Below are 288,358 nucleotides of genomic sequence, written 5' to 3'. Positions count from 1 at the left end.
AAAGATATTTGCGATTTTGATTAGGTTTCGGGGTATCATGTAACACACCTTATCACCCTGTGCCCAAAAGTCTTTAAATCAAGTATTTTTGTGATTATTAGTGTTTTTGTTCAAACATTTTCTTCAACAGTGGTGACATGTATGACCCTGACTTGGACTGCATGCTTTGCTGTACATTTTGGTATAACTGTACACACCCATAGAGCCAACTTGTTATGTAACAGTGGTGTTATTTAAATGCCACCTGAATGAGGTAGTAAAAACAGGTCAAACACCAGGATGAATGAATGAAGGGAAGAAACAGTCTGGCATAAGTCCTGCTCTATATTGGGTGTGGCAAGGGCAAACAGGCAGATGTTTGACCAGATTGTATGGCTTTATATTATGTTTATATATGGTTTATTATTTACCTTTGACCTAGTTTCCATCACTATTATAACGTTACTCTGACTTACAATGAGGTAAAAACTTAGAATATTATTTTGTGTCCCTCTTAGTTGTAACAAAATATTACGACATCAAAGATTATGACGTCAATATTCTGTTTTTGATATGACGTATATTTGACTTATATTCCACTAACCTTTTGTATTTTTTCCCCTTCTCCCCTCAGGTGGTGTAATAGCCTACATCTCTTCTGGCTCCGCCTCCAGCCCGGAGTGCTGTCTGAGTGACAGCTGCAGCAGCGGCTACCTGTGCTCCTCTCCGCCTCATCCCTCACTGCCAAGCCGGGCAGTAGGAATCATGGTGGACATCGCCAGCCCTACCACAGCCAAGCACCCACGTAGCCACGGCACAGACAAGACTGGACGATCCACCTCCACCAAGAGCAGCATCACCAGTGAGTGCATTTCAGCCCTGGAAATACATTCAGTATGGCAAGGATACTAGATTGATTCAGAATGACAAAGGATAGGAAATGCATTGTATGAGTTGCCACACTAATCCAGGTAATAGGTGCATTTCGTATTCTCAAGTCTACATGAGTCATCATCGTGTACAGATGGACCAGTACATTTGTTAGAGAGGTGTGAATTAGTAGTAACATTGCTGTGCGTTTCTCCTTACAGAGATCAACGGCATGGTGTTGTTGTGTAAGGTGTGCGGCGACGTGGCCTCGGGGTTCCACTATGGCGTCCACGCCTGCGAGGGCTGCAAGGTATGACTAGTCCTGACTGCTTCTCACGGAATGCCACACTGCCAGTCCAAGGTTTCATTCATGTTGTTCAATGGCTCTGTGTCGTAAGTGTTTTGACAGTGTCGTTCGTGTTTTAACTAGGTAATAACCGCACACAAACAATGTTCTCTGTGATTTTTCTCAGGGTTTCTTCAGGAGGAGCATCCAGCATAGCATCCGGTATAAGAAGTGCCTGAAGATGGAGAACTGCACCGTCGTAAGGATCAACAGGAACCGCTGTCAGCAGTGCCGCTTCAAGAAGTGTCTGGCTGTGGGCATGTCTAGAGACTGTGAGTCTCCACTTTTAAATGTACATAGAAAATAATAACGTCATTTTTCCCATAGGAAAATACAATGGTTAATGGTGTGAGAGGTTTCCTTTTACAAGTTGGATGGATTGACTGACTGTAGGGATATCTGAGCCCTTATTAGTGATATATGTACTCATGTGTGTTATATTTGATTTCCTTCTCCAGCTGTTAGGTTTGGCCGCATCCCAAAGAGAGAGAAGCAGCGCATGCTGCTGGAGATGCAGAACGCCATGAACAACATGATGATGAACAACAACAGCCAGCTCCACAGTATGCTCCACGGCACCCAGAGTCCACCCTGCCCCATGGAAGGGCTCCCCAATGACGGCAGCTCCTCTTCATCCGCCGCTTCTTCCTCCTCTATCTCGTCTTCATCAGGCTCCAACCCTTCCTCACCCTGTTCCGCTCAAGACTCCATGGAGACCAGCTCTAGCTCCGCCTCTTCCTGTTCATCGGATAGCGGCGATGACGAGGTTCCTCCTTCCAGGGTGTGTCACCAGGGCACATTCACGTACCGCCGCGAGCAGCAACAGTCCATCAAAGAGGAACCGGAGGAGTCACCTTCGCCGGTCGCCAGGGAAACTGTAAAAGACAGGAGAGACAGCCCCATGGAGGAACTGCAGGAGAGCTGGAAACGCTGCGACCAAGACACCAGGGGTTACCAACCTAGTTGCAACAGCCATCAACACGTCACCAACGGTCCATACCGGGAACAGAGAGTTGTTTACCAGCAGCAGCCTGCGCAGCTAAACAGCGCCCCCAGTGGTAGAATGCCAGAAGATTCCTACAGCCTACATCACAGGAGCCACAACATAATGCACAACATACAGACCGTCTCCAATGGTTACAGTAGACCATCATACAGCCTACAGGACCATAAGACAAACATGGTGAGTGTCCTTTTATCATTTAATTAGCCTTTGTTGAAACATTGAGGAGATTGAAGGTCTCTTTACAAAATGTTACAGTGGAAATGCATTGTATACTGCACACATGAAATTACCCCATAACCATGCCTAAAGCACACATGGAAAATACCTAAAAAAGGCCTATCCTCTAAATCCCCTCCATTTGGTTTCTTCTGTATTATTACTCCAGCATTCTGTTTTCCATAACTGAGGGCCCTGTTCTCGACTCTTGTCACCCCAGGTCACTCCTAGTCTCTATGTGGACCCCAGCCAGTGCAGCCAGGAGATCTGGGAGGAGTTCTCCCTGAGTTTCATCCCGGCCGTGCGCGAGGTGGTGGAGTTTGCCAAGAGGATCCCGGGCTTCCGAGACCTCTCCGAGTACGACCAAGTCAGCCTGCTCAAAAACGGAACATTTGAGGTAAGAATCCCTGGACTCTCTGATACCAAAAATAGATCTTTCCCAACTCTGGCTGTCGTGTTCCAACTGAACATTGCACTCTCTTTAACTCTGAGTGTTGAATTGGCTAAATATATTACAGTCTGTAGATATGTTATGACAGAGTATCAGTGTATTTGAACTCAACAGTGAATTCCCTGCATTATCACTGTTGAATTCTGCCAGTATGTTGCCCGGTGCTAGTCACCATAAACCCCTGTTCTAAGACACCCTCTCTCCCACCTCTCTCTCTCCAGGTGCTTATGGTGCGCTTCGCTTCTCTGTTCGACGTGGCCGAGCGCACTGTGACCTTCCTGACGGGGAAGTGTTACAGCTTGGAGCTGCTGCGCTCGCTGCGGGCCGGGCAGCTGTTCACCTCCATGTGTGACTTCAGCGAGAAGCTGACCGCTCTGCAGCTGGACAAGGATGAGATGAGCCTCTTCATTGCTGTCGTCCTCGTCTCTGCCGGTAAATAACACTGTCTCTGTAAACAGTGTCCTTGTAAAACACAGTGTCCTTGTAAAACACAGTGTCCTTTTTAACACACTGTAATTGTAAACACACTGGCTGGCTGTCATCTAGCTGGCTGGCTGTCCTCTGTCTGACTGGTTGGCTGGTTGGCTGACTGTATTATGGTCCTGTGTCTAAAATGGCACCCTATCCCCTATATAGTGCACTACTTTGGTCAAAAAAAAATCGCAGTCCTGTACATACCATTCAGCCACTGGTGTTAACACACAATACTTATGTGTACGATTAAAATGAAAGCCTTCTTTGATACTGACTGTTCTCCTGCTCTGTTCTGTGATCAGATCGTTCGGGGATCCAGGACTTGAAGTCAGTGGAGGCGCTGCAGGACACGCTGATCCGAGCGCTGCGGAGTCTGATCATGACGAACCATGCCAACGAGACTACAACCTTCACCAAGCTGCTGCTGAAGCTGCCCGAGCTGCGCTCCCTCAACAACATACACTCTGAAGAACTGCTAGCCTTCAAAGTGCACTCGTAATGGGGCACTCACAATAGGGCTCATCTGACTCCTAATACCCTCCTTCCACACTTTAAAACCAGGACTGACTTCTTCTGCCACTCCTATACCAGGACCAAGGGGAGACCTTGGTCCTGGAAATGATGAAGTGCAGAACTACTTGGTTTTGTTTGTTAAAGCCGTTTAATTCCAAAGTGTATTGCTCACGAGCAATGTGAATGTGATGATTATGCTATCTTTTGGATGTTTCAAACAACGCGCAATATCATTTGGTCACTGTTTTCGACCCAATATGTTTGATAAAAGCCCTCAAGACTCAATGTAAACATCTATATCAAAAATAATGCTTGATTAATCAGATAATTGCTGCAATTGCATGGCTATCCTTAGGTGAACAACCTGACGTTGTCGCTCCCAACCCTCCGAGGAAGGAGTCATTTCTTTATTTTTGAATTGTTCAACTGCATTGTCATGTTTACTGTCCTTTGTGTACATAGGGTCTTTCATTTGTCTGAATATATTTTATTTTTTGCCCGTCTTTGTCTCAGCTGCCTCTACCACGCCCCCTTCTGGGGACTTGTTGATAGTACACTTTTTCAGCAACACAACTTTGCACATTGTGTTGTGGACCGTCAACCTCCAAAATCTCACATGCCACCACAGACCCACATCATGTGCGCATGATGTGAACACGGATGATACTAAAGTGTTCCTTCACTGATCCCCCACCTTCCTCACAGTGAGGAGTTACTGGGTGGTTTTGACTTTACCTCCTGGCATTTCAGCACAGCACTGACTTTTAAAACGGATATTGTTTCCCATCTGTTGTTTTTTTTGGGGAATGTCTGTATTTGTCTCCTTTTACGGACAAGATTGCAGTTTGTAAATAAATAGTTATGCTATATCTATCATATATATATAAGTAGTATAAATAAATACATGTGAAATTATTTACGGTCTTCAGTTTCTTGTGTGCAATATGCTTGAACTCATTTGGTGATCTAATATGAGAGTCTAAGAACTGTAGGTTTGTGGTTAGTTACATTGCGATATCATTTGTAGGGGGTACTGTATTGTACAGTGATTTTCCATATTACAAACCAGGTCCAATTAAGTGGCTTAAAGCACAGGTGTCAAACTCATTCCAAGGAGGGCCGAGTGTCTGCGGGTGATTGATGAATTAAGGTCACTAATTAGTAAGGAACTCTACACATCTATTTGTCTAGGGCTTAATTGAAAGGAAGAACCAAAAACCTCACTAGGCCCTCCATGGAATGAGTTTAACAACCCTCGCTTTAAGTGACCACCCAACTCTGTAACCAAAATGTGGACCTGAAATGCAATGACTAAGGCTCCTCCACAAGGGCGCGCTGTCCACTTTTTTATGTCGTACCACTATTTCCATGGTGGAAACGGATTTTAATACAGTTTAGAAATGTGCAGATGTTTATTTCAGCAGAGGAGCTGCCCAGAGACCGACAGAAGTGGAGTCTTTGTAGCTGGTTTATACGCTAGCCAGGTTAACGGATGCCTGAGTGTAAGTAGCAAAGTACACTCAATTCAATACAGTTCTGACTTATGAATAAGTTATAGCTTGTATCTTAATGGATGTAAGACCTTGCATTAAAATGCCCCGAAGAAACAATAATGAGCAGAAATATTTTTTAAATATTTAATATTTGTATAGTTTTATGGACAGTGATAGTTAGAATGTAGAAGGGAGACAGGAGGAGCTGAGATGGGATTCATACCCAAGTCGCCAGAGTCTGGGAGGCCAACCATTACGCCAGGCTCCGGCACAATGAGCATCAATTCCTTCCTAGAATAACACATTTCATTTCAGTGCACAGAGAATGATGTTTTACACATAGTGTCAACAGGGATTGCCCCCCCCCCCCCCCACACACACCGTCAGTCAGGCTGCCATTGTAAGTACAAATGTGTACTTAATTGACTTGCCTTTATCAAATAAAGATTAAACTAACACTGTCTGATTAAACAAAAGGCAAGTGCTGAAAGACTCCATACAGTTTTTAGTGTAAATGTCTACCAAATTCTAGAGCGCTTTTGGTTTACTTTGGTTTTTCATTTGTTTGGTGTCCCGAATAGTTGTCCAGTACCAGCTACCTAGATCATGGACATATACAGGCCTTCCTAGAGTTTCCCCTCACCACTGTTGAATTAAAGGGATACTTAAAGAAAAAACAATACTGGCATTATTGGGCAAAAACAATGTATGTTCCAACCTCAAAGTATCTTGAAACGTTGTAGTTGCATGGTCAAGTGCCACAAAGAAGAACACAGGCAAATTACTGTTGACCTAGAACAGAGCAGCACGACTGGCCCTGAAATGTACAAGGCTAAATATCAATAACATGCATGTCAAACGTCCCCGGCTCGAAGTAGAGGAGAGATTGACTGCATCACGACTTGTCTTTGTGAGAGGCATTGACATGTTGAAAGCACATGTTCAAACAGCTAACACACAGCTCAGACACCCAGACATACCCCACAAGACATGCCACCAGGGGTCTCTTCACAGCCCCCCAAGTCCAAAAGAAGACTCTGGGAAACACACAGTACTACATAGAGCCATGACTACATGGAACTCTCTTCCACATAAAGTAACTCAAGTGAGCAGTAAAAACAGATCAAACAACACCTCAATGCACAACGTGGACTGTGAAGAGACACACACACACACACACACACACACACACACACACACACACACACACACACACACACACACACACACACACACACACACACACACACACACACACACACACACACACACACACACACTCTAACATGAATTCTATTGTGGTATTGTGGATTTTATATTGTAAATGTGTAATAAGAGAGTAATACTGTATTGTATGATGTATTGTTTTATATATGGCGGTTGTTGTGTTTTGTTGAGCTGTAACTGTTTTAACCCTGTTGGGATCCCAGGAAGGTCAGCCTTGGCGGCAGCTAATGGAGATCCTACTAAATACTAAATGAACAAAGTTCTTCACTTTTAAAAAAAGGTTATACGCAGCACAAAAAATGGATCTGCTATGGTTACAAGCCAAATAACCCTTATTTGGCACTATATAGAATGTTGGTTTTCAAAGAACTCTTCTAAGAACGCTTTCCCATAATGCACCCCACTCATCCTCATACCCCACCTCACCTGACCGGTACCCAACCAAAAACAGACTTAATGCGTCACTCAGTTATGTATAGAGCCATGTCAGCATGGAATGCTCTGCAACCAGAAGTTACTGCAAAAAGCAATTACATCTGATTAAAAAAAAACATATTGTATCACAGAACCTCTCCTCTTATTAAAGATCTAATTTAACTAAATTGTATCTAAGAATACAAATATTTATATATGACTAGTGTGTAAATAGTATTTTGTTGGTGTCTTAAAATAAAGTAATATCTTATGTTGTTCTTGTCTATAACAGTTCTGTACTTTTTCATGTATTCGTAACTTTTATGTGGACCCTAGGAAGAGTAGCTACTGGGTATCCTAATAAACTAAACTAAACCTCGTCCCCAGGCTAATTGCTAGAGCCGGTTGGAGGAAGAGACTACCCCTTAGGTTGGAGTCATTAAAACTCGTTTTTCAACCACTCCACACATTTCTTGTTAACGAACTATAGTTTTGGCAAGTCATTTAAGACATCTATTGTGTTCATGACACAAGTAATTTTTCCAACAATTGTTTACAGACAGATTATTTCACTTATAATTCACTGTATCACAATTCCAGTGGGTCAGAAGTTTACATACACTAAATTGACTGTGCCTTTAAACAGCTTGGAAAATTCCAGAAAATGATGTCACGGCTTTAGAAGCTTCTGATAGGCTAATTGACATAATTTGAGTCAATTGGAGGTGTACCTGTGGATGTATTTCAAGGCCTACCTTCAAACTCGGTGCCTCTTTGCTTGACATCATGGGGAAATCCAAATAAATCAGCCAAGACCTCAGAAAATAAATTGTAGACCTCCACAAGTCTGGTTCATCCTTGGGAGCTATTTCCAAACGCCTAAAGGTACCACATTCATCTGCACAAACAATAGTACACAAGTATAAACACCATGGGACCACGCAGCCATCATACCGCTCAGGAAGGAGATGCATTCTGTCTTCTAGAGATGAATGTACTTTGGTGCAAAAAGTACAAATCAATCCCAGAACAACAGCAAAGCCTTGTGAAGATGCTGGAGGAAACAGGTACAAAAGTATCTATATCCACAGTAAAACGAGTCCTATCGCGACATAACCTGAAGGACCGCTCAGCAAGGAAGAAGCCACTGCTCCAAAACCGCCATAAAAAGCCAGACTACGGTTTGCAACTGCACACGGGGACAAAGATCGTACTTTTTGGAGAAATGTCCTCTGGTCTGATTAAACAACATGGAACTGTTTGGCCATAATGACCATCTATATGTTTGAGGAAAAAGGGGGAGGCTTGCAAGCCGAAGAACACCATCCCAACCGTGAAGCACAGGGGTGGCAGCATCATGTTGTGGGGGTGCTTTGCTGCAGGAGGGACTGGTGCACTTCACAAAATAGATGGCATCATGAGGGAGGGAAGGTATGTGGATATATTGAAACAACATCTCAAGACATCAGTCAGGAAGTTAAAGATTGGTCGACAATGTGTCTTCCAAATGGACAATGACCCCAAGCATACTTCCAAAGTTGTGGCAAAATGGCTTAAGGACAACAAAGTCAAGGTATTGTGTATTTTGTCATTGATGCTATGAAATATAGATTTGCACATTTCATGTAAACTGGCTTTTAGAGGTTGTGTATCTCTGCTCTTAGTGTTGGCATTCTTAAGAATTTCAAGGTGTTGGGTACGTCTTTGGTGTGGTCCCAATTTGTAAGTCGCTCTGGATAAGAGCGTCTGCTAAATGACTTAAATGTAAATGTAAATGTATTGGAGTGGCCATCACAAAGCCCTGACCTCAATCCCATAGAAATGTTGTGGGCAGAACTGAAAAAGCATGTGCGAGCAAGGAGGACTACAACCGGACTCAGTTACACCAGCTCTGTCAGGAAGAATGGGCCAAAATTCACCCAACTTATTGTGGGAAGCTTGTAGAAGGCTACCCGAAACGTTTGACCCAAGTTAAACAATTTAAAGGCAATGCTACCAAATCCTAATTGAGTGTATGTAAACTTCTGACCCACTAGGAATGTGATGAAAGAAATTAAAGCTGAAATAAATAATTATTTCTCCTATTATTCTGACATTTCACATTCTTAAAATAAAGTGGTGATCCTAACTGACCTTAAACAGGGAATTTATACTGGAATTAAACGACAGGAATTGTGAAAAACTGAGTTTACATGCATTTGGCTAAGGTGTTTGTAAACTTCCGACTTCAACTGTATATAGAACCCTTTTTATGGTTATTTATAGAACCTTTATGGAGATTGGTTCTTTGTAGAACCAGATAGGGTTTTTTATTCTGGTTTAATAGCCATATTATATTGTAAAACTTCTGTAGGTTTTAATATTGTGTTAATTAACAAGTTGAATCGGGTGTGCTAGCTCTGGAAAGTCAACCGTTCTCAAATGACACAAGGCCATACTTTAATCTTTCAGAGGACACCGTCACTGAACATAGTCATAAATAACATGTACTAGCATAAAACAACAGATTAGATCAACTGGAAGGACACTCACTCACGGTCGCACCAACAGAGCTGTGAACAAACCACGCCCCAAAATATTAGAATGAGACGCTTCTACATTTGAATTATCACTAAAAGAGGAAATAACCATTGACCTCGGCCTAAGCACAGAGCTACTGCAGTGAGAAGTATATTGGCCACCATAGACAACATGTGGGATATGACTACACTGAATAACATTACAGCTGATTATACTGACTTGGCCTGGATAGGACTGTATGATAACATTACCAACTGGACATGGTTATTGGCTAATATCACTGGTGAGAAAGATACAAGGTTTCTAAACTGGTGGACTGGTCAACCCGAATAATAAGCATAGCGATCAGCACTGTGTAAACGATAGAGAGGAAAATGGGTATAGTAGAGACTGGAATGATGTGCCCTGTAGTGATCGAAAATCCTTTGTCTGCTATGATGGTCAGAGCCATACACAAACGGTTCCGTCAAATCAACAGCAACTGTGGAATGGTTTCCACTATGGAAATGATACGTTTTATTGGGACTTGACAGTATTGTGGTTGGGTTTGAATGTCCTAGTGTGACATTTAAGGAATTTCATTTTATTGTCCGTTTTACAGTAAGAGTATAATGTTTTTCTCACTGTATACATAAAACTAGCAAAATGTGTGCAGAGGTTTGGTAACAAAATCAAAAAACTAAAATTGATGTGTGCACTGGTTTCTCAAGTGTAATCTGCAAATTGTTGTTAATTTGTGTTGCATTTAATAATTTGTGTAAGCAATTATGTCGTTTGTTCAGCTGCTTTGAAGATACTTAATATTTTGAGTAAATGTTTTATATATTTTTAAATGTTTCTGGTTCATTACAATGTTGGACAATGATAATATAGCTCAGCCATTTTCAATGAAACAATTGTGTCATCCTTTGAATACTCTGCTCTGTGTCACATGACCCATGATATAATCCATGCAACTCATTATCTACTGGTGAAGGATCTTCATTTGATCAGTTTTTTTCTTTCCTGCACCACAGGAAATGCAGATGGGCTTCATAATTTACATAAATTCACTGAAAACCTACACTAACACATGGTTATATTAACAGTATTGCACTTTTTAGGTGACTAATAGCCTAACCACCCATCAACCAACATTATGGACTAAACGTTCAAATTCTGTTGCTGCAGAATTATTTTGCAGTGGCAATACCAGTCAAATTTACATCCTACAACTGAATGAATTGTCTTTTACAAATATGGGGCAAGTGCAGATGAATGCCAGCTTCCAGTCTTAATTCCACATAGATTAGTTACAACATGGTCCCAAAACAGAAACAGTATGGATGTCTTCAATCCCCATTGGCCATAGATGCCCCATTTTGAATAACCATGGCAACCATACGTCAATCAAGAAGATGGTTTTCCTTTGTTCGCTTCTTAATAGGCCTGACACTTTCCCTTTAGAAAATCAAACCCCCATTCCAAAAGAGTTTGATTGAACGTCGACAGTTTTAAAGCCACCTTGTCCCTATCATCTTGTTGCTGGTTGTGTAACAGCCCGTATAAAAGATATATAACTCCAATAAATAACTCTTTAAAGATGTGATGAGCTGAGTGAGGGCTAACAACAGGATGTAAACAGCTAAAAAGCTAAGCTAATGTTAAAGAAAATGTTGCCTTCACTCGTAGTATCTCTTTTCCAATTCTTCCCTTTTTAAGGGTGGGAAGAAGAGTATCTGTCATTCCTTCCAGAACTAAGCTACAAGGATATTCCATAGGTTTTGGAATGGGATGGGTGCTGTGACCCATCATTCAGGGCGAGTGGGGAGTCCACAGAGCCCCACATTTTGAGCCCCACATTTTTAGCAAAATATAATAATAACATAAATAAATATATATATTTCTTTGGGCTTGCATGTTATTGCATGTATTTTGGCATTAATATGTGTCACATATCAGTTTGCAAACAATGTAAAAAAAGATATACAGTATATCATTGAGTTAACCTAAAGCCCCATTCAAACATGTTTTATTGAGTAAGGCAGCTCCAATATGCAGGTGTTTCAGCCTAGCTCAGTGCTTTCTGTGGTGGTGGAGTAAGCCATCAGAAAATAAACTCAGCAAAAAAAAGAAATGTCTGTAATGATATTCTGTCTGTTGTTTGAAGTGAGTCAGACCGAAATGCAGCGTGTAGGTTACTCATGACTTTTAATGAAGAAAATGCTGTACATGAAATAACTGAGAATACAAAACAACAAACGAGTGAAACTAATTACAGCCTATCTGGTGACTAACACAAAGACAGGTACAATCGCCCACGAAATACAACGCGCACTCAAGCTACCTAAATACGGTTCCCAATCCGAGACAACTAGAATCAGCTGACTCCAATTAGGAATCGCCTCAGGCAGCCAAGCCTAACTAGACACACCCCTACTAATACACACTCCCAATTAATACAAACCCCAATACGAAATACAACATATAAACCCATGTCACACCCTGGCCTACCCAAACATATAACAAAAACACAAGATACAATGACCAAGGCGTGACAACGTCCTCTCACTGTCAACTGCGTTTATTTTCAGCAAACTTAACATGTGTAAATATTTGTATGAACATAACAAGATTCAACAACTGAGAGATAAACTGAACAAGTTCAACAGACATGTGACTAACAGAAATTGAATGATGTGTCCATGAACAAAGGGGGGATCAAAATCAAAGTAACAGTCAGTATCTGGTGTGGCCACCAGCTGCATTAAGTACTGCAGTGCATCTCCTCCTCATGGACTGCACCAGATTTGCCAGTTCTTGCTGTGAGATGTTACCCCACTCTTCCACCAAGGCACCTGCAAGTTCCCGGACATTTATGGGGGGGAATGGCCCTGGCCCTAGCCCTCACCCTCTGATCCAACAGGTCCCAGACGTGCTCAGTGGGAGATCCGGGCTCTTTACTGGCCATGGCAGAACACTGACATTCCTGTCTTGCAGGAAATCACGCACAGGATGAGCAGTATGGCTGATGGCATTGTCATGCTGGGGGGTCATGTCAAGATGAGCCTGCTGGAAGGGTACCAAATGAGGGAGGAGGATGTCTTCCCTGTAACGCACAGTATTGAGATTGCCTGCAATGACAACAAATTCAGTTCGATGATGCTGTGACACACCTCCCCAGACCATGACGGACCCTCCACCTCCAAATCGCTCCCGCTCCAGAGTACAGGCCTCGGTGTAACGCTCATTCCGACCATCACCCCTGGTGAGAAAACCGCGACTCGTCAGTGAAGAGCACTTTTTGCCAGTCCTGTCTGGTGAGGACCTGCCTTACAACAGGCCTACAATCCCTCAGTCCAGGCTCTCTCAGTCTATTGTGGACAGTGTAGCACTGATGGAGGGATTGTGCATTCCTGGTGTAACTCGGGCTGTTGTTGTTACCATCCTGTACCTGTCCCGCTGGTGTGATGTTTGGATGTACCGATCCTCTGCAGGTGTTGTTACACGTGGTTTGCCACTGCGAGGACGATCAGCTGTCCGTCCTGTCTCCCTGTCTTAGGCGTCTCAAAGTACGGACATTGCAATTTATTGCCCTGGCCACATCTACAGTCCTCATGCCTCCTTGCAGCATGCCTAAGGCAAGTTCACGCCGATGAGCAGGGACCGTCTTTCTTTTGGTGTTTTTCAGAGTCAGTAGAAAGGCCTCTTTAGTGTCCTAAGTTTTCATAACTGTGACCTTAATTGCCTACCATCTGTAAGCTGTTAGTGACTTAACGACCGTTCCACAGGTGCATGTTCATGAATTGTTTATGGTTCATTGAACAAGCATGGGAAACAGTGTTTAAACCCTTTACAATGAAGATCTGTGAAGTTATTTAGATTTTTACAAATTATCTTTGAAAGACAGGGTCCTGAAAAAGGGACGTTTCTTTTTTTGCTGAGTATAGGAGCATTGTGCCGTGATTGGCTCAGTGTTCTGTCACTCAACACTACGCCATCGCGAAGTTTAAGTCCTTAGTAAGGGTAGACATCCAAAATTTCAGCCCTTTGGGTCCTGCCATAGAGTTATATTACAAGTGCCCTTCCAAGAAGGCTCAAGGTCATTGGGCACAGATAAAATGACGTCAAATCAAATGTACAGTCGCTTTGATTGGACTGATCATGTCAACATCTTACTTTCAAAGTCTTAGCTAGCAGTCATCATCATGAATCAAGTCGACAATCTACTGGCAAATCCTTTTTAATCCTTGTCATATGAAGAGAAATAATGAAGAGAAATGATGAAGTGAAATGATAGATAAAACGTATCGGTGCTCATCGGCCATAAACATTACACAACACAAATCGCAAATTCAACAATGAGTGGTTTGGAAGGAATCGTGACAGTGGCTAACCGCAAGCATTGCAATTGGGAAGTCGGGAATAAACGAGCTTAGACTGGTAAATTACATTTTGAACGGTTATCCAACTCGGAATTGGACCACCGCACCAACTTCCTGTTCAAGTGAGCACAGCACAACAAGGTGAGTCCATGTCTTATATGCTGTTGCATAAATGATTTAATATGCCAGGAAGATATGTATACTGTACATAAGAAAGTAATACTAAGTGTATGTTGTGTAGTAAACTGTTAGTTGCCCATCTGTCTCACCCTAATAATTTGGTCTATTTTCACCTCTTAATTTCGCCTAACGTTACTGTTCTGACTCAGTGGTGCACATGTAGCCTATAACTTGTTTTTGAGAAATGTCATCATCTAACATTGTAAGAGTTTTCATTGTCTGCTTATATGCCCCCTTTATTTATCATACAGTTCTGACTTGGTGTACAGGGAAAATACTTTAAGAGCAGCCCATGTTCTGCACTCTGTCGCTGTACATTTCAAAAGTGCTGAACACACAGTTATAGTCTTAGCTCGCTCATTAATTTCTTAATCAGAATTACGGAATGCCTCTTATCCCATTATCGTTCCCTCATGCCATAGGTTGTACATCTCGATTGTCAGTAGAAACCACATTTGTTTAAGTCAGCCATATCAGCTATGTTTTTGAAAAAGGCAGTAAACGAGGCTGAATGAATTGTTCCGCTGCCAGGTGTAGCAGTGGTAAGGATTCACTCCATTGTGCTGGAGAGAAAGCTCTGCTGTTGTGTCAGCTATATGTAAGCCCTAACAGTTTGTGGGCACCGCTTGTTGCCGTTATAGTGCAATTAATGTATTGTTTAGTGCCTTGTTGTGTAGTGGCTTTTGAGTTTACCCCACCAAGATTTACATGCTAAAATCGCCAGTGGATGGGTGTAATGTAGTCTGATGTTGAACAGCAATAACATGCCAATATTTAGTCAATTATACTAGTTCATTGATGATGTAGTTTATGTGGGTAATGAGTTTGTGTAATTGGAACAGATATATTGGATAATGTGGGAAGAGAAAGAGGACAGTCACAGTGCCATATACAAGACCATAGTTATACAACAATAATAACTGATTCATCACAAATAAATGTATGGTGGTATCAATGTTTCACTGGGATCTGAGTAGCACTGGGGGAGGGTGCATTGTGACAATCGAACTATGGTGTTAAGGTATGGAAAGCTGCTTCCCATATTAGGGCATCCTTATCTAATCAGTGCGGATTTGCTAGTAATCTGCACTACTGCACTCCTTTGAGATGAAATTTCACAGCTATTTCACATGCGTGGGAAGACAGTGCTTATCTTGGTAGAAAGAAATTACATTTGTTTTTTTTACGCTCTTCCATTGGTAGATAACATGCCACAGAAACATATGGCATTTTAATATATAAGTGATGAATAGATGAACTGTTATGCAGGTGAATGAGGACCCAAAAGCGACTTGGCGAAAACAGAGTCTTTAATCCAGTAAAGTAAATATTCAATACTCCTAGACAAATCGGAGCGGTAAATAAAGCATAAAGAACAATTCCACTCGTAATGACGAGAACAGACTGGAGACTCGATCATAAACTGCAGGTTGCCTCGGGAAGGCACTTGACCGTAGCAGACTCAGACACCTGCTCACCACGCAGCATCTGAGGGAAACACGACACGACAGGGCGATACAAAGACACAGCACGGTGAACAATATACAAGGATCCGACAGGACAGAAACGGAAAACAAGGGGAGAAATAGGGACTCTAATCAGGGGAAAAGATAGGGAACAGGTGTGGGAAGACTAAATGATAGATTAGGGGAATAGGAACAGCTGGGAGCAGGAACGGAACGATAGAGAGAAGAGAGAGAGAGAGGGAGAGAGAAAAAGGGGAACGAACCTAAAAAGACCAGCAGGGGGAAAACGAACAGAAGGAAAAGCAAAATGACAAGACAATATAAGACAAAACATGACAGTACCCCCCCACTCACCGAGCGCCTCCTGGCGCACTCGAGGAGGAATCCTGGCGGCAACGGAGGAAATCATCAATCAGTGAACGGTCCAGCACGTCCCGAGACGGAACCCAACTCCTCTCCTCAGGACCGTAACCCTCCCAATCCACTAAGTATTGGTGACCCCGTCCCCGAGAACGCATGTCCATGATCCTACGTACCTTGTAAATAGGTGCGCTCTCGACAAGGACGGGAGGGGGAGGGAAGACGAACGGGGTGCGAAGAAAGGGCTTGACACAGGAGACATGGAAGACAGGATGGACGCGACGAAGATGTCGCGGAAGAAGCAGTCGCACAGCGACAGGATTGACGACCTGGGAGACACGGAACGGACCAATGAACCGCGGAGTCAACTTACGAGAAGCTGTCGTAAGAGGAAGGTTGCGAGTGGAAAGCCACACTCTCTGGCCGCAACAATACCTTGGACTCTTAATCCTACGTTTATTGGCGGCTCTCACAGTCTGTGCCCTGTAACGGCAAAGTGCAGACCTCACCCTCCTTCCAGGTGCGCTCACAACGTTGGACAAACGCTTGAGCGGAGGGAACGCTGGACTCGGCAAGCTGGGATGAGAACAGAGGAGGCTGGTAACCCAGACTACTCTGAAACGGAGATAACCCGGTAGCAGACGAAGGAAGCGAGTTGTGAGCGTATTCTGCCCAGGGGAGCTGTTCTGCCCAAGACGCAGGGTTTCTGAAAGAAAGGCTGCGTAGTATGCGACCAATCGTCTGATTGGCCCTCTCTGCTTGACCGTTAGACTGGGGATGAAACCCGGAAGAGAGACTGACGGACGCACCAATCAAACGACAGAACTCCCTCCAAAACTGTGACGTGAATTGCGGACCTCTGTCTGAAATGGCGTCTAACGGGAGGCCATGAATTCTGAACACATTCTCGATGATGATTTGTGCCGTCTCCTTAGCGGAAGGAAGTTTAGCGAGGGGAATGAAATGTGCCGCCTTAGAGAACCTATCGACAACCGTAAGAATCACAGTCTTCCCCGCAGACAAAGGCAGACCGGTAATGAAGTCTAGGGCGATGTGAGACCATGGTCGAGAAGGAATGGGGAGCGGTCTGAGACGACCGGCAGGAGGAGAGTTACCTGACTTAGTCTGCGCGCAGTCCGAACAAGCGGCCACGAAACGGCGCGTGTCACGCTCCTGAGTCGGCCACCAAAAGCGCTGGCGAATAGAAGCAAGAGTGCCTCGAACACCGGGATGACCAGCTAACTTGGCAGAGTGAGCCCACTGAAGAACAGCCAGACGAGTGGAAACAGGAACGAAAAGAAGGTTACTAGGACAGCGCGCGGCGACGCAGTGTGCGTGAGTGCTTGCTTAACCTGTCTTTCAATTCCCCAGACTGTCAACCCGACAACACGCCCATAAGGAAGAATCCCCTCGGGATCAGTAGAAGCCACAGAAGAACTAAAAAGACGGGATAAGGCATCAGGCTTGGTGTTCTTGCTACCCGGACGGTAAGAAATCACAAACTCGAAACGAGCGAAAAACAACGCCCAACGAGCTTGACGAGCATTAAGTAGTTTGGCAGAACGGATGTACTCAAGGTTCTTATGGTCTGTCCAAACGACAAAAAGGAACGGTCGCCCCCTCCAACCACTGTCGCCATTCGCCTAGGGCTAAGCGGATGGCGAGCAGTTCGCGGTTACCCACATCATAGTTGCGTTCAGATGGCGACAGGCGATGAGAAAAATAAGCGCAAGGATGAACCTTATCGTCAGACTGGAAGCGCTGGGATAGAATGGCTCCCACGCCTACCTCTGAAGCGTCAACCTCGACAATGAATTGTCTAGTGACGTCAGGAGTAACGAGGATAGGAGCGGACGTAAAACGTTCTTTTAGAAGATCAAAAGCTCCCTGGGCGGAACCGGACCACTTAAAACACGTCTTGACAGAAGTAAGAGCTGTGAGAGGGGCAGCAACTTGACCGAAATTACGAATGAAACGCCGATAGAAATTAGCGAAACCTAGAAAGCGCTGCAACTCGACACGTGACCTTGGAACGGGCCACTCACTGACAGCTTGGACCTTAGCGGAATCCATCTGAATGCCTTCAGCGGAAATAACGGAACCGAGAAAAGTAACGGAGGAGACATGAAAAGAGCACTTCTCAGCCTTCACGTAGAGACAATTCTCTAAAAGGCGCTGGAGAACACGTCGAACGTGCTGAACATGAATCTCGAGTGACGGTGAAAAAATCAGGATATCGTCAAGGTAGACAAAAACAAAGATGTTCAGCATGTCTCTCAGAACATCATTAACTAATGCCTGAAAAACAGCTGGCGCATTGGCGAGACCAAACGGCAGAACCCGGTACTCAAAATGCCCTAACGGAGTGTTAAACGCCGTTTTCCACTCGTCCCCCTCTCTGATGCGCACGAGATGGTAAGCGTTACGAAGGTCCAACTTAGTAAAGCACCTGGCTCCCTGCAGAATCTCGAAGGCTGATGACATAAGGGGAAGCGGATAACGATTCTTAACCGTTATGTCATTCAGCCCTCGATAATCCACGCAGGGGCGCAGAGTACCGTCCTTTTTCTTAACAAAAAAAAAAAACCCCGCCCCGGACGGAGAGGAAGAAGGCACTATGGTACCGGCGTCAAGAGACACAGACAAATAATCCTCGAGAGCCTTACGTTCGGGAGCCGACAGAGAGTATAGTCTACCCCGAGGAGGAGTGGTCCCCGGAAGGAGATCAATACTACAATCATACGACCGGTGAGGAGGAAGGGAGTTGGCTCGGGACCGACTGAAGACTGTGCGCAGATCATGATATTCCTCCGGCACTCCTGTCAAATCGCCAGGTTCCTCCTGAGAAGTGGGGACAGAAGAAACGGGAGGGATGGCAGACATTAAACACTTCACATGACAAGAAACGTTCCAGGATAGGATAGAATTACTAGACCAATTAATAGAAGGGTTATGATATACTAGCCAGGGATGACCCAAAACAACAGGTGTAAAAGGTGAACGAAAAATCAAAAAAGAAATAGTCTCACTGTGGTTACCAGATACTGTGAGGGTTAAAGGTAGTGTCTCAAATCTGATACTGGGAAGATGACTACCATCTAAGGCGAACATGGGCGTAGGCTTGTCTAACTGTCTGAAAGGAATGTCATGTTTCCGAACCCATGCTTCGTCCATGAAACAACCCTCAGCCCCAGAGTCTATCAAGGCACTGCATGTATGTAGCACCCGAACCGGTCCAGCGTAGATGGACCGACATAGTAGTACAGGATCTAGTTGGAGAGACCTGAGTAGTAGCGCTCACCAGTAGCCCTCCGCATACTGATGAGCTCTGGCTTTTACTGGACATGAATTGACAAAATGTCCAGCAAGTCCGCAATAGAGGCACAGGCGGTTGGTGATCCTCCGTTCCCTCTCCTTAGTCGAGATGCGAATACCTCCCAGCTGCATGGGCTCAGTCTCTGAGCCAGAGGAGGGAGATGGTTGCGATGCGGAGCAGGGAAACACCGTTGACGCGAGCTCTCTTCCACGAGCTTGGTGACGAAGATCTACCCGTCGTTCTATGCGGATGGCGAGAGCAATCAAAGAGTCCACACTGGAAGGAACCTCCCGGGAGAGAATCTCATCTTTAACCACTGCGTGGAGTCCCTCCAGAAAACGAGCGAGCAGCGCCGGCTCGTTCCAGTCACTAGAGGCAGCAAGAGTGCGAAACTCTATAGAGTAATCCGTTATGGATCGATCACCTTGGCATAGGGAAGCCAGGGCCCTAGAAGCCTCCCTACCAAAAACTGAACGGTCAAAAACCCGAATCATCTCCTCTTTAAAGTTCTGGTAATTGTTAGAACAATCAGCCCTTGCCTCCCAGATAGCTGTGCCCCACTCTCGAGCCCGGCCAGTAAGGAGTGAAATGACGTAAGCAACCCGAGCTCTCTCTCTAGAGTATGTGTTGGGTTGGAGAGAGAACACAATATCACACTGGGTGAGAAAGGAGCGGCACTCCGTGGGCTGCCCGGAGTAGCAAGTTGGGTTATTAACCCTAGGTTCCGGAGGCTCGGCAGACCAGGAAGTAACAGGTGGCACGAGACGAAGACTCTGGAACTGTCCAGAGAGGTCGGAAACCTGAGCGGCCAGGTTCTCCACGGCATGACGAGCAGCAGACAATTCCTGCTCGTGTCTGCCGAGCATGGCTCCTTGGATCTCGACGGCAGTGTTACGAGCGTCTGTAGTCGCTGGGTCCATTCTTTGGTCGGATCCTTCTGTTATGCAGGTGAATGAGGACCCAAAAGCGACTTGGCGAAAACAGAGTCTTTAATCCAGTAAAGTAAATATTCAATACTCCTAGACAAATCGGAGCGGTAAATAAAGCATAAAGAACAATTCCACTCGTAATGACGAGAACAGACTGGAGACTCGATCATAAACTGCAGGTTGCCTCGGGAAGGCACTTGACCGTAGCAGACTCAGACACCTGCTCACCACGCAGCATCTGAGGGAAACACGACACGACAGGGCGATACAAAGACACAGCACGGTGAACAATATACAAGGATCCGACAGGACAGAAACGGAAAACAAGGGGAGAAATAGGGACTCTAATCAGGGGAAAAGATAGGGAACAGGTGTGGGAAGACTAAATGATAGATTAGGGGAATAGGAACAGCTGGGAGCAGGAACGGAACGATAGAGAGAAGAGAGAGAGAGAGGGAGAGAGAAAAAGGGGAACGAACCTAAAAAGACCAGCAGGGGGAAAACGAACAGAAGGAAAAGCAAAATGACAAGACAATATAAGACAAAACATGACATGAACAGACAGGCAGACAGACGGGTAGACTGAATGACCAACAGACAGACAGAGCTCCGGTTCTGTACCATGTCTGTGGTTCGGTGGCGTTGGAGGTCCAGTAGGGGGCACTCTTTCTTTCTTCAGGTCTAAGTTAATAATACAAATAATAGATGTTTTATTGTCACATACAATGCCATAGGGCAGGTGCCGTCTTCCGGATGGGACATTAAAACAGGTGTCCTGAATCTGTTGTCAATAAAGATCCCATGGTACTTACTGTAAGAGTAGGGGTGTTAACCCTGGTGTCCTGGCTAAATTCCCAATCTGGTCCTCATACCAACATTGCCACCTAACCATCCCCAGCTTCCAATTGGCTCCATCCCCTCTCCTCCCACTGTAACTCTTCCCCAGGTTATTTTATTATTTTTTAAATGATATTTTATTTAACTAGGCAAGTCAGTTAAGAACAAATTCTTATTTACAATGATGGCCTACCCCGGCCAAACCTGGACGACGCTGGGCCAATTGTGTGCCGCCCTATGGGACTCCCAATCACGGCCGGATGTGTACAGCCTGGATTCAAACCAGGGACTGTAGTGACGCCTTTTGCACTGAGATGCAATGCCTTAAACCACTGCGACACTCGGAGCCCAGTTGTTGCTGTAAAATATATGTTCTCAGTCAATTTACCTGGTAAAATAAAGGGAAACTTGAAACTTCGAGAGAGAGAGAGAGAGAAAGAGAGATACTGTAAAGGGAGAGGGAGTGAGGCTGCCTGGGCTGGGTGATGGGGGCCAGCAGGCTGCAGGAATGCTCTGCATGCATGTCCTCTGAATGACCCCTCCTCCCTGGAGTGTGGGAGATACTGGGTAATTAGCTTCCTTTAACACTGGAGCTATGGTCCCGTGAATGGGGTTAGCAGTGGCATTGAGGGAAACTATTGAGTGTATTTACCGTGTAAAAAACTAATTCTAATATTTTAATATTTATTCTCTCAGCCAACCCCCCCATTAGGTTTATATACATTCCCAGTTGTCATTGCTGAGTTAATCCCCCACTCCTCCTATTTTCTTTGGTTTCATCTCCAGTTGATGTACGCAGCAGTTGGTGCTGTTATGTTGAAATTTAGCAGACCCCCCCCCCATCTTGATGGCCTACTTTATCTCTCCTGCACTAAATTTAATTATGGTGCTCTCAGTGATTTTGTCTTCCTTATGTCAGGAATGAGAAATGGAAGAAGACATGGATTAAGAAAAACGGAAGCTAAAGAGTATCGATTTTCCAGAGACATGGTAGTTTAGATAACAAAATGCTAATACTGTGACATCCTCCTTATTAGTTTAATTTTAGACTCCTGTCATTTTATTGAATTCCGAGTGTCCCTGTAAAAGCGACAGTTGAAGTGGCCTTTTCTGACAGTTACAGGTTCTAAATTTGCTTTAACAACCTTTTTGCATTAAAAAAACACACATTGTCAGGGAAAATATATTTAAAAAGTTAAAAACAACTACGCAAATCAGCTTTAAAGTCACACACTGTGAGATTAATAATAATGTTAAGGTTTTGCCAAAGGTGTGCAGTCTTTTTGGTTAGGAAAGGCAGTTATGCTACTCTCATTGAACTGTTTAACGTGTCATATCTGTCCTTTGAAATCAAGGGGTATAATTCTTCAGTTTAAATTAATGGAAATCTTACAGACTGGGGCTTTAAGGTTCCTTATCTGAGAATGCCTTGTTATTTTAGGTTTTACTTAAAGCAGAGGAATTCTACATGTTTCAAATTAGAATCAACATACCTATACAGACCTTTCCTTTCTATTTCATTCCATCGCTATCTTTAGCTCAAAGCTCTATCATTTTCTTATCATATATTTTCTGCTGATGTGAGAGCTTAGAGAATAGCCTTTGAAGTCTTTGTTATAACACTGTTCAATATTTGAACTGCTTATCTATCTCACCCACCCAAGATTTACATTGTAGTTCCATTTTTAGGTACAGATGACACAATTGGGTTTACTGTGGAAAAAAGAGGCATAGGTCATTCATATTAGGCCTACTTTCCAGATATGAAAGACTTCCACTAACATCCACTTATTCACAGGCTGAGATGTAGATGATTGCAGATGGTTGCTTGATAGCTTACATTTTGAAAAGTATGTTTTTACAAGTATCTATTTTATTTGATTCGTTTCTGTTCTGTTCTATTTCATTGTGTTCTATCTTATCAGACTTATAAAATACATGTAATTTCTATTGCCAGTAAAAAGTGTGAAATCAATGAAGAAAGTCAGAATCCTACAACTGGCTCGCACACCGTATTTCTACCACCATCTGACCTAACATTCTACCCAACATTCTACCCAAGCGCGCACATAATATTGACGTCCATCACGTCTGGTGAGGGAATCCTTGTACTTGGTGATGTCAGACAGTGTTTGGGTCATTTGAAGGTTAGCGGCCGCCAAAAAGGTTCATGGAAAGTTCACCAGCATATATTAGGTAATTCAATCGGTGCCTGTGACATAACTAGTATGAAGTGGTTGTGTAGAGAAAGCGTAACCCATTCGTCAATAAATGGGAGCTAAGAACTCCAAAACAAACGTTGTTATGTAAAATAGCCTACTATTCTGTTTTATCGGGTTTTCACAAGGACGGGCTATTTTACTGTGCTCCCTGCGCGAGATGGACGCAAATATTTTTTGATAAATGCGTCGATGGAAATCTTCTCGCGCATACAGCTATAGATATTGTTTTTGCATCGACTCAAATTAATAAAATATAATTTTGGTCAATTTTCAAACTTTTAACAAAAATGTCCATTATACGCTTGACTGAGAGGGAAAACAGAATCCTACTCGGGTGTGCGAATTAAGGACAGTTGCATTCCATTGGTTCCATTTTTACATGTCATTAGATCCTGACGCATCTTGATAAGGACGCGGCCTTACGCCTATGTTATTTAAAAAAACATGTTTGACTATATGGATTTTCTCGCAGTTGGTCCAGGAGAAACGCTGGACTTCTATACTGCAAGTCCTTGTATGCTCCAGGATCCATCTGTAACCGCATGCTTCACTGGACTAACAGAAACGGATTGGCAAATTCATCGGATCGCGCAATGTAGGTGAAGCTTTATTTTTATTTGGTCTATTTGAGGATTGAAGTAATTATCCTTCACTTGCCAACTGTTTTACTCTACACTTAAACTAAATATTTGTTGTGATCATGTTACACCAGGAAATACTGAACGTGGAAGTTGTATCTTCTTGTATCTTCTGCTCACACCTTTGATGCACTGTTTATAATTGAGCCTATTCCTTGCGTCAATTGTTCGTACATTGTAGCCTGAACTGTTCCCTGTGCAGTCCTGTGTCATTGCATATTTAATCCAAAGACAATGTAAACATATTTATTTAGGTCATGTTGAATGCAGGCTACCATCTTTTTTTCAGAGGCTGTAATTCGAAGGCATTTCTTCATATATCTTTCTGAATATGTAATTGATGTCATATATCTAGTTCAAATGAATGAACATTATAATGTGATTTCAGATATAGGGCTCACATCAAATTCAATATATAAGCCCGCACAGTAAAATCAAGCTTAAACTGAAAAATAACAGACAACAGCATTTGTGTAGGCCTACACATGAAAGTTTATGTTAAAGGCGCAATCTTCAATATTACTGTTTTTTATGGTAATTTCAGTTAACGATACCCAGTGAATCTTGAAGAATAACTTACAAATGCCTAATACATTTAGTACAAGTGTATTACACCACTATAACCCAAAATACGTTTCTTTTTTTTACTTTTACGTTTGTAAATAATGCCTTTGTAAACGATATATAGCTTCAAAATATGTTTCAAACTATAATGTTGATTATAACTGTTTTTTTCCTTGCATCCATAGCTTCATTCATAATTGGACTGTGGTTACATTTCTCCAGCCCAATCCCTCAGCTTTATAGCAAACCAAGTGGCACGGCTGCCATTTGGCTGAAAGGGGAATGACAGATTGTGCCTTTAAAGCTTTGGAATAGGGTCAATATTGTTGTTATTTTACATGTGCACATTGTTTGCTTTGCTGCAACTGATGATTGCATTTATTTAGTATTGGTAAGCCTACCTCCTAGTTTATGGAATGAATTCACCGTTGTGCAGTCAATCAGTATACTTACTTGTTATCCTAAATCAATAATACATGGATTATTACTGTGAACCCATTGATAATGAATTGGCCATAAAATCTGCACTCTTATTTGACTCGACACACCTCTGTTATCACCTACTACACCCACTGTTCCTCTTGATTCTATTCTTTGTTTAACTAGGCGTGTCAGTCAAGAACAAATTCTTATTTCCAATGACGGCCTACCCCGGCCAAACCCGTACGACGCTGGGCCAAATCTGCCACACCCTATGGGACTCCTAATCACGGCCATTTGTGATACAGCCTGGAGTCGAACCAAGGTCTGTAGTGACGCCTCTAGCACTGAGAAGCAGTGCCTTAGGCCGCTGCGCCACTCGGGAGCCCATTTCCTCAACTTGTTGTTGATATTTACAGATCAGATTAGGAAGTCAAATTCCATTCAGATACCTTTGGTTTCCTCTATCTGATGGTTGATCTAGCTGTCTCTTCAGCGGTTTTCATTCAGCCTAACATCAGTCTGCTTCTGACAGTCAGTCGTAAGGGCTTCACAGGACATTATGTTCCTTATAAATTATATGCGATATCAAAGGCGTATCGAAGGCAGCACCAAAGCCTGTTACAACATTAGACCTTCTCTGGCAGCGCTCAGTGTTTTGAGATGGAGGAGCCCAGCCGAAGCCCAGCCAATGTGGTCAGGGGTCAGGACGGTCACTGGGGGTCACCGAGGGTTCGTTGGACGGTCACCAACAGGAGGTCAGACGAGACCCAGACTGCTTGGCTTGTCTCCCTCACAGCATAGTAGTTGTTGGGAAACTCTGCAAGCAAAGGCTAATAATATATTTACCTTATTCATCACTTAGGCTATTCTATAAGCACATTAATGTTGTATGAGCCAGTGATGATATCCTAATAACTATAAGTATTGTTCCTGTTTACATGTTGAGTAGCCTACTCAGAACCACAGACATTTCCTCACCACAGATTGCCTTTACTTTCAGCATCTAGCCCCAAAAGTCCCCCAAAAGACCTCAGTTGAGTGTGACAGCATTGTGATAGTATTGTGATAGCATTGTGATAGTATTGTGATAGCATTGTGATAGTATTGTTATAGTACTGTGATAGTACTGTGATTGCATTGTGATAGTACTGTGATAGCATGCAGAGAAAGTGACTTTCCTTTGACATAGTGGAAGCAGATCGTGGCACACATCTTAAAACTTTAAACTTGACCAGTTTCTCTCTTAAATATTGGTGAGCGCCTCCCTCCCCATTCCAAACCACTGAGTCTAGCTTAATATTCCACTGCTTCATCCTCAGTCAGTTGATCTTGTGGCATCCTCCGCCATTGTTTTGCAGTGGAGAGAATACTTGCTAATGGGTGTGTTCTCTTGTTTGACCCGGCGAGGGTAGGTTCAACTGGAGGTCATGGGTTCAAGGGGATGGATATAAGCACTTTTTCTATTTGTGTCCCCTCAATTTGGATTTTTACGTTATCTGTCACTGGCCCTGTGGGCTTTAACGGTGGAGGCGATAAGAAGCCAGTGGGGATGCTTGCCCTGTGGCAGTGGAGGCGATAAGAAGCCAGCAGGGATGCTTGCCCTGTGGCAGTGGAGGCGATAAGAAGCCAGCAGGGATGCTTGCCCTGTGGCAGTGGAGCCAGCAGGGATGCTTGCCCTGTGGCAGTGGAGGCGATAAGAAGCCAGCGGGGATGCTTGCCCTGTGACAGTGGAGGAGATAAGAAGCCAGCGGGGATGCTTGCCCTGTGGCAGTGGAGGAGATAAGAAGCCAGCGGGGATGCTTGCCCTGTGGCAGTGGAGGCGATAAGAAGCCAGCGGGGATGCTTGCCCTGTGGCAGTGGAGGCGATAAGAAGCCAGCTGGGATGCTTGCCCTGTGGCAGTGGAGGCGATAAGAAGCCAGCAGGGATGCTTGCCCTGTGGCAGTGGAGGCGATAAGAAGCCAGTGGGGATGCTTGCCCTGTGGCAGTGGAGGTGATAAGAAGCCAGCGGGGATGCTTGCCCTGTGGCAGTGGAGGCGATAAGAAGCCAGCGGGGATGCTTGCCCTGTGGCAGTGGAGGCGATAAGAAGCCAGCGGGGATGCTTGCCCTGTGGCAGTGGAGGCGATAAGAAGCCAGCGGGGATGCTTGCCCTGTGGCAGTGGAGGCGATAAGAAGCCAGCAGGGATGCTTGCCCTGTGGCAGTGGAGGCGATAAGAAGCCAGCTGGGATGCTTGCCCTGTGGCAGTGGAGGCGATAAGAAGCCAGCAGGGATGCTTGCCCTGTGGCAGTGGAGGCGATAAGAAGCCAGCTGGGATGCTTGCCCTGTGGCAGTGGAGGCGATAAGAAGCCAGCGGGGATGCTTGCCCTGTGGCAGTGGAGGCGATAAGAAGCCAGCTGGGATGCTTGCCCTGTGGCAGTGGAGGCGATAAGAAGCCAGCGGGGATGCTTGCCCTGTGGCAGTGGAGGCGATAAGAAGCCAGCGGGGATGCTTGCACTGTGGCAGTGGAGGCGATAAGAAGCCAGCGGGGATGCTTGCCCTGTGGCAGTGGAGGCGATAAGAAGCCAGCGGGGATGCTTGCACTGTGGCAGTGGAGGCGATAAGAAGCCAGTGGGGATGCTTGCCCTGTGGCAGTGGAGGCGATAAGAAGCCAGTGGGGATGCTTGCCCTGTGGCAGTGGAGGTGATAAGAAGCCAGCGGGGATGCTTGCCCTGTGGCAGTGGAGGCGATAAGAAGCCAGTGGGGATGCTTGCCCTGTGGCAGTGGAGACTCTATAAAACTGAAGAGATGTCTTAAGAGTGTTTGCTGTTGTCATTTTCCCACAAAGTATGGCATTGGAATAGTATGACTGTATCTTTCCTCTTCTTCACCTTTGCACTCTCTGTGAAAAGGACGACACAGTAATCTCAAAAGAATAGCGGAACATTATCTCAGTCAGATACGCCGATCAACACAAGGCCTCAACATGTCCTTGGGAACACAAGTGGACTTGGAACCATGGGCTGACATTACATATGTTTTCAACTCATCTACATTAAATTCATGAATCAATTTCCATAGAGATAGTTCGTTCTACTGCTGAGTCACTCAGTACAATGTTTACTGGCCATAGAAAATTAGTACTTGTTCTCCGATGAAAGATGCCCAAGCACTTTTCTGTTTGGTAAAAAAAAAGAAAGAAAGATTGAACGCTATGTTGCGTAGTCGCTTTGCAGAATGTTTACTGACCATAGAAATAACTATTGGTCCTCGAATAAAAGAGGAGGCCCAAAGACATAATCCAATATGTTTGACATTTCAACAGTTTTTAGGAATTTAATACTGTTTTACTTCAACACATTACTGTTTGAAGAACAGAAGCTACATAAATTCGTTGTATGACTGCATTTTCAGCAGCTGCATTGGAATTTTCTCCTTCTCCCAGCTTTGTCCGAATATTACTTTTCTCTCCTCCTTGTCTTCACGTTAGAGAATTTTGCGAATTAAAGTGACAGAAAAATGATGAATACTCAGACACAGCTTATGACAGAAAGACGATAAGGAAAGGAGGCCATTTCAGAGTTTATAAAGTGGCAGCCCTGATCTCACTCCCAACACTCAGTGCCTGTCTTTCTTCCCAGCGCCTCATCATCCCTCTCTCCCTCTCTTCCTTCCTCCCTCCCTCCCTCTCTCCCTCTCTCCCTTTATCCCTCCTGTGTGTCAGCAGCTGTGGAAACCCAGAGCTCCAGCTCAGAGGACCTGTTCGCCAGTCCTCTCTCACCTCCGCCCCCTCCTCGCACCTACAAACCCTGCTTCGTGTGCCAAGACAAGTCTTCAGGCTACCACTATGGCGTCAGTGCTTGTGAGGGCTGTAAGGTAAGGGGCCAGACTGATCATGTACATATCCCAAGAAACACATCTGACTGCTCAAATGAGGCATAATTCCACCTTTTTTTCATCAGCGGTTTCAACGTGTTCACCATGTTCATTTCTACTTCGGAGTTCAATCCCAGATCTAATTTACCTGTGATATGGATAATGGATATGTAAAGGCAGGAACTTGCAACAAGCACCACACACGCACGCACGCACACACACACACACACACACACACACACACACACACACACACACACACACACACACACACACACACACACACACACACACACACACACACACACACACACACACACACACACACACACACACACACACACTATTCTCTGGGGTTCTTAAATGTCCCCCCCTCTACCACTCTTTGAAGGTCCTTGGCAGTGAGCTATAGTGAGCAGGTGTAACACAATTGTTCATGAAAGTTAGGCCGATTGGCCCTCCGCTTACGCTGAACGCTCGGGCAACAGAAGACTCCACCAGAGAAGGTAAATAATTGATGGGCAGCACAGTGAACAAGACCAAGAGCGTGGAGGAGACCATGACTACAGATGACATTCTCTCCTCAGCGTCTTTCAGAGCAAGATGAAAGGCAATGGTCCTAATTATAGATTAAGTGTGAGATCACATCTGTGTTAGAGATGAGACGTGGCGTTAGTTGCAGAGTCGTCTCGCTGACTGTTTAGTGCAGAAAGTGAGCATGGAGCTCATCTCTCTCAGCACCTTCACGAGCCTGCCCCTGGAGCAGCATGAAAGAGATTTGTCGATTGTTCGTCTTCTCAACCGTAGCAGGTCGAAAGTGGAAATGGCATACTTTAGAAATATCAGTTGGTGTCTGTTGATACACGTGCCGATCTGACCTGGCATATCTATTTAGATGTTCAAATTTAAAAATATCTATTTTTTTTTACTCTAAAAGAAATAAAGCGTATAGATGTATTTACATTTTTATTTAACCTTTATTTAACCAGGCAAGTCAGCTAAGAACAAATTCTTATTTACAATGACGGCCTACCAAAAGGCAAAAGGCCTCCTGCGGGGACGGGGGCCTGGGATTACCCAGAAGTAACCCAAATTACAATATAACTATGTAACGTTACTCAACCTACTGTATTTAACCCTAAAGAGTAGACTCAAGACCACTAGGGACTGTTTGACTGCCGTGTTTACCCAGAGCAAACACGAGTATCGCTAAAGGGCCTGAATCTTGGCCCTGATAAAACAGCTCATGTGTCGGGATCACACAGCACCAGTCAATACTATCGACTGACTATGGACAGGCGTCAGACACAACACGTGTGGTGTTACCCTGCTACACCCTACACTATTGATGTGTTTCACAACATGATTCCGGTTCCTCTAATGTCATTGTGATTGTGTGATAACAGTCATTCATTAGGTATGAGGTATTTACAAGTCGTTTGTTTTCTTCTTTGCATATGGAAAACACATGTTGATGTTAAAGGGATACTTGGGGATTTTGGCAATGAGGCCCTTTACCTACATCCCCAGAGTCAGATGAAATCGTGGATACCAAAATTCCCGAAGTGTCCCTTTAACGTCCTCATTTTAGAAGGATATATGTATTCGGAGGGTGATGTAATAACACTACCACCTCCAAAGTCATTCGAGCTCCTTTCAGACGTCTGTAGAATGTTAGCTGCTGGTAGCTGAAAGTACAAGTCTTCTCTATTGAAAACATATTATTATCCTTTCCGTTGGTGCCTCCCAGGGTTTCTTCCGTAGAAGTGTCCAGAAGAACATGGTTTACACGTGCCACCGGGACAGTAACTGCATCATCAATAAGATCACCAGGAACCGCTGTCAGTACTGCCGGCTACAGAGGTGCTTCGCCGCGGGCATGTCCAAGGAGTGTAAGTGTCAATAATATTTCAGAGTGTCTCCATTCAACCACTGAAGAGCAACATTTCTAAACAACGTCCAACTCCTGATATACGCGAAAACTGCAAAACACTGCTATGCAACATTCCCAAACGTTTTCAGAAAACTCTTACCCAACGTACTCAGTGCCTTCAGAAAGTGTTCACACCCCTTGACTTTTTCCACGTTTTGGTGTGTTACAAATTGGGATTAAAATTGATTGTGACAATATGTAACTTTTGGGCGAGTCGACCAAATTCACTTCGAAATATGGGTTCTAGATCTATCATTCCACTTGAAAGCAATTCTAAGAAGTGGTAGATCTGTTCTAAGTGTGCTATTTCTATGCGTCCTGTTCTTAAGTTTTGTTTGTTTGTCTTTTACTTTAGTTTTGTACACCAGCGTCAGACAGCTGAAAAAAAAAATGTTGGTAATGGAAAATATATTTCACAGCAGTTTAGATGGTACAATGATTCTCTATGCTATACTATCTTATTTTGTCACATAAACTGAAATTAAGCAAACTATTAGAGTTCTAGCAACCAGGAAATGGAGTATCGATTTCTGCATAGTGCACCTTTAAATGTCACTTTTTGTCAACGATCTACACAAAATACAGTGAAATGTTGAAGTGGAAGAAAAATTATAGATATATTTTTTAACTTAATGGAAAATAAAACGCTCATATATTTTGATTAGATAAGTATTCAACCCCCAGTGTCAATACATGTTAGAATCACCTTTGGCAGCGATTACAGAGTCTTTCTGGGTAATTTGACTTAAATTGGCTTGAAGATCTATGGCAAGACTTGAAAATGTCTGTCTGACAATGATCAACATCCAACTTGACAGAGCTTGAAGTATTTAAAAAATAGTGTGAAAATATTATACAGTCCAGGTTTGCAAAGCTCTTAGAGACTGTTTTGAAATATTTTGTATTCTGTACAGGCTTCCTTCTTTTCACTCCGTCATTTAGGTTAGTATTTTGGAGTAACTACAATGTTGTTGATCCATCCTCAGTTTTCTCCAAGCAGCGCCATTTAACTCTGTACCTGGTTTAAAATCCCCATAAGCCTCACAGTGAAATCCCCGAGCGCTTTCCTTCCTCTCCGTCAACTCCGTCAAGGACGCCTGTATCTTTGCAGTGACTGGGTGTATTGATTCATCCAAAGTGTAATGAATAACATCACTATGCTCAAAGGGATATTCAATGTCTGCTTCTTTTTGCTTTTACCCATCTACCAATAGGTTCCCTTTGCAAGGCATTGGAAAACCTCCCTGGTCTTTGTGGTTGAATCTGTGCTTGAAAGTCAGTGCTCGACTAAGGGACCTTACAGATAATTGTAATGTGTTGGGTAAAGAGATGGGGTAGTCATTCATAAAATCATGTTAAACACCATTATTGCACACAGAGTTAGTTTTAACTCAACAAAATGTGGAAAATGTCAAAGGGTGTGAAAAGTTTCTGAAGGCACTGTACCTAAACACCTGTCTAATCATGTCAATGCTTCTGCCGGCCGAACGTTTTCCAAGGAAATGAATTCCACCTCCGCTGTCCAAACACATGACAGCACTTCAAACACCATTTCCCAGAAGGAGCACTGACCCAGATACAATCTCTGTTGTGGGTAGGGGGGTGGTGTCATGGTGATGGATGCCTGCTATTCTGAATGTCATTCATCCCTTCTACCCAGCATGTCAGCATTATATAAATCCATCAGCACACGTATCAGCCTTGTGGCCATGTGGCTAGTATGTAACGGCTACTACTACTACTACTACTACTACTACTACTACTACTACTACTACTACTACTACTACTACTACTACTACTACTGCTGCTGCTGCTGCTGCTACTACTACTACTGCTGCTGCTGCTGCTGCTGCTACTACTACTACTACTACTACTACTACTACTGCTGCTGCTGCTGCTGCTACTACTACTACTACTACTACTACTACTGCTGCTGCTGCTGCTGCTGCTACTACTACTGCTGCTGCTGCTGCTGCTGCTGCTGCTGCTGCTAGCAGCAGCTGCTGCTACTGCTACTACTGCTGCTGCTGCTGCTGCTGCTGCTGCTGCTGCTGCTGCTGCTGCTACTACTACTACTGCTGCTGCTGCTGCTGCTAGCTGCTACTACTACTGCTGCTGCTGCTGCTGCTGCTGCTGCTGCTACTACTACTACTACTACTACTGCTGCTGCTGCTGCTGCTGCTGCTGCGGCAGCTACTACTACTGCTACTACTACTGCTGCTGCTGCTGCTGCTACTACTACTGCTGCTGCTACTACTGCTACTACTGCTACTACTACTACTGCTGCTGCTGCTGCTGCTGCTGCTACTACTACTGCTACTGCTGCTGCTGCTGCTACTACTGCTGCTACTACTGCTGCTGCTGCTGCTGCTGCTACTACTACTGCTGCTGCTGCTGCTGCTGCTGCTGCTGCTGCTGCTACTACTACTACTACTACTACTACTACTACTACTACTGCTGCTGCTGCTGCTGCTGCTGCTGCTGCTGCTGCTGCTGCTGCTGCTGCTGCTGCTGCTACTACTACTACTACTGCTACTGCTGCTGCTGCTGCTGCTGCTGCTGCTGCTGCTGCTGCTACTACTACTACTGCTGCTGCTGCTACTACTACTACTACTACTACTACTACTACTACTACTACTACTACTACTGCTGCTGCTCCATCGTCTGCCGTTGTCACTGATTGGTGTGTAAATGCAGCCCAGAGTGAAGGGTTTACACAGTGATTGCAGGAAGTAGGGCAGACTCGAGTAGATTATCCATTGACTGCACAGACCCGTCCGAGGCGTGCGTCTGTCTGAGGAGACCAGGTGCTATAAAGATGTATCTCTCCCTGAGATCCGGCTCAGTAAAACGAGTGGCCCGTGTTGAAAACCAATGGCCGAAGTACGTTGACGTGATTTATAGATCAGTTGGAAGGCAACGCGATTCTTTTATTTACATGACTTACACACTCATTGGTACATGTGCACGGCTTGTTTAGAAAAATATGGCCATTTAACAGACTCTTTGCTGTTAACACCTACTATATATTCTGCAGGTGTTGCCCACAAGGGAAATCACACCAGAGGTATTGTGTTACAAGCGCCACGATCCAACCAACTTAGCTATTGCAACCAAATTCAATTTCATTTTCATTTTCTTCTGGAGTTATCTCCGTTTGTATTTCATCCTCTCTTCCCAGCTGTCAGGAATGACCGGAGCAAGAAGAAGGAGAAGGAGACTCCCAAGATGACCATCATCGAGACATATGAGCTGTCAGCGGAACTGGGCGGTGTCGTGGAGAATATCTGTAGGGCTCATAGAGAGACATTCCCTTCCCTCTGCCAGTTGGGCAAATACACTACAGTGAGTAACAGCCACTGCCGGGTTGGCACCATAGATACAGATGACGTCATGGATAGTGTTCCGTTTAAGCCTGTATCTGTTGACGCTCAGAAGCACTATCCCTGGACCAAAGTCCATTCATCTAAATGGATCATACTGGTTGTATTGTTGAGATAATACTCGGAACTAATTGCTCTCTCTCTCTCTCTCTCTCTCTCTCTCTCTCTCTCTCTCTCTCTCTCTCTCTCTCTCTCTCTCTCTCTCTCTCTCTCTCTCTCTCTCTCTCTCTCTCTCTATATATATATATATATATATATATATATATATATATATATATATATATATATATATATATATATATATCCTTTCTTTCTTTTCAATTCAATTTATTGGCTTGGGAAACGTATGTTTACATTGCCGAAGCAAGTGAAATAGACAATAGACAAAAGTGAAATAAACAATAAAAAATGAACAGTAAACATTACACTCACAAAAGTTCCAAAAGAATAAAGACATTTGAAATGTCATAATATGTCTATATACAGTGTTGTAATGATATGCAAACAGTTAAATGTACAAAAGGGAAAATAAATAAACGTAAATATAGGTTGTATTTACAATGGCGTTTGTTCTATCCCTTTTCTTGTGGCAACAGGTCATACATCTTGCTGCTGTGATGGCACACGGTGGTATTTCAACCAACTCATATGGGACTTTATCAACATTTGATTTGTTTTTGCTTTCTATGTGGGTCTGTGTAATCTGAGGTAAAAATGTGTCTCTAATATGGTCATACGTTGGGCAGGAGGTCAGGAAGTGCAGCTCAGTTTCCACCTAATTTTGTGGGCAGTGTGCACTTAGCCTGTCTTCTCTTGAGAGCGAGGTCTGCCTTCGGCAGCCTTTCTCAATAGCAAGGCTATGCTCACTGAGTCCATACATAGTCAAAGATTCCCTTCATTTTTGGTCAGTCACAGTGGTCAGGTATTCTGCCACTGTGCACTCTCTGTTTAGGGCCAAATAGCATTCTAGTTTGCACAGTTTTTTTTGTAAATTCTTTCCAATGTGTCAAGTAATTCTCTTTTTGTTTTCTCGTGATTTTCTCTCTTCATCCCATCCCTCTCTCTCTGCCCACCCCCTTCTCTCTCCCTCCCTCTATCTATCCCCCCTATTCTCTATCTCTCATCTCTCCTTGACCCTTCCCCTCCTCTCTCTGCCCCACCTTCTCTCTCCCTCCCTCTATCTATCCCCCCTATTCTCTATCTCTCATCTCTCCTTTACCCTTCCCCTCCTCTCTCTGCCACACCTTCTCTCTCCCTCCCTCTATCTATCCCCCTATTCTCTATCTCTCATCTCTCCTTGACCCCTCCCCTCCTCTCTCTGCCCCACCTTCTCTCTCCCTTCCTCTATCTATCCCCCTATTCTCTATATCTCATCTCTCCTTTACCCTTCCCCTCCTCTCTCTGCCCACCCCTTCTCTCTCCTTCCCTCTATCTATCCCCCTATTCTCTATCTCTCATCTCTCCTTTACCCCCCCTCCCTCTCTCTGTAGAACTCAAGCTCAGACACTAGGATCCAGTTGGACCTGGGGCTGTGGGATAAGTTCAGTGAGCTGGCCACCAAATGTATCATCAAGGTTGTGGAGTTTGCCAAACGGGTTCCTGGCTTCACCGGCCTGACTATAACTGACCAGATCACCCTCCTCAAAGCGGCCTGTCTGGACATTCTGGTGAGCGGTGTGTGTGTGTGTGTGTGTGTACTGTACATTTGTGTGTATATACTGTATGCGTGAGGGGATATATATGTGTGTGTACGTCCACATCTCCAAAGCACATCTCGCACCTCAACAACTGGGCTGTGTGGTGTTAGAAGGGTTCAGCCACAGTGTGCTGTTTGGTGCAGACACTATGGATCTGCTGTTCCATTGTCTATCAGCCACAGTGTGCTGTTTGGTGCAGACACTATGGATCTGCTGTTCCATTGTCTATCAGCCACAGTGTGCTGTTTGGTGCAGACACTATGGATCTGCTGTTCCATTGTCTATCAGCCACAGTGTGCTGTTTGGTGCAGACACTATGGATCTGCTGTTCCATTGTCTATCAGCCACAGTGTGCTGTTTGGTGCAGACAATATGGATCTGCTGTTCCATTGTCTATCAGCTACAGTGTGCTGTTTGGTGCAGACACTATGGATCTGCTGTTCCATTGTCTATCAGCCACAGTGTGCTGTTAGGTGCAGACACTATGGATCTGCTGTTCCATTGTCTATCAGCCACAGTGTGCTGTTAGGTGCAGACACTATGGATCTGCTGTTCCATTGTCTATCAGCCACAGTGTGCTGTTTGGTGCAGACACTATGGATCTGCTGTTCCATTGTCTATCAGCCACAGTGTGCTGTTTGGTGCAGACACTATGGATCTGCTGTTGTCTCAGCATACGTTTATGCTGAAGACAGACACAGTGGTGGTGGGTTCAGACAGAGTGTTACCTCTGAAGGCATGTTTTATTCTCTTTCATCTCCCGATATCTTCTGGTTTTCATTGTCAACTCTGTGCACCATCAAAGGTTGGTGGATAGATTCTCACTAGCTGCACCATGGTGATTCACTAATGGCTTTATTTTCTCGATGGGAACGCTTTAATCTGAAATCAAAGCGTTATCATGTTTATTTTACATTACTGAGGTGGTTTCTAATGAGGCGTGCAGGGATGATTACTGTGCAGATTGATCTCTATCTCTCTCTACCTGATCCCTCTATCTGTATCTCTCTCAACCTGGTCTGTCTATCTCTTTCTCTATCTCACTCTACCTGATCCCTCTCTCTTTCTATGTCTCTCTCTACCTGATCTCTCTCTCTTTCTCTATCTCACTCTACCTGATCCCTCTCTCTTTTTATGTCTCTCTCTACCTGATCCCTCTCTTTCTCATCTGTCTCTTTTTCTATATTTCTCTCTACCTGATCCCTCTCTCTTTCTCTATCTCTCTCTCAACCTGATCTGTCTATCTCTTTCTCTATCTCTCTCGACCTGATCTGTCTATATCTTTATCTATCTCTCTTGTCGTGTCTATGGCTATGCCCGATTAAGTAATATGACATACTATTCTATAAATTCATTTCTCCGTAATTACTATTACCTGATTGAGCTAATCATGTAAATGTAATTAAGGAGAGAGCCGGGCACCACAAAATAATATTTATAGAGTTGTTATCTTCCGAATAAACTCTTAAAGACCTAGTAATATTTTACATCAATAGCAGTCAACATTAATCCTCACCTTAATTCAGTCTCATCTGAAAGTTGTAAATTCTTGGTTATCTGCACGAACCCTGGCTCACAAGTTGAATCAGCAATAATACAAAATTGGGTTTAATCATTTATTTACTAAATACCTAACTAATCACACAGAATTACACAAACACATAATTAAATCATAACTTGATTACAAATTACGTCATAAAGTAAAACGTCCCTAGCGGGCGGAACAGATATGACAGCTTGTTACTACACAAAGGAAAAGGGGCTGGGTTTGAGTGAAAGAGCGGGAAGACTGAGGAACAAAGGGAAAAAGCTGTGCTATCGTAAATACAGAATCTTATGCATTCTAAATTACAACCCATTTGGAAAAGGAAAATGCAATAAATATTTACTTTGAGCTGCGCTTCGGTAGGTTGGTGGTAGATGGAAGGCCGTGTTGCCAAACCGAGTCCTTTGAAGAATGTCTCTGGTTGTCAATTGGATACATTGTAGTAACGTCGTTGGGTGATAGACGGGATACTCTGTCTGTTCCCTCCTAACCCTCGTTGCATCTGCTGTTGCTAACTCAACGGCTAGGAGGTATCACTTTGGTAGTGAATAAGAGTTCAAAGTTCATACCCTTTGCTAACTAAAGCTCACGTAGATGTTGGCTTCGTTCTGTAGTTATTATCTGAACCATTCTGACATAGGACCGTTGTCCTACATCCTCGGAACAGGAAGTTATATTGTCGTCAAGGGCTTATATAGGAAGGGAGAGGAGGACGTGTTTGAAAAGTTTTATAGCCCATGTCCCTTCACAGGGGCGGGCCACTGACTGAGCAGCCCTATCTTATGAAAACCCAAATCTCTCATTTTAGAAGCTAACATCACATTTCATCCCATCACAAATAATTTCATATTCAAACATTTAAATTGAACAACAATTCCATGTGAATCCGATAACTCTGATGTGTAGACTTTCCACTGTAGAGTTTATGTCATCTGATCATTGATGATCTCTCTCTACTGGATCCCTCTTTCTCTATTTCTCTCTCAACCTGATCTGTCTATCTCTTTCGACCTGCTCTTCCTATCTCTTTATCTCTTTCAACCTGATCGGTCTCTCTTTCTCTCTCTCTCTCTCTCTCTCTCTTGACCTGATCCCTCTATCTCTATCTCAATCTCTCTCAACCTGATCCCTCTATCTTTCTCTACCTGGTATGTCTATCTCTTTCTCTATCTCTCTCAACCTGATCTCTCTCTCTATTTTTTCTTATGCAGACTCCATATAGGTATGTGTTTTACCTCTATACTTCCCTCTCTCTCTCTTTCGCTCTCTTTTTCTCTTTGCCTGAACTTTCTTTCATGTCTTTTAGTATTTTAATTTCCATCCCCCTCTTCTTGAACATGCATCTCACCATGACCTTTTTCTATACTGAGTATACTGTCCCTTTCTATACTTTCTGTACTCCCCCTCATGTCCCCTCTGTCTCCTTTAGATTCTGCGGATCTGTACGAGGTACACACCTGACCAGGACACTATGACCTTCTCAGACGGGCTGACCTTGACCCGTACACAGATCCACAACGCTGGCTTTGGCCCGCTCACAGACCAGGTGTTCACCTTCGCCGGCCAGCTGCTGCCCTTGGAGATGGATGACACAGAAAGTGGCCTACTCAGCGCCATCTGTCTGGTGTCTGGAGGTACTGCAACTAGCCAGTACAGACAGAAAGTTCACGTTCCATATAAAACAATCTTTTTTGTTGTTTTATGAATGTACTTTTAGTATTTACTCCAATAAATGAACCGCATTGTCGTTTTTGTGTATCGATACATATAGGCCACGTAGAGGAGTCACACAAACAAAATAGATGAGCTGAATTAGCAGATGAATGATGTGTCGGTGTCACACGGACAATGTTTCTCCTGTGTCAGACCGCCAGGACCTGGAGGAGCCGTCTAAGGTGGAGGTCCTGCAAGAGCCCTTACTGGAGGCCTTGAAGATCTACTCCCGTAAACGCCGGCCCAGCATGCCCCTTATGTTCCCCAAGGTCCTCATGAAGATAACCGACCTGCGCAGCATCAGCGCCAAAGGTTAGAGGTCAACTCCCTATTGGCCATGACACTTACTTTGGCCTGAACTACAAACCTCTTGGCCTGGCTTCATGACTGTTATAACCAGGTGTTATGGCATACATACTGTTTTACTTGCTATATTGTATTTACTTTGCCACCATGGCCTTTTTTGCCTTTACCTCCCTTCTCACCTCATTTGCTCACATCGTATATAGACTTGTTTATACTGTATTATTGACTGTATGTTTGTTTTACTCCATGTGTAACTCTGTGTCGTTGTATCTGTCGAACTGCTTTGCTTTATCTTGGCCAGGTCGCAATTGTAAATGAGAACTTGTTCTCAACTTGCCTACCTGGTTAAATAAAGGTGAAATAAAAAAATACTGTGATTTTACAACACCAGTGAACATCCAACCACATCCAAGGCTAATTTAAGGATGTAGAGTAGAGAGAAAAGTAGATAGTCGGGTGACCTGTGGAGGTCAGTGTGGGCAACAAGTCTAGTCAGTGTAAAAACCCTTTCAGACATGCTGGTGGAGGTGGGGTAAATAGGGAAAAGAAGGGAAATCTGCCTCTGATGGGAGTGATATGGTTAAGCGATATAGTTCAGAGACACTTCGAACACTCTGTAAAGTGTCATTGACATTTTCCCTTCTAATTACACAGGAGCTGAGCGAGTGGTGACGTTGAAGATGGAGATCCCAGGTTCCATGCCTCCTCTTATCCAGGAGATGCTGGAGGAGATGGAGAACCTGCAGAAGCAGTCAGAGGAGGAGCAGAGAGCAGACAAGAACATCACACCCACACACACACCATGTCCACACAGTACATAGACACTGGCCTGTTTGCTTGAAAACCTTACGAGAAAGAAAATATATACCTCCAATGGGATGTCCCGGAAAGGAAATGATGAGGATGGTCAAACGTGAACAATACCAGTGAAAACAGTGTATTCAGAGTTGAATATATAAAGGGAATTGTAAATAGAATCATGCTGCAGTACTTAGTTGTGATGTACATACAGAGAGAAAAAGAGAATACTCATAACTGGATGTGACTGGAGATATAACAGGACCAGCCTGTGTGCTGGTCAGTATCATAAGGTGCTTAGAAGATGGTTTGAATACATACAGTGCATTGCAGTACTAGAGAGTAGCTTAACGTATTAACCTCACACAGAGCCTTTCTATACGGACGGGAGTGGAATTTGCGTGAATTGTGACTAGACATTCCATTGTGGTGCGACACAGGGGCAAGGGCATGACAATGCATTTTTCAGAGGTCATTACTAGGTGTGTGTGTGTGTGGGTCACAAATGTACGAGAGATTTTAAAACACGTTTCCTATTCTAAAGTAAGGGGCTTCAAGTTTCCATTATTTCAAGTCTTGCATGATTGGCTTTGTTAAGTAAGTGCTATTACTCTCACCATGTCAACATGTATTCTACATACCGTTGTATGGTTATGTTTATCTCTATGGTGAACGGCATGGTGCTTTTTTCCTGTGATATTGATTATGATCATATTTCAGATAGTTATTGGTCTATTAAATTCTTGAAACTATATATACCCTGGGTGTGTCTGACTCATTTAAACAAAAACAAAAAAATATTTACACGATCCAGTGCTCCATACAAAAGGTTGATACTGCCCCCCTATGGTCTTTGTTGAGAATTACACTCATTGCCTCAGTGGAAAAACTACTGTATAAACACAATAATATGAAAGATTCAAGAGTGGCGCAACAGCTTCAGCGTGTAAATCAGCTAGAAAGATGTGTCGGCATCGAGTAATTGTCTGGCCCCCTCCCAGATAGGGGGAGTGATAAGCTCTACAGCAGAGTCTCACAACTCAATTGCTGATTGAAAACTGTTTTCTGTCCCTCCCAAAAGATAGAATTTGTAGATAATTGGCCCTCTTTCTGGGACTCACCCACAAACAGGACCAAGCCTGGCCTGGTGAGGAGTGACGGACTTCATCCTCTCTGGAGGGGTGCTCTCATCTTATCTACGAAATAGACAGGGCTCTAACTCCCCTAGCTCCACAATGGGATAGGGTGCAGGCCAGGCAGCAGGCTGTTAGCTAGCCTGCCAGCTTAGTGGAGTCTGCCACGAGAACAGTCAGTGTAGTCAGCTCAGCTATCCCCATTGAGACCATGTCTGTGCCTCGACCTAGGTTGGGCAAAACTAAACATGGCGGTGTTTGCCTTAGCAATCTCACTGGAATAAAGACCACCTCCATTCCTGCCATTATTGAAAAATATTGTGATACCTCACACCTCAAAATAGGGCTACTTAATGTTAGATCCCTCACTTCCAAGGCAGTTATAGTCAATGAACTAATCACTGATCACAATCTTGATGTTATTGGCCTGACTGAAACATAGCTTACGCCTGATGAATTTACTGTGTTAAATGAGGCCTCACCTCCTGGTTACACTAGTGACCATATCCCCCGCGCATCCCGCAAAGGCGGAGGTGTTGCTAACATTTATGATAGCAAATTTCAATTTACAACAACCAAAAAACAATGATTTCGTCTTTTGAGCTTCTAGTCATGAAATCTATGCAGCCTACTCAATCACTTTTTATAGCTACTGTTTACAGGCCTCCTGGGCCATATACAGCGTTCTTCACTGAGTTCCCTGAATTCTTATCGGACCTTGTAGTCATGGCAGATAATATTAACATTTTTGGTGACTTTAATACCCATTCCAAAAGGTTTTTGGAGCCATCATCGACTCAGTGGGTTTTGTCCAACATGTCTCTGGACCTACTCACTGCCACAGTCATACTCTGGACCTAGTTTTGTCCCGTGGAATAAATGTTGGCGATGTTTTTCCTCATAATCGTGGACTATCGGACCTCCATTTTATTACGTTTGGAATCGCAACAAATAATCTGCTCAGACCCCAACCAAGGATCATCAAAAGCCGTGCTATAAATTCTCTGACAACCCAAAGACTCCTAGATGCCCTTCCAGACTCCCTCTGCCTACCCAAGGATGTCAGAGTACAAAAATCAGTTAACCACCTAACTGAGGAACTCAATTTAACCTTGAGCAATACCATAGATGCAGTCGCACCCCTAAAAACAAAAAACATTTGTCATGAGAAATTAGCTCCCTGGTATACAGAAAATATCCGAGCTCTGAAGCAAGCTTCCAGAAAATTGGAAAGGAATTGACACTACACCAAACTGGAAGTCTTCCGACTAGCTTGGAAAAACAGTACCGTGCAGTATTGAAGAGCCCTCACTGCAGCTCGATCATCCTATTTTTCCAACTTAATTGAGGAAAATAAGAACAATCCAAAATTTATTTCTGATACTGTCGCAAAGCTAACTAAAAAGCAGCATTCCCCAAGAGAGGATGGCTTTCACTTCAGAGCTCCAAAGCTCAGTTGTCCCGAGTCTGCACAAGACCTAGGATCAAGGGAGACAAGTTTTTTTGTACTATATCTCCTGACACATTGATGAAAATAATCATGGCCTCTAAACCTTTAAGCTGCATACTGGACCCTATTCCAACTAAACTAATGAAAGAGCTGCTTCCTGTGCTTGGCCCTCATATGTTGAACATAATAAATATCCACCGGATGTGTACCAAACTCACTAAAAGTGGCAGCAAAAAGCCTCTCTTGATAAAGCCAAACATTGACCCAGAAAATATAAAAACTAGCGGCCTATATCAAATCTCCCATTCCTCTCGATTTTTTAATTAAAAGCTGCCTTTTTGAAGACAAACAATGTAAACGAAACGCTTCAGTCTGGTTTTAGACACCATCAAAGCACTGAGACTGCACTTGTGAAGGTTGTAATTGACATTTTAATGGCGTTAGACCTAGGCTCTGCATCTGTCCTCGTGCTCCTAGACCTTAGTGCTGCTTTTGATACCATCGATCATCACATTCTTTTGGAGAAATTGGAAACCCAAATTGGTCTACACGGACAAGTTCTGGCCTGGTTTAGATCTTATCTGTCGGAAAGATATCAGTTTGCCTCTGTGGATGGAATGTCCTCTGACAAATCAAATGTAAATTTCGATGTTCCTCAAGGTTCCGTTTTAGGACCACTATTGTTTTCACAATATATTTTACCTCTTGGTGATATCATTCAGAAACATAATGTTAACTTTCACTGCTATGCGGATGACACACAGCTGTACATTTCGATGAAACATGGTGAAGCCCCAAAATTGCCCTCCCTGGAAGCCTGTGTTTCAGACATAAGGAAGTGGATGGCTGCAAATGTTCTACTTTTAATCTCGGACAAAAAAGAGATGTTTGTTAAAAGGTCCCAAGAAACAAAGATATCTTCTGTTGAATCTGACAATTAATCCTGATGGTTGTACAGTCGTCTCAAATAAAACTGTGAAAGACCTCTGCGTTACTCTGGACCCTGATCTCTCTTTTGATGAACATATCGCAACAGTTTGAAGGACAGATTTTTTTAAATCTACGTAACATTGCAAAAGTCTGAAACTTTCTGTCATATTATTCCAGTGCTAGTCTCTCTACACTGGATTCTTGTTAAGGAAAGGGCTGATTTCAAGGTTTTACTGCTAACCTGCAAAGCATTACATGGGCTTGCTCCTACCTATCTCTCCGATTTGGTCCTGCCGTACATACCTACACATACGCTATGGTCACAAGATGCAGGCCTCCTTACTGTCCCTAGAATTTCTAAGCAAACAGCTGGAGGCAGGGCTTTCTCGAATAGAGCTCAATTTTTATGGAATGGGCTGCCTACCCATGTGAGAGACGCAGACTCGGTCTCAACCTTTAAGTCTTTAATGAAGACTCATCTCATCAATAGGTCCTATGATTGAGTGTAGTCTGGCCCAGGAGTGTGAAGGTTAACGGAAAGGTACTGGAGCAACGAACCTCCCTTGCTGTCTCTGCCTGACCTGTTCCCCTCTCTCCACAGGGATTCTATGCCTCTAACCCTATTACAGGGGCTAGAGGGGCTAGAGTCACTGGCTTACTGGTGCTCTTCCATGCCGTCCCTAGGAGGGGTGCGTCACTTGAGTGGGTTGAGTGACTGATGTGATCTTCCTTTTTGGGTTGTGCAGTGGCGGAGATCTTTGCGGGCTATACTCGGCCTTGTCTCAGGATGGTAAGTTGGTGGTTGAAGATATTCCTCTAGTGGTGTGGGAGCTGTGCTTTGGCATAGTGGGTGGGGTTATATCCTTCGTGTTTGGCCCTGTCCGGGGGTATCGTCGGATGGGGCCACAATGTCTCCCGACCCCTCCTGTCTCATCTTCCAGTATTTATGCTGCAGTAGTTTGTGTCGGGGGGCTAGGGTCAGTCTGTTATATCTGGGGTATTTCTCCTGTCTCCGGTGTCCTATGAGAATGCCTCAGGGCTACCTGGCCAGATGACTCCTTGCTGTCCCCAGTCCACCTGGTTGTGCTGCTGCTCCAGTTTTTACTGTTCTGCCTGCGGCTATGGAACCCTGACCTGTTCACCGGACGTGCTACCTGTCTCAGACCTGCTGTTTTCAACTCACTAGAGACAGCAGGAGAGGTAGAGATACTCTGAATGTTCAGCTATGAAAAGCCAACTGACATTTACTCCTGTGGTGCTGACTTGTTGCACCCTCGACAACCACTGTGATTATTATTATTTGACCCTGCTGGTCATCTATGAACATTTGAACATCTTGGCCATGTTCTGTTATAATCTCCACCAGGCACAGCCAGAAGAGGACTGGCCACCCCTCATAGCTGTCAGGATTTGGCCAGGGTTGTTCCGGTTTTTGGTCACTAGATGCCCCCATTGTGCCTTTTGACCTTTTGTTTTCCCTTGATCCCCATTATTATTTGCACCTGTGCCTCGTTTCCCCTGATTGTTTATAAACCCTTTGTTTTACTCAGTTCTTTGCTCTGTGTTTGTATGTTAGCACCCAGCCCTAGTACTCTGTGAGCTCGTGTTGATCCCGGTGGACTCTCTTGTGGAGTTCTGTTTTTGTTCTTGTTTGTTTGTTTTTGAGTATCTTTTGAGGCTTTTTGTGCTGTGCCTTCCACCTTGTGGATTTGCCTTTTTGTCTTGGAGGATTGCCTTTGTTCTTGTGGAATTCCTTTTGAGGTTGTGGAGTTACATGTTTTCCTGAAGAACTTCACTTTTCATTAAATACACCGTCTCAAGTACTGCTGTGTCTGCCTCATCTTCTGGGTTCTGCTGACTATTTGTGGCTCAGTTGGTTTAGTGACTGTTTCTCACTCCGGAGACCCGGGTTCGTAACCGGGTCCTGACAATAGCCTGATTCCTCTCTAGGTTTCTTCCTTGGTTCGGACCTTTCTAGGGAGTTTTTCCTAGCCACCGTGCTTCTACTCCTGCATTGCTTGCTGTTTGGGGTTTTAGGCTGGGTTTCTGTACAGCACTTTGTGACATCAGCAGATGTAAGAAGGGCTTTATAAATACATTTAATTGAATAATCTAAAGCCAGACATACAAACAGAATTCTCCACAGCAATAGATTTATTTCCCATGTCATGGAAATACATGCAATAGTTTCTATTAACACACAGACCTGAGGACACGGATACCTGTCTGAAGAGAGTTAAACATAGGTAGAAAGTGCATCTCGCTTCACCTGAGATTTCCTCAAAGCATAGCTGTTTAGAAACAAATGAAAATGTACAATTAATAACATTTAACATAGAATATCATCTGGAAGTAGACTATTTAACTGTGCAAAAGTCCTCAACAACAACAACAAACACGTCATTGTATAGTGACATTAGGAACATGCCGTCTGATGCAGGTCAGACAATACCAGAGATAAAGCAGTAATATCCCTATCCTGAGTCTACTTAGAGTTAAAGAAAGTGTAACCTGAGAGAGATCACAAAATAACCACATAAACCTCACAACACTGAGAAAGACCCTAGAATCTGTATATATTTGTACATATGATCAATGCATGAGTACATTAGCTCAGTGCAAACTCAAAGAGGAAAAACTCCAAGTGACCATACAGCTTCAATTTCATAGGCCATAAATAGTCTAATATGCATATGTGTTGAAGACGTATGACTGCTTTCTTTGACCCGAAATCAGTACTATTTGTCTGTTTGAGCCTGTCGTGAAACACTTCCCCCTTTATGCAGACTGTGTATCATTGATCTACTTCCTTCTCAAGGTTATCAGCCTCTCAAAGAAATGTAGTGCTAGCCCATTTCGACAGTGTGACTGCAAAACACTAGCATGCCAATGAAGATATGATTTATAAGGATGAAGGTCACTTGTTTGTCCCTGTTGCACCCTGGTCAATCCTCATTGCGTTGTAGTATCCATTCTCCTCCAGAACCTCCTCTATAATGGCCTGAAATGAAAGATCACTTGTAGCATATTTCCTAACCAGATTCACAGTTTCAGCCAGACATAGACATCCACATGTCCAGAACTATGTCAACTACAACAGGCTATCCTATTGTATTTATTTATATACAATAAAAAAACTGATATTAACCTGCATCTGCTCATAGCTGATTCCCTCCTTGAGATCACCATTTTCCATATCACCTGTAGCACAAAGTTACATTTTAGGCTTCTAAACACCTAGACAAGGGTTATAGCAACCCCCATGGGAGACAACATGAGAACGCAACACTCATCACGTAGCTTTGGTTCTTGGCTCAATATTCTGTTAGGTTGCTACATGTCACACCCTGACCATAGAGAGCTTTTTATTCTCTATGTTGGTTAGGTCGGGGTGTGACTAGGGTGGGTCATCTAGGTGATTATATTTCTATGTTGGCCTGGTCTGGTTCCCAATCAGAGGCAGCTGTTTATTGTTGTCTCTGATTGGGGATAATATTTAGGCAGCCATTTCCCCTTTGTGCTTTGTGGGATCTTGACTATGTATAGTTGCCTGTGAGCACTATTGTAGCTTCATGTTTCATTGTTTTCTTTGAGTTTCTCTTCAAAATAAAGAGGGTTGAACCATACCACGCTGCATCTTGGTCTACTCATTATAATGATCGTGACACTACGTTAACCACCAGTATGCACTAGCACTGAGGTTAGGGTAGTAATGGGTAGTAATGAGGTTAGGGAGTAATGGATTACATGTACGGGATAAAATAAAACAAAGTAACTAATCCGTTACCTGCAAAAATATTGTAATCAGATTACAGATACTTCGGAAAAACTAGATAATTACTTCAAGGATTACTTTTAAATTCAGAAAGGATGTTTGTGAGAAAAAAATCTTTGACACTTCTCTGTTTTCTCAATGACGTTCAAATCAGCATTGAAGAAAGGTCCAAGTTTAAGTTTGTTCCACCTGAGCGAGTCTGACCACAACTCAGAGACCCCTATGATGACACACCAAATGTGTTTGCTGGATTGCGGGAAAAGAGCAGGAATAAGGTTTCGTAGGTTACAGTCCAAGCTATGTCTTCCAATGGTGCGACTGCTGTCGGCATCCAAAGATTATCCAACTTGAAGGAAAAAATGACAGTAGTTGTGTCGTCTACGTGGAAACGGATATCACTTATTATTGTTATCTACATAGCGCATTGATGTGAATCACACTGCTGCTCTCTCATTTAGCTATTTGCGCCGTACGGATTGTGGTTGTTGTGGATGGCTGTTCACAAACCTAAATGTGTATTTGAACCCAATAATGTTTGAATTTAGGAAGATGCCTATCATTCATTATTTTTGAAACCAGTGGACAGCCAGTTAAAAAAACGTATAAATGCCTCATGAGCTTAGTTCAACTGTCACACTCCATGAGAACCCAAAATATAAGCTTGTTTTACTCCAATGTTTATAAACAAACACTGTATAGCCTCATAACATGGTTAAAACAATAATGTTGATATCATGGATGGTCAGTCCTTGCATCCATAGCTCTGTCTTTGAATTTGAGAGTGGTTACATTTCTCCAGGCCCATCCCTCAGCTTTTTTTTTACTAAAAGAGGCGGGGCGGCCGTTTTGTTATTGTTTCATCTGTGGATTTAAGCAGCTGCATATTATCAAGATATCAAATTGTCACCAACAAAAAGGTAAACAATAGGCCTATAGCAAATGTAGCATATGGCATTCCTTTTTCACATGTAAATAGCACTTTTCAGTAGTGCTCAAAGCATGCCATTCCATGAGAGCAGAATTTATTTTTCAACTTGAATCAATGATCCCAATCAGTCCTCCATGATAACAATAATAAACCATAAACAACAGAGTAGGGCTGGCTAATAAGTCGTTAGTTTTGGGGTCACGCTCAGGTAAAACAATTTGGCTAATCTATACTTCCACATTTCCATGTCCTATTTTTGAAGATCCAGAGGGGAAAACATTTATTGGAATGACTGGAATTCTGATATACTTTGGTTTTTAATGTAAAGATATAATTTAATGGTATTATTATATGTTCTAGAAAGCGATGGGTTAGAAGAAGCCTACATAACCAACCCATAAAGTCAAATGTAACATCCATATATGGCCAGCTATGTAAACTTTAACATTGATTTATCCTGCAATAGACGTTGTTCAATTGGTAACATACATTTTTGCCTTCTTCTAATGCCTCTTAAGGAGAAAGTAATTTAAAAGTAACTGAATGTAATCAGATTACGTTACCGATTACAATTTGGGACAGGTAACTAGTAACTGTAACGGATTACATTTAGAAAGTAACCTACCCAACCCTGCTTGCTTGGCAGCACCTAGATGGTCTCCTCCAAAAGACTGGACCAGAGACCACCAGTCTGAGCTGGCAGAGCCTGACTCCATTAGCTCTGGAGACCCCTGAAGCAGCTGGAAACAAAATGGAGATCAACACATACGGGTTTGACCTGTTAGATGAACTAGACTGGTATATAGGCTTACAATGCCACGCTGACTACCGCAGCTCAAATCCATAGTTGAGGCAGACCGCTCTAACGTTGCTGTAAGTTCCTGGTGTCTTGTACTTACCTTGTTAAGCTCCACCTTGAGATTGTAGGGACTGCTTTCGTAGTGGAACAGGGACTTTTTGAATCTCTCAATCGCCCGCCGTTTGACACTGTGCTGAAGAGCTGGGGGAAGCTGAACATAAAATGGTTAGAAACAGTACGATTTAAAATATAATGTCTCAAATGTCTAGATATACTGTATACACCAACCAACTGGTACATGGCTCTCATTATTATTACCGGAACTCTAAATCAAATAAAAATCTAAAGTACATATAGACTTACCTGAGTGATGTAAATGATCTTATGCAGTTGTACCAGGAGTCTTTGGACGGGATCATCGATCTGCCGAACCTTCCTCTGAGACACACAGATTCCTGCTGACACTATGAAACCCACATGTTTATCAGTTGAGTTGAACCCACTTAACCAAAGTTGAAGGAGGAAAGAAGAACATCCTTCAAAATGACCCAATTTACCTGGTCGAGGTTTTGGCTTCGGAACAGCAAACTCACCACTGAGGAAAACGGGATGGTTATTTTATCACTTGACTGACAAACTGTTGTCATGACACAAACAGTATAGGCACTCTTCAGATGAAATGATGATATGGGTAACATTCAACAACATATAATAAATATATCAGAGTATGATCATATATAGACTCACCTAGCTAAGTTTGGTTCATCTACCACAGAAGCACTGACACTACTCTTTATCGGCCCTTTAACAATAAAAAAAACACAAATTGATTCCAATCCAAACATTACACTTGGAAATACTCCTAGTAATTGAATGATCTAAATTCAAGTGAGCATATTGAATTCAAGTGCTCACCAGCGTCTTTATACCCCGAGACAGTGGAGATGTTGGTGTGAGAGGGATCTAGATCTTTATCTGAGCCATTATCTATATAAACACATAGATCATAATCAAGATGGTAGCAAATGTTATGAGAAACATTAATTATGGCCATATAATCCAAGAAAGATTTACCTTGGCTGTGTATTTTTTTGCTTTGATTTGAGCTGTGGCCTAAAGAGAAATATGGTACCATGGACTCAGAGTCAGTCCTAGTACTGGTTTTCTCCTGGTCTTTAGAGGAGTGGCAGCAGCTGACCCTGCCCCGATGGCTCTCCAGGAAGTACTTCTGTGCTCGCTTCCTGTCTCGCTCTGCCCTCCTCTCCAAAGCATTCTGGGAAGTATACAAACTGTCCATGAACCTCATCATGATGTCAGAGATCTTGGAGCTGACTTCCACAATGTCTGGACGCAAGTCTGCGTCGGTTGTCAGGCAGCTGAGGGGTATTATGGGAGTTATTTAGGTAGTAATCAGATAATGTAGCATCTTATCAAGCATTGTCCATCATTGATTTGATACAATGGGAGCTCTTTGCTATCCACATCAAAGAACTTTAAGTGAAACATAAATGAATTGACTTCATCATATTTTAATACTTTTATACTATATTTATACTTACCATTTAATCATGTCTGTGACTCTTTCTGAGAAAATGCCTTCCTCCACTGGTTCATAGACTGCCTCCACAATCTACTAACACAAACCACAGTTTAGCAACAATAGTCCTAGATACATAGAGAACCTATGTGAGTAGTGTGTGTGTATATGTGCGTTTGCATGTTACCTTGGTGGCGAGGGAGAGCATGTTGCTGCTGTAGAATGGAGGCCTCAGTGTGGCCATCTGGTAGAGGATACATCCGCTAGCCCAGACATCAGCCTTCTCCCCATATGGCTCACTCTTCACTATCTCTGGACTACACACACACACACACACACACACACACACACACACACACACACACACACACACACACACACACACACACACACACACACACACACACACACACACACACACACACACACACACACACACACACACACGCACACGCAAAATGGCAGTTGTAGAGATCATTCAAATGATATTGGAGTGTCAGTAATGAAGCTTGATAAAGGCAGTCGTACCTTAAGAGACGACCTACTTCATCATCAGGACAGATCTACCTGAAATCTCCCCCGAGTATGAGTAACAACTATACACATAACTCACCAGGAGTACAGTATGGTCCCAACCACTGATGTTAGCTTGCTGTTCTCCTGTTTCTGTTTAGCCAGCCCAAAGTCAGCTGAAATGGATTCAGGTCAAATGTTTTACCGACACGTATACCCTCAGGCATAAGGACATGATGTACGTAAAACGAATGGTAAGTGGTTTGCGGAAGGATTGGAGTCATTCATATTTACGTGTGACTCTGGTTTTAGTAGAAGATGCCATGAGAAGAGAGAAATAGAGCATGAAAAGGACAACAGTGATTGACTGACTGATAGTGACTTTGTCCCTCTCTCCCAGCATGACGTTATTAGGAGTGAGGTCTCGGTGGACGATCCTCTTCTCCTTGTGCAGGTACCTTAAAGCCAGACACATCTGAGGAATTTCATCGGGAGAAAAAAAAAACAGGGATATGCATTCTTTAGTAAACAACATCATAGCATTGAACGATTCATTCATTCATTCATAGCAATTATCCAAGAGAGAATTCACGGTTACGGTAGCTTTGTTGTCAGTGCAAAGCAATGGAGGCCGATACTTACCTGGATGAATATGTTCCAAAGTCTCTCCTCTGTGAATTGCTGCTCCTTCTCTTTCAGAGAGTTGAAATGGTCCCAGAGGGGAACACCTTCTATCAACTCCATGACAATGTATAGCCTGTCACCTGAAACAGTGTTCATAGCCATTTAAAAAAGCTGATATCTTAATAATGTTAACTCAATGCTTCGTGTGATGTATTGTTGTCTCTACCTTCTTGCCCTCTGGGCTGTTGTCCGTGCCCAATAATGTTTGTACCATATTTTGTTCTGCTACCATGTTGTGTTGCTACCATGCTTTGTTGTCATGTGTTGCTGCCTTGCTATGTTGTCGTCTTAGGTCTCTCTTTATGTAGTGTTGTCTCACTTGTTGTGACGTGTGTTTTGTCCTATATTTATATTGTATTTATTTTCATTTTTAATCCCAGGACACCGTCCCCGCAGGAGGCCTTTTGCCTTTTGGTAGGCTGTCATTGTAAATAAGAATTTGTTCTTAACTGACTTGCCTAGTTAAATAAATGTTAAATAAAAAATACAGAAATTTAAAAAATAGTGGTGTGTGTCTGATACTTACCTTTCAAGAATGTCTTGTAATATTTCACAACATTTGGATGGGTCATCTTCAGGGAACAGAGAAAAAAAAGCATGAGTGCTCATCATTCAAAAAGAGGTACTGACTGGTGTGTTGTGGGTAATATTGTATATAACCACATGGTAGAATATCAACAAACAAAAGCAACGTGTGAGACATGAACTACTGTATCTGGCCGATAGTAAACCAATGCTAACCTGTTCCTTAATGATGGTGAGCTCAGACACTATCTTCTCCACGTTGCTGTCTCTGGACTTCTTATCTTTACCGAAGGCAGGGTTGTGGAGATTCACTTCCTTCAGAGCCAGAAGGTTCTGACCACTCTGTTTCCTCACCTCTCAGCACAAACGCACACAACAATCAAAACCAAACAGGTAGAAAATATACCAGAAATAATTTTAAAGACATGTGTGGAGTGATATTAGTGCCAAAATACACTTCGGATTCAATTTCTTTTGGCACTAAAACCACTCCATAGTCATGCCAAATGGTACAAATTCAAACTCAAGCATGTAGAGGTTGCAAAATTCTAGTGATCATGAGTCCTTGAATTCAAAGCACAATCAGACATGCCACATCTATCACAACCACATTGTAATTGTCATGTGTCCACTCATACAGGCACATTAAGGTTGGCACTGATGAATGGCTCAGTGGGAGGCTCTACCTTGAACACACTGCCGAATGCCCCAGTGCCTAGATGGTCCAGTATGGAGTAGCCATTGATCACTCTCAGAGGAGGGCGGTTCTGGTCGACAGTCTCAATATTCTCCCTCAGGCTGTCCAATTCCTCCTGCTAAATGTAAGCCAACACGCCAGTAATCAATCCTCACAGAGTGGAGTAGAGTAGTAATGACGGCAGAGAATAGTTCATGAAAATAGTAAATGAATCATTATTCTGATTATACGGGGCTTTACATTACAAAAGGAGACAGTACAGGGCCCTTGAACGTACAGGTAACTGCCAAAATAATGGAAACACTTGAGTAAATGAGGGATAAAACTACATTGAAAGCAGGTGCTTCTACAATAGAGTTCCAGACACTTATAGAATCTATGCCAAGATGCATTGTAGCTGTTTTGGCTCCTGGTGGCCCAACATCATTTTAAGACACTATATGTTGGTGTTTCCTTTATTTGGGCAGTTACCTATATGTTACGTATAGTCGTTTTTACAGTATAGCAGTTTTCTCACAGTGTAGAGAGAAACTTTTGCTTGAAGTGCTTCATAGACAGTGATGTCTCTCACATAATGTCCAACATCAATGAACAGCTCAAATAAATCTGTAGGAAAGAGCCTGAAACATATATTTATTTTTAAATACATTTTCTGAAAGAAAAAATGATGTACATTGACTTTAAGAAACAATGTCTTATGTCATCACCTTTTAAATAGATGTCGGTTACATTCCATGCTGAAGAGGAAACGTAGGGTCCGAAATGCATAGCACTGTCAACATCAACAATAACATAATGACTGTCATTGTAGTATAAGGACAAACATGACATGATAATTGTAATTACACCATTATGTAATGTGTAATACCTGTAGGGATACTGCTTTTGGTCCATTGCGAAAGCTTTGTGGCAGAATCAATTTCGCAATTACATAGACCCCATTCTCCTGACGAAGCAAAGAGAATGCATTTCAAAAATGCCCTTTCCACTAACACAATTCTGAATCAATATCATAGTCCTATATATTGTCCAGTTCATTGTTTGTGCTAAAGTAAGCCAACACTCTGTTTCTGTTTGTTGCTAGGCGCCCTTACCTGAACCACCTGATGTGCAGTGGTGTCATCCAAAACGAGCTCAGTCAGAGCCGCACAGCATGCTGCAATAAAGACAGACATTTACACAAGATCATGTTGAACGTAGATCAATCTATATGATCTATAGTCTAAATATCCAACATGTCCAGTGTATGTTCCTACCTGACTGTAGAGACATGGTGTCGTCCACATCCTCCTGTGGACTGAGCTCCTCACTGACGTGCTGTCTCTGGATGCGTCCCGCTGCATTGGCGCCGCAGAGGGCCTCGATAGAGGAGCGGTCCGAAACGTACGCCCGCTCACTGGAACAGACAGCATACAGTACATTACGGAACCCTACGGGTCTGGGTTGCATAACCACTTTCTCATCATCTGAATTTCCTCATGGTCATAATAATCACTAACCAATGTTTCAACCACTGTCTTTGACCCACTAAACTCTCGAGTAACTCTTGACAATACTATATTAGCTTAACCAGAGGTTGCATACCATTATCCCATAATCACAATTTTCTCAAGGTCATAATATGCACTAACCTAGGTCTCACCCAATATACTGCATTTGACCCAGTGAACTCCTGAGTAGTCTATGCTCTCCATGAACTTGTATGATACTTCTTTAGTCTATCCAGGTAGCCTCTCACCTGTCGAGGATGTGAAGCAGCTGTTGCACCCCTCCCCAGGTGCGTATCTCGGCACTGGTGTCTGGCTCCTCACATAGCTGGACCAGGACCCACACTACGCTCCACAGCAGCTTCAGGTGCTCCCCGTGCAGCAGGCTGAGCAGCACCGGCAGGCCCTCGCACTCCCTCACCTGCTCCCGCACCTGCCGCACCGGGGAAAGCAGCCGCAGCAACTCTGCACTCATCCTGAAATGGACACAAAGACAAATGGATACGCAAAACACATATCAAAGCAAGAAATTGGAAGATGCATGTTATTGCCAGTGATATAGTCATGCTGTTGATGGGGGTGTAGGCAAACTGTTATTTTGAGGCAACTTTGTTGTGCAAAGATGAATGCATAGAGTGTGACTGACTAGGGAGGTAGGTACTGTACCTTTTGGACAGTAAGTCATAATCTTGTAGTATAACAAGAAGATTATCCACGATTGACAACTCTCCTATCGTCTTCTTGCATTCTGAACTAGGGGATAGATCAAGTGATGTATTTAAGTGTTAGCTACAGTGTATACTTTTACTAAAGGTATGCATGATGTCCCAAGGTCCCTTTATAAGAGCAGTTACCTCTCAGCCAATGAGGTGAGTGCTAGGAGGGCACCTAGTAATACACTGCTGTCACGTGTTGATAGGAGCTTTACCAGGGTCTGAGCATGAGCATGAAATCTTACATCATTATATGCTCATTAGTTACTACTTTCCAAGACAGAAAAAAACAAAAACCTATCCACAAGTAATGGGGAACAGACATTGGACTAACAGTCAGTTAGGAGTACAGTTCTTCATTTAACACAATCCTACAGTACATTGTATGAGGCAGTGACATTTGTACAATTGTTTACCTTATGAGCACTACTCTCAATAACCCACTGCCTTTGGTCCTCCACTGCAGACAGTTTCTGAAGCATATCTAGTCGGGAATGAAGATACAAGGGACAATAAGGAAGGACATTGAGGGAAATACAGGCTACTTTTGGGGGGGATTTGATAACTCACACGTCATGGTGACCAACTTCTCCATTGCAAATGTCTGCTCTCCACACCCCAGATAACTGCTGCACACCAACTCCATGTACTAAAGAGGGAGGGAAAGGGATAGAAAGTGACAGCTATAAAAAGCAACACAGGACTGTCAGACTAGAAGGTTTTTAAAATAGATTTAAAGTACATTTACCCTTGCGAGAAGATCAACACCTTGGAGTTGATGAAAAACTCTCTGAAAAGACAGAGTATGATGAGAATTAAAAAGATCCCTGAAATCAGAGTGTTGAATTGTCCTGCTTGCTAGTCAGGTTTTTGTCAACAAGTCAAAAGACAAAGGCAGCACGAGTCATATCTATTTTAAATCATACGAAGTTGAAGGAAGAAAAGGCCCATCATTCGTTTTACCTGATAAAGTGGTTCTCTTACGAGCAATCGTAGACAGATGAGTACTCTAAGGACAGACTCAGGTGGTGCATGGTCGACCCAGTCACTACAACGGAAGTACACACACAACTGAGCAACTTTCAAGACCTTCATCAGCTGCACAAAAATTGTTGATACCACATGGGACTACCTGCACAGTCTGTTCTTGACCAAAGAGGTAAGGATCTCCAAAAAAAGCTTATGTTGAGGATGACTGTTGAAACAATGTTGATTTCTGTATGTTGCACTGTTAGACGGAAAGATGTGAAAGAAAAGTTAATCATGTGATCAATCATATTCAAGGGATCCTAAATGAATTATTTAGGGATATACCTGAATTTCTCCAGCTCATGATCTTCAGAGGTTATGTGAATCTGGCTCCTATTGTTGCTGGCAGTATTTAGCTGGAGAATGGTCTGGGATCTTCCTCCACTGTTGCGGACCTTACACAATACTGCCACCTGGAATGTCAGGCAGACAAACCTGATCACATACTGTACAGTCACGGCCAAAAGTTTTGAGAATGGCACAAATATGAATTTTCACAAAGTCTGCTGCCTCAGTTTGTATGATGGCAATTTGCATATACTCCAGAATGTTATGAAGAGTGATCAGATGAATTGCAAAGTCCCTCTTTGCCATGCAAATGAACTGAATCCCCCCAAAATTATATATACACTATATTTCAGCCCTGCCACAAAAGGACCAGCTGACATCACGTCAGTGATTCTCTCGTTAACACAGGTGTGAGTGTTGACAAGTACAAGGCTGGAGATCACTCTGTCATGCTGATTGAGTTCGAATAACATACTGGAAGCTTCAAAATGCGGGTGGTGCTTGGAATCATTGTTCTTCCTCTGTCAAATATGGTTACCTGCAAGTAAACACGTGCCGTCATCATTGCTTTGCACAAAAAGGGCTTCACAGGGAAGAATATTTCTGCCAGTAAGATTGCACCTAAATCAACCATTTATCAGCTCATTAATAAGAAGTTCGGGGAGAGAGGTTCAATTGTTGTGAAGAAGGCTTCAGGGCACCCAAAAAAGTCCAGCAAGCGCCAGGACCGTCTCCTAAAGTTGATTCAGCTGTGGGATCGGGGCACCATCAGTACAGCTTGCTCAGGAATGGCAGCAGGCAGGTGTGAGTGCATCTGCACGCACAGTGAGGTGAAAACTTTTGGAGGATGGCCTGGTGTTAAGGGCAGCAAAGAAGCCACTTCTCTCCAGGAAAAACATCAGGGACAGACAAATATACTGCAAAAGGTACAGGGATTGGAATGCTGAGGACTGGGGTAAAGTCATTTTCACTGATGAATACCCTTTCCGATTGTTTGGGGCATCCGGAAAAAAGCTTGTCCGGAGAAGACAAGGTGAGCACTACCATCAGTCCTGTGTCATGCCAACAGTAAAGCATCCTGAAACCATTCATGTGTGGGGTTGCTTCTCAGCCAAGGGAGTGGGCTCGCTCACAATTTTTCCTAAGAACACCACCACGAATAAAGAATGGTACCAACACATCCTCCGAGAGAAAATTCTCCCAACCATCCAGGAACAGTTTGTGAAGAACAATGCCTTTTCCAGCATGATTGAGCACCTTGCCATAAGGCAAAAGTTATAACTAAGTGGCTCGGGGAACAAAACATTGATATTTTGGGTCCATGGCCAGGAAACTCCGCAGACCTTAATCCTATTGAGAACTTGTGGTCAATCCTCAAGAGGCGGGTGGACAAACAAAAACCCACAAATTCTGACAAACTCCAAGCATTGATTATGCAAGAATGGGCTGCCATGAGTCAGGATGTGGCCTAGAAGTTCATTGACAGCATGTCAGGGTGGATTGCAGAGGTCTTGAAAAAGAAGGGTCAACACTGCAAATATTGACTCTTCATGTGATTGTCAATAAAAGCCTTTGACACTTATGAAATGCTTGTAATTATACTTCAATATTCCATATTAACATCTGACAAAAATATCTAAAGACACCGAGGCAGCAGACTTTGTTAAAATTAATATCTGTGTCATTCTCAAAACTTTTGGCCACGACTGTACAACACAAAATAGAGGGTTCGACATTCAGCTGAATTGACATGTCCTTACCTGGTGTCTGTGAGCATTCGTTTCAAGCAGGGACAGTAGTTTCCTGAGATCATGTGATTCTCTAAAAATGTTACATTTTGGTCAATCCTTTTATTCCAGTCAAAACAGGACATAAGTTATGTGCGAATATTTTAGTTGAAAATGTCCCAAAAAATACTAGGCCTATTTTGACATTATGTATGTGCAGTATCTGAATTGACTGAAACTACTTCTATACAACTTACTTGTTGTCTGGTCCCTTTAACTTCTGGAGTAGTTTGTCTGCTCTTCTCACCTTTTTAACTGGGTTGGGCATTATATAAATTCCCTTCTGCTTCCATGGGTCATACCTGAGGTACAACTTCCGATAATTGACACAATATAACAATGCATTCAATATCATGGCATTTGGTACATTGTAACGGCTCTCAATATACAAATAAACATAGTCTGTTTTAGAAACATTAGCCTAGCGGTAGCTAGTAACACTGAACAACAACAGGTGCGACATAATCGTTCAGGAATTATGCAGCCATCCACTACAAGGGAACACAAAACAAAGGACACAAATGTTTCCTTTGAGCCACTGAGCAGTCCCTTACCCTCCTTCACCATGGCAAATATGTAGGATACACCTGTTATTTTATTATTATTTTTCAAGCTTGTTTTCTACTTCAAGGTTGCAGTTTATTAATGGGCATATTATTGGAAAGTTTGTGCCCGAATTGGAAAAGGACATACTGAAATTGATGATAGTTTTAACCAATAGGTGGAAGCAACATTATTATGTGGTAGTTTCTATGGATACAACTGACGCCTTTTCGCATTCCGTCACCAGATAATTTTGTCTTTGGAATGTAGTTGTTTGTTGTTCCCCTGTTATTATAGCTCAGTGGTTGTTGCAATTTCACCAAGTGCATAAATAAACACATTAATACTAAATAACTGTAAATTAACAAGTAGGTTTATAACTCTTATTTTGATTCATATTTATTTTCATACACTACTAACCTGTGTGCATCTAGCTATATATGCTAAATAAACTTCCGATTTGGAAAGTTAAGTAGATGCACAGTTTATGTCAGGTTTCTGTTGATGGAAAAAAATCCAGATGAAAACAGATCTACATTTTTTGAAAAATGTAACACTGTTGTCGCGATAGCATGTGGATAACTCAGGCGATGAACAAACTACCGCGAGATGTTTGGTCCTTAATTTTTGCTATTCATAATCGCAGTACGCATTGTATCTGGCGTACTCTCCGTCGTTCAGGTGTGACATTACGTCGGCCATAGTACGTAGGTATGCGCTAGTGAGAAGGGGAATGTCGGGTTGTGAATGATCGGTTTCTGAGCGGCAGCAAACGTCAACATTATGGGTGAGCCTACTTACTGTATAAAAAATGTCCGAAAACTGGTTTGGAAATGACATTTATAGCTTGTTGTATCAGAATAGCTATTTTAAAGTAATGGTTGTTCGTGACTTTCTAGTTGTCTGAGTAACCAACGCCCAGTCGTCCCCCCACCAGTTGTTGGATGAGTTGCTAGCAGGTTAGCATTAGCTTAGGCATTTCCTGTGTAGTTATTTTGTCCCTCATCGCGAATTGCTTGCGCCAATTTGATCTACCTAGTGGTTAATTCCAAAAGCTAATGTTTTATGTTATGTATCTGGTGTTTGTTAAGCAAACTCAATCGAGGTAACTCTAGCTAGCTTTCTTTATTTATTGTGGCGATAACGTCATGTTCACCACCTAACGTTAGCCAGCTGGCTTGCTAGCCTACGATTCAGAAAATGCTAACGCCAAATCCTTACCCTTAAATTAAATGACTGTCCCAGTATTCACCGAGCAAGCCATTGTTTGTTAGCTAGCAAAACAATAATGTCAAGCAATGTATTTACTTCCAGCTATTTCAAACACTTGATTTGCCCATGAGTGTTACACTGAAAAAGTAGATTAGTGTGTGTGTGTGTGTGTGTGTGTGTGTGTGTGTGTGTGTGTGTGTGTGTGTGTGTGTGTGTGTGTGTGTGTGTGTGTGTGTGTGTGTGTGTGTGTGTGACACCATATAGTGTAGAAAACAGCAAACCAGAGTATGCTCTGATAATCTGAGGGAAGGGACAGATGAGGATAAACACTCGCTCAAGCCAACACAGCTAGATTATCAGACCTAGATCTAAGGACGAGTCAAGTCTGACAATGGGTATCTTTGGGTGTCTCCCTTTTCATATTGGTTTGGGGGTAGGACCGAGTGAAAGTAAGCCAGGTTTTTAATTAAAAAATGCTTATTAAATTGCGATGAAGATGCACTCATGACTGCATGAGAAACATTTGTACTCCTCTCACCACTTCCTTCAGTTGACCCGCTAACTGAAACGGAAACCACACTAGCTAGCATAATCGTGAAGAAGGATTTGAATCAGTTGCCAGAAACTTTTTCCATGTAACAGTGTAAAGCAGTAGGTGCTGGTGGGAGGACGGGCCCATTGTGATGGCTGGAATGGAATATATGGAACAGTATCAAACACATGGAAGCCAGGTTTGATGCCGTTTCTTTCATTCTATCCATTACAATGAGCCCGTCCTCCTATAGCTCCTCCCACCAGCCTCCACTGGTGTACAGATAGTGATCTCACTTATACCATGCATGGACGTAAAGAAGACTTAGTTTGAATGGTAATTTCGCACAGACATAGGCTTTCAATTGAAAACATTTAAACAACAGTCCAAGGCTAAGGGCATCGCAGAGATTGGACTCTGTTATACCCCATAGGAAAGCCAACAACCGTGAATAACATTGTACCGTACTATCCAACTCTGTGATGTTATGCTTGCTAGCCTAAATACACATTATTTATCCCCAGGCTTTACAGTTTGTGAAATTGATTCTGAAAACAGTATTCTTTGTTAGGATTATTGCTGATATTGATTGTTGTCGCCTGTGTTCTCTCCTCTGGCTCTTACCTCACTTTGGACCACATCACATGATTATTTCCATAAAACAGCTGTAAGTATGGATGGATTGGAAAGTTAGGCCAATGTTTATTTTACTGCGTATCAGAATTACTTTCCCCTAATTTTGAAGTAACCTTGGCCTGTTACATAACATTGCAAAAGCTGTGGTGGTGATGTTGTGCTCCTATGTTACTTTCCAGCAACAAAAGAATCTGGAGGGGTATGTGGGCTTTGCTAGCCTTCCCAACCAAGTGTACAGAAAGTCGGTGAAGAGAGGCTTTGAATTCACCCTGATGGTTGTTGGTAAGAAAATGCTTTTCATATATTGAGGTCATGGTTCAACCGAGTCATGTTTTCACTCATTTCAGTTTTAACAATACAGTTGACCAGTAAAAGCTCTGTATAGTAAGTTTACATTTTGAGAAAGGAATAGTTATGTGCAAGCAAAGTGCATGTGTGTGGTTTTAACCTCCTCTGTCGGGGGAGGGAAGATAACTTCTCTCGTTTACTTTTTTTCCACGTCTGCCTGCCTTTTTAAAATAGCATTGTTTTTGATTGGATTTATTAAAAAACTGTGCAGTATTATCAGAAATACAAGAGTGCCGTTGTAGTACTTGGATGCGGTCATTGAACTCGGCCAGGACCTTCCTTTGCTAATCAGTCACTGTTTGGAGGGAAAATGTTTCTTTGGGTCAAGCCATTTCCTGTGGTCGGCATAGCAGGAGTTCTCCCTCACTGCTAAGAATAGTTCATCTCACATTTCATCTGAACAGCAGCCTCTTTCTGAGCCAGTCATGGGTTTATCATTGATCAGTTTAAGAAGTCGGGCTATACTGGTCATTCTATATAAACATGTCTGCCTTGCCAGGCACTCGCATACAATATGGTTCCTCTTAAACAAGTCACCATGATTTACCCTGCTGTATAAAAGGTCCTTTAAGGCAGTGTGCTGGATGGTGCCCAAGTTGGCTGTTGGGGCCCAGAAATGCCTTGAAGATTTCGCCAGCCTGATTGGTGCAATAATAATAATAATTTTTAAAGTCCTATTTCTGTGAATGCAAACTCAGCACAAACTATGCATATTTTGCTCGTGAAGCAGGCTAGTTTATATAAATACACCAGTGTTTTCCATGTAACAGGACAGGTTGGCGTGCTGCGCTCAGCGAGGCAAAGTGCGCTGTGCCAGTCACCGCCGATAACGCTAGCCCTTTCTCACACTACCAGTGACCTAAGCCAGCAGGGACATGTGGGCTCAAATCTCCTCAGGACTTGGTAGAGGAGCTCGCTCTGCCTACTGCCGAGGCAGTGTGTATGTAATGGTGTACGAGACTGATATTGCTGAATTAGCAAAGAGTCAAACTATCAACCATTTTTCTTGTTTTGCTGAGGTTTTTGTATCCATTTTTGTACATTTTAATACAAAATCTACAGCAAAAAAGAAAATGGTTGCTAGTTTGCTAATTCAGCAATATCAGTCTCGTACACGGTTACATACACACTGCCTCGGCAGTAGGCAGAGCTAGCTCCTCTTCTCCCTGAGGAGATTTGAGCCCACATGTCCCTGCTGGCTTAGGTCACAGGTAGTGTGAGAAAGGGCTAGCGTTATCGGCGGTGACTGGCACTATGCCTCGCTGAGTGCAGCGCGCCAACCTGTCCTGTTACATGGAAAACACTGGCGTGTTGATATAAACTAGCCATCCATATCCATAGGAGTATGATGATGGGCATTGAAATGCACGTAGTCAAGTGCAATCACTCAACACAGAAACGGTAGCTCTCAATACTGTAGCCTGTAAACAGCAGCCCGTTGACGATCGAGGTCAGTGCCAGTGGTAATTTCCACTGCCCTAATGATTTCATTCCCCAGGAGCATGGAGACCAGGCACACAATGGCTAGCCACGCTAGAGAAATGGGACCACCCAGCCGGCATGATGAGGCATTCTCTAGCCACGTTCAGACCAGGAGCTGTTGTCCTAGCCCTTTACACAATCATTAGATGGATGGTCGTCTTGGACAAATGTCAATGGCCCCCAATCAAAGACATGACCTTTGATGGGATTTATTGGCTGGGCTTTATTAGAATCTTCTACAGTACCATGGGATGCCTCTAAAGTTGCATGAATGGCTATCACACAGTGGGATATACTGCAAGAACAACATTCAAAGACATTATAAAAGGCTAACCATGCATGTTGAAAGCAAGTATATCCCTCTGTGTGATAGCCATTCATGCAACTATATATATATATATATATATTACTGTGCACACTAGGCCAATATGTTGATTTGAATTGCATTGACTCACTCATTTAAAAATGACAATGATCGTAATGTAGCAACACTGTCATTAGGCTATATGAGCCGTGCTTACATTTTTTATTTAAAAAAATAGATACATTTTTATTGCAACAGTTTTTGTTTTCTTCTAGGTGAATCGGGATTGGGCAAGTCCACGTTGATCAACTCTCTGTTCCTGACAGACTTGTACTCGTCAGAATACCCTGGGCCTTCACACAGAGTCAAAAAGACTGTACAGGTAGTTTAAAACACTTCTGCTTAGCAGTCCTGGATTCTCTGGTTGAATATCCTTATTTCACTGGTGACCATGTTAGTTTTCCTCAGTGTTGATACCTTGGCATTTGAAACACCTTCTGTGATATAGAGCAGACTAAAGTATTCATACCCCTTGACTTATTCCACATTTTGTGTTACAGCCTGAATTTTCTCACCCATCTACACACAATACCCCACAACGGATTGTTTTTGTTTTATTTTTGCGAATGTTTACATAAGTATTCACACATCTGAGTCAATACTTTGTAGAAGCACATTTGGCAGCGATTTACAGCTGTGAGTCTTTCTCTAAAAAGATTTCCACACCTGGATTGTGCAACATTTGCCTTTTATTATTTTAAATGTTTTCAAAGCTCTGTCAAATTGATTGTCGATCATTACTAGACAACCATTGTCAGGTCTTCCCATAGATTTAAGTCAAAATTATATCTCGACCATACAGTAACATTCACTATCTTCTTGGTAAGCAACTACACTGGAGATATGGCCTTGTTTTAGGTTACTGTCCTGCTGAAAGATAAATTAATCTCTGTCTGGTGGAAAGCAAACTGAACCAGGTTTCCCTCTAGGATTTTGCCTGTGCTTAGCTTTATTCCATTTCTTTCTTTTTTTTGATCCTGAAACTCCTCAGTCCTTAACGATTACAAGCATACCCATAACATGATGCAGCCACCATTTTATGCTTGAAAATATGGAGGGTGGTACTCAGTAATGTGTTTTATTGGATTTGCTCCAAACATAACTTTTGTCCTGAATACAAAGTGTTAATTGCTTCACATTTTTTGCAGTATTACTTTAGTACCTTACTACAAACAGGATGCATGTTTTTGAATATTTTCTATTATGTACAGGCTTCCTCTGTCATTTAGGTTAGTAATTGTGGAGTAACTACAATGTTGATCCATCCTCAGTTTTCTCCGATCACAGCCATTTAAATGCTGTAACTGTTTTACACCTGCATTGTTTGCTGTTTGGGGTTTTAGGCTGGGTTTCTGTACAGCACTTTGAGATATCAGCTGATGTACGAAGGGCTATATAAATAAATTTGATTTGATTTTAAAGTCACCTCTCCGGCAACAGAGTTAGGAAGGACGCCTGTATCACTTTAGTGACTGGGTGTCATGATACAACATCAAAAGTGTAATTAATAACTTCACCATGCTCAAAGGGCTATTGAAGGGCTGCTTTAAATTATTATTATTTTACCCATCTATGAATAGGTGCCCTTTGCGAGGCATTGGAAAACATCCCTGGTCTTTGTGGTTGAATCTGTGTTTCACTGCACGATTCAAGACGTTTCAGCTTTTTATTTCATTCAATGTGAAAATTAAATTCAAACAACATTTCCCACTTCGACATTATGGATGTCATTTAGTCCAGAAACATGCTCTACTTGGCCTCAAATGCAACGTTATCTCCACACAGACGCTCGTCTGTTTTTCTGGTTCCTCTGCATAGTTCGGTAATAGCACAGTGTTAGACTGCATGCTGATACATGCAACTAGAATGAGCATCACCCACTGGCCTCAATGTGTGCTACACACATTTGGCGACAAGTTGTCTTCCTGAGAGGTTGTTTTGGTCCTCTTCATTCCCTTCATTGGGATTGGCAGAATGCTCATTTCTTCTGTGTTGTGGCAAACACTCTCTTGTGGAGACTGGTGTTGGCTCAACACATTGGGTACGGCATTGTTGTCCAAAAGTTAAACAACCAGAAGTGTAGTGGGTGCTTAATATTCTTATGATGGTTCTTAGGAAAGTTGTATTGTTCACTATCTCACTGTCATATACCAAATATGAACAGTAACAGTATGCATTTAGACAAGGCAACTATTGAAGGCTAATATAATTCTTTATTTCCCAGGTGGAGCAATCCAAAGTGTTAGTAAAGGAAGGTGGTGTCCAGCTCCTGCTCACAATAGTCGACACCCCAGGATTCGGCGACGCTGTGGACAATAGCAACTGGTACGCAACATTTGACGACAACTCTATTTTGGCTCCAATAAATGCATTGATCTTGGCCCATTTGACAGCCATTTCAGCTCATAGCTTGCGAGCAGGTTTCCAGGAAGTAGCGTCCATTTTTGGCTCAATGTGTGTGGGTTTGTTTCCTCCCTGTGGCTGTGTGTACCGCGCAGCTGGCAGCCGGTCATCGACCACATAGACAGCAAGTTTGAAGATTACCTCAACTGTGAGTCGCGGGTGAACAGACGACTGATGCCTGACAGCAGAGTGCAGTGCTGCCTCTACTTCATCGCCCCCTCGGGACACGGGTGAGTCTGGGTGGGAGGGAGAGAGGTCAGATAGTGTGAATGAAGGGGGAGGGCGTCTTGAGATTTACTAAGATTTCACAAGTGTAAAGTAGAATACCCCATATTAGAAATTCCAATAATTTTTGGCTACTGCCTCTTAGGCTTTTTTTTCTCACTCTTTAGGGTTGTTTTGCAATATACCTATATAGTTGTTACATATGACTGTTAATGCTAAAGGGCATTGGCCATCTGTCAGAGAAGGCTGTATGTATCGTGGCTCTGGGGTAAATGGGATGTGACTGTTCATTCTCTGTTCTACGGGACATTGTCGTTACAATCCCCCAGTCAATGTTGAGACAGGCTCTTAGGATGAGCAGCTTATGCTGGCCTCTCACACACTGACCCCTCACACACACTCCTCGCAGCACCAGCTGATATAAGCTGACTCGCACTCGAGTGCCTTGCGCAGTGACAATGCTCACGGGAAACAGCTGGGGAAAGTGTTCTGGACACAGACAGTAGTTATTTGTGTTGTCATCGTTGATAAATTACTTGTTTGTTTACACTACTAGAGCTCCATTGCAAACAATGTTTTATTAGTTAATAGATGTAAGGAAAGAAATGTGAGCTTCGTGGTTTGCTATGAAAATAGTGGACCTGTCAGGAATCTGTCCATCAGTACCCCCCTACCCCAGCATTTATGGTATTAATGTACATTTTGTCACGTCTCCCTCCAGACTGAAGCCTCTGGATATTGAGTTTATGAAACGGTTGCATGAGAAGGTGAACGTCATCCCACTGATCGCAAAAGCAGACACTCTCACCCCAGAGGAGTGCCAACGGTTCAAGAAGCAGGTCAGTGGGCTCTGTCTGGGGGGGGCTGGGCTCTGTCTGGGGGGGGCTGGGCTCTGTCTGGGGGGGGGCGGGGCGTCAAGGGTTTACACAGACGAAGACTTGATTGTTGCTGATAGAAATGGACTGTTTGGGCAGAATGGGAGGTTTCCCATTCCACATACTGCTCTGACGATGCCCTCTAAATTTCCCCTGGGCAGTACAGTCTGAATGGAGTTGATACCACATGATGATACAAAAGACGTGTGAGACAGTTATTTTTATGTTAATAAATCATACTGAACCTTCCCTCAGATCATGCGGGAAATCCTGGAACATAAAATCAAGATCTACGAGTTCCCAGAGACGGATGATGAGGAAGAGAACAAACTGGTGAAGAAGATCAAGGTATAATACAAAATGTACCTCGAGGAGTTGTAAGCACCATGCGTGCACCAACCAACTTAGCCATTTGAACTGTTAGGCACTTAGCTGCATCAGTCCCGCCTGGATATTGTTTTTGCAAAATCAACAATTCCCTGCTTATTATGTGAGGGTGTGCAAATTACCAATCACCGCACTATTACCACATAAAACAGTCAAATCATTGCATTATAACCACATATAGCTCTCCAATCACTGCACACAAAAAGAGTGCTGGACATTTTAACCAATAACTTACTTTTACTGCATAAAATGGTTCAATCAAGCAGCATGTCAAACTTTTTTCCAAATTGGTCAAAATCGTTGCAAATTGCCATGTAAAATATCTGAATTGCTGCAGCAAAACCAAATATTTTGGCTCACAACTAGCCTATCACAAAATTCTGGAGGGGCTGTTGCATACACACACACACGTCTCACACGCCGTTGTTATTTTGCTTGCAGGACCGTCTGCCCCTGGCCGTGGTGGGCAGTAACACCATCATCGAGGTGAATGGGAAGAGGACCAGAGGAAGACAGTACCCATGGGGAGTGGCAGAAGGTACCAGGCATGATGGGAGATTAAGTTAGAGGGAAAAGGGAAAATCTATTAAGAGGCTCCTTTTGGAGAGGGGTTTGAATATGTATTGATTGTCTTTCCTTGCAGTTGAGAACGGAGACCACTGTGATTTCACCATCCTACGAGACATGCTCATCAGGTACAGACTCAAAACATGAAGTTACAAAAATGTATAGGAAATGACAATGGATTTTTTAAAATGAATCAAATTGTAACATTGTCAACCACATTGACCATAGCCTCAATATGATGGTTTCTAAGACTTGTTTTGTTGCGTACAGAACCCACATGCAGGACCTGAAGGACGTGACCAATAACGTCCACTATGAGAACTACCGTAGCAGGAAGCTGGCAGCCGTCACCTACAACGGACAGGACAACAACAGGGTCAAGGGTCAACAGTCGACGAAGTGAGTCCAACAGCTACCAGTGATTCTCTATTTAACATGCACAGCCTAACTTTTTTTTTGCTTAAAGGCATATTTTACCTGACAGATAATCTACTGGACATTTGAAATGTTTTATCATATTGACGTGATATTTAGGCTGTGTATAAATGGATGATTATTGTTGTAGTGTTCTTGGGGGTAATTCTTTTCCAATATAGGTCCATCATTCCAAAGGCGGGTATTACAGCTTAAAGGGACACTTATGGATTTTGGCAATGAGGCCCTTTATCTACTTCCCCAGAGTCTGATGAACTCGGGGATGCCATTTTTATGTCTCTCTCCGTGCAGTTTAAAGGAAGTTGCTATCTAGTACAATGCTAACTAGCGTAAGCGCAATTGCTATCTAGTCTTACCCTTATACTTCCAGTCATTGCGTGTGCTATCTGCAGATACCCATAGACTTCCAGTCATTGTGCTAACGCTAGTTAGCATTGGCTTGCAACGCTATCTTGAACTTCCTTCATACTGGACACAGATATAAAAATGGTATCCACAAGTTCATCTGACTCTTGGGAAGTAGAAAAGGGCGTGGTTGCCAAAATCCATAACTATCCCTTTAAATTCCACACTGCTGATCTCTCACACCTAAGACCCTGTTATGTACACCAAACACGCTCCACATCGTAGTTCTTTACTGAGAGACACCCTCACACGCTGCGGTTCCTAATGCACAGCTACGCACCAAACACATGCTACTAATGTAAGGCTACTACTGCACACTACTACTACACACACCGTTTCATGCCTCTTAAAGTGGTTTTGTTTCTTTGTAAACTTTTCCTTGTTTACTGCGAGAAAGTAGATGTTTCGTTCTTAGTGTCTGTTTTAGTTAGTGCGGTCAGTCCGTTTTAGTTTTTCCGTTGTCGTAGTGCATGATTTTATCGCAGCATGCTAAGTGTGTGTGTTTCTGTTTTTTTAGACATGACACAGGTGAAGGCATGTAAGTGGTCAATTTATGTTTCCTTAGATCTTTTATTTTATTTTTTATATACCATTTTCCTCCCTTGTCCGTGTTCTTCTGTCTGGATTCTCTTTCTCCCAGTTCAGGGTGTTTTCTTCTCTCCTTTCTCCCCCCTCATGTCAGACAATGTCTCAAGGATGCCAACATTGAGAAGTCAACTGGGAATTGATAAACATGCATATTACATTGCAAATACTTCACGTGTAATTAGCGTAGTTAGACTGGTGGCTTCTTCTCACTTTCAATTGAGTTTACTAACATTTAGCTAAGCTAACATCGCAAAGCACCACTTTTTCACTACAGTTACTCACTAGCCTATGCTAACAGCTTAGCTAACTCAGCTCCGTGATTGCTTGGTGCTGGTCTTTGAGCAAATTGGGTTTCTTCTTCCCTCTGCTTTTCCACACTTCAGTCACCACATTGAGTCCTACCATTCCTTTCATGCATAGATCCTTGTATGTGCCAATTACCTGCAAGGAAATGGGGGTGACATTACTGTGCGGATTGTTCCACTGTGTTGGTGATGGATGGTGACGGTGCACTGTGGGACTGGTCTGACTGTTTTCCTGCATACGTGTGTGACCCTGCAGGAGCCCCCTGGCTCAGATGGAGGAGGAGCGGCGGGAGCACGTGGCCAAGATGAAGAAGATGGAGATGGAAATGGAACAGGTGTTTGAGATGAAGGTCAAGGAGAAGATCCAGAAGCTGAAAGATTCCGAGGCTGAGGTAACATCAGTCACATTGCCTTACTACACTACTGACCCCTACCGTATGGTTTGACTTCTTACTTCCTGATGCATAAACACTCACCTTTTGGTGGGTGTTGATGCACTGAAAGTCTTAGTGAGACAGGGAGTGGGGGGTGTGAGTGGATGTGTTTAATGACTAGTTCTCGTGTGTGTGTGTGTGTCTGAACGTGAACTTCACTGCCCCTCTCTCTGAAGTGTTACATTTCCAAATGCACACTTATTTAACCAGGATAGTCTTCTTTGCAACAATTGTCAGTTATTCAGTGAGTCACAGTTGTGAGCATGTCTTCTCAATTGTTTTCAAAATGTCTCTTCTGCAGCTGTCAAGGCGTCATGAGCAGATGAAGAAGAATCTGGAGGCCCAGCACAAGGAGCTGGAGGAGAAGAGACGCCAGTTTGAGGATGACCGGGCCAACTGGGAGGCCAATCAGCGCCTGGAGCAACAGAGACTGGATGCCTCCAGGTAACAGTGTCTGTCACACGCCTGAACTGTAGTGGTGACTTTGGTTGTTACAAATGTAGCTCTATTTATTGTTGTCTGTTGGCTAGAGAAAAAAGCTCAACTGGACACACAAACAAGGGTGTGTGCAGAATGTAATACCAGCGTGTCCCACTAGATGTCACTGTTGTATAATCATTATCTCAACCACTGTTTGTAAATGTTTGCATCATTATATTGCCTTATATACTATATTCACTGCAACATGATCTCCTCTACAGGACTCTGGAAAAGAACAAAAAGAAGGGGAAGATATTTTAGACAGTCTGAAGAAACACCAAGTTGTACTTGTTGCCAGCTTGGACATCTATGTGTGGCACCAAAGCTCTTGTACAGCCCAGCTGGGTCTGCATGTACTGTCACAATGACCGGAAGAGAGCTGCCTGTGGATTTCTCCAAGGAATGTGTTTACCTTAACCAAACTTACCGTCTTAGACAGGCCAAACCTATATATAACTGAATACTGCCCAAGGTTGCAATGTCTATTTAACAACTGATTACAGTTTTATGCAGAGCAACAATCATGTTTCAGTGGTTTTATTTGTTTACATGCACAAAAGCTCTTCCATGATGTGGAAAAGGAAATGGCATTTCCAAAAAGCGTTTTGTTTAGTAAAGTGTAACAGATAAACCTCATACTGAACAGCTCCCCATGCGATGTAGCCTAACAGGAAACGACAGTCTCGGTCTCTCAATAGGAGGAATGGGAAATCTAAAAGAGGCTAAAATGCACCTTGGGCTTTTTTTTATTTTTATGGCTGAAGCTTTTTCCAAAATGTAATGCTTTATTCTGTTTTTAGCCAATTTCACTAGCCTTGGACCACCATTAACTTCATAAATGTTATATTTCAGTTAGTTTATTTTTTATATATACACCGAGCCAGCTAATGTTCTTTTTTTTTTTTGTATGTAAGAATTCATCTGAAGCTTTGACCAGTTTCTGAGGAGGATTGACTGTTTAAAATACATTCAGTAGTCGTACAAAGAGCAAAAAAATAAATGAAAGGAATATTTCTGTAACTCCACATGTCATCAGATTAAGTGGGACAAGGAAGTCAATACCATATTTTGCTTTGCCTATGTACTCCATCTGTATTTTTTATTTGTATTGTACAAAGTCTCTTAATAAACATGTGATAGACTTGCGATGCAATGAATGCTGCTAAGAGATGCATGTTGATACTGCATTACTACATTCAGAATACCTATTATGTAGGCCTACTGATATTTAAACAGTTTAAATGTGTTACTTATTTTTGCTCTGTAGTTCAGTATTAATCTGCTTTGTCTACACCATATCTCCACCAGAGGGCAACATGGGTTTCCTTTTCAGCGTTTCTCAGTTTAGTGGTTTTACTTTTGATGTAAGTATCCTGCCACATTACATGGACAATATGAATGTTTTCAGAGCACTAGCAGGTTATTTGCCTGAATAGATTTGACATTTCACACAGTAATATGCATATTCCTTCATTTTCTAAAGCAATTTTTGCAAGTACTGTTAATTTGCTGATGCAAAAAATGTTTTCAAAACATTGGACTTCACCGCTTGACTGAAACAATCATGCAAACACATGTTCAGTGCATCCTGGTTCACACTTAATTATTTTGATGCAAGTTGTATGTAGCTGCTATGGAGATCCATTAGAAGGAACCTGCAGGAATAACAGTAATCAACAATATGTCCTAAGAAGAAAGAAAAAAATGAGTCATGGATACACTAAAATGCTGATATTTTACCTTGTTCCTCTGAACTCCTTTTACACATCGGTCCAACAAAAGACTCAAATTTCTGCCCTGTGAAAGAGGTGATAGTAGGGCAATTTCAGACTGAGAAAAGTACATCTCCCATAGTGATCCCATTTTGACATTACACAGCAGAGTCTCGTATGAATTGTATATGGCATGAGATAAGTTCCACCTTACTGGCGTTCATACCTTCTATCATAGAATTACATATTTAATAGGATCTATGTGCCTTATATCCCATGAATATCATCATAATAGTAGCCTCAGTAAAATTGAGTTGAAATGGTTAGTACCAACAGTGTAATGCGGGAAACACTTACCTGGTCTTGTTACCTGGGATTTTGCTGTAAAGAGTGGAAGGGAAAAAGCAAAAATACAGATGAGCTTTTATTGAAATAGAATATATTTAAAATATTGAATTATTACTAGAAAGTAGTTAGCCTCTACCAGAGCCTCTTTTCCCCATAAGACCAAAGAATTGGCGTGACTCAGGTTTTCGAGTCATTCTTTTCAGGATTTTTTATATTGCTCAGATCGTTGCAATTTCCTCTGAATAAATAAAATACACAATTTAGCTTATTCATTTGATAGTAGCCTAGGCTAATCATGAGAAGATTATAAACACACATAAACACACATACAGTAATAATCCTTCCGTCTGTAAGACTTTTTAGCATTTATGGGGCGCCGTACAAGCGCACGCGCCCACTTCACAAATCCCTTGGAATAAACAATGAAGTACTCGTCCTTATACCGTCTGTCAACTCCCGGCTCAATGCTGTCAATTAAAAAAAGATATATACATATTCTGCATTTATACAGCAATGACTTGGTTATTGGAGAGGGGGTACTCTTATTATCAAACGTTGGTGCTCTGCTGCTTAATAGTAACGTTCGACCTACATGTCATTCAAAAAGTGTAAACAGCGAAAATTAGAGGGATGAAGTCAACTCATAATTTAGACTACGACGAGCGTGCATTCTCAACATCTACATTTGCGCACAGCACCGTCAACTTCATATCCAAAATAACTCCTCAACAAGTCACGGTATTGGAGCCAGGCAACACAGCTCCAGCTTTCTGTGGTAACCCTGGATGGAGAATTCGTTTACCCGCAACATGCAGGGTTGAACGGGCCATTGGTAATTCCTGCTTTTACCAACAAGTCTGCCTTTTTGGTGTGCCTGTAGAACTACGAGTCGTCATTAACCGACTTGGTCCAGGACCTACCCGATAGCACCCACCCATAGGTATCATTACAAAGGAGCAACACACATTTGTACTGTTGTTTGTTAATATAGAGGAGACAGGCCATTAAACAGAACTGACATATTACAAGTTTCCCCTTGTGTTTCTGTTCAACAGAAAGAAATACGTTTTGTCCAGATTGCACTTCTCCCCTGTTCCTGTATTTGGCTATGGGAACTGGATTCCCAGTGTGCTGTACTCCTGGGGCCGTTCGGGACACAACTGTGGCCTTTCTCAGGCAGTTTGTACCTCTACAGGTAGGGAATACTCGCTATGCACTGTAGGAATGGTGCACTCATCAAAGCACCAGTGGAAGTTTCATTGTGCCTTGCATTTAGATCCCAACTGTCTGTGGTCCATTTAACTTTCCTTTTTGACTATTATTATTTTTTATCCTGGATGAACATATTATAGTTCAGAGTTCTCAGGGTGCCATCAGAGTTATTTAATGACAGATGGGCCATGTATTTATTGTTTTCTATGTTCATCTTCTGGAAGTGACGTATCTATTGAAATCTTAATTACATACAGGGTGGAATATGCCAGTGATTGTCAAGAGACTTGATGTGCGATATGATTGGCTGATGGGTTCCTGGCGCTAGATGAAACACCAGTTGATTGATGCAGGCGACGGGTGTGAGCCCGCCCCCTCCGCTGCAGGTGTCGTTGCCTGGGTTCCTTTTTCACCAAGGTCAGTTGTGAGACGGACAGAGGGAGAGGTGGAGAGACGCGGGGAAACATTTAACTGCCATTTTCCAGGATTAACAGAAGAGTTGTTATACAGTTGTCCATAATGTTTCCCATAGAATGTGAGAGGTTGTGTAAAGACTCACAAGCAGACTTTCCATGTGCTTGAACTTGACATGAAGGAACACATTGACACTGTTTGTTTCCGTCCCCAGGTGAAGAACATGGTCAAGTCCAACGCCACAGGTGTCCTTGTCCATATGCACGTCCCGGTAACCCGATCCAGGATATGAACTGTGTGGGAGACAAATATTCTACACCACTAGGCATACCTGCTGCCATAGTGCACCGGGAGCCCTCTGTCGCCCAGGCCCTTAGGTAACTAACACTGACTGACTGACTGATTCATACAGTGTTTGGTCAAGTTGGTTTCCCCACTTAACTCACTGGAATCCATGCTTCCTCTAAGGATGAAGTGTTCTCTCTGTAGTCTTGGATGGATTACTCATGGAAATGATCTATCGACTCATGACCTGATGAGATATGCGAGCAATGGTCAATAGAACGTACTGTGTATGTTATTTTACACTTGTTGATTGGCAAATTCGCAACCATAAATGAATATTGGACCAAATAAAGTGAATATATGGATGTTTATATTCTATGTTTTGTAGATATGGGCACATGGTGACCGTGTCCTTTCAGAGTACCCCCTCTCCAAACTTCTTCATTGGCATTGACCAGCAGGGGGCACTGTCTGAGATGGGCTGGTTCCTCTACCCCTCCTTCAAGTTCATCAACTGGCAGGCCCAGTGGTAAGCAGTAAGCACACTATGGATTCCCCAGTTATTACAGTAAACTGAAGACATCGGGAATTCATATGTCAGGAGTATTCGAAGAAAGAGAAAGATTTTCAGCTATTTGGTAACTATAACCATTCCCTCATAGGTTTGATTTCTGTGAGGCGCTTCAGACTAGACTCCGTGACCCAGCCTGGGTTGTCCCTGTGTTTGAGGAGATACAGATACAAGGACAGAGTGGAGCAGTAGCCACAATCAGTGTAGGTGAAGGGGGAGACAGGTTAAATAATGATTTTTAAGCCTTGAGAAAATGAACACATGGATTGTGTATGTGTGCCATTTAAACGGTGAATGGGCAAGACAAAAGATTTAAGTGCCTTTGAACGGGGTATGGTAGTAGGTGCCAATGCACACTGGTTTGAGTGTGTCAAGAACTGCAATGCTGCTGGGTTTTTCACGCTCAACATTTTCCCGTGTTTATCACAATGGTCCAACCAACTTGACACAACTATGGGAAGCATTGGCGTCAACATGGGCCAGCATCCCTGTGGAACACTGTCGACACTTTGTAGTCCATGCCCCAACAAATTGAGGCTGTTCTGAGGGCAAAAGGGGTGCAACACAATATTAGGAACGTGTTCCTAATGTTTTGTACACTCAGCATTTATGGTCGTGCCATACACTAAGTCGACAATAAATGCACCAGCTTTGAATATAATTAGAATTTGATAGATATTTTAAAGTAATTTTGACTTTGCCATTTCACTGTGTCGGTAGTCATGTTGGAGTTGGACGCGTTTCTGTTCTGTCCCAGCCAGAGGAATGACTCCCACTGGGGTCACACTGTGCAGCTGTTTGTGCGCTGTAACGGTTTCAGTCCCCATTGCAACATGGAGATGTGGCGCTGTAGAACAGCCTTCCCGCAGGTACAGTCTGTACATTTGTTGTCACATGATATTGATACCATTTGACATGAGTCCCCAAAATGCATTTTGGTATTTGTTAAGATCACTCTTGAAGGGCAAAGCTGTTCCATTTCCATTGACTTCCATTGATGTTTTTTTATTTATTTAAATCGCCATATCAAATCATTTCTGGGTAACAATGAAGTACCTTATTGTGGTTGTTTTCAATTAAAAGTGTAAAAAAGAACCAAAAAGCTTCTTATTAAGGAGCAATTTCTCAAAGAATAATTTTGCTGGGACTGTCTGGGTGGGAGTGGTCTGAGGGGCCTAATGGGAGGGATATGTAACCTGAAAACTAGCACTTATTGGCAGAGGTTTGAAACTGTTTTTGTTATTGGTCTACTAACTTATACCACCTGGTGATGTAGCCAGACAGGCCAAAACACCCGTGCAAAAAACAAGCAGAAATTCCAGGCAGTCTTTTCAAACAGCTCTTACACTAAAAGGGTATTATCATAATCTTCACAATTTTACAGTATTACTTCAACTTCATAGTGTGGAAATATATACTGAATGAAAATATAAATGCAACAATTTCAACTGAGTTACAGTTCATATAAGGAAATCAGTCAATTGAAATAAATTCATTGGGCCCTAATCTATGGATTTCATATGACTGGGCAGGGGTGTGCCTGGGAGGGCATAGGCCCACCCACTTGGGAACAGGCCCAGTCAACCAGACTGTTTTTCCCCACAAACGGGCTTTATTACGGACTGAAATACTACTCAGTTTCATCAGCTGGTCTCAGACGATCCCACAGGTGAAGAAGCCGGATGTTGAGGTCCTGGGCTAGCGTGGTTACTCGTGGTCTGCGGTTGTCACGTACTGGATGTACTGCCAAATTCTCTAAAACGACGTTGGAGGTGGCTTATGGTAAAGAAATTAACATTAAATTCTCTGGCAACAGCTCTGGTATTCTTGCAGTTAGCATGCCAATTGCACGCTCCCTCAACTTGAGACATCTGTGGTGTTGTGTGACAAAACTGCACATTTTAGAGTGGCCTTTTATTGTCCCCAGCACAAGGTGCACCTGTGTAATGAAAGGGCTGTTTAATCAGATTCTTGATATGCCACACCTGTATTTTTACTGTATAGAAAATGCTAAGTGATGGTTAGGCAATAGGACTCTTTCACTTTAAAAACCCCAACATTAAATAGGTTTCCAGTGTGTGGGTATGCCATCCTGTTGTGTACAGTTCTACTAGTGACAATGGACTGAAATCACTGTTCTTGAGCAATTTAGACCATTTCATCCCTCTTTCATCATGGGTAGAAAAAGATGTGCACTTCCATCCTAAGCAAAGTGTCATAGAAAATAACAGGATGTTTGCAAATAGTTGCTGGAAAGTTGTCCTGGCAAAGGACAACCCCCCTAAGAGTCTCGGTCATGACAGATTAGTCATAGAGGAAAAAGTACTCCAGTATCAGCTTTTTCTTACTGCACCAATGCAATACTGTCTAAAGACAGTATCATTCTGTATTTCTTATATGGTAATAAGTAACAGGATGAACTCTTCAAACACATGTTATAACTAGATTTTGCTCTTGTTGTAGCCAGTCACTCATCCAAGCTTTACCCCTTGAAGCTGATGTCATTGTACAGTGGAGGCACCTTTGGTTGGTGTCTCTTGTTGTATTCTTGTCAATCAAATTCCTGTCCCAGCCTCAACTTAAAAGGTATGATGCAGAGTTGATATTTATTCTGTTTACATTCACTCATAATAAAGGGTAATTGTCATATACTGCATGTTCTTACATTTTTTAATATGCCTTTGTTTTAGTTAGTGCTTTGGCCATAATGTGGGTAGAAACTGCTTTACAAATCAATTTATTATTGCAATCAGTCGTTTTGTGTACCATATTGTGTTTTAGGTGCTTAGTATGCTGTAATCCCAGGCCACGGGAGCGACGAGAACAGCTGCGGCGAGTTCTGTGTGACATCACACCACTTCCTCGTCAAGGGAGCATTCAATCACACTTTTATTTTTGACTCTGCAGGTGGGAAATGACTAACGTTCAGGTTTGGTCATGCAGATTCATATAATCTTCCCATAGTCTGGGCCATAGTTACATTAGCATGATGAGGCTGTATTTCTCTGAGGGCAATTAAATTGAACCGCGGGACAATTATTTTATTATAATTGGAAGGACAGGGGGGGGGGGGTGGAACATTATTGTTTTTACACAGTAAATAAGCCCTAATTTACATTGTATCTCACAATAGCATAATAATTTCATACCTTGATTACATTGAGACGTGGTCACATAGGTCTCTTTATGTATTCGCATGAATACTTGAGAACAGATTTCCTAAATTAAAGGATTTAGCTAAATTCCTGGAAATTCATATTTTTTGCCCTAAAACAAAAATAATTTGGGGGCCAATTTGGCCTGCAAGCTTCCTGTTGATGACCCCTGTCCTAGGGCGTTTTCCTGCTTGTGACCCTATTCTTATTTGATTGAGTCAGGTGTGGGTCTTTTGTCATGCGTTTTGTTCCAAATTAATGTAGCTCCTACCATATCAATGCATTATACTGCATTTACCATGTTTTCAGTGCAGCATTCTTTAACGATCCCATTGTCCTGACTGTTTCCTGGGGTTGTGTTACTCTCCAGGTTCAGCCCTGGGGTGTGCCATGCGGGTGGGCCTCTCCGCCCCCTCTGGGCGGTGCCCAACGAACATGGCACCTGGCTGTACGGCCGTGGGGGCTGGTGTGGTGGGCTACAGGTCAACCCCTGGAGGATTGACATCACCACACAGGTAATAGAACTATCACCAGACCTCGTCATGAAAAGTTGCCCTTGCGGTTCGCCATCAGAAACCTCTTTGTTTAGCTAGCAGCGGATACGATCACATGCAACTTCAAATGCAGCTCATGCAAGTTAACAAACACGTAATCGGATGGTTATCGTCTGCAACATCACAGGTGTCATCAGAGGTTTGATTAAATCACAATTAGAGCTAGAAGCCAGAAGAATAATGCACTTGTTGAACATACTGTAGCTATAGCCGTCAGTCTTGCATGTTTTCATGGTCATCAGTCAGTCACTGTTAAGTTGGTCAGGGTCCTCACTTTAGCGTCAGATATCCTGCTACAGAGCTTTCTGGTGTGGGGATGCGTGCATCACTCGACTGTGACAATTGTTTGTAAACTAAAAATGGTTTTATACGTCCTTTCCATAGAAATATATAAGTTATCATTAGATCTAATTTAATCATTCTATTTCTATGGTTCTTTCATCCTCACCTCACCTTGTTCTGATTGATATTGAACTATGAAATGATGACGTAACAGATTTTTATTTTCCAGCTTCAGAGCACAATGTCTCCACCTTCAAATGCATACTAAAGAGGCATTCTTTCACCATGTAAACAAGACCATGTAAATTTGCATGCCTTTTTTGGTGTTTTAGCTGTTATTTCTGACATTGAAAGAGTTTCAAGACAACAATTTTCTAATCTTCTATCCCACATACTGCAGGGTTTTTGACGGAAAGGTTAAGCATTCAATTTCAAAGTGTTTGCTACAGTAGGCATTTGTGTCCATTAGTTTACAGTGGAGTGCCCTTCATGAAATTACCTATTAGATGAGTACAACACTTGATCACTCATGAGTCCTTGGAAAGGCACACATGACCCTGTCTTTCCAAAGCTTCAGTTATATTTGATTTATTTGATACACACACATCATTTTCATGGCCACTTCATTTGATTACCACATGCTTAATTTGTAATCCATGGATATTACAGTATTGGGGCTGTTGTTTATGGTTGTTTTGATTACTATAGTGTTTCTCCCGAGGCCTTGAATTGTTCTTTCTTGTTGTCTTTCTCAGCTGGACATGAGTGGAATTAAAGCTCAGAGTGTGAAGCTCATTTTGCTCTTCAGAAAAGTTGAAGGCGGCAACTTAACCTGGTCAATTATTTGTAACTGCACAGACGTAGCACTTTTAGCGTCAAACTTAAACTTTCAGGTGATGACAAGACACTTTCCCCGACGCAAGATCAACCACCTTCTGCTTCTTCAATTATGCAAGTATGTCTTTTTGAACAGTTCACTTGCGAAGGTCGGAGGAGTGGGGGTTGGTGACATTTGCTACCACAGACACGGTGTAACGGTCTGAGTGTAGTGGGTGAGGAGTCAGGCGCAGGAAGCAGAGAGTTCAGGGGAGTGCTATTTTAATGCGCTGAGAAACGCTGAACATAAGCCAATCCTCACAAAAACACAGGGCGTACTGAACAAACAAATGCCCCAAACAGAGGGACTTAAACTGTCCAGGAAAAACCCACAAAATGGGAAAACACAAAACCCATAGACGTGCACACAAGTACACCAAACAGACGATCACAATAATTAATCCCGCACAAGGAACCCTGCGGGCCGGCTGACTAATAAAGCCTTACTACCTAATTCAAAACAGGTGCACTCAATCAACACATAAGGAGGGGGAGGAAATCATCAGTAGCAGCTAGTAGGCCGGCGACGACGACCGCCGAGCGCCACCCGAACGGGAAGGGGAGTGTCCTTCGGTCGGAGTCGTGACACACGGATGCATTAAACAGTGTAATATTGCACCAAATGTTCAAATATATCTGGATGTTCAAATGAACGACATTCTCTTTGTTCATTTAATGAACTTTAATGAAATTGTGCAGTGTTATAAACAATAATATCCAGCAGTCAGTTTTCATACAAATTAGTTACTTATAGGAAAGTTAATCAGAGATAAAGGTTAGTGTTATGAACTTCTGCCACATTTGTAACATTACCATTTAGTGTTCAACGGTGTTTTTGGAAACCAAAACGGTTCGCACTGCCCTTATTACTCCATCTTGAACATGAATAAATGGATGGTTCCCTCACTGTATACTGAGCCCTAAGTCTCATTCAACTTACAGTTAGTTACCTCCAAGAAATGAGGGAGCTTATGTTAAAACAAAGACACACATATACAGAGTTATATAAATAGCTTATTGCCCCTGAGGGGATACATTCAATTTAATTCAAGTTAAATTGAATTGGTGCCATGTTACCACCAACAGTTCCAAGACGAGGGAATACGAATCCAAAATAACCGTGATCGAACATTTGGTCCCAACATCACCTAATACTCTCTTTGTTCTATCCATTTCTATCCCCATGTCAAAGTATTGGTGAAGAAATAAGGCACTGATATTGAAATTGACCCACCTTTGACCCAAATGTATCATGTCTTATCAATACAGTCAAGTAGATTTGTAAGCATTCAAAACAAGTCAACAACTGTGTGTATGTTAGACCTTAACACAGGTTTTTTTGCAACTCTTCTCCGACTCAAATCGGTTTTGGTTTCCCTGACAGCCTCCGAACCAGAACTGGGCACAGGCATTAGCCGTAGTGTCATAGTACCACTTCACAAAGTAATTCCTGCAAGGCCCGGGGTCCAGAGTCTGTCCACATCTCTCATCTGGGGAAAAAGGAAGAAAAATGGGGGACATTGCTTTTACTTGTACTCTATAGCGTTCTATGAAATGACAAGAATAGGAAATATCAGCAAAGGCTACACAGTAGTTTGAGCTCTGGAAAAGTGCTATATCCTATCAATCAAATCACCCGGTATTAAAGCATCCTGGGGCACAGGTGGAGAGGTTGGGGGGAGCCCGGGTAGCTTTACGATAAGGGGCCTCTGGGTGGGAGCCTGGGAGCCCGTCATGACCACACTGTGGGAGGGGTTCTTCATCTCTGATGGAAGAAGGAACTCTGGTAGGCGCTTGAAGGGTTCCCTGTCAAAGGATGGGACCCTGTAGGTCTCTGAGTTATCTCGGTCCCCGGTTTGGGGGCCCTGTGGGGTAAAGACTCTGTCTGACTCTCCTGGTGGACCTGGCTGTTTAACAGAGAAATGGATATATATATTTTGTACATCTGCTATAGTATGTGATTGCAATCAAAATCTTGACACACATATCCATGTATGAACGCATTTGCAAATGAACATGTGCACACACACAACACACACTCAATTCATGGCTGATTTAGCGGAAATTCAAGTTCAGACACTATCCTTTTTAGCAATCATTTGGTTATGGCGAGTTCTCCTAATTCTAAATGACATGATATATTGTACTGCAAAGCTTAGTGAGCTCCGAAAAGCTCAGTAAATATGCAGCCCTATTCTGATCAAGACAGAACCATTATGTAAAGTGGAAGTGTCGTCATTCTCACCACCATATGTGTTTTTTTAAAGTCTCCATTGAAAGTGGGCGTGTCAGTATCAGTCCTCTCTGGGGTTTCCCTGACAATCCCGGCTTGTCCAGGGGTTCCGGGGGAGTATCTGGAGCTAGGGATGGAGCTGAATTGGGCCCCGCCATCACTCTCACAGATCCGACTCAGCAGCTTGCTCTCAAGGGCTGGACGAGCCAAGACAAGACAGTACCCCAATATTATTGGGACTAGGCAATAAGACACAGCTATGTAAAACGTACAGATATTTAGGACTGAATTGTCTTTGGATAATTTTAACACCACTGGTGTTTCTCTGGCTTTAGAAGTATTTAGGCCCACATTAACTATTCAAATATAACTGTGGCTTTACAAGATGCTCCTTACAGGGAACATTAATTTCAGTAAGAATGGACATCATAGTGAAAGGTACTTTCTGCTTACTAGGAAGTGTCCTGAAGTCATCAATCAGGTAGACGTGTTCCCTGTCTGGGTCAGAGGCCATGAGGTGGAGCTCTTTCTTAAACTCCTCGTACAGCGGATCACTTTGGTTCACCACCCCGATGACAAACGTCTCAATGTTACTGCCATTGGCCTCTTTCACTGCCTCCTCCAGCCTCACAGAGTCCCTCTCGTCTGCCTGTCCATCTGTGATCACTATGGCCACTTTCCTCACCCCGGGCCTGGCCGCCCGGAACACCTGGTTGGCCTGATGGATGGCGCTGCCCGTGAAAGTGCCTTCGCCCAGGTAGGTCATAGTGCGGACCGCCTTTTTCACCTGGTGGTGATAAATATTTATAACATCTCTGATGTAGCCTGGTCCCAGATCTGTTTGTGAGGTCTTATGTCACAATGACCATAAGAGTTGGCAAGACAGCACAAACAGATCTGGGACCAGGCTACTGTACTAAAGAGTAAGATTTTTCATTTTGGGCGCTTGAGAGAAAATCAACTTGCATTGAACTGTTATGTCATATGAATTGAATGTTATCATTACAGAGGATTCAATAAAGTTTTGAGAAAAATAAAACTGAGATAGTCTTGACCTGGTCCCGGCTGGCTTGCTGGTGCAGACTGACCACCACCATGTCGATGTGGCTGTAGAGGACCACCCCGACGCGAGTGGTCTCCCGGCTCACGGAGGCACGGTCGACCAGAGCGTTCACAAAGTCCTTAACCACGTTGAAGTTGTCAGGGCCCACACTCTCTGAGCTGTCAATCACAAAGACCAACTCCAGTGGGCTCTCACGGCACTTCACTCCACAACCTGGGGAAAGAGATAGATTCATTGAAAGTCTCTGCCAGCAGCCATTACAGGTATGGTGTTGTACTTGGTGTGTGAATTACCACAGTACCACACTAACCACATATAGATCTGACCAGTTTGATGACCTCCTCTCTCTGTAACAGATGGTAAAACACTTTAGTGTCTAGTCATTGTAATACTACAGTACGGCGGTACAGTGTACAAAACAGACTATACTTACTGTTAGGCCAGGTTCCCCCTTTTCTCCCAGTCTGCCCTGTAATTCAGGAGGTCACTCAATAACAAATATATACATCTGATAATGTCCATGCTTTTTCCAGATTTATAGTAAGACTAGTACCAAAGGTCCAGCAGTTCCTGTCTCTCCAGTCTCTCCCCTGTCCCCCTTTCTGCCTCGTTCACCCACAAACCCCCTTTCTCCCTGTAGGAACAGCAAAACTTGATCATTTTTCTATAACTTGGAAAGGTCAAGACCATTTGTGAGACTGGATTTGGTTCTGGCTGCCGAGATTAGAGATTGGATAATATCTCTATATTTATTAAGCTACATGTTATGTTGTTTGTGTGGCGGTTCTTACCTTATCCCCTTGAATACCCTGTCCTGGGGGCCCCCTGGGGCCCGGGATCCCCTGGAATCCTGACTCCCCCTATCAGGGAAAATCAATTCAGCATTTTGACCTGTGGAAACACAGCACTAGTATATGCCTGGCTGTACCATGACCTAACATGGCTTACTAAACGGTCCTTTAACTGTACCTTTGGTCCTTGAATGCCCTCTCCAGGCAGTCCCTGGGGACCCGGTGCTCCAATCTGACCAGCTGACCCCTGCAGAGAGAATCATGTCATCGTGATGCTCCGCCAGTCATATGGTTCCTATTAATCTTCTTCAATCATTGATATCTTGTATACTCAAATCATATGATGGCTAATTTATCATCCTACACATTGGTAAAAATGATTATTATTGGTCTGAATAGGATTTATGACCTTGGGGCCCATTAGCCCAACTCCTGGTGCTCCAGCTAGTCCTGTGGGGCCTGGAGTTCCCCGGTCTCCCTGAACAGAAAGATCCTTAGGTTAAATACTCACATAGAGATCCCAAAACAAACACATTATGTTGCCCCTATAATTGGGTTAAGGTTATTTTGTGACCTATTTTGTGACCTAAATAGAGTTCATTACACCGGAAAACTCACCTTAGGACCAGGTAAACCTTTTCCTTCTGGTCCAATCTCACCTGTCAATCCTGGTACTCCAGGGGTCCCTAATAAGCATGACAGAACATCCATTCATACAGTATACATACTGAATAGTCAGCATAGATTAATGAGTATGATCATAATACTAGAGAAAATGGGGATACTTACTGGAGTTCCAGGAAGGCCTTCCCCTTCAAGCCCAGGTGGACCAATGGGCCCTGGTAGCCCTCTCTCACCCTAAAAAGTGAAAGTGGTTTCACACCAATGGTCTTATGTGGTTCATTGGACATTTGAGAAATACTTGCACCTCCCAAATCAAACTGAAAGAAGTTTCATCAAATGACCTTCGGTCCAGTGATTCCTATTCCTGGTTCACCAACATGTCCTGGTGGGCCTACTGCACCAGGGTCCCCCTGGAAACAAAACAACCCAACATAAAATAGAACACTGACGTCATCCTTAAGATATGGTAACACTTGAATATCCTAATAAAGTAGTAACCAACAGTGTTGTCAATGTTCCTTCTCACCAGAACATACCTTGATACCGGGTAACCCCCGCCCAGGTGGTCCGTTTGTACCTGCTCGTCCAGCACTTCCGGGTTCACCCTGAAACAGGAAACATTTTATAACAGCAGAACCAACCATGCTTTGGGTCAGTAGTGTTGAGCATGACTGTTGTGCATGTGCTTACCTTGGCCCCCATTGGCCCCACAGGCCCTACTGCCCCTGGCTGGCCCCTGGAGCCCCGCTCCCCTCGGTCCCCCTGAGAGAATAGTCACAGCTTGATTTCAGACAATCTTTTCCATACATTCTTTAAAATAGTGAAAATGCTTTAAGATAACTGATTTCTACCTTTTCTCCAGGGACACCTTTTCCGGGTGCCCCATCAGGTCCCCTGGGCCCATGTAACCCAATGTCACCCTGATACCAAGTGAAATAAATACACAATACTGTAAACAATGAACACTGTCAGTTGACAGACTGTCATTGATGTACTGTCCTAGTGATAATGACATTGCATCACAGCACACTGTGCCCACCTTCTGTCCTATGTCTCCATCCTCTCCAGAGAGGCCCGGAATACCAGGTAACCCCTCCGATCCTGGGTCTCCCTAGAGGAACATTTGCAAATCTCTATTAACACAGTTTTACTTCATCTGGTTTAAATACTGTCTTACTAAATCATCAGACTTACTTTAGGTCCTGGCTCCCCAACACCGCTCTCCCCTGGGATTCCAGGCTCTCCTGAAAAGCCTTGGCTTCCCTGTAGAACAAACAGTACATGTGACATCATATCTACTAATGAATATACTGTACGTTTGCGTCTTGCATTCAGATCTAAGACTTCCGTTTTTGCCTGACATTAGACTCCCTTTGATCATGTGACATTCAACCTTACCTTTTGGCCCATAAGTCCCACACCTGGATTCCCTCTGGGGCCTGGAGGGCCAACTGGCCCTTGGTTCCCCTGAAAATAAGGGGACATTAGAAGAAAAGGAATATGAGTATAAGTATGTGTGAGTATACAGTATGTTTGAGAATAGACAAATTGACATTATACAGAAGGATCTGACTGCAGTTGAATCAGAATGTACCTTTTCTCCTTGAATTCCTGCCCCTGGCATTCCCACCGGTCCTTGTGATCCAAGCTGTCCAGGATTTCCCTGAGAGAAACATAAGACCTCCCATCAAATGTCATTTCACTGAAGGAATATGGGATCATTCTCAATGGATCGTTGATCATTTATCATCATACGGACCAACATAAGACCTCAACATAGTAATGTCCAATAGTCTTAAACTTGCTTTACCTTATCACCTTTGACCCCAACACCAGTGAGACCACGCTCACCTCTGGGGCCCTCGTGGCCTCGATCCCCCTGAAAAGAATAGATACTTGAGTCCACATTGATTTAAAAAAAGAAATATTAATGGCCCGTTGTACTTATACCAGACCTCATTCTGACTTTAGGAGTTATACCTAACAGTATAATACTTGGACACTTAAATATTTGCCCACCTTTGAGCCAGGGAGCCCCTCCCCAACTGCTCCCTGGTTACCCTGTGCTCCAGCAAGTCCTGGGGGTCCCTGAAATAAACCGTTTCTTAATTTTTGACCCTCAAACAGTTTTAAAATGTACTGTCCAGTAAATGGCAACATTTAGTTTAGTTTTTAGGTTACCATTGTCAAATCTGATCATATGAATCAGAGGTTTGAAGGATAGGGTCATGTATAACATTCCCATAGCGATCACTGTTTAGGTATCCAAAGCTGGCATCTACAGTAATACTTACTGGCTGTCCTGGCTCTCCAATTCCAATGGGACCAAGGGTTCCTGGTCTTCCCTGAATTCCTTTGGCCCCCTGAGAACAATGACACATTTCAACATTTAGGTTATTTACATAAACTGTAAATGTATAGCATAATCTCTATAATGCTTATTATTAGGTTACCTTTGGACCTGGGAACCCAATGCCAATGTCACCTGCTGGTCCAGATGCACCGGTGGTTCCTTGGTCCCCCTGTGTTAGAGGTGTACGATCACTGTGTGAATGCGTCAAAACTCCTACTACTTGAAACCCACGCCACCAACAAGTTAGTCATAAAACACTTCTATTCCAAGTTCATACTGTAAGAGAGAACCCTTCCCCGGTGCTTCTCCACAGAGGAACTCTATCCATTCCAACAGAAGTCTACGAGGATGGAAAATGGCAATAAAATGCAGACAAAGGATCTTCATGGGATTCAATAACGCATCTCAGAATGGCATTTACGAAGAATACAGCAGTCACTTGTTTCTGCTATACATTATGTTCTTGATTATGTCAGATTTTTTTTATATTTTTTATTGCTAAATAGCTAAGTGGCTCTAAATCACTCTTGATTCCAAGGCCTTCCTTGTTTGAGAGGTCTGGTCAATGTGTGACAGAAAGTGAAGGATCGGTATATAAATAGAAACGGACAGCAAGGTCAACTCGGCTCTCATGGCTTCTCTGGCCAAGCAACACACTTTGACAATAGAGATGCTGTGTGAAAATGTGTTTCCATGTACGAAAGTGTCATACAGTAGCACCCATGAATGTAATTGGCTTATTTCCTAGCCCCCTTGAATGTCAGTGGCTGAGAATCAGCGTGCCTACTTTAGGTCCTGTTTGGCCCTCCGGACCCTGGTCCCCGGGTGGTCCATTAACACCCTGTGGAAGAAACAAAAAAAATCCACAAATGGCCTTAATGAATAAAAGAACAATGAAGTTGATTTATATAATGCACTGGTTCCATTGTAGTATCCTAATACTACAACAGCCTTTTTTCTCACTGTACAGTATGTAGCTACTGTTTGTATAGAATTGATAGCCCAGAAAATCTAACTCATCCCTGATATCTGCCAAATCATACATTTTACAATGTACCAGTTTGTAGTCAATTCTTACAATTGAACTACTGCAATACAAATGCACGGAACTATACAGAACAGAGCAGGAGTTTCGTTCCATTGTCAGGGCCTGGTGTCAAAACAACACTATCACTGATACCATGCCAGACGAGGGGCTGATAGTGAGGAGGAACAGTGCCACTGTACTGGCAACCCTGTCCTAGCAGCTAATCCTACGACACAAAGTCTGCTCCTGGAAAAGAATAATATCCTGCAAGCCTGGATTCACTGCTTTAGATACTCACATTAGCATTGGGATTAGGCATAATCCAAAATTCACATTCCATAAGTGCATGGGTGGGAAAACGACAAAACTCAACTTCCATTATCCATATTTGAGAATGAAAGGGAATAAGGGATGTCTCTGACTGACTTGGATGTCGTCTGTTCTCAATGCCTGTACTCATTTTCACCCTGTCATCAAACATCTCAGTGAAAGAAGTACTCAGCCCTTGCTCTAAAGTGATTCATTCATTGAGAATCAATTCACCTATTTCAGATGAACATACTGTATCATATACATTCATGATTAAGACAAGGTCCTAAAACGATGTGTTAATGTGTTGAAGGAGTTGTGTTCCAATAAAAACAACAACGTTACATTATACCTGGTCTCCTCTAGGTCCCCGTGGGCCAGGAGGTCCTCCAGGGCCCTGTAAGATGACAAGATGACATCATGCTTCCGTTGGCACACATATTGTAGAATAGATCACAATGTTGATTGAACCAAACTGGCACATTAATCATTGTACTTACTTCATCTCCTTTTCCCCCAGGGGTGCCACAGTCTCCTATCTCCCCCTGAAATGCAGCACGGGTTCAACCAATCATTGGCAAAACACTTTTAAGCAAGACAGTTGTATTCTGAAATGTCTTGAAAGCAGATGTCCCACCTTGTCACCTTTATAACCAGGACTGCCCTGTGAAGTAAGAACAACAGTGTTCAACACCCAGTACTGAAGGTATCTCAGTCAACTATGGAAATGTGGCGGTTAGATGGATGTTAATAATGACAGAATAAAGAAATACATAGTATACCTCAAGACCGTCACTTCCTGGTCGGCCACCGACTCCAGGTTCTCCCTTGTAGAATTGAGACAGTGTTGAGATCAGGAGATCATTGAGATCAGTTGAGATCAGTGTTGAGATCATTGAGATCAGGATTGTATGTAGATCACTGAGGTCGTTAAAATAGTGAAAATCACTATGTTTTTACTACTTACCCTTGATCCTTTTGGGCCAGATGCTCCTTCATATCCTGGATCTCCTTTTGTACCCTTGACGACACACAATAAGTTAGTATATGGAGTCATTCTCGAATGATAGTATTCTGTATTTCTTACAATGTTTTTTTTTTTTTTGTGTGTGGTGCGTCAGTCATACTGGGTTACTGCATAATCCTTACTGTAGACCTAGATGTTCTGTTGAAAAAACGTCTAGTGTACTCACTGGGTTTCCAGGAGGGCCTCTCTCCCCTCTTTCACACAAACACACTTCAGCCTGTGGACACTGATACAATGAAAAGAATACAAAAATCAGTCTTATCACTCCACCTGCTACTTCCAGTGGCATTGTAGTGTTTATTGTTTTAAAGTACTTACTGCCTCAAGCGCTATTGCACCCTGGATGGGAAGAAAATACAAGACGATTGTGTGAGATTTTTACCTAGAAACAATTCCAAAAGTACCACTATTGACTGAACATTGTATTGTACCTGAGCAAGCCGTACTGTACATGAACAATGGTACAGATGGTCAAGACATTGTTCTAAGGAAGAATAAAACAACAGGGGGTACAGAGCTAGATCACTTCCTGTCCGTTTTGCTTAATAAAGCTGTTCTCTTTTAAACCTCCGCTAATGACTATGAATTAGAAAAACGATGATGATTTTTGGAAAATGTATAATTTATGCTACTATTTGCCCATAGACAGGTCTTGATCTCATTTAGACTATAGACAAATATCTGTGTTTATGGAAAATGCATATTAGGGGAAGAATTCCCCACACAGGAACAATTCTGCCATTGAGGTTTGAGCCCCCGCTTAGGACACAGACATGATAACAAGACAAGTTTATTAGAGGAGCTCAGTACTGTTGGACAGTGATGTTGTGTGTCAACTAACTTAGTTACCCTCACTTTGTACCCTCACAAACCTCTGGAAAAAGCTGTGAAGTTCTCATACTCATATAGAAAAGGCAGTGTGGAAGGTACTATCATACCCTTTTCACACTGAAAACTAATGATCCCAAACCATACCGTGCTGGCCTGGTTAAGCATACCAATCATCTTCAACCTTAGTGTAGGGTGACTTTGATAACAGAACACTCACCAACTCTTTCAGTAACTTCTCCTCTAGCTGGGGGTCAGTGAGACTGTGGACGAATTGCTTGGCCGGTGTGCTGGCGATAGCCCGGAGTTTGGCACTGTTCTGGCTCTGGCGGGCCAGGTCCGACAACCCTATAGCAATGAGCTTCACGCCACTACCCTTAGCATCCGCCGCTGCTCCGATCACATCAGGGTTCCTCGGATGATCGGCACCGTCGGTCATGAGCACCGCCACCCTGACGCTGTCCTCCTTGGTCTCCTGGGTGAAGAGCTGCGTGGCGTTGGTGATGGCGTAGGTGGAGTAGGTGCCATGGCCAATGTAGGCCATGGAGCTGACTCTGCTGTGGAACACATCCAGGTCCTGCCAGGCAGTGAAGCTGTGCTCTACAGACACAGAGCTGCTGTACTGGAGAGCAGCCATCCTCAGCTTCAGGGTCCATCCAGACACCTGGAGCATGGTGAGACGAGTGCTGAATTGCAGAACAAAGGACTTCTGCTTCTCGAACAGGAAGGTCTTGGCGCCCTCTGAACTGTCCAGAATAAAGGCCACCTCCATGGAGCATGTTGTCATGTCTGGGAGAGGGATGCATACATGTGTTTCACGCGGAGATCGATTGGATAAACTTCAGGCAAATGTCAAAAGCAAATGAACATTTATACTGAACAAAAATATAAATGCAACATGCAACAATGTCTAATATTTTTGCTGAGTTACAGTCCATAAGGAAATCAGTCAATAAAAATGAATAAATTAGGCTCTAATTTATGAATTTCATACAGTGGTGTAAAGTACTTATGTAAAAATACTTTAAAGTACTACTTAGTTTTTTTGAGTATCTGTACTCAACTATTTATATTTTTGACTACTTTTACTTTTACTTCACTACAATCCTAAAGAAAATAATGTACTTTTTACTCAATACATTTTCCCTGACACCCAAAAGTACTTGTTACATTTTGAATGCTTAGCAGGACAGGAAAATTGTCCAATTCACACACTTATCAAGACAACACATGGTCATTCCTTCTGCCTCTGATCTGGCAGACTCACTAAACACAAATGCATCTTTTGTCAAATATTTCTGAATGTTGAAGTGTGCCCCTGGCCATCCATCCATTTTTTAAACAAGAAAATGGTGCCGCATGCTTTGCTTAATAGAAGGAATTTGAAATGATTTATATTTTTACTTTTTATACTGAAGTATATTTTAGCAATCACATTTACTTTTGATACTTAAGTATATTTAGAACCAAATACTTTTAGACTTACTCAAGTAGTATTTTACTGGGTGACTTTTACTTTTACTTGAGTAACTTTCTATTAAGGTATCTATACTCTTACAAGTATGACAATTGGGTACTTTTCACCAATGATTTCACATGACTGGGCAGGGGCGCAGCCATGGGTGGGCCTGGGAGGGCATAGGCCCACCCACTGGGGAGCCAGGCCCAGTCAATCAGAATGGGTTTTTCCATACAAAACGCGTTATTACAGCACAAGGTGCACCTGTGCAATGATCATGCTGTTTAATCAGCTTCTTGATATTCCACACCTGTCAGGTGGAGGGATTATCTTGGCCACTTTTAAATTCTCACTAACAGGGATGTAAACACATTTGTGCACAACATTTTATAGAAATAAGCCTTTTGTGCGCATGGAATATATTTTATTCCACCTCATGAAACTCCTCCAACATAGTTTTAGAAATTTGTCAGTACGTCCAACCAGCCTTACAACCCCAGACAATGTGTATGGCGTCGGGTGGGCAAGCAGTTTGCTGATGTCAACTGTCATGTCTTTACTATCATTAACTGAAGATTTATAGTTTTTTATCAAAGATTCTCTGTAATTAGTTATTACGGGATTAGACTGATTAATCATGTAACCGTAATTACTAGGAAGTCGGGGCACCAAGGAAAAATATTCAAATTATAAAGTTACCATTTCCTAAAATAACTTTTCAGATATTTTATCTGATCAATTAGTCTTCGAATTAATGATTTATTTACATTACCTCATGTTATTCTCATTCCAAACGTCGTAAATTGTTGGTTATCTGCACGAACCCAGTCTTCACTATGAGTCATCCATACATCAATTGTCTTAAAATCATTTATTTATTACTAACTAAGTAATTCACAGAAATGCATAAACAAACAAACAAACAAGGTAAATGTGGTTACATGAAATGATAGGAGAATGTGCCCTAGTGGGCTAAATCGGCATGGCGGCTTGTTAGAAAAAGGGGAAGTGGGAGTCGACTAAGAAGTCACTACAGAGTGATAATTATAACAATTGAAATGCTAATCCTTTACCCATGAACGCTCACTCATTTGGGAACAATTGCAATCAATATATATATGTACGCTCAGTGTGTCGTCTTGATCGCTGGTGAAAAGTTAATTTCTTTTGTAGAATTGTCCGTCTCTCTCCCTCTCTCTCTCGTGGTTATAGTGGTTAGTTCAGAGTGACATTCGTTCGTTTCATTATAGAATGGATGTTTCGGCGGGTGTCGTTCTTCGCGTTCAATGATACCGAATTCCTAGCTGCAGACTAGTAATTAATATCAAAGACTTGTTCTTATTCTGTCGGTATCGATAGTCTAAGAGTTTAACCACGTGGTATGGTTAAAAGATTCAGCAATGGTCTACCACCTTTGTCCTCCTAATGGAGAAAAACATGGTCTGCAACCTTTAGCCATCTCGTAATTGAGGTAAGCTCGGTCTGCTGATCGAAAACTCGAGTGGGTTTTTTATTCAGAATGGCAGAAAAGGGCTGTCCCAGGACGCATGACCACTAATTGGGCTCAGGGGCGGTCCACTGATTTAGTTAACTCCAATCCCCTTTTGAGTTTTCCTTCATTAACCAGTCCAAAATCACATTGTAAATTTGTGTAAACAATTTCATACTCACTCATTCATCTTATAAAATAATTAGATGTAAACCTCACATCTGAGGCTATTATATAAACAGTGTTATGGTAATGTGGTCACACCCGTCTCCCATGAGCATACCCAAGTTGTGACAAACGGACCAGTTCATAGCTGGATTCTTCACCGATCTTTTATACTTTCTCCAGAACATGAAATTTGTGGATTTCCTTTGTCCTCCATGAAAATCTACTCTCTCTATACTGTGTGGCCATGTGGCAGGGTCTTCTCAGGAATTTACGACCTCTGACCACAGCAGCCTAGTTGAAGGAGGCAAGGGAGAGGGGGATGGGGTTGCTATACCCAAAGAGGCCAACGTCATGACACAACATTGTGAACAGAGTGCCCCATGGGTGGTGATGGGGTTATGGTATGGGCAGGCCTAAGCTATGGACAATGAACACAAATCATTTTATTGCTGGCAATTTGAATGCACAGAGATACCGTGACGAGATCCTGAGGCCCATTGTCATGCCATTCATCTGCTGCCATCACATCATATTTCAGCATCATAATGCACGGCCCTATGTTGCAAGGATCTGTACACAATTCCTGGAAGCTGAAAATGTCACACTTCTTCCATGGCCTGCATGGCCTCACCAGACATGTCACCCATTGAGCATGTTTGGGATGCTCTGGATGGACGTGTACGACAGCGTGTTCCAGTTCCTACCAATATCCAACAACTTCGCACAGCCATTGAAGAGGAGTAGGACAACATTCCACAGGCCACAATCAAAAGCCTGATCATCTCTATGCGGAGGAAATGTTTTTTCAATTGACTGATTTCCTTATCTTTGAAATTGTTGCATGTTGCCTTTATATTTTTGTTCAGTATGCAGGGCATTCGGAAAGTATTCAGACCCCTTGACTTTTTCAAAATTTTCTACATTACAGCCTTATTCTAAAATGGATTTAAAAATATATATTTTCATCAATCTACACACAATACTCCATAATGACAAAGCAAAAACAGAAATAACTTATTTACATAAGTATTAAGGCCCTTTGCTATGAGACTCGAAAGTGAGCTCAGGTGCATCCTGTTGCCATTCCACAACTTGATTGGAGTCCACCTGTGGTACATTAAATTGATTGGACATGATTTGGATAGGCCCACACCTGTCTATTTAAGGTCCCACAGTTGACGGTGCATGTCAGAGCAAAAACCAAGCCATGAGGTCGAAGTAATTGTCCATAGCGCTCCGAGACAGGATTGTGTCGAGGCACATATCTGGGGAAGGGTACCAAAACATTTCTGCAGCACTGAAGGTCCCGAAGAACACAGTGGCTTCCATGACTCTTAAATGGAAGAAGTTTGGAACCACCAAGACACTTCCTACAGTTGGTGCCCGGTCAAACCGCGCAATCGGGGGAGAAGGGCCTTGGTAAGCGAGGTGACCAAGAACCCGATGGTCACTCTGACAGAGCTACAGAGTTCCTCTGTGAGGATGGGAGAACCTTCCAGAAAGACAACCATCTCTGCAGCACTCCACCAATCAGGTCGTTATGGTAGAGTGGCCAGAAGGAAGCTACTCCTCAGTAAAAGACACATGACAGCACACCTGGAGTTTGCCCAAAGGCACCTAAAGAATCTCAGACCATGAGAAACAAGATTATCTGGTCTAATGAAACCAAGATTGAACTCTTTGCCCTGAATGCCAAGCGTCACATCTGGAGGAAACCTGGCACCATCCCTACAGTGAAGCATGGTGATTTCAGCATCATGCTGTGGAGATGTTTTTCAGCGGCAGGGACTGGGAGACTACTAAGGATCGGGGGAAAGATGAACTGAGCAAAGTACAGAGAGATCCTTGATGAAAACCTGCTCCAGAGCGCTCAGGACCTCAGACTGGGATGAAGCTTCACCTTCCAACAGGACAACGACCCTAAGCACACAGCCAAGATAACGCAGGAGTGGTTTTGGGACAAGTCTCTGAATGTCCTTGAGTGGCCCAGCCAGAGCCCGGACTTGAACCTGATTGAACATCTCTGGAGAGACCTGAAAATAGCTTTGCAGCAACGCTCCACATCCAACCTGACAGAGCTTGAGAGGACCTGCAGAGAAGAATGGGAGAAACTCCCCAAATACAGGTGTGCCAAGCTTGTAGCGTCAGACCCAAGAAGACTTAAGGCTGTAATTGTTGCCAAAGGTGCTTCAACAAAGTACTGAGTAAAGTGTCTGATTATGTAAATGTATATTTCAGTTAATTTTTTTATATACATTTGCAAAAAAATCTAAAAACGTATTTTTGCTTTGTCATCGTGGGGTATTATGTGTAGATTTATTAGAAGAAACCTTTTTTTAAACAATTTTAGAATAAAGCTGTAACAAACAACATTTTGGAAAATGTCAACGGGTCTGAATACTTTCCGAATGCACTGTACTACTTAGAGTAAATCACTGTTACAAAGATTTAGACATTTAGACATTGATAAATTAAAATCTTCCTGTTGGCTGAGAACGTTGTTTGACTTCTCCAGCAGATTGTGCACCCTTTTTTAGAAAAGACAGAAACACCTTAAAGAGCAACTGAATGTAATAAGCTATTGTTCCTCTTGAAAACGGCCTATGTGCCATCGATATGAGTCAGAAACATTTATTTTCATTCATTTTCGTTATTAAGTCAGTCCAAAACTAAGATTTGCGAGATAATTTAGGAAAAAAAGGGTATGACACGGAACGATGGTTAACTGTTCTCAGTCGCATTTCCTAATGAGGAGAATTGAAACCGAGGCTAAATCGGTCAATTCAGCCCCCCTTTATCATGCACGGGGTATTTCAGAAGTAATGTAGTCATATAGATAAAAATAATAAAGGGTAAGCCACAGTGACTGACCATCATCACTAACATGTGGACGTCATTTACCATTTTCTCCATCTCTGAGGACACTGTACTTTCCTTTTCTTCTTCTCTGGCCTATAGCCTCGTGAAGAAGTGCCAACAGTAGAAGGAACAGAGCCACTCCTTTCCCCATGTTGTCCTTTCTCAACATTCACACCCTAAACATAAAGAAAAAAACCATGTCTTATTCAAGTGTGACATCATTCTATATGGCAGGTGTGGATGCGATCACCTCCTCAATCACGAACATTCTTGATTCTCACCCCAATTGTTGGAGCACAGAATCAATGTACAGTACATGAGCCATCTGCAGAGTCACTGTATCAACTATGGGCTGAAGCTGGCAACATAAATGTATTTTATGAATTCCTGTAATGTTGTCAACTGTTTATACAGACCAACTAAAACAACATGCCACATCATTTATGTTTTTTTTCTTGCCTAGAAAACAAAGTCATCAGTGTAAAGTAATCATTTTTTCATCTTTTACATTCCACAAGTGAAAATAATTGCCAAACTACGTAGAAAGTTGTAATTTGATTTGAAAATGTGGATTTGATCATCTTACCTTAGTTCTTATTTAAATACAGACGCCGGTTTTTGTATAATCATCTGGAGTGGTTTAGGAAGCAGCATCTCGTCCTGATCACCAGTTCGGACTAGCCCACTACGTGAAGTGCGATGTCGCTTCGGGAAGGACAGCGCTCGGTTCGTCTGCAAGAATGTAGATTATTGTGCGCTACACGTCACTATGTATTATCTTCATGTATCTTTATGACATTTCACAGTTTTACAGACTCACAGACACGGAATAAATTGTAGTCACCCATAGGACGTGTATGTGACCAATATAATTTGATTTAGTATTGCGCGTAATACTGTAGCTCTGGGCAGTGTACACAAGACTGAACTCCTTATAACGTATTACGCTTAATTAAGGACTATAGAGGTGTAAAAATCTGAGGATAAAAAGTTAAAACACGTTGTGGTTTCTTTTAACATTTCACTTTCCCCACAGTCTACGTTGAATCCCGTTATTTGCCATTTAGAACTGTTTGTAACTTTTCTGCATTGTGATTGTTTGGATGTTGTACATTCAAATCCCAACTGGTACATGTTATGAAGATTTTCCTCTTCTCCACTTGCACGCCTACTAACCTGAAAAACAGACAGATGTTTTTTTTCAGTATATAAAACCAGAACACAGGCTCCCCCGCATGTTCAAGAATAATTTAACGCCCACGTGGAATGAGACTTAATTAGATTTACAGTAGGATAGGGCCAACCTGTCAGTACTATGGTAAACTAGGGCTAACTTGTTATGTCCCAGCTTGTGTTCTGCAGGTTTGATAAAACAAATATATAATTTAGTGAAAAATAAGGGGCTGAATTTGTTTCTCTTTCTCCAACTTTTCCGTTTACCCCTTGCGCTTCCCTGCGGACCCCGGGAACCCAGTTTGAAAACCCTTGATCACCTAACAGATGTAAAAGCCTATTAAAAACTACTATTACACTATAATATAAATGTAGTAGTATCGCAATATCATACATTTTTGGTTGTAGCGCCACCTTTAGGAATTGACAGTGCCGTGTTACCCAAAATTCGAACGGGGTTGGGCGTAACCGGACCTCACCAATAGCAATCTGCTTTTTCCGGGGAAATATTTTGGTGTAACATGAAAACAAGCACGGCTTAGGTTTGTTTTCGCCACAAGTTACCACATCCACAAAATCATAAAGCCCGCCTATTTCTACAATTTATCTTCTTAAAATGTGAGTTTAAACCTAACCACACCGCTACCTTTATGCCTAACCCTAACCTTAAATTAAGATCAATAAGCAAATATTTACATGACATTTTACGATATAGGCCATTTTGACTTTGTAGTTGTGGTAACTAGTGGACACCCAGTTTTGATCATGTTGACATGTCTGTAGAAATGTGTAAGTTTCTTTCAATATTTTTAAAATCTTTATTATTAGAAACACAATTTACTAATGTTTATTTGCGGGTTATCTGTTTTCTTAATACGGGTAGTTCGGGAAGCTAATTTTGCGATGTCAACAAAATTGTAGCTAGCTAACCAGATAACGTTAGCTAACTACTGTAGCTAGCTAAGTTAGCAGACTTTCATTTTTTTGCTAACAAATATGCCACAAAGTATTCTATATCCACATTTTTGTTTAATTAACTATCTACCTAGATACAATGTTGCATTAACATCTTGCAATTTAGGCCTGTGCCACTTGTCACATGTCACTAGCTAACGTTAGCCGTTAGCGATCTAATATGTTGCTCCCGTGCTGCACATAATCGTAGCTGACTACATTGTGACAACATTTGTAAAATATCTTAAGCTAAGTTTATAGAAAGTATGCTCAACATATTCGTTTATATAAAGTAGACTAAACACATTAGTTTGGTCACTACTAGACTACTTGCTAGATGTCAGTTGGTAACTTTCAGCTGTACTGTAAATGCTGTTTTCCCCCAGTATACCAAGTTGTAAAGAGCAAGATAATTCTCCCGGACAGAAGCTCTTCCATATGAACAATGAGTGGCTCAAAGCCAGACATTTTGTGGTCTCCCCACCACGCGGACCGCTATGTCATCTGTGACTCAGAGCTTGGACTGTACCGCATCGGACGTGTGGGGTGCGGCGAGACCAAAGCCGGAGCTCTCCCCCTCTCTGTGGAGACCGCTGCTACCCTATTAGCGATCAACTCGGACACCCCATACATGAAATGTGTGGCCTGGTACCCAAAGCACGAGCCTGAATGTCTGCTAGCAGTTGGACAGGCTAACGGCAGGGTAGTCCTCACTAGCCTAGGCCAGAGCCACAACTCCAAGTGCAAGGAGCTGATGGGGAAGGAGTTTGTGCCCAAGCATGCACGTCAATGCAATACCCTAGCCTGGAACCCTGTGGACAGCAACTGGCTAGCCGCCGGGCTGGACAAGCACAGAGCAGACTTCTCAGTGCTCATATGGGACATTAGCAGTAAGTTCTCCCCAGAGGCTAGTGTAGCCGCTGAAAAGATCCGTCTCTCGTCCGGAGACACAGACTCTAGCCTAGTGGTGACCAAGCCCCTGTATGAGCTAGGCCAGAACGATGCTTGCCTGTCCCTCTGCTGGCTGCCCCGTGACCAGAAGCTGCTCCTGGCTGGCATGCACCGCAACCTGGCCATCTTTGACCTGCGCAACACCAGCCAGAAGACCTTCGTCAACACCAAGGCAATACAGGGTGTGACAGTGGACCCCCACTTCCCCGACCGCGTGGCCTCCTTCTTCGAGGGCCAGGTGGCCATCTGGGACCTGCGCAAATTTGAGAAGCCAGTGCTCACGCTCACCGAGCAGCCCAAGCCGCTCACCAAGGTAACTTACTGGTATGCTTTTTTTGGTCTGTTGTGAAATTCTGTTGTCCCCTGCCATCCAGGGTACAATCGACTTGCACATATCAGAAGTATACTTTTTGTGTGATAGCGTAATGCATAATTGTGCTGTAGCCTACATTTTTTGGATGTAAGGATGTACAACTCACTTTCCTTTCATTCCCAGGTGGCCTGGTGCCCCACGCGTATGGGCCTATTGGCCACACTAACACGTGACAGCAACATCATCCGCCTTTACGACATGCAGCATACGCCCACGCCCATCGGCGACGAGACAGAGCCCACGATCATCGAGCGCAGCGTGCAGCCCAGCAACAGCCTCATTGGCAGCTTCGCCTGGCACCCCACTTCCCAGAACCGCATGGTGGTGGTTTCGGCTGCCAACCGCGCCATGACTGACTTCACAGTGTTTGAACGTATCTCTTTAGCCTGGAGCTCCACCACTTCGCTCATGTGGGCCTGCGGCAGGCACCTGTACGAGTGTGCCGAGGGGGTGGGAGGGGAGGGTACAGTAGAGAAGGACATAGCCACTAAGATGAGGCAGAGGGCACAGTCCAGGTACGGTCATGATACGGTCCAGGTGTGGAAGAACCATTTGCTGGCCGGAGGGGACGACCCCCAGCTCAAGTCCCTGTGGTACACTCTGTTCTATATCCTTTATTACACTCAACCTCAACTGGACCTCCAAGCCAGCTCCATTGTCTTTTTTCATTGTTCCCCTCTAATCAGGAACTGATTTATACCTGGGACATCAGGTGGGTACGATTAATTATCAGGTAGAAGAGAAAACAAGCAGGTTCCGGACCTCGTAGGGTGAGAGTTGAATACCCCTGATTTATTACATTACTGGTGCTAACTATTTTCTTAGCATTTCTAGCTTTGTGTGATTTATGTGCAGTTTGTTCTGTTTATTTTAGATAAGGTAGTCCCTGTGTGAGAGACATGCCTGGCGTTCTTCTTGCACTGTGGTAATTCATTGAATTATCATTTGTCTTTGTGTTCTTACACCTGACCTACAGGATAGACTAAGTTGCTATATTGTATGTCACTGTTTGCACTGTGGTTCTTATGATGTCTCAGCGTTCCGTTTCCTATGCAAGTATCACTCATGAAGCAGTACACTGAAGACGTGGAGCAGAAACAGCAGGGGAGCAAACAGGCCCTGGTCTATTCAGGCATCAAGAACATAGTCAAGTCCAGCTCAGGTAAGCAACTTAAAGATATAGATCATCATTAGGCCTATATCTAGGCTAAATATACAGGCTGAACCCTTGAAAGTATTATGTAACACTGTAAGTTATGTAACTATTTTTCAGTGTTTCTCCTAGGTTTGTCTTTGCGTTGGAGCGAAAAAAGCCCCTGAAGTAACATTTGTATCTGTTGCTCTACTCCACCAGGCACTACAGAGAACCGGCGGTGCTGGAGCGGCTCGGACCGCCAGACGGACGTCCCCAGGTTCCACAGCGAGGAGCGCAGCCTTGCCCTTCGTCTGTGCGGCTGGATCAACCGAGGCCCCGACATCAACGTGGAGCCCTTCCTGCGCTCCCTGGAGGGGGAGGGCGAGTGGGAGCGTGCGGCCGCTGTGGCCCTCTTCAACCTGGACATCCGCAGGGCCATCCAGATCCTCAACAAGGGAGCCTCCGCTGAGCGAGGTACTGGCATGGAATCATCTGGGACAGGACTATGTAATGCATTTTTGAAGATTCTTTGTAAGGGCTCAAGAACTTGTTTGCAATATACACTGTATGTACTGTACACGGCATAAAGTGTGCTACTAATTACTGCCTGGTCACAGACTGACAGGGAGACTAATTAGGTATTGAGTGTTAACGTTACATGCATTACTCTCCTGTGCCCTTGTTGCCTGAGGTGTCACTTCCATCACGTCACAGCAAAAGTACCATAACATACTGCTGTTATTTCACCACTGTAAACAAAAGCAGTATACAGTCAGAAAGTATACCCACCAATATTAGGTTAGGATTTGGCTGTAGTGCACAGTGGAAGCTCATAAACCAGGCTAATAAACCAAACCTCCCAACCCTTCCTTCCTCGCAGGCGACCTGAACCTAAACGTGGTTGCCATGGCGTTGTCAGGCTACACGGACGAGAAGAGTTCCCTGTGGAGGGAGATGTGCAGCTCTCTGAGACTGCAGCTCAAGAACCCCTACCTGTGTGTCATGTTTGCCTTCCTCACCAGTGAGCCTGGCACCTACGACGGAGTACTGGTACGCAGGGAAGGGGGTAAACCATTGATATAAACTGGGTTGCCAGATTCTTATTCATTATCATGTTAGACTGAAGTACAAAGGGCTATAGTACCTGAATTGTCAAAAGGGGCTAGGGACCGCGAGGGGGCCTCAGTGAGTTTTCAGGGAAACTACAAATGAATTTTAAATATCATCAGCAGTATGAAGAGGGCAGTGTTTTACATAGTAGTTTGAAGATTCCAACATTTAAATTAAAAAAGTACAACACCTTGTTGTGTTTCCCTCCTTAGTATGAGAGTAGTGTGGCCGTAACGGACCGAGTGGCCTTCGCATGCATGTTCCTTAATGATGCACAGGTAAGACCTCCAGCAAACGCACGACAGCATATACTAAATAGATAATAATAGTTGTTTTTTTCACTTATTACCCCATTTCTATCTATTGAAAGGAATGCGTTTCCTTTACTCTGTGTGTTGTTATGCAGCTGCCTCGCTATATGGAGAAGTTGACCAGTGAGATGAAGGAGGTGGGGAACCTGGAGGGGATCCTGCTGACGGGGCTGACCAAAGACGGAGTGGACCTGATGGAGAGCTACGTGGACCGGACCGGAGACGTCCAGACCGCTAGCTTCTGCATGCTCAAGGTATGGTCGGAGCAGGGGCTGAATAGTCTTGCGCTGCCCGACATCACACTGTAGAACGGTTGAAGTCAATGGAATGAGCTGACTGACCTTGTGGTTCATACTATGATCACCTGTCCCCTGTTGGCTAGAATTAGACAGTTTTCCTCAAGATCGATTGTTGGATCTTTCCCCAAGGATTTTCCCACATTCAGGCTTCTAGATTTGTTGAAATGTTAAGATTGGCTGGGGTTCAAATGCTTAATGATGCTCTGTCACTGTAAGGGGAGCTTCATTACCAAGTGTTTTTCCCTCCCAGGGTTCCCCAGGGGAGGTGGTGAAGGACCCGCGTGTCCAGTGCTGGATCGAGAACTACCGTAACCTGCTGGATGCATGGAGGTTCTGGCACAAACGGGCTGAGTTTGACATCCACAGGAGCAAGCTGGACCCCAGCTCCAAACCACTGGCACAGGCAAGGAAAGGGAACACTGCACTAAGAGAGGGACAGTTGTTCATAGTTATTCACGTCTCTGTCTTTTGTTCCATCTCTTCATAAATCTTCACATGGAGGTTGTGACTGAGGGACCAACTTGCTTGCAGGTTTTTACATACATTTAAAACACAATAATGAATATGATTATCCTGCTTAATAAGTGATGCTAGTTGTTTATTTGTTATTGGTCAGCCAGATAATGATACACTGTATTGGACCCTTACATTCATCCCTAGCTTCACAATGATCTCGATGATATAACCTTTTCATGTTGGCTTCTGCTTGCTCTAATTTAACCTGCCAGTCCTTATCACACTTGACCTTTGTGTTGTTGCCTGCTGCAGGTGTTTGTGAGCTGTAACTTCTGTGGGAAGTCCATATCGTACAGCTGTTCGGCCATGCCCCACCAGGGCCGCGGCTTCAGCCAGTACGGGGTCAGTGGATCGCCCACCAAGTCAAAGGTCACCAGCTGCCCCGGCTGCAGGAAGCCCCTCCCCCGCTGTGCCCTCTGCCTCATGAACATGGGCACGCCTGTGTCCAACTGCCCAGGTACTGGACATGGTATGCTCCACAGATAGGCTCTGGGTGGAAGTTGCCTGTAGCCACAGATCTAGGATCTGTTTACCTTCCCCTAACCATAACCATTATGGGGAGAGAATGAAAAACTGGTCATGGATCAGTGTTGAAAGTCAACTTTACCCCACTGTCACAGTTCTGCAGCCAGTCTAACTTCCTCATTACACACCCTATTATGCAAATAGGAATGCAAGTGCATACACACACTTTAGAGAAATGCATACATACAGTATATTAGCTAGTGATACAATGTTGTTGTATCACTAACTAATATAAATCACACAGAAAACAAATAAAGCAGATGATGATTGTAGATACTGATCTGTACTTTAGTTGGCTTATAAAACATCAACTAGATTATTAATAGTAATTTAGTTAACCTGTATAGCGCTTTTCATTACGGAAAATAATCTCAAAGCACATAAAAAGCAAAACAAACATTCACATTTTATGGTTTAGATTAGAAGTGTGTAGTCATACAGCTGTTGTTTTTTTCCAGGCACGGGGAAGTCCGATGAGAAGGTGGATCTGACCAGGGAAAACAAATTGGCCCAGTTCAACAACTGGTTCACCTGGTGCCACAACTGCCGACATGGCGGCCATGCAGGTCACATACTCAGCTGGTTTAGGTAAGAACATTACCGGAACGTTCAGATAACATTTTCTGTAGCGGAGTAGTTTTGTCAACAGAATGCATCATAGGTCTTGTAAAATGTCCTGTCAGTGTGGTGCCAGCACAACAACCTCTCCTCAATGTGAGCATGACAAAGGAGCTGATCGTGGACTACAGGAAAAGGGGGGCTGAACAGGCCCCAATTAACATCGACAGGGCTGTAGTGGAGCGGGTCGAGAGGTTCAAGTTCCTTGGTGTTCACAGTAAGCGCTACAGAGGGTAGTGTGTACAGCCCAGTACATCACTGGGACCAAGCTTCCAGAACCCATATAATAGGCGTGTCAGAGGGAGGCCCCAAAAATTGTCAAGGACTCCAGTCACCCAAGTCATAGACTGTTCTCTCTGCTACCGCATGGCAAGCGGTACAGGAGCGACAAATCTAGTCCCAAAAGGCTCGTTAACAGCGTCTACATCCAAGCCATAAGACTGCTGAACAATTAATCAAATAGCCACCTGGACTATTTACATTAACCCCCCCCCTTTGTTTTTACACTACTGCTACTCGCTATTTATTATCTATGCATAGTCACTTTACCCCTATCTACATGTACAAATTACCTCGACTAACTGGTACCCTCGCACATTGACTCTGTACCGGTACCCCCTGTATATAGCCTCGTTATTTTATTGTTACTTTTTTATTTTATATTTGTTTTACTTTAGTTTATTTAGTAAATATTTTCTGAACTCTATTTCTTGAACTGCATTGTTGTTTAAGGGCTTGAAACTAAGAATTTCACGGTAAGGTCTACACCGGCGTATGTGATTTTGGTAGCATTGTGAAAAGTTTCACACTTTCGGTGGTTTGTGCATTTCTTAATGGTTGTTAATGGGTTAATCTTTGGTTGTCCTCTCTGTTCCCCATAGGGACCATACAGAGTGTCCAGTGTCGGCCTGCACCTGTAAGTGCATGCAGCTGGACACCACAGGAAACCTGGTGCCTTCAGACAGCCACTAGATGGGCCTCTGGTAGGGTCCACAGCCTAACCACCAGCCTAAAACCTGCCTGTGCACTCTCACTATACTACGGCACCCACCAGTCGACACACCCCAGACTAAGCCAGGTTGCTGGGTACTGTTCTGGACAGGCCGCTTGAATAGTGTTAACACTGGGTGATCGCTTGAGTTGAATAAAAACGTACCATCTTTTCATAATCATATGGTAAGAGAGGCTAGATGTGTTACTGATGAATCAATGAATGTCTTGAAGGATTGTGGCTTGATGCTTACTAATGACATTAAGGGGATCCTTAAAGGGATATATTATAAAGGTTGTGTTATAAACGGCCTCCTCTAACCAAACCTGAATCAGGATGATCCTTTAATTCCTAGCATGAGCATATAGCCTTCATTTCCCCTATTCCTTTAATCAGCCAGCAGGTAAAGGACATGATTGTGTGCCAATATATTGTAGCTATGTTTTAAGACATTTTTTTCAAGCTTTCTTTCTAGGTCACAGTCGGACTGAGATATCTCGAAAAACATTGACAAAGTGATGAAAGAAGGAAGATAGTTACCCCAGGCAACAAAAAGAGAACAAATTGACAATGCTCTCTCTCTTCTGATTACCCTGGCCTGTGCCACTCTTCATCTCACATTGTATGTTAGGGCTTACAGTGCAGGGGCAGGGAGGGGGGAAGTTGTCTGTGTATTCACCTCCCCTCTCCCGGCCTGTCTTGTGAAAAGAGGCAGAGAAAAAACAGCAGCTGCTCGGCACTCCGACAAGATCCTCCAGATTGTTCTCTTCATAAAGAACTTCAGCTGCCGGAACACCACTGAACACCATTGACTCAAAGAGGGCGAGAGCTGGAGAGCGAGAAGGCTCTCGGTTCTCTCTCCCCGGGCCAAAATCGCGCACAAAATATGCATACTACACATCAATCCGGGATGGGTGTCCAGACGTACTCCACAGGGATGGCTATGTGTAAGCTGCATTGTAAATGTGTTTTTCTTTCCCTGCCACCCTCCCCCCATTGGACTCTACTGCTTCGACTCGGGGAACCATTGTAAGTGAGAGGGGCCTGCACCGGAGCTGGCTAAATCACTTAGTCATGGAGTAGGGAGGGGGCATGTGAGCTACTGTATTCTGTTTTTCACCACTGTCTCAGCGTCGGATGTTTTATGGTGTACCCTTTTGTGAACCATAATGGAGTGGATTTGGCAAATGCGGTAGGAGTGTACCGTTCTGAATAAAAAGTTAATTGAACTCAAGTCTCCTAAAAGCATTTTTGCATTTGCCTTTTGAAAACAGAATCATAGTAACTAATTGCTTCAATCTTTGGTGGAAATGTATGCTCTATCATGTATGCACTGTTACTGTTTTTTTTTCTTCTCATATTTACAATTGTATAGAGGAAATAAAATGCACAATGACTCTCCAGTAAATATCTAGGGGGTAAACTCACAAGTCCTCATAAAACATATCCATATAGGGACTATGCAAATTTTGTTAAAAAACTGAGGATCACATTTCATCAAATCGTGTCTTTGTCCCTGAGTCAGGTTTGTCCAACATTTCGTCCATATGAATTAGTCATTACATTACACATTATGTATTTAATTGTACAGGTAATAACACAAATTGTAACATACATTTTTTAAACTAAGGTTTTGAGAAAAATTGGTCCAATCCTTAATACATCGATGACGTTATTGGCTGAAAGTACAGTCGATAGACATCATTGGTCCAATGAGTAATGTTACTGTATAATTTAGCTATCCAACCACATGATCAGAATTAAAGAGTGCAGCCCGCCCAGGTTTATCAACCAGTAGTCTTGCGGATACAACTGTCATTTACAGTGGACATGGGGACGGTAGGGAAGCGCCAAAGATTAGGAATATGTTTAGCTAACTGTATAAATTAAGTTTGTAAAACAACATATATTTAAAGTTATCGACAAAACATGCACAAAGAAGACTTGTTCTAGTGTTCTTCAGGTAAGTTATTGCAGTAGAATTCGCCTTTTCAAGATGCGAGATTGCTGCAAAATGAGCTCGAGCAGCATACGAGCTAAAATTAAAGGAAGTTTATCCTCTGTTTTCCAGAAGCGGATATCTTGGCGATTTTTTTCCTGAAAGTGATACGAAGCAGCAGAATGTCAGTTCCCACCAACTCGCTTCAACAACAGTCCACAGTCAGACGTAGCAATGCAGGGTCCCCCAGTTTATCCAACAGCTGCCGTTTGCACCCCATCCGTGCTACCGTGCCCTACCAGCTCCTACGCGGGGGCCAGAGCAGCCCGACACGCTCTTTGCCTCTCTCTGTTGGAGGCAACAATGGACCGACAAATAGCCGCGGGTCATCTCCCCCAAGTGCGACACTGAATCTTGGAGTAAATTGCACTGGCGCCACGAGACCGAGACTGTCTCCTGAAAATAGGGTCTCGCACTCACCTGACCGGAGTCCAAACTCACCCGTTTGTAGAGGTAAAATATTTTTTATATTTTCCAGCTACCACATGCTACAATGTAGATGTATTCTGGATAAATGCACCATTTTGCTTGCTCTTGGTGATGGTCAAGAGATTGCAGGCCTTTTGTATTCCTTTAATACAGTGTTTGCTATGCATTTTATAGCCTCATTTAAAAAAAATATTGATGGATTAATGAGACTGACTGGGCCCTATTCAGTCACCTTGACATGGAAAAGAGCCCTAGGTTTCTAAGGTAAGTCAAACACATGATTCGGCTTTTTTTCTGATTTAGGATTCATATAATCAATAATTTGGAAACAAACTCACTAGCATATTGGGTTTTGATTGAATATATGGCACCAGAGTTACAAAAAAGGGGGAAGAAGGCCTTCTACTACAGTACATTACTAATAAGGAAGCTTATAGTGTCCTCTCCTCTTACATGCCTGCTGCTTCTGGAATATTGACAGAAAGGGGGAGGAGATCATTGGCAGCAAGACATGCTTAAGGGTTGTAAAGGGGCTGTAGACCCTGAGAATCATTGTTGAACAAACAGTCAGGTTACAGGTGTATGACCTACTCCCTTTCAACTACTGTATTGTACACATTGGGAACATATTGTGAGCCCTATGTTATGGAAGTGAGTGGTGTGACATTTCATGTCTATTGGTTCAGCCTGAGCCGTTGTTCCTTTCAGGTGATAAGGAGATGAAGGGTGGACTGAAGGGGAGATGGAAGACTAGACCACTCTAAATCCTGTTTCTGAGACAGGCTCTCCTGCCAAATATTGATGTTGCCATGGGATGCTGGGATGCTGGCCTTCTAGGCAGAGTTCCTCTCTCCAGTGTCTGTGTTCTTTTGCCCATTTTAATATTTTATTGGCCAGTCTGAGATATGGCTTTTTCTTTGCAACTCTGCCTAGAAGGCCAGCATCCTGGAGTCACCTCTTCACTGTTGACGTTGAGACTGGTGTTTTGTGGGTACTATTTAATGAAGCTGCCACTTGAGGACTTGTGAAGCATCTGTTTCTCAAACTAGACACTATAATGTACTTGTCCTCTTGCTCAGTTGTGCACCGGGGCCTCCCACTCCTCTTTCTATTCTGGTTAGAGCCAGTTTGCGCTGTTCTGTGAAGGGAGTAGTACACAGCGTTGTACAAGATCTTCAGTTTATTGTCAATTTCTCACATGGAATAGCCTTCATTTCTCAGAACAAGAATAGACTGATGAGTTTCAGAAGAAAGTTATTTGTTTCTGGACATTTTGAGCCTGTAATCGACCCCACAAATGCTGATGCTCCAGATACTCAACTAGTCTAAAGAAGGTCAGTTTTCTTGCTTCTTTAATCAGAACAACAGTTTTCAGCTGTGCTAACATAATTGCAAAAGTGTTTTCTAATGATCAGTTAGCTTATCCAAGTTTATCATTTTAAAAGGCTAACCCAACGTGCCATTGGAAAACAGGAGTGATGATTGCTGATAATGGGCCTCTGTTCACCTATGTAGATATTCCATTCAAAATCATCCGTTTTCCAGGTACAATAGTCATTTACAACATTGACAATGTCTACACTGTATTTCTGATCAATTTGATGTTATTTTAATGGACAAAAAAATGAGCTTTTCTTTCAAAAACAAGGACATTTCTAAGTGACCCACAACTTTTGAATGGTAGTGTAGATGTATTGTTCATCTTTCATTGTCAAACGGAAATTTTGAGTTATTTTTATTTGACCGTTTCCTCAGAATTGTAAGTTATTTGCAGCAAACACACTGAAGGGAATTTGCAGTGAATTTGTGGTTTTATCCTTTGAGGCATCTGACAAATTAAGGTTAAACATTGAAGTGGACAATACATTGTGTCCTTGTCAGCCATGCAGCTTTGTGATTGGAACATTGGAGAAGTTAACTAGTGGACATCTTCCTTTCAGTCAGTCAGTGTGTTCATTCGCATCATTCATCTGAGCTAGGTGGTGGGGGAAGGGTCGCAAGAACTACAGGCCAGGGTGAAGGCCATGGAAGAGGGTGACATTCCACCACATGATCTTTAGGTTCACACTATAACATCATCCCCACACCAGGCCTTCCCAATGGTCTCAACAAAGAAACTCCCCCTCCCTCTCAAAGTGCCAGCTGTGCTGAAATGGTCTGCCTCATTGTCACATGTCCCCAAACTGCAGAGTAAGAGTAAATTGGAAAACAAGCTTGTTGTTAAACCTAGAACCCTGCCCAAAATCGGTCAACTTTGGTAGAAAGTTCACCATTTTTGAAAAGGTTGATTAGAAAATAGGGAGAGGGACCATATGCATACTAAAAGCCAGGAAAGGATCTGACTTTATTTTGCTCTTGAGAGCCTAAATTTAGCAAAGTGGAGAGACAGTGGAAAATCACTTGGGCAAAATTTGCATGCTGTGTTTGGAGAACTTTGGCTAGAACAATATTGATGGAAATCCACTCCCCTTTCCTCAGATAGTTTAGCCTAGGTTATTGGGTTTACTTACTTAGCCAACATATTTTGGTTGATATGCTCAGACTTGGCTGATCATCTAGGCTTTAGAGCCTAGGTGGTGTGTAGTGGTATCGAAAAGGAACACTGCATATGCACTTAGACAAGGAACAGATTGAATGAAGAATGTGTACCCACCCTGGTCACCTGCTTGACCCCTCAGGAGCTCTTTGATATGGAAAACAAGGAGCTCTCATTGACTTTCAACAATCGCAAAGCATAATACAGCTTACTAGCCTATTTCATTCATTTCCTCCTTCATGTCTCCCTTCTTTAGAAAAACAGGGCATTTCTGTGTTTGGGTCTTTACTGTAAGTTGGTGCAGGAGGAATGTTGAGTGAATGCAGGCCATATTGATGTTAATTATGGTGTGGTTGTTTATGAGTTCTTATGTGGGTGGTGTGTGTTTAACTACTTTGGCTGAGAGAAGGCAGCTCCCATGACATCAGACTGAGCTTCAACACAGCCAGATTAGTTAGGCGTAGTATATATCACGGTAGAGCAATTATAGTCAATAAGGTTAGCAATAGAGATGTTTATGGAAAACAACAAGACGTTCCGGGCCAATTGTTCAGTATGACAGTGTGGGTGTGTCCTATCCTGACCCTTGCTCTCCCCTCGCTCATGTAGGAGAGAGGTCCAAACTGCAGGTGCGTAGCTCCAGTGCTATCCGGCGGACATCTTCCCTGGACGCCATTATGGGGCCGTACCTCGCAGGCCAGTGGCCTCGTGACTCCCACGGACCCTACCCTTCCTGCATGAAAGACAAAGCCACACAGGTAACTGTAGGCCAAAGGTGTATCATTAGCTTTTATGGGTCATCATAATCATTTCTTTAAAAGCATATTTTTTCTAAATCAAATTTATATTCAGAAAAACACATACTGGGTTTATTTTGACTACAATTTTCCTGGGTAGCAGCCCACACGCCAGCACTCACTATTCTGGTCAACGTGATTGAGAGTTCAATGCAGTTTGAGAATGGGCAGATTTGTGGTTATGAACCCATATTGAATATGTATGATGATTGCAGGGCCATTGACCATGGCCGCGCTGTCCGTCCTAATAGAATCCTTTCATGTGGCTGAATGAGCGCCGCCCAGCCTCATTTACATGGCTTCTTCCCTTTAACCCTTCATTCACCTTGGGGCTCTTTGTTTAGTCTTCGGAATGGGAGTGGTCCTCCAGGTTCAAGTAGCTACGTATAGAATCAACGTTCCCCTAATGATGGTGTGGACTGCTTCACTTAAACCACTTTGATTAGGAAAAGCCCAAACTCCCCAAGTACAGTCAAAGACTAGCTACTTCCTGTTAACAAGATCTCCCAATACCTCAAATCGCCTGTAACACTGCATCAGCAAAAAAAACTGGGACAAAAAGTCTTTGTTGTAGCACACAATCTAGAGACGTGCTCTTTTCAGAGCTGTAATGCAGCTCTCTGTGGAGGTGAAGTTGTTTGCACCTGTCCCTCAGGCGATGGTTGGGGTTAGGAGAGGAATCCCACTGCTTACCACCTGGCCCTCGTGGCTGGCTCGTCTGCCTTTGTGTGGGAGTGAGGAGCGGAGGGCCATACATATGCTAATCACTGTTCCGGGATAGATCTGTCTGCCCTAGACCCTGTGGTTACAGAACACAGAGAATGTCTGTATGAAGATTAAACAGACAGACAGACACACGCACACAGGCACACATACATGGGCACACAGACAGACAGACAGACAGACAGACAGACAGACAGACAGACAGACAGACAGACAGACAGACAGACAGACAGACAGACAGACAGACAGACAGACAGACAGACAGACAGACAGACAGACAGACAGACAGACAGACAGACAGACAGACAGACAGACAAACGAGTGCAATGATTTAGTCTGGTGTGTGTTTGCGCACACATACACACGCGCACACACCAGACTAAAGACTGACTTAATCTTAGTTTTTAGAATTGTGTTACACAGACAGGATGTGGACGGTCTATTATCGATGACAATCAACTCGGCATGTTTTACTTGAGTTGTCTAAAGTGAGCAGTTATGCATTACAACTCTTTCCACGTTCTTCAAGCAGCTTAAATCCATAATAAGCATTTAGTCAAAGATATTTATCTATTCTCTAAAATGTTCCTCATGTTTTAGACGTGTATACTGTAAGATTGCTGTAGATGAGAAGACCAAGAAGGTCACAGAACCAGAACGTAATGCCCTCATCAACTCAAATCAGACCAAATGATAGCAGTGGCATTCTATATTCTTGCCTCAGCATGTAAACTAAACAGACCAACTTGAATGCCATTGTAAATCTATTGACATTCAGTATCCTTGCTGGGAAATCAAACAGGATTTTAAGTGGGGTGAGAATGATTTAACATGGGCTGTAGACTGTGAAAGTAAATTACCAGAATATTATCTGGCACGACACCTGGCACACAACCCCACAAAACGCACAAGGCAGGCCAGGAAGTGAAAAAACTAAGTCGATGAAAGAGCCTTGAGATAAACATAGCTGGGAGCTCTGTGAACAAATCAAATCAAGTGTTATTGGTCACATACACATGTTTAGCAGATGTTAATGCGAGTGTAGTGAAATGCTTGTGCAAGATGCAGTAGATGGTATAGAGTAATGTAGGGTATGTAAACATTATATAAAGTGGCATTGTTTAAAGCGACTAGTGATACATTTATTACATCCCATTTTTAATTATTAAAGTGGCTTGAGATTTGAGTCAGTATGTTGGCAGCAGCCACTCAATGTTAGTGATGTCTGAAGGCCTTGAGATAGAAGCTGTTTTTCAGTCTCAGCTTTGATGCACCTGTACTGACCTCGCCTTCTGGATGACAGCGGGGTGAACAGGCAGTAGCTCGGGTGGTTGTTGTCCTTGATGATCTTTTTGGCCTTCCTGTGACATCGGGTGGTGTAGGTGTCCTTTGTGAGTGTTTTTGGTGACAAGCCAAATTTCCTCAGCCTCCTGAGGTTGAAGAGGCGCTGTTGTGTCTTCTCCACCACGCTGTCTGTGTGGGTGGACCGTTTTCAGTTTGTCCGTGATGTGTACGCCGAGGAACGTATAACTTTCCACCTTCTCCACTACTGTGCCGTCGATGTGGATAGGGGGCTGCTCCCTCTGCTGTTTCCTCAAGTCCACGATCATCTCCTTTGTTTTGTTGCCGATATTTACCTGACACCACACCCTGAGGGCCCTCACCTCTTCCCTGTAGGCCATCTTGTCGTTGTTGGTAACCAGGCCTACCACTGTAGTGTCGTCTGCAAACTTGATGATTGAGTTGGAGGCGTGCATGGCCACGCGGTCATGGGTGAACAGGGAGTACAGGAGAGGGCTGAGAATGCACCCTTGTGGGTCCCCAGTGTTGAGGATCAGCGGGATGGAGATGTTGTTTCCTACCCTCACCACCTGGGGGCAGCACATCAGAAAGTCCAGGACCCAGTTGCACAGGGCTTGGTCGAGACCCAGGGTCTCAAGCTTAATGACGAGATTGGAGGGTACTGTGGTGTTACATTTTTTTGGGGGACATGTATTTAACTAGGCAAGTAAGAACACATTCCTATTTTAAATGACGGCCTAGGAACAGTGGGTTAACTGCTTTGTTCATGGGCAGCAAATTGGAGTGGGTCTAGGGTGTCAGGTAGGGTGGAGGTGATATGGTCCTTGACTAGTCTCTCAAAGCACTTCATGATGACTGAAGTGAGTGCTACGGGGCGATAGTCGTTTAGCTCAGTTACCTTAGCTTACTTGGTAACAGGAACAATGGTGGCTCTCTTGAAGCATGTGGGAACAGCAGACTGGGATAGGGATGGATTGAATATGTCCGTAAACACACCAGCCAGCTGGTCTGCGCATGCTCTGAGGACGCGGCTAGCAATACCCGTCTGGGCCGGCAGCCTTGTGAGGATTAACACGTTTAAATGTTTTACTCACGCTGGCTGCAGTGAAGGTGAGCCCGCAGGTTTTGGTAGCGTGCCGTGTCAGTGGCACTGTATTGTCCTCAAAGTGAGCAAAGAAGTTGTTTAGTTTGTCTGGCAGCAAGACGTCGGTGTCTGCGACGGGACTGGTTTTCTCTTTATAATCCGTGATTGACTGTAGACCCTGTCACATACGTCTCGTGTCTGAGCCGTTGAATTGCGACTCTACTTTGTCTCTATACTGATGCTTAGCTTGTTTGATTGCCTTGCAGAGGGAATAGCTACACTGTTTGTATTCGGTCATGTTTCCAGTCGCTTTGCCATGTTTAAAAGCAGTGGTTTGCCCCTTCAGTTTTGCGTGAATGCTGCCATCAATCCACGGTTTCTGGTTGGGGAAGGTTTTAATAGTCACCGTGGGTACAACATCACCGATGCACTTGCTAATAAACTTGCTGAGGCTATCCGGAACATATCCCAGTCCATGTGATCGAAGCAATTTTGAAGCGTGGAATCAGATTGGTCAGACCAGCGTTGAACAGACCTAGTTTAGTTTAGTTTCTGTCTATAAGCTGGGATCAACAAAATGGATTCATCGTCAGATCTGCCAAAAGGAGGGCGAGGGAGGGCTTTGTATGTGTCGCAGAAGTTAGAGTAGCAATGATCCAGAATGTTGCCAGCCCGGGTCGCGCATTCCATATGCTGCTAAAATTTGTTTTCATATTAGCTTTGTTAAAATCCCCAGCTACAATAAATGCAACCTCAGGATATGTGGTTTACATGGAGTTCAATTAACCTCGACAGCCCTGAAATAACTTTTCTGTTGGGGGGGGGGGTTATACACGGCTGTGATTATAATCGAAGAGAAACCTCTTGGTAGATAATGCTGTTGGAATTTGATCGTAAGGAATTCTAGGTCAGGTGAACAAACGGACTTGAGTTCCTGTATGTTGTTATGATTAACGAGTCAAGGTGTGATCATAAGGCATACACCCCCCCGCCATTCTTCTTACCAGAGAGATGTTTGTTTCTGTCGGCACGGTGCATGAAAGAAACAGGTGGTTGTACCGACTCTGATAACGTATCCCGAGTGAGCCATGTTTCCGTGAAACAGAGAATGTTACAATCTCTGATGTCTCTCTGGAAGGCAACCCTTGCTCGAATTTCGTCTACCTTGTTGACAAGAGACAGAACATTGGCGAGTAGTATACTTGGGAGCGGTGAGCGACGTGCCCTTCTACAGAGCCTGACCAGAAGACCGCTCCATCTGCCCCTTCTGTTGCGCTGTTGTTTTGGGTCGTCTACTGAGATCCAATCCATTGTCCTGGGTGGTGGTCCAAACAGAGGATCCACTTCAGGAAAGTTGTATTTCTGGTTGTAATGTTGGGAAGTTGACGTTGCTCTTATGGTCAATAGTTCTTCCTGGCTGTATGTAATAAGACTTAAGATTTCCTGGGGAAACAGTGTAAGAATTAATCAGTTAAAAAAACAAAATCCTGCATAGTTTCCTAAGAACGTGAAGTGAGGCGACCAACTCTGTCGGCGCCTTTACACTGTTGCAGACACTTAATTTGTTATAAAAAAATAAACATTTCACTTGTTATTACAATGATGATGGAGATAAGTAGCCTATGGCGTAAGCATTGCTATGTTATTGTACCCTTTTAACTATTTGCTGAAGGGCAGGCTTTAATAGAACCGGAGAACTAGGCTAAAATGTTTCAATACCCATATTACTTAACATCTCAATAGAACTTTTTGCAGTTAGCACTTAGCATTGGAAACATTCCTTTCAATATTCATTCATGCCTCAATGTTTGGCTCTAGCATCAAACACCACAGCAATACCATAGTCATGTACAAAAAACACATCTGCCATCCAGCATAGTGGCCTCTTTATTGGAGCACAAGCACCCGTTTAAACCGTTTGTCCTTTCTGAAGAGCAATGTGCCAGTAGCCATAATGCTTCACTAGTGTTCTTCATATTACATATCATAAAGTGGCTCTTTTGTGTCACGTTGTGCGTTATAGAGGATGTTTTGTTTTTTCGACAAGGGTCAAACGTAAGGCAGTACGAGGACACTGACATTTAAGATGCTTCACTTTACTGTACTGACCACGACTCCTTGGAGGACCAATGTCACTGTTGATGTGCATAATCAAGGGGATGTGCATCATGGTTGCATACATGCTTTTGAAACATCCTGTCTCTTTTCTTTTGCATATGTTTTACATAAGTTAACTATTTCATTATTTATGTAAAGGTTGCATTCTTGTAGACACTAGAGCACTTTTCTGTATCTGCTGTAGTGGAGAAGGAGCAGCCATTTCCCACAGACTTACCAGCGAGTATGTAGTATGTCAGTCACCAACCACAAAGTAGCCTTTGGCAGTCTGTCCTAATGTGGATTGTCATTAAAACGGTAAGGATACAATTTTAAGTAGTAGCTATCACACATGTTATTACTGTTTTGTGCTTCTGGTGAGATGCAGCAATCTTTATCCCGCAAATACAATTTTTTGACTCGTTTGATTGTTTCCAGATGTGTGCATCTCTGGCGAAGGCACAGGGGTGATGATTGCTGTCACCCACCTCTCTTGTCTCTGTCTTCCTGAATTCCATACAAATGATGGGGACTGATGTGGATGTATTTGTTTATCCACTGCTTAGAGTATGCCTATTTATATATGTGTGTGTGTGTGTGTGTGTGTGTGTGTGTGTGTGTGTGTGTGTGTGTGTGTGTGTGTGTGTGTGTGTGTGTGTGTGTGTGTGTGTGTGTGTGTGTGTGTGTGTGTGATTCAGACATCTGGTCTGTGGATAGAGGAGGCTGGAGGGGAGCAGGGAAGCCCACACCAGCGGTCAGCCTCCTGGGGTAGTGCAGACCATCTGAAAGAGGTAGGTGCCACACTCAACCTTCCTAGCATATATAGCCTAGCCTACACACTCTCTGCATGACCTATGTCCCTAGTCAAAACAACTGTATGGAGCGCTATCCTATTATTTGTAATCCAATACTGTAACCAATGTCAACACCATAACTCTCTGAGGAGTTGAGTGTTAGACCAGAATAGCTGGTCTGTCACAACATCCAGCGAGAGTTGTATTGTTGACATTATTGGATCTGCGCTGTATGTGCATAGTCAACTAAACTTCCAACAAGTTTTTGTCGGGGCTTTGAGGTTCAGCCATTACTTGAAATGTGTTTTATTTGTCAGGATACGAGGTTCAGTTAAATATTACTCTCCTGAAGGTCGGTTTCCGTGCGTGTAGCCTGGCTGAGTTAGTGGCTAGTTGGAGACCACATTGAGCTATTAGTTCTCTAGCGCTTCCAGACCACAGTCTTTATTTAACCTTCCTTTCCCTCTGTAGTCTAGTCCGTCGCATCTCGTTGGGCCTGGTTGTTTTGAGAGGGTGAGCAGGCACTGAACTTGTCTGCAGGGTGTAACAGCCATATCATTTCCCTCTCAGCTTGGCCTTGTTGATACTCTAGTGACAAGGATGAACCTTATCTAACTCCATAAAGGCCTAGTCCTCTTGCAAACAACCCATATATAAGCATGTTACAGTCTGCTGACTTTTGCTCAAGAGCAACACAGCAAAACAGTTGTATTGAGGCTTTTGAAGTGGACTGACTTACATAGGATATGCCTGTCAGATGAGCGATAAACACTAAATGGATGGAATGTTCTCTCACTATGTTGAGATGTTTATTTTTGTTCTTGACATGATTGATGATATGCTATTGTATTGTATGTACATGTAGTAACATATTGCAACATATAGTACATGTTTCTAAAGATACTAATAATCGAAGTCACCCATTGTAGCATATAAAAGTAGCAATAGGTACATTTGGATTTGACATATGGTCTTACATATTGTCAATGAAATGTATTATTTTAGCTGACCCAGTCATATGTAGCCAAAGGCCAAATCCTCCCACCCAACAGTGAGTGGTACTATACAGTAAGAAGGTGTATTTAAAATCTTATCCTACAAGGTCCGGATTTTCTGTTCTTCCTGATAACGAATTGCACCCATCTGATGTCCCAGGTCTAAATCAGTCCCTGATTATAGGGGAACAAAAAACACATTGGAACTCGATTTCAAGGTCCAGAGTTGAGTTTCAAGGCAGTAGAGTATCGCAACATTGTTTTTGGGGATTTTATATCGGTACTGTTGACTCGAAGTATTGATTTTAAAAAAAGACAAGATATAGCGTTAGCTAGCGCTAGTCAGGTGTACCTGCCCCAAACCTCTGGTATTTATCATCCTATAGCTAGTTCTTCATCTTTTTCTTTGTTTTAAATGGTGAGCCAACATGTTTTGAGCACTTTTACCTCCAAAACTAATTTTGTCATGTCTTTCTCTTATCCGTCTGCAGCAGACATATCGTATCGCTCACCTAAGTATCGTGATAATATAATTATTGTGAGGTGCAGCCCTTTAATACACTAAACTTTACACTACCCTGTTCTTTCTCATCTTCAGAATCCTCATATGGTTTGCCTTGTCACTATTGACTCTAGAGGTTTTCAACACCGATACTGATTATTGGTGGACCAAAAAAAGCTGATACTGATTAATCGGCTGATTTTATTTATTTATTTGTAATAATGACAATTACAACAATACTGAATGAACACTTAACTAAATATAATACATCAATAAAATCAATTTAGCCTCAAATAAATAATTAAACATGATCAATTTGGTTTAAATAATGCAAAAACAAAGTATTGGAGAAGAAAGTAAAAGTGCAATATGTGCCATGTAAGAAAGCTAACGTTTAAGTTTCTTGCTCAGAACATGAGAACATATGAAAGCTGGTGGTTCCTTTTAACATGAGTTTTCAATATTCCCAGGTAAGAAGTTTTAGGTTGTAGTTATTATAGGAATTATAGGACTTTCTCTCTAAAATTTGTATTTCATATACCTTTGACTATTGGATGTTCTTATAGGCACTTTAGTATTGCCAGTGTAACAGTATAGCTTCCTTCCCTCTCCTTGCCGCTACCTGGGCTCGAACCAGGAACACATCGACAACAGCCACCCTTGAAGCAGCGTTACCCATGCAGAGCAAGGGGAACAACAACTCCAAGTCTCAGAGCGAGTGACATTTGAAACGCTATTAGTGCGCACCCCGCTAACTAGCTAGCCATTTCACATCGGTTACACCAGCCTAATCTCGGGAGTTGATAGGCTTGAAGTCATAAAGCTACTAGCAAAACGCACAGAAGTGCTGTTTGAATGAATGCTTACGAGCCTGCTGGTGCCTACCATCGCTCAGTCAGATTGCTCTATCAAATCATAGACTTAATTATAACATAATAACACAGAAATACGAGCCTTAGGTCATTAAGATGGTCGAATCCGGAAACTATCATTTCGAAAACAAAACGTTTATTCTTTCAGTGAAATACGGAACCGTTCTGTATTTTATCTAACGGATGGCATCCCGAAGTCTAAATATTGCTGTTACATTGTACTACCTTCATTGGCAAATCAGTTCCCAATGAGCCAGGCGGCCCAAACTGTTGCGTATACCCTGACTTGCGTGCAATGAACGCAAGAGAAGTGACACAATTTCACCTGGTTAATATTGCCTGCTAATCTTTCTTTTAGCTAAATATGCAGGTTTAAAAATATATACTTCTGTGTATTGATTTTAAGAAAGGCATTGATGTTTATGGTTAGGTACACGTTGGAGCAACGACAGGCCTTTTTCGCGAATGTGCACCACATCGATTATATGCAATGCAGAACATGCTAAATAAACTAGTAATATCATCAACCATGTATAGTTATAACTAGGTATTATGATTGACTGATTGTTTTTTACAAGATAAGTTTAATGCTAGCTAGAAACTTACCGTGGCTTCTTACTGCATTCGCGTAACAGGCAGGCTCCTCGTGAGGCAGGTGGTTAGAGCGTTGGTAGTTAACCGTAAGGTTGCAAGATTGAATCCCTGAGCTGACAAGGTAAACATCTGTCGTTCTGCCCCTGAACAAGGCAGTTAACCCACCGTTCCTAGGCTGTCATTGAAAATAAGAATGTGTTCTTAACTGACTTGCCTCGTTAAATAAAGTTGTCAAAAAAATAAAATTGGCAAAGTCGGCGTCCGAAAATAACAATTTCCATTTATGAAAACTTGAAATCGGCCCTAATTAATCGGCCATTCCGATTAATCGGTTGACCTCTAATTGACTCCTATCATATACTCTCAAAGCAAGTCAATCCGGGCTAACCACACTGTACTGTTATATAAAACCCTCTATGAATGACATGGTACTGTTCTATAATAACCTGTATGAATGACATGGTACTGTTCTATAATAACCTGTATGGATGACATGATACTGTACTATAATAACCTGTATGGATGACATGATACTGTACTATAATAACCTGTATGGATGACTTGGTACTGTTCTATAATAACCTGTATGGATGACATGATACTGTACTATAATAACCTGTATGGATGACATGGTACTGTACTATAATAACCTACATGGATATAATGGTACTGTTCTATATTAACCTACATGGATATAATGGTACTATTCTATAATAACCTACATGGATGACATGATACTGTACTATAATAACCTGTATGGATCACATGGTACTGTACTATTAATAACCTGTATGGATGACATGCAGGGAAGGGCATCCTATAGAGTAGACATACTCTTTCTGTGTACTGTATAGCCAGGATTATAAGATCAGCATTAAAAGACCTCGCCTTAGTCTGCATTATAGAACTGATTATGTTATGATTATATAACCAGTACAGAAACATAATAAGCCTTTGACTTCACTTATGATTATCCCTTACATATTGCTTTGTACCTTTTCTAAAGGCATATTCTATTGAATTATACCTCAAATATAGCCTGGTGGTCCAGTCTATTTGTGCTTTAGCCACCTCTCTGCCATGTATGGCATGAAACAATAGAAGTGTTGGCTACACAGCACATGCAGTACATTCAAGGCTACCTTGAATGTCCATTGAGAACCCTTCATTTTCTCCAGCAGATTGCTAAACTCAGGCTGCAGCTCCAGCGCAGTAAACAGGTCAGCCGCCAGAGCAAAGACCGAGATCAACCGCTGGGACTACACACCAGCACCACATGCCATCACCAGGTGAGTTATACCTTATTGCTGCCTCCCTGTGTCTGCCACCCAGATAACAGGGCAAGGTATGGTATCTACCCCAATGCTATATCCACAGTGGCAGTGTCACCGTACCATGTACAACCTTAAATAAATACAGTTCTTATTATGGATAATACTTGATTGTAAATGTATAGACTAGGGTTTTGGTAGCCTGGGTGCCAGGCTGTTTCTGCTTCAGGCAACATGTCCTTCCAAAACAACAATGTGGGTTTGCTGTAATGCAGAATTGTGCAGCACAATTCAAGCAATTGTTCAGGCATGTTTCATGTCATATGAATGTAGTCAGATCTCTTGTGTTTATTTATATATACAGTGCCTTGCGAAAGTATTCGGCCCCCTTGAATTTTGCGACCTTTTGCCACATTTCAGGCTTCAAACATAAAGATATAAAACTGTATTTTTTTGTGAAGAATCGAGCTCAGTGAGGTTGGATGGAGAGCATTTGTGAACAGCAGTTTTCAGTTCTTTCCACAGATTCTCGATTGGATTCAGGTCTGGACTTTGACTTTGCCATTCTAACACCTGGATATGTTTATTTTTGAACCATTCCATTGTAGATTTTGCTTTATGTTTTGGATCATTGTCTTGTTGGAAGACAAATCTCCGTCCCAGTCTCAGGTCTTTTGTAGACTCCATCAGGTTTTCTTCCAGAATGGTCCTGTATTTGGCTCCATCCATCTTCCCATCAATTTTAACCATCTTCCCTGTCCCCGCTGAAGAAAAGCAGGCCCAAACCATGATGCTGCCACCACCATGTTTGACAGTGACAGGGATGGTGTGTTCAGGGTGATGAGCTGTGTTGCTTTTACGCCAAACATAACGTTTTGCATTGTTGCCAAAAAGTTTGATTTTGGTTTCATCTGACCAGAGCACCTTCTTCCACATGTTTGGTGTGTCTCCCAGGTGGCTTGTGGCAAACTTTAAACGACACTTTTTATGGATATCTTTAAAAAATGGCTTTCTTCTTTCCACTCTTCCATAAAGGCCAGATTTGTGCAATATATGACTGATTGTTGCCCTATGGACAGAGTGTCCCACCTCAGCTGTAGATCTCTGCAGTTCATCCAGAGTGATCATGGGCCTCTTGGATGCATCTCTGATCAGTCTTCTCCTTGTATGAGCTGAAAGTTTAGAGGGACGGCCAGGTCTTGGTAGATTTGCAGTGGTCTGATACTCCTTCCATTTCAATATTATCACTTGCACAGTGCTCCTTGGGATGTTTAAAGCTTGGGAAATCTTTTTGTATCCAAATCCGGCTTTGAACTTCTTCACAACAGTATCTCGGACCTGCCTGGTGTGTTCCTTGTTCTTCATAATGCTCTCTGCGCTTTTAACGGACCTCTGAGACTATCACAGTGCAGGTACATTTATACGGAGACTTGATTACACACAGGTGGATTGTATTTATCATCATTAGTCATTTAGGTCAACATTGGATCATTCAGAGATCCTCACTGAACTTCTGGAGAGAGTTTGCTGCACTGAAAGTAAAGGGGCTGAATAATTCTGCACGCCCAATTTTTCAGTTTTTGATTTGTTAAATAAGTTTGAAATATCCAATAAATGTCGTTCCACTTCATGATTGTGTCCCACTTGTTGTTGTTTCTTCACAAAGAAAATACAGTTTTATATCTTTGTTTGAAGCCTGAAATGTGGCAAAAGGTCGCAAAGTTCAAGGGGGCCGAATACTTTCGCAAGGCACTGTATATATATATATATATATATATATATAACTATATATATTTTGCCCCACTGTGTGTGTAATATATATATATATATATTACACACACAGTGGGGCAAAAAAATATTTAGTCAGCCACCAATTGTGCAAGTTCTCCCACTTAAAAAGATGAGAGATGCCTGTAATTATCATCACAGGTACACTTCAACTATGACAGACAAAATGAGGAGAAAAAAAATCCAGAAAATCACATTGTAGGATTTTTAACCTTTGACTAGGGGGCAGTATTTTCATTTTTGGAGAAAAAAAAAACGTTCCCGTATTAAACGGGATATTTTGTCAGGGCAAGATGCTAGAATATGCATATAATTGACAGCTTAGGATAGAAAACACTAAAGTTTCCAAAACTGTAAAAATATTGTCTGATGTTGCAGAACTGATGTTGCAGGCGAAAGCCTGAGAAAAATCCAATCGTGCCTCGTGTTTTGAAAGCGCTGCGTTCCAATGTGTCCCTATTGAGCAGTGAATGGGCTATCAACCAGATTCCTCTTTCTCCGTATTCCCAAAGGTGTCTACAGCACCTTCTACTGTGACGTAGTTTTACGCATTTATGTTGAAGAATACCCGTAGGCGGCTACATTGCGCAAGTGGTCACCTGATGCTCCCAGAGAGATTCTCAGGTAAAATACAGAGGTAGCCATTACTCCAATCGGTCCTACTGAAAAACTAATAGTCCCGATGGATATATTATCGAATAGATATTTGAAAAACACCTAGAGGTTTGATTATAAACAACGTTTGCCATGTTTCTGTCGATATTATGGAGTTAATTTGGAATATTTTTCGCTGTTTTCGTGACTCCAATTTCCGGGCGATTTCTCAGCCAAATGTGAAGAACAAACGGAGCTATTTCGCCTACAAAAATAATATTTTTGGAACTGGGAGTCTCGTGAGTGAAAACATCTGAAGCTACGTGCTGCTAGCTGGACAAAATGCTATGCTAGGCTATCGATAAACTTATACAAATGCTTGTCTAGCTTTGGCTGTAAAGCATATTTAGAAGACCTGAGATGACAGGGTGATTAACAAAAGGCTAAGCTGTGTCTCAATATATTTCACTTGTGATTTTCATGAATAGGAATATTTTCTAGTAATATTTATGTCCGTTGCGTTATGCTAATTAGTGTCAGATGATGACAACGGTCCCGTTCACGGGATGGGGTGTCACTAGAGGTTAATGAATTTATTTGCTACAAAGATGGCCTGGACACATTTGTTGGTACCCCTTAGAAAAGATAAATAATTGGATTATAGTGATATTTACAAATAATTTGTTTATTTTATTAGTTACACACGTCTCCAATCTTGTAATTAGTCATCCTGCCTATTTAAATGGAGAAAAGTAGTTTGTGCTGTTTGGTATCATTGTGGTCACCAAACTGAACATGGACAAGAGAAAGCAAAGGAGATCAGAAAGAAAATAGACAAGCATGGTAAAGGTAAAACCTACAAGACCATCTCCAAGCAGCTTGATGTTCCTGTGACAACAGTTGCAAATATTAAGAAGTTTAAGGTCCATGGAACTGTAGCCAACCTCCCTGGGTGCGGCCGCAAGAGGAAAATCAACCCCAGATTGAACACAAGGAGAGTGCAAATGGTAGAAAAATAACCAAGGATAACTGCCAAATAGATACAAGCTGAGCTCTAAGGTGAAGGTACTTCAGTTTCTGATCGCACCATCCGTCACTTTTTGAGCGAAAGTGGGCTCCATGGAAGAAGACCCAGGAGGACTCCACTTTTGAAAGAAAAACATAAAAGCCAGACTGGAATTTGCTAAAATGCATAGTGACAAGTCAATCCTTCTGGGAGAATGTCCTTTGGACAGATGAGTCAAAACTGGAGCTTTTTGGCAAGTCACGTCAGCTCTATGTTCACAGACAAAAATATGAAGCTTTCAAAGAGAAGAACACCATACCTACAGTAAAACATGGAGGAGACTTGTTTATGTTTTGGGGCTGCTTAGCTTTTTTCACCTTTATTTAACCAGGTAGGCAAGTTGAGAACAAGTTCTCATTTACAATTGCGACCTGGCCAAGATAAAGCAAAGCAGTTCGACAGATACAACGACACAGAGTTACACATGGAGTAAAACAAACATACAGTCAATAATACAGTATAAACAAGTCTATATACAATGTGAGCAAATGAGGTGAGAAGGGAGGTAAAGGCAAAAAAGGCCATGGTGGCAAAGTAAATACAATATAGCAAGTAAAACACTGGAATGGTAGTTTTGCAATGGAAGAATGTGCAAAGTAGACATAAAAATAATGGGGTGCAAAGGAGCAAAATAAATAAATAAATTAAATACAGTTGGGAAAGAGGTAGTTGTTTGGGCTAAATTATAGGTGGGCTATGTACAGGTGCAGTAATCTGTAAAATGCTCTGACAGTTGGTGCTTAAAGCTAGTGAGGGAGATAAGTGTTTCCAGTTTCAGAGATTTTTGCAGTTCGTTCCAGTCACTGGCAGCAGAGAACTGGAAGGAGAGGCGGCCAAAGAAAGAATTGGTTTTGGGGGTGACCAGAGAGATATACCTGCTGGAGCGTGTGCTACAGGTGGGAGATGCTATGGTGACCAGTGAGCTGAGATAAGGGGGGACTTTACCTAGCAGGGTCTTGTAGATGACATGGAGCCAGTGGGTTTGGCGACGAGTATGAAGTGAGGGCCAGCCAACGAGAGCGTACAGGTCGCAATGGTGGGTAGTATATGGGGCTTTGGTGACAAAACGGATTGCACTGTGATAGACTGCATCCAATTTGTTGAGTAGGGTATTGGAGGCTATTTTGTAAATGACATCGCCAAAGTCGAGGATTGGTAGGATGGTCAGTTTTACAAGGGTATGTTTGGCAGCATGAGTGAAGGATGCTTTGTTGCGAAATAGGAAGCCAATTCTAGATTTAACTTTGGATTGGAGATGTTTGATATGGGTCTGGAAGGAGAGTTTACAGTCTAACCAGACACCTAAGTATTTGTAGTTGTCCACGTATTCTAAGTCAGAGCCGTCCAGAGTAGTAATGTTGGACAGGCGGGTAGGTGCAGGTAGCGATCGGTTGAAGAGCATGGATTTAGTTTTACTTGTATTTAAGAGCAATTGGAGGCCACGGAAGGAGAGTTGTATGGCATTGAAGCTTGCCTGGAGGGTTGTTAACACAGTGTCCAAAGAAGGGCCGGAAGTACAGAATGGTGTCGTCTGCGTAGAGGTGGATCAGGGACTCACCAGCAGCAAGAGCGACCTCATTGATGTATACAGAGAAGAGAGTCGGTCCAAGAATTGAACCCTGTGGCACCCCCATAGAGACTGCCAGAGGTCCGGACAGCAGACCCTCCGATTTGACACACTGAACTCTATCAGAGAAGTAGTTGGTGAACCAGGCGAGGCAATCATTTGAGAAACCAAGGCTGTCGAGTCTGCCGATGAGGATGTGGTGGTTGACAGAATCGAAAGCCTTGGCCAGATCAATGAATACGGCTGCACAGTAATGTTTCTTATCGATGGCGGTTAAGATATCGTTTAGGACCTTGAGCGTGGCTGAGGTGCACCCATGACCAGCTCTGAAACCAGATTGCATAGCAGAGAAGGTATGGTTAGATTCGAAATGGTCGGTAATCTGTTTGTTGACTTGGCTTTCGAAGACCTTAGAAAGGCATGGTAGGATAGATATAGGTCTGTAGCAGTTTGGGTCAAGAGTGTCCCCCCCTTTGAAGAGGGGGATGACCGCAGCTGCTTTCCAATCTTTGGGAATCTCAGACGACACGAAAGAGAGGTTGAACAGGCTAGTAAATAGGGGTGGCAACAATTTCGGCAGATAATTTTAGAAAGAAAGGGTCCAGATTGTCTAGCCCGGCTGATTTGTAGGGGTCTAGATTTTTTAGCTCTTTCAGAACATCAGCAGAATGGATTTGGGAGAAGGAGAAATGGGGAAGGCTTGGGCAAGTTGCTGTTGGGGGTGCAGTGCTGTTGACCGGGGTAGGAGTAGCCAGGTGGAAAGCATGGCCAGCCGTAGAAAAATGCTTATTGAAATTCTCAATTATGGTGGATTTATCAGTAGTGACAGTGTTTCCTATCTTCAGTGCAGTGGGCAGCTGGGAGGAGGTGTTCTTATTCTCCATGGACTTTACAGTGTCCCAGAACGTTTTTGAGTTAGTGTTGCAGGAAGCAAATTTCTGCTTGAAAAAGCTAGCCTTGGCTTTTCTAACTGCATGTGTATAACGGTTTCTAGCTTCCCTGAATAGCTGCATATCACGGGGGCTGTTCGATGCTAATGCAGAACGCCATAGGATGTTTTTGTGTTGGTTAAGGGCAGTCAGGTCTGGGGAGAACCAAGGGCTATATCTGTTCCTGGTTCTAAATTTCTTGAATGGGGCATGTTTATTTAAGATTGTTAGGAAGGCATTTAAAAAAAAATATCCAGGCATCCTCTACAGATGGGATGAGATCAATATCCTTCCAGGATACCCCGGCCAGGTCGATTAGAAAGGCCTGCTCGCTGAAGTGTTTCAGGGAGCGTTTTACAGTGATGAGTGGAGGTCGTTTGACCGCTGACCCATTACGGATGCAGGCAATGAGGCAGTGATCGCTGAGATCTTGGTTGAAGACAGCAGAGGTGTATTTAGAGGGGAAGTTGGTTAGGATGATATCTATGAGGGTGCCCGTGTTTAAGGCTTTGGGGGGGTACCTGGTAGGTTCATTGATAATTTGAGTGAGATTGAGGGCATCAAGTTTAGATTGTAGGATGGCTGGGGTGTTAAGCATGTTCCAGTTTAGGTCGCCTAGCAGCACGAGCTCTGAAGATAGATGGGGGGCAATCAGTTCACATATGGTGTCCAGAGCACAGCTGGGGGCAGAGGGTGGTCTATAGCAGGCGGCAACGGTGAGAGACTTGTTTTTAGAGAGGTGGATTTTTAGAAGTAGAAGTTCAAATTGTTTGGGTACAGACCTGGATAGTAGGACAGAACTCTGCAGGCTATCTTTGCAGTAGATTGCAACACCGCCCCCTTTGCTGCGCCTGGCACAGGGTGCCTTGAATCTGTGCAGGGTACAATGACATCACAAGACTATCAAGGCATTCTGGAGCGAAACGTACTGCCCAGTGTCAAGAAGCTCTGTCACAGGTCATGGGTCCCCCAACAGGATTGTGACTCAAAACACACAGCTAAAAGCACCCAAGAATGGATAAGAACAAAACATTGGACTATTCTGAAGTGGCCTTCTATGATTCCTGATCTGAATCCTATCGAACATCTGTGGAAAGAGCTGAAACTTGCAGTCTGGAGAAGGCACCCATCAAACCTGAGTCCGCTGGAGCAGTTTGCTCAGGAAGAGTGGGCCAAACTACCTGTTAACAGGTGCAGAAGTCTCATTGAGAGCTATAGAAAACGTTTGATTGTAGTGACTGCCTCTAAAGGTTGTATTAGGTTAAATGTCCCATTTTTGTCCATGCCATTTATTTGTTTTATTATTTACAATATTATGATGAAATAAAAAATCTGAAGCAAAGTATGATTTCTATTAAATATGGAATAAACAATGGTGGACACCAATTACTTTTGTCAGTTTCAATTAGAAAATTGTTTATTCATCGTTTTTTGTGGAGTGGTACCAACAAATTTGTGTGTGTGTGTGTGTGTGTGTGTGTTTGTTTTATGAAGTGTTTTATTTAAAGAGCTCTAGTCCCTATTCTGACCAGAGACGTAGATGAGGAAGAGGCGGAGACATGTCTGGGCATTCTCAGTTCCCAGTACTTTCTGTGTTTGTGGTTCATTCATTAACAGACACTGAGCAACTGTAAACAAAGCACTGGGAAAAATAACATAAACTGACTTTAACATGGCATGACTTTCACCGGTGGTAGATCACAATCTAGCCTATATTATTGTTGACCTCACTTTAATGTCATTTAACTTAAAATTTAACCTCACATAAATCACATTCTATAGCGATACCATACACTAAAATACTGGGGAGAGCATACAATTGACAAGATGTCTTTAAAAAAAATGATCATAGAAAAGCTACAAAACATTTATACCACTTAACAAAATATAACTAAACCCTTGGTTTGCCATGTTTTCCAGAATAAGGTGGTTTCCACAGCCATGTCGAACATCCCTGTGCCAAAGTCCCTCATATCGAGAGTGCCTAGCAGTGTGGAGGGCATCAACCACGAGCTGGAGAATGTGTTCATCAGAGAGGACTGGAAGCAGGGAATACAGGTGGACACACTGTATTCACACACACACACAGATTTAAATTGCTGAGAGTTGAGTAGAGCTGTAAATTGTGTGTGAAGTAGGGCAGTAAACCTTGACAGGTTAGTGAAATGGGTCTCCCTGAAGCGTGTGTGTGAGTGCCCGCACGCACCCACACACACACACACACATATTTATGACCTGCAGCGCAGCAAGTCTTCCTCTGCTCAGAATCAGCTGTACCCTACAGCACAAGCAGAAGGTCTCTGAACATTTTCATACAGTATCATACATTATCATCTGCTCTGGTATTCGCTTTTCTGCGTTTCATTCAAATACGTCCACACATACTGGAGTTTACGCGCAGTGTGATAATACTGAAATTAACTGAATGCATTGAATTAACTTAGGTATGATAATCAATAACAACTGTGAATTATATAGTGCCCTGCTGTGGTTCTCGCACTCCTCTCATCCCTTCATCCTGTCCCTCCATCCCCACCTCTGACCTCTCAGGCTTTGGACGTGTTGGATGGCCGCCGCGCCCCCTTTCAGCCTCATCGCTACGGCAATGGCGGTGACACACGTGACACGGACACCCAGGCCCCCTCTAGTGGCGGTTCCAGCCCCTGGGCCTGCCCCTTCACCCCTGACCCCCTCCACTCCCCAGAAGGCAGCCCCTGCTCTGCAGAAGAGCTTGACAAAGGTACTCCATTCAGATGTATTTTCTGGCTTGCATGATCTATTACTGTAGTTCAAGGCACACTTTCAACAGTCTCCAGCCATTGCATGTCTCAGGAGCAGAGTATGTGAGCGTAGTGGAGCGGTTGGAAATCCCGCTCACTGCTCCATGTCTTTTCCAACCGCTCCACTAAAAACCGTTCTACGCGCCGTTCATTAAAATCACAATTTAACCAACACCCATCTATTTTTGTGATTAACTGGACCTGCCAATTGGTTTTTAAGTTTTGAAACCAAACCATATGGATTTGAATGTTAAACAGCATATAAACACTCTAAATAGGTCAGGAGCCTAAGAAGGAACAAAAATGAATTATTTAGGCTATATTATTTCAAGGCTATAACCTACAAAGAAGTATGTTGTGAAGCATTTGCGAATTCGACACGATAGTCTGGTCGGGACATAAAGCGCGCAGCATTTAAACAACATTTTGTTGTATTAAGTCATTATATAAATTGTGCATTTAGGCTGTGACTTACTTCGAAATGAAATGCAAATTAAAGGAAAAATGACTTGTTAATTCATTTTTAGAAACACGAGTTTGGCCAGTCTGTGGGTTCAGACTCATGCGATGGTGTCTGGAGAGCCAGTTGGCCGGCAGCGGAGAATATCCTCTCCACTTGCAGAGCCACTGGGGATGCTAAACACCCTTTTGGCCACTCTTGCCAAGCTGGGCAGAGATGCAGAGTTGTTTTTTAATTTATTTTTATAGGTAGGCCTAAAGGGTTTTTAGGCGAAATAACCCAATCAAAATGCAAAGCTCCTTGAACATGGGAATATGCAAGGCCGATTGGGCCAAAATCAATGATGGCCTATTGTATAGATAATAGAACAAAAATGAACGAAACGTTTAAAATATCAGATTTTTAGTTTAGAAATATTTTCTACAATGATGCACTTTCTTTTTAGTAAGTACACATCACACTTTTGGGTTAAGTGTCTTTTCAGATTCCACATTGATTCTTTAGTTGTGGACACAACAGCACTACACTCCTTCTCTTGTTATTGGTCCTCATCTTTGTAAGTCACCTTGATTTAGCACCTGTGTGTTCTATCAGTTTCTTTATGAAAATATTTAGTGAACTCCATGACAGTAGCTGAAGCATGGGGTTATTAGCAGCATACAAGTATAAATGCATGCAGGGTGGGCATGCCCTGAGCTCGTGAAGTGAGCGTTACTGGAGTGAAATTGGAGCGGGTGAGAAGGCCAGTGCTCCAGCCTTTGGGGAATCTTGCTCCACGCTCCAATCAAATTGGGCATGCTCCGCTCACATACTCTGCTCAGGAGCCTAGTGATCAGGATTTGGTTCATGATAAATGGCTCACGCTATATTAATACTGTGCCGTATTATGTGAATCACATTGTCTTCTACAGGCAACAGATCTTTAACACATGTTCCCTTATAGGGACCTAAGATCACCACACTGACCTGCTTACATGTTTCATTCTGTTTTCAGACAGCGGCTGCGGCTCTCCCCTTCCCAAGTTTGCCACCTCTCCCAAACCCAACAACAGCTACATGTTCAAACGGGAGCCTCCGGAGGGGTGTGAGAGGGTCAAAGTGTTTGAAGAGATTGTGTAAGTCTTCTTCACTACGTTGAGGTGTTTCTAATTCGAATGCTTCTCAACTTCATAGTGTTACATGTTTTAGTTTATTATTTAAATTGGTCTGATAGTGTCCTTATGCTACTCTACAGATGTAGGATCTTCATTTAGTTCTCCTGCAACGGAATGATCAAATTAAGATCCTACATCTGTAGGACTCTCACTGTAGGTGTTTCAAATACACACTTTGGTATGTGATGATAAAAAGATGAAGACATTCTCCCTCACTTTTCCTCCCCAGGTCTGGTGTCTCCAGAGGCTTCCCTCTTTTTTCATGCCCAGACAAAAACAAGGTGAACTTCATCCCCAGGGGCTCCGCCTTCTGTCCCGTCAAACTCCTCTGCTCCTCCCACTTCACCACAACATCGCCCAGCCCTGGTCTCCATGCAAGAAGCAGCACATGGCCCGAGGACGCCATGACACCCGCTAGTTTCACTACTCTAGCCTCCACTAACTGGAGCTCGTCTATAGGCACAGACATGGTCAGTAGCTCAGACACAGGCATAGGCACCAACACAAGCACAGAGAACAGCACAGACAGTCTGAGCCCAGACACTAACACAGACACAGGTGAAGTGACAAGCACAGCAGTGGTCCCAGGTGGCCTGTCTACAGATCCCTGCTCCACTCCACACATCCTTCTTATCAGCTAGTTCTCAGGTACAGTCCAGCTTATGAGCATTAGCCTGGTCCCAGATCAGTTTGAGCTGTCTTGCTAACTCCTATGGTCGCAATGACCATAGGAGGTAGCAAAACAGCACAACCGATCTGGAACCAAGCTAGCTGAGTATGGCTCTTTTAACGCAACATTAGCCAGCAAGGAGGGCCTATCCTTACTAACCTAGCCTTCTCTTCTGAAAGGTGTGGCAGGCAAAATGCTCCAGAAAGACTTGTTTTCTATTTGGAGGGTAGATTCGATTGTTTCATGTATTGTGTTCTTTAGCAATCATCAGCTTTATCAAAAATCAATTCAAGAAATTGAGAAACAAATAAGGGAATTAAGCAATGGGCAAGAGAAACATATTTTATTGAATTTTGAAAATGTTTATCTAACCAGCTTATTTAGCTGTTCTGTGTTGCTAGCCAATATTACAGCATGGATAAGCTTTTTAATATAAAATAAAATATCATGCCTGTTTAATTTTAAAAACCCTATTGGGATGTCATACAGTTACAATACAATGGTCCACTTTCTCCTGAATGTTTACACTTATTTCAGGTCTCAATCCAGTTTAAAGATGATCTGAAAGTGACCACACAGCCAGCTACAAAGCACAATGTCCCCACATAGCCTTGTTTCAGGTCCACTGAATAACCAATGAACTCAGGTCATTTGGAATGTACTACGACTCATGCATGAACTTTGACGTTGTCTTTTATGGTTCATTCATGACATTACTCCTAAGACATTCCATAGTCTGTAGACAGGTGCTGATTCTAATCTTTCAACACGACATATTAAAGGATTGCCATCGATAGAAATAACTTTGTGCATTGGAAATCTGTAAAGATAGTTTTAAGTGCTTAAAGAGACATTCCAGAGGTTATTATATTGTAGCTCCAAGATATCAGCAGTATTACCTTTCAGAGCATGTTCAATCTCCCTAGTGATGAAATTGATAAATATAAGCTACGACATTTTACCAATAAAATTGATCAAAATAAGGCCTAGATTCAATCGGGTTAAGTGTTGACCAGCGGTGTCTTGAGTTTTGGTGGCGTCAGGTGTTACTGCGTTGGAGCTGTCAAATCGGTGAACAAATGCTCCTGTGATCATTGTCACGAAGCCGTACTCGTCTCACTCGCGATAGAAGTTCAGAAAGAGAAAGTGTAGGCTATATAGAAATAATGATGCTCAAATTGAAAATCACTAAACAAAATGAGCATTTCTATCAGCCTAATCGAGGTTTAGATTACATCTCACCATCCAGTGTTCGAACTTGTAAACAAGGCTACATGGGATTTCTCTCAATGCGTCTCCATGCAGCCAATGGCAATGTCCGCTTTAGGTATAACGCCGGGAGCCACTTGTGGATTTGACAGCTCTAATGTGGGTGTTGGCTAGTGCCCATCTGATAGAATCTAGCCCTAAAAAAAAGTTAAGCATCAACAACAAAAAATAGCAAAGCTGAAAGTAACTTTTTTTAAAAACTAAATAGATAAGCAATCAGACACTTAATTCTGTCAATCAGAATTAACATAGAGGCTAATGAGATATTTTCAATTCCACAGATCTGTTAAAATAAACTGAGTATCTTAGTGTTGATTTGACGTTCAGTATGGAGTAAAATATTTCATGAAACTGTACAAAGGGCTGGATTCAAATCCTTGTCGTGGAAGTACCTCGGGAAAGTCGCCTTTAAATATAAATCGAGCTATAACGTGGACCTCCCCCGATTTTAAATCCAGTCCATTACGTTAAAACCCCTTGGCATTAATATTTAAAAAATTGTTAAGTAAAAACAGGCTAAACCAACATATATGCATCACAATCCACTCAAACCTAGATGTATATTTTGTCAGTAAAGATGAACGCTGCTCGAATCATACTAACATTATTTTCAAAGTTCAGCAAGGCTTACCATGTTTGGCACTAATATTTCATGCCTGTGTATTTTGTTTTATATGTAGACCTTGTGTTTTTACAATAAAGTAAGCAATAAAATTAGTTGACGTTTGTCTCTTTTTTAAAGCACTAGCTTCACATTATTTTAGATGTTAGTATATTAAGCCCAGGCTTCAACAAGACAGGATTTTGGAAGACTGGCCACGTGAGACTAGGTGCTCGCTTCAATCCGTATTGCCGAAGTTCAGCACTATAGCAAATTTATTTAAAGGCAATGTTCCTGCGTTTGATCTCAATCAGAAATGTTACTTTAAGCATGCCATAGCGCTGAACATCTGCGATACAGATAGACTTGAGCCCTAGAACCCCTTAACCTGGCTTAGTTTCATGGTTCAGAGAAAGCCTACAGTGACAGCATATGCTTCAGGGATTCATAGTGGGATGTGTGCATTCTCTATCTATTCAAAGCTAATTAACCAGAGGAAGAATAGTCTTGTGGTAGTTGTAACCTGACAATAGAGGAACAGCATAGCTTTGCAGCATTCAAATAAAGCAACAATACATAAGATAACAGGAATAAACAAGGCATTAATGTAGATAAGGGCAATACTTTAATTCTAATAAGTTAGTCTCATTTAGCAACATTTTTACTGACGATCAAAATGGACGCTTCAGCACTCAACAATTAATCAAATGTAAATATAATTCTCTAATCATTGTTTACACACTTAAAACCAGTCACCAATTACAACATACAGTGGGGCAAAAAAAGTATTTAGTCAGCCACAATGTGCAAGTTCTCCCACTTAAGATGAGGCCTGTAATTTATCATAGGTACACTTCATCTATGACAGACAAAATGAGAAATCACATTGTAGGATTTTTAATGAATTTATTTGCAAATTATGGTGGAAAATAAGTATTTGGTCACCTACAAACAAGCAAGATATCTGGCTCTCACAGACCTGTAACTTCTTTTAGAGGCTCCTATGTCCTCCACTCGTTACCTATATTAATGGCACCTGTTTGAACTTGTTATCAGTATAAAAGACACCTGTCCACAACCTCAAACAGTCACACTCCAAACTCCACTATGGCCAAGACCAAAGAGCTGTCAAAGGACACCAGAAACAAAATTGTAGACCTGCACCAGGCTGGGAAGACCATCTGCAATAGGTAAGGGGCTGTTTTTCTGCAAAGGGACCAGGACTACTGATCCGTGTAAAGGAAAGAATGAATGGGGCCATGTATCGTGAGATTGAGTGAAAACCTCCTTCCATCAGCAAGGGAATTGAAGATTAAACGTGGCTGGGTCTTTCAGCATGACAATGATCCCAAACACACCGCCCGGACAATGGAGTGGCTTCGTAAGAAGCATTTCAAGGTCCTGAAGTGGCCTAGCCAGTCTCCAGATCTCAACCCCATTGAAAATCTTTGGAGGGAGTTAAATGTCTGTGTTGCCCAGCAACAGCACCAAAACATCACTGCTCTAGAGGAGATCTGCATGGAGGAATGGGCCAAAATACCAGCAACAGTGTGTGAAATCCTTGACTTACAGAAAACGTTTGAGAAACTTTTGTTATTGACCAAATACTTATTTTCCACCATAATTTGCAAATAAATTCATTAAAAATCCAACAATGAGATTTTCTGGAACTTTTTTCCTAATTGTCTGTCATAGTTGAAGTGTATCTGATAAATTACAGGTCTCTCATATTTTTAAGTGGGAGAACTTGCACAATTGGTGGCTGACTAAATACTTTTTTGCCCCACTGTATGTATTCTCGCCCTTCCACAGTTTGCTCTCCAAGCAATATAATACAGATTGTGTACTTGAAAAGGTGCAGCTAGTTAATAAATGTACACCTAGGCTGGGATTCAATCTGAGGCGTGCTATAGAACAGACTACGGTCATTTACGCTTGAGCCGACATGTGCAGTGGTAACCGTGAATAGGATTTCCACAAATGTCTGAGAAAATTTCTTAAAGGTACATTGTCGGCTGTCTAGTGCGCTGCTCTAACGCACCTTAAATTTATTCCAGGGCATCTCAAATAAATCAAATGTTAGATATGTTATTGTCAACAGTAACATATTGTGAGTACAATCACACACGACTAAATAAGGAATACACAAAACATGCAATAAATGTATGATCTATCAGATACTTATTTTACCCTTTCATACTGTATACTGATTTTTCTATTGCTGAGATGGGTGCAAAGGCCTCATTGTCACCACCAGAAGGCTTACAGGTATACCCGAATGACAAGGCAATAATTCTGAAAAAGCTCATCTTGAATCCTTCGTACATATTTTGGTTGTTTGAAAGCATCTACCCTCTGACAACTTAACGTATAAACATTGATAAATCATGTCAAACATAAAAAGACAACATTTGTTTTCTTTTGGAATTCATGATTTCAAGCTCAATTGATTGATACAGTAAATGCATCCTTAACAGCTGGTCCAGGGTCAATTTGTTGTTTAACTCAATGGTAAGGAGTAGGACGGGTTGAGAGAGATGACCCTAGAACAGATGTTAACAAAATAACCATAACCTTGTTGTGCATTATGCTAACTTATAGTGTAGGATCCCTAGATGTGAATCAGGTCGCAGGTCTATGCATTGTGAAGCTCATGCTCCTGACCACTCCTGCCTACTGCGTCTGGGTTCGACAGAGGGTCCAAGTCGGCGAACAGGTTAAACCAGGCTGAAAGGTCTTTGGCGGTCTCTGGCGTCTCTGTACAATCAGAACCAAAGGTAAACCATCTCACACAGTAAACTTGGATGTTGAATAGTAAAGTCTTGTTTAATACAGGGCTTCATCTGACTCAGACATTGTGCTATTCCTGGTAATATTTATACCCAACAAGTACTCCGAAAGCGCTCATAAACACAGGTTCTTGCTGGAAACAGCTTTTTTATGAGCTAAACCCTTTCTTTCAATTCTATTCATATGTTTTACTCGTTTGGCCCAATCCTACCTCTCGCTGCTGTTGGCCTAGGGGGGTTCTGATTGGCTCCAGATGATTGCTCTGTTGCCTGGGAGATGGGCTGTGGAATGCTCGTGGCCCAATCTGGAAGGGAGATGCAGATTTAGACCCATCTTGAGGGGATACACATAGTTGCTCGATCCAGGAGACAATAAATTACTTTCACACAGACCTTTTGTATGAACAGGACTTTGTGCAATAGACAAGAATATTGCAATTATTGAACACTGCATGTCTTTACCAAATCTATGCATGTTCTCCAAAATACAATTGTCGGTCCATAACCATTTCAAAGGTCAAATAATGGGAACTTAATTATATCTGTCCAGTGTCACGCATGCACAAGTAAGTATGTTTTTACCCTGTACAAGTGTGGTGTGAAATGGAAACTTATTTAATAATACATTTAGATCCACATGAGGTTTAAAGATTATATTTCAGTATGACTGTTCACTTCACTAGCCCGTACGGTGAATATAGACAAACACAAAAACAGATGATGGACTAGTCGTCGTTGCCCAGACCCAGAGAGAAATGGAATGGAAAGAGATTAGTAATTAGCTATGGGTAAGCAAATCAAATAGCCAGTGCCTATTACTTATACAGCTGTAGTTTAAAAGAACATTTTAGGGCCACTTTTCTCTGTGGAAATAGTTACGCATGGTGAAAAAGAGGTTTATTTGTTGAGGTACTTATGCAGAGAGAAGAAAAACTGTCAAGGCTGACTGCACAGCCCTAATTATGTATTTCTGGGCTCATTCATAAAATCTAACCAACCACAGGGTTGAATTTAATTACGCCAATACAAATTGATTCAATTGTCACATGCTTCATACTCTGGTCAGGGATTTCTCCTCAACTTAATCAAGGATGATCTTTTACATGCTTTCTCTCCACAACATCCTGTGTTTTGGAAGAACTATACGGTGATGCTTCACATGGTTTGTTTTTCAATGAAGAGCCAATGCAATCTGACCAATGAATAAATATGCACAACAGTGTTGTATCTCTGACCTGAGAGCGAAGATTGGAGATTGTTCCTGTTCTGGTCCAGGAGGTGAGATGGGAGGAAGATGGAGGAGTCTTCCTCCTGCTGGGGTTCCACTAGGCCCCCTCTACTCGTGGCTCCGCTCCCCTGGTCCCCCTTACCAAACACCTCCTGCCACTCCTGTGAGAACTCGCCCTCATCCAGAGACGTGCTGCCCAGAATCTCATTCAACAAGGCCATGCTGTCCCTCTCTCCACCCTCCTCCTGCTCCTGACGAGAGAAGGCTGAGAGAAGATCCTCAGGCCCTGGAATAACCAATCAAACACTGTGTTATTTAGAGGTGGACAGTGGGGCCTAATAATGGGTAGTTGATTCTGGTTTTTAGGGTGAAATAGTTTCACATGATCTGTTCATATATTTTTCTCTGATATTCATTTAGGACATATACGTTGAGGTGGTGCTTCTGTACATTACCTGTCATTTGTCTATTAAGGTCAATTTCTTCAAAGAATTGTCCAGACGGTGTCTTGGTTTGAGCTGCGCAGGATGAGAGTGAAAAGTGCATGGTAACTTGGTTTAAGGCCTAGATTCAATCAAATTAAACTTTAATCCAAATTCCATGCAGCCAATGGCAATGTCCGTGATGGGCATAATACCGGTAGCCACTTGTGGATTTGACAGCTCTAACACAATTCCACCTCAGACACGGGCAACACAACAGCTATGCGGGTGTCGGGAATCTGATTTAATCTAGCCCTAAATCCATCAATATAGAACAAGTGTGCGTTACAATGGCTTGTTAAGTAGTTGAAATATTCATAAATGCACTGTTGTCCGTTACCTTCTTCATTGGACTCTTCATTGGGATCTATTGAGATAAGTCTAAGGACAACAGAAAAACATTACATGTAGTGTACAGTATAGGATCCTGTGTACCATTATGTAAGACTTTAAATTAATTCTGTCATGTTGTATGGATTTCACTTACTGGCCATCTGCAGTCTCCTCAAGATCAGTCTTTGTTTGGACTTTCTTCTCCCTCTTCTTCGATCCCTGAGATGACGGTTTATCCATGGGGTCTTGGAGGCTCTGGAAGGAGAAGAATAACATACGGACAACGTCACAAGACATGACACCGAGTGCTGTCATCGAAGTGAGGCCTTATGGTGCAACACACCGTTCTTCGTTATTGTAAAGTAAAACACTGTACAGACACCTTTTGAGTATATCATAGATATAAAAACGGACTGTTCATCATTTCCAAAATCCTGACAAAGATGACAGGGCTCCCGAGTGGAACAGCGATCTAAGGCACTGCACCTCAGTGCTAGAGGCGTCACTACAGACCCTGGTTCGATTTCAGTCTGTATCACAACCGGCCGTGATTGGGAGTCCCATAGGGCGGCGCACAATTGGCACAGTGTCATCCGGGTTAGGGTTTAGCCGGGGTAGTCAGTCATTGTAAATAATAATTTGTTCTTAGCTGACTTGCCTAGTTAAATAAAATAAAAGATATGATAGAGGCCTCCCTCACCTTGATTGTAGAGAACTCATATTGCTGGCAGCCCTTAAAGCTCTCATGAATGGCAGCCATAGTGTGAGACGTTTTCTCCCAGAAGTGCAACAGGGTGGTCTGAAACACACACATACTTATTAGCACAAGGCTGTAGCCAACAATTACTATTATACAATAATTGTTATTTTACTTTCTGTGCATACACCACTCCTTGATATTCCAGTGTACCTGGTATGTGGTTAAAACATGAGAAAGCAGATTGCAGCGGCTGGCTCCTAATAAATCGACTTTCTGGCAGACATCATTCTTCAGTTTGTCAAAGCTCGTTTTAGTGGTTCGCACCTGCACTTGAACCTGAGATGAGAGGAGAGATGAAATATTACTCAACAGAAGGAAGACAGGATCGTAACATAGGCACAACATTGCATGGGAATAAAGATCACACATGAGAATACACTGATGTTGCAAGTGCAACTGAAGTCTTTCTCACTCAAGATAACCCTTGAGTGTAACCAACACAAAACAGAAGAAAACATGCCTTTCCCCTAGTTCCCATGAATCAGCTCCACACTGAAGTACACAATCACACACAACACATTGACGGTAAATTGCACCATCTAGTGGTAAATATAACAATTTCCATTTTCTGTTTGATTCTATGAAATTCTGATTTAAATGTTCTCTAAAGAAACCGGTACAAATGCTTAATCAATCTGGCCCACTGACTTCATATGATTGAGACCTATATCTAAAGAGAGTATGCTAACCTTGCGGAATTTCTCCATCTGTTTGTGTGTGTCTGGATCGAGCTCCTGGGATACATCCTTCATCCAGAGCAGTGCTCCACGGTATTCCGTCCTGGACTGTTCCATGCGGTTCACCGTCAGCCAGGTGTCAGAGATGGCCCGGTATCGGAAAGTCTCCACCTCCTGGTAGAGGCGAGACAAAGGACTACGCAGAGACAGCCTGAGGGGGACAAAAGACTGTCATCAACAGAGAACCAATCCACTCATCCAAATGAAGTGCAGCTGACACAATGTGGATGAGTGAGTGAGGAGCAGCAGCTGGACAAAAATATCCATTTAGAAAGAAGATGATTGTCTGTTCACCTTTTTTCTGCTCCTGAATCTTTTGACTGGGTTATTGTCACTAAAGCTTAAAGATGTAGCAGCAAACAGTAAGTAAACATACACTGATAAACCTTCACCTAAACAACATGGATTATCATAGCACTCTCTCAATTGTGAGTCATCAGTTTCTATTCACACACTCTGGGTACTGTGTTGATACAGTGCAGGCCTATGTCTGTCGGAATACAAAGCTGTCACTGTATGCCGTTTTCTTTCTCTTTTTGTCTCCACACAGCAGACTCCTAGCCTGTCCCTTAGGAGCCAATTGACGCAATCTTCTATCTCATGTCTCTCTACACTGGTAGTCTGTCTTCTCCTCTGTAAGAGGGATACTACTATCATAGGTAGTGTGTGAGTTCCAAGTTCATTTTCACCCCCCAAAATGTACCTTTATAAATATAGCATTCTATGCATCGTCACATTTGCAGACTTATGTAAGATAGCCCACTATTCATAATGTGATGAGTAGATTGGATAGTCATGATATAGGCTAATAATATAACTCAATCACTGTTCGCAAAAAAAGACTGTTCAATGCACGCACGGCTGAGCGCGTAGTGACATAGAGCTATAGGCTATATCAGATATGATTCTTCTTTCTTTGCAAAGGAAGAAATGTGGCCTTTCATAAACACATTTCATGCAATTTTACTACACTTTATAAGCAGAATATGTTTTTATAAATACAACAAAAATTACAGGGTAACCTACTCTGCTGAGAATTTTTAAAAATTGAAAGAGACAAATACTTACAATATGACGTCCATCTAACCCGGAAGAGGAAATGATTGTCCAAAAACAAACTTTCAAGTGGCACTGATCAGTGAACACTCACCGGGGATATATAGCGGATGATCTCGGATGGTGCTGATAAGTTTGTTCGATTGGGGTAAAGTGCCTTGCTCAAGGGCACTAAACACATTTTTCACCTTGTCGACTCAAGGATTCAAACCAGCGAACTTTCAGTTACTGGCCCAACACTCTTAACAGCTAAGCTCCCTTCCACCCATTTTAAAAGAAGCTAATGATCCTCTGTGGACAAATCATGCTTTCTGGTGTAGTAGCCTATTTTGAATGATTACATTTTTTTGTATAGACAGGAGTAGGCTAATTAGGCTATATCATTTTGCCAATTTAATTCCCCTAGCCTTATGGACACGCCGCCTATGACTACTATCCTACATGTCTGTCTTACTACACTAGTAGTCTGTCTTATTTCCTCTAGTAGAGGGAGACAGACATGCAGGATAGTAGTCTGTCTCTCTACCATGTAATGTGAGCCCCCTATTCTGTCTATCTATCTACACTGCAATATCCAGTGTGTCTGTCCTCTGGTAGTGTGGTCCAGGTACAAACCTCTGCTGGGAGGAGAAGCAGAGAGCCTTCCCGGTAGCCTGCATGATCTTCCCGGCCCTGGTCCGGTCCTGGGAGCCCTGTGAGCGCAGGAACCGCCCCAACTCATTCTCCTCCTGGGATAGAACTGAAGAGAAGGGATAGAACCACATGGTAGAACTCAGAGGATTGAACAGGGCTTTAGAATCCGGGTCCAGAAGAACCTTGGGTACCCAGATGTAACTGGGTCCGACGTGGAAGCGGGTGCCAGATGTGAGGGTGAAAAGACTCACAGCAAATTCTTCTCTGGTACTGCTCGATCACCTTCAATAGCTCCATGCACGTTCTCTGGACAGAGTGAAACACCTACAATGCCATGGAAAAATGACTTATGCCAGTCAACAAATATATATGCATTTTATGCAAATCTTTAACAATCATCTGCCTCTGTTATGTGAGATGAACAAAGGTTGATACTTGATATTGTCAGGTCTTTGGTAATTGGCACAACAGTTGTCTGTATCTATGACAATGTATCCATGACACAGGAACAAAACAGATTTGAAGCATTTGATCTGTGAAGCGAACCTCCAGTTTTCCATCCAGGTCTGCGTCTGATGCCACGACATGTTCGTCCTCTTTCTTTCCCGTGACCTTGATGATCTTCTGTTTGGTTTTCCAGTACTTTTGCTGGAACTTGTTCACAACAGACGAGTCTTGGCTTTCAATAAAGCGGTCAAAATACTCCCGGGAGTAGCCACCGCTGCAATGACATCCGAAACGGTCAAAGTCTTGTTACTTTATCAACCATATGGCAAAGAACAAATACATTTGTGATGTTAATTCAAAGATGGTGAGTGTTTGTGTACTCACTAATTTCCCCTCTCCATTTTGTCAGGTTACCTGTAACGTAGGTTACGTGTTATGTCATGGCTTTGCAGGCCAACTTCAACTCCATTCACCAGGTAGGTCTGGACCAATGGTGTTGACCCATGGACTAAAACTGTATGAGTTTCTACCTGCCCATTGGTTGAAGTCAAATATTAACCAAAAGTAGCTACTGTGAAAACAAAGTTGACATCCAACACCATTTTGAAAAGTGCACCTGCTGCCCCGCTTGTTTTCCTTGACAGTCATGGGCAAATGATTTGGCAGAATGGTACATTTATTAGCCCAATCCTTCTGTTATTGAATGGATTTTTTTATAGATACACCTTTAAAAAAAACATTTTTATAAAATGTATCATGTTAGGGGACTCATTATCTTCCTCCATAGACAGTTGAAAACAAAAACAAAACATTTAAATTGAGAAATAGGTAGGTAGGATAGATATATATTCAATAACCATTTACAAAATTAAACAAGGCTCAACCTATCATGCTCGTCTAGTCTGTAGGCGAACAGTGCAGACCCGAAAGGGCCTGGCAATATTCTGTCACGATTCAGCAGCCTCTGATAATAAGGTACCTGGTTTTAGGCCTGTCGCTGACAAGGCAAGCACGCACCTTGTTCAAGACATTATCATCATCAGATAGCCAAGGATAATGCCATAACAGAAGATTTATAATAAAACGATTCCTTGCATATGATTGAATGCAATGTCCGGTTTACTCGGCCGCCGTACGAGAATAAACAGAACGCTTCGCATCATCAGCGTATGTGAACCAGACTGCCCTCTCCATATCCTTTGTGCCGCCAATAAACACATATTGACCAAAAGCAATTAATTTACATTGAGAATCACATACCTTGCTGTGTTGATAGCCTACCATTCAGCTATAGCCAACGTCCATACATGTATTCTACTATTATTGACTAGGCTATACAGCGTAATCAGCATCTCATTCTGTTGAATACAATCCTTGCGCTGAATGATCGATGACGTCATGTAACAACGCACCAAACTCGTTCCCATAAAAAAGGGTGCAGTCGCGTTTGTTGATCAAATATTTGGGATTAGCAAATAAAGCGGAAGGCGACAGGTTTGCATGAATTTCCTCCCTGCATTATATAAGTGTTCGTCGTGAAAAAAAACACGTTGCAAATAATGTTTTGGGGAGGGAAAAAAAATAGTATACATTTTTTTATTGTAGGCCTATGTGAACTGTAGTGGCCTTGAGGACACGGTTGATAGTAAATATGAGAAATTACATTAAATGGGGACAGTAGGTAAAAATAGCTTGATGCCCACTACAGAGGACATTTACTAACAAGCTCCTATTTAATGTGGAAAAAGCATAATATCACACTGCTCTGAGAACTCACCTCACTATTCCTAAAATATGTACCTGTTAAGCTCTGTTTATACCTGGTTCTAAATTGCATGTTTTGTCTTGCCCACATTCTGATTGTGCCCTCATCTTCAGACAGGTGCGGACGATTAAAAGATGCATTGTGATCTGATCTTCCAGACCTCGGAGGTAGTCAGGCACTCATTGGTCGAGATCCCCTGCTCAAACGTTGCGTGGGCATCAACCAATGGTTGTGTGCCACGTCTTCGACTGTCATCGACGGACAGATTGCCACAATGTATGATGTATACATGTTCTTTCGTCCGGCAGCAGTCAGCAACGCCTGAGGATATGGACAGTGAAACCATTTAAATAACCATGATCCCGCCTCTTAATCACTGCCAGGTGGCACAATTGATTTATGACATCAATATCTGTCTTAAAATAAATAAATACATATTATTGAAGAAGACACAGTCATACTGTAACGTTGGTGTTTTACTCAATAAATTACTGAGAGTTTATATTTATATAGAATGTGCGACTCTCAAAATAATTTTATCTGGGTGTGCTTCAGCTATGATTTTTTATTAGATAAATATCTGTTTTAAATAAATACATATTATTTTGAAAGAATAGCTGCCAAATAATTTTCATACAGGGAGGGACCAGGAAATCTGGTCGCAATGCAGACACAGTGGACTGATATGAGACACATTTTAATACCACGTGTGTACCACAAGAGGTTGGTGGCACCTTCATTTGGGAGGACAGGCTCGTGGCAATGGTTTGAGCTGAATAGGTGGAATGGTAGCAAATACATCACACACATGGTTTCCATTTGCTCTGTTCCACCCATTATTATGAGCCGTCCACCCCTCAGCAGCATCCACTGGAGTAGACATATTTACCACCACAAAGCATCTATTTACCGTCTATTTACCAACACAAAGTGATGCTGGCACTAAGACCGCTCTCAACCTACTCTATAAGGCTATAAGTAAAGAAGAAAATGCTCACCCAAAAGCGGTGCTCCTAGTGGCCGAGGACTTTAATGCAGGCCAATTTTTTAACAGCATGTCATGTGCAACTAGGGAAGAAAAAAATCCTAGACCACCTTTACTCCACATACAGAGATGCATGCAAAGCTCTCCCCCGCCATCCATTTGGCAAATCTGACCACAATTCTATCCTCCTGATTCCTGCTCACCAGCAAAAACTAAAGCAGGAAGTACCAGTGACTCACTTATTACGGAAGTGGTCAGATGACGTGGATGTACACTACAGAACTGTTTGCTAGCACAGACTGGAGTATGTTCCGGGATTCATCCAATGGCACTGAGGAATACACCACTTCAGTCACTGGATTCATCAATAAATGCATCGATGATGTCATCACCACAGTGACTGTACGCACATTTCCCAACCAGAAGCCATGGCAACATCCGCATCGAGCTAAAGGCTAGAGCAGCCGCCCTCAAGGAGTGGGAGACTAATCCAGACGTTGATAAGAAATCCCTTCAGACGAACCATCAAACAGACAAAGCGTCAAAACAGGATTAAGATTGAATCCTACTACACTGGCTCTGACACTCGTCAGATGTGGCAGGGCTTGAAAACTATTACGGACCACAAAGGGAAACACAGACGCAAGCTGCACAGTGACGCGAGCCTACCAAACGAGCTAAATGCCTTTTATGTTCGCTTTGAGGCAAGCGACACTGAAGCATGCACAAGAGCACCAGCTGTTCTGGATGACTGTGTGATAACGCTCTTGGTTGCTGAGGTGAACAAAACCTTTAAACAGGTCAACATTCATGAAGCCGCTGGGCCAGATGGACTACCAGGACGTGTACTCACAGCATGCGCGGACCAACTGTCAAGTGTCTGACATTTTCAACCTCTCCCTGACCTAGTCTGTAATACCTACATGTTTCAAGCAGACCACCATAGTTCCTGTGCCCAAGGAAGCAAAGGTAACCTGATAAAATGATTACCGCCCCGTGGCACTCACGTCGGTAGCCATGAAGTGCTTTGAAAGGCTGGTCATGGCTCACATCAACAGCATCCTCCCGGACACCCTAGGCCCACTCCAATTCGCATACCGTCCCAACAGATCCACAGATGACGCAATCTCAATCGCACTCCACACCTCCGTTTCTCACCTGGACAAAAGGGCCCACGTAGGGCCCACGATCACTAAGCTAAGGACTGGGACTAAACACCTCCCTCTGCAACTGAATCCTGGACTTCCTGACGGGCCGCCCCCAGGTGGTAAGAGTAGGCAGCAACATGTCTGCCACGCTGATCCTTAACACTGGGGCCCCTCAGGGCTGTTTACTTAGTCCCCTCCTGTATTCCTTGTTCACCCACGACTGTGTGGCCAAACACGACTCCAACACCATTATTAAGTTTGCTGATGATACAGCAGTGGTAGGCCTGATCACCGACAACGATGAGACAGCCTAAAGGGAGGAGGTCAGAGAACTGGCAGTGTGGTGCCAGGACAACAACCTCTCCCTCAACATGAGCAAGACAAAGTAGCTGATCGTTGATTACAGGAAAAGGCGGGCCAAACAGGCCCCCGTTTACATTGATGGGGCTGTAGTGGAGCGGGTCGAGAGGTTCAAGTTCCTTGGTGTCCACATCACCAACGAACTATCGTGGTCCAAACATACCAAGACAGTCGTGAAGAGGGCACGACAAAACCTTTTCCCCCTCAGGAGACTGAAAAGATTTGGCATGGTCCCCCAGATCGTCAAAAGGTTCTACAGCTGCACCATCAAGTGCATCCAGACCGTTTGTATCACCGCCTGATATGGCAACTGCTTGGCATCTGACTGTAAGGCACTACAGAGGGTAATGCGAACGGCCCAGTACATCACTGGGGCCAAGCTTCCTGCCATCCAGGACCTATATAATAGGCGGTGTCAGAGGAAAGCCCATAAAATTGTCAGAGACTCCAGTCACCCAAGGTTTGGCTTGCTTTATCTGCTACCACATGTCAATTAGTACCAGAGTGCCAAGTCTAGGACCAAAAGGCTCCTCAACAGCTTCTATCCCCAAGCCATTAGACTGCTGAACAATTCATAGAAATCGCCACCGGACAATTTACATCCCATATCTATTAGTCGGAATACCGCAATGTGCAATCACAGCAGCAAGCATTGTGGCCAGTTGCCATAAGAAAAGGGCAACTAGTGGAGCACAAACAACATTGTAAATACTTATTTATCTTCCCCCACTATTCGTACTACAACTATTTGCACATTGCTAAAAACACTGTACATAGCTGATAATATAACACTTGAAATGTCTTTGTCTTTTAGAAATGATTTTGAGTGCAATTTTTACTTTTAATTTCTAATCGTTTAATGTTGATTTTGTTTTTAAAAGAAATAGTCTCACATATGTTTATTGTTTATTTCACTTGCTCTGGCAATGTGAACATAACCAATAAAGAAGCACCATTGAATGGAGAGAGTGAGAGAGAGAAGGGAAAGAGAGAGAGAGAGCATCAAATTATAACAGAATGTGTCTTTGAATTACTAGAGGCGCACAATATCTGTACTGCGATAACATGGTTTCCATCAGCATACGGAACAGTAACAGACTATGGACTATCAAGGAAATAAATAGCAGATATGCTGTGGGAACAGTTACGACCATGGGATGGCAGCAAAACATCAAGGAAAGGAGAAAGAATTGTCCCTCACTTTCAATTGAAGCACTGACCAACAGATGTGATTGTCTCATCATGACAGAAGTCCATTCAAGTATAGTTCCTTACATTGTATTTATGTCTGTATCTATGTAATGTATATTTATGTGCATCTATATCTATGTAATGTATCTTTGTGTGTATCTACTGTATATCAATGTAACCTATCTTTGTGTGTATCTACTGTATATCTATGTCATCTATCTTTGTTTGTATCTACTGTATATCTATGTCATCTATCTTTGATATAGATACACACAAAGATACATTACATAGATATAGATTACATTGATATAGATACACACAAAGATGCATTACATAGATACACACAAAGATAGATTACATAGATATAGATACACACAAAGATAGATTACATAGATATAGATACACACAAAGATAGATTACATAGATATAGATACACACAAAGATAGATTTCATAGATACCTTTGTGTGTTCACTACCGTTCAAAAGTTTGGGGTCACTTAGAAATGTCCTTGTTTTTGAAAGAAAAGCTATTTTTTTGTCCATTAAAATAACATCAAATTGATCAGAAATGTGGTGTAGACATTGCTAATAATGTAAATGACTATTGTAGCTGGAAACGGCTGATTTTTAATGGAAAATCTACATAGGCGTACAGAGGCCCATCCTCAGCAACCATCATTCCTGTGTTCCAATGGCACGTTGTGTTAGCTAATCCAAGTTTACAATTTTAAAAGGCTAATTGATCATTAGAAAACCCTTTTGCAATTATGTTAGCACAGCTGAAAACTGTTGTTCTGGTTAAAGAAGCAATACAACTGGCCTTCTTTAGACCAGTTGAGTATCTGGAGCATCAGCATTTGTGGGTTCGATTACAGGCTCAAAATGTCCAGAAACAAATAACTTTCTTCTGAAACTCCTCTTTCTCTGTACACCTATGTAGATATTCCATTAAAAATCAGCCATTCCCAGCTACAATAGTCATTTACAACATTAACAATGTCTACAATGTATTTCTGATCAAGTTTATGTTATTTTAATGGACAAAAAATGTGCTTTTCTTTCAAAAACAAGGACATTTCTAAGTGACCCCAAACTTTTGAATGGTAGTGTATCTCTAAAATGCATCTTTGTGTGTATATACAGTATGTAATGTTTGGCACCATGCACTTTAAGGGACCACAATTGATTTAACTAGGCAAGAACAAATTCATATTTACAATGACAGCTTACCGGGGAAAGGTGGGTTAACTGCCTTGTTCAGGGTCAGAGAAACAGATGTTTACCTTGTCAGCTCAGTGATTTGATCCTGCAACCTTTCGGTTACTGGCCCAATGCTCTAACCACTAAGCTACCCACCACCCCAATGGAAAGAACTCATTGACTTTTTGTTGTGTTATTCCTGTCAGGTGTTTAATATGTACTGTATGTGCTGTGTGAATATGTCTTTTTTTAAACTGGCAAATAAAATTATTATTATTATTATCAATTATTGATGGATTTATAACAATTATATGTGTTTAATCACTTATTTCCTTTTATGTAAAGAGGTAATTCTCATTAAAGATGTAAAAACTTGTTACTTGAATCTATGCAAAGTATAATCTACGAACACAGAACCAAATCTACCTATAGCACTACTCTGTCATACTGTTCACACAAATCAAAATAAGTCTCCTTTCCACTTAATTTAAACTTCCCTTTTCTCTGAGAAGTTCATAGCTTGACCTCTGACTTCACTGGAGGGCTCTAGGCCAGGCTTGGGCTAATCTCGTAGTGTCTCATTTTAATCTTGATCTCCATAATTTCCATACTTACTGATGTCCTCCACCCTATCTGTTCCCCCAACTGGTCTTATCTCAACGTTCTGGATCTTATCAAACCAATTGGTTCTACTTAAACTACACAAGAAAATAGAGCATGTTAAAAGTGTTTGTTTTTTTTGCAATAAAATTAAATCAGGATAGACTCTCAGAGAATGGTTATCGATTTATGAAGATCTCAATCAGACTGGAGGCTTCCTAACTGATTGATTCTTTCTGTCTGACAAGTGCCATTCTAGGACTGCAGCTTCTGACCCCACACTTGAGGATAATCTCCATTAAGATCTTGTGTCTTCCTTGTCACGGTCTTGTTCTTTGTTAAAATAGTTCCCTCTACCCTCTCACAGCCTCTGCTACATTAGCAAATATCACAATTAACGAATAATTGAGCAAATTGGTTTGTTTCTGCAACCAACAAACGCTGTATTATTTCCTAGTACACTGGGTCAACATGAAAATGAAAAAAAAAACTTCTTTGTCACTAGAGAGGTTTCTACTCCTCCAGATTCCCTGACCCCCAAATGGACTATTCCTGCTTTGATACTTCACTAACAATTGCCCAATTGACTTTTCTCTCTGCAGTTAAACTTGATGATAAGGAACCATGGCATTTACTGAGACCCACAATACACTGCTCTTATCTCTGTATCTGCTGTACAGTAAAGCCAAGTCCGGATTTGATGGGAAACAATTCTAGATTGTTTGTATCGATTGGTCGTTTTTATTAGGGAGTCACCATTCCACTCTCCATCCTTATCACGGTGGACCTACATTTACATTACATTTAAGTCATTTAGCAGACGCTCTTATCCAGAGCGACTTACAAATTGGTGCATTCACCTTATGACATCCAGTGGAACAGTCACTTTACAATAGTGCATCTAAAACTTAAGGGGGGTGAGAGGGATTACTTATCCTATCCTAGGTATTCCTTAAAGAGGTGGGGTTTCAGGTGTCTCCGGAAGGTGGTGATTGACTCCGCTGTCCTGGCGTCGTTTTCATTAGGCTTATGCCAAATGAAAACAATACAAATGAGATGTATAAAAACCTAAGGTCCATATTTTACACAGCACACCGAACCACAAGACTCTCCTGGCCATTCTAGTAAGCATTATGTTCACTTTACCAGCCTTGTATCTCGACTCTTACAGATGGAGAGAGAATACCTGATAAAGGCTTTATGCCAAAACCCAGTGCTTTTCCAACATTTCTTTCTCTCTAGAGTAATGACCAGTTAAACCATTTAAAAAAAAAACCTAAACTTCTCTGCCCATCTCTGTTACAATGTAGTGCCTGTTTCTCTCTACCTTTCCTCAGTTTGTCACTAGAACATGATCCAGACTCCAAGCCGAACTCCTCAGTGCCAAGTCATGATTCATCACTTCTTCTGCTTGTGTTTGAAGATTAGTCTGTAGCACAGATACATCCTCACTGGGCATCCAGGCAGCTTAGAGGCCAAAATCCATAATCCCTTCCCCTTCATGGGAATTGTCCATGCACTTTACTACACTGCAATACGGTCCCATTTTCAGCAGGCTTTCAAGTCCCAGCCACTGACAACCAATGATGTGTATGTTGTGTGTTTCACCAAGAGTTGATTTTGGAGGGTTAGATTGGGAAATTATATTTTGGATCCCCTATGCATCAACAGTTAATTGTTGTCAGTTACTCTTGGAACAGATGTGACAAGCCCTCTTAATGTTCAAACTACTCAATAAGATTTGTTTTTAATAGGCTGAATGACATTGAAATCGAGTCTTGTTTTTATAGTTTCTCTGAATTTCACTGTAAAACAAAACAAATAGCATAAGCCTCTGTCAGGGAAAGTAAAGTACTATTTGTTAATGCCAGTGCCTGGCTAGTTCCATCCCCACATTGTTCGGCATGCTATGTGGCACTGAGGACAGAATTCACATTACTGTGTTGGCACAGAGTTTGACTCATTCAAGGTTATGCCTTGATTTAATGGTGATGCATTTTTAAAGTGCATCATCTCTCTCTCTCTCTCTCTCTCTCTCTCTCTCTCTCTCTCTCTCTCTCTCTCTCTCTCTCTCTCTCTCTCTCTCTCTCTTGCGTAGCACCTAGTCCATCTCTGTCACAAACACTGCCTTTCCATCTCACCTTTAGCGGTAGAGGTAGGAGGAGTGGTTCTAGAGATATAAATCAATTGAAAATGAACCCCCAGCTCAAAAACATGCCGACCCTGATTGTTTCATTGCCAGAATATCCAAGGCGGGGTAGCAGCAGAGTAGTTCAAAGTAAACACGGCACTGTATATACATCAACTGGTCATGAATCATAATGACCTTTATTTACATGTTTAGATATGTTTTTTTAAACATTTTCTTCCTGTAATTGAAATTGGGCCAAACATATTCAGACAAGGGAGCTGGGCTCAGCCTCTTCTCCTCTCGCTGTCAATACACAACGGTAGCAGGGAAACACCGCTACATTGTCCCTGCTGATTGGAGGGCTTGATAACACAGACGATGGGTAGAGGAATGTGTGAGAGGCATGTAATCCGCTTAAGCCTCATGGATCCTTAACTTAAAAATGTCAATACTTACGTAGGTGTCTGCTTTGGATCATACAATTTCACACTTACCATTGATGCCACATCAGAACGATTCAGCCCGACTTAGTGTAATGTGTCAACATAATAGTGCATAGCCAGCGGTGCAACTATTACGCTAAGTTGGGCCATTATCCCTATGATCAGAATGTGAATTTGATTAATATGGTCAAAATGTCCAATTGAAAATGCTTCCTCAAGTCACATTTAAATAGCCCTCTATGGAACATTTGATTCCTGGCTTGATTCTCTCTATTCTATTGAACAAAAATAGGTCGGGTAACAGCTGACCTGCTCGGAGTTACAGTGAAAGCTGTTGGAAATTTCCATACAGAGTTTGAAAAGTGTACCAGCTGACAACATGAACATGTAAAGAATAGCTTCAGAAACTGTCTTCATGACTATGTGAGAATGTGTAGGTGTGGAAGCCTACTGTTCCAGAGAGGAACACAGACAGATGTTCATGTGGGGGTCCAATTGCACTCAAATGATGTCAAATATGAATTCTCTCCATACAGTTAAACGTTGAATAGAATTACATCCTCCAAAATGGCAACCATTTGCCTGGAACTGAGTGACAAAAGTTTAGCATGTCAAATATTGCTGCACGAGCAGTTTGACAGGATTAATAGAACGTAAACGTAATTGGATGTTGCCACAATTCATTCTATTCATATGGGCTAAAAAGTATTGTTCATTTTGCAGCATATTTAGGGGCAAGTGTTCATACCTAGTTCTGCCCAGGGGCATTAATCCAGACTAATGAAACGATCCTATCCTCTGTGGCTTTTTCATCTATTCACTGGGAAAGTAATTGACAAGCCACAGTATGTGCATTAGGATAGCTCCATCAACAAAGGACAGCTGTCACTGAAGCAATTAAAATGACAAAGTTTAATTAATTCTCTCCAGTTTTACCTGATATGAGACATTCACAATGAGTGAGCTTTCATTTCCAGGATAGTAATACTGTTTGGACGAGAGCGGTTCATTTGTCATTCAAAAACCACAAGCCATTGTGCTTTAATATGTCAGCATTTCACACAGAAATTAACACCACAGATTCAAAGCAAAACATAACATGAATTCTGCAATAACATAACAAGATACAAAATGACATTAATGAATTACTCTGGAACTAGATGCCAATTGCACAAACTCAGATAAGTCATTTGACATCCCACCTGATGATCTGTTTATGAGTGATATGCTATTTGGTCACTAATGTAGATGTCATATCAGATAAAGAGCTAGGCTAGCCAAGTGTACCTAGCCCTACATACAGTAAGTGAAGGACTGCAACAAGCATGATACTTAGCACGGCTTATAGCTGAGCTTCTTGAAAAAAGACCAAGACACAATTCATTACGGCGCCAACTACCTCTGACACCAGGAGAGCCAGATCCCAATAACTTTTTAATCCACCTAAATGTCAAGGCAACGTTTACAGGTCTCCTCCCAGTCTCAAATGGCTGCCAAAAGGCCAGTGGTTAGTCATCTGTTTACTCCTGCAGCTGTTGGGTGTCATTGGGAGTCTGAAGGAGAAATCCCCTGATTCTATCTGCCATTGGTGACAGTTCCCCAGACCACATTATTCAGGTAGTTATCTGAGAGCAGGAGGAGACCAGAGGCTTGGTGTGTGGCTATGGCCCAGGACAACTGCACCAACGGACTGGATCTGAGGTGGGGGATAATTCACTCATCAAAAGCCTTGCGGTAATCATGCAGTAGTATATTACAGATAGAGGGTTTAATTCGTAGAAATGGTACCAGATAGAGCTTAGACTCGGACATGGCAACTATTGGACATGGCCCATCTAAAAGAGTGCAATTGAATTCATCCATATATTTAAAATAAATAATAATTAGCCATAACTCAAGTACAGTATAGTGTATTCCACAAAATGAAGACAAGAGTGTCCAATTTGGCAATATATTTAACTGATCTTATACAGAAAATGACACTTTGTAAAAATGGAAGACACACTCAAATAAAATAATCTGAGACATTTGTCATCCAGTAGCCATTATGACAGATAACTGCTCTCAATTTACGAGTCAAATGTTAATGCTTATTTCTGTCAGCTTTGTTCATCCACATCATAAATCCCTGTTCACACTCCCTTATCACATGGGCCCCGCTCATCATAGGAAACAAACCCCTATTTCTTATGAAGTACTTTGTCAAATCTTCCATTCCATTTTTTTCAGTTGTGTCAACAACAAACGAGTCTGTGTGCACGTGTACAGTACTAAAGACCCTGTAGTAGTTGACTAGTTAGATGTGCAATGCAAACCGCATAAAGAACTCCACCTCAAGGTGCCTATCAACCTCATGAAGGACTTCTACTCCCGTTGTGTGTCAGTGTAATTCCCAGACATTATTCTCTCACACAGGGATGACAATCACAGTGATGGTTCTCAGAGATGTTTCACAATCAGCTACAAGCATCACATTTGCCTAATGAAAGCTTAATGGCCAAATCAAATATCCAGCATCATTATCGTATAGTGTTATTACATCATCATCATCCAGAATTTGCGTTATTGATGTCAGAAGTGGTTGTTATAATGTGTGGAGAGATGCCCCTGTAGTTTAATACATGTCCTCTGCCAAGCAGCACATTTTATGCTGAAACTTCCTTTGATTTCCTTGATTTAATGTTTTATAGCGAACAGAGTGGGGACTCTTTACTGTGTTTTTTTTCTCATGGGGCAAACATAAATGCTTCTTTTTTAAATCTTAAAATAAACTTAGATCCATAATGAATGAAAGTCCTTCATTGAGCTGATTTACTCCACATTAACTTGTGTCGGATAGGATATAACTGATGGCAAGAGATTGCTATCAACGTGGCATCCATGTCAGAGCTGAAAACCATTGCTAGCATTTTTTTTCTTTATCTACCGAAAACAAAGTACACTGAGCATACAAACACATTAAGAACACCTGCTCTTTCCATGATATAGACTGACCAGGTGAAAGCTATGACTCCTCATTGAATCTGTGTAGATGAAGGGGAGGAGACCGGTTAAAGAAGTATTTTTAAGCCTTTGAAACAATTGAGATGTATAGTGTATGTGTGCCATTCAGAGGGTGAATGGGCAAGACGAACGATTTAAGTGCCTTTGAACGGGGTATGGTATGTGGCAGGTGCACCGGTTTGTGTCAAGAACTGCAGCGCTGCTGGGTTTCTCTCACTCAACAGTTTCCCATTTGTATCAAGCATGGTCCACCACCCCAAAGGACATCCAGCCAACTTGACACAATTGTGGGAAGCATTAGAGTCAACATGGGCCAGCATATCTGTGGAACGCGTTGACACCTTATAGATTCCATGCCCTGACTAATTGAGGCTGTTCTGAAGGCAAAAGGGGGTGCAACTCAATATTCTGAAGGTGTTCCTAATGTTAGGTATACTCAGTGTATATCTGTAGGAAGTGTTTTATTTGATGTATTTCGTTTTTAGAGTTTCTCTTATTAAATGTGATGTTGATGTTTCAATAATTCACTGAGACTGAAAAGGAAACCATTTTGAAAGGATCTGTATTTCTGGCTGTCATACAGATACAAACACGTAATGAAACAGATGGCACGTCTTAATGCGCTCTGACACTTTCCTTCGCAGTAAGTCGACATCTACCTATTTCATTTCCCGCTTTGTAATCACCAGGGACAAACAGAAACGGACAATGAGAGAAAATGAAAAATGCTATTCCATCAACACACAGAGTTACATTAGAAGATCGAAACACATTCTAATAGAATGAAGTGGGCTTTATGAGTTATTATTTACATAATGGCAAACCTTCAGCGAGGGCTCCGGCTGAGTACTTTCGTATAGCTACTATAGAGGGTCAAAATACATGAGGGTAAAGTATGCCAAGCCAGGAAATGTTGTGTCCTAAATGCTCGTACAATGGCCATAGGGAAGGTCTGCTCAGTGTAGCGATCTCACAAGCAGCAGGGACGCATTAGCTTTAATAATACCTTTGAACAGTTCTGTTCCGACAGTAACGCATCCCCCTCTGTTCTATTGAGGGACGTGCCAGCCTAGCTCAAATCAACTGACACCTCTCAGGAGCCAATGCCCTGTCTGTCTCTGTTCCTTTCCCTTAGCCGCTCAGCCAATCACCCGGTGGGGAGGTAGGGAGTATCGCTGTGGTAATTGTAATCCGGACACACTTTCTGCACCAGCTTGTAGTCGGTGCTGTAGAAGGAGATGTAGATGCAGATGACTTTGAAGGGCTTGGAGCACAGCCAGGACACATGGCTCTGGGTCTGCTCCTGGGGGCAGCTCTGCGAAGGGTCGTGGGAACACAACGACTTCCTGGCGCCCTTCTCCACCTTCTCGTACTCCACCCTGCAGTTGAACAGCTTGGTGTCTTTGGGCTCGAGGACCGTCGACTGCCGCAGCTGGAACTCCACGGCCTTGGTGGGCGGCACCAGACCCACCGACACGTTGCCCTGGCCCGTCGCGTTGTGGCGGAAGTAGACGCTGAACGTGCCGTTGCCGTGGTCTACGATCTTCCCGGTGATCAGCAGGTTGAGCTTCACGGTCTTGATGTTGGAGTGGAAGTCGCCCCAGCCGAACATCTTCTTGAACTTTCCGGTCTTGACGATGGGTCTCCTCTTGGATCGGGAGCGGGGGTCACGAAGGCTAGAGGTGTTGTGGAGCCAGTCCCAGAGCTCCTGTTTAGAGTACGGTTCCAACTTGTCATAGTTCAGATCCAGGCCAGACAGGTTCTTGTCATAAAAGGTCTGGGAGAGCAGGCGACTGATGGAGAAGTCCTTGCTGGTGTTTGTTGTCCAGAGGTCCTTAGCTCTCGACTTTGGGCTCTCTGACTTCAGAACGTCTGAACTTCCAGAAGCAGATGAATGGGCACTTGTAACCTGTGGAAAACAAAGAGATAATACAATCCTATTTCAATGATGGGATACAAAAGGCATGCCGTGAATGCCATAAACCATTAAAAAAAATAATCCTGCTGTGTAGGATCAAAAGTTACATGTCCTTGATATGTCCTTGAATCTTTTGTTCTGCCCCTGAACAGGCAGTTAACCCACTGTTCCTAGGCTGTCATTGAAAATAAGAATTTGTTCTTAAACTGACTTGCCTAGTTAAATAAAGGTCAAATAAAAAAAATGCCATTTTTGTGTTTTGTACCAATAGATCATACATGAACTGTAGATCTGAAATGGCAATAAAATCAATACCCATTTGAAATTCAGTGACGCTGAAGATCATGACTAATGGATATAGAAATAATATAAGACAAATTCAGTGCATGACATAATTGCCTCATATGAACAGTGTCTTTTATCAAGCGTAAGGACATTCCAATCCTGCCATACATATAGATGAATGAAGCGTTTATCCAGTAGCCTACAGACGTGACGCAACACCAGACTATTACCCGCTGAATGTACCCTGAACGGTTGATTGATGATTCCTTTACTCCGGCCCTCATAATAATACAGATGACAGGGCTAAGATTCCCACTGCACTTCACGAAGAATGGTGACAGTGATGGCCTAACCCCATCTGTGGAACGTGACAGCAGATCTATCTGGGCAAAGTCTTACATGTTGTACCTTTACCTCAGATCAATACTAGGAGAATAAGGTCTTCTCTCTTTCACTAAGTTCACAGGATGACATTGCGGTAGGGTAGTCTGTGTATTGCAACAGTTATAGTGCTAATGCATGTTGGATTTGGACATAGAATACTTCATTTGGAAAATATCAAATCTCCTTATTTTTGGTGCTCAAGCCGAATTTCAATCTCATCTTTGTTTCGGGCCAAATTTGACTTCATATCCATGAACAGTGCAAAAACCTAATTATAAATCTGCCAACTTGATTTAATTTGACATTTTTCTTCAACAATGTGTTATAAAGGGGGCACTATTTATGCATTGTTCACTTTAGTAAACTCTGGTTAAATAATCGCCTCCTTATAACCCACATTGTTGAAGAAAAGTCTTAAATTAAATCACACTGCGAGAATATAACGACGTTGATGGTATTTTTTGCACTTTGCAGAATTATGTTGCACTAAGAAAATGTCGCTGCAATGTGCTTTAACTTACACATTCGCCTTCTCCATCTGAAAAGAAATAGGGAAAGTTGAGTGGTTCAGTTTCATTGAACAGGAAGTATGAACCATCGTTCAAATAAGCCCCATTTATTTCCCAAGGCTTTCTCTTTCCTGATTCATTAGCAGTGGGCTCTCCAATGACCAAATGAAATATAGCTTTCATAGAGCTATAATTACCTGTGCTGCTAAATGACTGAAGCTCAATCTCAATGGATTCCCCCTACTCAGAAGGACTGCCAACCCTCCCCCCCTTCCCCCTGTTTAACCTTTATTTAACCAGGAGAAAGACTCAAGGTTAAAAGCATTTTCTTTTTTTTGTGCGAGGGCGACCTGGAAAATAAAATATTTTGTTTTCCCTTTAAGGATCTCACAACATATATCCCACTTAGTTGATTCAGACACGTTTCTCCTAAGCAATCATATGCACAATTCAATTTCAAAATGTTTCTTGAGAGCTAGCTTGGTCCTTGCGGTCTTGTCATGACGCTTATTATACTGGGTTCAACACTGACATGCAATTAGCTTTCATCTAAAGCACCTGACAGCCTGTGCAAACTGTCATGGTCGGGATTAGAGGGCCCCGTGTCACATTCGCAGAGACCCCAATTCCCGGATTATAACCAACCTGTAATCCACACTACAGAGATTAGGCAGATCAAGGCACTCCTGACTAAACCAACATTTACATCAAGGCAGCCTTGTCTGAGGAAACAGAGGAAAGGCCAAGATTACCTCGCTCTGTTTGAGAGCATGTGAGACATTATTTTCACATTTAGTTTCTTTTTTTCCGCTGGTGTTAAATGGAGGTGGAGAAACAGGTTGTCACCAACAGCTATAATGAGGTGAATTTGAAAAGTTTGAGGCATTGCTCATCAGACAGTTCTAAATCTCACCTGTGGCCTCAAACAAACCAGAATTCCTGCACATGATTACACAAATACTGGGATGATTTGATAATGGAGGACATACCCTGTTAAATACCCTACCGAGTCCTATTGAAAATACCCATAGACATAATGTGGTATACACAGTCGATGGATGTACCTGAATGTTATCTCTTCCTGTTAAGGAATCCTTTCCCTAGAGGGAGGAAGATACAGTCTGGTACTGTACAGTAGCTTCCCTTGTGATAAGGAGGATATGCTATAGGTTAAAACCCCAATATAGCAAAAATGTCTTGTTCTGATAAGACAACCTTGGTAACTAAAAAAACACCTAGGAGAGACTATTAAAAATGTGTGAGCTTTCATTCACTGAAATGGTACTGCAGCTGGAACTCGTAGGGGGGGTTACAGGGCAGACTTCTCTCTTCCGACGGACTGTTGCCATTTTAGCAACTAAATTGAAGTGAATTCTGGGTGCTGCTATTAGCCGAAACTCCGGTTAAAGAGGCATTAGAGTTGGAATGGTTGGAACCGGCTGTCTCTATTCCTATTCAAAGCAACAATGTCGTCCATCTTGTTTGGGTAGTTCGGAGTTGTTTGTTTGCCCTAGCTTGTCTCAGTATTTTGTGTTATAGTGGAACAAAATTGCACCATGTTGATGAATCTACATGAATCCAAGAATCATGGCCATTCCACCCATTCTATTTAGTATATAAAGGATCTTCACTGACATGACATACTTTCCTTTCAACTCTCAGCTACCATATGTGCCTAAATGAATATCAGACAGCACCTTACAGCACTGGTCAATCAGAACCATTCAGAATCTGTGAGTCCGCAGGGACATGATTCCATCGTTCAGTGAGCAGAACGGAATTGAATCTAAGCGCAGTGAGACTGTACACATCTCCAGGGATATGTTTTAGGCCAGATGTGGCCTACTCTTCTCCTGGAGAGCTACTCTCCACAGGGTTTCGTTCTAGCCCTAATCTAACACTTGATTATACTAATCAGTAGCTCTCCTGGGGGAGCTGGCCAGCACTCCTTTAGGGGATAGTTTGGTTGTGCTGATATCCAAATGAATCTTGGAAAATGTAGGATTTTCTTTCTCTGATGTTTTCATGGATCAGCTATAGCATTCTCAGAGATGAACAGAGATCAAAGTGAAATCGCCAGAGTTACCTGAGGGAGTCAGAGATCACGGGGCTTTAGAGTGAGGCATCTCAAGACATCTCAAATAGGTGTGAAATAGAATGGTAGACTATGAAACGTAGCAAACATAGGGCAGTATTGTCGTCGTGAGTTCTGTAGAGGATGAACACGGTCAGCAGTTGGACTGAGGGTATTACCGTGGCAACAAAAAAAATAGCCACTATTTTCTCCAACTCACCCAGAGGATAAATACATAATCACATTATTTCACACACGAGTTGGTTCAAAGGCGTCCAAAATAAGTTTGCGAGGTTCCCATGGGTCTGTCAATCTGTCGAAGGAGCTCGAGGCTTGAGCTTAGGATGCGGCGAGCACGAAACAATTATGAGCACCCCATTAAAGCATGGCGAAGCAATTTGGAGGCGAAGCCTGGAAAAACATTCACATCAAGTGGTACAATTGAGAGTAAACACTTTCTGTACATCCAACACTTCATGTTTACAGTACTGTAGTGACATTTTACATTTAACATAGTATTAGTTTAATATATTTGCATCATTATGCACTGAATAAAAGTGTTCCTTAAAAAAAGGAAAGGCTTCATTAGTTCAAGGGATAAAATGATTAGCGAGCCTAGTGAAGTGTGAAATTGAGTTTATAATTTTAAAGACTGCGAATTCAATTCGATAATGGGAATTGTATAAATAATTATTCATAATTCACTTATTTCAATCACTACGCAAACGAAGTGCTGATAACCCAAGGTAACTATTGAAGATTAGTCAACTTTGTGGGATTAAGTTAAAATAATGTGTAAGAGGCAAATTGGGCCTATTTCTCTTGCTTGTCTGTAGACAGATTTACCTCATGCAGGGTTACTATGTACCAGAAGATTAACACAATTGGGATGTCTGTTATGGCAAACTGTTATGGCATAACAATGAAGATATTATGTCAAGCTTATCAAAAGGTGAAATGCCAAGCGTTTGAAATGTCAAACTTTTCAACTGAATTGAGTGACTCTAATGGGAGATTCATCGGAGTCGATTGATTAAAATTAGATCTACGACCAATCGGAATGTGAATGACAAAATGTTTCCCTCTGCACACAACACAATAGTACATCTACTAAAAACAATAGATGAGTAAGTAAAGATGTAAAGGGAAATTTCACAAATGGTTCATCTTCATCATCTCCAGCACCACCCCATCAACATATGGGAAAATAGCGCTTTTCTATCTTTTGTAGTAAAAAGAAGATAGAGGAAGTGTTTTCAATGACATTATTGGTGTGCAACGTGTGATTTTAACCAATTATTAGTATGCATTGCCCACTAATTGTCTACTAATTGATTGATGTCATCATTGGAAAGATTTATCTTCCTATGTATTTTTTACTACAAAACATAGAAACGCTGCATTTTCGCACATGTTGATGATGGGGTGGTTCTGGAGATAATGAATATGAAGTTGAAATATGGTGACATTTCCCTTTAAGAGTAAAAGCAAAGACTGGTGCTCTCCAATGTGCTGAAAAGCATACTCAAAATATATATGCAACATATACATTTACCAAACACTTGTGAGTAAAAAAAGTATTTGGAAAAATGCTATGGCACAGGCAACATCTGTACATTTAGCTGGTAGCTTAGAACACAAGATTTCAAAAGAGAGAAAATTAGATTTTTACTAGATAATTGACAACAAAAACTCAACTTACCATAGAAATGAGTGACAGGAGAACAACGCACCAACATGTGGACTTCATTCCTCTTGGTAGACCTTCACTTTTCATGCCTACCTGTACGCAAATCCCTTTCTTGAAAAATAAAATAAAATGGACTATGTAAAAATGCCACAACTAGAGATAAATGACAAAGGGAAACCCGAAAAAGACCCTGGTGAAAATAGCAGGGATCAATCTTCAGATTGACTGAGGGCTGAAAATCAAATGCTCTGTCTCTGTTTTGTCTATTGGAAGATGTGAATGATACGTTCTTTGTTGCAGGATTAGTGGCGGTGTTGCGTGAATGGTAGTGCTTGTAGGTCTGATTGTCAGTGTTATGTGATGTTTTATAGAGCGGGAGAAAGAGAAGAGAGAAAGAGGTAGAGAGAGAGAGGGGGATAGAGAGAGGCAGGAAGAGGGAGAGAGAAATAGAGAGAGGGGCGAGAAAGAGTGAGAGAGGCAGGAAAAGGGACAGAGAGAGAGAGGGGTGAGAGAGAGAGAGAGAGAGAGAGAGAGAGAGAGAGAGAGAGAGAGAGAGAGAGAGGCAGGAAAAGGGACAGAGAGAGAGAGAGAGAGAGAGAGAGAGAGAGAGAGAGAGAGAGAGAGAGAGAGAGAGAGGGGTGAGAAAGAGAGAGAGAGAGAGAGAGAGAGAGAGAGAGAGAGAGAGAGAGAGGCAGGAAGAGATATAGAGGGAAAGAGACTTCAAGAGAGCCTTGCAATATAACTTTTCATTTGTGTCTTGAGAGACATCTAGTGGTACATCTAACATAATGGACAGTACACTGGAAAGGCATTCATCAACATTTTCATTGTAACTTAGTATGTTTATAACACTTTCTTCATTTATTTTTAGTAATACTTCCGATACAATCTCTACAAAATGACGGAGTCTTATCTTTTTGTACAACACACAGCTTGCTTCAAGAGAACCACCATCAGTAATAGCATACACCCATTTTGCAATATTCAAACTAAACATTTGTGAGCAATACAAAATAAATGTACACATATGTTGATCTTTTCTCTCTCTCCAAAAATTCAAAAAATATTTAAAAGGAAAACTGACAAAAAAAAAGTAAACATTCTCCTCATCAGCTGCTCTTCCAGCAATCAGGCAGACTGGTCGCATTCTGCCACTGTAGAACAACGGCGTCATATTTCCTCTGTATTCATGTACTGTGATGACGGCTGCTTAGATGGACCTCTATATATATATATACAGAATATATGATGTGATATTGTACGCCGGGAGAACGACTGCATCATTATAATATGTCTAAGGGCACCTATGATATGGGTCATTGTGAAAAAAGGACATTTAAATAGTCTTGTTCCTAGAGCCTTTTGTCCTAGAAAATGGTATCGTTTAACTTCTATCGAAATTCATCAATCACCAAATTCATCAGTCATTCATCCCATGAATCAATGAAATACAGTTTAAACCTGTGCTGCACCCATTATTAAATATGTTGGTTTCATGAATGTATATGGTACTGTATATAGTTGATCATTGACACAATAAGGCAGAAGTTAGAGTTGCGTGACATTAGAAATGAGATAAAAATACAATAGTAGTCACACACATCATTTTAGCTTTAGAAGTGTTTTGTTTTTTGCGAAACAAGTTATCTAAAAAATAAGAAAATCCATTTACCCATTTATCTTCCATGTACATATGGGCTATGTTTCATATTTAGAACATTTAAACCATTGGAAATATCTCATTGTAAGCAAGAACAGAATCAATGGTCCTCATTTAAGTCGTCTGTTCAATTTCATTCGGGCATAGAGAGAGGGACAATACCAAACAAACTACAGTATATAGACCACAAAAGATACTGGACCAAAAACAAAACGAGTTCTGACAAAATAAAATCTATACATATTTACTATTGATTCACACCCCCTGTGTTATAGAATATGGACATCATCTCCAGTTATCATGTATCCATGGCCTTGAAAATGCCCATTATTTTCACATTTAGTTTCCAACTGCATTTGGTTGTGTCTTAAGAGAGGCAATGTTCTATGGCAATACAACGTATAACTCATCATGTGCATATCATGCTGCACTAATATAGTGCAATAATTGTGCCTGAAACAAAGCAAAAGGGAGACAGGCAATAGATCCAGTAACCAGGGATTGTTTCTCATCTTGTGTTCTCGGTCTGTATATGTTTATCCTTCAAGATACGCCTCTGTCTAGGAATCAACCGGAAACCAAAAGTATCTCTTTGTTTGCAACCGAAGGAGATTTCAGTCAAAATCCAGAAAGGAAATGAATCCAAGCCTTTTCATGGAGATTTTCCTCCCCTTCCCTGCGGTGACTTTTGGCAACGTGCGAACCGCCAGTGCATCCTAAGCCTCCAGCTACTCAACGTTTCAGTGACGAGCAGAAAAACACGGCAAAGAAATGAGCTTGTGCTGTTTTTGTTCAAAGACAGGAAAGTTTGTCTCTTCGCAGCAGCCCTTCCGTTTGAAAGCAAAAAATGGGCAAAACAAAAAAAAAAGGCATTTTCCTCATAGTGAGTGGAGGCTGTGAAGGCGTTTGTTTAAGGAAATATCACAAAAGAAAATGGAAAAGGAGAACTGCTGCTTGAAATGGACTAAACCCAAATATGTCTAAGTGGAGAAATGTTTCCTCAATTCCTATCTCCAATTAACACATGAGGGCCCAAAATGGTTTCAAGATGGCCGTTGGTCTTCTTCTTCTGATCTGCAAGATGAAAACATCCCTGTCCTTCCTATGATGGGATATGTCTCTTTGTTTTTACGGCAGGTGGGGCAGGTCTCTGGAGGACTAGGCTACCCCAGAGTCCTACATGTCAGCGTCCCCATCATAGGCTAGGGTGAGAGGTTTCAATCGGTTGTTCATTTGCCTCTGTCTCTTTGGTTTCTTTGGCTTTTTGCTAAGAGGAAGAGAGGACAACAGGTTACTACCCTGCCTTACAATCTATACACTACAGTGCAAGTAAAACACCAGCAGCACTAGAAAGTGGCTATTACTATTATGTCAGTTCTAACATGTGGTTGCGATTGTTCCAAATGAATGATATCTCTATAAAATGGACATTTCGGGAAAAGACATGGGCATATCAAAAAGATAAAAAGCAAGTTAAAAGGTATTAGTATGTTAATTTGCATTAATATCTGTGGCCATGCTTCACTTGACTTCTATGGCTCTGAGCTATAAGGTACCTTTTGTATTGGCTCTGACAGTGCAAGAATATTACAGAGCTATTTAGCAAACATCACCATCCTAGGAAAAGAGAAGCACTATTGTTGTCCTGCAATTGTTAATGCCTCAAAAGATGCATGTGTAAACGCTTACTTCTACTGCATTTGTCCATATTTCTTGATGGTAACGTGAACGTGATCCTCCTCAATAATTGGTGTTCCGTGCATAACAAATGTGAGCACCATAATAAATGTGTGTGACAATGTATGGTAAATAGATAAACAGGGATGAGATGGCAGAGGGGATTCGATAAAAGCAGGGGAATGTTGCTCCTGCTCTAAAATATAGTAGCTATCTGTCATGGCCACCAGAGGGCAGTATGACATCATCATTGTGCGATTTTACATTCAAGAAAACAAATAAGTCTTCAGGAAAAGGTCAGAATGAGTCTTAATAGGGGTTGAATAAGTCAATGATGGTTACATCAGTTGTCACTAAGCCTGGTCACAGATTTTGTTCCAGGCCAAAACTAACACTTCTAAATGAGCTAATCTTCATCTTGAGATGTTGATTAGTAATTGGGTGTGTTAGGGTCTGGAGACCACTGCCCTAATGGTTTAGGTTAATTATTTGGTGAAGGTAAGCTCATCCTAAAGTCGGAAGCCTACTTACGACCAGGTTCTATCCGGAGCCTACCACCTACAGTATGAGGGACCCATAGAAGGTGATTTCCTGGGACTTCACCTGCACTAGCAACTTCACACAGCTGGTCAAGCGGGACACGTCATGTGACACTGGTGGAGGGGTCACAGGTCAGGGGTCAATGATTGGCACTGCAGCTACTTGTAGAGCTGCCTCTTTTTCCTCTTTAGCTGCTTTGGCTGCTTTGGCCGCTGCTTTGGCCGCTGCTTTGGCTACTGCTTTGGCCCAACTCTTGGCAATCGGGGCAGGTATAAGTCAACTCATGTGCATTTTGACCCATCCAGACCACCGTCCCATTGGCGTTGGACTCAGTGGCCTGAAGACGGCGGCGGAGGACACTGTAACTGCTGCTGGCGACAGATGGCATGAAGAAAACAAAACAAACAACAACAAAACAATAAATAAACCAAAAAGATGGGGGGGGGATGAACCGACTAACGACTAAATGAAAAGGTTCAAAATCTCAAATCTAATCGCCCCCCCCCCCCCCCCTCAAAAAAAAAAAATCACTACGGGGATTTTTAATGAATGATGAAGGGATGGATGAGTAAAAAAGGACAAGATCAGAGCGGACTCACCAAGCTAGGTATATCATAGACACTATGAACATGAGCAGTACCAGGGCTCCCGCTGTTACACCATATACCCACATCTTCAGCTTGCCATCTGTGGAGGAGGGAGAGCTGTCAGTTCAGCTGGCTACGTGGCTGACGGTGTCCGTAACACAATCAGAATTGGGAAGAACAATTCATTTGTCAAGCACTTTGCCCACGCATCAAGCAGAACTGGATTCTGGAAGGAACACAAGGTTGGTGATGGCATCCTTTTGAAAGAAGTCTTCAGAGCTTCCACTTAGTTCCGCAATTTACAAAATGGACATGTTTGGACATGCAATGCAAGGCAACATATGCCCGTTTCCATTCATTTCTGGCTTTGTAGATGTTGATCTGAATTGTGGTTTGAAGGACATGTCTAGACAGTCTCAACCTGTCAAAAATGGTAAGAGCCCAAGTTTCACTTACTGCCTCAGTGACATGCAGCACTCTAACCAGAAAGTACTATGGGGTTAACCAAGCATTTTGCTCTTTAGAAATGTTAAATCAGTTCATATTAGCTAAGAGCACACAAGAAAATAGCATAATACATAGTATCTCCTGTATTGGCTTACAATCCTGCTGAAGCATCTAGCCAATCATCAGCCAAGTGCTTCCTTTTCATTTCATGCACTTATTTGGCAATGATGAAAGAGTAGCAGAGACACATTTTCCTCTGATCCATACCGGTCCTCCCATCACTTCACATTCTTGCTATATTTACTATTGTCAGAAGTGTGTGCAGAAATGTAACTCTCATAAACCCAAAGCCGTAAAGGCTATTTACTGTGGTCGGTGTAGCTTCACCTGTAAGAAATAATACCCCTGCAGCATCTCTCTCATTGTGTTCACTACATCTAGGCTAGTCACGTAGCTGGTTCACCTGGTCCAAAGGGCTGCAGGTACCAGGTGCGTCCGGTGCGTCCAGGCTGTATAGTGGCAGGCAAGGTGGGGTTGATGGCACGGCTGGTCTTCACGTCAGTCTTCTTGTCCCCGGCTGTGGGGATCTCCAGAATGGGTATGGGGGTGCAGTGGTCCAGCTGGCCACTGGAGGACATCACCTCTGTGTAGCCCTCCTCGCACATACACACGCCAGCCTGAAGAGGGCAGTGTTACACAAATACAGTTCACTGCTGTGTTTGAATATGCTAATATCTGTCACATCCTTGCTTCCTCAATTCCTTTCAAAGCTAATTGGACGAGGAGGTCAGAGGGAGGGACCTTGGATCCTCTCCTTTGATGCACTTTGAAAGGAATTGAGGAGACAAGGATGGAAGAAGCAAGGATTTGACAGGTATTAATGCTTTTAGACACAACCACGGTTGTCAGCTTGTCACTATCTGGCCATGCTAGAATGGACTGAAGTGCAACGCGTTCAGAGCACAAACCTAATCTGAACCACTCACTCAACAGACTACCCGTGAACAGCTCACCTCAGTGCAGAAGGACATTGGCAATTGACACGGCGGGTCACAGGAGTTGTTGTCGTCCCCTGGAGGATTGATATGGGGGCATCCTCCTGTAGGTCAAAGGTCACCAAAGAAGGATCAGATGGCATGTGATTGGTAAGATCTTTAGGCTTTGATGTCAACTCTAATAAGGCCTATGGAAAGAAGTGCATTAAGGCAAGCACCGTTGAAGATTTAGCAGTGCCTACCTGTGACGTTGAGTCCATCAGAGCGCTGACACCAGGTGACGCGAGAGGAGCCTGACCACGTGCTGCTCATCCACTTGTACTCAAAACACTCCCCATCTGTAAGAGCACAAGACATAATGATCTCGATGAGCCATTAAGCCAGGTACAGAACAGAGCCAAATTGAATTCAGATCAGTTCTACTGAATTAAACGGAACTTCATTGAACAGAGGGTTTTGGTTCGAGTTCTACATTCTGGATGAAAGGCTCAGGCTTTTGCTAGGTGGCTTAGCATGAACGCTGTTAATATTTTATCAATATCTTCATCAGTGCTCCAAGTGACCCATAGTCTTTAGGGAGCCCTCTGATAACTAATCACCTGCACAACCAGTTCAACTCTATCATAAATAAGCAATCTAACTAAACATTTGGATTTTTCTCTCAGTGCGCGCTGACTGCAGTATCATCGCTACAATCAATACAATAGATTTTTATAGTGTTATCTGTCAGGGTATAATGATCTGGGCTGTTAATCTCCCCCTCTCTCTATTCCCTATATTGCTTCCTCTGCCTCTCCCCTCTCTCTCTTTCACTCCTCTCTCTCCTGTTCTTCCTCTCCATCCCATGTCTCGCTCCATCTCCCCCTGTCTCCCCTTCCTCTCCTTGTTAAAGAGCGCTGGGCCACCCCATCCCCTCTCCCTCATGGGCCCACAGTGATGCTTATAAACCAGGTCATCCCAGCGACGGCTGCCGTGGGGCGTCCGCAACAGTGTGTGAGAAAATGAGGGACTCCCCAGCCAGAGCCCAGGGGAACGTAGTGGGGGGTTGGAGATTCACATAACACTGTATTCTCTAGTCCAACCCATGAATAAAATGCCTGAGGGACCATGCTAGTACTGTATAAAAACATGAGGAATTTGTTTTGCCATATTTTGACCTGGTAAAATAAATTCCTCATGTAGAATGTTATTTGACTTCGGTGAAAACATAAAACCTGGGTTGTATTCATTAGGCACCAAATGGAAGAAAACGGACTGAAGCGGGAAGGGACTACCTTAATTGTCCAATAAAAACAACATACATTTTCGTCTTCCGTTGCAAAAACACTTTGCTCGTGTGCCCTAATGAATACAACCCTGTTCTCCCAATCTCACCAGTGCAAGGTCGGGACTCCCAATCCTGGTCAGGACACAGCTGGACATTCTCGGGCTCCTGGGCCATGACGGCTCGCGAGCGCACCTGGACAGAGCCAAAGTCCACGCCGGCCCCTTTAGCACACACACTCAGACACGGGCTCCAGTCAGACCACTCCATCAGGTAGCATTCACCTACAGAGAGGAGAGAGAGGAGAGAGAGAGAGAACCACACAGCTGTTAGCTTCTTTGTTCCATTTGGAGTCATATGCCTAGAGAATCAGAGCAAGAAACACAACTAAAGCGAACCAAGTCAGGCTTATTAAACTCTTGGGGTTGAAGAACGTCTATTACAGCTCAAAGCAGATTGTTGTTGAAGTAATGCAGGTGTATATCTGCATATAAAGGAGATGTTATGAATTCACAGCGTGTTGTGCTGTTTTTTCTCTATGCTTTTCTTGTACAGGAACAGGTTCAATCTAGATCTATGCTGCCAGCCACACTGTACCACGATGCACAACATAAAAAAACAACAACACACCTACATAAGACAGGAGCGCTGTATACAGTTAGCTGGTTGTTTACCTGGACAGGGCAGAACACAGGTCTCCTTCAGTATGATCAGCTTGTCTCTGTTGACAGCCAGCTCCAGACCCCCACACAACTCCTCCTCCACCATGCTGGCCTCTCCTTCTCCTGAGCCGTCTGACACGAAGCACGTCAGGTTCCGGTAGCGAAGTCCCGCTCCACATACCACCTCCTGGGGGAGACAGACACACACACACACACACACACACACACACACACACACACACACACACACACACACACACACACACACACACACACACACACACACACACACACACACACACACACACACACACACACACACGGAAAAGTCAGATCATATCCTTTGTGTAGGTTAACTGAGTACAAGGGTCAAAGAGAGAATAAGACAGTGTGTGGTGTAGCCTACCTCCACCCTGCACTCAGACCAGGGACTGTACTGCCACCTGTAACAGGGTCTGACAGGACAAGGTTTCCACTGCTCCAGCTGAGAGGGACAGGGACGCCCATCTCCCTGGGACCCCTGCACCACCCCCCTGCTACGCCACATCCTCCCTGGAACACAAACATGCAGTAACATCATTAATGTGAGACACTCACTGGACAATTGGTCTTGTACAGATGTAGGATATTAATTTGATCACCCTGTTGCAGGACAACTTTCTGGCAATGCAGTGTAGTGTATTCGAGGTTTAAAAGGCTCCTGAAGTTTGTAATTTTTACTTTGAAATTTCAGACTTCATTTTCCCCCTTATGACAAAAATCTATCAACACCTTTAAAAATGTCCATGAATTATAATCCAGATAATAATTCACATTTCCTGTTGGTGAGTGTTATTTTCCTGCTGTAGCTAAACTGACTCAAATGAAGAATCTACATCTGCAGTAGTTACAGTATCGCATCTACCTTAAGACATTTATCTATTTATTTGATTTCACCTTTATTTAACCAGGTAGGCAAGTTGAGAACAAGTTCTCATTTACAATTGCGACCTGGCCAAGATAAAGCAAAGCAGTTCGACAGATACAACGACACAGAGTTACACATGGAGTAAAACAAACATACAGTCAATAATACAGTATAAACAAGTCTATATACAATGTGAGCAAATGAGGTGAGAAGGGAGGTAAAGGCAAAAAAGGCCATGGTGGCAAAGTAAATACAATATAGCAAGTAAAACACTGGAATGGTAGTTTTGCAATGGAAGAATGTGCAAAGTAGAAATAAAAATAATGGGGTGCAATGGAGCAAAATAAATAAATAAATAAAATACAGTTGGGAAAGAGAGGTAGTTGTTTGGGCTAAATTATAGGTGGGCTATGTACAGGTGCAGTAATCTGTAAGATGCTCTGACAGTTGGTGCTTAAAGTGAGGGAGATAAGTGTTTCCAGTTTCAGAGATTTTTGTAGTTCGTTCCAGTCATTGGCAGCAGAGAACTGGAAGGAGAGGCGGCCAAAGAAAGAATTGGTTTTGGGGGTGACTAGAGAGATATAGCGTGCTGGAGCGTGTGCTACAGGTGGGAGATGCTATGGTGACCAGCGAGCTGAGATAAGGGGGGACTTTACCTAGCAGGGTCTTGTAGATGACATGGAGCCAGTGGGTTTGGCGACGAGTATGAAGCGAGGGCCAGCCAACGAGAGCGTACAGGTCGCAATGGTGGGTAGTATATGGGGCTTTGGTGACAAAACGGATTGCACTGTTATAGACTGCATCCGATTTGTTGAGTAGGGTATTGGAGGCTATTTTGTAAATGACATCGCCAAAGTCGAGGATTGGTAGAATGGTCAGTTTTACAAGGGTATGTTTGGCAGCATGAGTAAAGGATGCTTTGTTGCGAAATAGGAAGCCAATTCTAGATTTAACTTTGGATTGGAGATGTTTGATATGGGTCTGGAAGGAGAGTTTACAGTCTAACCAGACACCTAAGTATTTGTAGTTGTCCACGTATTCTAAGTCAGAGCCGTCCAGAGTAGTGATGTTGGACAGGCGGGTAGGTGCAGGTAGCGATCGGTTGAAGAGCATGCATTTAGTTTTACTTGTATTTAAGAGCAATTGGAGGCCACGGAAGGAGAGTTGTATGGCATTGAAGCTTGCCTGGAGGGTTGTTAACACAGTGTCCAAAGAAGGGCCGGAAGTATACAGAATGGTGTCGTCTGCGTAGAGGTGGATCAGAGACTCACCAGCAGCAAGAGCGACATCATTGATGTATACAGAGAAGAGAGTCGGTCCAAGAATTGAACCCTGTGGCACCCCCATAGAGACTGCCAGAGGTCCGGACAGCAGACCCTCCGATTTGACACACTGAACTCTATCAGAGAAGTAGTTGGTGAACCAGGCGATGCAATCATTTGAGAAACCAAGGCTGTCGAGTCTGCCGATGAGGATGTGGTGATTGACAGAGTCGAAAGCCTTGGCCAGATAAATGAATACGGCTGCACAGTAATGTTTCTTATCGATGGCGGTTAAGATATCGTTTAGGACCTTGAGCGTGGCTGAGGTGCACCCATGACCAGCTCTGAAACCAGATTGCATAGCAGAGAAGGTATGGTTAGATTCGAAATGGTCGGTAATCTGTTTGTTGACTTGGCTTTCGAAGACCTTAGAAAGGCATGGTAGGATAGATATAGGTCTGTAGCAGTTTGGGTCAAGAGTGTCCCCCCCTTTGAAGAGGGGGATGACCGCAGCTGCTTTCCAATCTTTGGGAATCTCAGACGACACGAAAGAGAGGTTGAACAGGCTAGTAATAGGGGTGGCAACAATTGCGGCAGATAATTTTAGAAAGAAAGGGTCCAGATTGTCTAGCCCGGCTGATTTTTAGGGGTCCAGATTTTGCAGCTCTTTCAGAACATCAGCTGAATGGATTTGGGAGAAGGAGAAATGGGGAAGGCTTGGGCGAGTTGCTGTTGGGGGTGCAGTGCTGTTGACCGGGGTAGGAGTAGCCAGGTGGAAAGCATGGCCAGCCGTAGAAAAATGCTTATTGAAATTCTCAATTATGGTGGATTTATCAGTGGTGACAGTGTTTCCTATCTTCAGTGCAGTGGGCAGCTGGGAGGAGGTGTTCTTATTCTCCATGGACTTTACAGTGTCCCAGAACTTTTTTGAGTTAGAGTTGCAGGAAGCAAATTTCTGCTTGAAAAAGCTAGCCTTGGCTTTTCTAACTGCCTGTGTATAATGGTTTCTAGCTTCCCTGAACAGCTGTATATCACGGGGGCTGTTCAATGCTAATGCAGAACGCCATAGGATGTTTTTGTGTTGGTTAAGGGCAATCAGGTCTGGGGAGAACCAAGGGCTATATCTGTTCCTGGTTCTAAATTTCTTGAATGGGGCATGTTTATTTAAGATGGTTAGGAAGGCATTTAAAAAAAATATCCAGGCATCCTCTACTGATGGGATGAGATCAATATCCTTTCAGGAAACCCCGGCCAGGTCGATTAGAAAGGCCTGCTCGCTGAAGTGTTTCAGGGAGCGTTTTACAGTGATGAGTGGAGGTCGTTTGACCGCTGACCCATTACGGATGCAGGCAATGAGGCAGTGATCGCTGAGATCTTGGTTGAAGACAGCAGAGGTGTATTTAGAGGGGAAGTTGGTTAGGATGATATCTATGAGGGTGCCCGTGTTTAAGGCTTTGGGGAGGTACCTGGTAGGTTCATTGATAATTTGTGTGAGATTGAGGGCATCAAGTTTAGATTGTAGGATGGCTGGGGTTTTAAGCATGTTCCAGTTTAGGTCGCCTAGCAGCACGAGCTCTGAAGATAGATGGGGGGCAATCAGTTCACATATGGTGTCCAGAGCACAGATGGGGGCAGAGGGTGGTCTATAGCAGGCGGCAACGGTGAGAGACTTGTTTTTAGAGAGGTGGATTTTTAAAAGTAGAAGTTCAAATTGTTTGGGTACAGACCTGGATAGTAGGACAGAACTCTGCAGGCTATCTTTGCAGTAGATTGCAACACCGCCCCCTTTGGCAGTTCTATCTTGTCTGAAAATGTTGTAGTTTGGAATTAAAATTTCTGAATTTTTGGTGGTCTTCCTAAGCCAGGATTCAGACACAGCTAGAACATCCGGGTTGGCAGAGTGTGCTAAAGCAGTGAATAGAAATAAACTTAGGGAGGAGGCTTCTAATGTTAACATGCATGAAACCAAGGCTATTACGGTTACAGAAGTCGTCAAAAGAGAGCGCCTGGGAACATGTAGAAAGTCTGCAGACGTTGAAGACTATTTCATTCAGAAAGGAAGCTTTGACTCTGATTTACATCCACATATGACTGATGTCTGAATAGTGAGATGCACGAGCTCCGTCTAGACAAACGCAAGTCAATGGTGTGTTGTTCCCTCCTTTATTCTTTTCCTTCCTTAATAATGGAGCAGTCTGCTAAAGTTCATCCTTTGTTTGAATGTCAGGTCATTCACCATTCAATTGGCAAAGAAATGTAATTACCGTATAGGCCTACAAACAGTTATTGTGTGTATTTATGTACACGTGTATTCGCGTGGACTCCTGTGCGTCTTTTGCGTGGGTGTTACTATATTATTTATAGGTTACTGTATCAGTCGTCCCTAACTACTTGACAAAGGCAGCTCTTGAAAAAGCCTGCTACACTGTTCTGTGCTCCAGCCATATTGATTACCTCTCCACTTCCAGTCCTCCACTTGAGCAAAATGACTTTTCCTTTCCTTTCTGTTCTGACTACTACTGCCTTCCTATTATATGACTGACATTATGAGGTGGTGAAGTCTCTTGTGGGTAATGGATCGGGTGGGCTGCAGTTTGAGTATTTCATAAGCCTTCTTGATTCTAAAGGGCTTTGCAATGTGATGTATACAGTAGATATACTAAGAGTGCATCATCTCAGATGAAGTATAGGCATTAAGATATATCTCTCACACACACACACACACACACACACACACACACACACACACACACACACACACACACACACACACACACACACACACACACACACACACACACACACACACACACACACACACACACACACACAGATTGTGATTTGCTGTAACACACTGGTACTTCAAGTACTGCAGACTCAATTTCCACCTCTCCCTCGCATTCATTCCTCTCTTTCCACCGCTCTCGTAGAAATCCATCTCATTGCTTCCACGCCACATGCTCTTTCAAACCCCTTACCCTTTCTCCGTCTCTGTTTTGCAATTGGTCACACATAACAGCTCATTTTCCAACACAGAGCCAGCAATCCTCTCCCTCAACCAAACAACAAAGAACACCTGCTATCCTTATCAGAGAGTAAAATACAGCACTCTCTCTCAGACATAATTCTACCTCACATCCTGTCCTAGCCAACAGAACATCCTCTATAGATCAGGTGAGGATCCCCATTGCACCTTTAACCACTATTAAAACACTTATCTCTTGCCTGTGATTTAGCTGCAGGTGCTAGAGGCTACAGGCTGGTTGTTACTTCAAAGGGCTTCCCACAGGGCTGCTAGCAGACAGACATAATAGGACAGGATCAATTGTCTGATGCCGCACAACAAACAAACAACAAAGGACAGAGCAGTCACTTTGCAGGGCGACGTATGAGGCAATCTCTCTCAGTTCAATGAGCAGTCTTGCTATTTTTTTTTCTCCGGAGAGTGTGATGTGGTGTGTCTCAAACGGGCCGATGTTGTTTTTGCTGGTGCAGACGGAGATCCCTGTGATCGCTGGTCATCTGACAGCATAAAGGAGCTGTTCATTTAACATGGGTTGATAGCACAGCGAACGTAGGGAGATGTGCATTCTATTATGTAAGGCCATTCTATTATGTAAGGCCATTGGTTGAACGGAATAGAGTGAGATTGAAGACACATCTTTGTTTTTTCCCTAACCGTGGCTGCCTGAGATATTCTGGGATTTCAGCTTGAATAGGATATTTGTGGCAAACAAAGCATTCAATTGCAGAACATTCAAATGTTCCTTCTCTAACTCATGCACTGCCTCTCATATTTAAGCAATATTCATATAACCACCAAGATGAGTCTGGTTTGGTGACCCTCTGGAGAAGTTAACCCATTAAGTGTCCTTCACTTCTTCTTCTTGACCATCTCAGACGTTCAGCTAGGAGCCGTTGACAGAATAAGGATATAGGAGGAGAATCAGGTCTTACCATCCAGTCCACACGTGTGCGAGCATTCTGACCAGGCCGACCAATCAGACAGCTGGCAGTTGACGGGACACTCCACCACACAGGAAATGTTCATTTGCCACTTCCTCTCCAGGCTCAGCTATGAAAGAGCGGGATCATTATCACTCATTAACAGTATCATCGTGGGGTTTTGCAACAGACTGTTACAGCCAGCCCAGACCCACTACTTCTTACTTCTGTCTGACCCCTAGGTAAACAGCCTATAATTCCCAGGAGCTGCTGGTTCTGTTCTGGCACAAGATGGGCACCGGGCTTGTTTAAACCCTATTATCCCTGATTGAGCCGGACTGAAACTGGGCCATGGGTTCAATAGCAGTGAGGTTAGTTTTTCCACTACAGCCTGCTAGGGACAATTTGAGAGCGTCTGAATGGATTAGGAACACACTGAGTTGAATCTGATGGGGCTACAGCAATCCTCCTGTGTAAACACTTCTAAATGTTTTATGGAGATGCTGTATATGCCTGTCATTTTATTTGCCTAGAATCACTTGTGGCTGACACTGATCCAAAGAGATAATACATTATGTTACTGCTGCTCTGCTGAGCTAAATTAGTAATACTCCAAGGACACACAACTTCAAAATATTGACAGTACAGATGGTTCAGTTACTCTGGAAACGGTCCAATTTCTATATCACTAGTATTGACTCAGTATTGGCTATCATCATAGTGGACCTGAATTTGTAATCAGGAGTTAGAGCGTTTAAGAGGGTCTCACCTCCTTACAGAACTTGAGGTCGACAGACTTGCCGTCGCTGCGTACACAGTCCAGCATCCGCGTCTTGATGCCGTTCCCACACACAGCATTGGCACTTAGCTGACATGTGCTCCAGTCTGAGGGGAAAAGGCAGACCAGTATGAAAATCACACTCAAATTCAAGACAAACTCACAAACATACACTGAGTATAATAAACATTATAAACACCTTCCGAATATTGAGTTGCACTCCTTTTTGCCCTCAGAACAGCCTCAATTCGTCGGGGCACAGACTCTACAAGGTGTAGAAAACGTTCCACAGGGATGCTGGCCCATGTTGACTCCAATGCTTCCCACAGCTGTGTCAAGTTGGCTGGATGTCCTTTGGGTGGTGGATCATTCTGATACAAATCGGTGTGCCTGGCATCTACTACCATCCCCCGTTCAAAGGCACACATTTTTTTTTGTCTTGCCCATTCACCCTCTGAATGGCACACATACACAATCCATGTCTCAGTTGTCTCAAGGCTTGATTATCCTCCTTTAACTTGTCTCCTCCCCTTCATCTCTACATTGATTGAAGTAGATTTAACAAGTGGCATCAATAAAGAGTCATAGCTTTCACCTGAATTCACCCGGTCAGTCTATGTCATGGAAAGAACAGGTGTTCTAAAATGTTTTCTATACTCAGTGTACTGTAAGGCCCGAACCAATGATTTATGTGTACACTATATGTACACTAGATGTCTAATAGGTAGCGCTGATTTGAAGCCGCCACACCACCATTTTCATTTGAATTAATTTCTACATTAGTTTTTACCAAATTGATTCTATTACAGACACCTTAATGCATACTTTGAAATTATTATTATGTGAGCTAAACATACAAATAATAATAAAATAAATATGTAAAAACATTTTCCTTAAAGTATCATTTTTTGATAGTAAAGTGTTGCTGTGCCAACTACAATATTTAAATACTCAAATCCATGTTATTTCGTCCTTGAAACATTTAATAGAGATACTGTAAAGAGTTCCCTTATATTCATATGGAGGACTCGTTCTTCTGGGGAGTACCAATATGTCCGACCGGTACCTTCAAAGCCTTTCATTTGTCCATTACATCCGTAATCTAGTGTTTATATACATCATTGCCCCAAACCAGACTTGAGATACACGTGCAAAGCTTCAATTATTGGGCAAAGCCTGTTTAAGGCAGTGCCAACCCCAAGCCTTTTTCTAAAGTTAGGATATTTACTCAGTTGAGTTTGATGGCAGTTGATTAAGTTTGGCAACAGATGCATAGAGAACACCTCTAACACTTGAACTGAACAGAGTCATGACTGCTGGTAACACCTGCTCTGCCATGCTTTGACAGCTGAACTAGGACACGTGACGGAGAAGCACGTAAAAAGATCAAGAGAAATTGTGGAATTGTCATACTTGCATAAAAATAAACACCTTAATAGAAAATGACTCCAGTGAAAGTAAAAAGTCACCCAGTAAAATACTACTTGAGTGAAAGTCAAAAAGTATTGGATTTTAAATATACTTAAGTATCAAAAGTAAATCTAATGGATGAAATAGAAAAAAGGAGAAGTATATTATATTAATCAAAGAAAATGGCACAATTTTCTTTAAAAAAAAAAGTATGTATAGCTAGGGGCACGCTCCAACACTCAGACGCCATTTACAAATAAGGTGTTTGTGTTTAGTGAGTCCGCCTGTCACGCCCTGATCTGTTTCACCTGTCCATGTGATTGTTTCCACCCCCTCCAGGTGTCGCTTATTTTCCCTGGTATATTTATCCCTGTGTTTCCTGTCTCTCTGTGCCAGTTCGTCTTGTATGTTCAAGTCAACCAGTGTGGTTTTTCCCTGTGCGCCTGCGTTACTATTCTCTTTTACTAGTCCTCCCGGTTTTGACCTTTGCCTGTTTTTCTGTACTCCATTCCCGCCTGCCTGTCCATTCTGCCTGCCCTGACCTCTGGAACTCTGAACTGGTTTTGACTTGTTGCCTGTCCACCACCCCTTTTGGATTGTGAATAAACATCTTGGACTCTAACCATCTGCCTCCTGTGTCTGCATCTGGGTCTCGCCTTGTGCCCTTCTACCGCCAGATCAGAGGCAGTGAAGATGACCAGGGACGTTCTCTTGATAGGTGTGTGAATTGGACCATTTTCCTGTCCTGCTAAGCATTCAAAATGTAAGGAGTAACTTTGGTTGTCAGGGAAAATATATGGAGTAAAAAGTACATTTTCTTTTGGAATGTAGTGAAGTAAAATAATCAAAAACATAAATAGTAAAGTACAGATACTCAAACTTTACACCAAAACTTAAGTACTTTGTACCACTGTTCAAGAGAGACATCAAGTTGTGTTGTGCCCCTTTCACATCTCACATAACTAATTTTACAGACACCACCTTGACTTTGCAGTTCAACCTGTTTAATACAGACCCAAAATAAACGAGCCTCTGAAGTGAAGCACATCATTTGAATCCAGAGAAGTTGGAGTCCCAGAGCCCCCAGTCAAATAACCATGTGGCTCTAGTTAAAGCCAGGAATCCTGTCTACCGCCGAGGGGCCCGGGGATCACTCAAACGCCTGCAACACTCTGACAAAGATGAGTGGCTGTTTTTAAGCGGCTGTTTTGAGAGCTCAACTCCTGCTGCAAAGCTTTGTGGCACTCGGGGGAGTCGAAGAGGGAGATTGTGGAGAGAGAGAGACAGAACGATTCAGACAAGCAGAGGCAAGATGGTTCCTGGCAACATGAAATAGAGCATTTCCAGTAATGATCTCTACTGGTATTTTATTTACATAGTTACTGTGTGGCTCTGAAAGGCCTGGGTGCCGCTGGGAGAGGAGCGCTACAGATTAGCAGTGAAGTGAGCAACAGACAGGGAGAGGAGAGGGAGAGAGCTACAATATTGAAGATAACACTACAAATCTCTGGAATCACAGAGGAGCCACCAAAAAAAGACTGTGCAGTTTAATTGGGGCAAGTAGTTTTGGAGTAGCACTAGATAGAGTGTGCAATTGGAGTAGCTGCACCAAGAGTGTGCAATATTAATACACTACCTTATAGTGTGTATATAGATTTTTTTAAAACTGCAATGGTTGGGTAAAGTTATTTCAGTATGAGTAAAACTAGAACACTTATAGGCCCAGTGCAGTCAAACATTTCCCTGTGTTTTTATATATATTTCCACCATATGAGGTTGGAATAATATTAGGAAATTGTGAAAATTATGATAATGCCCCTTTAGTGTAAGAGCTGTTTGAAAAGACCACCTGACATTTCTGCTTGTTTTGGTGGGATGGAGTCACCAGGTGGTTAATAAGTTAATATACCAAGAAATTGTTCATGCTAAGAAGCTAGTTTTGTTTCTTTTTGAGCATTTTGATTGAAAACAGTCACATTAAGGTACTTAATTGTTACCCAGAAATGATTTGATATTGAGGTAAAAACAGCTGCATTGGGGCCTTTAAGTAACAGTGTAAGTAGATAGCCACTGATGAGGGAAAGCAGCTACTTATAGACAATTTAGATGGAAGATGTCAAAGTGAGATGTTCTGCGAATCTTTTATTTTTTTTTTTACCTGTGATGTTGTAGAAATAGTGAAAGCAGTTCAGGTTCAGACTACATGGCTCCTTCTCTGTGGTGTCCGGACATTGTCTCCCTTCTCCAGGTGACCGGATGGCGTAGGCTGTCCGTTTCCTGCTGTTGTTGTAGCTGCATGGCTGAAAGGTAGGCACACTTTCACATCAACATGGAGGGATTGAGCAAAAAGGACGGAGGGTTGTGCATTTTTCTTATAGCTTAAATGATATACAAGTCCATATTGCAGCAAGTGATAAGAATTCTACGTAGACTGATCACTGAGCTGGAACTTAAGCCCCTTTTTCAATGGAGAGCCCTTGCCACCGTGATGTCCATATTTATTGAACATAAAAGTCGATTCAACTGTGTGAATTTGCGGGCTTCTGGATTATTTCCCAGTTCTTTCTCCATATTTAATTGTCCTAAATAAAAGTGGATTAAAATGCCATGTTCTGATGTCATGCCATTCCCAATTCCCAGGGCTGCCAACTTTTCTATATCCTCTCTACTGGCATTCCTGGAATGTGTCATTCTTAGGAATTGTGTGGAAAAACGTTGAGGATGCTTCTCAAATAGATTTTCCATCCTAACATTCCTTCCATTCCATGTACACAGTGTGAGAGTGGGAAAAACACTGCCTCTGGAATACCTCCATCGCTCTAATGTTTTATTCCCTCATGAATAAAACATGGAACAAGTCCCACTGGTACCAACGCGACTCCATGTTGAGATTGGAATTGTGGGAAGTCAGCATGTCAAGCACTTAAAGAGAATGGGGTGTGATTAACAATGGCTGGTGCCCTTTCAGGAAAACAGCAGGTGACGTCAAAATAGTTCCATCGCTCTTTTACAACCAATGAAATGTGTCAGAGGGGGAGGAGTGGACAACGGCAGTATCCCCTGTTACTGCGGTTAACTAGTGGACTACTGGAAGCCTCACAAGTCCTCAACTGGCCGCTTCATTAAATAGTACCAGCAAAACACCAGTCTCAATGTCAACAGTGAAGAGGCAATTACGGGATGCTGGCCTTCTAGGCCCTAAAGCAAGGATATGCATATTCTTGGTACCATTTCAAAGGAAACACTTTGAAGTTTGTGGGAATGTGAAAGGAATGTAGGAGAATATAACACAATAGATCTGGTAAAAGATAATACAAATAAAAAAACTTTATTTTGTATTTTTTTGTACCATCATCTTAGAAATGCAAGAGAAAAGCCATAATGTATTATTCCAGCCCAGGTGCAATTTAGATGTTGGCCACTAGATGGCAGCAGTGTTGGCATCAGTGATCCAATGAACCATTGCATTACTGTTCCAAATTTTATATCAAGACTGCCTAATTTGTTTATTAATAACTTTTCATGTTCAAAATTGTGCACTCTCCTCAAACAATAGTTTGGTATTATTTCACTGTAATAGCTACTGTAAATTGGACAGTGCAGTTAGATTAACAAGAATTGAAGCTTTCTGCCAATATCAGATATGTCTATGTCCTGGGAAATTTTCTTGTTACATACAACCTCATGCTAATCGCATTAGCCTATGTTAGCTCAACCGTCCAGTGGAAGGGACGCCGATCCCGAAGTTTTAATCAGAACAACAGTTTTCAGCTGTGCTAACATAATTGTAAAATTGTTTTCTAATGATCAATTAGCCTTTTAAATGATAAACTTGGATTAGCTAACACAACGTGCCATTGGATCACAGAAGTGATGGTTGCTGATAATGGGCCTCTGTTCACCTATGTAGATATTCCATAAATAATCTGTTGTTTCCAGCTACAATAGTCATTTACAACAATGTCGACACTGTATTTCTGATCAATTTGATGTTATTTTAACGGACATAAAATGTGGTTTAATTTTTAAAAAACAAGGACGTTTCTAAGTGACCCCAAACTTTTGAACAGTAGTGTATTTCTTTTTGATTCTTTTTCTGCTTCCGGGGTGGACAAAATATTATACTGTGAAAGATTCACAATCCATTTATACTAAGACAAACAAACTCCTTTGTTAGGTTCCAGTTTCTTTCAAAAAGTGAGAAATGGGTACCACAGTTTAAATCCCAGGACTTCATATCACAGAATCAGTGGGTGAATTTTAAAAAACTATCCTACAGATCCAAGGTCAGTTCTTACCACAGAAGTGTACTAGTGGTTCTTAGCAGGCTGCAGCGACTCCAGAGAGGCCAACAATTTTGTACATATCCAGGATACCTCTTATCACAGCCATCACATACACATCATACATACATGAATAAAGATGACTGGTCTCAGACCAGTTATTCTTACCAGGCTGCAGCGGTTCCAGCTGCTCCAGTCAGAGAGGACACAGTCCTCGGGGCAGGGCAGCCGGCTTCCCCGCGTCCCCAAGGGCATGTCCTCCGGGTCACACAGGTAGTCCTCCACAGACTCAGATGGACCGTCAATAGTGTTCAACATACACCTACAGGATTGGCCCAGAGATGTGTTCAAAACATTTTCCATTCAAGTCAGCTGTCAATCAAATGCAATATATACAGCATATTTAAATGCATATGTTGAGGACCATGGATTTGTACTGTGTGTGACACGACGGTCTTCCTATGAGGGAGTAGAACATTGCTTGGGATGGTTTTATTTAGTGTAAAGTAGTGTGATATAGTGAAATGGTATAGTACCTGACTTTGCGGGTCTGGACTCCCTCTCCACAGTTCTCCTTCAGGTCCAAGTTGCTGACCTTCCATACACTCCAGGGTTCAGCCACCCACACATACTGACTACAGTCACTAATACATGGCACAACCTCATACACCTGGGGGAAGGCACCAGGCAAGGGATTTGACGTGAATGTGTCTATGGTTATTACCTCCGTTATCATTGAGTTTGGGTGACAAGAATAGTGTCAATGATATTACTGTGTTGAGATGATTAAGACATTACCAGAGGTGTTTTGTTAGTGCTTAGGTCTATCTTTTTCGATCCTACCTCACTACATCTATGAATGTTCTGTACAGTATTATGCAGAAAAATAGATATTCTGTATGTGGGACATGGTTGACAATGGGAATTGATAATACTGAAAAGGGTCTTACCTGGGCCTATTGTGTTCATCCGTATCCAGTGTGCATTGTGGAATGAAAGTGGCAAAGATTTAGTATAATTGGTATAAATGCAAATATTTGGTATAATTTGGTATAAATGCAAATATTGAACTGCTACGATCAAACATTTGATTAATGTGACATTGGAAATAAAAGCTTCCTTCTGTGAAGTCCCCTTAAGAGAATTCAAACACTGAGAAACAGATCAACATGGCTTGAATTTAATCCACTTCTCTGAATCTATTTCTATTCATATTGAAGGTAAAATATTGCACTTCTCAAATCAGGAATCAGCCAGCTCACAGAGGCATTAGTGTGGATAGATCCATTTATGGCATCCATTCCTCTGGCTCTCTATTCTACCCAGCAAAAGCAATTTGGCAATCTAGAGAGAAAGTAACGGAGAGTAATGCAAACTGAATATTTTCATGAATATTTCATTTGTTTCTCTCTCTCTCCCATGTGTTTGTAATAATGTGTTTCTAACACAAAAACGTTTTTATTTATCACAAACAGTGCTTGAAATAAACAATATTTATATTAGGAAAAAATGACATCCATATTAGGAAGTCCCTCAGCTGTCAGACAAAATTCTTACAAGTAAACATGAACTCATTTCTACATTAGACAGTCTTGTGAGTGTTTCTCGTTCTGTACCTGGTTGATGTGGTCCAGTTTGGGGCAGGGTCGCCCTCCGTTGTAGGGTTTCTCCCGGAGCCACTTGGAACGCACTTTGACCCCACTACCACATGACTTGCTGCAGCGGGACCAGTTGGACCACTCGCTGAGCTTACAGTCTGACGGACAGGGGATGATGCATGCCTCCTCAATGTAGCCTGCATGGAGAGAGAGAGAGTGGTGTGAGAAGGGCCAGGAAAAGACAGGGGCCCATAGAGGCCATCAGGAGCCCTTCCTTTCCAAGGTATAGCATCTATTTTGGTCGGATTGCGATAAGGTTATGACATGGCATAAAACTTAATGGCATGTTCATGACATTTTCACGGAGGAATTAAAAGTACTGAGCAAAAATAAAGTGTTACCCATTATATTTTTGTTTTCTATAATAAACAATAATATAATAATAAACTTGTGTGTCTTGGAAATATTCTATGTGCAACTTGGAGAAAATCCAAGGTGTTCCGTTATCACGTGACCAGAAATCCGATACTAGCACCAACAACACGAGCAAATAATGACTCAACTGTTGATTCACAGAGACTGTCGCTTCTGTGCTAAAACAATAGAGCTTACACTCCAGGGTCTCATATGAAGCTGTTATATAAAGTCGGAAAATACACTTGAGCAGTGGTTTGGGTCGACTGTAAGCTTTTTCATGTAATCTATGTTTCCTCAAGTGGCTGACAGGGTCATGACATGGTAACTTGGTCTGGCTGGCTTAAGCATCTTACTCTGCTTATTACTCCTGTTTATCTGGATCCCTACATCCCCAAGCCCTGATATCCTGTGTCTGTCTCGACAAAACACACAGAGGTCGCAGGCTAATTCACTGGAAGAGGTTATCCATGTGAACCACTGGCTACATTTCAGTGGAGAACAACACGCTCCTTCTCGATGCTTTTTCACGAGACGGTTGTTAATGAACTGGAATGTACAGTTGTTCCGTATACGTGTGAGGGCTGGGTCTGAACTGAAGCTTCAGGGTTGAAGGCCTGAGGCTGTACTATTGTGTAACAGCCTTTCCCTGTGGCCCCAGCCAGATTTAATTGGAAAACATCTAAATCAACGAAGTGAACACGCAAGGGACACAATGAAGTGTTTGTGCATGAAATTCACTTTTTTGAAAACATTCTGTCTTCCTGAAGGTGCTCTCTAGGTGCTGGATGTGTTATTGATTGGAAGCCCTGTCTACTAAACTGCTACCATTGTCAGCAGTATTTAACCCTGGAATCCTGTTCAAACATAGGAGTGATGGGACAGACCACGTGACAGGAAGACAGGAAGACCACGTGACAGGAAGACAGGAAGGCCACGTGACAGGAAGACCACGTGAAGACCACGTGAAGGAAGACAGGAAGGCCACGTGACAGGAAGAAAGGAAGACCACTTGACAGGAAGACAGGAAGACCACGTGACAGGAAGACAGGAAGACCACGTGACAGGAAGACAGGAAGACCACGTGACAGGAAGACAGGAAGACCACGTGACAGGAAGACAGGAAGACCACGTGACAGGAAGACAGGAAGACCACGTGACAGGAAGACAGGAAGACCACGTGACAGGAAGACAGGAAGACCACGTGACAGGAAGACAGGAAGACCACGTGACAGGAAGACAGGAAGACCACGTGACAGGAAGACAGGAAGACCACGTGACAGGAAGACAGGAAGACCACGTGACAGGAAGACAGGAAGACCACATGGCAGGGAAAGAAGCCCCTCCGATCCCAACAAGGGTGACCCTAGTGGCACAGTGACACGTCTTACTGTCATGTGACATCCCATACACCAGTGGAGGCTGGTGGGAGGAGCTATAGGAGGACAGGCTCATTGTAATGTCTGGAATGGATGAATGGAACGCTATCAAACACATCAAATCCATACAGAAACCACATGTTCCAGTCCATTTATTCCATTTCACAATGTAATTGGGACAATCTTTTAATGTTGCAACCTTTCAGTTGTCTCATTAAACGCTTTCAATAGTTCTATGTGAATTTCTCTCATTTATAGTTGGTTAGAGCTATTGACATTTTAAAATATTGTAACATACACACTGTGTGATCTAGTGATGGTCCCTAACTAGCCCCTTACGGATAACGAATGTCAAACCAAATTGACCATGGGCATTACGATGGGTCACGAGCAGCTACGCGTTCCTGAGTTGATGATTACGTGGGTGCTGCCGGCTGTGGGCAGGTTTGAAATAAACCCAACCTGAGGAAAACCTATACGCTACCCTTCATTCTGTGACGGACCATTGTTTCCCTAATTATCTCTCAAATCTCAGTTTGGACGTGACTGACTTTATGAGCAAAATGATCCTACTTACACAAATTTTGACACTAGAGCAAATGTTTCTGACTAATATCGATGCCACATAGGCTATTTTCTACCAGAGAAGTTGTTTATGGCCTTCAATGTCTCTTTAAGACAACCCAATTAACGGAAATCATCCCTTATGCCATGTAGTTCATGGACCCTCGCAAATGTGTTCATCCCCTATACATCTGCATTTAACCCCCTGCTACAGGTCTGTTCCTACAGTGCCAATTCCAATCAGTGGAATTAGAACCAGAGTTAAACATACAGAGAATGTCTATACATGTCTGATTGCTACTACAGCTACAGTGTAAAGACAGTTTCAAACCAAAACACATTTTCGTGTATAGTTGTCCGCTGTGTGTATGCAGGGGTGTGGTAGAATGGGAGGATATGAAGTGGGAGAAACACTGCATATTGTATCACATTTCTTGAGGGATCCATAGAATGGATGTGTTGCTGTTTAATCAGAACTTTTCTGTTCCACAGCACAGCTTAGATTTAGCACAACCCATTGCGCTCACCAGATTTTCTTCGCTGCATCATTTCAGCAGTTTGGAAGTGCCCCAATCATCTTTTAATACCATGACAGCCCCTCCTCCTCCCACTACATTAGCTAACCCTAATCCTCAACAGCACTCTCCTGCTCATGTAGAGAAGTTCACTAGCCCTTACAAATATGTCGGCCCCCAATCGCCTCCAACTAAACCACATCACCACCACAACAACAATGCCAGAGGTTACTGGTCCTTACCAACATGTCAGCCTTACTACAAGCCTTCACCTGTAGCGCAGATTCCCACAGTGACCTCACTCCCTCTTAACTACCCAATTCCTGTCAAGCCAAGGCCAAGCCTCTCAGAGCCATCCCCCATAGAATATCATCATAGAAAAGGGCATGGCCGAGTTACAAAGTACAGAATCCATACTTGGAACGTTGTCAAGGTGAGGCGTGAGGTCTAAGGAGGAGGAAGGTTCCTAATATGGATTCTGTACACATGGTCACTAGTCAGTATCCCAACCAACACCTCTTAACCCACCATGGAGACTTGAACAATTCACATGTGAAACGTTAACCCAAAAAGAATGGGGAAAACTCCATAGACTCCAACAAATCAGCAGTAGATGATCTTGTTTCGTTAAAGCCATCACCGCTTGAGTCCAAGACTTTTAAACAGGTGAACCGTAAAAGGACTGTGTATGTCGTCGCGGTGAGCAACACAGCCTTTTAGCGCTAGTCCTCGCCTCTATTGATATCTGGTGAGAATAGAGATAACTACATTCGATGATCTCTATCACAGCCTGGGGAAATATGTCACTCTACACACAGTGATGGAGAGGACAGTGTTTCCTCTTCTATTAATAGTAACCCTGATGATGGGAGGAAGACAGAGGGAGAGAGAGAGGGAGAGAGAGAGGGAGAGAGAGCAAGAGATATAGAGAGAGAGAAAAAGAGAAAGGGAGATGACCACTGTGACTGACCCAAACTTAAGGAAAGATTTGACTATGTACAGACTCAGTGAGCATAGCCTTGCTATTGAGAGGCCGCCGTGAGCAGACCTGGCTCTCCAGAGAAGACAGGCTATGTGCACACTGCCCACAAAATGAGGTGGAAACTGAGCTGCACTTCCTAACCTTCTGCCAAATGTATGACCATATTAGAGACACATATTTCCCTCAGATTACACAGATCTACAAAGAATTCGAAAACAAACCCGATTTTGATAAACTCCCATATCTACTTAATGAAATACCACAGTGTGCCATCACAGCAGCAAGATTTGTGACCTGTTGCCACGAGAAAAGGTCAACCAGTGAAGAACAAACACCACTGTAAATACAACCCATATTTATGCTTATTTATTTTCCCTTTTGTACTTTAACCATTTGTACATCACTACAACACTGTATATATACATAATATGACATTTGCAATGTCTTTATTCTTTTGGAACCTCTGTGAGTGTAATGTTTAATGTTCATTTGTATTGTTTATTTCACTTTTGTATATTATCTACTTCACTAGCTTTGGCAATGTTAACACATGTTTCCCTTGCCAATAAAGCCCCTTGAATTGAATTGAATTGGGAGAGGGAGTGAGAAAGAGAGAGCAAGAGATAGAGAAAGAGAGAGAGAGAGGGAGAGAATTATAGATAGAAACAGAGAGAGAGAGAGAGATAGGGAAGTGATGTTGGATGTGTTACGATACATACTGTAATGAGACGCTACGTGTAATCTCAGTTACAAAAACACATTATTCTAGAACACTATCGATAATTCCTTCCATAATAATATACAGTATACCTTGTCCCACAAACACACACACATTTTCTTTCCTAATACGCCCCAAAGTTGTACTCCAGTCATACCCACTCCCAGGCTCTTACTAACGTGCAACTGAATCTCTGAGTCATAGCTTGGGCTCTGTTCAGAAACGCATGACACTGATGTGTTCACTCCTCCATCTCGCTCTGTGCTACTGCTTAAATCAGTGCATGTCTTCAAAATTCAACTATTCTAAAAGCAATTTGTCTGCATGTGTCAAATTAGAGATGGTATCGAGTGTTCCTTTGCGCTTCATGTTTTACGAACATGGAGATAAGAGCGATTCAGATAAGAAAAGTTCAGACAGGAATGATAGAGAAACGAAATCATGTCAAATTCAGTTTTAAAAATAGTAATATTCATGAGACTTCGAACTACGAAAGTGGTGAAACAACTTCAATTCCAATACAGATATCGCAACGTTTTGTACACGCAGTGCTTACTGGATAACTGAAATCATCACTGGAGAGAAACCTAACAACCCAGTCGACCCACATCCCCGCCCTTGGCATCAAACCAAGCACTGTAGCTGTGATTTGGGGCAGATTTGGTGCTGGCAGTCATTATCAGAGATCAGGGGTCATGGTTAACGGAGCAACGCATGATGCCATTAGGTTGCACTCTCTGTGTGTGTATTAGTGTGTGAGTATTAGTGTGTGTGTATTAGTGTGTGTGTGTATTAGTGTGTGAGGGACTCAGGGGGGATTACAGCTAGTCAACTTCCCCCTGGGGGGTACACACACACACACACACACACACACACACACACACACACACACACACACACACACACACACACACACACACACACACACACACACACACACACACACACACACACACACACACCAACTCCACCCCACCGTGGCTGTTGCATCGTGAGGTCTCCACCAGTCTGTTGTCCTGGTCGTAACACACCATGGCCTGGTAGCGGTAACCCTGGCCACACTCCTTGATGTTCCCCTGGACCTTCATGCCCAGCAGGCTCTCCACCCGGTCTCCCACGGCCAGGATGCAGTCGGACCAGTTGCCCACGGGCTGGGCGTTGTACTTGTCACACGGGCAGTACTGGGTCTCGCTCAGAGGGTACATCTGGGTGTTCTTACACTTGTCCTTCTTCTTGCTTCTCCCTGGGGTGGAGAGAGGATAGGGGTTAGTAGGTAGGACGTCTGTGTTTGTGTGTGTCTGCCTGCCTTCCTGTCTGTCATGTGCAATTTTAAAGCTGAACTCCATCCTGTCACTAGGCATTAATATGCATCATTATGTTCTCATTGAGTAACATGTAAATATTCCACATCCAGATTCATTGGACCAGACCTCGTTAAAATTCTCAGGCTGCTCCCCAGAACAAGAGACTTGATCTAATAGTTGCTAATAGCATCTATGATGCACTCGAGCAGGCTACATGCTACTTACCCTTCTCGCAAGGTCATAGCGTAAACTGAATTAGACATGCTGCTTATAAGCTATAGAACTTCCTTAATGGACTGCCACTGTCCATTCCTCAGTCTATTCCTCACCTACAAGTAACCTCTTCCTTGTTCGGACCCCCACACAGTCAGCTGTGCAGGACGAGAACTTGGACCAGTTGGTGAGCTGGCAATCGTCCTGGCATGGAAGCTGGCACCGCTGAGTGATGGAGGGCATGGTGTTGGCAAACTTCAGACACTCTCCAATGTCTGCCTGCACTCCGTCCAGCTGGCGACAGGACACGGCTGTGGGGGGAAATCAAAGGCACGGTGTCCCTTACAGGGTTGGTGGCCATTTTGTCTGGGTCACAGAGATTTAGCAGGAATGGAGACATTGATTGGTTCGGTAGGGTTGCAGAAAAGGAGTGCTATGTAATACAGGGTGGTTGTCAGTTGAACACAGCCTCAGACAGACTGTTTTTTTTTATACGGCCAGAATTATGGTAAAATATAAATAACAATCAATACAGGTTCAATGTTAATATGTCAAATATGTTGTGTTTTGATTAAAAGGACATTACTGGAGATATTGCAACACGTGCTTTTCGTTATGCTGTAGACACTCAAGATAAGACTATTTTTCTACCCCAAAGTAACCTACAAGCAGAGTTCTGCTCAAACTCCCTTGGGCCTCTGTTGACTCTATACGTTTGGATTGCTGTAGTCTGTTGATATGTGTGGGGTTGTTTGTGGTGGCATGTGTGTTGACAGTGAGTGTGACTGGCGGTCAGGAGTGTTCCAGGTCCCTCCAGGTACACAGCGGTGAGGCGCTGTGATTAGCTGTGAGACGCCCCGGGGGTAAAGAGACACTGTGTCTCAGCATGTCTCAGAGAATGACAAACAGTGACCTGGATTCTTTAGAGCCCAGGGATGTTAACGTCTACTATCACAGGCTATGAGAGTCAGCCCAACGCTACAGGAGGATTGCGGATGTCAGATCGTTTGTGCGAAGAAAAGGAAATTGTAATGTGTCTCTTTCCATTTATGCACATTAGCACTTCACAAGTGGCCATTTACAACATTGCCACTGATAATAGTTCTCCATTGAAGCTATACAACAATGGAATTATTACGCGACCTGAAAAACAACCACTTTTACGATACTTTGTAGTACAGCTTCTTTTATCTACGGAAGGCGAGCCATTCCTGTACGCAAGTACAAAGTATGCTTCAATATGCTGTCATATGGTGTTTGCTAACAATTGCAACATATTTACAGGTTGTAGTCCTCCAGAGGGGGAATGTAGCAGCTCTCCCAAATGGAGCTGTGATTGAAGCTGCATGAAAAGAGCCTAAGGTACCTGGGTACTAAGAAACACCAACTGTCTCAAGCAAGGTGGATGCCTAGTCATGAACACATTGACATCCTAAATTCACTGAGGGATGACAAAATGGTGTCCTCAGTGCTGTGGGGAGTGTCAACCCCAGTTCACGTCTTCGTCTAAAGGGGGGGGGGGGGGGGATTTGACAAGTGGTTCAAGAAGCACAATTTGCCTCTCCTAACCTTGCCAAATCCATCTGTTTTCTCCTGGCTGAGATTCAGAGGCCACAACGAATGTCAATTTCATTGTGGATGTTTAAATTGGATAGAAGAGAAAGTAATAGAAGGGGATTTGTGAAGAGAAAAAAAGAGGCGGTTAAAGGATGTCATTTCACCTCTTGTTTGAAGACCTGGTCCACATGTCTCCTGAGCCCCTGGGCTGTCCTCCCTGATGTTCCATGGTACCAATTGACACCTTCTCCATTTGTGTGACTTCCACCTGCAACAGAGGAAGTATTGTGATGATGATGATGATGATTGTGATAATGATAGTGATGTTGAACGTGATTATGATCATCAAGTCAATGTCAACATAATCATTCAAATCATCATATTCAACATTAACATTATCAGCAGACAGTAGAGGTAATTGGTGTATAATACCAATACACTTTACGAGTAAGAGTTGCTAACGCTAGTAGCAATAGTATCACCATTGGTGTAATCACATCCATGTACAGTGATTTCCGAAGGTATTCATACCCCTTAACTTATTCCACATGTGTTACATCCTGAATTCAGAATAGAGCAAATCCATTTTTTTCCTCACACATCTGCATACAATACCCCATAATGACAAAGTGAAAACATTTGTAAATAGTTTTGTACATTGATTGATAATGAAATGACAGAAATATCTCACTGATATAAGTATTCACACCCCAATACATGTCCGCATCACCTTAGGAAGCGATTACAGCTGTGAGTTTTCCTGGGTAAGTCTCTAAGAGCTTTGGACAACGGGATTGTACAATATTTGCACATTATTCTTTTTTTTTTAAATATCCAAGCTCTGTCAAGTTGGTTGTTGATCATTGCTAGACAAACATTTTCAAGTCTTGCCGCAGATTTTCTAGCCGATTTCAGTCAAAACTGTAACTTGGCCACTAAGGAGCATTCCACGTTGTCTTGGTAAGCAACCAGTGTATATTTGACCTTGCGTTTTAGGTTAATGTCTTCTTGCTGGGTCCATGCAACTTATTATGTGACTTGTTAAGCACGTTTTTACTCATGAACTTATTTAGGCTTGCCATAACAAAGGGGTTGAATACTTATAGACTCAAGATATTTGAGCTTTTCATTATTTATTCATTTGTAAAAATGTCTAAAAACATAATTCCACGTTGACATTATGGGGTATCGTGTGTAGATCAGTGACGCACAGTCTAAATGCAATCCATTTTCAAATTCAGGCTGTAAAACAACAAAATATGGGAAACGTCAAGGGGTATGAATACGTTCTGAAGGCAATGTATAACTGTCAGTACTCTTGTTACTGTGCTGTACCTGTAACCAGGGCAGACTTTAGGAGCCTCGCAGTCCTTCTCCTCCTCCAGCACCTCAGGACAGTCTTGGCCCCCGTTGGCTGGCAGCTGGAGGATGACGCGGTTTCTTGACTGCTTCGTCTTCTGAATGTTACCAGCTGACAAAGCAAACGGAGCACATGGAGCATTACTTTAATTCTATATGATAATTCGATTTTCAAACACCGGAAATGTGTCACAGTCCCCAAACCTGTCTGGCTCAGTGTACGCCTCTCTCAATCAGGGAGAGTGAAGTAGAGCTAGAGCTAGGTCACAAGGTTATGCGACCCTCCCCCTCACTGGGCCGCTAAGATAGAACTTTTTGGACTAACGCAGATCGATGAAAAAGAAAAAACTGTTCTTTCACAGAGAACACGCTTCATTTGGGAAGCCCATTTGATTGTGAGACAAATTTCACAATTCTTACCTTTTCTAAGATCTCTGCCAAGCAGGGAGGAAAAATCTACCTAGGACCTACTGCACATGCAACAACACGTGCACGAGGGGGAACTCCTCATAAACACCGTCACCGGCAGTTTTCTAAATACATTAGGACATCCTCATTTTACTATACTGTCAGAAGCATCATCAGACCTTGGTAGTTTTCTAAATACATTAGGACATCATCCTTTTACTATACTGTCAGAAGCATCATCAGACCTTGGTAGTTTTCTAAATACATTAGGACATCATCCTTTTACTATACTGTCAGAAGCATCATCAGACCTTGGTAGTTTTCTAAATACACTAGGACATCCTCCTTTTACTATACTGTCAGAAGCATCATCAGACCTTGGTAGTTTTCTAAATACATTAGGACATCATCCTTTTACTATACTGTCAGAAGCATCATCAGACCTTGGTAGTTTTCTAAATACACTAGGACATCATCCTTTTACTATACTGTCAGAAGCATCATCAGACCTTGGTAGTTTTCTAAATACATTAGGACATCATCCTTTTACTATACTGTCAGAAGCATCATCAGACCTTGGTAGTAGCCTAATTCATATCCCTCTTTCGATGCGTTTCTCTGGAAACCAAGCAGACGCCTGAGAAACATGGATACATCTCTAATTCTGATGTGAGACTGTGAGAGCTGGTAGCTTTTATGAGCTCGAGAAATGTAGCAAACCTTCCCCCACCTTTTAGATAAGAAAATATCCGTCTACCATTCTGTCACGTCAACCATCCATCCAAATCAAATAATTCCATGTGTCTGTCTTTGTCTTTCTGAACGTTCACTCACGTAGCCTATTCCATGATATGGGATAATCCAAAGAGCAACACGACAGCTGTTGATTGCCAGTCATCATCATTCATCACGTAGCCTTTGCTATATATAATCAACACACCATTTTCAAAGACTATGGTATTTGATGCAAACACACAAAAATACTTTTGCATTTCATTCAATCACATCACATTGTCTTGTTCGCTCAAGGAAGGCAATTTGGCCCCGGCTTGCAAACAAAATATTACATTTCGCTGTCATTACAGAACGTAGATCTGCGTTAGTCCACAAAGTTCTATCTTAGCGCCCCAGTGAGGGGGAGGGTCGCATAACCTTGTGACGTAGCTCTAGCTCTACTTCACTCTCCCTGATTGAGAGAGGCGTACACTGTGGCAGACAGTCCAACACTGAGCCAGACAGGTTTAGGTTTAGGTCAGAAATTTGCAGTTGTTCCCCTTTAAATTACTTTGAGACATTCCATGTCAAACTGACATATCCAGGGCAGAGTGGGCGAATGTTGACTGCTTTATGGTTGCAGTAAAATCAACATATTCGTCAAGTTCAAATCTAATGATGAAGCAACGTGAGGAAGACGGATGCTTTCCCCACGATCAGCGGTATTCCCAATAGACACACCCGTTGAATAAATACAATTAAGAACTATGACGTTCTGCCAGAGCTCTGACTATAGACCGGTGGTCCTCAATCCTGGTCCTGGGGACCCAAATGGGTGCACATTGTTGTTTTTGCCCTAGCACTACACACCTGATTCAAATAATTAACTCATAATCAGGCTTGGATGATTTGAATCAGGTGTGTAGTGCTAGGGCAAAAAACAAAAATGTGCACCCCAGGACCAGGATTTGAGAGCCACTGATCTAGACTGATTAAGATGTAGTTTTATGGTCCAGGACTGGCAAATCATATTATATGAGTGCATTACAGGCTCTGTGTATCCCTGCCCTTTGGTTTCAACCAGTGTGGGTAGGAGGCAGGTCATCCTATACAGCAGGAGAACATCAGCACTACTATCAAAATATACGAGTGCGACTGTGTGTGGCGAGGGCCAAGGATTCATGCTCTCATGCCAAATAAAGAGGTCATCGAAATCTGAACGATGATGATTTCATCCCATAAATCAACGTAATGTATTCAACAATGTCCTCCAGCTGTGGCCATGGCTGTCTGACAAAGGTGACCTGGTCTGAAGGCGTTTTTATTACAGCATGAAAACAACAACAACAACAACAACAACCACAACATGGCACCCTGTCACTTGTAGCCACAGGCTAGTATGTTTTCAGGGTTGCACTAAATTAGGTCATCTTAAGGTCCTCCTACATGTCAATCTGTCAAATGAAATATCCGTAATGAAACGAGAGGAATACAATTTAAGGAAACTGTAATGAGTTGTTTACATTGCATGCATCGCCTAATTGGTGGCAGTTTCCTTATTCGTCCCAGTTTTACATTGGTTCATAATATAAATGATCTCCAAATGATGCGGCATGATAACAGCTGACATGCATAATATTCACCCGAGCAGTTGGATAAGCAAGACATTCCTTTTAGGAGAGCATTTCTGGTCCATAGTTCTTAGTTCCCAAGAGACTTACAATGAACAGGTACAGATGTATGATATTAATTTGAGCCAGTTTGCTACAGCAGGAAAATAATCCTGCAGCAACAAAAAATGTGAATTATTATTATGTGAATTATAATTAGTAGACATTTTTTGTAGGGGTTGATGTGTTTTTCGTAATGGAAAATGAAGTCTGAAATTTCAGTGGAAATTTCGAAGCCTTCTTAAGCCTCAAATACACTGCATAGCAGGTAAGTTCTCCTGCAACAGGGCGATCAAATTAAGATCCTACATCTGTAGGGTTGTTATTTGTGTGCATGTCTTTGCACAGTAGCTTGAATTCTTCTTTCATACCTGCATCACAGGTGGGAGAGCACTGGGACCAGTCGCTGAAGGGGGTGACGATGCAGTCCCTCTTACAGGGCATTCGACAGGGTCGCACTGTACCTGGACGAGGACTCTCAGGACATCTACAGGGTAAACATACACACACTACTGGTAACACATGCAAACATATAGCTGGTAACACACAGACGCAGGCTTCTCACTTTGGCTGCAGGAATTCAAATTCCTAATCCGATTGGCCAAGAGCCATGGAGCTATCGAAGGACAGTGGTAGATTCTTTGCTTAGAAGATAGTCCTCTCAGAAAGTACGGTAGCCTGCTTGGCTTCCTACTGGCCGGTGTGTTTACGGACATATTCAATCAATCCCTATACCAGTCTGCTGTTCCCACATGCTTCAAGAGGGCCACCATTGTTCCTGTTCCCAAGAAAGCTAAGGTAACTGAGCTAAACGACTACCGCCCCGTAGCACTCACTTCCGTCATCATGAAGTGCTTTGAGAGACTAGTCAAGGACCATATCACCTCCACCCTACCTGACACCCTAGACCCACTCCAATTTGCTTACCGCCCAAATAGGTCCACAGACGATGCAATCTCAACCACACTGCACACTGCCCTAACCCACCTGGACAAGAGGAATACCTATGTGAGAATGCTGTTCATCGACTACAGCTCGGCATTCAACACCATAGTACCCTCCAAGCTCGTCATCAAGCTCGAGACCCTGGGTCTCGACCCCGCCCTGTGCAACTGGGTACTGGACTTCCTGACGGGCCGCCCCCAGGTGGTGAGGGTAGGCAACAACATCTCCTCCCCGCTGATCCTCAACACGGGGGCCCCACAAGGGTGCGTTCTGAGCCCTCTCCTGTACTCCCTGTTCACCCACGACTGCGTGGCCACGCACGCCTCCAACTCAATCATCAAGTTTGCGGACGACACAACAGTGGTAGGCTTGATTACCAACAACGACGAGACGGCCTACAGGGAGGAGGTGAGGGCCCTCGGAGTGTGGTGTCAGGAAAATAACCTCACACTCAACGTCAACAAAACTAAGGAGATGATTGTGGACTTCAGGAAACAGCAGAGGGAACACCCCCCTATCCACATCGATGGAACAGTAGTGGAGAGGGTAGCTAGTTTTAAGTTCCTCGACATACACATCACAGACAAACTGAATTGGTCCACTCACACTGACAGCGTCGTGAAGAAGGCGCAGCAGCGCCTATTCAACCTCAGGAGGCTGAAGAAATTCGGCTTGTCACCAAAAGCACTCACAAACTTCTACAGATGCACAATCGAGAGCATCCTGGCGGGCTGTATCACCGCCTGGTATGGCAACTGCTCCGCCCTCAACCGTAAGGCTCTCCAGAGGGTAGTGAGGACTGCACAACGCATCACCGGGGGCAAACTACCTGCCCTCCAGGACACCTACACCACCCGTTGTTACAGGAAGGCCATAAAGATCATCAAGGACATCAACCACCCGAACCACTGCCTGTTCACCCCGCTATCATCCAGAAGGCGAGGTCAGTACAGGTGCATCAAAGCTGGGACCGAGAGACTGAAAAACAGCTTCTATCTCAAGGCCATCAGACTGTTAAACAGCCACCACTAACACTGAGTGGCTGCTGCCAACACACTGTCATTGACACTGACCCAACTCCAGCCATTTTAATAATGGGAATTGATGGGAAATGATGTAAATATATCACTAGCCACTTTAAACAATGCTACCTTATGCTAAATGACTTAAATGTAAATGTAATGTAATAATGTTACTTACCCTACATTATTCATCTCATATGCATATGTATATACTGTACTCTACATCATCGACTGCATCCTTATGTAACACATGTATCACTAGCCACTTTAACTATGCCACTTTGTTTACTTTGTCTACACACTCATCTCATATGTATATACTGTACTCGATACCATCTACTGTATGCTGCTCTGTACCATCACTCATTCATATATCCTTATGTACATGTTCCTTATCCCCTTACACTGTGTATAAGACAGTAGTTTTGGAATTGTTAGTTAGATTACTTGTTGGTTATCACTGCATTGTCGGAACTAGAAGCACAAGCATTTCGCTACACTCGCATTAACATCTGCTAACCATGTGTATGTGACAAATAAAATTTGATTTGATTTGATTTGATTTGATTTGTCATTTTTGTTGTCGTTGTAAAACCACTTGGCTTTTACAGAGATAAATCCAGTGTTTCTGAAGCACAAACTTAGGACAACAGGAAGCAACTGTCTGTTAGGAAGTCCTATGTCTTATGGCCATGTCAATCGATACCACTGACAGATGAGGAAAGAGATGTCTGTTATGTTATGTCTTATGTTGGGGCAATGTGAACATTACCTTCAGTATACGGCTTTGGCAGCCTTTCTTAATATTCATTCCTCTTCAATGGAGAATCTGCATTTAATTCCTCCAGGCTAGATTCAGTTCACTATAGACAACACCCTCCATGGGATTCCTTCCCGTTTTAAATTGATTCTATTACTGGACGATAATCCGTTAGATCGCTGGGATTGTGGTTGGAGCCGGTCTTCATATTTAACGGACAAAGGGTTATATGTAATCTTCAGCCTATAAGTTATAAGTACCTCTGATCCCCAGTGAATGGCCACTGGATGAAGATAAACGGGGGGAAATTGTCCGTCTACATCAAGTAATCTGATTTTTCGGACATGGGCTCTCCTGGGGCTTTTTAAGTTCCGGCTCTATTTCCTCATCCTATTGCTGAGATAGCATAGATAGCTTAGCTAGCGCTGATCATCTGGCTCAGGGTTCACACACTGGGAGTAGGAGCAGTCTTCTCCTGGGGTTGCTCCACTCGTTAGCGCCGTGTCGTCAGGGGAGAAATAAGGTGCCTCAGGGTGCCTCACACGCACAATGTGATAGTGCAGCAGGCAGCCATGCGAAGAGAGGAGAGATTTATGTTTAATACCAATAGAGAGGGAGCTAAATCCCTCTTTAGTGAGACAAATCCTCTGGCACGTTCGTACACTGTTTCTACACTCCAAAGCAGTGCTCGGGGATGGAGGATAGAGAGCTGCTGCTGCTGCTGCTGCTGATGATGATGATGATGATAAATATGGGTCAGGCTTGGATCAAATCAGTTTCCTATTTCCTCTTTAGGTTTAAAGAGTTTACCTGTCATGTTTTGTCATTTATTATCTTGTCTTGTCCCTGTGCTTCCCATTCTATTCGTTTCCCTCTGCTGGTCTTATTAGGTTCTTTCCCTCTTTCTATCCCTCTCTCTCCCCCTCCCTCTCTCACTCTCTCGCTCTCTCTTCTCTCTATCGTTCCGTTCCTGCTCCCAGCTGTTCCTATTCCCCTAATCAATCATTTAATCTTCCCACACCTGTTCCCGATCCTTTCCCCTGATTAGAGTCCCTATTTCTTCCTTTGTGTTCCGTTCCTGTCCTGTCGGTTCCTTGTTTAGAATTCACCGTGCTGTGATTGTGTATCGCCCTGTCGTGTCGTGTTTTCCTCAGATGCTGCGTGGTGAGCAGGTGTCTGAGTCTGTCTGGTTCGAGTGCCTTCCCGAGGCAACCTGCTGTTCACCTGCTGTTCAAGATCGAGTCTCCAGTTGGTCCTCGTCATTTCGAGTGAAAGTTGTGTTTTTTTGTTTGTATTCACTTTTCTGGATTAAAGACTCTGTTTTCGCCAAGTCGCTTTTGGGTCCTCTTTCACCTGCATGACAGAAGGAACCGACCAAGGAATGGACCCAGCGACTTCAGACGCTCGTTACACTGCCGTCGAGATCCAAGGAGCCATGCTCGGCAGACACGAGCAGGAATTGTCTGCTGCTCGCCATGCCGTGGAGAACCTGGCCGCTCAGGTTTCCGACCTCTCTGGACAGTTCCAGAGTCAACGTCTCGTGCCACCTGTTACTTCCTGGCCTGCCGAGCCTCCAGAACCTAGGGTTAATAACCCACCTTGCTACTCCGGGCAGCCCACTGAGTGCCGCTCCTTTCTCACGCAGTGTGAGATTGTGTTCTCTCTCCAACCCAACACATACTCTAGAGAGAGAGCTCGGGTTGCTTACGTCATTTCACTCCTTACTGGCCGGGCTCGAGAATGGGGCACAGCTATCTGGGAGGCAAGGGCTGATTGCTCTAACAAGTTCCAGAACTTTAAAGAGGAGATGATTCGGGTTTTTGACCGTTCAGTTTTTGGTAGGGAGGCTTCTAGGGCCCTGGCTTCCTTATGCCAAGGTGAACGGTCCATAACGGATTATTCTATTGAGTTTCGCACTCTTGCTGCCTCTAGTGAGTGGAACGAGCCGGCGCTGCTCGCTCGTTTTCTGGAGGGACTCCACGCAGTGGTTAAGGATGAGATTCTCTCCCGGGAGGTTCCTTCAGATGTGGACTCTTTGATTGCTCTCGCCATCCGCATAGAACGACGGGTAGATCTTCGTCACCGGGCTCGTGGAAGAGAGCTCGCATCAACGGTGTTTCCCTGCTCCGCATCGCAACCATCTCCCTCCTCTGGCTCAGAGACTGAGCCCATGCAGTTGGGAGGGATTCGCATCTCGACTAAGGAGAGGGAACGGAGGATCACCAACCGCCTGTGCCTCTATTGCGGAGTTGCTGGACATTTTGTTAATTCATGTCCAGTAAAAGCCAGAGCTCATCTGTAAGCGGAGGGCTACAGGTGAGCGCAACTACTCAAGTCTCTCCATCTAAATCCTGTACTACTTTGTCGGTCCATCTACGCTGGACCGGTTCGGGTGCTACATGTAGTGCCTTGATAGACTCTGGGGCTGAGGGTTGTTTCATGGACGAAGCATGGGTTCGGAAACATGACATTCCTTTCAGAGAGTTAGAGAAGCCTACGCCCATGTTCGCCTTAGATGGTAGTCATCTTCCCAGTATCAGATTTGAGACACTACCGTTAACCCTCACAGTATCTGGTAACCACAGTGAGACTATTTCTTTTTTGATTTTTCGTTCACCGTTTACACCTGTTGTTTTGGGTCATCCCTGGCTAGTATGTCATAATCCTTCTATTAATTGGTCTAGTAATTCTATCCTATCCTGGAACGTTTCTTGTCATGTGAAGTGTTTAATGTCTGCCATCCCTCCCGTTTCTTCTGTCCCTACTTCTCAGGAGGAACCTGGCGATTTGACAGGAGTGCCGGAGGAATATCATGATCTGCGCACGGTCTTCAGTCGGTCCCGAGCCAACTCCCTTCCTCCTCACCGGTCGTATGATTGTAGTATTGATCTCCTTCCGGGGACCACTCCTCCTCGGGGTAGACTTTACTCTCTGTCGGCTCCCGAACGTAAGGCTCTCGAGGATTATTTGTCTGTGTCTCTTGACGCCGGTACCATAGTGCCTTCTTCCTCTCCGGCCGGGGCGGGGTTCTTTTTGTTAAGAAGAAGGACGGTACTCTGCGCCCCTGCGTGGATTATCGAGGGCTGAATGACATAACGGTTAAGAATCGTTATCCTCTTCCCCTTATGTCATCAGCCTTCGAGATTCTGCAGGGAGCCAGGTGCTTTACTAAGTTGGACCTTCGTAACGCTTACCATCTCGTGCGCATCAGAGAGGGGGACGAGTGGAAAACGGCGTTTAACACTCCGTTAGGGCATTTTGAGTACCGGGTTCTGCCGTTTGGTCTCGCCAATGCGCCAGCTGTTTTTCAGGCATTAGTTAATGATGTTCTGAGAGACATGCTGAACATCTTTGTTTTTGTCTATCTTGACGATATCCTGATTTTTTCTCCGTCACTCGAGATTCATGTTCAGCACGTTCGACGTGTTCTACAGCGCCTTTTAGAGAATTGTCTCTACGTAAAGGCTGAGAAGTGCTCTTTTCATGTCTCCTCCGTTACTTTTCTCGGTTCCGTTATTTCCGCTGAAGGCATTCAGATGGATTCCGCTAAGGTCCAAGCTGTCAGTGATTGGCCCGTTCCAAGGTCACGTGTCGAGTTGCAGCGCTTTTTAGGTTTCGCTAATTTCTATCGGCGTTTCATTCGTAATTTCGGTCAAGTTGCTGCCCCTCTCACAGCTCTTACTTCTGTCAAGACGTGTTTTAAGTGGTCCGGTTCCGCCCAGGGAGCTTTTGATCTTCTAAAAGAACGTTTACGTCCGCTCCTATCCTCGTTACTCCTGACGTCACTAGACAATTCATTGTCGAGGTTGACGCTTCAGAGGTAGGCGTGGGAGCCATTCTATCCCAGCGCTTCCAGTCTGACGATAAGGTTCATCCTTGCGCTTATTTTTCTCATCGCCTGTCGCCATCTGAGCGCAACTATGATGTGGGTAACCGTGAACTGCTCGCCATCCGCTTAGCCCTAGGCGAATGGCGACAGTGGTTGGAGGGGGCGACCGTTCCTTTTGTCGTTTGGACAGACCATAAGAACCTTGAGTACATCCGTTCTGCCAAACGACTTAATGCCCGTCAAGCTCGTTGGGCGTTGTTTTTCGCTCGTTTCGAGTTTGTGATTTCTTACCGTCCGGGTAGCAAGAACACCAAGCCTGATGCCTTATCCCGTCTGTTTAGTTCTTCTGTGGCTTCTACTGATCCCGAGGGGATTCTTCCTTATGGGCGTGTTGTCGGGTTAACAGTCTGGGGAATTGAAAGACAGGTTAAGCAAGCACTCACGCACACTGCGTCGCCGCGCGCTTGTCCTAGTAACCTCCTTTTCGTTCCTGTTTCCACTCGTCTGGCTGTTCTTCAGTGGGCTCACTCTGCCAAGTTAGCTGGTCATCCCGGTGTTCGAGGCACTCTTGCGTCTATTCGCCAGCGCTTTTGGTGGCCGACTCAGGAGCGTGACACGCGCCGTTTCGTGGCTGCTTGTTCGGACTGCGCGCAGACTAAGTCGGGTAACTCTCCTCCTGCCGGTCGTCTCAGACCGCTCCCCATTCCTTCTCGACCATGGTCTCACATCGCCCTAGACTTCATTACCGGTCTGCCTTTGTCTGCGGGGAAGACTGTGATTCTTACGGTTGTCGATAGGTTCTCTAAGGCGGCACATTTCATTCCCTCGCTAAACTTCCTTCCGCTAAGGAGACGGCACAAATCATTATCGAGAATGTATTCAGAATTCATGGCCTCCCGTTAGACGCCGTTTCAGACAGAGGCCCGCAATTCACGTCACAGTTTTGGAGGGAGTTCTGTCGTTTGATTGGTGCGTCCGTCAGTCTCTCTTCCGGGTTTCATCCCCAGTCTAACGGTCAAGCAGAGAGGGCCAATCAGACGATTGGTCGCATACTACGCAGCCTTTCTTTCAGAAACCCTGCGTCTTGGGCAGAACAGCTCCCCTGGGCAGAATACGCTCACAATTCGCTTCCTTCGTCTGCTACCGGGTTATCTCCGTTTCAGAGTAGTCTGGGTTACCAGCCTCCTCTGTTCTCATCCCAGCTTGCCGAGTCCAGCGTTCCCTCCGCTCAAGCGTTTGTCCAACGTTGTGAGCGCACCTGGAGGAGGGTGAGGTCTGCACTTTGCCGTTACAGGGCACAGACTGTGAGAGCCGCCAATAAACGCAGGATTAAGAGTCCAAGGTATTGTTGCGGCCAGAGAGTGTGGCTTTCCACTCGCAACCTTCCTCTTACGACAGCTTCTCGTAAGTTGACTCCGCGGTTCATTGGTCCGTTCCGTGTCTCCCAGGTCGTCAATCCTGTCGCTGTGCGACTGCTTCTTCCGCGACATCTTCGTCGCGTCCATCCTGTCTTCCATGTCTCCTGTGTCAAGCCCTTTCTTCGCACCCCGTTCGTCTTCCCTCCCCCTCCCGTCCTTGTCGAGAGCGCACCTATTTACAAGGTACATAAGATCATGGACATGCGTTCTCGGGACGGGGTCACCAATACTTAGTGGATTGGGAGGGTTACGGTCCTGAGGAGAGGAGTTGGGTTCCGTCTCGGGACGTGCTGGACCGTTCACTCATCGATGATTTCCTCCGTTGCCGCCAGGATTCCTCCTCGAGTGCGCCAGGAGGCGCTCGGTGAGTGGGGGGTACTGTCATGTTTTGTCATTTATTATCTTGTCTTGTCCCTGTGCTTCCCATTCTATTCGTTTCCCTCTGCTGGTCTTATTAGGTTCTTTCCCTCTTTCTATCCCTCTCTCTCCCCCTCCCTCTCTCACTCTCTCGCTCTCTCTTCTCTCTATCGTTCCGTTCCTGCTCCCAGCTGTTCCTATTCCCCTAATCAATCATTTAATCTTCCCACACCTGTTCCCGATCCTTTCCCCTGATTAGAGTCCCTATTTCTTCCTTTGTGTTCCGTTCCTGTCCTGTCGGTTCCTTGTTTAGAATTCACCGTGCTGTGATTGTGTATCGCCCTGTCGTGTCGTGTTTTCCTCAGATGCTGCGTGGTGAGCAGGTGTCTGAGTCTGTCTGGTTCGAGTGCCTTCCCGAGGCAACCTGCTGTTCACCTGCTGTTCAAGATCGAGTCTCCAGTTGGTCCTCGTCATTTCGAGTGAAAGTTGTGTTTTTTTGTTTGTATTCACTTTTCTGGATTAAAGACTCTGTTTTCGCCAAGTCGCTTTTGGGTCCTCTTTCACCTGCATGACATTACACGAATGAACTGCAATCAGCAACAGGCGCAAAGGTCATGGGAACCTGTTTAAGGACAAGCTACTTCAGAAGACTTTCAAAAGAGAAGCCTACAGGTAGCAATCATCTAGGGAAAACAATGGAAGATGAGACACGATAACATGACCCAGATTGAGCTTTTGAGCTGAGCATTAAGCACCTCACTACACCTCACAGGACTAATGCTGGATGCCCTCCGGCAGACAGAGGCATCCCTACCGTTCCTTTTCAGTTTTAACAATGTTCCAGACGAAACACAGCAAAATACGACACACAGCAACATGACCCAGATTGAGTGGTTGACCCGAGCACTGAACTACCTCACATGACTAATGCTTAACTAATGCTTAACTAATGCTGAACCAATGCTGAACTAATGCTCCAGCAGACAGAAACATTCCTACTGTTCCCTGTTACTTTAATTGTATTTTAGGCCAGGTGTAATGATAGGTATTACGCGAATTTGGAGGCTAAAAATGTCATTACATTCTCATTGGAAAAAAAACACAGACCGTGTTCGTTGCCAGAACACAATACCGACGCCACAGAAAACTTCACCGCTATTGAAGTATGCAGACTTTTCGACTAGACATTAGATCATCCAATTAAAGCATCCTCTGGTTTTGGCCGACTTGTTTTCCCTGCTAGTGTTATCACGTCTTAATGATCTTTCAATGTAATGATTTGTAGTGAGGCAAGAAACGCAACGTTTACTCTTGAGTCTGTCCCACAGCACATCATTAAGAAGAGTCTGCGAGGGTAATGTTTTTTTGTTCTGCTATTTGCTATTATCGCTTCAATAATCTGTTCGGCAAGAGATTCTTCCAGATGAGCATACTGTGTGGTTGAACAGACAGGGAAAAAACGTCGCAACCCACAACATTTTAAGAGACGGCAAAAGCACACACTGCCTGGCACAAAACGATAAGCACTAATTCAATTCATTATTAACAAGTACAACAGCAAATCAAACACATTTTGTTTTATATTCGGGGAGGAAACAGCTCCGGCTTTGCGTACGTTTCTTTGGCCTCTGTCTCGACAGCTTTCAACCATCCGTCACTGTCATCCACAGTGACGAAACACAGTTGTCGTTAGGACACATCCATGTACTTGACTATGACTGTCAAACACTATCACAATTATTCATCCCAACTCCTTTTCCGACAGTCCACGTAAAGCACCAGTGCAATCACACAAACGCATCGGGCGTCAATCCCCATGCAAATTGTCACAATCAATAAACCAAGATGTCTTAGTTCCAAATCCCACTGCAGTACTCTGTATATAGACGGATAGAAGGGCTCTATTGGGCTTTGACAGTGTGTGTGGTGACACTGTGTGAGGTTCACTGCCTCGGGGTGTGTGAAGATAGCTCTGAGCCCTCTGTGAGTGAGCTGGAGCACATCTGCATACACACCAGCGAGGCAGACGTGTGTACTTGGCAGGTAGGTTTGATTAGCGCTCCCCCAGGGCCTCTGCCAGGTACCCGGGGGAGCGCTAATCAAACCTACCTGCCAAGTAGGATGGTGGGAAGAGAAGACACAGGTGGAAAAATAACAACTAGAGACCATGTCAAGTCACAATGCAGCGCACTGAGTGCAGGCAGGGTGAAACCACCTCGACACTTAAGCTAGATAGCTGGTGGGCTTAGCGGTTCAGTTTCGAGATTTGTCCAGACCATCTCTCCCAAGCAAATGGAAAAGATTGGCACCAATTGGACATCGACGCACCCTGACATAAGACCATTTTTGAAGTCTTACAATGACGGACACTTTTGGAGCTTTGCCAGCTTTAGCAGTCTTAACCTAATCCACCATGACAGGGGAAGACTTTTTAAGAGCAACAGTGGCTTGAAAGAATGCAAAACATGCAGGAAAGTGATTTCATAACAAAGGCAAAATACAGTGGCCTTAAAAGGATATGGACTCCATAGTAAAGCCTATAATGGCCCAGCACCTTGGACTGGGAGGTTTTATCCTGCCAGGTGAAAATGACTTCAGGACCTTGGATAGCACATCCGTAAACTGTAGACTTACAGTTAAGGTCTCTGGATCTTAAATACAGCAGGTTAATTAGTTAAATAAACATAACATCCCACCTAGATAAGCCTAGCAGAGCAAATCAGCACCCCATGCAAGAGCACAACTTTAAGCTAACTGTAAAGTCAACTTATCGATGCATTATGAGGCTGTGGTGTTATGTTCTGCATTGCAAACCATAGACATCCTGCATCTCTCATCTTGTGGTGATTTAATTGCCCTAAAGAATCAAAGCCACTTAATTACTGTCATTATCATCAGTGGGAAATTACACAGACCTAAATGAACAGGGTTAATTAGCCTGTTTGGGACGGCATATATATTTATTTATCTGGGATTGGCTGTGGAGTAGAGATAGGGCTTGAGAGCTGCTCTTCCTACTGTATGACTTCTTGTCATACATTTCTAACTCTCTTTCTAACTCTCTCTCTCTCTTTGTAACTCACTTTCTAACTCTCTCTCTCTCTTTCTATCTTTCTCTCTCTTTCGAACTCACTTTCTAACTCCCTCTCTCTCTTTCTAACTCTCTCTCTCTCTAACTCTCTCTCTCTCTTTGTAACTCCCTCTCTCTCTTTCTAACTCTCTCTCTCTCTTTGTAACTCACTTTTTCTAACTTTCTCTCTCTCTCTCTCTCTCTCTCTCTCTCTCTCTCTCTCTCTCTCTCTCTCTCTCTCTCTCTCTTTCTAACTCTCTCTCTTCTAACTCTCTTTTCTCTCTCTCTCTCTCTCTCTCTCTCTAACTCTCTTTCTAACTCTCTCTCTAACTCTCTCTCTCTCTCTATCTTTCTCTCTCTTCGAACTCTTTCTCTCTCTTTCTAACTCTCTCTCTCTCTAACTCTCTCTCTCTAACTCCCTCTCTCTCTTTCTAACTCACTTTCTAACTCTCTCTCTCTTTCTACCTTTCTCTCTCTTTGTAACTCACTTTCTAACTCTCTCTCTCTTTCTAACTCTCTCTCTCTTTCTAACTCTCTCTCTGTAACTCACTTTCTAACTCTCTCTTTCTATCTCTCTCTCTCTTTCGAACTCACTTTCTAACTCTCTTTCTAAATCTCTTTATCTCTCTCTCTTTCTAACTCTCTCTCTCTGTAACTCACTTTCTAACACTCTCTTTCTATCTTTCTCTCTCTTTCAAACTCACTTTCTAACTCTCTCTCTTTCTCAATCTCTTTATCTCTCTCTCTTTCTAACTCTCTCTCTCTGTAACTCACTTTCTAACTCTCTCTCTTTCTAACTCTCTCTCTCTCTCTCTCTCTCTCTCTCTCTCTCTCTCTCTCTCTCTCTCTCTCTCTCTCTCTCTCTCTCTCTCTCTCTTTCTAACTCTCTCTCTCTCTCTCTCTCTCTCTCTCTCTCTCTCTCTCTCTCTCTCTCTCTCTCTCTCTCTCTTTCTAACTCTCTCTCTCTCTTTCTAACTCTCTCCCTCTCTTTGTAACTCACTTTCTAAATGTTCTTACTTCTTGGGTGGCACCTGTCCTACGTTGACCCGGACACAGATGACCTTGCGTGTCTGCATGCCCCGGGAGCAGGGTCCCTGTCCACTGCTGTTGGGGCCGGCAGCAGACCTGGGGCCAGTTGTGGTGTTGAGGGCTGAGGATGAGGGGTCTTCAGTACAGGGGCCCCAGGGGCCAGTCTGCCAGTGGTACACCGTACATGCATGCTCGTTGCAGTTACGCACCTCCTGCAGGGAACTGCTGTTGGGGCACACGCCACCACCTAGGAACATGCACCCACACATACACACGCACACGCACAAACAAACAAACGCACACACATAGAAAGGGCGAGCTGATGAGTTACTTTATAGAGGTTTGGCATCGTGCACAATGTGCAACATATAAAAAGCAATACGTTCAAATTCTCTACCACACCACATACATATACAGGATAGTCCCAATGTCATCAGTCAGGGAGGCTCTGGCTTATACATGAAGGCCTTACAAAATGACAGATTCTGCCATAACAAAGTCTGAAAGATTCAGCCAATTATTGATAGTGACAGTCCATGATGGTGTTGAAAGGCTTGACCTCCCCCGGTGATTGACAATGCATTTTAATCCTCCAGCCCACTTTGAGGCTCCGACGATTCATCTCCTCCTACTGCTAGTTGCAAGTCTGATTACCAGCCCACTTCTCCATCTCTGTTGGATTTACATCCAACACATCCAACATCACCCTGTCCCTTCCTCAACTCTCTCTGTCTCTCTCTCTCTTCTGTCTGTCAGTCTCCACATCACCCTGTCCCTTCCTCACCTCTCTCTCTGTCTCTCTCTCTCTTCTGTCTGTCAGTCTCCACATCACCCTGTCCCTTCCTCACCTCTCTCTCTGTCTCACTCTCTTCTGTCTGTCAGTCTCCACATCACCCTGTCCCTTCCTCACCTCTCTCTCTGTCTCTCTCTCTTCTGTCTGTCAGTCTCCACATCACCCTGTCCCTTCCTCACCTCTCTCTCTGTCTCTCTCTCTCTTCTGTCTGTCAGTCTCCACATCACCCTGTCCCTTCCTCACCTCTCTCTCTGTCTCTCTCTCTCTTCTGCCTGTCAGTCTCCACATCACCCTGTCCCTTCCTCACCTCTCTCTCTGTCTCTCTCTCTTCTGTCTGTCAGTCTCAACATCACCCTGTCTCAACATCACCCTGTCCCTTCCTCACCTCTCTCTCTCTCTGTCTCTCTCTCTCTCTCTCTCTCTCTCTCTCTCTCTCTCTCTCTCTCTCTCTCTCTCTCTCTCTCTCTCTCTCTCTCTCTCTCTCTCTCTCTCTCTCTCTCTCTGTCTGTCAGTCTCTGTCATCACCCTGTCTCAACATCACCCTGTCCCTTCCTCACCTCTCTCTCTCTCTCTCTCTCTCTCTCTCTCTCTCTCTCTCTCTCTCTCTCTCTCTCTCTCTCTCTCTCTCTCTCTCTCTCTCTCTCTCTCTCTCTCTCTCTCTCTCTCTCTCTCTCTCTCTCTCTCTCTCTCTTCTGTCTGTCAGTCTCAACATCACCCTGTCTCAACATCACCCTGTCCCTTCCTCACCTCTCTCTCTCTCTCTCTCTCTCTCTCTCTCTCTCTCTCTCTCTCTCTCTCTCTCTCTCTCTCTCTCTTCTGTCTGTCAGTCTCAACATCACCCTGTCTCAACATCACCCTGTCCCTTCCTCACCTCTCTCTCGGTCTCTCTCTCTCTCTCTCTCTCTCTCTTCTGTCTGTCAGTCTCAACATCACCCTGTCCCTTCCTCACCTCTCTCTCTGTCTCTCTCTCTCTCTCTTCTGTCTGTCAGTCTCAACATCACCCTGTCCTTTCCTCACTTCTCTCTCTTTCTCTCTCTCTCGCTTCTGTCTGTCAGTCTCAACATCACCCTGTCTCAACATCACCCTGTCCCTTCCTCACCTCTCTTTCTCTGTCTCTCTCTCTCTCTCTCTCTCTCTCTCTCTCTCTCTCTCTCTCTCTCTCTCTCTCTCTCTCTCTCTCTCTCTCTCTCTCTCTCTCTCTCTCTCTCTCTCTCTCTTCTGTCTGTCAGTCTCAACATCACCCTGTCTCAACATCACCCTGTCCCTTCCTCACCTCTCTCTCGGTCTCTCTCTCTCTCTCTCTTCTGTCTGTCAGTCTCAACATCACCCTGTCCCTTCCTCACCTCTCTCTCTGTCTCTCTCTCTCTCTCTTCTGTCTGTCAGTCTCAACATCACCCTGTCCTTTCCTCACTTCTCTCTCTTTCTCTCTCTCTCTCTTCTGTCTGTCAGTCTCAACATCACCCTGTCTCAACATCACCCTGTCCCTTCCTCACCTCTCTCTCGGTCTCTCTCTCTCTCTCTCTTCTGTCTGTCAGTCTCAACATCACCCTGTCCCTTCCTCACCTCTCTCTCTGTCTCTCTCTCTCTCTCTCTTCTGTCTGTCAGTCTCAACATCACCCTGTCCTTTCCTCACTTCTCTCTCTTTCTCTCTCTCTCTCTTCTGTCTGTCAGTCTCAACATCACCCTGTCCCTTCCTCACCTCTCTCCCCCTCTCTCTCTCTTTTCTGTCTGTCAGTCAGTCACTCTCTCTCTCGGTCTCTCTCTCTCTCTCTCTCTCTCTCTCTCTCTCTCTCTCTCTCTCTCTCTCTCTCTCTCTCTCTCTCTCTCTCTCTCTCTCTCTCTCTCTTCTGTCTGTCAGTCAGTCACTCTCTCTCGGTCTCTCTCATCTCTGCTCAGTGGAGGCAGGTGGGTCGATTCAGAGCCCTTAGTGCTTCAGAGTAATTGCAGACACTTACAGGTTTGGGCAGTGATGAAGGGGCATTGTGGGACTGTAAGTCCTCCACACCTGCAACATCCTGAGATGAAAGCCAACCTGTTCCATAATGAGCAGCAGTGGTGTTGTTTACAGGCCGGTCAATGTGGAATGCCAACTCAGACTAATCTAAACCTGATGGCAAATGAACAGACCTCCTCCTCCTTCCTTTCTGCTGACTGCTAGCTGCTTACATTGCTGACGAACCATGTCGGTTTGCTGGATCTGCCAATAGTGTAAACTAACCAGAGAAATAAGCCACATATGGTGCCCAGACTGACCTAGAAAAGTAGTTTGGTTGGGCAGCGGTCAAGGTCTATGTCGATTCTACAGGGAGTTGTAGTGGATGATGTATGAATGGTGAAGCAACTTGGGTCCAGTCTCAATGTGACAAGTGGGATCGTTTTAATGCTACTCAAAGGATGCGGCTCATGGAATATGGGTTCATTCATGTTTGCGGTATGAATTTCATCACTTTTCTGACTTATTCATACAATGTACTCGGAAAGACATCCATAATGTATCGGGTGTCTGAGCTAGCGTGGTTACATTTAGTATGCGGCTTATGACATACTGGAGCTTGGGATCACCTAACAGACGGCACACTTGCCTGCTAAAATGTCTAGCTTTTGGGAGGCATTCTTCGACAGTAAAAGACACAAGAAATATTGAAGTAGCATACATAATGATGTGAAGACTTTCCACATCGGTGGGGAAGAACACCAATCAGAAAAACTTTAAAGGGCCAATACGTAGTTTCTGTATCCATTTTTGGACTTATAAATGAATGATATGTACCTACTAGAAGAATATAACTTGAAAACAAATGCCTACTTATTTTAACTGTCGTACCCCGTCAGAACCTAAATTATAATCGTTTTACTCCAATGTTTGTAAACAAAGTAAATGTAAACAAAACACTCTACACCCTCAAAACAGGTTTAAACCCACCATTTTGATATAATGGATAATCAACCCTTGCATCCATAGCTCTGTCTATACATTTTTAGAGTGGTTGCATTCTCCAGCCTCATCCTGCAGCGTTTTACTGAAACAGTGACGGGGAGTACACTTTTTTTTATTGTTTCAACCATGAGTTGCCCCTTTAAATCATCTACCCAACTCTCTACGCTAATAATATCTACTACTCATCACCTGCTACTACTACAACTACTGTTACTACTACTACTACTACTACTACTACTACTACTACTACTGCCACTACTACTACTACTACTACTACTACTACTACTACTACCAGTACTATTACTAATTTTAAAGATAAAAAATAGAATGTACCAAAAAGCTTTGGAAATGTTGGCACCCTTGAAAAACCTTTGGAAAACATTGATATTGAATGTTAAAATTCTCACATCAAGATATGAGAATGTGTAAATGCATTTGAAGAATTAGTTGTACTTACTTACTTTACAACAACAACAAAACTTAACGCAACTACTTATTTCACTAGATCTAGTGCTACAAGGACGTTAAATCAAACCTGTGGTGCCCAAAGGCTGTCGAGGTATACAATTGAAGTCAGAAGTTTACATACACCTGAGCCAAATATATTTAATCTCAGTTTTTCACAATTCCTGACATTTAATCCTAGTAAAAATTCCCTGTCTTAGGTCAGTTAGGATCACCACTTGATTGTAAGAATGTGAAATGTCAGAATAATAGTAGAGAGAATTATTTATTTCAGCTTTTATTTCTTTCATCACATTCCCATTGGGTCAGAAGTTTACATACACTCAATTAGTATTTGGTAGCATTGCCTTTAAATTGTTTAACTTGGGTCAAACATATTGGGTAGCCTTCCACAAGCTTCCCACAATAAGTTGGATGAATTTTGGCCCATTCCTCCTGACAGAGCTGGTGTAACTGAGTCAGGTTTGTAGGCCTCCTTGCTCGTACATGCTTTTTAAGTTCTGCCCACACATTTTCTATAGGTTTGAGGTCAGGACTTTGTGATGGCCACTCCAATACCTTGACTTTGTTGTCCTTAAGGAATTTTGCCACAACATTGGAAGTATGCTTGGGGTCATTATCCATTTGGAAGACCCATTTGTGACCAATCTTTAACTTTCTGACTGATGTCTTGAGATGTTGCTTCAATATATCCACATCGTTTTCCTCCTCATGATACCATCTATGTTGTGAAGTGCACCAGTCACTTATTTTTTTGAGGTCTTGGCTGATTTCTTTTGATTTGCCCATGATATCAAGCAAATAGGCACGGTGTTTGAAGCAAGGCCTTTAAATACATCCACAGGTACATTCTACTGGAATTGTGATACAGTGAATTATAAGTGAAATAATATGTCTGTAAACAATTGTTGGAAAAATTACTTGAGTCATGCACAAAGTAGATGTCCTAACCAACTTGACAAAACTATAGTTTGTTAACAAGACATTTTTGGAGTTGTTGAAAAACAAGTTTTAATGACTCCAACCTAACTGTATGTAAACTTCCGACTTCAACTGTAACTAGAGTAAAGTCTATAAACATTGACAGAAATCCTATTATTTTGTCATTTGGCAACATATCGCTAAGGTTAAATGTAGCTAGCAGCTAGTTTCAATCACAAGTGTTACCCTCCATCACTGTGATCCATGCCACGACCATTGCAGTTACTGTAGGGAGGTAACCAACATGCAGATCAGCTTTTAGCCAAAAGTTTCAATGAAAACAAAAAATCATAGTGACAGACAGATGGACGGACGGACGGACGGACGGACGGACGGACGGACGGACGGACGGACGGACGGACGGACGGACGGACGGACAGACAGACAGACAGTAACATACAGCAACAGACAGAGAGACAGGCAGCAACAGACAGCAAAAGGCAGAAAGACAGACAGTACCAGACAGTAACATACAGCAACAGACAGAGAGACAGACAGACAGGCAGTAACAGTCAGAGGGACAGACAGTAACATACAGTAACAGACAGAGAGACATACAGACAGACAGTAACAGAAAGAGTGCTAGACAGACAGACAGCAACAGACAGTAACAGACAGAGAGGCAGACAGGCAGCAACAGACAGCAACAGAAAGAGCGACAGACAGTAACAGACAGTAACAGAAAGAGTGCTAGACAGACAGACAGCAACAGACAGTAACAGACAGAGAGGCAGACAGGCAGCAACAGACAGCAACAGACAGAGAGGCAGACAGGCAGCAACAGACAGCAACAGACAGAGCGACAGACAGTAACACACAGTAACAGAAAGAGTGATAGACAGACAGACAGTAACAGACAGAGGGACAGCCACTTTAAAGGACAGTGTAACTTGAAAGCTATACAAAGAGAAAGACCCCTTTAACATGGTAAATGAACACGACAGTAGATATACAACACAGACCGTACAGAACGGCACACCATCTACAGTACATAGTCTCATAGTCACCTTCGCCAGCGTTGTAGGCCAGTATGGAGCGGGTTCTCAGCTGCTTGCCCTCGATGGTTTTGCTGGAACAGGTTTGGGAGCAGGAGGACCAGGAGGTCCAGTCGCTGAGGACACAGTTCTTAGGGCAAGGCACATCACAGGCGATGGGCTCAGGGGTAGAGGCTCCCCCACACAGCTCCTTGTCCACCATGTCACCTGGGTGGCACAAAACAAACAGTACGGTCAAGGAATGCTCACCATTATAACAACGGAGAAATAATAATTGATTGACCTTTTATGTACCTTTTCAATACAGAAAAAAATCTCTAAGCAACAACAGAATCTGTAATTGTACTACACTTTATAGGATTTATAAGAGCAGACTCTTATCCAGAGCCATTTACAGGAGCAATTAGGGTTGAGTGCCTTGCTCAAGGCACACCGACAGATTTTTTTCACCTAGCCAGCTCGGGAGTCAAACCACTAGGTTACCCACCCCCCCATTATAATGTCTACAATATGATCAACCACGCCACAATTTCCTGGTCTATTGGTGGGCTTGTTTATATATATTGTTTCCTTAGAGTCATTGAATGCTAATCAATTTCAACCCACACAATTCATTAACATAGACATTCTGTTCTCTTCCCTTTGCCATCACAGTTGGATCAAATGTTTGGTAACTGTTTTTTTATTTTACTTTATTTTACCTTATTTTACTTTATTTTATATTAATAATGGTGCCGCTATTCTCAGCGCAACTCGATCAGGATAGTGAATTTGCTTTGGACAAAAGTAAGTACAAACTCACATGGGACTTACATATTTGTGATTCATGACCGCTTCAGTGGGTTTATACTATTAAGTCACATATTCTGTATGTGCTTTTAACAGGGAAACAATAGCAAACACATCTACTTTGAAACAAAAGTACATTCCTCACCCACATGGTTATGGGCTTACAGCCAGCCACCTGCACCATGTCAGATATAGAGTTGAAATGTACAACATTTTGCGTTTGCATCCCAATATTACACTTCACATACATCACAGAAGACTGAGACATAACAAAACCGTTTGACATAGAAACACCGGATTTTCTGTTGTTTAAAAAAAAAGAAGACGTTGATTAATTATGAAATTCTGAAAAATAGTAGGGAATATTGTTGCAATGAACTTGAATTCAAAACATTTCTCGGCGCCCCAAATGAGCAACACAATGGCTCTGCATTGTATATATGTATCTTCCGACGGTTGGCTTTTGCAATTTCAGGCTGAGGAAGTTGAGCTTCAAACCCTCCTAGCGGCCCGGGCCTTTACATTAAGATGACACTTTGAGGAGTATTCAGTGAATCAATCGTGACTGAACCGAGGCCGTGTGGAAATGCGAAGGGACAGGGAAACCCAGTGGCTCTCACGGTGGCGAAAACAGGAACGGAACAGAACACCCTTCACTAGAAAAACCCCCAGGCTTAGTGAGCTGAGAAAAACGGTCCCTTTTAAATGAGTCAGAACTGTTCATATCGGTATAGATCAGATACGCTCAGTATCGACAGTGGAGTTTCAATGACATTTGTATAGACTTTTGTCTGCGGTGTGGCTGTTTGTTGTTGGTGTGGCAGTATCACGGAGATATTGAGCCCAAAGTCTCTAGGGCGAAAAGTAGCACAAAATCATAACACAACAAATCAATTTCCATCAGCGGAGACAGGGGGAATCGGTCAACTCCAGTCGAGATATTCGGAAAAACACAAAGAGGTTGTGCTTCTCACTAAGCTACTAGGATGGTATCACCTGACCTGGGCAATAACCCCGAATGACACTGGTGGATGTACATGTACAGCATGTGTCCTGTATGAGGTGAGATGACAATGTAACGTCGGTTGAGGAACTTTGTAAATATTTCAGTTTTTCAGAATTAGGAGGATGACAAGAGGTCACAGTCAAAGGAGTATCGTAGGAGCATGATTTGGACTCAATCCATTACGGTGCCTGTGTATCTCTTTGATATCGCTCTATATCTCTTAGTCAACACTCAACTAGGAATGATGAGTATACTTGGGATTGGTAACATATCACATACCCCGAGACTCAGGGCCAGACAGTAAAACCACGTAGCTGCAAAGTTGAGGGAGTCCCCGAGACTCAGGGCCAGACAGTAAAACCACGTAGCTGCAAAGTTGAGGGAGTCCCCGAGACTCAGGGCCAGACAGTAAAACCACGTAGCTGCAAAGTTGAGGGAGTCCCCGAGACTCAGGGCCAGACAGTAAAACCACGTAGCTGCAAAGTTGAGGGAGTCCCGAGACTCAGGGCCAGACAGTAAAACCACGTAGCTGCAAAGTTGAGGGAGTCCCCGAGACTCAGGGCCAGACAGTAAAACCACGTAGCTGCAAAGTTAAGGGAGTCCCCGAGACTCAGGGCCAGACAGTAAAACCACGTAGCTGCAAAGTTGAGGGAGTCCCCGAGACTCAGGGCCAGACAGTAAAACCACGTAGCTGCAAAGTTAAGGGAGTCCCCGAGACTCAGGGCCAGACAGTAAAACCACGTAGCTGCAAAGTTAAGGGAGTCCCCGAGACTCAGGGCCAGAGAGAATTGATTTGATTTAGTGCGAGCAGGGTTTAATTGCTCTGGCTGAGAGAGTGAAAAGGAGGGAGTACAATATGTGGCTATGCTGAGCTAGGGAAGTGTTAAAGGAGACGGGGAGGGGGATGTGAGGTGGGGGAGGGTGTCTGGAGAGAACTCTATGATAAATGGCAGCCATGATAAATGGCAGGGCAGCTAAACACCATTCTCTCTAGTCGTCTCCAGCTCTTCACTCACTTACAGTGTAGCCATAAGTTAGAGGGTTGGTAGAGAGGTCACCTTGAGCAAGGCGTCAGCATGCTTCAGTTCGGCTGGTGCCTGTGCTTGTGTACTCCCTTAAAAGACATTCGCTTGAAAAACTGTTTGTCCATTTTGAGATGCCATAGCCAGTATACATTTCCTCAAAATAATCTGAATGAATCTGAGATGACTCGAGAAATCTGCCATTCATTTTGACATTTTTGCCACGGAGATCTTAGCGGCTAACTAAGATGTTTGGTGCAGTATTTCTCAATCAATCAATCAAAAAAAAAAAAAGTGCTTGAAAATGAGTCGCCTTAAAAACTCTCTACCGTTGACCAATCACTAACGAAGGGACGTAGACTTCGGCTCCGAACTTGTCTCCAGAAGAAATTGTATGGCCCAAACAGCCGAAAAAACCCTCGCCGAAGTCCAAAATAAACAAAAACATCATAAAATGTCGTCATAATATATAATGCATTCAGAAAGTGTTCAGACCCTTCAAATTTTTCCACATTTTCTTACGTTACAGCCTTGTTCTAAAATGTATTAAATGAAGAAAATTGCACTCATCAACCTACATACAATAACCCATAACACCAAAGCAAAAACAGTACATTTTTTACTTTTGCAAATGTACATAAAAAATTCATGAAATATCACATTTATATAAGTAGTTACTTTGTTGAAGCGCCTTTGGCAACGATTACAGCCTCGAGTCTTCTTGGATATGACGCTACAAGTTTGGTACACCTGTATTTGGGGAGTTTCTCCCATTCTTCTCTGCAGATCCTCTCAAGCTCCGCCAGGTTGCTTAGGGAGCGTTGATGCACAGCTATTTTCAGGTCTCTCCAGATATGTTCGATCGGGTTCAAGTCTGGGCTCTGGATGGGCGACTTGAGGATATTCAGAGACTTGTCCTGATGCCACTCCTGCATTGTCTCGGCTGTGTGCTTAGGATTGTTGTCCTGTTGGAAGGTGAACCTTCGCCCCAGTCTGAGGTCCTGAGCGCTCTGGAGCAGGTTTTCATCAAGGATCTCTCTCTACCTTGCTCCGTTCGTCTTTCCCTCGATTCTGACTAGTCTCCCAGTCCCTGCCACTGAAAAACATCCCCACAGCATGATAATTCCACCACCATGCTTCACCGTAGGGATGGTGTCAGGTTTCCACCAGACATGTTATTCAGGCCAAAAAGTTGAATCTTGGTTTCATCAGACAGAGAATCTTGTTTCTCATGGTCTGAATGTCTTCAGGAGCATTTTGGCAAACTCCAAACAAGATGTCATGTGCCTTTTACTGAGGAGTAGCTTCCATCTGGCCACTACTATAAAGGCCTGATTGGTGGGGTGCTGCAGAGATGGTTGTCCTTCTGGAAGATCCTCCCATCTCCACAGAGGAACTCTAGAGCTCTGTCAGACCAACCATCAGGTTCTTGGTCACCTCCCTCACAAAGGCCCTTCTCCCCCAATTGCTCAGTTTGGCCGGGCGGACAGCTCTTGGAAGAGTCTTGGTGGTTCCAAACTTCTTCCATTTAAGAACGATGGAGGCCACTGTGTTCTTGGGGACCTTCAATGCTGCAGACATTGTTTGGTACCCTTCCCCAGATCCAGATGTGTGCTGCGACACACTCCTGTCTCGGACCTCTACGGACAATTCCTTCAACCTCATGTCTTGGTTTTTGCTCTGACATGCACTGTCAACTGCGGAACCTTATACAGACAGGTGTGTGCCTTTCCAAATCATGTCCATTCAATTGAATTTACCACAGGTGGACTCCAAGTTGTAGAAACATCACAAGGTTAATCAATGGAAACAGGATACAACTGAGCTCAATTTCGAGTCTCATAGCAAAGGGTCTGAATACTTATGTAAATAAGGTATTTCTGTTTTTTATTTTTAAGAAATGTGCAAACTTCGCTTTGTCATTAAGGGGTATTGTTGTAGATTGATGAGGACACATCTTTATTTCAACAATTTGAGAATAAGGTTGTAACGTAACAAAGGGTGGAAAGTCAAAGGGTCTGAATACTTTCTGAATGCACTGCATATTATGACAACATTTTATGACGTTTGTCTTTATTTTGGACTTCGGTGAGTTCTGTTTCGACTGGGAAGCATGCGGACACCTTTATTCATCATAGATGTAAATAGTTCATCTGGAAGTGGTGGGCTACTCTTAGTGGGATCAGGGTGCTGAGCTAACAATGTGGTGAATTCTGAGCATAATAGTAAGTCAGAATACTATGGTACAGGTTTATTGTACTATGCTAGCTTAGCAGGCAATACTGGTTGAAATGACAACATTTGTAAGGACGCCATTTCAATCAGTTTTGCCTGTTGGCAGTGTTCTACATTAATTAGTCAAGCAAACGTCTACTGAAAATAAAGGACTCTATAATGTGCATTAACCCGAATCAATAAACCTATAGACTACAATCACAGAGCTTTATCTACGATCACACGGCAACGATTATGGAGACTAAGTTTAATGGAATTAACGAGGGAAAAATCCAATTGAAATAATGTTTTTCGATAATTGGTTATTACTATGATTTCCTCACCAGTGCTGTTGACACACTGGACCTGAGGTATCTGTGTCCCGGGGCCACACGGCAGCTCCCCGTCCGGGATACACTCATCCAGTCTGACCAGGCGCCAGTCCCAGCAGCTGGGTTCGTCACATGGGACAGCCTCCACCAGGTGAGGACAGTTCCCTGGTCCACCTGTTGGCTCATTGCTGATCTCCCGTTTCCTCAGTTTAAAACCTGCCGAAGGAAAAAATACACATTATTCCATTTAAGATGAAAAATATAGAATGAAAAATACATAAAATCATATGAAAAAATATATAAAAACTCTGAACAAAAAATACATAATATGCCTAATTGTCCTCCATTGGAATTGATCTCTTCAACAGCTCTCTCGAAATGGAATAATAGGATATGCTACTATGATAAGATTGGGATTAGTGTACAAGTGCAAGCAAATAATTGCCCAGTTAATTGTTGGCACTTTACCAGATACTGTGATCATACTGACCATAAATTGATACAAAAGAGAGGATTTCATTGTGAAGAGCCAGCGTGTAATTATCATGTGGTTGTTGGACCACCCACAGATGTTAGATACTACCTTTATGCCACAATATGTTTGTTCAAGAGGTCCTCACAATGGCTACAATAACACCAACTACTACACATGCACAGATAATTACTGTATAATCTTCTGAAACAACGCCATGTTCTGTAAATTCCATAACACCATGCATATACCCGATGGCAAATATTAATCATATAACAATCATATGACATTCCATAAGGCAAGTTAACACTTAACTATTTTTCAACTGTTTATGCTATATAACAGTGGTATGGCAGTTGACATTAGTTTGATAAGAGGAACATACAATGTATATTAAAAAAACATAATACCACATATGTGTTCTGAAAGCATTATGTTAGCATTACGACATCACATGTATCCACAGTCACCTGAAACATTCCAACCCGTACCCATTAAGGCCGTGTAGCTGACACACAGATAACACTTCATTTGGATAGTCCCAAGTAGCACGCGCTCCAGCAGGTGTATCTCACTGATCATCCCTAAAGCCAACACATCATTTGGCCGACCTTTCGTTCCAGTACTCTGCTGCCTGTGACTGGAACGAATTGCAAAAATCGCTGAAGTTGGAGACTTTTATCTCCCTCACCAACTTCAAACATCAGCTATCCGAGCAGCTAACCGATCGCTGCAGCTGTACATAGTCTATAGGAAAATAGCCCACCCATTTTCACCTACCTCATCCCCATACTGTTTTTTATACTGTTTTTATGTATTTATTTTTCTGCTCTTTTGCACACCAATATCTCTACCTGTACATGACCTGATCATTTATCACTCCAGTGTTAATCTGCAAAACTGTATTATTCGCCTACCTCCTCATGCCTTTTGCACACATTGTATATAGACTGCCCATTTTTTTTCTACTGTGTTATTGACTTGTTAATTGTTTATTCCATGTGTAACTCTGTGTTGTCTGTTCACACTGCTATGCTTTTATCTTGGCCAGGTCGCAGTTGCAAATGAGAACTTGTTCTCAACTAGCCTACCTGGTTAAATAAAGGTGAAATAAAAAAAATAAAAAAAAAAAAAAAAAAAAATGGTTATAGGTGTTCAATAACTGTCAACAACGTTTCAACTAACTATCAGTGGATTGGAACCCCGGCCCTAACTTGAACCCTTATCCTAACCCTGAACTGAACTTTTATGGAACCCTTATTCTAAATCTAACCCCAACCTTAGCAAGCATTTGTTCATCTACATGGGACTATCCAAATAAAGTGTGATGGACATACGATAGTCCCACTCGAAGGATTATCCACACACCTTTCTTCCCTTCTTGGACGGCACAGTTTTCATAGGTGCAGGGTCCCCAGGCCCCCCATGGGGACACTTCACACTCGATGGGACAGAGGATGTGACACAACTGGGACGTGTTGGGGACGGGACCCCCGCACAGCTTGCTGTCCACAGGACGGGATGCTTGGGACATGGAAATAAGGAACATTCAAATATACTTACATTATAGTCAGAAATATACGGATATATTCAGAAATATATGTACACACCCCTATGTATTTATTTGTAAAGTGAAGCTAAAACATTAAATTTGGCTCTGTACTCCATCATTTTGGATTTGAGATGTTTTTGTAAATTTTTCATATGAGGCGACAGTACATAATGTCACCTTTAATTTGAGGGTATTTTCATTTTCATACAAATGAAAATACCCTCAAATTAAAGGTGCCATTCTGTACAGTTGCCTCATATGAAATGTATGTAGTCCCCCCATTCGAGTGACAAAGTTACAGAAGGCACTAATATCATACCCCGAACACATGCTAACCTTTCACCATTAGTATTTTTCGTTTTTTTTTGGGGGGGGGGGGGTATGATATTTACGCCTCTGTAACTTTCTCACTCATCATTTTTCATGATTATCCGTAATCAGGGTACACATGAAATCAAATCTAATTGTATTTGTCGAGTGCTTCATAAACAACAGGTGTAGACTAACAGTAGAATAACGAGGCCTTTTCCAACAATGCAGAGAGAATGATAAAGATACACGATTTTTCATCCATTTTCGTTTGTGCACAACATAATCTGAAACACAACCAAAACAAACTGCAAAAGCTTGATGTAATTACTACATGCTAGAAATATGGCTTTTTTTTTCACTACACATAAGTGAATTTGTCCAAATACTTGGCACCTTCCAATGGGGAGACTAGATACATAAAGTATTTATAAATTCTTAACGGTAAAACAGATATGCATGGAAATACCCTCAAACAAAAAGTGACATTCTGTATGAAACATTTGATCTCAAATCCAAAATGCTGGAGTATAGAGCCAAATGAAATGTTATAGTTTCACTGTCCAAACAAATACTTTGGGAGTGTACATACCAACATAGTCATAAATATACTGATACATTCTGAAATATACCGATGTACCCAGACAAATACTGAGAAATAGATGAACAAATATACTGAGAAACAGATGAACTGCTAGATTAGATACAGCAGTGGTGCTGTAAGTCTTTTCTTGGAATCGGCTGAGTATATTTTCCATTTGTCTGTTTGATCTCATCCCGTACTTGTCTTCATGCAGAATGTTTACTAGTGTGCTTGGCTATGACAATGCAGGGGGGGGGGTACATTGGCTTTTCCTTTTAAGCACGCCTGCACGGTACATAAGGTCCCAGAAGAGAGCACATGAAACCCACAGTAGAGGTCTACAGTCTGTGAAGTGCTGCCATGTTCCTTCTAATTTCCCTTTGTTATGATCGCCCCACTGTTAGCATACCGTTAGCATGTCAGGGTGATAAATGAACTCTAATGAACCTTTCAGCAGCTATCTAACACTTGAAACAACAGGAAGCGGGGCCCTACGCTCTCACTGAAGACACATGAAGGCTGTACCGAAGGTGTGAGAGAGCTGCAGTGTCTCCTCTCATACATATTCTATGAAGAATAATCCAGTGCTATGATTCCCCTGTTGTAAAACGCTTCAGATTTAGAAGCTGTACACACAATGCGTATATTCCCACAGAGGAACTTCACTTCACGCAAAGGAACAAAAGAGAGGTTGTTTTTCTCGGCAGGAGAATAAGTGAAGCCGACTGCGAGACGCCATTTTCTGGATGTTTCTTAAATGCACTTGAATAAAGGGGTTTGTTTGGAGTTGGAGTTGAAAGTTTGGTGGGTGGTTTTGTGTGTCTGTCACATCAAAGCTGTTTTGGGACGCAGCAAAGCGCTGGTTGTTCTGGTTGATGCAACAAAGACTCTTGATCACCTGACAGATTGTCCAAAGCAAAATGTACTACCATTGGCTACACTGTCTAATTGACACCCCTCTGCCACAGCATATGAACACACACACGCACAGAGGCAATGTGCCGAGGCACGTGGGAACACGTGGACACCAACAGATGCACAAATGCACGTACACACACATGTAGACACATACACCTGTAAATATGCACATACATGTACAGACACTCAATCTATGATTCAAACATTGCATCAACGGTTGCAACACTTTCAATCAATTACACTTGTATACAAACACACTTTCTCCCTAAGCTGGTTGTGAAGATCAAGATGTCCTCAAACGTCTCTCTCCCTAACTGCGCTTCAAGTCATATCAAGTCAAGAGAGCTGAAAAAGAATTATACCGAACCCACAGCGAAAAGCAAGCGCAGCTTTGAAATTGATATGCAAAAGCCATCATTCCCTTACAAATAGTAAAATACTGCATTTGGTAAACCTGATAATCCTTGTATTATTAGTGTGTAGAACAGACTTAAATCTAAGTACATCAATCCATTCTGAATAGAAATTGTCGACCAACAGATTAGTAGTGTTTGTGATAAAGAAAAACCCAGCATCTTCATTACACGACTTATACAATGTGCTTGTATTTCCTGCAATGCAATGAAACTACAATGGCAAATGTCCCCTCATGCAACTAATGTGAGTGTTGCTTGTTGTGTGCCAGAGTAGAAAATCAGGAGGGAAAACATCTCACAGATGCTTTGCATATTCCATCTGGAAAAACAACACTGAGTTATTTCACCATTCCCACAAAGGCTTAAAGACTCGCCCCGACGTGCCAGGCAAATACTTCTTCTTGAAAGCGTTTATGCTCCAAATTAGTTGAAAACGCATGTTGGTGTTTCAGAAAGCTACACCACTTGAGACGCAAAATCTGCGGAGAGGCCAACCTATCAAAACACAGTCATAGCATCATCCACCAAAACAGAAATGCATGCATACAGTACATACGGCAACTGAGACATTATTAGGAATGAAAAGGGAAAAGGTAGAAGACAAGAAGTGGCAAGGAGGAGAAGAATGCGGCCTACAAGGCAGAGAGAGGAGGTTCGGATTGGTCTAAAGCACCTACCTGTAACTTCAAAGCTGATGGATAGAAGAGGGGGAACACTAGGCTTCTGCTGGTTTGAGGTCTGACCCTCTGCGGGCACAGGGAGATACAACTATTAGCAACACAGTCACTGGAAAGGGAGAGGGTTTTGGAAGTTGAGGCATGCGTTGAGTGCTATTACAGGAGTCTAGCCACTTTCCAATATGAGAAGGAGGCTTGTAGAAAAAAATAAGGACGGGAAGCGCTGCAGGGATACACTTGTCGATCTTTAAAAATGTAGATTGAAGGTGCTCTAATAAGATCAGTCTAGTTACCCATAGAAACTGATCAGCAGTCAGTTTTGGATTGACCCCTCTAGAATGCTTAAGGTTTGGATTTAGGGAGGGTAAGGTGATCCTGGACCTGTGTTCTAAGAGCGTGGTGATTTAGTTTATGCATGCAGTGGTGGTTGCTGCAGACTTCATTGAGGCACTGTCTGCCTTTGTCTGTCTCTATCTATGTGGCAGCTGGGGAGATTACCCCCCTGATGGGGGAAGAGGAATCCTGCGCCAGGAAGATAAGAACACTCTCCCTTCTAACTCCCACACACGCACACACACGCACACACACTCAGACGAACACACACGGGAATGCATGCACATGCACACACACAACGCACACACACACACACACACACACACGTGGGAACACAAACACACACATACATTTCAACAAAATCGTTAGTACATTCTCCTTTAATGTCAGTCCATCTTTCACTGCATTCTAAAGCAACGTGTTTGTCAACATGCACGAGGAAAGGATGTGGTTTCAGTATAGAAAGAGAACGAGACTGTTGTCAATGCAAAGAAGCCCACGTTGACATAAGGACATATAACAGTAGCGACAGAGTATAGACAAACATCTATTCAGAAATGTATTCACACCCTTGACTTTTTCCAAATGTTGTTGTGTGACAGCCTGAATTGATGATTGATTCATTTGAGATTTTGCGTCACTGATCTACACACAATACCCCATAATGTCAAAGTGGAATTATGTTTTTAGAAATGCTCATATATTCATTCAAAATGTAAAGCTGAAATGTTTTGGGGCAATCCGTCTCCAACCCCTTTGTCACGACAAGGCTAAATCAGTTCAGGAGTAAAAGTTTGCACAACAAGTCACATAATAAGTTGCATGGACTGTAATAATAGTGTTTAACCAGATTTTAGAATGATCTATCTCCTCTCTGTTCTCCACACATACAATTATCTGTAAGGTCCCTCAGTTGAGCAGTGAATTTCAAGCACAGATTCAACCACAAAGACAAGGGAGGTTTTCCAAATTTCGCAAAGAAGCATGGTGCAGTTATTAATTACACTTTGGATAGTGTATCAATACACCCAGTCAATGCAAGGATGCAGGCACCTTTCCAAACTCAGTTGCAGGCGAGGAAGTAAACCGGATTTCAGCATGAGGCCAATGGTGATTTTTAAAACAGTTAAAGAGTTTAATAGCTGTGATAGGAGAAAACTGATGAGGGATCAACAACGTTGCAGTTACTCCGCAATACTAACATAAATGACAGAGTGAAAAGAAGGAAGCCTGTACAGAATACAAATATTCCAAAAATGCATCCTGTTTCCAATAACTTTTTGTCCTGAATACAAAGCACTATGTTTGAGGCAAATCCAACACAAGGCATCACCTAGAACCACTCTTCATATTTTTAAGCATGGTGGTGGCTGCATCATGTTATGGGCACGCTTGGCATTGGCAAAGACTAGGGAGTTTTTGTTGGGGGAAGAAAAAAAACATTTTTGAGCTAAACACAGGCAAAAACCTGCAGGAAAATTTAGTTCAGTCTGCTGTCCAACAGACACTGGGAGACAAAGTCATCTATCAGCTGGACAACTACCTAAAACACAAGGCCAAATATACACTGAAGTTGCTTACCAAGACAACATTGAATGTTCTTGAGTGGCCTGGTTACAGTTTTGATTTAAATCGTCCTGAAAATCTATGGCAACACTTAAAAATGGCTGTCTAGCAATGATCAACAACCAACTTAACAGAGAGTGAATCATTTTTAAAAGAATAATGGGCAAATATTGTACAATACAGGTGTGCAAAGCTCTTAGCTACTTCCTCAGAAAGACTCACAGCTGTAATGGCTGCCAAAGGTGATTATATCATGTATTGACTCAGGGGTTCGAATACTTATCTAATCAAGACATATTAGTGCTTTATTTTCCATTACATTTAAAAAATATATATATAATTTTCCTGCCAATTTGACATTAGAGTATTTTGTGGAGATAGCTGACAAAACAATACAATTACATCAATTTGAATCACACTTTGTAACCCAACAAAATGTGAAAAAAGTAAAGGGGTGTAAATATATTTCTGAAGGCACTTTAGATGTCACTGCTGTGTGTACTGTGTATGATATGACAGAGGTTGTGTGTGTGTTTGTGTCTTGTGGTGTATCGGTCGCTACAGGAGAGATCTTCAGCATACTTAAACCAGCCATATGTGATTTCTACATAGGTTTTTGGACTTTTAAATGAATAATATATACACATGGATCCTTGAAGAATATAACTTAGAAATGCCTCATGAACTGTTTACCCCATGAGAACCCGAAACTATAAGCTTGTTTGACTTCATTGTTTGTAAACAATGTAATTGTAAAAAAAACAAAAAAACACTGTATATCCTCAAAACACGGTTGAAACTCAAGCTCCTTGCACCGAATTTGAAAGTGATTCAATTTCTCCAGCCCCATTCCTCAGCTGTTTACCAAATCAGTGGCGGGGTGAACACTTTGTTGTTGTTTGAACTGCAGATTGCCCCCTTCAAGCTCAAGTTAGCACTTTTTCTCCTGTGCACTAAAAATATTGTCTGAATAAAACGGTCACTCCACCAACAATTACCGCTCCAGCGACAGGAACATCTCCTGATATAAGAATTGTGCTTCTCGCGTCATGGAAATGCTTTTTGTTTTTCTCACACCATCTCCACTGTTGGTGCATAGCCTTAGAATCCTTGCTAATGTAATTACCAGTGTGCAGCATTGACTTAAACTGGGCTTGACAGGTCTGAGTGTCGAAGCCGGAGTGTTCTCACTTGTCTAAGGCTTAAGAGTCACACCAGGACAAGTCAGGTTATGTTATGAAAGCAGCTCCACTTCCCTGGTTGCCTCTCCCTGTAGTATGCAGTGTTCAGGAGTTGCTGTGATAATTCTGTCATGGATACACTAATTGTAGGGCACAAAAGTGTGTTTTTAATGGTGTTATTCAGGTACTGCTGTTGTTAGGAAATGTCGGAATGGACACAAGGTGTGGAACTGTGAATGCTGTACAGGACAATACGTGTCACTGCATTTGTTTGACACAAGACAATGACGTGTCCTCTGATGCTGAACTAGTTTGGTGTGCCAACATGTAACAATTTTGTCTTTGTTGTTGGGAAATATTTGGGACTGTTTTGTACAACCTTTGCAGATTTGAGGCATGCAACAATATCAGATGTGGGACTACATTAGTCCCACAAATGATTATTACACATGATGGCTGGATGGTTTATGAACGTAACACCATCAGATAAGCATTATTGGGACAGTTTTACTTAGGAAAGACTTTGTTATAGGGAAGTGTTAGGGACAGATCAACATTTACTTGGGGGAAGGGCGGTCCAAAACAGGGGGAAGGGTGTGCGTTTTTTATTGGGCACAGGGAAGGTCAGTGTGTTTTGTCCCTGATTTACATTTACTCTTCTGCTTGTATTTTCCCTATAAACAGTGACTTGACTTACTTTTGATATTACCCTAATAAAACGTTGAAACATTTGTGAAGGTTTGTTATGGTGTGGCTATTATTTATCTTTAGCTACTGAAGGCCTATGATGTGAAGGCAATGCGCCCCGGTGCTCCAATCGGACCCTGACAGTTGAACTTGAGGTGAGGAAGACTTGCTTCAGGCCTACCAGAGTTACTTCTATAATCTAACAATATAATGCTTCTCTTTATACAAAATATTCGGATTGAAAATGAACAAATTACCCTCCTGCATTCTATATCTGTATAGCAGACGCAGTAGCCATCTCATATAAAGAAATGCACGTCGGTGTTGTAGCTCGTCACTGGCATATCTCTCTATCGCTCTAGGGTTAGGTCTAAGCTTCTCTTCCTTTATATAGGCTATATGTATTTATTAAAATGTTAATATCGTACAGTGGACACCTAAGCCCATAGGCCTATGCATGCAATACCCTGATACATGTTGTGCTCAAATGTCTGACAGCTAAACCGTGAGGTGGACAATTATTGTTTGAGGAAAGTAGCCTAAAAACAATTTAAAAAAAATAGGCTATAACGTTTTGCATATGATGCACATCAAAACACAAGGAATAGTGTTTTTGTAATTGTTCCAGGCTGTTTAAGGACATGTCAATGTGGCTCATTGGGCCAATATCTCTTGTTTATTGATGGAGCTGGATGCATATGGATGCCTTGTACATTTCTTAAATGTCCAGTAAATTAAGATCTCCCCTGTCATGTTGTTTCCTAAAGAAAACTCTGAAATGGCATATTGTTTTTAGAATATTGGCACAAAAAATCAGTCGCCAATTGGATGGAAACCTAGGTAGTGCGCAAGTCCCGTACGGCTTTGATAATGCCTCCACCTCACGGTTCATCAGCAGCCCTAAACATCTAAAGAATACGCTACTAGCCAAACAAGCTGGTAAGAATTGGACTTACACTCCCCCCTCATACACATTTGGAGGTTGAGGATTTTTTTCGTCTCTATCTCTGTAATGTGTCTGTATCAATGTAATTGTATATGTAGAAAATAGGGACCAGAATGGAAATAAGTCCCAGACTTATTTAAAAAATCTTTGTGTATATATGTTTTTATTTTATTTTTACTGACAAATAAAATGAATCTATCAATTCAAACTGTGCAGCGACCAATTGATGAATGGAAAGAGTCGTCTGTTACAAAACGGCAAAAAAGTTTAATGTCATTCAAAGATTGTCAAGCATTCTTTACTGGTTAGGCCTACCAGGTAGGGAGGGAAGTATTTTCTGTTTGTCCAGATTGACATTGTCTATTTATTGTGGTGTTGAAAACACAAACAGTGATATCGAAGTGCCAGAAGTTGGTATGCTCTGTTTATTGGTTGTGGTGATGCACTGGCACAGAAAGCTGTTAGTAGAAAACTCTTTGCATATAAAACATATAATTATAAATATGACTCGTCTGGGGTGGTCGGCAAACCCCCAACCTTTTGGCCCATCGACTGTGAAACAAAAGTATGCTGAAGTCGATATCCATGTTTATAAACGCAGGGTTGTAAACACGATTTTTAGTTCATTCTATGAGAGGGGAGGGTGTTCCATTTACTTTAATGTGGGTCATGTGAAAATATTTTTTACGCTTGGGGAGGGGGGTGCATATTATTTCTACTACACCTTGAGTTGGACCAGCCCCCAGTACATTTTGGTCTGTCCCTTATATACAGGAAAGACTATGTTATGAAAAAGTGCTATATATAGAAATGCCTCATTACCATCTTTGTCTTTGAGGTTGTTGAGGTAGGTCAGTAGTTCGGCGTTGGCCTGGACACAGTACACCTCTCGATTCTGGAGCCCTCCCCCACACAGGCCGGTCTGGTTGCTACGCCGACGGTCCTGTTGGCTTAGCAACGAGTCCACTCTACAGTCGCTCCACTCTGTAGTCCTCCAGGTGTAACTGTGACAGTGACAGAGATGGGTGTGTGGGTGTTATGCTTTCAAAACACAGGTTTCTTTAGCTAATCAAATCCCTGACCTGTCTGTGCTATAAAAACAAATTTGTCAATTGTGTGTTGATCTGTTCTACCTGCATCTGGGGCTGCAGATGCCAAACTTGAATTACACTAATCCTTATCGTTCCACTACAACTTCAATAGCTATCAGCTCCATGTTTGGCTAATTGCTTCCAATCCATGTAACACAGGAGTAATATGAAAAGATACATTTTAGTCATAGAAATAATTCATTTGAAAGGCTATGTCACGATAGTTTTATAGATGGTGTGGTTTTGAAGTATTTTACAGCAGAATCGGAGCAGGAAAGCTCAAGTGTTATTGTAATGATTGTGTAAAGACGGGATACGATGTCAATAAGGCCAATCTCTGTCTGTCTGTCTGTCTGTCTGTCTGTCTGTCTGTCTGTCTGTCTGTCTGTCTGTCTGTCTGTCTGTCTGTCTGTCTGTCTGTCTGTCTGTCTGTCTGTCTGTCTGTCTGTCTGTCTGTCTGTCTGTCTGTCTGTCTGTCTGTCTGTCTGTCTGTCTGTCTGTCTGTCTGTCTGTCTGTCTGTCTGTCTGTCTGTCTGTCTGTCTGTCTGTCTGTCTGTCTGTCTGTCTGTCTGTCTGTCTGTCTGTCTGTCTGTCTGTCTGTCTGTCTGTCTGTCTGTGTGTGTGTGTGTGTGTGTGTGTGTGTGTGTGTGTGTGTGTGTGTGTGTGTGTGTGTGTGTGTGTGTGTGTGTGTGTGTGTGTGTGTGTGTGTGTGTGTGTGTGTGTGTGTGTGTGTGTGTGTGTGTGTGTGTGTGTGTGTGATTGCATGGCAGGTTACAGGAGAGACAATATTGTCATAGACTCCATTTGAGTCTGTGTCTGGCAAAAGCTCAAACACACCAATCTTTCTCCATATGCTCTCTGCTCCACCACACACACACAGGCCCATACAAGCCAACTCCTATGGGCCACCCTGGAGAGTAAATTAGCTAGATGAAGTAGCTAATGGGAAATCAACAGGAGGAATGTATCACCTCTGCCAGTGAGAATTCAGTAGACTTTGGAAAGTTAGTGCACTAAGTGGTTCCAATTTGTTGAAAACTTCCTGGAGGCCTGTCAGGTTCCTGAACTATGTACGGTAGTATTTTTCGACACACTGATACTACCGTTTAATACATTACATTTGGACACAACATTTTATCATTTGAAATTCAACAAATTCAACATTGACTTAACACACTTTCAAGCTCTAGGCCTTCCATAAATGTTCAGTATATTTCTTACCACATATTTAGTGTAAAACTATAACTTCCACACATACAGCCACACATCCTCATGACACTAAGTGACACTCACGTGGCGCAGGGCAGTACTCCATCCCCCTGGGGGTCACATGGCTCCGTCTCCTCCAGCGGTGGGCAGTCCTCCCCCTCCCCCACGGAGAACTGGTGCACTCGTCTGGTCCTGGAGCGTTGGCCCCTGGGGGACTCAGGGTCTGGGTCTAGACAGGCCTTGGAGCAGGGGCCCCAGTCTGCCCACTCGCTCAGCTTACAGTCCTTAGCGAGGATGCAGGACTGGACCGTCAGAGGGAGGTCCCAGGGTAGACACAGACTGGAACACAGAGGTAAGGCGAGAGCAGAAGTGGCAAGGTCAGGAATCTGAGATCTGTCTGCGATCTGCTTGCAATTTGCGACAGTGGATGTGAAAGCTGGTCCTGAGGGAGCCCTGTGTGTGTTGGTGGTCCTAGAACAAGTGGTCAGTGGGTTTCGAAGTCAGCTGAGGTAGATTTTGAGGTAGAATTTGGCGTATGTTGGCTGAATTTGTGGAATGTTGGTTTTCGTCTGCGGAGAGGCCAACCTATCAATTTTGGCGGACCTATTTCAGTTTTCGTCTATTGCAGTGTATTACTCATCAAGGAACAGTGTCTTACGTCAGATACATGGTTGTGTAGGGTTGACACCACTACCTATCGGAAGACAATGGGAAGCCAGGGGTCATTCATCAATGAGCTGGATGTAAGTACATGATACTAATACTATCATGTACTATAATGTATTAATACTTGTACTATAGTAGAATGTACTCTACCATTCAAAAGTAGAGATCACTTAGAGATGTCCTTGTTTTTTTTTTTTAAAAGCACATTTTTGTCTATTAAAATAACATGAAATTGATCAGAAATACAGTGTAGACATTGTTAATGCTGTAAATGACTATTGTAGCTGGAAACGGCTGATTTTGAATGGAATATCTACATAGGTATACAGAGGCCCATTATCAGCAACCATCACTCCTGTGTTCCAAAGGAACGTTGTGTTAGCTAATCCAAGTGTACACACAAAACACCAGTCTCAACGTCAACAGTGTAGAGGCGACTCCGGGATGCTGGCCTTCTAGGCAGAGTTGCAAAGAAAAATCCATATCTCAGACTGGCCAATCAAAATAAAAGATTAAAATGGGCAAAATAACACAGACACTGGACAGAGGAACTTTGCCTAGAAGGCCAGCATCCCGGAGTCACCTCTTCAGTGTTGACGTTGAGACTGGTGTTTTGTGGGTACTATTTAATGAAGCTACCAGTTGAGGACTTGTGAGGCATCTGTTTCTCAAACTAGACACTCTAATGTACTTGTCCTCTTGCTCAGTTGTGCACCGGGGCCTCCCACTCCTCTTTCTATTCTGGTAATGGCCAGTTTGCGCTGTTCTGTGAAGGGAGTAGTACACAATGTTGTACGAGATCTTCACTTTCTTGGAAATTTCTCACATGGAATATCCTTCAATTCTCATAACAAGAATAGACTGACGAGTTTCAGAAGAAAGTTATTTGTTTCTGGCCATTTTGAGCCTGTAATCGAACCCACATATGCTGATGCTCTAAAGAAGGCCCGTTTTGTTGCTTCTTTAATCAGAACAACAATTTTCAGCTGTAATAACATAATTGCAAAAGGGTTTTCTAATGATCAATTAGCCTTTAAAATTATAACCTTGGATTAGCTAACACAACGTGCCATTGGAACACAGGAGTGATGGTTGCTGATAATGGACCTCTGTTTGCCTCTGTTGATATCATCCGTTTCCAGCTGCAATAGTCATTTACAACATTAACAATGTCTACACTGTATCTGATCAATTTGATGTTATTTTAATGAACAAAAAATGTGCTTTTCTTTCAAAACGAGGACATTTCTATGTGACTCCAAACCTTTGAGCGCTAATGTACATTATACGAAGCATGTTGTAATAAGCTGTATTCAAGAGTCCTTATGGAACTGACTGGCATTGAACCCTAATACTCAACCCTTCATTCAGAATCATCACACCTTAATAAACAATGCAGAAAAAAAAGCTGGGAAGCCCACACATTTAGGTAGTGAATTGGTTGCTGGTTCAAATCCGGCTCAAAGGACCATGAGACCAGGGGTTTTGTACATGTAATACAATACAATACATAAAGTCTGAAGGGTTGTGCCTCAAAAGCCTCCGAATAGTAACCACAACTGATCAATCACCAAAAGCAATCACTCTGTAATCATTCAACTTGCAATTAGAGCTAATGAATAAACGCTGCCTCTTTAAGCTCCTTCAAATGATTAGGAATTAAAGCCGACTATTTTCTATTCCTTGCACCGCAGTGTGCATCGCCTTTCCCCCGAGGCGCCGCAGCTGACGATCTTTTACTGCTAATTACAGCTCTGCTTCATTTAGAACCCTCTAATTTAGACTACGCCGATGCCACACTTCACCTCTAGCTTCTCACACTTCTGCTGGAAACGCTTGAAAAAGAGGGAGTTGTGTTTTTAACCCCTCTGTCTCCACAGATTAAGATACCTTTGAATTGTTTGATGTGGCGGGCCTGCAGGTGTGACGTCCCGCCGAGGATTCGTTGTGCTGCCAACAAGGCACGCAGGTAGAGTTCTTTCTCAGTGAAAAACATTCAGAAATGAAAACAAAGGTTTTGCGACTCGGTGAGGATAATGGCTCGCTTCCTGACTCAGATGAAACTTCACACATGCTTAAAAAGCCTTAAAGCATCCATTGACCCTTTTCACGGCTACTCAATCTCTTTCAGTATTTGATGTTTTGGTCGTGTCAACTTTTCATTATTTTCTGCATTGTTGTGGGGGTTTTGAAGTCTTGAAATTAGACTTAAATTTTTTTTTTTTATCTGCGTCAGTCAGACAGAATGGGGACAGACAAACAATTTCACTTGAAATAAGAGAGTAATAATATTTCAAAAACACTCAAACTCTCATTTTAAAACCAATAAAGGTTATACAACAAACAACAAGAAATTCCATGAAATTCCACAAAAAAAAGAAGAGTTTGGTTTCTGTAGAATATCCACACTGAACACAAACATGCTCATTACACGAGGCTTTGGCTAAGAAACATGTGGTACAATTAAAGCCTACAACACAGGCTGTACTATGTGGGTCAGGGAATGTGAAACCCTGGGAGAAATCTTTTAACCATCTTTTTCAGCGCCTTGATGAAAACACAGTTTAGAAAACAGAGTGGAATGTTTGGAAGGCCAGTGTGGCCAGTAAAGAGAAACATAAACGTGGTAGGATATGGGAGACTCGAATTTCACCTAAAAGATGTAAAGTGGTACTTTTTAGAAGTACTTCTGGTGGTAAACGGAAACCTCAGAGGCCACCATGCAAGCTGGAATCTACAGTAAATAGCCTATACTTGCATGCGGATTTCATATTATTACATGTAAAACAAAGTCTAATGAGTCAAGAGAAAGCTGTGGCCCAACGATGACAGATGTACATCAAACAAAATGGGAAATGAAGTCAGCAAGATGTTCGGAGGACGACTGCCTAGATTCATTGGATATCGCTTCAGAGAGAACCCAGCAAACCGGGAACATTCCCAGAACATTAGCTAAGATTCTCATTAAGTTCTAGTTGGGTTTTTATCTAACATTAGGATGATGACATCCAAAAAACATACGAAGAATGTTTTTGATAACAAAATGTTTATTTTATTCAGAAAATGTTTTAAAGGAAATATTCTTGGAATGTTTTCTTAACATTCACGAAAATCTTGTGCACAACCACCACAGAACATTCCCCAAATGTTCTCATTAGGTTTCCAGGTAATGTAATGACACAATGTACCATTTGCCTGGTGTTGCAAGAACGTTCCCAGAACGTTGTGGCGGTATGTTTTAGAAACATTACTGGTACATTTACATTTACATTTAAGTCATTTAGCAGACGCTCTTATCCAGAGCGACTTACAAATTGGTGCATTCACCTTATGACATCCAGTGGGACAGTCACTTTACAATAGTGCATCTAAAACTTAAGGGGGGGGGGGTGAGAGGGATTACTTATCCTATCCTAGGTATTCCTTAAAGAGGTGGGGTTTCAGGTGTCACCACCTTCCGGAGACACCTGAAACCCCACCTCTTTAAGGAATACCTAGGATAGGATAAGTAATCCCTCTCACCTCACCCCCCCCCCTTAAGTTTTAGATGCACTATTGTAAAGTGACTGTCCCACTGGATGTCATAAGGTGAATGCACCAATTTGTAAGTCGCTCTGGATAAGAGCGTCTGCTAAATGACTTAAATGTAAATGTAAATGTACCAGTAATGTTTCTAAAACATACCGCCACAACGTTCTGGGAACGTTCTTGCAACACCAGGCAAATGTTTTATACAAACATTGTATAATCATCATTGCAACAGTTTTTGTGTTATAAGAACATTGCCGCAGCCAAAATAATGTTCTGGGACCTTTCACAGAAACTTTTTTGGTTTGCTGGGAAGTTTGTTCCACTTTTCTGAAGTGGCAAAAACAACGATAAATATTTCAGAACCAGAAATAAACAAGTCAAAGATTAGTATTTACCTTCCTAAGGGCATAAGATTTGTTTTCACGGTTCTTTAGAAATATTTGATCCCAGCCACTGCTGAGAAGTTGGCACTAACAGCGCATTAATGAATAGATTTAGTACATAATTGATCACATCTGTGGCATGTAACACATACATAATATGGATATAAGGCTATATAACGGAGACTGTAGCTCTCCTTGCTAGAGATGAAAGACTTCATGGATTCTAAGATGAGAGATAGCGTGCTGACATTTGAAGTTATTGTCACTCAGCATAAAACAAAGACACCATTCAATGCTAAAGAAAGAGCTTAAAGGCAAGACAGGGTTAGGGACTTGCCTCAAGCCAAGACAGGGCCCAAGGAAATGTCAGTTTACTTGAAGGGTATGCATGCAATCTTGTCTACTGTATATTGTACTGTATATAAGATATAGTATGCGAATAACCTGAATCATTGATAACCTGAACCATACTCCTAATGTGAAAGATTATCATAAATTGTATTTGGTCAACAGCATTTAAAAATAAATGACTGTACTTTTTTTTAGTTGAACTGAAATTACTGTTAGTAATCAAGCTTTTTGATTTTATCTTTCCTCACCTGCACACGTAACAATACCAACATAATGATGTACATTGTGCAACTTATCCTGCTATTTCACAGTCAAAGAGGACAGAAGTGCTGGCTAAGATTCAATCCCTGTCACGGAATGAGCACCAGTGAATATAGAGTTGTCATCTCCACCGTTGAAAGTAGACACCAGAAAGTGGGAGTGCTCCATTGCTTTGACAGCAAAGCAGAGACACATAACCATTCCCTTACCTGTCATCAACTGTACATCAGTACAGTACATCACATCACAACATAATACTGTGCTTACAGTTCTGAAGAAGATCAAAACAACCCCTTACAAAGGCCTGTTTAGACATGTGGCAGGATTGTGCCTATTTTAAGATTGAGTGTTATTTACGGACAACAGATAACTCACTATGATGAATTACAGTTCTGAATGGACAAAAACACATGGTTTCCTATGACCAATGACATATCATGGTTTGCCCATTTAGACTAAAAGTACAATTTTAAAGGACAACCAGCACACAGACACACTAAGGAACCAGTATTACCCCAGACCCTGAAATACTGATGCTGAGCCACTTACCTGAGTCCCACCGTGCTCCCGTTCCTGTGTGCACAGGACACCGTGCGACTCTGGTATCCCACCTGGATGTCCCAGAAGGGGCTCTCCTGCCTGTTGAGCCGGTTTCTGGTCCGTTTCTTCTGGATCAGCTCCCTAGTATCAGGGTCTTTGACCCCAGGCCTCTCCCTGGCCCCCCCTTTACCCTTCCTATGCTTGGCCTGCCGCACCGGCCGGGAAATGGGGAGAGAACAGGGCATCCAGGACCCCACCCTGAGGCTGTACACCCCCTCAGGCCCCTTACAAGGCCCTGGCTTACAGGTGTGGAACTCGGTTAGGTTTGGGCAGGCTGAACCCCCGAAGAGTGGAGGCACCAGGACACTGCGCACCCGGTTCTTTAGGCCGGTTCCACAGGTTTTTGAGCAGGACGTCCAGGGGGTGAATTCAGACACTACACAGTCCTGAGGGCAGGGGATGAGGCAGGCCTGCTCTAGCCGAGGCTTGGGCTCAAAGTACTCACAGATGGTGTCGTCTCCGAGAGATTCGTCTGACTTTAGTACGCAGCCCACCTCCCGGGTCTGAATGCCCTCCTCACCCCCATTGCATACATATGGCCGCATGCCCCCAAAGGTTCTTGTTGACACGGACACACACTGGTTCCAGGCACCGAGTTTCCAGTCGTAAAGGTCCTTGTGCCAGTCGCACACACGGAAGCAGTTCTGCTGGTTGGAAGGCCGCTGGGACTGGTCACAGTTGGTGTGGAGGGTGGTCCAGCCGTCCACGTGGGCACACCACACAGCCCGACTCTGGCTGCCACCTGGGCCACAGTCACTGCCCATACATCTGCCCCATGGCCCTTGGGAACACAACACAGACAGCGTTAAAATAACTATGAAATAGGCCAGAATTAGGCTTTTTAAAATATGTTTTACATCAAATGGTAAAGTGGACACAGTGTACACTATACAGTCCATCAATTGATGGAAAATTGATTATTTTAGGGGCGGTAGTGTATTGATCAGTTGGAAAAAGCAAACCATACAAATATCAACCAGAACGTAGAATTAACCCACATCAGCAGGCACAGTGGACGGATCGATGGCGACCAATAATGTCATAGAGACCGCGTCTTCATACCTGGAGACTCACAGCATATTTACAATTCGTGCACTGAAAGATTAGTACATCAGCTATTCTACCATAGCTCCCCTTTCAGCTCCACGTTGTACTCTGAATGAAGTCTCCATTGCAGCCATAACACAAGAGCTTTCCCTGACTTTTATCCCCACACCAAACCTCATCACAGTAAAAAAATCTGCAGCTCAGCGGCAGTGTTGTTCATTGAGTCATTCAACTCAACCTAATCCGTGGCCATGTTGTGCTCTGCCGCTGTTATCCACATTATCCTCACAGGACAACCGAGAAAGAAGAGGAGACTAATGTACAGCTTCACCTCAGACCAACCCCTTCCATCTACAGCCAATTGATTGTGTTACATGATGGCCTCTGGCTGAGTGGTCTCCGGGTGAGGGGGCCTTGTGTTTACCCATGTTGCACCCCTGAACCGATTGCCACCCTGTGGAGGACGAAGAACTCTAGTCATGCTGAAACCGGGTGGAACATTTCCTGCAATTATCAGACCCAAATGCCTCAGATGACAGCCCATTAGTGGACTCATCTCCTCGCTCAGCTGCTGATCTCGCTGGCAGGAACTGGCTTCAATCAGTGTGTCAGCATGTCGACAGAAGCCTCAAAGCACATCACACATGGCTGTTCTATTTCCCCCTATATCAACACAAGATCAATGCCCTGCTGTCAGACTTCTCATGCATCATATATACAATGGCAAGAAAAAGTATGTGAACCCTTTGGAATTACCTGGATTTCTGCATAAATTGGTCATAAAATTCGATCTTATCTTCATCTAAGTCACAACAATAGATGAAGATAGTGTGCTTAAACTAATAACACACCAATTATTGTGTTTTTCTTGTCTACATTGAATACATAATTTAAACATTCACAGTAGGTAGGAAAAAGTATGTGAACCCCTAGGCTAACGACTTCTCCAAAAGCTAATTGGAGTCAGGAGTCAGCTAACCTGGAGTCCAATCAACGAGATACGAGATTGGAGATATTGGTTAGAGCTGCCCTGCCCTATAAAAAACACTCACAAAATGTTTGTTTGCTATTCACAAGAAGCATTGCCTGATGTGAACCATGCCTCGAACAAAAGAGAGCTCAGAACCTCGAATTGATAACTTGCATAAAGCTGGAAAGGGTTACAAAAGTATCTCTAAAAGCCTTTGATGTTCATCAGTCCACAGTAAGACAAATTTTGCAGGAGAATGTTAGGCTATCTGTCCGCCAATTGAAGCTCATCAGAAGTTGAGTGATGCAACAGGACAACGACCCAAAACACAGAAGTAAATCAACAACAAAATGGCTTCAACCAAAACAATACACCTTCTGGAGTGGCCCAGTCAGAGTCCTGACCTCTCAACCCAATAGAGATACTCTTACATGACATCAAGAGAGCAGCTCACACCAGACATCCCAAGAATATTGCTGTAATGAAACCATTTTTGTAAAGAGGAATGGTCTGAAATTCCTCCTCACCATTGTGCAGGTCTGACCAGCAACTACAGAAAGCATTTGGTTGAGGTTATTGCTGTCAAAGGAGGGTCAACCAGTTATTAAATCCAAAGGTTCACACACTTTTCCCACCCTGCACTGTGAATGTTTACACGGTGTGTCAATATAGACAAACACAGTCTGCTGATAATTCTTTGTGTGTTATCAGCAGACTGTGTTTGTCTATTGTTGTGACCTAGATGAAGATCAGATCCAATTTTATGACCATCCATGTAGTCCCAAAGGGTTCATATACTCTTTCTTGGCACTGCATTTGTGATTCAGGGGATGTCTGGGCATCCGTTAGCTACCGAATAGATTGGGGTTCATTTAATAGCCTTTTGAAATGGGGTGTCTGGGGTATTCGGCACAAAAGAGGCAGGGGGTAAACTATCTGGAGAATTCCCAAGGCTTATCCCTTATATGTTGTTTGCCTGAGTAAATGAAACCCTAGCAACATGATTTCACCAATAGCAAAAGGAGCTTACTTTGAAGTTTTGTTAGACACATGGTGTGAGCGGTGGGATCTTAGCAGTGATTAGGTTGTTGGCACTCCATGATGAAGACAGTATGGCATGAAACACATTCATTTTGGAGCTGTAGCTACATGTCATGGAAGCCAAACTGACATCCTCTCATTGAATGCTGTTAAAAAATGTGAAACAGCTCTTTAATCCCCAATCATTGTTGGATAAGATCATCTATGTTGGTCTGAGTCATGGCGTTGTGCTTGATGAAGGAATGAAGTACAGAACTAACGTTTAGTATATCAACAGTTATCAACATCAACCGTCTGAATAGTATACTATAAATTATAAACTGGGTGGTTCGAGCCCTGAATGCTGATTGGCTGAAAGCTGTGGTATATCAGACCGTATACCATGGGTATGACAAAACATGTATTTTTACTACTCTAATTACGTTGGTAACCAGTTTATAATAGCAATAAGACACCTCCGGTTTGTGGTATATTGCCATTGTACCACGGCTAAGGGCTGTATCCAGGCACTCCGTGTGGCGTTGTGCTTAAGAACAGCCCTTAGCCTTGGTACACTGGTCATATACAACAACCCCTCGGGCCTTAATGCTTGAATATATAACTCAGGGGGAGATTTTAACATTTTCACACAATGTCCAAGAGCCCTAACAGATCTCCCATAGGCTCAAGTGCACATACTCCCCTCTGTAAACAGCAGATTAGGCTGGAGTAAGAAGTGTAATATCCCAACTGTTGGAAAGTAAGTTGGATCTCTCTGTCCCAATGTGTTCATTAATGGACAGACATGTTTTGGCTCCCACAGGGTCATCCTCACAAAGGATGATGTCACTTGTTTGTGTTTGCTTGTTATTGATCCATCTAAGACAGGAACTACTTACTGCCAAGGTCAGGGATCATTTTGAGCTGTCCTTGCTGTCTGACAGATGCTAGAGTGGTGGTCCTATTGCCAAGAAATCCCTGTTGTTACTTCTGGTTTAGGTGTCTCACAGAGCACTCAAAATGTCTGTCATTCTACAGACTGTCAGGACCAGGTTGGACAGGTATTATTATGAGCAGATTATGTTTGCTTTATGAAAACCACTTAAAATAAAGTGCAATCACATCTCATATGGCCAAAGCTACAAAAAGAACTGTAAAATGAAAGCGAGCAAAAGACCTTGTGTCCCCTAATTACCATACCCAACTCCTAAAAATGTTCAGTTGCGGCACAGAGTGAAACGGAATACAAAAGGCCCTCTTAAATACAATTGCACATAACCCTTGGCAGAGATGAACGTCAACACATTGAACATGCCATGCTGAGTTCCTGTTAAGGCCAGTAGAGCAATTCATTAGCTAAAAGGCCAAAAAAGCTTGCAAACAATCTGATGAGCATGACACAAGGTGAAACTGTGTATCCCTTCAGAGAGACCACATAGTCCTAAGGGGTAGTACAGAAGTCTGCATTTGAGGAGAATGCATCATACATTCTTAAATTATTAAGTATGGTCAGACACTTCATTTCACTTCCAAACATTGTCTTTTTTTTATTTTACTAGGCAAGTCAGTTAAGAACAAATTCTTATTTTCAATGACAGCCTAGGAACTGTGGGTTAACTGCCTTTGTTCAGGGGCAGAACAACAGATTTTTGACCTTGTCAGCTCAGGGATTGGTTCTTGCAACCATGCAGTTACAAGTCCAACACACTAACCACTAGGCTACCTGCCACCCCATAAGAATGAACAAATGAACATTGCCCTTTTATTTATTTTTATAAACAACACCAAATTGTAAATCATGGGTTATAAATATAAAAGACAAAAATATGTCTGAGGAGAAGGAAGAGGCCAGAGGCTACCACTTAATGTCTGCTGAAAAACTTTGAGCTGCTTAACATTCATGGATAATTACCGACCCTATGTTCAGTGTGATCTGGGCCCTTGGCCATGTTTCTAGCTCTCACAATTGACCTGAATGTCATTAGCTGGAATACCACAATGACACTTCCATCTTTTAAAGGGCTTTTTTTTATGATTCTGATTCATCAAGCACAACATACATCACTGCACATAACTCTTAAGGCAGACTTTTGATTTATCCCATTCAATGTGAAACCGTTTCCTCCATTTAATTATATTTTTCACAAATAGGAAACATTGTGCAGGCTCTGTGTCATTACTGATGCCATGCCACCCTTATGAACTAGCGTCATGGTTACCATCTGCTAGTCATTGAATTGGATTCGGCTAATTAAATCACAAACTTCAGTGATCAATAACAAATCGAAGGTGGAATACTGCACTGCAGTAGGAGACAGACTCATTTGTCACTCCTGCAGTGACAAGATATTTTTGGCATTCTGCACAAACCACCCATTCATATATGTGTGTGGCAAAATCCAACTGTCAACGCATTCAAAAGCAGACAAATTTCAAAAGGTCAAACGCAATGGTCCATGTGCTCCACTCGGAAATCTGTTCAAGCCGCCAGTAACAGTAAGAACGCAATCGATAAAACCTCATCATTTCCTTGACGCTCAAAAACCACGACTGATTCAACAACCTGCCAGAGGCATAAAGGTTGCCCTCTGCATGCTAACCAACGTCCTATGATTTCACTAGCTGCCACTAAAGCAGCAAACACCATAAAAAAAACATGTTTTACAGAAACACCTCACACTCCACAGTTGTGTCCAAAGGTGTTGAGAATGACACAAATATTCATTTTCCCAGAGTCTGCTGCCTCAGTTTGTATGATGACAATTCATCTTCTCCTTTCCCCCTTCTGATGACCAGGTGGCGAATCGCATCTCTGCATGTCTGGCAGACATATCAGTGTGGATGACGGATCACCACCTCAAGCTGAACTTCGGCAAGACGGAGCTGCTCTTCCTCCCGGGGAAGGACTGCCCGTTCCATGATCTCGCCATCACGGTTGACAACTCCATTGTGTCCTCCTCCCAGAGCGCTAAGAACCTTGGCGTGATCCTGGACAACACCCTGTCGTTCTCAACTAACATCAAGGTGGTGGCCCGTTCCTGTAGGTTCATGCTCTACAACATCCGCAGAGTACGACCCTGCCTCACACAGGAAGCGGCGCAGGTCCTAATCCAGGCACTTGTCATCTCCCGTCTGGATTACTGCAACTCGCTGTTGGCTGGGCTCCCTGCCTGTGCCATTAAACCCCTACAACTCATCCAGAACGCCGCAGCCCGTCTAGTGTTCAACCTTCCCAAGTTCTCTCACGTCACCCCGCTCCTCCGCTCTCTCCACTGGCTTCCAGTTGAAGCTCGCATCCGCTACAAGACCATGGTGCTTGCCTACGGAGCTGTGAGGGGAACGGCACCTCAGTACCTCCAGGCTCTGATCAGGCCCTACAACCAAATAAGGGCACTGCGTTCATCCACCTCTGGCCTGCTCGCCTCCCCATCACTGAGGAAGTACAGTTCCCGCTCAGCCCAGTCAAAACTGTTCGCTGCTCTGGCTCCCCAATGGTGGAACAAACTCCCTCACGACGCCAGGACAGCGGAGTCAATCACCACCTTCCGGAGACACCTGAAACCCCACCTCTTTAAGGAATACCTAAGATAGGATAAAGTAATCCTTCTCACCCCCCCCCTTAAAATATTTAGATGCACTATTGTAAAGTGGTAAGATGGATGGAGCCAAATACAGGACCATTCTGGAAGAAAACCTGATGGAGTCTGCAAAAGACCTGAGACTGGGACGGAGATTTGTCTTCCAACAAGACAATGATCTAAAACATAAAGCAAAATCTACAATGGAATGGTTCAAAAATAAACATATCCAGGTGTTAGAATGGCCAAGTCAAAGTCCAGACCTGATTCCAATCGAGAATCTGTGGAAAGAACTGAAAACTGCTGTTCACAAATGCTCTCCATCCAACCTCACTGAGCTCGAGCTGTTTTGCAAGGAGGAATAGGGAAAACATTCAGTCTCTCAATGTGCAAAACTAATAGAGACATACCCCAAGCGACTTACAGCTGTAATCGCAGCAAAAGGTGGCGCTACAAAGTATTAACTTAAGGGGGCTGAATAATTTTGCACGCCCAATTTTTCAGTTTTTGACTTGTTAAAAAGGTATGAAATATCCAATAAATGTCGTTCCACTTCATGATTGTGTCCCACTTGTTGTTGAGTCTTCACAAAAAAATACAGTTTTATATCTTTATGTTTGAAGCCTGAAATGTGGCAAAAGGTCGCAAAGTTCAAGGGGGCCGAATACTTTCGCAAGGCACTGTATTTTGGGTCCGTGGCCAGGAAAATCCCCAAACTTTAATCCCATTGAGAATTTGTGGTTAATCCTCAAGAGGCGGGTGGACAAACAAAAACCCACAGATTCTGACAAACTCCAAGCATTGATTATGCAAGAAGGGGCTGCCATCATGTGGCCCAGAAGTTAATTGACAGCATGTCAGGTCGGATTGCAGAGGTCTTGAAAAATAAGTCAACACTGCAAATATTGACTCTTTGATTCAACTTCATGTAATTGTCAATAAAAGCCTTTGACACATGAAATGCTTGTAATTATACTTCATTATTCCATAGTAACATCTGACAAAAATATCTAAAGACACTGAAGCAGCAAACTTTGTGAAAATTAATATTTGTGTCATTCTCAAAACTTTTGGCCACAACTGTACACTCTAACTAACACATGGATCTCTTATGTGTGTTGTGGGAGTTTATCTTGTTGCCCAAATGTTATTTTGTCCCAGTTTGAGGCAGGATGTTGTGGGAGGGGCAGTCAGTGACCTTTAAATAATGGGATAGGGATGGGAGTGTCCCTCCTGATTTGCAGTGATATTCAACATGCCCATCATGCAGCTCTGACAGGCATGCTTTTTGAGAACACAGGCAAGGTAAACCAGATAGCCAACAGTAAATCCTACCATAATTAGTCACAATCCACTGAATCATATTTCAATGAAAGGGAGAGAGCTGTCAGATAACACGCGTATGTTATCTATTGTAATTATGGTCCGACACAGTAACTGGACCAAATCAGAAATCTACCATTCATAAAATTGATATGTTGACATTTGAAGTTCAGAGGTTGGACATTTTGATTGATTACTTCTACGAATTCTAACTGATTCTGTCTCTTCATCTGGGAACAGACTGCAGTGTTCTCCTTAAACAATAGTTATAGAAAGGATAAATGGCTGGAGGACACAATGAACACATTTCATAGCGGAATAGACTTCCATTATGCAAAGTAATAGAATGGAATGGATTTTGATTGATTCCATCAACACAAGCGCTTATTGAACTGGGATACAAATAATCACGTGAGCTGCAATGTAGCCTATATGCTGATCACTTTACGAGATTAAAAAAGTTGTAAAAAAAAAAAAAGTATGTAAACCACTAAAATATGAAATATATTCCAGGAAAGAATGAAATAGAGTGCATCGCCTCAGGTTTCAGTTGGATATCCTATTCCATGTAAAGCATTTGGAAGCCACTGCAATACAAAAACAAAGTCCCTGAAATTATGCTGGCAAAACTGCATTTCAAGCGTAAAAGTCCACCATATTGAAAAAAAGGCAAAGAACAAGACAAACCACAGAGAGAGAATGTGCCCCTTGGTGCTTGGCACTGCAGTTAAATATTAATATGAAGCCAGTTAGGAGCACATTGTTGACTCCAATCTAAAGAGGCACTTCCACGGAAGACTTCCTTGGTGTGGTAGAGGATGTGAGAGGTGGGGTTTCATTGCCTATAATCTGCCCTTTAAAAAGATCCTGCCATTAGTCTGCGAGGAAGAGCTGCACTGGCTGACTTTACATGCAGTGAGCTGGGTTGTGAAAACAGTTGCATGTGTTGCTAGGAAGCCTGCACGGATACCATGAAAAGGGGCATCGTTTGCATTTCTCCTTTAGTAGGGAAAATCATATATGCCTCTGTTATTGCTATATAACCTGGGAGCATATACAGTCTACACAGGCATATGCAGTCTACACAGGCATATACAGTCTACACAGGCATATGCAGTCTACACAGGCATATACAGTCTACACAGGCATATACAGTCTACACAGGCATATACAGTCTACACAGGCATATACAGAATACCATATGTCATATGTTATGCTAATGCTCTCTCTTTGCTACTGTGTCTGCTATTGTAGTGTTAGCTAATTTTGTATCAATCTTGAGGTTCAAAGCGTTCTTGGCATAAATGTGTGTGCCAGTACATCTCTGTTCATGTGAGTGTGTTTCTGTTGTACGTGTGCACGTGTGTGCATGTGTGCGGACATGTGGGGGCATGCGCAAGCGGGCGTGTCTGCATGTGCCGTGTTCCCGTGTGATTGGCCTGCACGTGTGTGTGTGTGTGACTGTTGCTCCAGGGCCAGAGATTTGATAATGTACCTGCCACTTTATTGAGATAAATGCTCAAATCACATGGTGAGATCTCCCGCCCTCTGGAGCGTCTCCGCCAAAGATTAGATTACGGCTTCCTACGATGCATCATTCTCTACATCTCAATTCAATAGTAAAGTAACACAACACTGGGAAATTTCATAGGATAAAGGATTTGCAACGGGCACTGAGGAGGTGTCCTCCAAAACTAACACACATGTTCTAAAAAGGCAGCCAAATGCAGCACAATGAAGAGCGACATGGAGGTTTAACCTTCTCATTTTATCGCTGACAGTCCACAGCAGGTCATGGATGAAAGTAGAAATAGAAAGTGAAATGCTAATTATTGTTTGGTGGGACCGGAACCTCAAATCAAATCAAATCAAATTGTATTAGTCACGTGCGCTGAATACAACAGGTGTAGACCTTACAGTGAAATGCTTACTTACGAGCCCCTAACCGACAGTGCAGTTTTAAAAAACACATATAAGAACAAGAGATAAAAGTAACAAGTAATTAAAGAGGAGCAGTAAAAAATAACAATATATACAGAGGAGTGCCGGTACAGAGTCAATGTGCAGGGGCACCGGTTAGTTGAGGTAGTATGTACATGTAGGTAGAGTTAATTAAAGTGACTATGCATAGATGACAACAGAGTGGCGGTGGGGTGGAGAGGGGAGTAGGGGGGGGGGGGGTGTGAATAGTCTGGGTAGCCATTTGACTAGATGTTCAGGAGTCTTATGGCTTGGGGGTAGAAGCTGTTTAGAAGCCTCTTGGACCTAGACTTGGCGCTCCAGCAGAGAGAACAGTCTATGACTAGGGTGGCTGGAGTCTTTGACAATTTTCAGTGCCTTCCTCTACAACCGCCTGGTATAGAAGTCCTGGGTGGCAGGAAGCTTGAGCCCAGTGATGTACTAGGCCGCTCGCACTACCCTCTGTAGTGCCTTGCGGTTGGAAGCCGAGAATTTGCCATTCCAGGCAGTGATGCAACCCATCAGGATGCTCTCGATGGTGCAGCTGTAGAACCTTTTGAGGATCTGAGGACCCATGACAAATCTTTTCAGTCTCCTGAGGGGGAATAGGTTTTGTCGTGCCCGCTTCACGACTGTCATGGTGTGCTTGGACCATGTTAGTTTGTTGGTAATGTGGACACCAAGGAACTTGAAGCTCTCAACCTGCTCCACTGCAGCCCCGTTGATGAGAATGGGGGGCGCACTTGGTCCTCTTTTTCCTGAGGTCCACAATCATCTCCTTTGTCTTGATCACGTTGAGGGAGAAGTTGTTGTCCTGGCAACACACGGCCAGGTCCTTGACCTCCTCCCTATAGGCTGTCTCGTTGTCGTTGGTGATCTGCCTACCACTGTTGGGTCATCTGCAAATGTAATGATGGTGTTGGAATTGTGCCTGGCCATGCAGTCATGAGTGAACAGGGAGTACAGGAAGGGGCTGAGAACACACCCCTGAGTGGCCCCTGTGTTGAGGATCTGCGTGGCAGATGTGTTGTTACCTACCCTTACCACCTGGGGATGACCCATCAGGAAGTCCAGGATCCAGTTGCAGAGGGAGATGTTTAGTCCCAGGGTTCTTAGCTTATTGATGAGCTTTGAGGGCACTATGTTGTTGAACTCTGAGCTGTAGTCAATGAATAGCATTCTCACATAGGGGTTCCTTCTGTCCAGGTGGGAAAGGGCCGTGTGGAGTACAATAGAGACGGCATCATCTGTGGATCTGTTGGGGGGGTATGAAAATCGGAGAGGGGCTAGGATGACTGAACTATGACTTTGTCTGCTACAACAAAGCATACGTTTAGAGAACAATACAATTAAGTCACCGTTTAGAAATGACATTAATCCTATAATCTTATAACGCTCCCTTTACAGAGCTCCGAAGACAAAATACTAGTCATTCTCAATAACACTTAGAGGTTATTCTCTTGATAGTTCATATCAACTAAGTTACATTTGTTGATCAAATGACAGGTAACTTCAAAGGTGACAAAACATCTGTGAAGGCGGTGGCAACGTCTACAGTACTATACTTCAGACTCAACACCGCTCTTCAAAGGTGACAAAACATCTGTGAAGGCGGTGGCAACGTCTACAGTACTATACTTCAGACTCAACACCGCTCTTCAAAGGTGACAAAACATCTGTGAAGGCGGTGGCAACGTCTACAGTACTATACTTCAGACTCAACACCGCTCTTCAAAGGTGACAAAACATCTGTGAAGGCGGTGGCAACGTCTACAGTTCTATACTTCAGACTCAACACCGCTCTTCAAAGGTGACAAAACATCTGTGAAGGCGGTGGCAACGTCTACAGTTCTATACTTCAGACTCAACACCGCTCTTCAAAGGTCGTTTTGGCAGTCAAAGGCTAATCATAGATTAGACAAAGCTTAGAGTTGCGAAACATCGATCCTGATCCGACAGAGACGTTGACATGTTAGTGTAAACAAGACCTTTGTTTTCGATCAGGACACGAGAAAAGACCAGGACAGGAATAGGCTGAGCGGTCCTCAATTCACGACAATGTCGCGTGGGTCCACAAAAATCATCGCATGACCTGTTACGATTGAGACGGATCTAAGATTGATGTTAGTAGACGGAACATGTTTCTTATCAATTACCGGCTAAAATATACAACAGAAAGGGTGAGAAACTGTTGTGTTGGGCTGATAATTAGTGCAACATGGGAAAATAACACTTCTAGGACACTAGTGGTTAAACTCTCTTTCCTGGGCCTATGGGTATCCCTCTTGGATTGTGATCCAGCAGCGCTACACTTTTGGACTGAGTAGGAGTGTGGGAGGTGTTGGTAGAGAGTGGATACCCCAGCCAAGCCTAGCACAGTACGCACACACAAACACACACACACACACACACACACACAAACACACACACACACACACACACACACACACACACACACACACACACACACACACACACACACACACACACACACACACACACACACACACACACACACACACACACACACACACACACACACACACACACACACACACACACACACAGTGGGCCAAAACAGACAGACAGCCTTCTGTCGACTCTTTTCATGTTTGCTTTCATTTCATATCAGTTGTGAGATGTACGATGTAAACAGCAATAAAAACACACCTTCGGGGTGAAAATGATTTCGGATCATGTCTCCGAATCAAAAATGAATGACTATTGATTGCACGTACATGCAATAGTAGTCTTAAAAGCCCTCAAACCATTAGAATGTGTTCGTGTGAATACCAAATCTGAATGTTTTGGTGAATGATGGTGAATTATAGTGTGCCACGTTTCTATTCTTCATCTCGGGGCTTGCATGCCATGTAAATACAGTATGTACAGTACGAAATAATCTGTTATGTCGTACTGTACATACTGTATTTACATGGAATGCAAGCCCCGAGATGAAGAATAGAAACGTGGCACACTATAATTCACCATCATTCAATTGAACCATCTAAGGACAGATGGCCTATATCTTATCATTCACAATACAGAGACAACATGCCAGATGACCTAGATCTTATCACTCACAATACAGAGACAACATGCCAGATGACCTAGATCTTATCACTCACAATACAGAGACAACATGCCAGATGACCTAGATCTTATCACTCACAATACAGAGACAACATGCCAGATGACCTAGATCTTATCACTCACAATACAGAGACAACATGCCAGATGACCTATATCTTATCACTCACAATACAGAGACAACATGCCAGATGACCTAGATCTTATCACTCACAATACAGAGACAACATGCCAGATGACCTAGATCTTATCACTCACAATACAGAGACAACATGCCAGATGACCTAGATCTTATCACTCACAATACAGAGACAACATGCCAGATGACCTAGATCTTATCACTCACAATACAGAGACAACATGGAGACAACATGCCAGATGACCTATATCTTATCACTCACAATACAGAGACAACATGTCAGATGACCTATATCTTATCACTCACAATACAGAGACAACATGCTAGATGACCTCGATCTTATCACTCACAATACAGAGACAACATGCTAGATGACCTCGATCTTATCAATCACAATACAGAGACAACATGTCAGATGACCTCGATCTTATCACTCACAATACAGAGACAACATGCCAGATGACAGATGCAAAGGCCTATGAGAGCAGGAGAAGTGTGCCAAAGAGAGTGGTTTACCCTCACACCTGTTATTTCTCTGGGCAAACTAATTCTACCTTTTAATTTATTGATTCTAAAACCAACAGCAAGGGTTGGGTAGAGGTAGCTACAGTGGTGGTCATTTGGGTGATCCAGTTCTAATGATTTTTTGGGGAACGGTTTCAGAGCGCATGACGGTGGGGTTGGGGGAACGGTTTCAGAGAGCATGATGGTGAGGTTAGGGAAACTGTTTCAGAGAGCATGACGGTGAGGTTGGGGGAACGGTTTCAGAGCGCATGACGGTGAGGTTGGGGGAACGGTTTCAGAGAGCATGACGGTGGGGTTGGAGAAACTGTTTCAGAGAGCATGACGGTGAGGTTGGGGGAAAGGTTTCAGAGCGCATGAATGTGGGGTTGGGGGAACGGTTTCAGAGAGCAAGATGGTGGGGTTGGGGGAACGGTTTCAGAGAGCATGACGGTGAGGTTGGGGGAACGGTTTCAGAGAGCATGATGGTGGGGTTGGGGGAACGGTTTCAGAGAGCATGATGGTGAGGTTGAAGGAACGGTTTCAGAGAGCATGACGGTGAGGTTGGGGGAACTGTTTCAGAGAGCATGACAGTGAGGTTAGGGAAACTGTTTCAGAGAGCATGACGGTGAGGTTAGGGAAAGTGTTTCAGAGAGCATGACGGTGAGGTTAGGGAAACTGTTTCAGAGAGCATGACGGTGAGGTTAGGGAAACTGTTTCAGAACGCATGACGGTGAGGTTAGGGAAACTGTTTCAGAGAGCATGACGGTGGGGTTAAGGAAACTGTTTCAGAACGCCTGACGGTGAGGTTAGGGAAACTGTTTCAGAGAGCATGATGGTGAGGTTAGGGAAACTGTTTCAGAACGCATGACGGTGAGATTGGGGTTTCAGAGAGCATGACGGTGAGGTTAGGGAAACTGTTTCAGAGAGCATGACGGTGGGGTTAAGGAAACTGTTTCAGAACGCCTGACGGTGAGGTTAGGGAAACTGTTTCAGAGAGCATGATGGTGAGATTGGGGTTTCAGAGAGCATGATGGTGAGGTTAGGGAAATTGTTTCAGAGAGCATGATGGTGAGGTTAGGGAAACTGTTTCAGAGAGAATGACGGTGAGGTTGGGGGAACGGTTTCAGAGAGCATGAAGGTGAGGTTGGGGGAACTGTTTCAGAGAGCATGACGGTGAGGTTGGGGGAATGGTTTCAGAGAGCATGATGGTGAGGTTGGGGGAACTGTTTCAGAGAGCATGACGGTGAGGTTGGGGAACGGTTTCAGAGAGCATGACGGTGAGGTTGGGGAACGGTTTCAGAGCGCATGACTGTGGGGTTGGGGAACGGTTTCAGAGCGCATGACTGTGGGGTTGGGGAACGGTTTCAGAGCGCATGACTGTGGGGTTGGGGGAACGGTTTCAGAGAGCATGATGGTGGGGTTGGGGGAACGGTTTCAGAGAGCATGATGGTGAGGTTGAAGGAACTGTTTCAGAGAGCATGACGGTGAGGTTATGGAAATTGTTTCAGAGAGCATGATGGTGAGGTTAGGGAAACTGTTTCAGAATTCATGACGGTGAGATTGGGCGAACGGTTTCAGAGAGCATGATGGTGAGGTTAGGGAATCTGTTTCAGAGAGCATGATGGTGAGGTTAGGGAAACTGTTTCAGAGAGCATGATGGTGAGGTTGGGGGAACAGTTTCAGAGAGCATGACGGTGAGGTTGGGGGAATGGTTTCAGAGCTCATGACGGTGGGGTTGGGGGAACGGTTTCAGAGAGCATGATGGTGAGGTTGGGGAACTGTTTCAGAGAGCATGACGGTGAGGTTGGGGGAACTGTTTCAGAGAGCATGACGGTGAGGTTGGGGAAACTGTTTCAGAGAGCATGACGGTGAGGTTGGGGGAACTGTTTCAGAGAGCATGACGGTGAGGCTAGGGAAACTGTTTCAGAGAGCATGACGGTGAGATTGGGGGAACTGTTTCAGAGAGCATGACGGTGAGGTTAAGGAAACGTTTTCAGAGAGCATGACAGTGGGGTTGGGGGAACGGTTTCAGAGAGCATGACGGTGGGGTGGGGGGAACGGTTTCAGAGTGCATGATGGTGAGGTTCGGGGAATGGTTTCAGAGAGCACGACGGTGAGGTTAGGGAATCGTTTTCAGAGCGCATAATGGTGAGGTGGGGGAACGGTTTCAGAGCGCATGACGGTGGGGTTGGGGGAACGGTTTCAGAGCGCATGACGTGGGGTTGGGGGAACGGTTTCAGAGCGCATGACGGTGGGGTTGGCGGAGCAGTTTCAGAGAGCATGACAGTGGGGTTGGGGGAACGGTTTCAGAGCGCATGACGTGGGGTTGGGGGAACGGTTTCAGAGAGCATGACGGTGGGGTTGGGGGAACGGTTTCAGAGAGCATGATGGTGAGGTTGAAGGAACGGTTCCAGAGTGCATGACGGTGAGGTTGGGGGAACGGTTTCAAAGTGCATGATGGTGAGGTTCAGGGAACGGTTTCAGAGAGCATGACGTTGAGGTGGAGGGAGGTTTTGCTGCTGTCTCTCAGCAAAGTGTTGAGACGTTTACTGAGATCTCAGCTCTCAAACTGACAGCAACACTGACTGCAAGTCCACTGTGAGGTCTTGGTAGGATGTTGGGAAATAATTGAATATTATGTTTACAAGAGAAGCATATCGTGAAAGGGCAAAGCAGTGATGATAGGTTTATCGTCCTCTGACTTCTTTGTCAATATCCACAGATCCCGAAAAAAACATGGTAATTAAAATGGTTAGTGAGCTTTCACTAAGCGTCTGTACCACTGATTCATTACAGTAGATAGAGCTTGTTAGCCATTCTCACCCATCCAGACATTGCTCTAATGCTAAGAATAACATGAATGATTGACAGCTCCCGTTCCCGGAGGACCCGAGGTTCTCGCTCCCTCTAATTTGAGCTGTTTCATTGACACGTAGCGAAAGAGAGCATGTCAACATCAGAGAGGCTCATAAATTCTCACAAGCATTCATCCGGCTTCAAATATCACACCCTGGATCACGAGAAGGAACTTGTGTGCTTGTGAAAGAGCTCAACCACTTCAAAAGGCTTAAACCAAAGACTGAGAACTCTACAACAGTATTATATTTATTTAAAAACGGCATCATTTGATTTGAATGAATACTCCGACAAGTTACGATAAAACCAGAATATCTTCTTCACACGCGTTGCATGAGCATACTGTGTGTGTACGTGTTGCTTTGGATAATATTTTTTGCATGAAGTGATATTTCCTGCATAGATGCGGAGGAAAGGACAAATACAGCGAGAGTAGGATGCGGTAATCATCTCAATGTCAACTCTGTAACCAAGAACAAACGCTTTGAATTATGAATCAGGGACTCCGCTGCAAGCTATGTCAGTGAACATGAATGCTGTTCAGGCTATGGCATCTTTGAGGATAAAATAGAGAGAAAAGAAGTATTGGGTGTACTGCATTGACATTATATCATACTCTCCAAAGAACTGCTGGAAAACTGTCAAATTGTTTAAAAGAGATAAAGGTATTTTTCAAGAGAGCGAACTTGATCCAGCAGCATATTGCCTAATGATCTTGCCACGGGTGGAAGACGAAAGAGAACATCATTCTCTACAAGAAACATCAACTTCCTCAGAAAGAACTGTCCTCTGTTCTCACGAAACCAATGTATTCAACACGTAAAGTCTCTGCTTCATCTCTTGGTTTAATTCGGCACCAGAGGTAAACTCACTAAATGCAATTTCATAGCCTTTTCCATCCTTGTGCCGCTATTACAGGAACACGAGCCCAGTTGGTATCCGCGCTGCACCGGAGTGACGAGTGGCGTTGCGCCTAATGAAATCACGAGGCAGGGGGTAAAAAAAGTGTTAACCTGGAGCCACAGAAATAGCCCCCGTGTCAAGTGGAGGGGAGCGAACTGTGATCCCAATCTCAAGCATTTCCACCCACAGTGCTAATGCTCCAATCCTCCTCATTTCTCCCCTCCATGTTCCCCTGACAGCTCCTCCCTCTGTTAATTGGCCAGATGGGGAGATTATGGTACCTCTGGGACACGGTTGCTAGGATATTCATGGTGGTCACGGAACAGACACGGATCTCGTCATTTCTCGCTTCTCTTTGGTGTGAAGGTCTCAAATGAGATGCTCTCGAAGGCGTTGGTTTCCAAACATTGCTGATTTTGTCCATATGGTTATTTACCAGTATAGCTGAACTCTATGTCCCATAGCATATCAAATCAAATCAAATGTTATTGATTGCGTACACATATTTAGCAGATGTTATCTCAGGTGCAGCGAAATGCCTATGTTCCTAGATCCAACAGTGCAGTAATACCTAACAACGCAAAACAATACACGCTACTACAAAATAAAAAAAAAGAGGAATGAAGAAATATAGAGATATTAGAATGAGACCTGTCAGAGTCTGGAATAGAAATATACACTGAGCTCCAAAAGCATTGGGACAGTGACAGTTGTTTTCTTGTTTTGGCTCTGTACTCCAGCACTTTGGATTGGAAATGATACAATAATTATGAGGTTAAAGTGCAGACTGTCAGCTTTAACTTGAGGGTATTTTCATCCATATCGGTTCAACCCATTTAGAAATTACAGCACTTTTTGTAGATACTGTAGTCCCCTCATCTTAGGGGACCAAAAGTATTGGGACAAATTCACTTATACTGTATGTGTATTAAAGTAGTACGAAAGTGAAGTATTTGGTCCCATTATTCCAAGCACACAATGATTACATCAAGCTTGTGACTCTACAAACTTGTTGGATGCATTTGCTGTTTGTTTTGGTTGTGTTTCAGATTATTTAATGCCCAATAGAAATGAATAGTAAATCATGTATGGTGTCATTTTAGAGTCACTTTTAATGTAAATAAGAATCAAATGTTTCTAAATACATCCATGTGGATGCTACCATGATTACGGACAATCCCGAATGAATCGGGAATGATGATGAGTGAGAAAGTTACAGACGCACAAATATCATATCCGCCAAGACATGGTAGCCTCTCACCGTTATAATAACAGGGATGTTAGCATTTTTTTTGGGGGGGGGGTGATATTTGTGTGTCTGTAACTTTCTCACTGATCATTATTCACGATTCATTTTAGTCATCCGTAATCATGGTAGCATCCACATTGATTTAGAAACATTCTATTCGTATTTACAATAAAAGTGACTGTAAAATGACACAATACATTATTTACCATTCATTGCTACTGGGCACAAAATAATCTGAACTCATGCTCAATCCACGTCTCGATTGTCTCAAGGCTTAAACATCCTTCTTTAACCTGTTTTCTCCCCTTCATCTACACCACATATGTCAGAGTCAAGGCCCGCGGGCCACATCCGGCCCGCGAGAAGGTTTTTTACGGCCCCTGGGATGATCTTGATTTATTATTAGAACCGGCCCGCAGACCGCAGCAAGCCGGCAGCCCGCAGATCTTTTACACGCACCAATACTACATTTCCCACAATGCAACGGTGACGCACCGAGCAGTAGGCTGCTTCATTTCAATATTTATTGGCACAGCAGTTGTCAGCATCACAGTAAAATTAACTTTCAGATACCCATCAAAAATGGAAGGTGGACACTGAGAACCGGGGGGTTTCAAACAAGGTGGGAGTCGGAGTATTTGTTCACGGAGGTAGCTGGAAAACCTGTGTGTCTTCTGTGTGGAGAAAGTGTGGTGGTACTGAAAGAGTATAATCTGAGACGACATTATGAAACGAAACACGCGGACAAAAACAAGAATATGGACATGGAACAAAGGCTACAAAAGGCAGAGGAATTAAAACGAGGCCTCAAATCTCGACAGGCTCTGTTCAAAAAAGCCAAATCACAAGGCCAGGCTGCTGTCAAGGCCAGTTTTATTTTGGCAGAAGAGATCGCTAAATCAGCCCGGCCATTTACGGAGGGGGATTTCATCAAAAACTGCATGATTAAAGTTTGTGATGAAGTTTGCCCAGAAAAAAGGCAACTCTTTTTAAATGTGAGTCTGAGCAGAAACACCATTGCCGAGAGAGTAGACCAGTTGTCCATCAATCTAAAAGAGCAGCTTGTGAAAAAGGGAAAAGATTTCATTGCATATTCCTTGGCTGTGGATGAGAGCACCGACATTTCTGACATTGCCCAGTTGTCAATTTTCATCCGCGGAGTGGACTCCAGCCTAAGCGTGACAGAGGAGTTTTTGGCTTTACGTCCTATGCATGGCACAACTACGGGGCATGATTTGTATGAAGAGGTGTCAAGATGTGTAAATGAGATGGAGCTGCCTTGGGAAAAACTCGTGGGTTTGACAACCGACGGAGCACCTGCGATGTGTGGACACAGGAGCGGACTGGTGGAGAAAATACGGGAAAAGATGCAAGAGGAAAACGCGACAGGTGAGCTGACAGCTTATCATTGTATCATACACCAGGAAGCGTTGTGCGGTAAAGCCTTGAAAATGGAGCATGTAATGAGCATCATCACGCGCACAGTTAACTTTATCAGAGCCAAAGGTTTGAATCACCGCCAGTTCAAGGCATTTCTGACGGAGTTAGAAACGGAGCATGGTGATTTGCCTTATCACACAGAGGTGCGATGGCTAAGCCAGGGAAAGGTGCTTCAAAGATGTTTCGAGCTTCGTGAGGAGATTTGTCTGTTCTTGGACAGCAAAGGGAAAGACACAACACAACTCCGAGACGAAATGTTTCTGTGTGAAATGGCTTTTCTGTGTGACATTACGAGTCATCTGAATGCAATGAACTTGCAGCTGCAGGGTCGGGATCGTGTCATCTCTGATATGTACAGTACAGTGAAGGCATTTAAAACCAAACTGACTCTGTGGGAGACGCAGATGCGGAAAGAAAATTTGAGCCACTTTCCCAGCTGCCAGACCATGAAAGAGAAGCTCTCTACCAGTGCGTTCCCGAGCGCACAGTTGGCTGATAAAATAGGTATGCTTGCCGCTGACTTTCGACGCCGATTTGCTGACTTTGAAGCACAAAAAAGCAGGTTGGAACTGCTCGGTAACCCATTTGCTGTTGACGTGGAAAGCTCACCACCAAACCTCCAAATGGAGTTGATTGACCTCCAATGCAATGATGCACTGAGGGCAAAATATGCGGCAGTGGGTGCTGCGGAGTTCGCCCGTTTCCTCCCCGACACAATGCCCCAGCTGCGCATCCAGGCTGCTCAAACGTTGTCTATGTTTGGCAGCACATACCTGTGTGAACAACTGTTTTCTTTGATGAACTTGAACAAAACATCACACAGAAGTCGACTTACTGCTGAACACCTCCACTCAATTCTGAGGATTTCCTCAGCTCAGAGCCTTACCCCGAACATTGATGAACTTGTGGAAAAGATGGGACACCACCAAGTATCACCCTCAACCTCAAACAAGTGAACATTACTGTGCAATCACATATTTAGAGTTTTTACTCAGTTCAAGTTTAAAAGTTAAAGTTTAATATTTGTTTTCACTGCATGTTACTTCTCCTTAAACAAAGTGTTGTTTTTGATTAATAGATTTTTGCACTTTATTTTATTGTATTTCAATCCAATTATATTTTTAAAATATTTCAGTTGAGTGGATGATAGAAAATTGCTATTATTGTTTTTTTCTTTGAAGTAAATTTAGCCCACTTTTGCTAAAATAGAAAATATAGGCTACTGATGGTGCCTTGAATACCGGTTTCTTTCATTTAATGTTCATGTTATGGGGATTTTTATATAAAGGAAATTTGTCTTTTGTGTCTGTTGAAAATTAAAGATTACTGACAGAGCCATAAGAAAATATTGCTTTATTTATCTGATCATATTGGAATATATTTGTTAGGTTTTCAGTAGGTTCAATTAGGTTCACTAGACTATATGCGTCATTTAAAAATTTTTCAATGAACATTCGAACAGTCCGGCCCTCGGCTTGTAGCTAAATTTTTTATTTGGCCCTCCGTCCATTTGACTTTGACACCCCTGATCTACACTGATTGAAGTGGATTTAACAAATGACATCATTAAGGGATCATAGCTTTCAGCTGGATCCACCTGGTCAACCTATGTCATGGAAAGGGCAGGTGTTCTTAATGTTTTGTACACTCAGTGTACATACGAAGTGTTTAAAACAGTATTTAAATATTATTAAAGTGACCAGTGTTCAATGACTATGTACATAAGGCAGCAGCCTCTGAGGCACAGGGTTGAGTATTGAGTGGTAGCTGGTTAGTAACAGTGACTAAAGTTCAGAGCAGGGTACTGGTCAAAGCCCGGCTGATGATGACTATTTAAAAGTCTGACGGCCAGGAGATAGAAGCTGTTTTTCAGTCTCTCGGCACCAGCTTAGATGCACATGTACTGTCTTCGCTTTCTAGATGGCAGCAGCGTGAACAGATTGAATCATATTGTTATCAATAGCCTTCAGTGTGTCAGTTTCGAAAGACACAAGCCTAACAAAAGCCACACATATTTTACATACACTGCATTGGTGGATGTAGAGTTCATACACTCCGTTTTCCCCTGTCAGCTGTGCAGCTCTCTACCCTGTATTTTCAAAGAGCCAATGTCAGGAATCAATATCAATAATTGATGCTAAACTGTACAAATCAAGGGGCCCCTGAAAGATTACGTCTTGCACAATCATATAGCTTGAGAGAGAAGGAGGTCCTAAAAGAGAACCCCCAAAGAATTCATTAGTCCCAGGAAAACGTACCAAATTGTGTGTGTGGGGGGGGGGGGGGGGGTCTGTTTATACACCGGAACAGTAGCATAGATCAGCATACACCAACACATGAGCCAATCTACTAGAAGGATGTTTAGTGAACCATAGGAGTGATGAAGCTGTGTGAGGGCTGTGCCGGCTTGCCAGTAAAACCACATGGCTGAACCTGTAGTGTCCAGCACCTGGACCACAAACGTACACAATGAGAAATACATCTGAATTCATGTTGCTTTGAAAACGATTTGAGAACGTCTTCACAACGATTCTTTTGCTTTTGATTGAGATCCAGGCTAGATCTCAAGGAAACATATGTTGGGTTGTATTTATAGACCATGAGCATCTTCCATATTCCATGCATTCCTGAATGTTATCCGAGCACTGAATCCTCTATGAAGCAACGGAAAGCTACATAAGAGAGAAACTCATTAGCCACAAATAAACCACCCACAGTTCCTCACATCTGTTCCAGCTCCACACATTACAACACACCACCTTCAACGAGTCACAGTGTAACAAGATGCTCCATTCTCGGCTCTCTCTTTGGTGATATCTTTGCAGGATTGCAGGTAGAGACTGCAGCTTTTGCTGGTGTTTCGTTGTGGAGCGGGAGGCCTGAAGTGAGGCACACGCACACACCTCGCAGGTGGCACACACTCTTCGCTGTGATCACACCAGGGGTCGGGTGCAATAAAGGCTGCCACCCTCAATCTGCAGGCGAGGAGAGCAAACCTCTCTGTTTCTGCTCTTTGATTCCGCCGCTGTGCTGAGCGCGGTAAACATGAGAGGAGAGGGGAGAGAGGGGGGGGGCTTCTGTCTTAGAACACGTATGCACTCCGAACATACACACATATACCCACAACTTCCTTTCCCCTGACACACACACTCATCTACTGTAAACACACTAATCATTAATACCACAAAACATACTAACACTGTAGTACTCTCATTCACACACATGCACACGCACGCACGCACGCACGCACGCACGCACGCACGCACGCACGCACGCACGCACGCACGCACGCACGCACGCACGCACACACACACACACACACACACACACACACACACACACACACACACACACACACACACACACACACACAGAGAAACACACCCATTTAGACATGTGCGCAGATGATGGGTGTATGCATGTGTGCCCTCCATAGTTGCTTCTTTTATTCATTGATCAACGGAGTCTTCTTTGCATCTGCAGCTCGGTGACAACCCACAAAACTGCGTATTTAGATTCCATACGAGTTAAGACAACACAATCATACTAAACACACATCAACGAATAGCTTTCCTGTATCTGGGATAGAACACAAACCCCAAGGGCAATGCAAATGCAGGCAGAAACGCCGGGACTCATCTCGTCAAACATAGGCACCTTTCCCTGTCATAACATCTGGAAGTTTCCACAGTTGAAGGTTTAATCATGTTGCGGTGGCAGGGCATCAGGATGGGTGGAGAGAGAGTGGCAAATCCATTAAGTATGGATTACAGTGGTAATCAACAGAGAATGGGACAGGAGGGCAGAGGGGGTGGAGGGCTGCCAGGTAGGCAGGCTGCTGGCACACACAGTGGGGAGCAGCAACAGCATGGACATGGGGGTACTGTACCCAGACAGACTGACACAGATCCCCCTCTACATGCTGCCTCATGGTTCCATCTGTTAGTGTTAGGGGGCATGGGTGTAGAAGAGGGGGAGAGTAAATATGATAACGGAAGCATTTCTGTTTCCAGTAAGTGTGTGTCTGTTTGGGGGGATTGTGTGTGTGTGTTTGTCTGTGTGTGTGTTTCTGAGTGACACTGAAGACATTCAGTGTGACAACTCTGAGTGGGATTTGGGAATATTGTAAGGTAATGTTGTTGCAAGCCAGATGTTGAAGGCCACATGGGATTTATTTCCTCCCAAAACATGTCGTATTTTATTACGTTTTCTGAGCAGAAAAAATAAACAAAACTTTATTTTTTGGTTTTATTGTTGGACATAAAATACTGTAAAAACACCAGCAAAACAGCTTCAAGTGATTTACACTTTCTAAATCTGTTCCCAAAATATTTAACGCATAATAATGAGACATATGTGATCGTATACAACTGAAAGCAAGGTTTGAAATGAATGTTTTAGTCAAATATTATATCTGGGCTTGCAGTCTACAAATGATTTGGAATTATGTTCCGGGCCCCTGACCATCCACTCAATATTTTTTTTTATCTACAGTATTTGATGATCCCTGCCCTACTTCGTGGTTTATTTATTTGGATGGTATTCCTGCATTTGACTGTATTACTAAACGAGTATACGAATGAAGGATATAAGATCGTTTTGGGGCTCAGAAATGTCACCACTACAAGACAATCCAATAGATCAGATTGAAATTTGAGCGACTGAGGGGATAAAACTAAAGTGAAAGGCATTTTCTGATGGGCCGAAGTCGAGCTCTGTAAAAAAGGGTCTGAGGGAGTCATCTGGTAAAGACGGTCTCTTACTTTGTAGCTGTGATCCTTAGCTTCGCCTTTCCAGGGTCAGATGACTTCAATCCAAAGAGAAGTGTTCAAAGAGACCCCAGTAGGTGGACAGATCAAAGAACCGCAAAACCAGCCAAGGTCCGTGTTCTTTAATACTGCATTTCCTGTGAATCAAATACTACTCTGCCATACCCCCCACGTCTCAAAGAAAGATGGGAGAAGTTTGGGGAAATGGAAGGATGAGAGAAGAATGATTCTCCCGTGGCAAGCCTTTGATATAGGATTTGAGGAACATAAAATAATGCCATTTTCAAGAAACGACAAGAGAGATAGGGAGCTGGATGTTGAAGTTGCTAGAAGTGTATTTTGCTATAATGTGGAAAAGTCGTTTGAGTTTAGAGACTTGTATTATATACACTTTCAAATGCAATCCTCTCTTAGGAAGTAGGAACAAAAGATGGACTGGTAAAGTAAGTCACCTGGTTTTCACAACAAGGCCGAAACACATTGGGATATAAGCTACATTTGAGAATACATTTATTTTGATGGATGGAAATAAATGCCATCTGAAATTGAACAGCACACATCACTTTTGAAGCCAAAGTCGTGTAGCAATACCCAGCCACTGAGGTAATAAAGAGGGATTCTCTGACTTAATCAATCTTAGGGTTTGGCAGCAGCCTGGACTTAGGAAATCATATTATTCCCCTCGCCACATTATTCCATCCTGAGATTCTGCATCCGTTTTCACAAGGGTCATCTGTAGCTACTTCTCCGCTCTTCTTTCTCCCTCGTTCTCTTACCATCTTCTCTCTCCTCTCTCTCTCTATCTGAATGTCTGTCACTCGCGTTTCTCTTTCTCTCTGCACTCCATCTTTCTCCCTGACTCTCTCGTTCTCTCTCCTTCTCTCCTTCTCTCTCCCGCTGTCTGCTACTTTCGCTCTCTTTCTCATTCTCACTCTAAAAACAAAGGTACCCCAGACGAGATAGATCGTACGTGAGGGGCATGTGAAATCCACTCAGACAACTGAGTATTATAATGTCATGCACCCTTAAAGGTTAATACAGGCTGTTCCCATGCAATAGACTTAAGCCTTTGATGATAACCAATTCATTTCATAGAGATAGTGGCGCAGTTGAAGGGAATTGATGCCACTGGGGATAGCCTCTCTCTCTCTTCTCTCTCCACTACTGATTCTCTTTCTCCTCCTCTCTCTTTCAAATCAAATCAAATCAAATTGTATTTGTCACATGCACCGAATACAACAGGTGTAGACCTTACAGTGAAATGCTTTGGAATGATTTGAAAATTACACTTTAGTTCGTTCAACCTATTCTATTAAATTTGTCTGAAATCAGATAACTAATTCGACAGATGAATGTGATTTTTAAAATTGAATAAAGGTTCTAACAGCGGTGGGACAATGTAGCGGCGGCAGCCTATCGGAAGAGTTTGAGGCGTGGCATATTGGGGGTGTGACTTTCAGATTGTTCTTTTTGCCCAACGTGAGAGTACATGTAATTCCAGCTCATCTAGTATATTGTATTCCTCACTCAAACATTTAATCTACCTTGTCAGCATCTGTAATGATAATTGCGTAAGTGCGAAGGGTCCCCACAACACTCAAGGCCATGGCCTGACAGCGCTGCGGCGCCTAGGGGAGGGATCTCTCTTCTGGGCCCCAAAGGACAGGACGGTAATTGACTCAGAGGAGCAGGTGGAGGCGAATTTGATAAGGACTCAATCCGTTCCTGTACAAAGGACCAAAGACAGCCTTTTAACAATGTGACTTTATTTTACAACTTTTACCTTTGTTAAATAATTTGTAAACATTTGACATGGTTTTTACAGCATTTGATGTGTGTGGGGGGGGTGTGGGGTTTACAAGATAAAGTACTTTTATTCATGGTTGTTCCTATTGTTTTTAACAACATGTACTTTTGAACTCATTTAAATGTAATATTCAAATGCTGTTTTGATGCTTTTGTGACATTTGTACGTGTATAAAATGATGTACAAACATATGAGCTGTTTTTAAAGGAAATGCAACAATGAGACCTTTCCAAAGGAAAACCAAAAGTGCATGTGATACTAAAGATAAGGTAGGAAATGTTTGGTTGTGATCTTGTTGTAGCTAAATGTGACAGTCTTGTGTAGAGAATGTGGAAATATTATTTATATTTCTTGAACAAACGTAATTTATTGTTTGATGGGGAATTTATTTAATTGCTTGTAACCCAATTGAGGACATTTGGATAGATTATTCTAAACTAAAAAGTGAACTTGGAACAAGATGAAAAAATTGGTTATATTTAATTTAGTTATATTTAATTTAGTTATTTGTTAGGTTTCAACAAAGGGGAAAAGTAAGTGTTGAAAGAAATAGGTTGCAACTTGAGATATACTTTGGTAATAATAAAATAAAACAGTTGGCATTGAATCACAGATATTCGGTCAAGTATTCGGTTTTAACAAATGTAGTATTTTCAATTGAGAAAACATATTTACTTGTAACCAGGAAGTATTTTTTTTAGGTTGATCCATTTTTTACAGTGTTTCTCTGCATACTGTATCTCTCCTTTTTCCTCCACCTCTCTCTTGTTTCCTTCCCTCCATCTCTCTCCACTCCCACCCTGTCTCTCCACCCCTCTCTTCTCTTTCCCCCACATGGTATCTCCTCTCCAGTCTGTGATCATGTAAATACCAGATGCAGTGGGGTCCTTCGGCCAAAGTGCTTCACACTAGGGTTCGGGAAGTCAACCAGAGAAGCCCTGACCATGGAAGAGAGGGCTTCAATGATATTAATCCTCTGAAAATTGCCATTGGCCAGGGTAAGATTCTATCCAAACCAGACTTTCTTTAATGGAGTGCAATGGCGGTATAGTTCTGATCCAGTGCCTTCTTACACTGATTTAGATGTGTTATCAGTGGAAAACATCTATTTTTAATGGCGGCGGCGGTGGGGGACAGATGAAAGGATGTGTCCACATGCAGCAACCACCCCCACCCCAGCCCCTTCAGATTTGCAATAGTCTCACCCGAGGGTTCACCAGTGGGGTACAACAGCAGCAGGACTGACCTAGATTTTGCACACATATATAATGCAATGTGGTCGCACGTACACACACACACACAAATGCATGCACACACTCACGCACTCACGCAGGCACACACGCACACGCTCGAGCACACACACAAACCTGTCTGTGTTCTGTTAAACTGAGGAAGGGCAGAGAAGAAACAGCCCTTGTCTTTTAAGTATTTTTTGTTTGTGGCCGTGTTGATTGTTTTGCACTGTTATTGTCACTACCGCTTATTTTAAATCATATTGCTCTTTTTTTTTTATTGCTACTTCGTTTTCTACTGCGGTAAAGCTATTACTTTCTGCTAAATAACAGATTTGAAAAAAGTTCAACTACAAGAGCTTGGGACTATCAGCATTTAATAAATCAAAATTGATTTATTGATATAGCCTTGTTCTGCTCAATGTTCTCTACCTATATAGTATTATAAGTACTCTAATTCATGTTGTTAAGTAGAAAAGAATACAATATAAAAATTGCTGACACCATTCAAGTCAATGAGGCTTCGGGAACGTTAAAGCCAATTATCTCAGAATCATCTTTTTACAGATGGACCTTATATAGTCAAGCTCTCGACTCTCTGTCTTGCCATGAAGCAGTCTAAACATAGGGTCTGCACTACCACTCTACAACAGGGAGCCAGAATTTAACAGGTACAGGTGCGAGGGGTTTACGTCATCACATAAAGCAGTCGCCATATCACTGTTGCCATGGCTACAGCTTTCCAGCAGCTCCAGAAGGGGTGGAGGAATGACTGACAGCAGTGACAGCTGTGTAATCCCACCGGAACCTCTCTGGAAAAACACAATCTTCATTAAAGCCCAGCCGCTCAGCCTCGCCGCCCGCCACAGATCCACCGACCAGAGAGATGAATACAGGGAGAGATGGGAATGGAGTGGGAGGACTGAGTGTGGATTCGTAGAGCCAGCACTTGATTAGGATTATTATGACATATAGAAATGGAGGGAGGTTTCGGGTACAGAGGGCTCGGGCTGTTTTATTTCCGAGCCCAGGTGAAGGCACAGACGGAGGCATGGTGAAAGACGCAAGATTTGTAGTTCAAATAAATGACTAAAGGTCCAGTATTGTTTGATATCTCTAATTAACCAACCAGCTGAGAGTTCAGAGGTGATGAATGGAATGGAATTGCAATGGTGATGCTCACTGGAGACATATGACAGGTACAGATGGTTTAATAGCCGGACATTAGTGGATTTAAAAAAAAAGGCCTCAGCCTTGTAATCAGTCGTGTTTGGTCCATGTCTCCGTGACAAGTGTCATCACAGAGGTCAGCACCAACTCATGTCATCCCTCATTATCTTGGTCTCTATGACATGCACGTACATCATCGTACTGTGTTCATCTTGGGTATTAGTCGTCGTCGCTGTTATTTCGAAATTGGTCATTGTCCAAGTTATTACTGACAATAATAGCCACTTGTATCGTTGTAGAACGGACAAAACAATCAAATCAGATATCCAAAATAACAAGTTATCATTTACCATAGACAAGTGAGACAAACTGCTTATATGACAGAAGAGGGTTTAGTGAGAAAACCCTGTGGCACATTCAAGAGGATTTCCTTAAAGATTCTAGAGAGGTCAAGTGCCATGATGAATTACTGTGCCCTGTGATGCCTGGCTGCAGTTTTGCTTCATGACCTCTCATAGAGGCCTGTGTAGCGACAACACAAAGGATACCTTCTAATAAAGGTTTTTCATTGTGCCAATAGCAAATTGTTGTGGTTTCACTGGTTTGTGTGCATAATGTGTGTAAAATGCAGTTGAAGTCGGAAGTTTACATACACCTTAGCCAAATATATTAAACTCAGTTTTTCCACAATTTCAGACATTTAATCCTAGTAAAAATTCCCTGTCTTAGGTCAGTTAGGATCACCACCTTATTTTAAGAATGTGAAATGTCAGAATAATAATAGAGAGAATGATTTATTTCAGCTTTTATTCTTTCATCACATTCCCAGTGGGTCAGAAGTTAACATACACTCAATTAGTATTTGGTAGCATTGCCTTTAAATTGTTTAACGCGGGTCAAACACTTCAGGTAGCCTTCCACAAGCTTCCGACAATACGTTGGGTGAATTTTGTCCCATTCCTCCTGACAGAGCTGGTGTAACTGTGTCAGGTCTGTAGGCCTCCTTCCTCGCACACGCTTTTTCAGTTCTGCCCACACATTTTCTATAGGATTGAGGTTAGGGCTTTGTGATGGCCACTCCAATACCTTGACTTTGTTGTCCTTAAGCCATTTTGCCACAACTTTGGTAGTATGCTTGGGGTCATTGTCCATTTGGAAGATCCATTTGCGACCAAGCTTTAACTTCCTGACTGATGTCTGGAGATGTTGCTTCAATATATCCACATAATTGTCCTTTCTCATGATGCCATCTATTTTGTGAAGTGCACCAGTCCCTCCTGCAGCAAAGCACCCCCACAACATGATGCTGCCACCCCCGTGCTTCACGGTTGGGATGGTGTTCTTCGGCTTGCAAGCCTCCCCCTTTTTCCTCCAAACATAACGATGGACATTACGGCCAAACAGTTATTTTTTGTTTCTTCAGACCAGAGGACCTTTCTCCAAAAATTACAATCTTTGTCCCCATAGATACTTTGGTACCTGTTTCCTCCAGCATCTTCACAAGGTCCTTTGCTGTTGTTCTGGGATTGATTTGCACTTTTTGCATCAAAGTACGTTCATCTCTAGGAGACAGAATGCGTCTCCTTCCTGAGAGGTATGACAACTGCATGGTCCTATGGTGTTTATACTTGCGTACTATTGTTTGTACAGACAAACTTGGTACCTTCAGGCATTTGGTTATTGATTTTCCCATGATGTCAAGCAAAGAGGCATTGAGTTTGAAGATAGAGTTTGAAGGTGAAACTGAGTTTGAAGGTAGAGTTTGAAGGTGAAACTGAGTTTGAAGGTAGAGTTTGAAGGTGAAACTGAGTTTGAAGGCACTGAGTTTGAAGGTGAAATACATCCACGGGTACACCTCTAATTTACTCAAATTATGTCAATTAGCCTATCAGAAGTTTCTAAAGCCATGACATAATGTTCTGGAATTCCAAGCTGTTTAAAGGCTCAGTCAACTTAGTGTATGTAAACGTCTGACCCACTGGAATTGTGATACAGTGAATTATAAGTGAAATCATCTGTCTGTAAACAATTGTTGAAAAAATGATTTGTGTCCTGCACAAAGTAGATGTCCTAACCGACTTAACAAACTATAGTTTGTTAACAATACATTTGTGAAGTGGTTGAACATTTTAAAAGAATATTGTTTTAATGACTCCAACCTAAGTGTATGTAAACTTCAACTGTATGTGATTCCTGAGTCTAACAGGTTCCGATTCTCCAAACCGCCAAAAGATGACAAAGTTTAATTTGCAGATGGTCTGATAGCACAGTGAATGTTTTGATAGGTGAGAGAAGCAAACAATGACTTTGCTGCTTAGGCTGTGTGATCACAATGTTATGTTATATTTCTCTAATATGAAAAATAAGAGCAAAGAAATACACCAAGATAATTGAAAATTATTAACTGATACATAATTTCAGTTCATATTAATCCCACAGATAGTTCCCCTTCAACACTGGAATAATTGTTTTAAATGTTGGTTGAGCCCTAAGCCTCTTTTCATAACACTCTCTTATCATTCATACAACTTTAAGTGTAGAACTTTGGAAGAAATCCATAAAAATCTAGTTACACCAAGTTACTGTAACAATGTTCTGGAAATATCTGTGAAAAACAGAGGGAGAAAATAATGGGAGAGAACAGAAAATAGCAGATCCCTCACCCTGAATCCATCACGTGTTTGTAGTGAGCTATACGTGGAGGTGTGATCTACAGGAATACTCTTCCTGCATTCCTGAAACCCATGCATGAGCTATTAGCAAAGGGTTCGAGGCACAAAAGACAGTGAACGCATCTCTCTATAGGTGTGAATGTAGAGTTGCTAGTGCACGTGTGTGCATGCGCGTGTACATGCACGTATGGTAGAGCATGTGTGTGAGCAAATGCCAGAGACCTGGTGTGAAGTGCCATGCGTGAGTCCTGGCCACATGCCCAACACCCACGTTAGCCAGGAAAGAGGGAGTGTGGAAACAGAGAGAATGGATGGATTAATAGAGGAAAAGGAGAGGAGGAGGAGGAGGTGGTGGAAAGGCAAGGCTGCCAGCTCCCGAACACATTGACAGTTGAATGGATGGACGGATGGATGGATAGATGGATGGAGGGATTACAGAGGAGAAAAACCTCAAGAAAGAACAACAAATCAGCCATGCAGAATAGACACTGTAGATTTATAAATGAATGGATACCACAGAATTAGAGTGAACGAGTGGAGAAGCCAGAGGAGGGATCTAGCTAGCAAGGGAGTCTGAACAGCCCTGTGTGTTGACCAGGCCCGGTGTGCCCTGCCCTGCCCTGCCCTGCCCCGCCATGGCTCTGCTCTGCTCTGCCTGGGGCCATCTGCTGTCTTCGCTCTAATCCAAGGGATTGTCACAAGTGATTAGCCCGTGCATGTGTGAAATTGACATTAAAGATGGTAGTACCGTGGGGAAGGACCCTACAAGCCTCAAATCTCAGACACCAACAGCTCTTCCTGTACAAACACCATCTTAAAAGAGCTAGATGGCCAGGGATTCATGTCCCAGTATCACCAAGACAAGGTTAAAGAGTGGCTAAACAGAGGCCCAACTGGGTTGTACTGTATATTGCAGAGTGTTTTTTAAGCATAAGGGATCTGCTAGCTATGGTCCGGATAGAGCTACAGTAGCACTTGAGAACTGACAATTGTTGTCAGTTAACCACTTGACGGACCGTTCAGCATCCTACCTCAACACTTAAAACCAATATGCAAAGCAACACTTTAGTACTAGATACTGTGCAATTATTGTGTAATACATGTGCAATACATGCATGTGGTTCTCACCGGTAACCATATTATCATCGTATTCCAGGCGGCAGCTGAGATAGTCCTTCATTATAATGCAATGTCTGACCCAGGAGGCTTGTGGTGTATGATTCCCCTACCATAGATTAAATCAATCTGTATTTACACATGATTACACGTATAAGTATATTAATTCACCCTGGGATCATTGCAATAATGAAAGCAAATAGTATCTTCTGCAATATAGTAGACCTTCATTACTTTGTGTATTCATTGCATGCTACAGCCTAGCAAAGAATAGATTTTCAATTACATTTCCATCACGTCAATGGTAATATGATACAAATAAGGCAAGTAAAACCGAAACCAACAGAAGTGTATAAAAACATAATCAAATACGGTACATCGTTGGGCCTATGATGAGGTATGATGCAGCCAATGTGTTAAATGAACCCACCACAGAACTAAAACTACATTTCCCACAACATTCCAATACAATGAACACACAAGTCGTGCTCATCCTGAGGTAATACAACTGAGCAGAGCTGAGGGATGGGTGGATTGAGTGATGAATGGATGAATGGATGGATGGATGGATGGATGAGTGGATGGATGAGTGGATGGATGAGTGGATGGATGGATGGATGAGTGGATGGATGGATGGATGGATGAGTGGATGGATGGATATTTCTCCACTTCTCCACAGTATTCCTTTATTACCATCAGCAGAGCAGAGCTGTGTGGACTAGAAACTCGTCTCACTAAAGTAAATGTCACTGCTCGCTCACAGAGAGCCCATTCTCCTCTCAACCCACTGAAGCTGCCTTATTGCTTCCCACGAGAGATGACAGTCGGTGTTGAATGCCACTCCCAGAGTGTAAATAGCATGTTTCCCCCAACGTATCCACTGACTGAACGAGAAGAGGTCCCCATGTTTCCCCCAACGTATCCACTGACTGAATGAGAAGAGTTCACCATGTTTCCCCCAACGTATCCACTGACTGAATGAGAAGAGTTCACCATGTTTCCCCCAACGTATCCACTGACTGAATGAGAAGAGGTCCCCATGTTTCCCCCAACGTATCCACTGACTGAATGAGAAGAGTTCACCATGTTTTTCCACTGACTGAATGAGAAGAGTTCCCAACGTATCCACTGACTGAATGAGAAGAGTTCACCATGTTTCCCCCAACGTATCCACTGACTGAATGAGAAAGTCCCCATGTTTCCCCCAACGTATCCACTGACTGAATGAGAAGAGTTCACCATGTTTCCCCCAACGTATCCACTGACTGAATGAGAAGAGGTCCCCATGTTTCCCCCAACGTATCCACTGACTGAATGAGAAGAGGTCCCCATGTTTCCCCCAACGTATCCACTGACTGAATGAGAAGAGTTCACCATGTTTCTGCTTTGACCCAGTATGGCTGAAGTAGTTGTCAGTCAAGGCACTGGGAGGACACGACCCTATGTCCCCGCACAATGTGTCCCCCTCGTCGCCTGTCTTCCCTCCTCGTCTTCGAAGGGGCACTTGAGAAGATTAATAGGAAAGTGTAGGCTGGTCTATTCAATCATACACTCATCCCTTTAAATCGATAGAGCTTAAACAGCAGTGAAGGGATAGACTTTCATCAGAATTCTATAATATCCCACAATTTATCCTCTAATATTACCATTAATCTGCTTACTCTCACCATACAAACACTACTATATACAAAGTAATAAATACCAGTAAATACACATTAAATACATTTATGACCTAGCAACCATCTAAATATCATATGTTGTGAGCCGTTGGAATATTGCAGAATATGGTGTAAATGTGCAAATCCTCTTAAATCGCTATAAATACAGTTTTGGGGATAAAGTGTAATCTGTAATCCCGGCCTGCATCGTTATATCAGTAATGATCAGGTTTTAGTGTAAACTCTAGAGGTAGACTCAGCGATATGACATATATGCAGAAAGTACATAACATAGTAGGTCTATTTCCGCAACAACTAAGAGCGTTGAAGCGTGAGGCTCAACTTCTCCGTTGTTTTGGGTCTGTGGCCACTACGCTGTGAAGCGAACCCGCGAAGCGAACGCGTGCACATGCGCAGATACTGTGTGTGACCGTGTGACAGTCTTGCACCTCGCTCATCACAATCTCCATAGAGCTGCTCGTGGCAACGTCATTTCGCTGAGTCTACCTTTAAACAAACTCCTGTGCTCCCTGGCCTGCGCACTGCTGCATCTACGTGGAACCGGACAACTTTAGGATACGGCTTAATTTGCTCATGCAACATATAGGTGAAGATTTACCTCCCAGTGTGGGTCAAAAGAAGAGATTTTGACCACAGTGCAAAAGGTCTCTATGAATCTCTTATCATCAAACAAGTTTCTATGTGATGAAATAACTGTAGAGTTCAAAGGTGCTGTTACGAATGTTACAACTGGGGCAAAACAGCTTGGATCTTGAAATCAACCCCAAACCACTCGCCTTGAAACGAAACTTTGAAATGTTTCACCCTCCCTTTCAAAGGCAGAAATCTGCTGATGCTGTGTGTAAGTTGCATTGCTGTTGTTGGCGCTCTCCAGAAATATGAATACACCGTGGGCTGCAGTGCTGCTGAGTGCTCAGATTCCAATCTGGATGTGAGACCGGTCACACCCTATTGCTTCAGTTATCGCCCATTAGATGCAAACTGAAAAATGGAATATACAAGAAAAACACTTGCATGCCACAATCTCCAACGCCCAAGGAAATCACCTTAATTTATTCATGGCCTAAATATGCAGCCTGTTGCTCTGGGTCTTAAAGAGTGGCCAGCCAATTCTTTCGCAGAAGCTGGTATGCCCCCAGGTACTATCGTAATGAGAGTCAACATGGGTCATATTAAAATGCAGTCACTAAAATGAAGCTGGGCTCCATAGGGATACATTCAATTGGGATGTTGCCAGAGATATCCCCCATGGCCACATCTGCAGACAGCATCTCTTACTGAGGCAGCTAGACGTGGGCTTGTTTCCTGCCAGAAGGCACATGTCGATCTCTAACACTGTACATTCAGATGATAGCACAGGGCTATTAAAAACCAGGCCTTAATGTTTTTTCAGTACTGCAGTTTTTTTCCCTGGCAGTTCATTGATTGACTGATTGATTTCTTAATTGATTGGCCAGATAGTCCACTCTCCTGGATTCCGAGGTCTGAGTCAGATCCTGAATAGAGAGGAAGGAAGAACACCAGTCGCTCTATGGATCTTGGCCCGGGTTTGATTTACCCTGGTCTAGTGGAAGTCTGGGAGAGTGGGACATGCTGCGCTTGTTTGACCATGATAATGACCTTAGGTTATGGTATTGAGCTTCTGACCTTTTCCCGCATATGCTTTCCAGGCAGGCTGTTAATAATACGTACTACACTACATGACCAAAAGTATGTGGACACCTGCTCGTCGAACACCTCATTCCAAAATCATGGGCATTAATATGCAGTTGGTCCCCCCATTGCTGCTATAACAGCCTCTACTTTTCTGGGGAGGCTTCCCACTACATATTGGAACATTGTTGCGGGGAAAAGCTTCCAGGTCGGGCATGGATGTTGGGCGATTAGGCCTGGCTCGCAGTCAGTGTTCCAATTCGTCCAAAGGGTGTTCAATGGGGTTGTGGTCAGAGCTTTGTACAGGCCAGTCAAATTCTTCCACAACAATCTGGACAAAACATTTCTGTATGGACCTCGCTTTGTGCATGGGGGCCTTCGCCAAACAAGCCGTCCCCAAACTGTTGCCACAAAGTTGGAAGCACAGAATGGTCTAGAGTGTCATTTAATGCTTCAGCGTTAAGATTTCCCTTCACTGGAACTAAGGGGCCGAACCATGAAGAACAGCCCCAGACCATTATTCATCCTCCACCAAACTTCACAGTTGGCACTATGCATTCAAGCAGGTAAAGTTCTCCTTGCACCAGAAGGTGAAGTGTGATTCATCACTCCTGAGAACACGTTACCACTGCTCTGGAGTCCAATGGCGGCTTTACACCACTCCAGCCAACGCTTGGAATTGTGCATGATGATCTCAGGTATGTATGCGGGCTATTCGTCAATGGAAACCGATTTCATGAAGCTCCCGGTGAACAGTTCTTGTGCTGATGTTGCTTCCAGAGACAGTTTGAATCTTGGTAGTGAGTGTTGCAACCGAGGACAGACAATTTCTACACGCTATGCACTTCAGCACTCGGCGGTTCAGCTCTGTGAGCTTGTGTGGCCTACCACTTTGCTGAGCCGTTGTTGCTCCTAGACGTTTTCACTTCACAATAACAGCACTTACAGTTGACCGGGGAAGAAATTTGACGAACTGTCTCGTTGGAAAGGTGGCATCCTATGACGGTGCCACATTGAAAGTCACTGAGCTCTTCGGTAAGGCCATTCTATTGCCAATGTTTGTCTATGGAGATTGCATGGCGGTGTGCTCTATTTGATATATCTGTCAGCAACAGGTCTGGCTGAAATAGCCAAATCCACTGATTTGAAAGGGTGTCCACATACTTTTGTATATATAGTGTATGTTGTCATAGCAGGTGGTTGGGACTGGGAGAGTCGCTAACAGCTAGGTCGGGTGACATCCCTCACTGCTGGAGCCATCGTTAGGTGGAACTGTATTCTGTAACAATGGCCTGTCAGTGCTCTTCACACTGGCCCATCTCATTGAGCGATGACATCAGTCCAGCATCATGGTTACACATACAGTAGCTACAGTATGTCCACAACACTAGAAATTGAGTAGTGGGCTACTTGGTTCATTTGTCTTTTGAGTTGCAAGGTCAACAAACATTCACAGATATACATGCACATCTACACTTCCTTCCTAGAAACTCCCATAGTGACACAAGTGGTTGCGAGGCGGGCCAACGGTGTCGTCTGTAGGCGTATAGGCAGGACTCCATTTTGCAACCTTTGACTTGGCAGTGTGAGTTAAAAAATTGGTCGCACTGGTGTGAGATGCAGATTCTAGCATCTAGCTGGTCACCGCAATCAAAACATCCTATTTGTCAGGTGGCTAAAACCAGGAATTTGTTCAACAGTAAAGTGCATTATCCTCGCGATTCCTGTCATGAACGTGTCTGCCCTGCAGCTGTGCCTGCCTGTTTCTCTGGCGCCGGTTGCTGTAATGAGCGAGCCTCTCACACTCTCTCTCCCCCGTCGTGTGCCCCTCGCGATTGCATGACATTTCAAAATGCAATTGCGGTGAAAAAAACAACAACTTTGCAAGCAATTTGTTTTCCATATTAAAGAGAGGGTCTCAGCTTTTTATTTCTCAATGATCATTACTGAGCTCAAAGCACACTGTTTTACAGTCAAGATATCTGATTTGGGTTTGACCTGGTCAGTCTATGTCATGGAAGGAGCAGGCGTTCTTTCTACGAAGGTTTTGTACACTCAGTGTAGCTAATGTGTTTTGAGTTTCCACTTCTTCAGGTGGTGAATTAGCACCAATTTCATTTGGCCTATATATAATATTAGTGCACATACAGACAAAGGCAAATTCATCTCTATTGAACAAACCCAATTTTGACAGTAAAATATAACAAAAATAGCCTAATTGTCAACCCAAAATTTGCTTGGACATGTTAGCTGTTATCAACAGCTAATACCGTCTCGGTAGTCTATTATACTTGTTAATAATGCATTGTGAATGACTTTATAATCACTTTATAAGATGATGACTCAAATGTTTCCTATTGTTTGACGCTGCGGGGGGGGCTGTACTGGAGCCCTGACAGGTGTTGGCTGAAAGCAGTTCAAATCAATTAGCAGAATTAGCGATAACCATGACGTAGCTAATAGGTCTAAGGGAGGAAAACATGGTGTAAACCATGAGTTGGCCAGAGAGAGGGAGCCAGTCTGGTAAAAAGGGATTGGGATGATCAGAAGTCAGGGACGATGCCTACGTAATCTGAATAATCTGTTTCCCAATGGCAGATTATGACCTGGAGAAGGGGAATGTAGGAGATGCATCAGGCTCTCATGCTGGGTTGTACTGTAACACAGAGAATGGTTCTGATCCAGACTGATGAACGAACGAACTGCAAAAATCTCTGAAACTGGAAACACTTATCTCCCTCACTAGCTTTAAGCACCAACTGTCAGAGCATCTTACAGATTACTGCACCTGTACATAGCCCACCTATAATTTAGCCCAAACAACTACCTCTTTCCCAACTGTATTTTATTTATTTATTTATTTTGCTCCTTTGCACCCCATTATTTTTATGTCTACTTTGCACATTCTTCCATTGCAAAACTACCATTCCAGTGTTTTACTTGCTATATTGTATTTACTTTGCCACCATGGCCTTTTTTGCCTTTACCTCCCTTCTCACCTCATTTGCTCACATTGTATATAGACTTGTTTATACTGTATTATTGACTGTATGTTTGTTTTACTCCATGTGTAACTCTGTGTCGTTGTATCTGTCGAACTGCTTTGCTTTATCTTGGCCAGGTCGCAATTGTAAATGAGAACTTGTTCTCAACTTGCCTACCTGGTTAAATAAAGGTGAAATAGAACAAATTCTTATTTTACAGTGATGGCCTACCCCAGCCAAACCCTCCCCCGGACAACACTGGGCTAATTCTGAGCTGCTTTATGGGACTCCCAATCTCAGCCAGCTGTGATACAGCCCAAGATTGAACCAGGGTCTGTAGTGATGCCTCTAGCACTGAGAAGCAGTGCCTTAAACCGCTGAGCCAGAAGCCCTTTGTAATGTATTCATGCTTCCCTACAACACAGCAGGACATTTGCCAACTGCATTACTACATCATTACAAATTGATTGGTGTTATTCAAATAATATTGGTGAATATTTGATATGATGTCACAAATGAAGATATCTCTTCACATTGGAAGAGTCACACCAAACACAATGTTGGTTTGATGGTGTCATACCAGTACAAGCCAGGACAGTTGGAGTAGTTCAAGCAGTGGGGTAGCATAGTACAAAAGCCTCATTTGCTGTGGAGGTGTGTACTCCAGGTTGATCTCTGGCCTTGAATGTGACCCACAGTCACACTGTACACACACTGATAATTGCCTTGGCCTCTGATGGGCATTCATGCTGGTGCAATCCTGACAGCTCCACCCTACAGACTACAGCAGTACTGCCACTCCACTAACGGAAACTAATGAAGCGCACACAGCACCAAACTGAGAAAGGAATTCCACCCACTGTGTGTGTTTCTGTGACCGTGTGTGTGTGTGTGTGTGTGTGTGTGTGTGTGTGTGTGTGTGTGTGTGTGTGTGTGTGTGTGTGTGTGTGTGTGTGTGTGTGTGTGTGTGTGTGTGTGTGTGTGTGTGTGTGTGTGTGTGTGTGTGTGTGTGTGTGTGTGTGTGTGTGTGTGTGTGTGTGTGTGTGTGTGTGTGTGTAAGTGAGCGATAGAGAGGATAGCAGTAACTGTGTGATAGAGAGCCATAAACCCTCCAAGGATCTCTTCAAGGCTTGTCATCATCAACCTTATTCTAACACTACATATCATTGCCTTTCAACCATTCTCATCCCTCATCATCATTGCCTTTCTTATTCTCAATCTCCTTCATCATCATCTGTCATCATCAATATAATCTTCACCTCATCATCACTGTCATCATCAACCTTATTCTCAACAGGTTGCTCCTCCTCTTTCACTTCATCATCACTGTCATCATCAACCTTATCTTCTTCAATAACATCATTATCAAGCCTGTTGGCAGCCAGTGCCTGTTTTCACTTTTGTCATTTAAATAGAACCTTCCAGAGGGAAATATCCCTGAGTTCTCTGCACCTCTAAACATAGATCATATTTTCATAGAAGCCAATAAAAGCAACGTGAGCCAATTCCCTATAGTTTGAAGACAGGGCTGTCTTTCAGTAACTCATCATTATGCAAACATCACAGCAGCATTTGCCACCAGAATATTCCCTCCACTGACTGCACTCACTGAAATGTGCACAAACATAATCATATTTTATGAAAAGAGCTGAAATGCAAAGATATCACATTTGAGTCATTTAGCAGACACTCTTATTCAGAACGACTAACAGTAGTGGTGCGTACATTTTTTATACTGGTCCCCAAGTGGGAATTGAACCCACAACCCTGGCCTTGCAAGCACTGTGCTCCAACAACTGAGCCACAAGGGTGATAAAAAGTGCTTGAAATGCCAGAAATAAATTGCTCTACTGTAGGTTATCTCCAAGCTCTGTGTCATTGCCAAACCAAAGAAGAAAAATATAAAAAATAAAATAAAATACAAACTTCTATCCTAAAATCAATAGTCTTCCTTTAGTTAGGAAGATCAGAAAAGCTCCTAACAGAGGGTTACATATCACAGCACAGACCTAAAGCCATGTGGCTATAGGCAGTATGAGGAATGTGTGTGTTTTGTGTGTGTGTGTGTGTGTGTTTGCTTTCTTGTGCTTGTGCAGGTGTGTGTGTGCGTAGCGTGGGAGAGAGCGGTGCAGTAGCGTGGGAGAGTGGTGTAATCGTAATGATCTACACTGGGAAAGATCTAGCCCCTGACGCTCCATTTCTTAGGGCAGGGCTGCTCCCTGGAACGTCTTTCTTGAGTAAATCCCTACTCCTTTAATCTCCTTACTCAGCTACATCCTCTTTAAAGATGCAGGAGCGCAAGAGACAACGACATCCCATCGATTCAGGACTGGCACTGGGCTGAGCTGTCCAGTGGGTTGGGAAGGGGGGGGGGGTTATTTTCCCCTCATCTAGTCCCTTGAGGGGGAGGGAGGTGGTGGGGGAGGTAGTGGGGGAGGTGAGAAAGCGAAGGGTTAACTAACACCTCGAAGGCCAAGGAGATTTGCCCATATATATTTAAAGGCACACATAAGTGCGCCAAGTCTCCCTGGGCATGATTATTCCTGGCTCAGATCTTCTAATTATGTTAGAGGAGCCGTACATTACTAATGCATTGCACTTGTTCATACCAGCGGTGATCAGAAAACACTCTGCAACCACCCATCCCATTTCATCTCCATGTTTGCGATCAACTCCCCATTTTTTTTGTTGTCTACTATTGTGCTCCAACACATATACAATCATCAAGCTATCGTGCAACCACACACCTCAACCACCAATTCAGCTAAGAGACAGAAATGTCAGTAATTCAGTCAAGATGGATCATGCCAGCTTTTGGTGCCAAATTCAATGCATTTACTAATAGACTTCTCGTGGATTTCTCTTATCGTTCTCTGCCTCATTCTCCCATGATAGCGTGCTATTCAAGACTTCCAGACTTCAGTTACAATGTGCAAACTATCAGCTTGTGAGACCAGTGCCAGGGACAGGGAAAATGAGGTAATGAGATGACGGGGGTTTTAAGGACCTTGAGACCTGCTCTAATTTTCAAAAGGTTCATAGAGAGGAAATGAGAGCAGAGAATATCGTGCCCAAGCTGAGTGTCTTGTCCACAAGCTTTTTCAATACTGAATACATAGTCGCTATTGACTATTGAAAACATGCTCCTTTGAAACACAATATTCTGCTTCGACTTCAATATCGCAGATTCTTTATTCTGATCGCCATTAAAGTCAAACAGTACAAAACAACAACCAATCTCTCCCTAAGTCTCTCATAGTACAATAGGAGTCCAGTACCTGTTTCCCAGAAGTACACAGACTTGGTGTCCTCTACCATCTGTGTGTTAGCCCTCCAGGTACCACAGAACAGAAGTACTGTCACCCAGAGGAAGGTGCTTCCCCCTGTCCTTATGCTGGGGGTCCCTCCTGCACCCCTCCACCTCCACCCTAGCCCCATGGTCCTCTCCAGGGTCAACGTAAGTCCACACAGTCAAGAGGGTGACTGCAGATTAAAGATAGCCCAAGACTTACACAGGTACGACAGGCAACAAAAAAAAAGAAGTGTGTGATTTGTCCCACTAGAGTAAGGGACTGGTGCTTCCTCTCCTGAAGGGCAGATCGAGAGAGTCCTCTCCTTGTCCTCTATCTCCCTCCTCTTCTCTTCTCTACTCCACTCGTCACGGGGTACTCCCAGAGGAGGGTTGTCAGTGAGAAGGGTAGAGGTCCAGGTGAATGATAGAGTCTTGCTCCTCCATGCTCTCTGGTGCTGCTGCTGTTCACTGCCGTTCCTGCCTCTGTCCTCTGCTGTGGAGCTGTGACAGTGGCTGTGCGTCTGCAGTGGTACCTCCTCTCCTCTCCCCCCTCCTTTCCTCTCTCTCTCGCTCGCTCTCTTTCGCTCACTCACTCTCTCTCTCTCTCTCTCTCTCTCTCTCTCTCTCTCTCTCTCTCTCTCTCTCTCTCTCTCTCTCTCTCTCTCTCTCTCTCTCTCTCTCTCTCTCTCTCTCTCTCTCTCTGTCCCTCCATGCTCCAGCTCCGTCTCTTTTTTACACACACATTCCCTCTCTTGCCTAGGGCACAGGGATGGACGCGTCCTCTGTTCCACTCCTCGCGAGCAGCGCTGAGAGGACAGCTGGAGACCAATGTTCGCATTGAGCAGAGGAGCTATTGCAAGCACAGCTTCCAGGATCAGAGGGTGCAGCGCAGAGAGGGAAGAGATATAGGTGGGGTGTGTGTGTGTGTGTGTGTGTGTGTGTGTGTGTGTGTGTGTGTGTGTGTGTGTGTGTGTGTGTGTGTGTGTGTGTGTGTGTGTGTGTGTGTGTGTGTGTGTGTGTGTGTGTGTGTGTGTGTGTGTGTGTGTGTGTGTGTGTGTGTGTGTGTGGTCTGTGTGAGAGAGAGAGGGGGAGTTGTAAAAGCGATCAGCGAAATCAAGCAGATATAGATTGTTGAGTGACTGGGTTTTGTCTCTGTTGTAGAGTATTAGGCTTATAGATAGCACTGCAGTGCTTCAAAACAGAACAGAACAGAACAATACCATGGTGTGCATAATATCATTTCCAGGCTCTTTGCACATAATCTATTGGGTTAGTGTGTTGGTGTTTCATTCTATTTTGAGACTGAAAAGTGTGACACAGACTTGACAAACTTCACAATCGTCTGATGCCTAAATATTCCAGTGAGTGACGTAGTGTTTGTCAGACAGACTGAATGTCAGAGAGAGAGAGAGAGAGAGAGACAGAGAGAGAGAGACAGAGAGAGAGAGACAGAGACAGAGAGAGAGAGAGAGAGAGAGAGAGAGAGAGAGAGAGAGAGAGAGAGAGAGAGAGAGAGAGAGAGAGAGAGAGAGAGAGAGAGAGAGAGAGAGAGAAATGGAGAGAGAGAGAGAGAGAGAGAGAGAGAGAGACAGAGACAGAGACAGAGACAGAGAGACAGAACAGAGAGAGAGAGAGAGAGAGAGAGAGAGAGAGAGAGAGAGAGAGAGAGAGAGAGAGAGAGAGAGAGAGAGAGAGAGAGAGAGAGGAGAGAGAGAGAGAGAAAGAGAGAGAGAGAGAGAGAGAGAGAGAGAGAGAGAGAGAGAGAGAGAGAGAGAGAGAGAGAGAGAGAGACAGAGAGACAGAGAGACAGAGAGACAGAGACAGAGACAGAGACAGAGACAGAGACAGAGACAGAGACAGAGACAGAGACAGAGACAGAGACAGAGACAGAGACAGAGACAGAGACAGAGAGAGAAGGAGAGAAGCAGTGGGGAGAGGCAGACAGGTGGATATCCTATAGTCATACAGCATGTTCCCTGGCTAGGTGACCAGCCTAAGACCCTGCCCAGGCTTCTGACCTGACCTGAGTCGGTTTGCTTTAGCTAGCTTTAGTGTTAGCTGTGCAAGGACAAGAGAGGCTCCTACACAGCTTCTACCCTCAAGCCATAAGACTCCTGAACAGCTAATCAAATGGCTACCCAGGCTATTTGCATTGTCGTCACCCCCCCCCCTCTCTATGCTGCTGCTACTCTCTGTTATTATCTTATTATCTATGTACATATTACCTCAATTATATAGCCCACTATTGTTATTTACTGCCGCTCTTTAATCATTTGTTGTTCTTATCTCATACTTTTTTAAGGTATTTTCTTAAAACTGCATTGTTGGTTAAGGGCTTGTAAGTACGCATTTCACTGATCTACACCTGTTGTATTCTGCTATTGTTTTCACATTTTTCAGTAGATGTTTTTCTATGACTTTGGTTCCTGGACAAACGATAATGCATGATTAATGAGGGAACAGGGTAATCGCCTAGCAGAGCACGCGGGCATGGCAGTCACAATATGTCTCTCTGTGTGTGTGTGTGTGTGTGTGTGTGTGTGTGTGTGTGTGTGTGTGTGTGTGTGTGTGTGTGTGTGTGTGTGTGTGTGTGTGTGTGTGTGTGTGTGTGTGTGTGTGTGTGTGTGTGTGTGTGTGTGTGTGTGTGTGTGTGTGTGTGTGTGTGTGTGTGTGTGTGTGTGTGTGTGTGTGTGTGTGTGTGTGTGTGTGTGTGTGTGTGTGTGTGTGTGTGTGTGTGTGTGTGTGTGTGTGTGTGTGAAATACAAATCCAACCAATCCCATCATCTTTATGTCAACATTATACTGGGCCAAATATCCAAGAGGGTGTTCATTACTGCAAAGAAATCAATTCAGGGATCAGCTAATGGACTCTGATAATGGAGTAATGGACTCTGATAATGGAGTAATGGACTCTGATAATGGAGTAATGGACTCTGATAATGGAGTAATGGACTCTGATAATGGAGTAATGGAATCTACACTTTGTTCAGACTTTGACTGGTGATTAGGGTTGAATATTTTCCCGGTATTTTACAAATGTTCCATCCCGAGAATAAATCGCTTTTCTCCCGGGTAACCCGATATTTCCCGGAATTGTCGTTCTAACGTATTATAAGACATATAAACAGGCCTATGTCTGGATTTGACTAGAGCATTGGTTAAAAATTCAGGCCTGAATCAACCTGAGCCTGATTAAATACATTTTATGTCCAAAAAAGCCCAAATGATTATTCCTGTAAGGGTTCTCGTCCTCCTCTTCTGAGGAGGAGTAGCGAGAAGGATCGGAGGACCAATGTACAGCGTGGTAAGTGTCCATAATGTTTTTTAATAAAGACAATAGAACACTCGAACAAAACAACAAACGATGACGTGAATATACAAAACCGAAAACACTCACACGGAAAACAAACACCCACAACTCAAAAGTGAAACCAGGCTACCTAAGTATGATTCTCAATCAGGGACAACGATTGACAGCTGCCTCTGATTGAGAACCATATCAGGCCGAACACAGAAATCCCAAATGATAGAAAAAGGAACATAGACAACCCACCCAACTCACGCCCTGACCATACTGATACAAAGACATAATAAAAGACAACCCACCCAACTCACGCCCTGACCATACTGATACAAAGACATAATAAAAGACAACCCACCCAACTCACGCCCTGACCATACTGATACAAAGACATAATAAAAGACAACCCACCCAACTCACGCCCTGACCATACTGATACAAAGACATAATAAAAGAACTAAGGTCAGAATGTGACAATTCCATTATCCAATACACAAGCTATATGTATTACACACGACAGAAACACATCAAAGCCCATATATATTTATTTATTTATTTTTATTTTTTATTTCACCTTTATTTAACCAGGTAGGCAAGTTGAGAACAAGTTCTCATTTACAATTGCGACCTGGCCAAGATAAAGCAAAGCAGTTCGACAGATACAACGACACAGAGTTACACATGGAGTAAAACAAACATACAGTCAATAATACAGTATAAACAAGTCTATATACAATGTGAGCAAATGAGGTGAGAAGGGAGGTAAAGGCAAAAAAGGCCATGGTGGCAAAGTAAATACAATATAGCAAGTAAAACACTCGAATGGTAGTTTTGCAATGGAAGAATGTGCAAAGTAGAAATAAAAATAATGGGGTGCAAAGGAGCAAAATAAATAAATAAATTAAATACAGTTGGGAAAGAGGTAGTTGTTTGGGCTAAATTATAGGTGGGCTATGTACAGGTGCAGTAATCTGTAAGATGCTCTGACAGTTGGTGCTTAAAGCTAGTGAGGGAGATAAGTGTTTCCAGTTTCAGAGATTTTTGCAGTTCGTTCCAGTCACTGGCAGCAGAGAACTGGAAGGAGAGGCGGCCAAAGAAAGAATTGATTTTGGGGGTGACCAGAGAGATATACCTGCTGGAGCGTGTGCTACAGGTGGGAGATGCTATGGTGACCAGCGAGCTGAGATAAGGGGGGACTTTACCTAGCAGGGTCTTGTAGATGACATGGAGCCAGTGGGTTTGGCGATGAGTATGAAGCGAGGGCCAGCCAACGAGAGCGTACAGGTCGCAATGGTGGGTAGTATATGGGGCTTTGGTGACAAAACGGATTGCACTGTGATAGACTGCATCCAATTTGTTGAGTAGGGTATTGGAGGCTATTTTGTAAATGACATCGCCAAAGTCGCGGATTGGTAGGATGGTCAGTTTTACAAGGGTATGTTTGGCAGCATGAGTGAAGGATGCTTTGTTGCAAAATAGGAAGCCAATTCTAGATTTAACTTTGGATTGGAGATGTTTGATATGGGTCTGGAAGGAGAGTTTACAGTCTAACCAGACACCTAAGTATTTGTAGTTGTCCACGTATTCTAAGTCAGAGTCAGAGCCGTCCAGAGTAGTGATGTTGGACAGGCGGGTAGGTGCAGGTAGCGATCGGTTGAAGAGCATGGATTTAGTTTTACTTGTATTTAAGAGCAATTGGAGGCCACGGAAGGAGAGTTGTATGGCATTGAAGCTTGCCTGGAGGGTTGTTAACACAGTGTCCAAAGAAGGGCCGGAAGTATACAGAATGGTGTCGTCTGCGTAGAGGTGGATCAGGGAGTCACCAGCTGCAAGAGCGACCTCATTGATGTATACAGAGAAGAGAGTCGGTCCAAGAATTTAACCCTGTGGCACCCCCATAGAGACTGCCAGAGGTCCGGACAGCAGACCCTCCGATTTGACACACTGAACTCTATCAGAGAAGTAATTGGTGAACCAGGCGAGGCAATCATTTGAGAAACCAAGGCTGTCGAGTCTATATACGCCTAGCTATGCTCTCTTGGGTAAATAAATTAAACAATCTCCAGTAGGCTAATATTTTTGAGCGTGAACTGTATTACTGTACTGTATTGTATTATATTATGCACCTCGTTCAAAGCATGATGAAGCAGGGAAAGAACCTGTGATTCTGTTGCAACACATGCTGCCTACAAAGTTACAAGTATAGACTAGCTAAATAGATTTTAATTTGTCATAATATTTCTCCTAATAGTAGCATTTCGAAAAACCGTCAATCTACACACAATACCCCATAATGACCAGGCAAAATGAGGTTTTTAGAATTTTTGCAAATGGAGCATCGCTGCACAGCTATTTTCAGATCTATCCAGAAATCTTTGATTGGGTTCAAGTCCAGGCTCTGGCTGGACCATTCAAGGACATTCAGAGACTTGCCCTGAAGCCACTCCTGTGTTGTCTTGGCTGTGTTCTTAGGGTCTTTGTGCTGTTGGAAGGTGAACCTTCACTACAATCTGAGTACTTGAGCACTCTGGAGCAGGTTTTCATCAAGGATCTCTCTGTAGTTTGCTCCGTTCATCTTTTCCTTGATCCTGACTAGTCTCCCAGTCCCTACTGCTGAAAAAACATCCCCACAGCATTATGCTGCCACCACCATGCTTCACCGTAGGGATGGTGCCATGTTTCCTTTTGACGTGACGCATGGCATTCAGGTCAATGGGTTCAATCTTGGTTTCAAAAGACCAGATAATCTTGTTTCTCATGGCCTGAGAGTCCTTCTGGTGTCCTTTGGCAAACTCCAAGCAGCCTGTCATATGCTTTTTACTGAGGAGTGGCTTCCGTTCTGGCCACTCTACCATAAAGGCCTGATTAGTGGAGTGCTGCAGAGATGGTTGTCCGTCTGGAAGGTTCTCCCATCTCCACAGAGGAACTCTGGAGCTCTGTCAGACTGACCTTTGGGTTCTTGGTCATCTTTACAATTAAAAAATAAGGTGACCCAAGAAAGTCAGATAGAGATATGTAAATTAGACACACATTTGGTCTTTATATTACTGTAAAAAAAAGTGACCATGATGAGATGATAGGTCTACATACTGTGGTGGGCTTGTCGGTGCCCATCCTGAACATTGATGATTAATGCAGCAGTAACCAGAGAGAAGGCCGCAGAGAATCCAGATTTAGACACATATAAATGAACAGTTCAATTTCACATCATGCTGGTCATATAAATAATTAATTATAATCTATCCGTTTTTTCACAGTTATTTATCCTGGGAAAAGGGGGCGGGTTTGGGCTGTAAATCTCTTGTAAATCTCGGTAACCGGGATTCAACCCTACTGGTGATACATGACGCAACCTCCACTCAATTGAATTCAATGCAACAAAGTCCATTGCAACTTTGTTGCATTGAATTCAACTTTGTGTCACGTGCAGCAGCCAATCAAGGTGATTGTCCGTTGATGATGATCAGCACAAATGTTCCGAACAACATTGGTTTGAAGCTCTAGTCAAGTTAAGAAATAACAGTCACAATCAGCTGTGACTGACAGACCAAACATGTCATATCGTAAGAGTATCATAATAACCGTAATCATCTGGTACTACCTTGGAAATGACACATAGGCAAGGCCCAGGAAAGAGAACAGAAGAATCCCAATAAGGCCAAGCAAGCTACACACATACTGTATACATTTCTATTTCTGCAGACACTTTGTTTACCTATTACATTGGGGATGTTTTAAAGACCACTTTATTGATTGCAGTAATGTTATGACAAACCAGAGGATCATTATATCACCAGGGAAACCAACCACCAGTGGAAATTCATTAGGATTATTAACATGGATTAAGCAAATACTTAGCATCCATGGAATCAAAGCAAACCATTGGTGCATGTCTCCTAATGAATAATAAATTACCACTTCCGGCTACAAATTTAACAGGAGACGAAGAAAAACAACCCTCCTACTGTACCAGCAGAAATCCCAAACTGTAAGAGTATAATGTGCATGTAAAGGGGTTTTCACATTTATTGTCAGGAATAGATCAAAGCAAAACCACACATTTTCCTAAAACATCTTTAAAATCATTTGAACAGGCTTTCTTGTTGCATAAACCCACAACACATTATCTTTGATAGAACAGGGCCAATACATGTTTGAATCCTGGTTTGGTTTGCAGTCCGGAGAAATAGATTTTCAAGAGAATATAAAGTATACCTGAAGAACCAAGATGGCTAACTCTTCAACTAACCCGACCATAAACGTTTTGCCAAATGGTTCATACCTCTCACATCCCATCAGGGTGAAAACAGCTTCATTGAGAGAGACAGGCTGCCAGCTCCAATCCTCGTCCCTGTCCCAGTGCTCCAGTCCTGTTGTATTGTGCTTCATTGATTAGAGCTCCATCACGGGATTGAGAGCAAGGTCATCACAGTAATCTCGTAGACTCCAGCACCATTTTAAGCTGGACTGACTGGAATAACTGGAATAGTGTCAGCACTGACACTATGCGCATCAGCAAGACTAGTGTCTCCCAAACAGCACATAGAGAGGCAGGGTTCCTGCATTAAATATCAGGACAGAGGTTCTGTATCAATAACACATTCATGATTTAAATACAGCATGTCGTATAGCAAATGGCCCCCCACATTCAAATAAACTCCCCGTTCACAACCCCATAGCCTACCCATACACTCACATTCATAAATACATATACGAGCGAACGCACCTGCTAAGAAAAGCAGAGCACACACACACCTGCTATAAAAAGCAGAAATCCTCTCTACATTTTTGACAGGTCATTATAGCACTATACGTCACCCTAACATACTACATCGCAACCCCCAGTATCAGAAATGGCAACCCCAGTCTTCCTGGAGGGGCGTATTCACTGTGGGATGACTCATAAAGCACGGGACAATGACAGCAGTGCCAAAGTCAAACAGGG

The 288,358-nt window shown here is 43.0% G+C and overlaps 10 protein-coding genes, 1 long non-coding RNA gene and 1 pseudogene across 31 annotated transcripts in view; 7 read left to right on the top strand and 5 right to left on the bottom strand.

The window, feature by feature from the left end:
* LOC123997679 (nuclear receptor subfamily 1 group D member 2-like) overlaps positions 1-4,770 on the top strand; it is a 9,144-nt gene extending 4,374 nt beyond the window's left edge. The window contains exons 2-8 of the mRNA XM_046302147.1: positions 614-841; positions 1,071-1,159; positions 1,323-1,467; positions 1,654-2,378; positions 2,638-2,814; positions 3,090-3,300; positions 3,645-4,770. Of these exons, the coding sequence (XP_046158103.1) occupies positions 614-841; positions 1,071-1,159; positions 1,323-1,467; positions 1,654-2,378; positions 2,638-2,814; positions 3,090-3,300; positions 3,645-3,841 (1,772 nt within the window). The 3' untranslated portion in view covers positions 3,842-4,770. The remainder of the gene's footprint in view (positions 1-613; positions 842-1,070; positions 1,160-1,322; positions 1,468-1,653; positions 2,379-2,637; positions 2,815-3,089; positions 3,301-3,644) is intronic.
* Positions 4,771-23,072: 18,302 nt separating this feature from the next.
* LOC123998085 (retinoic acid receptor beta-like) lies at positions 23,073-40,790 on the top strand. Of its 6 annotated transcripts, none has more exons than XM_046302969.1 (10): positions 23,073-23,157; positions 23,656-23,778; positions 28,512-28,660; positions 30,411-30,552; positions 33,631-33,660; positions 33,775-33,938; positions 35,467-35,643; positions 38,649-38,853; positions 39,086-39,244; positions 39,893-40,790. In XM_046302969.1, exons 2-10 carry the CDS (start codon positions 23,700-23,702, stop codon positions 40,057-40,059), a joined length of 1,272 nt encoding a protein of 423 aa, XP_046158925.1. In that variant the 5' UTR covers positions 23,073-23,157; positions 23,656-23,699; the 3' UTR covers positions 40,060-40,790. The 6 variants fall into 6 exon arrangements, with proteins under 6 accessions (XP_046158925.1, XP_046158924.1, XP_046158920.1 ...); XM_046302968.1 differs by having other exon boundaries at positions 28,509-28,660; XM_046302964.1 differs by lacking the exon at positions 23,073-23,157 and having other exon boundaries at positions 23,200-23,778.
* A 4,903-nt stretch (positions 40,791-45,693) lies between these two features.
* On the bottom strand, positions 45,694-58,949 carry nek10 (NIMA-related kinase 10). Of its 3 annotated transcripts, XM_046300946.1 has the most exons (34): positions 58,866-58,949; positions 58,509-58,613; positions 58,285-58,345; positions 56,522-56,649; positions 56,340-56,435; positions 56,171-56,255; positions 55,956-55,997; positions 55,778-55,856; positions 55,624-55,691; positions 55,349-55,428; positions 55,161-55,247; positions 54,746-54,970; positions 54,264-54,403; positions 54,102-54,163; positions 53,876-53,953; positions 53,715-53,779; positions 53,525-53,627; positions 52,997-53,125; positions 52,527-52,664; positions 52,312-52,357; positions 51,744-51,865; positions 51,474-51,576; positions 51,202-51,277; positions 50,776-50,905; positions 50,611-50,681; positions 50,126-50,427; positions 49,967-50,038; positions 49,799-49,853; positions 49,609-49,646; positions 49,415-49,515; positions 49,152-49,262; positions 48,878-48,992; positions 46,698-46,750; positions 45,694-46,550 (listed from the first exon to the last, which is right to left on the bottom strand). In XM_046300946.1, the coding sequence occupies exons 2-34, from the start codon at positions 58,577-58,579 to the stop codon at positions 46,467-46,469; spliced, it is 3,216 nt and encodes a 1,071-aa protein (XP_046156902.1). In that variant the 5' UTR covers positions 58,580-58,613; positions 58,866-58,949; the 3' UTR covers positions 45,694-46,466. The 3 variants fall into 3 exon arrangements, with proteins under 3 accessions (XP_046156902.1, XP_046156900.1, XP_046156901.1); XM_046300944.1 differs by lacking the exon at positions 58,866-58,949 and having other exon boundaries at positions 58,509-58,840; XM_046300945.1 differs by lacking the exon at positions 58,866-58,949 and having other exon boundaries at positions 52,997-53,122; positions 58,509-58,840.
* A 540-nt stretch (positions 58,950-59,489) lies between these two features.
* On the top strand, positions 59,490-71,678 carry LOC123997678 (septin-7). 2 transcript variants are annotated; one of them, XM_046302144.1, is made up of 15 exons: positions 59,490-59,641; positions 61,264-61,265; positions 61,414-61,516; positions 63,644-63,750; positions 65,653-65,753; positions 65,927-66,061; positions 66,778-66,895; positions 67,187-67,279; positions 67,760-67,856; positions 67,962-68,013; positions 68,156-68,284; positions 69,243-69,263; positions 69,875-70,010; positions 70,354-70,496; positions 70,754-71,678. In XM_046302144.1, exons 1-15 carry the CDS (start codon positions 59,638-59,640, stop codon positions 70,791-70,793), a joined length of 1,281 nt encoding a protein of 426 aa, XP_046158100.1. In that variant the 5' UTR covers positions 59,490-59,637; the 3' UTR covers positions 70,794-71,678. The 2 variants fall into 2 exon arrangements, with proteins under 2 accessions (XP_046158100.1, XP_046158101.1); XM_046302145.1 differs by lacking the exon at positions 69,243-69,263.
* Positions 71,679-74,132: 2,454 nt separating this feature from the next.
* On the top strand, positions 74,133-80,100 carry LOC123997293 (annotated as a pseudogene).
* A 508-nt stretch (positions 80,101-80,608) lies between these two features.
* LOC123997677 (collagen alpha-1(XXVIII) chain-like) lies at positions 80,609-97,202 on the bottom strand. The gene is made up of 36 exons (XM_046302143.1): positions 96,758-97,202; positions 96,214-96,347; positions 90,417-90,985; positions 89,687-89,707; positions 89,535-89,594; positions 89,309-89,362; positions 89,124-89,168; positions 88,979-89,005; positions 88,842-88,886; positions 88,694-88,738; positions 87,793-87,846; positions 87,106-87,174; positions 86,947-87,015; positions 86,672-86,740; positions 86,463-86,531; positions 86,247-86,315; positions 86,051-86,119; positions 85,847-85,915; positions 85,692-85,763; positions 85,504-85,572; positions 85,343-85,414; positions 85,189-85,257; positions 84,994-85,062; positions 84,814-84,886; positions 84,647-84,714; positions 84,438-84,506; positions 84,207-84,275; positions 84,029-84,097; positions 83,791-83,871; positions 83,671-83,706; positions 83,548-83,584; positions 83,230-83,450; positions 82,628-82,961; positions 82,187-82,371; positions 81,578-81,848; positions 80,609-81,431 (listed from the first exon to the last, which is right to left on the bottom strand). Exons 2-36 carry the CDS (start codon positions 96,338-96,340, stop codon positions 81,259-81,261), a joined length of 3,567 nt encoding a protein of 1,188 aa, XP_046158099.1. The 5' UTR covers positions 96,341-96,347; positions 96,758-97,202; the 3' UTR covers positions 80,609-81,258.
* A 642-nt stretch (positions 97,203-97,844) lies between these two features.
* On the top strand, positions 97,845-106,356 carry LOC123997676 (GATOR complex protein MIOS). Of its 3 annotated transcripts, none has more exons than XM_046302141.1 (12): positions 97,845-97,962; positions 98,685-99,562; positions 99,746-100,229; positions 100,686-100,784; positions 100,977-101,231; positions 101,638-101,807; positions 102,080-102,145; positions 102,274-102,432; positions 102,728-102,880; positions 103,246-103,462; positions 103,977-104,106; positions 105,018-106,356. In XM_046302141.1, exons 2-12 carry the CDS (start codon positions 98,744-98,746, stop codon positions 105,106-105,108), a joined length of 2,643 nt encoding a protein of 880 aa, XP_046158097.1. In that variant the 5' UTR covers positions 97,845-97,962; positions 98,685-98,743; the 3' UTR covers positions 105,109-106,356. The 3 variants fall into 3 exon arrangements, with proteins under 3 accessions (XP_046158097.1, XP_046158096.1, XP_046158098.1); XM_046302140.1 differs by having other exon boundaries at positions 97,859-98,133; XM_046302142.1 differs by having other exon boundaries at positions 97,861-98,133; positions 103,246-103,450.
* Positions 106,357-106,936: 580 nt separating this feature from the next.
* Positions 106,937-134,116, top strand: LOC123997675 (glucocorticoid-induced transcript 1 protein-like). Of its 2 annotated transcripts, none has more exons than XM_046302139.1 (9): positions 106,937-107,090; positions 107,199-107,579; positions 110,701-110,849; positions 116,793-116,885; positions 121,033-121,140; positions 128,987-129,124; positions 129,617-129,806; positions 131,301-131,421; positions 131,690-134,116. In XM_046302139.1, exons 2-9 carry the CDS (start codon positions 107,249-107,251, stop codon positions 132,099-132,101), a joined length of 1,542 nt encoding a protein of 513 aa, XP_046158095.1. In that variant the 5' UTR covers positions 106,937-107,090; positions 107,199-107,248; the 3' UTR covers positions 132,102-134,116. The 2 variants fall into 2 exon arrangements, with proteins under 2 accessions (XP_046158095.1, XP_046158094.1); XM_046302138.1 differs by having other exon boundaries at positions 121,030-121,140.
* Positions 134,117-135,526: 1,410 nt separating this feature from the next.
* LOC123997673 (islet cell autoantigen 1-like) lies at positions 135,527-144,317 on the bottom strand. 4 transcript variants are annotated; one of them, XM_046302133.1, is made up of 14 exons: positions 144,243-144,317; positions 142,880-142,995; positions 142,565-142,739; positions 142,270-142,342; positions 142,001-142,124; positions 140,282-140,480; positions 139,743-139,868; positions 139,533-139,631; positions 138,987-139,087; positions 138,840-138,880; positions 138,473-138,535; positions 138,025-138,303; positions 137,002-137,094; positions 135,527-136,757 (listed from the first exon to the last, which is right to left on the bottom strand). In XM_046302133.1, the coding sequence occupies exons 1-14, from the start codon at positions 144,300-144,302 to the stop codon at positions 136,636-136,638; spliced, it is 1,671 nt and encodes a 556-aa protein (XP_046158089.1). In that variant the 5' UTR covers positions 144,303-144,317; the 3' UTR covers positions 135,527-136,635. The 4 variants fall into 4 exon arrangements, with proteins under 4 accessions (XP_046158089.1, XP_046158090.1, XP_046158091.1 ...); XM_046302134.1 differs by lacking the exon at positions 144,243-144,317 and adding an exon at positions 143,726-143,918; XM_046302135.1 differs by lacking the exons at positions 142,880-142,995; positions 144,243-144,317 and adding exons at positions 142,850-142,879; positions 143,726-143,912.
* Positions 140,529-144,769, top strand: LOC123997674. Its single transcript, XR_006832157.1, has 4 exons — positions 140,529-140,691; positions 140,880-140,988; positions 142,875-142,941; positions 144,344-144,769. It is a non-coding gene; the product is annotated as an uncharacterized LOC123997674 (long non-coding RNA).
* Positions 144,770-155,586: 10,817 nt separating this feature from the next.
* Positions 155,587-162,599, bottom strand: LOC123997672 (neurexophilin-1-like). The gene is made up of 2 exons (XM_046302132.1): positions 162,164-162,599; positions 155,587-157,200 (listed from the first exon to the last, which is right to left on the bottom strand). The coding sequence occupies exons 1-2, from the start codon at positions 162,236-162,238 to the stop codon at positions 156,439-156,441; spliced, it is 837 nt and encodes a 278-aa protein (XP_046158088.1). The 5' UTR covers positions 162,239-162,599; the 3' UTR covers positions 155,587-156,438.
* Positions 162,600-162,974: 375 nt separating this feature from the next.
* Positions 162,975-280,614, bottom strand: LOC123997671 (thrombospondin type-1 domain-containing protein 7A-like). Of its 7 annotated transcripts, none has more exons than XM_046302127.1 (30): positions 280,099-280,614; positions 237,610-238,441; positions 231,953-232,207; positions 230,391-230,572; positions 224,856-224,924; positions 221,769-221,924; positions 219,941-220,144; positions 214,578-214,772; positions 213,757-213,795; positions 212,458-212,493; positions 208,382-208,640; positions 196,335-196,450; positions 193,148-193,283; positions 191,977-192,080; positions 190,372-190,566; positions 189,715-189,981; positions 184,184-184,363; positions 183,105-183,243; positions 182,737-182,890; positions 180,444-180,585; positions 176,867-176,982; positions 176,110-176,227; positions 170,390-170,535; positions 169,996-170,170; positions 169,432-169,605; positions 168,300-168,395; positions 168,076-168,161; positions 167,526-167,739; positions 166,628-166,715; positions 162,975-165,078 (listed from the first exon to the last, which is right to left on the bottom strand). In XM_046302127.1, exons 1-30 carry the CDS (start codon positions 280,256-280,258, stop codon positions 164,988-164,990), a joined length of 5,124 nt encoding a protein of 1,707 aa, XP_046158083.1. In that variant the 5' UTR covers positions 280,259-280,614; the 3' UTR covers positions 162,975-164,987. The 7 variants fall into 7 exon arrangements, with proteins under 7 accessions (XP_046158083.1, XP_046158086.1, XP_046158087.1 ...); XM_046302124.1 differs by lacking the exon at positions 162,975-165,078 and adding an exon at positions 166,092-166,396; XM_046302130.1 differs by lacking the exon at positions 166,628-166,715.
* Positions 280,615-288,358: the final 7,744 nt, after the last annotated feature.

This window comes from Oncorhynchus gorbuscha, linkage group LG15 (genome assembly GCF_021184085.1).
Source record: "Oncorhynchus gorbuscha isolate QuinsamMale2020 ecotype Even-year linkage group LG15, OgorEven_v1.0, whole genome shotgun sequence".
Taxonomy (NCBI): domain Eukaryota; kingdom Metazoa; phylum Chordata; class Actinopteri; order Salmoniformes; family Salmonidae; genus Oncorhynchus; species Oncorhynchus gorbuscha.
Note: the sequence above shows the minus strand (reverse complement) of the source record. Positions and strands in the feature narration are given on the sequence as shown.

Coding starts and splice junctions, on each gene's coding strand:
- LOC123998085 (XM_046302963.1), top strand. CDS start 23,628: ATGTTTGACTATATGGATTTTCTCGCAGTTGGTCCAGGAGAAACGCTG. Junction 35,644..38,648: donor CGGCCTGTCTGGACATTCTG/GTGAGCGGTGTG, acceptor TGTCTCCTTTAG/ATTCTGCGGATCTGTACGAG. Junction 38,854..39,085: donor CATCTGTCTGGTGTCTGGAG/GTACTGCAACTA, acceptor CTCCTGTGTCAG/ACCGCCAGGACCTGGAGGAG.
- nek10 (XM_046300944.1), bottom strand. CDS start 58,666: ATGATATTGAATGCATTGTTATATTGTGTCAATTATCGGAAGTTGTAC. Junction 55,692..55,777: donor GAAGTTGGTCACCATGACGT/GTGAGTTATCAA, acceptor ATTCCCGACTAG/ATATGCTTCAGAAACTGTCT. Junction 48,993..49,151: donor TCAAGGTGGAGCTTAACAAG/GTAAGTACAAGA, acceptor TTTTGTTTCCAG/CTGCTTCAGGGGTCTCCAGA.
- LOC123997678 (XM_046302144.1), top strand. Junction 66,896..67,186: donor GCCAACGGTTCAAGAAGCAG/GTCAGTGGGCTC, acceptor ACCTTCCCTCAG/ATCATGCGGGAAATCCTGGA. Junction 68,014..68,155: donor CTACGAGACATGCTCATCAG/GTACAGACTCAA, acceptor TGTTGCGTACAG/AACCCACATGCAGGACCTGA.
- LOC123997677 (XM_046302143.1), bottom strand. CDS start 96,340: ATGTTGAGAAAGGACAACATGGGGAAAGGAGTGGCTCTGTTCCTTCTA. Junction 86,316..86,462: donor TTGGGGTCAAAGGTGATAAG/GTAAAGCAAGTT, acceptor TGTTTCTCTCAG/GGAAATCCTGGACAGCTTGG. Junction 84,276..84,437: donor TTGGGCTAATGGGCCCCAAG/GTCATAAATCCT, acceptor TTCTCTCTGCAG/GGGTCAGCTGGTCAGATTGG.
- LOC123997676 (XM_046302141.1), top strand. CDS start 98,744: ATGAGTGGCTCAAAGCCAGACATTTTGTGGTCTCCCCACCACGCGGAC. Junction 101,808..102,079: donor GCACCTACGACGGAGTACTG/GTACGCAGGGAA, acceptor TTCCCTCCTTAG/TATGAGAGTAGTGTGGCCGT. Junction 102,881..103,245: donor GCTCCAAACCACTGGCACAG/GCAAGGAAAGGG, acceptor TGCCTGCTGCAG/GTGTTTGTGAGCTGTAACTT.
- LOC123997675 (XM_046302138.1), top strand. CDS start 107,249: ATGTCAGTTCCCACCAACTCGCTTCAACAACAGTCCACAGTCAGACGT. Junction 116,886..121,029: donor GTGCAGACCATCTGAAAGAG/GTAGGTGCCACA, acceptor CATTTTCTCCAG/CAGATTGCTAAACTCAGGCT. Junction 129,125..129,616: donor ACTGGAAGCAGGGAATACAG/GTGGACACACTG, acceptor CTGACCTCTCAG/GCTTTGGACGTGTTGGATGG.
- LOC123997673 (XM_046302133.1), bottom strand. CDS start 144,302: ATGCAATTTAGAACCAGGTATAAACAGAGCTTAACAGGTACATATTTT. Junction 140,481..142,000: donor TGCTTCTCCTCCCAGCAGAG/GTTTGTACCTGG, acceptor TGTCCCCCTCAG/GCTGTCTCTGCGTAGTCCTT. Junction 137,095..138,024: donor TCTCCAATCTTCGCTCTCAG/GTCAGAGATACA, acceptor TCTCCCTTCCAG/ATTGGGCCACGAGCATTCCA.
- LOC123997672 (XM_046302132.1), bottom strand. CDS start 162,238: ATGAAAAGTGAAGGTCTACCAAGAGGAATGAAGTCCACATGTTGGTGC. Junction 157,201..162,163: donor TCCTGTCACTCATTTCTATG/GTAAGTTGAGTT, acceptor TGTTTTCCACAG/GTTACAAGTGCCCATTCATC.
- LOC123997671 (XM_046302124.1), bottom strand. CDS start 280,258: ATGGGGCTAGGGTGGAGGTGGAGGGGTGCAGGAGGGACCCCCAGCATA. Junction 232,208..237,609: donor GGGAGCACGGTGGGACTCAG/GTAAGTGGCTCA, acceptor TCTGTGTTCCAG/TCTGTGTCTACCCTGGGACC. Junction 169,606..169,995: donor CTGTGTTCTGCCCTGTCCAG/GTAAACAACCAG, acceptor TCCTCTCTGTAG/GTGAATGCTACCTGATGGAG.